The sequence below is a fragment of the Liolophura sinensis genome, chromosome 11 (assembly GCF_032854445.1).
Source record: "Liolophura sinensis isolate JHLJ2023 chromosome 11, CUHK_Ljap_v2, whole genome shotgun sequence".
Classification (NCBI taxonomy): domain Eukaryota; kingdom Metazoa; phylum Mollusca; class Polyplacophora; order Chitonida; family Chitonidae; genus Liolophura; species Liolophura sinensis.
In genome coordinates, this window is record NC_088305.1 from 16166336 (window position 1) to 16389698 (window position 223363).

The window sequence follows — 223363 nt, forward strand, 5'->3', positions numbered from 1 at the left end:
CGGCTGACGTCCACATCGTATATGTACTTATGTACATGTACTTAGCCTATATTGTACACGACTGTATGCCCCTATAAGCATATATAATTCGGAATGCCGAAAATGTTCAGGTAGTTGTCATCGTATATAGGTAGGAATTTAAAATGCCTTCAGGAATAGAATGACAGTTATTGTGAATCGGAGAGAGGGAAATAATAGTAAACAAATACGGCCGTATGTTTGCGTTTGCGTATAACCAGAATCCACATCGAAAATGACATCGTTTTGATGCGAATTCACAGGTTATTTAGGCCAGCTAGATTTGGTTTGGCCATCCATGACTTCACACCACCTACATCGGCTAGGGCAGTAAATCTGTTTTGTTTTGTTTTTTGTTTTTTTGTTTTTGTTTTTTTGTTTTTTTTTTCGGGAAGTCATTGTTACGTTTCTCAGAAGCCCTCCTGGTAATATACTGTTTAAACAGATTATAATCTTTATAATTAGGACTAGTAGCTAAATCTTGACACCAATTCTTTAGTTTAAGTTGTTGGTTTATTATATTCACAGTAGTGGTACGTGTACTTTTAATCCTGCGTGTTTCTTGTTGACTGTTACACTCCTCATGGGTCCTTGAGCAAGGCAGGTGTTGCCCTTGCAATTAGAAGAGCGGAACTGCCTTTGATCTTACATCTATACCGTTATTCAAAGTGACCACCCCGCGGTGACCCACTGAGTTAGTATAGAAAGCCGAGGTTGAGAAGCTAAACAAAACAACAGAGTATAGAAGCTGATGACCACTGATTAATCAATACACAAGCTGACTAAGACATTGTGGTCAGCTTAGGGACTGCATTGTAAAGTTATCAAGTCAAAGTTTCTCTATAAATGTGCTCAAGGAACAACCAAGTCGTTAGAATCAAACAGGCAGCCAAACAGCTCAGATCGTCATTCCACATTTACTTGGGTCTTACAGCGTTTTTCATCGGTCAAGTTCTATCATGGATCGCCCGCAGCCTATTGGACAAAACGATACGTTCTCGCGGTATTCTTTGGGATTTGACATCACGGAGTCCAGCATTCCGGTATCATCAGAAGGTAACATTACAGTCCTTATCATGAGATAGCATTACCGGAATATTAATTAACTAAATATACGTATGAATACGCGATACTGATTTAATTCCCCCGGCGAATATTCCATTCTTCATTTTGTCATTACTGGAAAATGTTGACTGCTTCTCTGTGCAGGAATTCGTGCTATTTTCTTACTTTACACTAGTTCTTTAGCAGTTTGTGTTGTTTTGGCAGTAAGTGTTGCTACTGTTGATCCGATTGGTTGAGGACTGGCATACGTATGTACGAAGATTTTGATGCTTAGATTCACTAAAACGGTTTGAATGAAGTCTTAGGTTTATTTATTAACAGATTTAGTAGGAGGCGTTAAGGCATGGTTATTCATTCATTTTTTTCACTCCTAACAGACAACCACAATAAATGCCTGGTCTAGAGATTTTTAGCAGGATCCTACAGTTTGGCAAACCATGCATCCAGTTAATTAGCATTAACTAGAAGAGGGAATAATTAAATATGGGAATAGGCCTACCGGTACGTCATTTATAGGTTTTTCATGTTAATTATCAGAGCATTTTTTCCCCATAGAATCAGCTCTGGGTTTTATGTCGGTGTCCCTGGCGAGTGGAGTACGAAGTAACACCTCTACTACCGGAAGTTCAATGCTCAGCCATGCGAGTGAGATTTTCACCTTCCAGAACACCAGCGCCCTCTGTGATGACCTCCGCTCTATCATCACCATCCCGCAGATGTGTGACGTCATGTTCCTAGTTGGCAAGGAGAAGGTGGCTGTATACGGGCTTAAGGCTATTCTGGCTACGCGAAGCAGGTACTTATTTTATTCGTATTCTCTTTATATAGCCTTTATATAGAGTTTAATCCTCTCCACGAAATGAAGCTTTGAGTTAAAAAATTAACCGTGAGTTAAAAAATTAGCCGTGTTTACTTCCTGCACCCCTTAAGCAGTGGGGCTGCTGCCATAATCTCGTTCAATAAGCTATCCACGTATGTTTGTAATACAGGTCGAAGATTTACGCTTGCTTACCACTAAAGCTTAGCCTTTGTGTATCTTACAGAACATTCTTCAAGACACTACTCTCACAGCATGATTGTAATAAGAGTGATGATGTTGGGGTGAAGGGCAAGTTCCGGTTGATGTCCAGGTTACGCCGGTTTGTTAAAGGGTCACGCAGCCGCCCCTCCCATGCTCTGTACAGCCCGAGTGATACGGACCATCTCACCCTCACCGTCCCGGAGTTCGATCCCACCATCTTCCGCCAACTCATGGAATTTATACACACTGGGGACATTGAGCTCAGCGTCGATAATGTTATAGGTAAGCTAAAATCCCTATGCCATATTTTGCGAGTAAGAAAATATAGCCTTGGTGATACACCAATAAGCATATACAGTATAATACAATAGCATAAGGTACTCCGAAAAAAACGAAAGTCGCATACTTGACATTTCAATATTTCAACAGATGTTTTTCTGTTTAAATTCGAAGTATCAGGATGTATTTGCATTATGCTAGGAAAATATAGTTCATTGCCATCGCCTGGTCCTACTATACCCCATGGGGTTAAAAACCCATCCAGCATTCAAACAGTTCAGTTTAATTGGTTAACTAATTGACGATTGTAGAATGAGAATGGGATTCAGCGCTCTTCGAGCAGACCTTTTTAAGTAAAATATTATCGAAGATACTACTTGCCATTACTGTAATGATATATGTGAAGATACCTTTCATTATTTTTTTATTTGCTCTCAATTTGCCACCCATAGGAAGCAGATGCTACATAATCTCACGCAAATTATTTCACCCAGTGTAAATTATTCTGTTTTTATTCCACAATGTTCATGATATATATGTAATAAACTTTTGTTCGGCTCTAAAGATTTAACTTACGACGATAATAAACTTGTTTTTCAATGTGTGCATAAATTTATCAATGATACAGAATGATTTTATGACCATGGTAATGGTAATAACGATGTTAACATTATAAATAATAATTAATTTATTTCAACTTATGTCTGAAATATGTATTCTCATATTTATATGTATGTACTTCGTTAGTTATTATGTTGTTAATTGTTGCGTAGAGGATATCTCCGTAGTAGCCATTAGGCTGCGAGAAATCCTCGTTAAATAAATAAAGAATTAAAATAAATTAAATTAACTGAGTAACGTAGCACAAGACACTATAAGCTTATTGTATTGACCAGAAACGCAGGCTATGTCGCTGAAATGAATTAAGAGGAGGAATCAAGAAATTCTCAAACCATGTGAATTTACATTCTTGTTCGCAGGTATGTTGAACGCTGCTGACAGCTACGGTGTGGATGATCTGCGCATGGCCTGCATTCAGTTCCTTCACCGCCTCCTCGAGTTCAACACGGTCTTTCCTCTCCTGGCAACCGCTCAAAGCCACGCCCATTTACCGCTGACTGAAATCATCATCGACCAGGTAGATCTGAGCATGTTCAGAAAATCATATACTGTAAATGAGCAGGCATCTCAGCTCTGGCTATAATAATTAAATTATTCATATTCAGACGCCATTCTACCACTTTCAAACCATACACCTGCAACATATCCGTTTATATTTTGGGTCTGATAATTCTCGAATACTATTCCCAAAGACCCCCAAATGACCGTAAGTAACTGTAAGCAAGCTTTTGGTATTTGGGCATAAAGATCTTATGTATATCACATAGAACACTCTTATTAAACATCGGTTTTCTGTTTTGTAGATCTTGAACTTCATCGATTCAAAGGCACAGACGCTTCTGCGCCTGAGGAACTTCGAAGTCCTCTCCAAAGATGCCGCAGTCTTGGTACTTTCCCGACGAACGCTGCGCGCGACAGAAGCGGCCAAATGGGACGCTGCCCTCCACTGGAGTCGATGTCACAGCTCGGGCCGCGGCGGCGAAGTTCTCAGACTGACGCTCAAGTCCTTCATCTCGGTTATCAACTTCTGCGACATTCCACTGAGGAAGCTGTCACAAGAAATCCTCCCGCTCGGCTTCCTCCAAGACGACATCATCCAGCAGGCCTTCGGCCATCATAACGTTTCCCACAGTTCAGCAGCGGAAGCGGACGTTCCCTGCCGAAGGAGTCTGCGCAAACAACAAGGATCCGCTCGCCTGCGCCAAAAGTTTTCGGTCGGAAGACGTCGATCGGACGACAGCGGTTTTGCCGTTTCCATGGAAGATTAACAGTCATCGTGATGAACCCATGTATAGTGCTACGAACTCTTAACGCACCCATATAGTGCAACAATTTTTTTTTGAATTTTTCCTTCCATTCGATGGAATCGACATACAATGTGCTACCAACAATCATATGCCCTGCGTACGTCTTTTTTCCCCTCCGTTGATGTGTGGTACATGATAATGTTCCACTAAGACCTCAAACAGCACTGGAACGAACCATATTCGCTTGTCTGCTATATATAAGCCATCAACAAACATTGCTAGTTTGGAACAACAAACAAGAGAACTCTGGTGATGGCCATGCAGTGCTTTTCAATTACTCCTCAACTATATTCGTGATATTAGCCAGTTAATAGACTTGTGTTTTATGAATGAATTTCATCCGTGATACATATACAAGCTTACACATATACTTTCCACGTGCAAAATAAAGCCTACTGTCATTTGATGTTCTCTAAAATAATGCAGCATGCCATAAATACTGCTTGTTCGAAACTTGTAAATGTAATCATCGAAATAAAATATATACCTTCTCAGTTAAGCAAATGTTGCATCTTATTGCCTTTACTGGCTTCCTTTACTACCGTACGTGGGAAGGGTTGTCAGCAACCTACGGATGGTCGTGGGTTTCCCCTGGGCTCTGCCCGGTTTCCTCCCATCATAATCCTGGCCGCCGTCGTTTGAAGTGATACTTCAGTCCTGAGAGAATCTGGGCGGAAGTATCAAAATGATATGAAGGATACCCTAGGGAAGAGTCCTCAAAAACAAAATCTTCGACAGTTTCCGTAAAATTTTCCTGAAGAGACGTGACAATATTCCTTATGTGACGATGTGTCAGGTAGATGTGACGTCGAGTAAGGCAGTTATGCTGGAATGACGCTAAACGCATTTGAAAGTACATGCATTTGTTGTATATGTCAGCGACGGGTGACGCGCGTTCTTGCATGACGTCACACTAAGCAAAATTGGAAAGGACATAAAGCTTTTGCTTCCCCACTATTCTCCGAAACTAGCGACAGCGGATTTGATACATTTACAATTCAGGAAAGCAGTTCAGACTATCTCAATCCTTATCATTTAACACTCCTTTCAAGACTTGTACTCTGTATCAATAAAGCCTGCCATCCGAAGTTTAAAAAAGAGTACCTTTTTCACTTTTGTGATTTTGTGTAACCAAGACAGTTAAAAAAAAAGCAAACATGCGCACATCATGTAAATGTACAACCCGTGAACGCACCTTTTTTCATAGTGGCCACATGGGATCCATGTTTTGCCTTTTGATTTCAACCCACTGAAGAGCGATGGGCACGCTTCAGGTGACGCCTTAACGAGTTTCCAGTTTCTCATATTGCGTATCTCATGGCCTCGCAAATTCAAACGGTATACCAAGCAAATCCGAAAAGTGGCTGTGGCCGTTTACGTCTGCATGTTACCCCCCTCCTCTGCAATAACTTAGGTATGTTATACTATGTGTATTATCGGTGTAAATTGTAAAAGAAAATGTTATGGCTCTGGCCATTCAAATGTACTTGATGTATTTTAATTAAAAATCATTAAAAAAAAAGAAGTCGGGAGCTTCAGCACTGTAGCACTTGTATGAGAGTCTTTGTGCCATTGTAGAGATGTAACAAGACGAGTCACGTTCAGCTTGTTATTCAAGATTTTACTGGAGTAGCTTAACAACTCGTACATAGCGTCGTACATTGTCAGTGTGTCCACAATAGCGAGTGAGCAGTTACATCACATGTTACATCTCCCTTCTTTTAGAGTTATTCGTTATGCAATTACGTTAAGAACATTACAGATATAACTGGTTGGGTTCATTTAACCTTTAGCTCAGAACTTTCGAGCTGGAAGCCAGAATAAACAGATGAAATGAGGGTTAATGCATTATCAAATGAATTGCAACACTGTGCATTAAGCATGTAAAAACACATCGAAGAGGTTACCCAAAGTCAGTTGGATCACCACGGTATAGAATGTAAGTTAGAGTGAGATCCATTTCACTTTAGAGTCTCTGTATCATCAATGTTCATTTATGTTGATTAAATCATTGTATATACAGTTCAAAACACAAATCACCAAAGTCATTTGGAAACGCGTATGACTTCTACGGAATGTCAATATCACTATTGTCACTTCACGGTTTAACAGTCCATAATATGGTTCACTTATTTGTCCATCACAAAGTCCTTAAACCATTGCGGTTTGGTCACCACACGACCAGACCTAGTAACTCGTTGGTCTGCATTAATGTCACTTGCAGGTGGAACTTCGCGTTCTCCGGTTGGCGTACTTGAAGACGTTGGCTGATCGGGTGTCTGGGGGTCAGTGTCATAGGGGGGGGGGGGGGGGTGATACACTGAAACTTACACCAGACTTTCGCAGATGACGACGGTTTCTGCGTAATGTTCGATTGTCCCCAGTGACCACATTGTATGATCTACTGTTCCCTGATCCGGTAATTTGGGCTTTTTGCCAAGTCTGTCCACGCACCTGTCCTTGCGGCTGAATCTGTACCACATCCCCTATCATTAGCATGGGAAGGTCTCTTGTACCTCTGTTGTAGTACATCTCTTGTCGCTTTCGCTGGTGTCGGAGCTTTGACGAGAAGTGGGAAACACGTGGTTTAAGCTGTTTTGGAATAGTCGGGAGCAGTGTCCTTGTTCTACGGCTCATAAGTCTTTGTACAGGACTAGCGTCGACACCTTGTGTCGGGGTGTTGCGGAAGTCAAGAATTGCCAGATATGGGTCAGTCCTGGACGCTTTTGCCTTCCGCATCAGGGACTTAGCTGTTTTCACTGCATTTTCAGCCTTACCATTACTCTGTGGGAAACCTGTAGAGGACGTTTTCGTCTGGAAATCCCGTTTTCGGCTGAACTTGTGAAACTCTTCCGATGTGTAGTAGGACGCATTATCGGATATAAAGATTTCTGGGATTCCTTGTCTGGCAAACTGGGCTTTCAGTTTACGGATTATGGTAGAACTCGTTGTATTTTCCCGGTAGTCTAGTTCCCAGAAATTGGAGTAGTAATCCACTGTGACTAAATAGTCATTGCCATCAAATGTAAACACATCACTGCCTACCTTCGCCCATGGTCTGTCAGGGATTACATACGGATGTAAGGTTTCCTTTGGCTGCTTGCTTCCATAGGAACAACAAATGTCACACTTCTCAATGAAGTCCTTAACGGCAGCACTCATCCCTGGACAGTAGACACAATCTCGAGCTCTTCGGCAACATCCTTCAATACCCACATGTGATGAGTGGATACGATGTAGCATATCTGCCCTTAGAGATTGAGGTATGACAAGTTGCTGACCTTTGAGAATAACGCAATCTTCAGTTGTCAGCTCATCTCTTAGGTTGAAGTAGGGTACCGCTGCTGGGGGTAAGTTGTCCTTACGTTCAGGCCATCCTTCCTGAATCACTCGAATTAGAGATTGGAAACCACTGTCAGCAGCAGTATGGTCTCTCATATCTTGTAACCTCGTGGGTGTTATAGGTAGGTTGGAGACTTGGTTAACAGTTTCCATTTCAGTAGCAAATGAACCGGGCTTGTGAGGAAGTGGTGCCCGGCTCAGTGTATCCGCCAAGTACATGAATTTTCCAGGATAGTAGGCGATTGTAGCATCGTAGACTTGTAAACGAAACAACATTCGCTGTAGTCGTTTGGGAGTTTTGTTGAGAGGTTTCTTGGCTATAATTTCTAGGGGTTTGTGATCCGACTGTATGGTCACATGTCTCCCATAAGCGTAGTTATGGAATTTCTCCAATCCAAATACTACAGCCAACAGCTCCTTTTCTATCTGCGCATACCTGCGTTCTGCGTCAGACAGAGTTCTACTCGCAAATGCAACGGGTTGTCCATTCTGTGTTATCGCGGCTCCAAGTCCTGTGTCGGACGCGTCACACTGCAAGGTAAGTTCCTCTTTCACGTCGTAGAAGCGTAGTACGGGATCAGTGCTCACTAAAGTCTTGATTTTCTCTATTGCAGCATCATGAGTAGCATCCCAGCGCCAAGCAGTGTCTTTCAGTGTCAACTGTCTTAGCGGCCCACAGACGTCACTAAGCTGAGGTAAGAATTTGCTCAAGTAGTTTACAAATCCTAACAGTCTCTGTACAGCAGGAACATCTGTTGGTTTGGGCATGTCGCTTACGGCTCGCACTTTTTCTGGGTCCATCTTCAGCCCTTTGTCAGATATCACGTGGTCCATAAAAGTCACTTCCGGTCGGCGAAACTTGATTTTGTCAAAGCTCAAATTGAGGTTCTCACGACAACGTTCCATTAGGTTCTCAAGATTTCTGTCGTGATCACGTGATGCCTCTTCATAGGTGTCACCTTCTCCATACAGCAGTATGTCGTCGTGTAAGGACTTGACGCACTTCGAAGACTTCCGGTGCAGAGGAAATACCGAATGGTAATCTACACCAACGATACCGCCCAAAAGGAGTATTGAAAGTAGTCAGATAGGGGCTCCCCTCATCAAGTTCCACGTGCCAGAACCCGTTTTTAGCATCAAGGGTTGAGAAGATTTTAGCCTTTGTGAGTTCGGGTAAAATGTCCTCAATCGTAGGTATGATGTGGTGGCTACGTCTTATGGCTTGATTCAGATCCTTTGGGTCAATGCATATCCGGAGTTTATTCGATTTCGAAACTAACACCATGCTAGATACCCACGGTGTCGGATCAGTAACAGGGGCAATTATGTTTAAGTCAGTCAATCTCTGAAGTTCACTTTTGAGCTTATCCCTAAGAGCTACAGGGACTTTACGAGAGGGGTGCACAACTGGAGTAACAGCAGGGTCAATGTCAATCTTATACTTGCCCTCTAACACACCAGTGCCTTGGAACACGTCTCTGTACTGTTTCTTTAAGTGTTCCAGTGTTATAGGACTGTGAGTAGATTCAGAGGTGTTCTTACTCACTGACAAGATGTTTTCAAAGTTCACGTACTAAGTTCATGGCCTGGATAGCTTGAGAGCCCAGAATCGGTGAACATGCCTTGTCTTTTACGACTACAAATTCAGTTTTGTACCGTTTTCCATCTTTAGGGTTTTGAAATTTCACTGAACATTTGCCAGCAGGGTTTATTGTAGACTTGTCGTACAAAGTTAACATTTGTGAGGTTTGCTGAATGTTGTATGCAGAGAGGTCACCAAGTTCATGTGACGGGATGACATTGCCTGTTGCACCGCAGTCAAGCTGGAACCTTACTGGCTTACCTTTCACCAGCATGGTAGCGAAGATCTGCTTTGGAAAACTCTGTCCATTTACAGAATTAACACACTGAGTTTCAGATGTAAAGTCAACGGTGTTTATTTCAAAATAATCCTCTTCCTCAGAAGACACAGTTTGTGACACAAAGTTGAGATTACGCAACCTGTGGCACACAGAACTAAAGTGGTTCTTGGAATGGCATGCGTTGCACTCCTTTCCATATGCCGGACACTTGTCGCGTCTTTTCTCATGTCGCAGTCCACAGAAATTACAGGGCCTTTCTAGCAGGTTCTGTTTTCCAGGTTTTCCAGTTTGTTTAGAATTAGAGGATTTAGAATTTCTGGATTTCCGTGCTTTCTGTTTTGGGTCAGATTTGTTGCTTACTGCGTGTACAGCTGACTGGGCATTCAGGGCTAGGCTCTGTTTCTTGGATATTTCAGATGCGCGGCAGATGTGTACGCATTTATCCAGGGTGAGGTCAGCTTCTCGCAGTAATCTCTCTCTGAGATGGAATTCTGAGATACCACACACAATTCTGTCACGGATAAGGGAATCGTGAAGTTCACCAAAATTACATGTGGCAGCTAGTATACGCAGATCAGTCAAGTATTTATCAAAGCTCTCACTTTCCTGATTACGCGTGAAGAAATGATATCTTTCCACCCTCTCGTTCTTTTTAGGATCACAATGTCTGTCAAAAACGGCGAGGACATCATCCAGATTACGATCCTGTTCAGCCTGATCAAATTCCAGAGTGGAGAAGATTTCTCTACCCTGCGGTCCAATTAAGTATTTGAACAGTTTGAGTTTCAAATCCTCAGGTTTTCCAATCATTGCCAATTCCATGTACAGTGTAAGTTCCTCCTTCCATTTCCTCCAATGGTCAGGAAGGTTGGTTGTGTCCATATCAAGCTGACGAGGCGGCTTTAGTATAGACATTGGCAAAGCTTGATGCTGAGCGGGCTGTTATACCCAAATTTCTGCCTCGGCCATAATTATAGCTTATTTGATACGTAGAGTACAGTTCATGGAGGCTATTTCCGTTTTAAAGAGTGTTCGGTAATGTTCGAGGACACTACAACTCATACACACACGGCAAAATAAACTTCCACAGAGTCGTTGTTGTGTTCCATGTCGGGGTTACCCGGTGTCCAGTTGTCGAGAGGTTTATAGAAATGTTTTCATTTGGCGAGGTATGAGAAGTTCAGACTAAATTTTGTCTCTGCAAGATCTGGAGCGTCTTACAGGCTCACCTTCTGACACCATGTAGCACTTGTATGAGAGTCTTTGTGCCATTGCAGAGATGTAACAAGACGAGTCACGTTCAGCTTGTTATTCAAGATTTTACTGGAGTAGCTTAACAACTCGTACATAGCGTCGTACATTGTCAGTGTGTCCACAATAGCGAGTGAGCTGTTACATCACATGTTACAAGCACTACATAGGCCAATTTCCAAAACAACCTTCGCCACAAACCGCCAATAATTTAAGGATGTATATAAGAACTACGAAATTAAGAAGGATTCATGCAAAGAAAATCAGTCAACAGTTTCCCATTAATGATGAAATGATGGAAAGGCACGTGGATTGTTCCAGGCGAGTGAATTAAATCAGTACGACGTGTCCCACTTTAAGTTATCAATAATCAAATCCTATACCTCAATCGCGCGTTAACTGTAACTGTTCACACACCCAACGTGGAGATCTAATTCAACACAATGAAGCGTCGGATTATGCGGATGCCATTATCAAGAAACTAACGTGCCAGAGATCTTCGAAACTCCGTCCATATTTACTCAATAAAAAGCTGTACTTTAAAATTTAAGAAATTTAAAATGAATATGCTTGCGACATTGAGGAAACCAGCTCCAGTATACAGATACCGACGAAACCAATACCAAATGCATCAGGCACATCAGTCTATTAAAAGGGAAGGCAAACCAAACCAGTCGCAGTACACAAACATTTGACTAACCAGTCACACTTTAGACACGAGACCAGGAAGTCGCAGTGTGCCGACATCGGCCAATCTGTCACAGACACTAGTCCAACCAGTGAAAGTATATCGTTACAGTATACAGTCATCAGGCCAACCTGTCACAGTACACGGACATCAGGCCAACCTGTCACAGGACAGAAGTCTGACCAGTCACATGATGTGCACATCAGGCCAATCAATCGCATTAAAAAGATAATGGGCTATTGGCAGCTGCTTGCAGTACAGAGACACGAGATCAGTCAGCCATAGTATGCAGACTGCAGCCCAACCAGACAATGGTAAGAGTACACAGATATATTTATTTATTTATTTGATTGGTGTTTTACGCCGAACTCAAGAATATTTCACTTATACGATGGCGGCCAGCATTATGGTGGGTGGAAACCGGGCAGAGCCCGGGGGAAACCCACGACCATCCGCAGGTTGCTGACAGGCCTTCCCACTTACGGCCGGAGAGGAAGCCAGCATGAGCTGTACACAGATATAGGGCCCACCAGTCACAGTATACAGACACTATACAAAACAGTTACACTATACAGACAACTGGTCAACCACAGTATAGAAACACTGTACAACAACCAGTCACAGTACACAGACACCTGGCCAACTACAGTATACAGACACTGTGCCAATCACAGTACACAGACACCTGGCCAACCACAGTATACAGACACTGTGCCAATCAAAGTACAGAGACACCTGGCCAACTACTGTATACAGATACGATACCAACCAGCAACAGTATACTGACACTGCACCAACCAGTCACAGTACACAAACACATGGTCAACCATAGCATACAAACACTGTGGCCGCATGTCACAGTATACAGACACTGTGCCAACCAGTCACTGTATACTGACAATACACCAACCAGTCATAATATGCAGACAGTGTGCTAACCAGTTACAGTACAGATACTGCGCCAACCACAGTATACAGGTACTGTACCGACCACTGTATACAGACACTGTGTCAACCAGTCATTGTATACAGACACTATGCCAACCAGTCACAGTACACAGACACCTGGCCAACCACAGTATACAGACACTGTATCGACAAGTCACAGTAAACAGACACTGTGCCAACGAGTCTTAATATACAGACACTGTACCAACCAGTCACAATATACAGACACTGTACCGAACAAAAAAAAATAGGGCACATCTTGAAATAAAACGTCTGTATTTCATGTGGAACAGAACACCCTTATGTACATCTGTCACTGTTTAACAGACTTCACAAACCACAATACATGCTTCACGATGAAATACACATGTATTTCCACTTTATTTACTACTTCTTATCTTTTTCAAGTAAACCGATCTTTCAGAATTTGGCATTTGAGTCTGACATTAACATGGTAGCAGGAACATCAGTTCATATATACATGAACATTACATGTGTCTAATGCCACACTCTTTCTCTTTTTACAATGCTCAAAAATAGACAGAAGGTGGTCAATGAGGCAGCAAAAACTGTCAAGAGCCTTTGTCACATCCTCTATCTTATTTGGTGCAAGACAAAAAAAATACGTTTAAGAACACTTTATCATTTCCATCCAGCAATATATATTCATTGCACATAAATATAAAAGTAATATTTATAATGTCACTGGATAAAGGGGTTGAAAAATTGACCTGACTAAAAACCAGAATTCATTATTCATAGCTCAATGATTTAAGACTAACTCGCATATAACCCCATACGATAAATTACATATACAAGGAAATAATATATGACGTAACAAAAAATCCAGACAATCAAAAATTTAATCCTATAAGTATGTAACATGCAGTGTATTTAAAGAATTCAGTAGATAAATTATGACTGATATCATATAAAAAAAAACATTCATCTCTGATACAACATAAGTGTAATTAGGAATGTAGGCACCACATAGGTAACCTTTAGTTGAAAAATAACACAACAAATTCACACTCCAACATCTGGAAAATGTCAATGTGGTCCTGTAGTCAGGCTCTGCAATAAGTGAATGGCTCATGTTAAATAGGCTATCAAAATCTCTGACCATTTGATAAAAAAAACAGGATGTGAAAAAGCTGACTGACCGAACGACCAACACAGTGACTTAACGACCAACACAGTGACTTAACAACCAATACAGTGACTTAACCACCAAGACAGTGACTTAACCACCAAGACAGTGATTTAACGACCAAGACAGTGATTTAACTACCAAGACAGTGACTTAACGACCAACACAGTGACTTAACGACCAACACAGTGATCAATAACCTTTGTAGGTTAAATGTTGGAAATCATCACTGTTTTAAAACAACAGCCTAACAAAGAATAATACACATACACATAATACACAAAGAATAATTACATATAATTACCCTTGGTGATTTATGACACTAGGCTGCTAAATGAGCCTAGTGTGTGTGCCGTAGCCTGTACTTAATGACAGGGTTGTAGGGTGTGTGAATCATCGTGTTAAAGTTGACACTAGGAAAATAGCCGTCCACTAAGTCAAACTCAAACATCCTCAGTAACACAGACCAGATCGTCTTGATCTGCACATAAGCAAATGATTCTCCAATACACCGATGGCGGCCAGCTCCGAATGGCACGTAGGAAAAACTTCTCACTGTTTGACGTTTCTTCATCAAGAAATCTGTGAGAAAAAAAAAACAAACAACAAAAAAAAAAAAAAAACGTTAAAATGAGCATAAATGATGATCAGACAAAGAAAGTGGAATACTAAGAACTTGGAAAATCCTGTTCGCCAAAACTGTTTTCGTTTACCGGTGCATTTCAATATCTTTTTTTGATGCGCCACAAAAATTATTTAGCATATGATAACGTAAGTGCTAACGACAATTATTCACAAAATTTTCACTTATTTGTTAACAGAACATTTTGAAAATATTTGATTTTTTTCTAAATCATCCCCGATAAACCACCACAGGACCACTTTAATAAGTTTTAATGGAAAATTTGGTTTAAGAAACTCACTTTAGAAAATAATTGACTTTGTGCATGTTGTAAGTGTAGGATTAAAAAATGCATGGATTCATACATGTCGATTTAGACCCCAGTACTCGGAGGTAAAATTCAGTTAAAAACTGAAATTGGCGTAAAACTTAAACTCAACTGCGTTTTTTTCGGTACAAATACTCAAATTTTTGGATGAAACTGAATTCGAAAATATTATACGTAGCAATCAGCGGTCGACTTCTATCGCCAACGGCTGCATCCGTGACAAGCCGAACTGGTCATGCAAGTATACTGGATGTAATTAAGTTAAAATTTGACTTAAAAATGGTGATAGGTTTTAGCAGTTATAAAACAAAGTGGGAATCCATTCGTATTTAGTTTGACCAATCTTCGGTATTCGAGGAAAGTGAAAGAAAAGTACATTCAACGCGTGCTGGCCTCCAATGAATGTCGCTTTGATACACGCTATCCCATTGGCTGTTTGTCACCTGTGGACCAATGAGTGTGCTTCTAACAAATATGAACAATATACAACACAATGGCCATTTGACCACTACGCCATGTTGGCGGTTTCTGACCAGCAATAAAGGAAGACAAAAACCGAAAACAATTCCAAACTAATCGTGTTACTTGGTGAATGATTGAAAGTAGGCCTACATGTGCTCGCTTGCCAAAGGTCGGTACGAAAACAAGCGACACCTCTCGGCTCTTTCAACACTGCTCACAGCAGTGCGAATGTCATCCTCTTACAGAGTGATACCCCAGTCCCCTTGTTTTAATCTCTGATCCAGATTACGAGGATTAGCGACACCGCAGGAAACAAAAGAGGAATTATGTGACTTGAGTAATTTCGGCCATATTATAACTCGGAAAATTAAAGTTTCAAGATTTTTTTTCCAGTATGTCCTTGATCCAGCGAAAATAAATTCCAGCGAAGAATAAATACTTTACAGTTTATACCTCTGATCAGAAGATCAGAATAAGCCTTGTGTTTTGTGTTTGTGGACCAATATATGTTTATTTTTTTTATGTAATATTCTGAACTTGTCTACTGTTGATATAAAGTTTGTTAGTTCTTTCCTTTCATATAACTACCAACAACTGAACAAGCATCACAATGGCTTATAACTGATTTATTATACAATGTATATCTCTGCTCAGGATAATATACTCGTAAAAGTATATGTATGTACCAACAATAAAAGCACGATAAAAAATGAACCTCACATGAAATTACATGTAAACTTTCTCTGTCTATTATCTATATAAACACACCCGTATATTAATATATGCTTTCACGTTCACAAAATTACTGGTCGCTACAGCGGAATTAAACTCATACCAGGTTACAGTCGGTGTTAAAAATATAAATGAACTCAATCTAGACCAGAAAAAAAAATTTATTATTCTGGACGCAAATCTCTCCCCCTATAATAATCTTCACCCTCCAAAGTTCTCTGATTTCAATTCAGTGCTGCAATCAAGAAAATTTTGAATTGATCAAATAAAGTAGAAGATACATGAATGTAACTTCAGCTCCATACATAAAGTTTACAGTAACTAATATGCACAAAGGCCATCGATGATAAAAAATCACCATATATATATATATGCTTTACGTATATTTGTAAAATTTCTGCTTAATAGGCAGCACTTTTTGAGATACCACCTCTAGCATTTATGAAACATTGATTCTAATACACAATGCAATAATAACTCTCTTAACACCGCCAATCCGCCAGCCAGCGCTAGATGACAACGGCATCAACCTTTTGCTGGATGTTGCCGAATTTTCTATACCCCATATCCAAATAACACCGATCAATGCTTACCTGTCAGGGTTAACACAGCAGCATCCTTCCAAGCACTCTTCAGGCACTGGTTAACAGGTGGGGACACACAGACTTGGTGACCCTCTGGGATAGTATACCCCTGGACAATCTTTGAACACACAGAGACAAAACATACTTCACCTGGTGCATGTACATTTTCAGTCAATTACATTTAAAATTAATTTATTTATTTGACTGATGTATAAAATCATACTCAAGAATTTTTCCGTATATGGGTTCAGGGACCGCTTTCACAATCATGCAATATTTTGTAACCCAGATGTCTTTCACAAAAAAAAGTTATGAGAAATATAACTTACAAAGTCTTATGAAAAAGGCCTCAGACGGACAGATGTCATTTAGAAATGGATTTCAAGTCATGTACTGCACCCAACGTTTGGTACGTCAAAATGTCAAAATGCACTTCCAAAGGCACATAAAATGGACCTCATGGCAACACCTTTTTTTTCTGATAAGAAATTCATTAATCTTCACAAAAAGCTCTTAAGTGGTCCTATAAGGTGGATGAATCAATTATAATCAAACAAAATGTGTAACTGGCTAAAGGTTTAAACTGGGCTTAAGGCTGAAATACAGTAACAGTGTTATATTATTTGGGATACTACTTGGTGAATGTTGCTGATTCTTGGTACTGAGAATTGGCTGAGCTCACTCCAGTTTCACAGAAACGACCTCAGAGTCAGCTGCTAACAATATTTTAATATTCATTGCTACCACTGCTGTTTCAATCACACAAAAACTCAGTGAGAATAACGCCATCTGAGACATGAAAAATTAGTTAAAGATAAATGGTCTTCACCGAAACTGGATGAAAACGGTGCCACAAATCTGCAAATTTTCGGTCCATGAAGGCCCAAGTCAGCTTTCACATGGGCCTCAGTGGACAGAAAGTTTTATGCCAGAGATTTTTAGCAAATAATCCACGTTCGTTAATTTACTCAAATTTTTGTCATCAAGAATTGGTGAAATGTTTGCCTTTCAGAAATTATCTGATGCATACCTGTCCTACTTGTGGTGTGAAATTGATTATAAATTTTGAAGAAGTTACAATGCTACCCACATTACCTATTTTCCAAACTTTATTACCAATTCTGAATGGTAATGCCTCTCTGTATGATCGCTTTGACACTATAGTTAATGAAGTTTAGTGGAGCTCTTCTCACTAAGGAACCTCACCTGAGGAGTTTTACACATTCGCATCATGGTCATGATTGGAGGTCGAAGACGCAATGTCTCCTTCAAACAGCGATCCAGGAGGTCAAGGTCCTTTAGGTCGTCATAATGAAGGGGAGACAACTTCTCTCCACATACCTTCTTCTGCTCAGCGTAAAGACGCTCCTTCAGAAGTAAATGATAATAATACTTGGAGATGGTCTTTCATCATAAGAACTTTCGGAAGCAATGCATGGGTAAAATCCTGTCCACAGACATACAAACAGACAGGGTGATTCCAGTATGCTGTTATGTGAACAACTGCCGTCAGCTTCTAAATTTAGCTTGCCACTGTTTACATATGCTGAGTTCAGGGCCAGCTGTCTGCCTCTGCCTTAGAATGTTCCAGAATACGCTCAGATCGGGGCGTGTTTGTTTACGACAAGTGTTCAAGAATTTTCTTATTCTAGACAATTCCACCAGTCTATAGAAGACCTAAGAAAGCAGGTGAAAAGGGGAGAACGGAGAATTATTGAGAGTTTTGGATGCTTTCGCTGTGTATTACTTTAGTAGGCCTTTTGTGCTGAATTTTGGTGTCTTTATAGACTCTGGCTTTGTTATATCCTATCTCCACCGAGCACTTGTTCAGTCTGAACTTGTATATTTAATTTGTGCTCGTGTACACAGTGCTTATTAGTACACGGACACTGTCCTGTGGAATTTTGTGTATATTTCGTCATACACTCAGTTATACTGTGGATTTTCCCTCTTATGAATATTGCCTCTGTGCATTCATGCCTGTATGGTTTTCAGCATTGTGGAATATATGCGTCCGTTTGGACTTGACACCGTTTTTACATGTAAGTACTTTAGTATTTGTATAGATACTGCTATCCTTTCTTGTTAAACTTAAGTACTTTAGTATTTGTATAGATACTGCTATCTTTTCATGTTAAACTTCAGTACTTTAGTATTTGTATAGATACTGCTATCCTTTCTTGTTAAACTTAAGTACTTTTATTTTGTATAGATACTGCTATCCTTTCTTGTTAAACTTAAGTACTTTAGTATTTGTATAGATACTGCTATCCTTTCTTGTTAAAACTTAAGTACTTTAGTCTTTGTAAAAGTCTTGTTATCTGTTCTTGTTAAACCTAATAAATTGTTGTAAAATAAAATCTGCTGGTTTTGGTTACTTTTTTGTGTGGCTAAACTGTCGTGTATTTCGAACAAACCATCTCTTTATAATACAGACAGTTCGGGTCGTAACAATACCCATCCCTTTAACTTTGTTAAGGGGGCTATAACTACAAAAAAACAACTTACTTTCCAGGCTTTCAATACCTGGAAAAAATTACTTTCAAATTTCAAACTCTACAAGGCTTTCAAGCCCAGTATGAACCTGTCCATGATTTTGCTGGAGAGTGTTACCTGGAGTGTCTTGTCCCTGGCGATAAAGAAGCCCAGCCAGGCAGAGGTTGTGGAGGAAGTGTGCTGACCCGCCAACAACAGACCAATTAGCATGCCTGCTATCTCGTCGTCCGTCAGGTGAGCTCCAGACCTGCAAACAAACCATCCATTCGTTCACTTTTTTTTTCATTTTACCCCGTACTCAAGAATTTTCAAAACATGATTGTTGTCTGGGAACTGTGCTTCAAGGAAAGTTTAGGATTTTTCAAGTAATTCTTAAGATTCACCCATTACAGCGTTTTTTTGTGAAGTTTGATAATAGTTTAATTAGTCATGTAATCATTCACAAAAACCCAGTGCTGGCATCAAGTGTCATTTTCAGTCATTTATGGGCTTCTCAAACTCCAGTTTTACACGCCAAACTTTTAGGTGAAATACTACACTCAAGACTTACACAGACCTGATTCAATGGAGTTCAAGTCATTCAGGTCCTATCGTATCTGTTTGGATTATTATTATTATCACTAAAATTGTGGAGCGTTTTTTTTTTTTTTTGAAAAAAAAAAAAGGCTAATCAGACATTTACGAAACTTCAACAGCATGTCTCAGGTAAAGATCTGAATTTGTGCACCTTAACTTTTGATTACGATGAACCTCGTGCAAAACGAAACAAAATGTTCTTCTGCAGAATAAGATGGAATTGCAGTTTCACAAATCTGAGGCATGTTCAGTATGTTCATGAGGACTTTCTGGTTGAAAATTGTACAAGCTCTCTACTGGGTGTATCGTGTGATTATAACAAGAAGGTTTTTTTTTTTGCAAAAAAATTTGTACACTGTTGAAAACTTAAGTCTCGAAAATAGACCTATCTGCTGCAGTTTTGGATGCTGATTCCGAAAATGCATTTATTACTGTTCTATTATTTGGGAAGAAAAGAACAGTATATGTGAGAAAATTAAGTTTCAGGTGATACAGCAGAAGTTATGTCAGGTGAAAACAAGAAAATGGAAATTGAAGATTTTAAACATGTTACCTGACACATTTTGACATCCTGATCATGAATCTGGTCTTATTTTTTTCCTGTTTATGTACACTTTTGTCAAAAATTGCTTTCAAATAGTGATCAAACTGCAAAAAAGCAAAAAATATCCCAAATATTTGCAGGTTAAGAGTCAGAAAACTGTTACAGCTCATAAGCTAAAATCACTGAGGGGAAAATGATTAAACTGCGTTCAAAAATACAGAACTTGAAATCCTTCAAAAATCACTTAAAAGCCAATTTACTACAAACGTCATATGCGCATACTATATAGTGCACGTACAACGTATTCATGACTAGGAAGAAAGTAAACTTTTTAATTACTTTGTTCACATCCCAATGAAAATCCCAATGTATAAAGACACCATTCAAACAGAAGTCTTGCCACAGTGATTGCTAGAAATACTGGTTTGAACCTCCACAAGGCTGCTTTAGCAGATATATTTTATTATTTAATTTTCTCCCTATGATAAAAGCACAATTAAGACTAATCTACAATCAACTCTCTAACAGCATAAAACAACAACCTGGTAACTCCCAACGTTACTGGGGTAGGGATTATGTTTATTGCAGCTGTCATACACAGCATTATTTTGTGCCTACAAGTATTAATCTGTAAAGATGCAAGGTGCTAAAAGATAAAACATAGACAATCCTCAAGAAGAAGACAAACCAGTATAATAAAACAGACTGGAGAAGGGAAATAGATTTAAATATACATGCAAATAGTAGGTACCAAGGGTTTTCTTGCATAGGGACTAAAAGTTTACAGACGATGCCGCCTACCAGTGGCCCATTGTGCATGGTCTCTGTTAGACTCCAACAATAAGCAAGCCCCACCCAAGATTGCTACTCTGCTGGCACAACAACCAGTGACATTAAAGGGCCTTCCCCAGCTTACTGCCGCAGCCATAAATAAAAACAAAGCTATTCTTAACGAAGCTCCTGTTCAGTCATGATTCAGGAATAACCTTGTGTTGACCAGTCAACACTGACCAACTGGAGCTTTGAAGAAGACATTGTTTGATTGAAGTTAAGCTATTGATCTAGCCCAATCCTCTCTAGTCCAAAATTATAAGCAGATTAACGGTACAATCATACCCATATGCATATTTTATAGGGGAGTTCGAGTTTCAACTCTTTTGTCCTTGAAGGCAAAAACAGTCCTCATTCATCATGTGGCTTATGAAAAATGTTCTCAGCTGACATTACTTTACCTATTACTTGTCTCTCCGTGTTCCAGAGGCATAAATGACATCTCTTCCCTTTAGAGCTTGTCAACTTCACAAACATTCAATTCAAGCAATTTTCTCCACCATTTGTTTCCTCTAAATAACTTTTTGACAAAGTTTATCTTAGAGACCCATGTTATAGTACATGCGAGTCCACAATAGTTGTTTAACATTTTTGACAGGGCAAATGATACTAAAGGTCTTTTTTTTTTTACCTTTAGTGATTAAAGAGTATAAATTCCAAACTCCCCTATTGTTATTTAACGCCATCCTCAAGAATTTTTTACTCACATGATGGCATTGTCAGCTTTATGGGTGCAAGAGACAAGAGTGTCTGACATAAACCACTACCGCATGACAAGTACATGACGAACTGAACATGTCATGTGACATCCACATACGGGTGGAAGACAAGTGGCCCTCAAGGAACATCAGACTGTAGAAACTGCCTCATGAGATTCATTGAAAGCTAATAGTAATTATGGTCACTCAGGTAGTGTGAGCAAGGGAAAGAGGCCATCTGAAGGGTAACTAAAATTCACAATTTTCAACACAGACAAAAAAAAATCTTGAATTCTAATATATTTTTTTAGTCGAGAAGGTCTACGGGAAGATGGTTTGCAGTTCTAGGGATGGCATTCTTGTTGATCTTGAATTGATAGTGGGGTGCATTTTCAAATGTGCAGCAACATTCACGTGTCTTGGTTATTATGATACAATGGATGAACTTCCATGCCATACAAGTTTCAGTTTGTGACCCCACACTGCTCATTCTTACTTCTTTGTGATTGAAAGTTTAGCCAAGCAGGTGCCTGGACCCTATTCTGACGAAATTTTAACATTTGATAGAAGACATGGAAAATAGTAGAAAAATCTGAAATTATCAATTTGATTTCAAAATCTGCCTAAATCTGTGGCCAAGTGTATGTCTCATGCAACCTGCGAATGGTTGTGTGTTTTTCCTGGGCACCGCCTGGTTTCCTCCCACCGTAATGCTGACCGCCATCAGGTAAGTGAAACACCAACCATTTAAATAAACACTAAATGGTTCAGAGCACTGACCTTTCACCCACACCTGTGTTTATAATATTTTTTAGGACAAACCTGCAAGCGTCAAAAACAAACACAACAGTGCAGAGTTAACTTTGAATACTATAAATATTCATCTGGTGAAAGATATGGTTCTCTCAAAGAAGGTAGAGCTCACTTGTACGTAGACTCCAGAAGCGTCTGTAACATGTCGTCTTCGACGTCGCCAGACTGCCTGCGCCTCTCAATCACACTGTAGAACATTTTCTTCACTTCTATATGAGCTTTGTCTCGTTTTCTGTGTACAATGACAAAAAAACAATTTCTGTACCTGTAGAAAACACCCTTGTCACCTTGCGGCCACAAGCATTTGTATTTCAGAGCACAAACATGTATGAAATAAATCACACATTTTTATCGACAAACTGGGCATTGACAACTATAAATGATCAATACCATGGTCGCACAAATGATGATATCCTAGTCTCACATGTACGACTGGATTTAATTCTTTGATCTCACAAACCAAAAATGTTAACTTTAAGATTTATGCAAACATTTCATTCTTTATTATTTGATTTTTTCAAATTTTTCCCAATTTCATCTCTTTGACATACAAAGCGAGAGCCTGTATCCATCCCTGGTAGTAACCAAGCCAGGTGAGTGAATCACCTCATCCAGATCATGTGGTGATAAATGAGGGCCTGGGTATTATCATATCAGATACCTGAAGGTGGGGAGAGGAAGCCATCCAGGTAGTAACCAAGCAAGGTGAGTGAATCCCTCATCCAGATCATGTGGTGATAAATGAGGGCCTGGGTATTATCATATCAGATACCTGAAGGTGGGGAGAGGAAGCCATCCAGGTAGTAACCAAGCAAGGTGAGTGAATCCCTCATCCAGATCATGTGGTGATAAATGAGGGCCTGGGTATTATCATGTCAGATACCTGAAGGTGGGGAGAGGAAGCCATCCAGGTACTAACCAAGCCAGGTGAGTGAATCCCCCATCTGGGCCATGCAGTGATCAATGGGTGACCAGTGTATTATCATATCAAATACCTGAAGGTGGGGAGAGGAAGCCATCCAAGTAGTAACCAGGCCAGGTGAGTGAATCCCCCATCTGGGCCATGCAGTGATCAATGGGTGACCAGTGTATTATCATATCAAATACCTGAAGGTGGGGAGAGGAAGCCATCCAGCTAGTGACCAGGCAAGGTGAGTGAATCCCCCATCTAGGCCATGCAGTGATAAATGGGGGACCAGTGTATTATCATGTCAGACACCTGAAGCTAGGGAGAGGAAGCCATCCAGGTGGTAACCAAGCCAGGTGAGTGAATCCCCCATCCAGGTCATGCAGTGATAAATGGGGCACCAGTGTATTATCATGTCAGATACCTGAAGGTGGGGAGAGGACGCCATCCAGGTAGTAACCAGGCCAGGTGAGTGAATCCCCCATCCAGGCCATGCAGTGATAAACGGGGCACCAGTGTATTATCATGTCAGACACCTGAAGCTAGGGAGAGGAAGCCATCCAGGTAGTAACCAGGCCAGGTGAGTGATTCCCCCATCCAGGCCATGCAGTGATAAATGGGGCACCAGTGTATTATCATGTCAGACACCTGAAGCTCGGGAGAGGAAGCCATCCAGGTAGTAACCAGACCAGGTGAGTGAATCCCCCATCCAGGCCATGCAGTGATAAATGGGGCACCAGTGTATTATCATGTCAAGACACCTGAAGCTAGGGAGAGGAAGCCATCCAGGTAGTAACCAGGCCAGGTGAGTGATTCCCCCATCCAGGCCATGCAGTGATAAATGGGGGACCAGTGTATTATCATGTCAGACACCTGAAGCTTGGGAGAGGAAACCATCCAGGTAGTAACCAGGCCAGGTGAGTGAATCCCCCATCCAGGCCATGCAGTGATAAATGGGGGACCAGTGTATTATCATGTCAGACACCTGAAGCTTGGGAGAGGAAGCCATCCAGGTAGTAACCAGGCCAAGTGAGTGAATCCCCCATCCAGGCCATGCAGTGATAAATGGGGGACCGGTGTATTATCATGTCAGATACCTGAAGCTTGGGAGAGGAAGCCATCCAGGTAGTAACCAGGCCAAGTGAGTGAATCCCCCATCTAGATCAGCATACAATTGAGCCACTCGCTCATCCAATGCAGAACGAACCTCTTTACCTGCAACAAATGGAAGTTCTTGTGAACTTTATCAATATGACTAAAATAATACTACCCCTTTTCACAAAGTACATGTAGCTCAAGTTTACATGAAAATTGCATACCTTCTTGTGTATTCGTAAATACAACTGCAGTACCATTATTTACATGATATTTCTGAACATGTTTAGAAAGCACCAATACAATACGGTAATATATATATATTACATTAATATATGTCCTCATGATATATGAGAAGTATATATAAGCACGTAACACATACCATGCAGACAACGACTGGCCGTGAGGATTAATCAACTCTGAGAGAGCAACAAATAAATCTGAAAAATATAAATGTGCATTGGTATTTATCTTGTGTACTAATCTTTAACACAGCTTAAATTTAAAGCAGGTTACACATGTAGCTGTGAAGTAGCCCTATACTTGGTCACTCTCAGGACTGTTTGTCTTGACTATCTTTCAAATACGACCAGAGAGGAAGCCAGCTTGAGCTGGACTTGAACTCACAGCGACTGCATTGGTGAGAGACTCCTGGGTCATTATGCTGCGCTAGCGCACTAACCAACTGAGCCACGAAGGCCCCGCTCACCTGAAATGTGTGCGCACTGGAATGGCTCTTCAAACACAAACCCTCATTCATCACAGAACAGCTACTTTCCTGAAGAGCCTGTCAAAAAAGCCCAAGCAAATGTGGGCTGTGCTTACCCTTTTTTCCATTCTGTCCCCATCTTTTAAAATACTGTTCTGTCTCATCCTCTATTAACGGAACATGGACTTTGAAGCGAGCAATGTTCAACCCGGTCTTCAACATCTTCTTCTGTTCTAAGAATTTCTGTCAATTAGGTATGATTTCAGGGCATCATATTATGAGCATAAATTGTTGTGAAAGTCTTAGGCATAAGAACCATGGTTTTAATGTACCACACCCAGCATCAAACTCTTTATAGATCCTCACATTTTTTTGGTGAAAACCTTTAACACAAGCAAGACTGGGCCTGTTTTTCATGTTCTCATACACAAAGTATTGATATTTTAAATGGCTGCATTAAAAAATGCAACAGCTTGGAGGACAACGTCCAAGTAAGAACGCTTCCACATTTGTAATGATTTAGCAATAAGATGCAACAACTTGTCTACATGACCAACCCAAGCCATTCTAGATGAAAACATTTCCTGAAGTTAACATTCACACATAGTTTACATTTACAGAGTATCTTACCAGAAAATAACCCTTGAGAAGAATTAAGAAAACAACACTTTGTTTCAGTCATGCAATTAGTCGGCTACTTGCTTTATTTAAAAGAATTTCTGGGTGCAGGAAATTGGAAACCCTTGTCCTCCCTCTGGTAAGTGCCTTCAAAATCTCCTTCAACATCTTAAGCCATTTTTACACCCAAAAAGCAGATGAGTTTTTTTTTCACATTTATATGTTAGGAGACATCATAAATAAAGAAAGAAATTTCTCATGTTATCCTCAGGGGGTCACATAAGTCATTTTTCCATGTACCTATCACTACTCTCGTGAAGATTTGAGTGTTTCTTTGAATCTAAATTCAGAGGTTTTTTGGTTTTGACTAGCTGTTTGAGGTACTTGTGCCAAAACTGAATATTTCTTTTACTCAACCATCCACCAATTTGTTGACTAAAATCATGAATTCAGACTCGCCTCCTATATCTCGCATACTGATATTGGCGCACATTGACGTCATGTTACATGAACTTCAGGCTGCCAGACATTAGCTGTGTCCACTGAAATGTGATGACCTGCCCATAAAACTAACAACAAAGAGCACCAATGTAGACTGACAGAACTCAATTTATCTCGACATCAACTTCAAAGTCGAGCAAAAAAGGACAAATGAGCCAAATAAAAAAGATTCAGCTGTGATCAATTCAAGGGGAAAAAAAATATCAGCATATATTCAAAGATTTAACTTTAAACATAATGTGATAAAATGTCTTTTCATTTCCATAAATCTTCGGCATCCCTGCAAAATTTTCCACTCACTCCAACATTTATTATACATTTGATACTTTATACCGAACGCTAAAATTAGCAATGATATACGCATTTGTATGTTTTGAACAGCGCAACTCAGTAAAGGGTCTATTGGGAAGATGGATACAGTTTTGGCAGAGGCAATATGCTACTATCTAACCTAATTTTTTATACCTTCATTGAATATTACATGTCTCGGAAGTCAACTGGTTTCACATCTATGGTGGGTCAGCAAATGACACAAACGTGTACCACCTGTGAGAAAAGGCCCTTCAGGTACACTTATCTAAATCATGATGTCTTATATAGTAGTTCTGTGTTACCATGTGTCACTTCATGCAGTGAAAGGGTAAAGGCAATGTTACACCTTGTGTTTCACAACCTGACATGTCTGATAGCAACACGTTTGATTGGATAAAATTATCAACATGTCTGCCTTTATTCACACCAGCCATTTACTCAGTATTGTCGTTTTGCCTTACGTTGTATTCGGCGAAATATCACTGGAAAAATAAAGTATGATATTTATATAAGGCTTGACTTTCCTGCTTTCGATCAAATTACGTTTCAGCCAGTCTTATCCTTTAACATAATGCTGGACAAGGTACGAGTTACTGTGAAGATCAGCTAATGAGAACGCGAAGAGGCCCTCAAATAGTGAATTTCCCGATGAAATATGATCTTTATGTTGATGGGACTTGCCAACTGGGGATTTGAACTCTGGGTTACATGCTTCTACCACTACATTAAAGGGAAATTCCCTCCAGCCCGGAGGCAGATAGCACTTATATATCACCTTGTTACATACACTCCCAGTTTACATTCACCCTGAGTTTACATTCACATCCAGTTTACATTCACACCCAGTTGGGGAACCCATGACCATCGGCAAGTTACTGACGTGCAGTCGGCGAGGAAGCCAGTATGAGCTGGACTTGAACTCACAGCGACCGCATTGGTGAGAGACTCCTGGGTCATTGCGCCGCATACTTGCCCTCGTAAGAATAAGTTTTATCAACACAGCTGGTAATGAAGATTTCCATACAAGGAAGGTAACTCATAATGTGCACAGTTTCTTTTACGGGACTTTGGGGATGTTCACATAAAATTCACCTGAATTGAATAATTCTAATTGGCCCTAATACTAGCTTGTCCAGACGACTTCTATGAACCCCTGAATTTCTTTTACACCTATACAGCTCTCGTACATGTAAATGTCAACATATTTCAAGCATGACTCACTGGATTTGGCACATCATAGGCCACCCCCTTCCCAAAGACAGGTGTGGTTAGCCGGCTGTAGACATCTTCAGCATTCAGGTCTTCATTTTTACTGTTGAAGAAGAGAGCCGCTGCCTCTGAGCCGGTCAGATATGTGAAAGTTTTACCCACCATTGTGAAACTAAACACAGGGCCGTACTGCAACAAAACAGTGGTCAATCAGGACATACATACTTGGTGCTACATACTGTACTTATTCATTTATTTTATTAAACATTGAAGAAATTGGAAGAAATAATTATAATTGAACATTATGAAGAATTTTAAAGTGTCTATGAACTGGAGAAATTAATGGCTGTATGGTACTTACCTCTTCATGCGCTGCTAACAAGTATTCCACTGGGCTCTTGGCAAAAGCTGCAGACTCTCCCAGAAAAGGTATGGATGATGGAATGTGTGGCGGAAGTTTGCCCTGCTCAAATAAAATATCACAAATGTGTAGCTGGCACAAGACAAATTTTAACAAAATTACGTATAAGCAGATTGTGGTAAGAAAAGACAACCAATAATATAATGTCAGTTATTTAGGAAGAGAGGTGAAAACAGACTGAACACTAAAACAGTCACAGCTGGGATTAAGATATATCTTAATCCCAGGACACAGACATGCTATTCTGATGCGCTCGGTAATTCTATAAATCAACTTCTAATAAGGGCTAAACACCTACCAGGCCATGGGATGCGCCATTTTAGACATGTTAGAGTAACCAAAAGCATCAGGTTGCACCACTCCTGCCCAAAGCACACATGGCTATAAAGGGCAAAATATGGTTCAGTTGACACAAGACGAAACAGACACAAGCCATATCTTCGGGTTGTAGAAATAACTAGCATCTGATTGGATAAAACTGGAAATATGACGGCACATTCGATTTTGTCTCAATGTGCAAGATTTTGCTTGCTTAGAAAAAATAAACAAAATAAATCTGACAGTCTAAAAAATATTTTTCATTACATGGCAAGGTAAATGTCAATATGTTAAACAAGGGGCGAGATCATTTAGCTCCCTGGAATATGTGGAAAAAAATCAATTTTTTGAGTATACAACTTCTCTGGATAGTTAAAATAATCATAACATACCATTATGTAGGTTTGGGGTGCCCATACACCTTTCCAGACATGCCAGACGATGACTTCCCCCGGATCACAGGGAAGTCATTGTATAGGGTGTATAGGAAGGAGATAACAAACTGAAGTACAGGAATTACAGATGATCAAACGAGGGATCGATCAATCCCCTAGTCCACCTAGATGCCTTTTTGATGTGCAATACAAAGATTAAACTTGTTCTTGGAAACAGCAATGGAAATACTTCAGGATGTTTTCTCCAGGATTTCAATGCCAAAACTCAGTCGCATCTTAAACATAGATGTAGGTCCCATAACAGTTCAAAACGGATGTCTTAAGACCTTGACTAGTGGAAACCGGATAAATTTTAACTTCAATCGCAGTGTTTGAATGCATTCCTCTCACAGCCCATACAAGGCAGATAACTACTCACAATACTAGCAATTAGTATATTTTGTACATCAAATCTGTTTAATCAATTCTTTCATTGTTTGAGAAATTTTTTTATTCATCAGTGTTGATTATGGGTTCCTTCTATATCACTACTGGTGACACTGATCCTAAACAATTCGCCAGTATGCGTGTCAAAAGGTCTAACTTGCCTGATAGTGGCAGCGATAATTGTACACATGATTCGCTTCACTGTGAGGAGTATACATTTAAACATGGTGGTTGGAGTTAGAATTAATCCAGTTTCCACTAGTTTCATGCTTGTGTGGATTTATTGGTGACGACACATGGGAACACCTACTTGGAATTAATAGCTGAGACGACTATGACTGCGGACTGCCAAATTACTTGGTGCCCAGCAGTAGTATATTGAAGCCAGCAAGGGAAGTACAGAGGAGTTCAAGGTGAGCCTATGGAACAAGACAGGGCTGTGATAGTATAGGTACAGCCTAGCTATGCAAGGCTGTGATGTGTAATCAAAGCCTCAGTCCTCCAAATTTTGCGTGAACGATCGCTTGAATAAAATGATGAAATGGTGATGGTGAACTTAATGGTGAAATAACCATAACCTTAACAACATAATCATGTCAACGGACTACTTCGGCCGCATCGGGGGCTTCGCCCAAATCCCATGGCCAGAAGAGTTCTAAACAAGGGAGTTAATTTAAGAATTCAAGGACAATAATTCACCCTGTTCTTATGTGCAATTTCAACTGTATCAGTGGATGAGCAGACTGTGTGCATGTAAAGACAGCGTGGAACTGCGGGGTTATGAGAATAAGGTTTATACCGATAACATGCAGAAAGTGCTTTGCACATAGCGGCATGTCGTTGAAATGTACCATCTCTGTAAAAACTTTCAAAACATGGTGGTTTAGAGACACTTTCTCAATTGAAGTGAACACCGAGGTCGAAATAACTTTGATAACATGTAAAGTGTGCACCCAACACCTGGCTGAAATAACATGCGAGGCCCGATGGCGTTCGTTGAAATGTGCAATTTTGCCGTCTATTCAGAACTACACTAACGAAATTTCACGAACTAAATATCGTAGACCTATTGCATAACCTATGGCTTAAGCAAAAAATTTGTTTTAAACGAACTATGGGTTACCTAGAGTCTTTTTTACGTAATCTTTTTTCGGGTTAAAGGAGAAGAAAACTTAGACATCAAGGAAATACCACTGAAAAGAGTATGCATTTCCTTGCAGGTGCATGCCATAAAAAAATTCTAGTATGTACCTCAAGTTGATAAATTATACATAAAGCCAGCACCAAAATCCACTGTGGGCGACTCCATTTTGCCTACTAGAACTAGTCCTGAAGTCTTCTGTGTTAGGAGAATTGTCATCGGAAAGCGCCGAAGTGCAGTTCGTACATTTCCAGTAGAACTCTTCTTCCCAGAAGGTAGCAAACAGTACAGTTTGATTTCCGCCTGACGATTGGGAAACCAGAATGTTGGACGTAGGTTCCAAGTTTACACGAAGATGCCAGCAGTTTTAACGACCCTCACTGGCTAAGAGATAACACACCCCCAGCGTAAATTACAGTGTTAAAAATGGAAGACGCGATGGACTCGGCGATTTATGCCAGCTTAGCCGTTTTCAGGCTTTATGTGTGTGGTGATGAAAAATCGCAAAATTATGCAACAGGCACCACCAGATAGAAAAAAATGTGCTCTTTCAACCTATAGTGTCATTTTTTTAAAGTTTTCTTCTCCTTTAAATAAATTTTTGAGGCCTGCAGCCCTACAGAGTCTGGGCGAGCCTGGGCCTCCATACTAAAGTTTCACGTGAAAGTTGAGTACACAGCGTTATCTACATGCTTTTACTTTGTATGTACACATATCAGGCTTCTAGATTTTGACTTGTTACCTGGACTTGCCGACTTGACTGGGATCGTCTGTAAACGAGAGTGGCGACAAGTAGAATCGCCGTGGTGACCAGCGTCATTGTAGCAAAGCTGACCTCATACACAGGGTGCATCACCCCCTCACTGATTGTTTCTGAATCCATCACCGGCTGATGTCAATCAAATGATGTAAACTCACTGCATTTGGTAAAAAGAAAGACAAGTTTACGGTCTGACAACAGCTGACTCTGCAAGCGCGTGCCTCTTGTGTTTTGACGTTTCAATCCACCCGGTCATGTAAGATAAATCACCTTACGCGCAAATCAGACCAACAAATGTCATACTATTTTTGCCGTAAACACAGAAGAGTTCTCCACATCAAAGTATGTCAAAATGACATGTTTTCCACCAAGGACTGGTATTTCTGTTTTTGGGGTCCTTATTTTCAATATTTCATAGAGCAAACATAAACTAGAATGACACTAGACCTAAGCAGACTGCCAGTGGGTTTAAAATAACCCGTAAACTGTAAAAACAGTGGTCCGGCATACATATATTGAGGGCAAATATTTTCACATGGTTTGCCTTTTTATAGAACCACATGGTCGACAACAACAACTACATACACACCAACCATTCTAAAATCCAAATCTGCCTAAATATAACATTGAGAAAAATTATTTTGTCTTATTTTGCTCACTGAACCGTTGGAAGGAAGCCAGTGTGAATTTACTAAAATAGATAGATTTTTCTCTCTCTTTATTCTCTCTCTCTCTCAAAACCCGCAGTTTTGACTAATATTTAAAAGGGCTAATATTCACGGGTTCTTCGTTCAGGTCACAAACTTTGAGCCGCGATCGTATGTTGGGAAACAAGGTCAGGCGACGCTTGGCAGCCAATCAAATAATCTGTACCTGTCGGCTGATAAATATTCACAGTTTTTGGCGCGAAGCATAAGAAACGCAATGGTTTCTAATTTGTCTACTCCGAGATTGTTCTTCTTGTTTTTAAATGGAGCGCGCTCTTACGTTGGTTTGTGTTCAGTCTGGTTTTGTTTGACCAAACAAAAGTTTTGCCAAACCTAACGTCAGAACAATCTCGGACTATTCAAAGCTTTTGGAACAACACACTTTACAGAACGCTGTACTATGACTTGTCGTAAAAGGTTCGAGTGAGTGAGTGAGTGAGTGCTTGGGGTTTAACGTCGTACTCAACAATTTTTCAGTCATATGACGACGAAGGAATCATTAGGGTGCATGCACGTGTAATGTGCCTCCTTGTTGCAGGACGGATTTCCACCGCTCTTTTATTTAGTGCTGCATCACTGAGACGACTTACCGAAGGCAAGTAAGCCGCCCCGCCCGAGCCATTATACTGATACGGGTCAACCAGTCGTTGCACTATCCCCTTCATGCTGAACGCCAAGCGAGGAAGTTACAACTTCCTCTTTTAAAGTCTTAGGTGTGACTCGACCAAGGATTGATCCTGGATCTACCGGTCCCGAAGCGGACGCTCTACCAACTGTGCTATCCGGGCCGGTATGAAAGGTTCGAGTGGCCCGAGGCTATGAAACAGTGAGCTGATAGGGTAGCTTAGGTTAAAGTGACATGATCGCCCAAAAATTAGGTATTTTTGCGTTATTACAGAATGACACGAGTATCAGGTATTTTTTTCACTTTTATATAAAGTGTTTTCACCAACCTTTTTAACCATTTCATTAACAGCTGAATTTTAACCATACAGCATAGTCGATTTTATTTGATTGACTTGATTGGTGTTTCACACCGTACTCAAGAACTTTTTTCACCAATCAAAAGACTAACATTTACGTGCAGCCACACTTTCGCTCTCACCTCCACTGCCATTTTTATACTTTTTTTTAAAATCCACTTTTTTGCTGATATATAATTAGAGTGTTAATTATTGTTTTTTTTTTTTTATTGGACAAGCCTTAGAATTACTATAGCACTGTCAATTTTGCGCGTAAAGTCGCACTCCTGCATTAACCATCTTTCAAATTTCGGTCAAAACTTTTAAACTATTTCACCCTGGAAAAATAACTGTTCACTAGTTTCATTTTACTTTCGAAGAGAGTAAAAAAACACTTTTTATATTAATATCATTTAGCTGTAAGATATGCTCCCATTTACTCAGTATTTGTGCATCAGTCGCCTTCGAAAGCTGCAGTACACAGAATACCCCTCTGGTATATTTTTAACTAATTTATTGTAATCTAGACAGTGCCTTTTATTCCAGAATTATACGTAATATTTATATGGTCCCTAATATATAATGCCAAAAGTCCATTGTAATGGATTTCTGATAATATTTATATACCAATTCTGAATGTAATACGATGGGTTTTTAAAATTTGGGTTGCACCATAAGTACCTCTAATGTTTCTCGGTGTTCTTTTTTTGATTGATTTTGTTGATTTTTCCACAAAAAACATTCCACGTTTCCAGTGTTGCCTTCCAAAAAGGTGTTTTTTTATTGTCTGAAAGATAATTTTGATTCACCTACCTCCAAAGCTCTTCAATTTACTCCAGTGTACAGGTGCAATCAGAATTATTTGCCAGTTATTTTCTTAAAAAAAAAAACAGCCATTTCATCCATGTTAATTTAAAAGATAATGTTTAAAAAAGGCATAATGTTAATCATCCTTAGATCACAGGCACAGGCATACCGGTAATCTTTTCTAATTGTTGCCATCTTAATCCTATCTGGCCCGTCATTCCAAACATATGTTTACACTGAACTGTTACTTTTATGTTTAAAAACATACAACGCAGGGCAAGGGGAAGAGAAGATGAATCATTTTGAAAAGCGCATGCCAAAGATTTGTTAACGGTTATTCTAGCCAGGTGGGCGAGGCTTCTTAATCTCCATTTTTGTAATTCTAGTTTTAATTCCTCTATTCTTACAACAATTCTTCACATGCTGCTGAAATCAGTTGTTGAGAACTGAATACCTAACGTGTTTAGCTCATTCACCCAGTAACGGCCCAGACAGCAAACATTGGTAGAACGCCCGCTTCAAAAGGCGGTAGATCCAGGGTTAATCCTGGGTCGGGTCTCAGCTAAGACTTTAAAAGAGGAAGTTGTAACTTCCTCACTTGACCTTCAGCATTAAGGGGATAGTGCAACGACTTGCTGACCCGTATCAGTATCAGTATAATGGCTCGGGCGGGGCGGCTTACTTGCCTTCAGTAAGTTGTCTGAGCGAAGCAGCTAGATAACAGAGTGGTGGAAATCCGTCCTGCAACAAGGAGGCACATTACAAGCATTCTAAGGACTCCGTCGTCATATGACTAGAAAATAGTTAAAGTACGACGTTAAACCCCATACAAGCACTCAGTCATTCATTCACCCTGTCTATACAAAGAATATTTCACATTTCCGACGGCGGCCAGCATTGTGGTAAGAGGAAACCGAGCAGAGCCCGGCCGAAACACCCAACCATCCGCAGGTTGCTGGCAGATCTTCCTACTTAGTGCAGGAAAGTTGATTTTAACTGATAAGGAAACAATCATTAGAAGAGACTGGAAAAAGTTCAAGGGACAACGAATTCAATGTGTTGTTTTACCGGACTTAAAACCAGGTAATATGAGTGTATGGAAAGCCACCAAACCACCAGCACAAGTTGACCAATAATATAAATATAAACTCAGATGTTTAACTTTTGCCTTGATTTAATTTTGGGTATGTATGGTTTTAAAAAGTAAAATGCATAACATACATCTATGAATTTAAATATGATTTCAGACAAATATCCCAACATACATATATATTTCCTTATAGACATAATTAATTTTCCCTAAACTCTATGTTTTCAATGGTCATCAGTTAAATAAACTTAAGTAGTTGCTGTTTCGTTTTGTTTGTTTTTTTTTTTTTTTGTTTGTTTGTTTTTTGGGGTTTTTTTTCATTTCATAAACCATGCATATATATTTTTAAAAAGGTTGGTACCGGTATATATACTTAAATAAATAAATAAACTAAATTATTATTATATATTTATAGATAATTAAAACTATTATGTATATCTGCCTAACATCAATATACAGTTGTAAAGGATTTTTACATGTACCACGTGGTCAACAAGGTCAGAGGTTGCAAAACCCGCGTTATAAGCTTCATTTTGTTTTACCTGTACTGATTTTTGTTAAATAACATGTTTCTATATGCATGCTCATACATGCATGGATAAGCAACTTCTCACGCACTGATATGAAATAGAAGTACTGGCGGACTACTGACCAGCTTTCCACTGGTTGAATACATGCGTCACACTTAAGTCTTTGCTGTTCATTTCAGAACAGTGGATGTGGAAGAGCTTAGATTTTAGAATGAGACTTATTTATTTATTTATTTGATTGGTGTTTTACGCCGTACTCAAGAATATTTCACTTGTACGACGGCGGCCAGCACTATGGTGGGTGGAAACAGGGCAGAGCCCGGGGGAAACCAACGGCCATCCGCATGTTGCTGTCAGACCTTCCCACGTACAGCCTGAGAGGAAGCCAGCATGAGCTGGACTTGAACTCACAGCGACCGCAAAAAGGGAGAATTAGGCCATATATAAATCAGATAAGAATATCAACCTCCCAAGTTAAAGTAATTTATGAAACGTATACATTATAATGCTTTCGTCTAAACCTACTCTATATATTTAGACCTTAAGTTTATGACATACTCTAAATGATCGTAAATTTCGTCCAGAGCTAACTTTCCCAATTTTCCTGATTCTTGGAGTTCTAATGATTTTAGAAAGGTGTTTTGAGATTTTCCCTGAAACATGGGATAATATCCTACTGGAAAATTGTAAGTTTCAGTAATAAAAATAATATTTTGTGACGTTTATTTGCTTCTAAAAATGCATTTTTGTGGGCGAAATTTAAGGTCATTTAGAGTATGTTTAAGCTCGGACAATGTCAAAATGTTATGAGGAAAATTAATATGAAAAGTGTTGGGAGATTGATTTTGCATCACAAAACTACGATTTCAACTCTTTCAATAGATTAGAGAGCGCACAAATTACAGTATTTAATTCAGCATTTAATTCAAACTGGACCGTGTATCAAAGTGGACTGGTATGCCGTTTTCCCCCAACCGACTGTGGTCTGTTTTGCCCCAAGTGGTTAATTTTCTTTAACCTTTCAAAAGTATATAGCTCACCAATCGTTCGCCTTTTTCTCTTTTTTGGAGCTTACTGATATGGTCGTGAAAATAAATGCAATTTTGCAACTACAGGAACCCACAAAATCTCTGAGCTCTGGGGCTAAAACCATGCTTACCACAGATCAAAAGTGATCGAAATTTTACTCGACCACCAGGATCACTATTTTTTAGATCCATCACCGACAACATGGTTTTGTTGTTCAAATAGCTACACGTATATATATAACACTTGAAATAACAATACAGATGACACCAAAGGTCTCATAAGCATGAGAAATCATTTTCATTTTTTGAAAACCTTTTAAGAAATATTATTCTCAAACATTGCTGCAGTTTAGAACTCTGTAGCCAGTTTTAGTGGGACACGTTAATGGGACGCTTTGGGGACAATTTTCTTCGATTTTTCCTCATTCTATCATATGTGCAATGATGTACCTTACATGTAGCTGATGTAACTTTTTCACTGAATGCAAATATGGCAACATGTTTGTTTTTTTATTTTTTTGTTTTTTTTGCCGGAAGTTTTTATCCAGAAGTTTAGACAGGGTTGTAAAAGAAGTAGAACCGCTGTTGCCATTTTTATTCCTTTAATGTTTATAAACGATATTGAAGACGAGTTGGGTCTCAGGTGAAATAGAAATATAACGATTGATGATTTATTTGATTAGTGTTCAACGCAGTACTCATAGTGCCGTTGGAACCGGGGAGTGGGTGTGTTGGCAGGGGCCCAGGGCACCCCAACTTTTCAAATGGTGGGTACCCAGATACACCCAGTTAGAATTTATACTAGCGTTTAAATTCTAAAATTGCTGTTCTTCAACAATTATTTTGCTAAAAAGAACAACAAAGTCTATAGATAAAAATCATTATTTCTTAATCAAACCAATTAAGTGCCCACATGGCATATTATGAAATTACACAACTTTGGGTACTATACATACAATTAGGGCCAGATTCTCTTTGGTTTTCACCAATAATGTGAAGTAAGAGAGTATTCAAAATTATATTAGGAATTTTGAAATTCATTATTTTCTGTCGATCAAAATGGGCTCTTTTATGAAGGATTTTTAAATTGTGAAAAAATTCGTCAAAGACACTCATGTGTGGATTGTGTCAGTGCGGCGAGAAAAAATGACGGTATGTGCTAAAATACACACGCTGCAATTTGGATGTGTACCAAATATTTAACCACTAAGAAACCCTGTTCTTGTTCTACTATTGTTGCTTATTCCCTTAGTCTTGCTCGGGAAATGCTTACTTGGTTTAAGAAATGTTTGTTTACCAGACCTTTGTTCGGTTTGGGATGTACTGATTTGGCGGACCTTTCTTTGATTTGGAAGGTTCTTATTTGGCGGACCTTTCTTTGATTTCGGAGATGCTTGTGTGGTGTGGGAAATGCTTGTTTGGTTTGAAAGATGCTGGTTTGGTTTTGGAAATGCTCTTTTGGTTTGGCAGAAGTTTGTATGGTTTGGCAGATGATTGTTTGATTTAGAAGATGCTCATTTAATTTGAGAGATGTATTTTTGGTGGTGTTTGCCTTCCATATCCATCCACTATAAATCAAAAAGTACAATGTAATAGGGCTGGCATTTGAAAACAAAATATTCTTTCTTATCACTGGTTTTAATTTCCAACAACGTATCCTTTCTGAATCATTTCGATTCGGTTCGAATCGAGTCTTTCTCTTTTTATTATTATCATGAACACAATATATACACCACCCTACCAGAAATGGTGACACGCTAATAGCATGGGCTCCGGCAACGCGGCATGATTAACTCATAAAATAAGTTTTATAGCTTTCAAATTCATCATTAAACATGGAAGTTATTTTAAACCTTTTGAAAATGTGCATGCCAGTCCATTTTGTATTACCATGCAAGGACTGATTAGAGCAGAGGTACATGTGTTCTACCTCGTTGGTACAACATACCTAAGCCAAGAATCGCACGCCGCACATCACTCTAGTAAGACTGTACAACGTATGGTTGTATGCATGCGTATCTCTAATTCAACTGGAGCAACCACGAAAGTTACAATGCGAAACGAGATCATTTCATTTGTTTGACGGGGAGAAATTAAAATGAAATTTCTTTCTCCGGGGGACATGTCTCGGCTGAAACATGGACGCGGTACGCACCACGTGCGTGCACTGACAGCGTGCGGCAGCTCATGTTTGTACCACACGACAACACACACCATTATTAGGGTGAGCAATGTTGAAGGGTTGGAGAAGCAATGTATCACATTCTGTAAGACGGCCCGGAAGCCAGAGGCCTTAATAACAGACTGCGTTGGGAAAGAAAAATGTCCTCGTGATGTTATAGTATAGGAAAATGCATACTCTTTACAGCGCATGCGTCGCTCTCTACCTTTCGCTTCACACCTCTGCCACCAGTAGACAAGCTTGGTCTTTGGAGCCTGTGAGGCGCGCGCAGGTTTGTTTAGGCTTACCTCATAACTTGCCTCCTCCCGCGGAGGTATTTAATCAGCATTCATCAATAAAATTGTTTCAGGTGTTGGTTATAATCATGTTTCACCTACTCTAGATAAAGACAATGCATCTGTATAAAGTATTATTACAGACAAAGGTTGTGACGGATTGTGTTTTTTGACATTTCCAGCCTCATTACGTGACACCAGTGACCTGGGTGGCGCCTTTCTCCACTGCTGTCACTGATATATATTTATTTACTAACCTGATTGGTGTTTCACGTTGTACTCAAGAATATTTCACTTGTACGATGGCAGCCAGCATCATGGTGGGCGAAAACCAGGCAGAGCCTGGGTGGAAACCCACGACCATCCGCAGGTTGCTTCAAGACCTTACCACGTACGCCCAGAGAGGAAGCCAGCATGAGCTGGATTTGAACTCACAGGGACCACATTCGTGGGAGGCTACTAAGTCATTACACCTTGCTGGTGTGGTACCCCCCTCAGCCACCTGAGAGGGAGAGTTGTACTTAGTATTTAAGTGCTTACGCATTAAAAATCACACCGGCAAGTTGGCAACTGTTTATCTCCCTTTTCTGCTCACCTAACTTAAAGGTAAAAATTTGGTGTAGTCTAGGTAAATGTAGATAATTTGATTTCATTATAGCTAATACGGATACTTGCCAAAATCTCCACTACAGCTTCTCTTATATAAGTCAACAACCTATTACTTCTTTGGTGGTTTGTGCATGTTTTTCAAGAAAGTTTTTGGATATTTTGGAAATTGGTCTTGCAGTCATTGGCCCGGGACATCCCTTTTGGTTGAGGACTGGTACCCCAAGTGTTAATTTCGACGTTAAGATTGCAATCTTGACAGGCACTTTGAGGAAACCATTGTAGGCGTACAGAGCCAGAGATATAGCTGACAGATCTTATGTCATAAAGACGCAGTCAAACAACCAGTGGGTGTTGGCTTCACACAAAACCTCCATGGTAGAGGCAGTACTGTATGTGAGTTACACTCGGACATACGTTTAGGTCACACGGCCAACTGAATATCCTATATACTATTCTTGGAACACTGACAAAAACATAAAAGCATAAATTTCCTTTTTCATATATTAATTCTTACATAATTTTAAGGATTTCTTACATAATTCAAAGCCACAAAGAGTCAAACGATCTCATCAGTGTAACACATTATCTGTCGTCTAGATTGATGGTTTCATAATTGTTAAAGTATCTTATAAGCACATCAAACATCAACATTTTCTGAGTATATATATACACATATGACATATGTGAATTTATCCATGTATGAGTGTTACATTAACGTAAGGTACTTGTATTTTGAGGGCATTAGCAACATATAAGATTTACATTCAAATGAATCGTCCAGAAATAAATTTTGGCACAATACTGACTGATTTTCTGACCGAATTTCATGTAAATACTTGAAAATCTTGAATGCCGATAAAAATCATAATCATCTGTACATATTTCTGACAAACTTATCACAGGACAATCCTCTAAAATCATTATGTACAAATCAACATAAAATGCACCTGATACATTTGCTTGATTCACATAATACCAATGACAATCAGACATCTTCACATTTCAATCTGCTTGCAGCGCTTGGAGAACTTGTATCACTCCACCATTTTGATCTTCAGGTAGTTTAACCTCCTTTTTTTCACCCCGGGTATTCCAGTACTGCTGCCGCACCCATGCCAGTACCAATGCACATTGATACCACCCCATAGGCTCTATAAAACACAAACATTTCTGTTATTTATTTATTTATCTATATTCTATTTCTGTTTGCGGTTTAACATCACCCTCTTATTTATTTATTTATCTATTTTTTTCACTTATACATTGGTCGTCAGTTTTAGGGTGAAGCGGAAGTGTCAGGGATAAACCATTAACCAGTTTCCAACTGATGATGATGATGATGATGTTCAATGAAAGCAACTGAGTGTGTAGAAAGACACACAAGCTTTATCAACTGTCAGGGCGTCCCAAAACGCAGTGGTCGCAGGAGAATCAAAATTCTCGATCATGCTTGTATAACAGGAAATCCAAATTCCCAGTCATGCTTGCTTAAGAGTTCCTTACTCATGCAGAATTCCTGTAACAACTGAAATGGTCACGTTTATGAGTGCTGAGTAAATTTCTCTAATGACATTTTTGCAGAGATATTTACGTTCCTTAAAAAGTGAAATGTCAACGGTATGTTACTCGTCTTCACACTAAATATTAATTTTTAATCAAAACATCCTTACAGTCATATGGGAATTCTCATCTTACACATCACATCAAGGTGTAACTGATCCGGGAATCTATGCATGCTACATCCAAGATACTGAGTCAGCCAGGAAAGATCTCGAATAACATGAAAGTCAGAACAACCTACTTGCCATTTACCATATTGTCAGAGCATATTGACTATTAGGTTAAGATATATTTGATACATCATAAATGAAGTTGAGCGGACATGATTAAGGCAAATCCAAATATTTCTCAACTTACTACAGTCGTGATTATTTCCCATATTCTACCAAATTCTACTATTTCCTATACACTGTAATGGGGCATTTCCTACACTCTGTAATAGGGCATTTCCTACCATGACCAGCCGCTTCTGAAGTAAAAACTTGCACTTATTTCTAGCCCATCCCCTACCTTGTTTTCATAATTTGTGCTTTGAAACAACAATTCTAACTGGTACTAAGGTTCGATCTCCAACCAATGAGAGCTCATCTGACTGGTTAAAAGATGTTAGTCGCTGTTTTTAAAAACTTCTGAATTTATTGCCCATTTCTTAAACCTGCCCACATATCCCATGTTAGCTTTCACCTCACCATCAGCTTATCACTGCTTCAGGTGACTAAAGTGCTCGGAAGTGAGTGGTTTCGAAAAACAGGCAACCATTAGAGGGAGCAGAGAATACCATGTTATTTAAGAGAATAAAATGCACACAAAAAGTGTTCACCAACCTTTTCCCCCTCCTCTTCAGCTCATGCAGGAGTGTAGCGATCTGTCGTGCCCCAGTACACCCCAGTGGGTGCCCCAGGGCAATGGCCCCACCATTGGGGTTAACCTTATCCTGAGGAAGCCCTAGCTTTTCCACACAATACAAACACTGGCTGGCAAACGCCTCGTTAATTTCAAAGATTTCTATATCTTCCTTCTTCAAACCTGACAACAGATACATTTGTTTATATACTCGTTACGTGATTGGCCAATGTCACCAACCTACGGATAAACTTATCAATCCGGTTTTCGTTGTTATAAACCGGTGTATCCAAATAACATTAAATTTAACCAATTATCAAACGCCTCTAATTTTTACCTAACTGTCCGCACAACTATGTGACAGACCCACATGTACATATATGTATGTACGTATCAATAAATCTCCACATTTATAAGAAAACAGTTCTGAATGCTAAAACATTACTACTTAACACTGATAGAATACTTACCTTTTTACCACAACATTCATTTATCTGTCGCCACGATATGGCTGAAATATAGCCGATGTGGCGTTAAGCCATAATCATTCATTTATTTATCGTGATTGGTATTTTACGCCTTTAGAATATTTCACTTATACGACGGCGGCCAGTAATATGGTGGGTGGAAACCGCAGAGACAGGGGTAAACCCACGACCATCCGCAGGTTGCTGAAAGACCTTCCCACGTCTGGCCGGAGAGGAAGCCAAGTATGAGCTAGACTTGAACTCACAGCTATCGCATTGGTGATAGGTTCCTGGGTCATTGCGCCACACTGGCGTGCTAACCCCATCGGCCATGGCCCACCACCCCCACCCAGTCACAACAAAATGTCTATCTGCCTACAATGTGGAAGAATGTACAAACGGGCTATGTGATAACCCAGCACTTCAGCAAACATTGGGTGCTGTTGTATTTTGAACTTTAAAGGATGCATGAAAAGGTACTATTAAACGAAGGGTAATGTTTTAAGGAAAATGAAGAAAAATATTTTGTAATTCTTAATAACCTCTCTGCTTTATGTATATTTTCTTTTTCAACTGTCGGAAGTTACATCATCAATGAACATATTGGGAACTCGGGACCAGCTTAGCACAACCCCCTCCCCTCCCCCCCCCCCCCCCCCCCCCCCACTCTTTCCACACACACACACACAAAGATGTTCAGACAGGTATCAACGTTGACGTAACAATTTTCTGGACTAATGGCTCCAATCTGTTGTTTAAAGCCATTTTTACGTCAGAAGAATTTTTTTTTTGTAGTTTTATGTTAGGCCACGTGATATATATTGAACAAGAATAAGACATTTCACATTTAGAGAAATGAATTATACTAAAAATGGGTAGTACAAGGCAGTTAAAATGGGAGAATACCTGAGACATCCCACCATTGCAATTGTGATTAACACTTGGGAGGCATGCTACATGCTCTTTTGTGAAAACAGAGAACATTCTTCGTGTCTGACATCCTTATGATGGGCCGATTCTGACAAAGGTAAACCGTAATGAACGCCTAAGCTGGGCACAATTTCACTGGCGCTGGAACCACAGACATTGGAATAGGGTTGTGTTTAGAGACCAGTCATGTTTTACACTGCGATATGCCGATGGAAGAGTGCAAGCGTGGCATCGGAGCGGTGAATGTCACCACACCCAGGGCTGCATTTTTCGATTTGGTAGCGGTAGCCTAATGGTTTTGGGAGCTTTCTGCGGGAAGGTACGCTCACATCTTCCAGTAATTCGTGGGAACATCAACGCAGCGGGATATCGAGACCAGATTCTTGTCCTTGAGCTAATGCCATTTATAGCTGCTCATGGTTACGGTCTCCAGTTCCAACACGACAATATAATGTGGCACCACACACAGCCGTTTAGACACGAAATTTCACATGGCAACATGCAGGCACGGACGTCCAGATCACCTGAGAGCAGCAGGATGAAGCCTTCGCACCTTGAGACGTCAGCCCCATAGTGTTCCAGAACTGGGCACCAGGTTGGCACAGGAGGTTGCCTAATGCTGTGTTCAAGGGTGTTAGACTGTCAATGAAGCAACGTTGTCTTGCTGTTGTGAATGCAAGAAGGGTGCCAATGCGATACTGAACATGCTCCAATACAAATGGCTAGTCCCTGTGAAATCAGAAAGTGTCCCCATCATGTCCACCGAGACCCAGCGCACCTTACTGCCTAATCCTGTTTTAGTGTATTATGTCCATAATCCACATTTACCCATTAGCAACATACTTTGTTCTATACGGGCGTGTTTGGAAAATAAAGTAACACGTGAAGTTTCTTTTTTCGTTCAGTATGTATTAAGAAATAAAAACCAAGCATTTCATGCATCCTTTAAAATGCCTGTCTACCAGACATTAGACTGCACCAGACGGTATAGCATTTGGCAAGGCCGCTTCATTTACCAGCTTTCCTTAAAGCTTCAGGAATGGCCACTGCCGGGCCAATACCCATCACATCTGGAGGAACCCCGACCACCGCATAGGAGAGGATCACCCCCAGGATAGGCAGGCCATGGCGCAGAGCTGCAGAGCGCTTAGCAAGTAGCACAGCCGCGGCTCCGTCACTCAGTTGACTAGAGTTGCCTGTGGGGAAGTAATAATATTGACTCAGAATGCGAGCTAGACCCATATCTATAGCCAAGGCACTGTCAATCTGGACTAACGCCCGAAATCGTTAAATTTCTTCAAAACACAAAATTATGTTTAAAGCTGGATGCTCAAACTCACCCGAAATTGTACTACCACAGCACAGAATCACATGTCAAAATTGTATCGATTTATTACGTCTATTAAGTTTAATTCTGGACAAGAATATTAGCCTAAAGCATGAAATCACTTTGCAAAAAGGGTCCCTGGTAAAATAGATGTGAACGTTTGCACTGCTTCTCATTGTATTGTCTAACAAGTTGTCCAGAGAGGAGGACATTTGCACTGGTTTCTGTTTCGTGTGTACTGATTTATTGTCATGATTGTGAAATCTACATTCAAATCAAGACCAGTAGTCTGGAGTTCATAATTTTACACACTGTCACAAACCCAGTGAAGAGTCTGTACATTTTCTTGGGAATTTGAGTTTGACCTTGCAACCAAACCATTTAATTTATTTATTTATTTGATTGATGTTTTACGCCGTACTCAAGAATATTTCACTTATACGTGTGTATTGAGAATGATAATATTTGACATGTTTATATGATGGTCAATCTAGAATCCGAATCTGAACCACAGCTGTTTGCTCGACTTCCATCATTATGTAGGACATTAACTCAACAAGGAAAGTCTGCATAGATATGGACATATTTCTTTCCTTTACATACATCTATTGTGATTTGTTGCAATAAGAATAACTTATTTTTAATCCAAAGACGGCAAGTCGTTGTTGCTCTTTGATGAAGTGTCAAGGTCAATATTAAATGAGTGAGGGTGAAATTGAAAGTTTGTAGACCTAAATTTCTCTGACGCCTGGCAAGTCCTGCAATTGTGTATCTGTCAAAATGCACGCCCCTAAATACAATTTTCTGCTACGTCAGTTCCAAAGCAAGCATACCAGCTGTTTGATTAAGTTCACTTAACGTCAGACAAGGCAAGACATCGTGTTGTCTTTTAAGACTGAGCTGTTGAACGTTTGGCTTGAGCCAGACGTTCTTATGAGACATAAAACTGGTGGATCAGAAGATTAGCCCTTATGTTGGATGCCTAATGCAGAATGTACCTTCATAATATAATTTGTTAACACTTCCTTTTAATTTCAGAAAATTTCAGCGCGCAGTTACATTTTCGACCCACTATATATTTATCTGAATTGCTGGTCAGCAAAATTAATAATGTATGTGAGAAAGCATACATATACGTGCAGGATACTTGACACCTGCTGTAAATGAAATCGTGTTTACAAAACATGTGAATACAGGGTACGACTACTTAGGGGTTTTTGTTAAATCTTTATCAAGTGTAGGCAAGTGTTAGCATCAAAAGATGTCACCAAGAGGAAGCTAAAATGAAGCTGAAATACAGTACATTTAATCATTTCTGCAAATTTCTATGCGCCCCAACCTGCAAAAACAACAAGTCAGGTAACTTCCCATCTACAGCAATAGCTGGATTTCAACTCTCCAACCTCACAGACCAAGAAGATGTCCTAAGCCATGTCTGCAGACTGAGCAGCGTTTACATCATTACGCACCTAAGAAAATGGCCCCTTTAGAGGAACCTGTAGTACCTGCTGTTGTGGATCCACCTTCCTGAAATGCTGGCTTAAGCTTGGACAATCCCTCCAGCGTTGTTGTTGGTCTGATGCCATCATCTTCATAAACCTAATAGGGTGCAATTAAGTGTTGGCATAGAATTGCACACTTTAATTAAGACAACGGCAACTGTTACCAACAAACTACTTTTATCATAATTTCTGGCTCAGTCGGTTAGCGCGCTAGCGCAGCGTAATGACCCAGGAGCCTCTTACCAATGCGGTCGCTATGAGTTCAAGTTCAGCTCATGCTGGCTTCCTCTCTGGTCGTAAGTGGGAAGGTCTGTCAGCAACCTGTGGATGGTCGTGGGTTTCCCCCGGGCTGTGCCCGGTTTCCTCCCACCATTATGCTGGCCATCGTTGTATAAGTGAAATATTCTTGAGTACGGCGTAAAACACCAATCAAATAAATAAATAAATATCACGATTTCGAATCAGATTTTCAGGCTCTGGAGCCTCCCACCAATGTAATCAACGCGGCATCATGTCCAGCTCATGCCGACTTCATCTCTGGTCATACGTGATAAGGTCTGACAGCAACCTGCAGGTGGTCGTGGGTTTCCCCCTGCCTCTGCCCAGTTTCCACCAAAATGCTGGCCAATGTCGTATAAGTGAAATATTACATTAAGACCTATCAAATAAGTAAATCAATCAATCAATCAAAACAGTGCTAATTTAATTTATAAACAGATATCTGTTTAATGGTTATTCCGAACATCAGACACCTTGTTAATCTAATACTAAAATTTCTGTGTGTACCATAATTTCTTTGGCTTCCCCGTCCTTGTCTGTTATCTTCGTTCTCACAGGTACAATCTCCTCCCTGAATAGCCCAGTCTGTCGGGCTTTAGCCGCTCTGACAGAAAAGAAACACAAAAATGAACTTGTGACATTTGCCAGTAATGAGGACAGGGCCCTGACAATGCCAGTAATGAAGACAGTGCCCTGACAATGCCAACAATGAGGATAGTGCCCTGACAATGCCAGCAATGAGGACAGTGCCCTGACAATGCCAGTGATGAGGACAGTGCTCGAATAGTGCCAGTAATAAGGACAGTGCCCTGAGAATGTCAGTGATGAGGACAGTGCTCGAATAGTGCCAGTAATAAGGACAGTGCGTTGACAATGCCATTAATGAGGACATTACTCAGCCATAGCCAGTAATGAGGACAGTGTCTTGACAATGCCAGCAATGAGGACAGTGCCCTGACAGTGCCAGTAATGAGGACAGTCCATTGACAATGCCATTAATGAGGACATTACTCAGCCATAGCCAGTAATGAGGACAGTGTCTTGACAATGCCAGCAATGAGGACAGTGCCCTGACAGTGCCAGTAATGAGGACAGTGCCCTGACAGTGCCAGTAATGAGAACAATGGAAGAATGGTCAAATTGAATCATCCCTTGTAGTGAGTATGGAAATTGCAGCCGCTGAAACTTAGCAAACATGAAACGATTTTTATGGCTTTTTATCATGTTTTTAACTGCACTGCTTGACAAAGGATCCTGATACTAAGAAAATACTGAAGTGAAGTACTGAATTTCACCTAAAGTTTGGTAACTATGTAAAAATGAACTTAAAATCAGTAAAGTGTACAGTACATGTAGCTGTATTTGTTAAATTCATATATTTTTATTTGATTTATTTGATGGTGTTTTATGCCCTACTCAAGAATATTTCACTTATACGACCAGCATTGCAGTTGGTGGAAACCAGGTAGAGCCTGGAGAAAACCCACAACCACCCGCAGGTTGCTGACAAGCCTTTCCATTCACTTCAGTCCATATAAAATTATGTTTTAAAACTAACATTCCATGGGATGTGATACAACTCAAGGGGGTTGTGGTAAGACATTCCATGAGATGTGATACACCTCTAGGTGGTGTGATATGACATTCCATGAGATGTGATACAACTCTAGGCCGTGTGATACAACTCTAGGGGGTTGTATTAAGACATTCCATGGGGTGTGATACAACTCTAGGTGGCAAGAAAAGGTATTCCATGGGATGTGATACAACTCTAGGTGGCATGATATGACATTCCATGAGATGTGATACAACTCTAGAGGGTGTGATACAACTCTATGGGATGTGATATGACATTTCACAGAGTGTGATACAACTCAATGGGGTTCAATACAACTCTAATGGTGTGATATGATATTCCATGAGGTGTGATACAAGTCCAGGTAGTGTGATATGACATTTCATGGGGTGTGACATGACATTTCATGGGGTGATACAATTCTACGGGATGTGAAAACTCTGGGGGATGTGATACATCTCTAATGGTGTGACATGACATTCCATGGGGTACGATACAACTCTTGGGAGTGTGATATGACATCTCATGGGGTGTGTTACAACTCTAGTGGATGTAATACAAGGGATGTGATATGAAATTCAATGAGATATCATACAACTAGGGGATGTGATACAACTCTACCAGATATAATAAAACTCTAAGGGGTATGATAAAAATCTAGGGAGTGTGATACAACCTTCCAAGAGATGTGATAAGACACAAGGGGATGTGATACAACTTGGGGTGGGGGATATTACATTTCATGGGGTGTGATACAACTCAAAAAGGTATGATAGGACATTTCATGAAGTGTGATACAACTCTAGTGGATGTTATACAACTCTAGGGGATGTGACAGAACTCCATGGGATGTGAAAACTCTAAGGGAGGTGAAACAAATCTAGGGCATGTGACAACTCTTGGAGGTGTGACACAATGATATGGGATGTGATACAATGCTACAAGATGTGACACAACTCTATGGAATGTGACATGACTCCATGGGATGTGACACAACTCTATGGGATGTAACACGACTCCATGGGATGTGACGCAATGCTAGGGGATGTAACACGACTTAATGGGATGTGATGCAACTCTATGGGATGTGACACAACTCTGTGGGATGTGACACAACTCTTTGGGATGTGACACAACTCTATAGGATGTGACGCAACTCTACCAGATCTGACAACTCTGGGGAATGTGACATAACTCTATAGGATGTGACACAATGTGATGTGACAACTCTATGGGATGTGACACAACTCTGGTGGGTGTGACATAATGCTATGAAATGTGACACAACTCCATGGGATGTGACACAACTCCATGGGATGTGACATAATTCCATGAGATGTGACACAACTCCAAGGGATGTGATACAACTCTATGGGATGTGACACGACTCCATGGGATGTGGTGCAATGCTATGGGATGTGACACAACTCTATGGGATGTGACACAACTCTGTGGGATGTGACACAACTCTCTGGGATGTGACACAACTCTGGGATGTGACGCAACTCTGTGGGATATGACACAACTCTATGGGATGTGACACAACTCTATGGGATGTGACAACTCTATGGGATGTGACACAACTATACGGGAAGTGACACAATTCTAAGGCATGTTACACAACTCTGTGGGATGTGATACAAGAAGAAGTATTAACCGGACCGTGCTCTTGCTTCAACAACAGTACATGTAAATATAAGATAAACATACACGTATGTTAACGGATCACGTTGTACTTTCCCTAATTCATTGATTGTCATTTTAAGCCAATATTGTGAAGGTTGCAAGATTTCTGTTCATCAGCTGTTGAAGCATGGAAAACGCCTACAAAAACTATATGTACCCCAAATGTGGTTGTCCAAACATAACTTGAAAAAAGGCAACAAAAAGTATAATAATCATTTAATAGCAGAAAGGCAAATGAAAGCTGTATCTGAAAGCACTCTACGATCTTTTTTTCAAATTTTAATGCACTGAATTCTGATGTGGGTTTTAATGTATGTAATGCAAGTCACATGCAGATATAAACACCATTACATCAAATCACCTGATAATACCCACTTAACATTATGATGTGAACTGCCACAGATTCACACTTCTATTACATACCTCATGTGAGACTGATAGGCAAATAAGTCTTGATTTTTCCGACTCACGCCAAACCTTGTTGCCACATTTTCTGATGTGATTCTGAAAGAAGGATGAAAAGTTTGCAATTTACTGTAGAAATCACCAGGAATTCTGACCTCACTTGACCTCCAAAAGTACATGTGCTATCCCACCAGTTTACATACATTAAATGAAAGGACAAGAAATAATATAACCTTGATTTCAGAAGAGATATAGGAATAGACCTAAACAGACCTACACGGCCACAACCATTCTGTTCTGACTTGCTTGGTAACTCTATAAACCAACTGTCAATCTGGGGGTCTTTTTAGACGATGCACCATGCTGGAGACACCAGACTCACAATGTCACATCACTCATTGATATGGCTTAAAGGCAAAACAGGAAAACTGGAGTGGAAACAGCTGCGTTCTCAAGATATAGAAATAACTTGATTGGTTAGAAATAACACATGATTGGTTAAAATTTACAATATCACGAATTTAGATACCATCATGCACACCATGTAAGAACAAGGAGATTCACAAAGTTCCTTCCCCATGGGACTTTAGATAACATCATTGTAAAAGGTAGGTGATGCCCAAATAATGGTAAGGGTAGGAGGTTCACAACTAATGGTAAGGGTAGGAGGTTCACAACTGATGGTATCAGTGGGAGGTTCACACCTAATGGGAGGAGTGGGAGGTTCACAATTAATGGTAAGCATGCAAGATTCATAATTAATGGTAAGGGTGGGACGTTCAAAACTAATGGTAAGGGTGGGATGTTCACAACTAATGGTCAGTGCAGGAGGTTCACAACTAATGGTAAGAGTGGGAGATTCACAACTAATGGTAAGGGTGGGACGTTCACAACTAATGGTAAGGGTGGGAGGTTCACAACTAATGGTAAGGACAGGAGATTCACAACTAATGGTAAGGACAGGAGATTCACAACTAATGATAAGGGTGGGAGATTCACACAGTTTCTTACCCCATAGGAATGAGACACTGGCTTGCTTTCTCATTCTCAAACACCTTGGGATTAATATCCACTTTGCCACGATTCATCGACCTCCTAGACATGGACTCCACTCTGTCAACATAAATGTGACAAACCTTTACTAAGTGAAACATCCACAAAAAGTGATTCTATACTTTTACTTTTGATTCATTTACCTGACTTCTGGGATTGGTGTTGCACATCCTACTCAAGAATATTTCACCTGTACAATGGCGGCCAGCACTTTCGTGTGAGATAACCAGGCAGTGCCCTGGGGAAACCCATGACCATATGTAATAAATACAGTGAAACTGTTCTTCCCCAAGGGCCTCACAGAGAAAACAATATACAGGAAACACACTTCAGAGTCCAATATATAATATATAAAACATGATAAAGCATCGTGTAGTTAGAAAAGTGAAGCTACATGAGTTCATACATACAAAAAGCCACAACACAACCAATAGTGCTGCCCTGGCAGTCAGCAGAAGAAGTAGGGTAGTGGGAAATGGCCCATTACCGACCCCTTCCAGCCATCCTGGTGGCTGGAACCCCTACACATATGTACAAAGAGCAAACCAAGTGGGTGAGTACATTTTAGGTTTTAATATACTGAAAAAGCAAACTTAAGAGAGATGGGATTTTGTCTAGATGGTTGACCTTCCCACGTATGACAGGAGAAGAAGTCAGCATGAGCTGGACTTGAACTCATGCTGGCCACATTGGTGTGAGGCTCCTGCGTGGTTACTGTGCTGCTTCTGGAGGAAGGTTATGCAATAGGGGGAGCCCCTAACAGTACTTAAAAGACTCACCCTGCAGCTAGGCCTATGTCACAGACACCATTCCTGATGCTGCCTGCAAAATAAATAAGTAAACAAATAAAAAAACACAGTTCACAGACAACTGACCACAGTTCGCACATAAATAAACACAGCTTACACATAAATGAACACAGTTCACATGTGCATGAACATATTACCATGTATATGAACATATTCACACATACATGAACATAATTAACACAAAAATAACACACAATTCACATAAAACGCCTTACACATAAATGAACACAGTTCAGCCGTAATTATGTCTGACAATACAGGAAAAGGAGGAACATGCCACTCACCTGCCAAGTTCATGACAGCCTGTAGACCTGATGAGCACTGCCTGTTCACTGCTGACAGTGGCGTCGTCTCTGGAATACCGCTGACAACACAGGAAGAGAATGACAATTCTTAATTAACGTAAGACAGTACAAAACGTCCCTACTAGTCATCTGCTTATTTTCAACAATCTATACATTGAAACAGACATTCTTACATCATTGTAAACCAGCCATTGACCAATATGGATGTTGCAAGTCAGTAATCAAGTGGTCAATTCCCATATACACACTACCAAAGAAATAAGGAAGACTATAATGTATGAAATCAGGACGGAATCATGAAAGAGAAGCAGTTATCGATGATGTTAGAAAAACGCAAGGTATATTCCAGGTGAATGAGTGATATCAGTAATCAAACTGTGTACCATCTCAGTTGCCGTTTGATTGCGACTGTTCATATATCCAACATGGCAATATCGTTTAACACGATGAATACACAGCCGCTGACCATAGGTTAGGCAGAATTAGACACCAGTCATGAAACAGAGTGCCTGAGATTCTGTCCATATTTGCTTGCAAGTGAATTATACTCACTGTAGAACTTAAAAAACTTAAGCATCTATAAAAATATTAATGATCATATTGCAATTAAGTTTTACGGCTCTTTTATCTGATTTTTTGCATCATTTCTTCTCCGTTAAGACAATTACAGAGAAGGCATGTGATGGAATAACCTTGACACACCAGTTTTTGTAGTAATAACTTGTGATGGTAACTGAAAGTCACACAATCCACCAGGTCTAAGAAATGCTATAAAGCCAGATATGAACAGGAACTTTTGACATATTGCTGTCCAAGTGCGGATAATATACAATGTGAAAATTGAAACTATCCATCTTGTTGTAAAATCTTCAACACTGTAAACAGCTTTGGTCTATGTACAAACATACTACACGTAGATGTACATCCAGATACAATGTACCATCTGGACAGTCTGTGGTTTCCTTTAAATCCCGTGAAGGTGGATATATATCTTTTACAGTCTTAGCTATATATATACAGGACTAAATTTTTGGTGAAATACAGTAAATATATAACTACATATAAATATCACCTTGTGATTATCAGAACGATCTTCTCATTTTCTCCTCTTTATTCCTGGTTTGGTCATCCTAAACACTATAAACTAACCTGTAAAACTGGGCCATTCTGGCTGTGTCGGCTCCTGCTCCCTCTTGTAACACACTCCCTGAAACACACAAGATGTGGTTAATCACAGTTACCTGTACTACCTGTGCGATTCTGACGAGCGTGGTGAGGTGTGTTTGGCAGGTAAGGGACTATCATATCATACTGATGAAATGTGAGCTTCAGCCCCAAAAGTACTATTTTATGGCATTTATTTGCCTCTTAAAAATGCTATTTTTCTGGTCAAGTGTTGCACTATACAAAGAAAACAGCAGATTCCCACAATGGCTATTCCCATCTGTTTCACCTGCAGTCTGTGTACTCTTGGGACTTACACAGGGACATATACACGGACTATGGACTTACAAACGTAGGCCTATGGCCAAGTCAGACTTGGAATCTCATAAGAAGTAGAGTGAAGTTTGCATTTTCCTGAAGCATCTGTCCACATCATTCTTCAACTATACCGAGCCCTGGAAGGCTGTCTATCTGTCACACGTGACAAATTTCACCGACCTTTACAACATGAATTCCCGAAGTCATCCAAAGTGTAAAATTGTCAAAGTCAGCATGGTTAAATCATATTTGAACGGTAATCCAGCTGCTTAAACTTTTTGAATCCAACAAGACAAACCAACGTGGGTCAAATATCGATAAGCTACCTGTTTTTTTTTTTGGTTTTTTTTCGGGTCCCTGGAATGAAACAAGCCTCACCCACCTACACAAATATCTCCGAGCAGAACTGGGTCAATCTTGGTTTGGTTCAGCACCCCTGTAAACACTGTTGCTAACAGGTCATCTTCGTAAGTCTCCTGTCAAAAATGACCAACACTGGAATAATGATTATGTGTACATGAGATATGAAGCTATTAGATGTAATTATTTCAGTTTAACAAATTTAATTACATGTAGCTGTCAGGATCTCTGCATTGAAACAGACATTCATACACCAGGTTCCAGATGTAGTGCATTCACGATAACCACATATATAGGATAATGGTACAGTAATTGTGATGTATAAAATATCATACAACAAATATACGATAAAAAAATGTCGCTGTACGCTGCTTTGTGAAAACGAACACTGCTGATATAAACCAAGATGAAGACTATGTTTATATGTACTGTTATCTTGTTTACAACATAATCACCTGATGGAGACACATGAAAGCAAAACCTCAGCTTAATAAGTGAGCTCTACACACACAGCATTTGCAATGGAACATCCCCCTTGTGTCACTGTGCTTTACATTCATGAAAACTTCAGGTCATTACATGCTGTACTTTCTGTGACACCACCCCTAACATTTTGTTTAACTTTGGTTCTAATACACAATACACTAAGTCACAAATTTGGTAATTTACGGTATTTAATATGCACACACCGAATCAATGATAGAATATCTCCCCGTGTTATTGTGCACTAGATGTGTGTAAACCCTGAGCTCAGTAAATGTTTGAGATACTACCACTAACATTTTATAGTTTTGAAGTGATGTCATAGCTCTTCTAAGCCGAACATCTGTACATTCTTTGGTCAAGAGAATAGAGTAGTTGAGGTGAAAACAAAGTGAATTTAACCCAGGTGTGACAAGCACTGAAGACGATTTTAGCATAAAAAATGACAAATATAGCTTTTAGGTAGGAAATTCTTTCTGGAAAAGTACTCAGAATGTTTCTAGCCTTTCGATATGATAGTCTGAATGTCCTGTAGTACTTTAAAACTTTAAGAATCAGCCAGCATTTCACCTATTTACCTTCATGCTATTTATCACCTCCTGCTCATTATGAGGAACACAGGTACTCAAAACTATGAATTTAGTCAGTACACACCGAATCATCAATGGAACATCTCTCTTGTGCTTTTGTGCTTTACATATGTGCAAAACCCTGAGCTCAATACATGCATTACTTTGTGACATACCAATCCTAACACTTTGTTTAACATCGATTTTAATACAGAATACAGTTATATATTAACCTTTGAAATCAGGATTTTCCAAAAAAAATTTAAACCTTGGCCACACCATATTTGTAGCTTTGTCCTTAATTTCTTAATATTTGGATCAAAATTTTCCTTCTGCATTCAACTGTAGTCTTGGGAAAAACTTAATTCCAAGACAAACCGTTTCTTTAACAATGAGTAAGCAATACTTATTGCCTGAAAGCTTGGATTTATTATTAATCCTCATGAGGTAAGTTTTTTGAGGATTAACTTTGAGATGGCTTAATTTTTCAATACCCTTATAACAATCTATTGCTGATTCAACTGAATTATTGAACTATTGGCATCATTATTCCTTCTATATGTGTCATACTCCTTAACATAATATTGATAATCTCCACACATATTATGTATAGGTAAGGTGATAATGGACAGCCTTGTTTTAGTACTCTTGAATTATTGGATCAATTCATAGACTGACCTTTATAAACAACATAACTTGACGTCTCACTGTGAAAAACCCTTATCCATTTGTAAATGTTCTCAGTAAAATTGAATACCTTTAGGGCTCTGCCCAGAACCTGAAATTCTACAGGGTCAAACGCCTTTTCAAAGTCAATAAGAAGGAAAAATCCACTATCTTCACAGCCATCCGATAAATCCAACAGGAATCGCACATTTTCACTTGTGTATGTCCCTTTAACTAAGCCAGTTTGTGTTTCATGTATAATATGTAGAATGACCATTTTGATTCGGTTTGTTAACACTGTAGCAAGTATCTTGTAATCTGTGTTTAGCAAAGTCACAGGGTGCCAATTCTTCAGGTAACTGGGGTCCTTTCCAGTTTTTTCAATTAGCATTATTATACCTCTCTTCTGATTAGACTTAAAATCACCATTCTCAAAACAATAATGTCCTGATTTCAAATAAAACTGCTTGAGGTCAGTCCCAAAGGTGTTTGTTAAATTCATTTGTCAGTCCATCAGAACCAGAGGATTTGTTTGACTGGAGAGATTTTACTGCATCAAGAAATTCATCCTGTGTAAAGGGTAAATCTAGGGCATGATTTTCAGCTTCTCAGGTTTCCTATAAGAGAGTCAAAGTCATCGTCAAAATAAGTCTCTCTCATGATTTGAAGATTATAAATTAGAATAAAACTTGTCTGTTAACAGGGGAAAAAATGAGCATGGCTTAGTGAAACAGCTTACAACTATTGATAAGCAGTTGGATGATTCTCCATCTGTTCAAAATTGTCAAAAATTTGTGGACTGTCAAAAGGTAATTAGAGCAAATACCGGTATATGAGAAAAAAGCTCAAGGTGCAATGCTTAGATCTAGAATAAGATGGGCAGAAAAGGAGAAAAATCCATGAAATACGTTTTTAATTTAGAAAAATCACGTGCCAGCAAGAAAGCAATTCTGAAGCTTACTGATGATGTTGGTGTTGAAAAAACAAATCCCAATGAAATCCTATTAAAATTACTCGTATTTGGCAAGGTCTAGTGAATGGAAGCACGACGTGATTAGAGTTATCCCCCTTTGATTCCATACGCGCTTCACGGGGAGACACCCTTGATTTTCCAGCTCTAACTGCATCTCTTTACACATCCACAGTCTCTCTCCGATATTTGGTAATCGGTTACAAATTTCGGAGCTAAGTTGGAGAGATATAGGACTGCATTACCCTCAGGTTTCCTCGCTTCGCCTTACAGATGGGTGTACGTAAGGCCGCCACAATCACCACATCGTCTTCCCTTTCACTGGCCGCAGTCTCACAGCACCGGACCTCCCCTTGCCCGCTCGAGGTGGACAAATGACCGAGCAAAGTCTGCAGTCTTTCCATTTCTGCCTTGGCCGAAGATGGTAAAGATTTCAGTTCATGCAAGTCACATAGAATTCAAGAGCTCATGCACACTAACAGCTCGCCATGGCCTGTCCAGTGTCCTTGTTCACGACCCTAACAGTATCATTTGGCCTAGATGCAGTGTTGGCCCACATTTCGCGCACTTCAACCTGTTGTAGTCTCGCACAAACAGGCCTGTTTCGGATAAGCTATTGTAGCCTTCCACACCACAATTCACCTCTCTCATTCTAATGTTCAGAGGGGAGTTTCTCTACCGTGTAACTATTTCAAAGTTCGCACAAGCAGTTTGCGGATAAACGTGAGAACATCTACACAGCCTTTTTGTGTTATTATTCTGCCAATGGTACATTTTTTTTCTTCTAACTTTACTGTGTTGTCCGGGGCTAGTTTTTATAATTTTTTGAAAATATCGCTTCATACGTCAACATCGCGCTCTGTTCAGACAAGAGATCGTGTCCCAGGATATTTAATAAAGGGGCCTAATCTGTTACGCTTGTTCGTCTTCGAAATATCAAGCTACCAAGTAGTCGCATATAACATTCTTATAGAAAGGGGGAAGACTGACTAACACAAGGCTCAATACGTAAGTTTAGGTATTTTGTAGAATTGTATATATAAAAAAAACATATAATAAATCTCAATGATGTGACTTTAATATTTGACTAACGCAGGTTTTTAGTTCAGGAGCTCTAAAATATTGATAAAAAATACTCAGAACTGGATTTATTATACGAAAAACGGTTATCTCCTGCAAGAATGGGTTTAGGCCTACCCTACATGTATGTAAGATGCTGACAAGCGTTAGATCATCCTTTATTGTATTAGGGGCCTACACGAAAACCCGCATGCCGTGAGATGATGCTCTATAATGGCGGTATCGGACATACATGGCGTGTGAACATACATTACATTCCCTTTTCTCACGTTTCTTCACTGGTGGCTACTCTTACTGTTTTGTGTACTAATATAACAGAAGCGATCACTTTGTGCCTCAAAGTAAAAGAAAGCTAAAATATGAAGTAAGGTTCATCATATAAAGACAACTGCGTAAAAATACTTTCATTTATTTTTTTCAGATTTTTTTGAGAGTGTTGAAAGGCATTAAAATAGTTGAAAACCATGGTGCACTTTATGAGCCATGCAGCCTGTAGAGAGGAACTCTGACGTCACATCACCTTTTTTCCTCATGTTCACCAGACAGAAGGGATTTTTGGGAACATTATTTCGGTAATCTTTCACTCATGGGTAAAAAGAGTTATGCCAACATTCAGTGTTGTGATTAGAGTGGGATAAACTTTCTGTGACGTCAGAGTTCCGAACCTTTGATAATATGGTCCATAAAGCCCACCTTAGAAGTCAAATGTTTGAGCGCATTTAACTCTCTTCACAAAAATAAAAATAAAAAAACTAAATGAAAGTATATTTATGCATAGTTTTAAGTGTTTTAGTTTTAGAGGTCTTTTCCTTTAAAATCTATGGCACTAAACAACACTTAGATTTAGCAAACTGTAAGCAAGACACATGAATGGAATGAACTTGAAGGAAAAAAAAACACTCACTCCTTGTCAACTGTCCTTGTGGCTTCATGTGTCAGTGGATACGTAGAACTGCACTTAACACACAAGTGAAGTTTACTAAATCTTTTTCATGAACTGTAAATTATATTGTGCCTGTATAGAGTCCTTAACCCAGCACACACAATATTGCTTTAACCTAATAAACAGCCCATGGACACATTTCACACAGTCCGTTGTTAGTTGTCATTGGCACCGCACTGTTTTCCGAATCACATAACCAGAACGAGTAACAGTTTGATTGTTTGATAAACTGTTGTTGCGGAATCCTCAGTGGGATCCTAGTTGTCTTAGGACTGCTGGGAAGACTGTACATTTTGTTGTAGTTTAGCTTCCGGTGGAATTAACTCTGGTTGTAGTTCATTAACAGTTCTAAGATGGTTATGGCTACGACGCAGAGTATTTCCTTCTGGATTCATTTATTTATTTGGCCGCACTCAATATTTCACTTATACGACGGCGGCCGGTATTGCAATGGAAGGAAATCGGACAAAACCCGGATGAAACCCACGACCATCCGCACGTAGGGCCATGTAGGAAGCTAGCATGAACTGGACGCTCCTGTGTCACTGCGTCATTGTACTGAACACTTCGGCCACGGAGCCCCCTTTTCGTGTTGAGTACGCACCGTGGAAACGCGGTGAGATAGAATGGCGCTTGCTGCAGAGTCTGGCTGCAGAGTAGACAAATTCACAGAGACTTTCATGATAGAATTACTGTTTCGCCTGGTTTGTTTCAGCGTTTCTCTCAGCCCTTCATGGAGTTCTTGTTGGAGTAAATCTGTGGAAGTTGAGAGTGTGGTTTCCATACAGCTTCCATAATTAACAACTTCACATAATTTAATAACAATATGGCACTGCTGATATTCCATAATTATGATGCTGTACTTTATGTCATAACGGTATGGCACTTTTGATCTTCCTTAGTTTACATTACAGCTCGAATACTACATTCGAATTGCCGTTGCATTAACAAGCGCCGCACTGTTTACACAAACAAGTTGAACTTCTGGGGAAACATTAGCTGCTTAGCGGTCTTCCCGGTTAGGGCCTACAGACCCTTTACACCTGTAAAGCACACCATCTACTAACCGCAGCTCTTGTCGTTGTCTCAACGGTGCTGTTGATCTAGGTGTACCACCTCTGAATTCTTTTGGCGAGAAAGTCTTATGCCCTTGAAGGTCGAAGAACCTCTTGAAGTTTGTATCCCTTTGTTGAGCCAGTCTGATGTCTTTGCTGATAGTTTCTGCTGTAATTCCCACTGCATTTAGGTCCTCGCCCATCTGTGGACATGCACTTGCTACGCGTAGTATTGAGCACCTCGGCGTCTTGGTTGAGCTCCTCTTTGCAACTTGACGTCATTTGCGACATTTCCACTGGTATCCGAGATAATCCAACCGCGTCGCCATTCGCTCGGCTTGAACGATACTCAATAGTGAAGTTGAAGTCAGCGAGCTCAGCTATCCACCTCACCCTGGTTGCGTCGAGTCTGGCAGTAGGCTACATAGGACGTGCGTCAGTGGATTGTTGTCACTGTACACGCAGAAACTTGAGGTATAATATAGATAATCGCAAAGCGATGTGTTATAGCCCACTCGAGTTCTAAGAATTCCGACTTTCCCGAGTGAAGATAGTAACTCTTTTCAGACGGACTTAAAGTTCTGGAGCCCTGCCCGATTACCCTAAGCTTCCACTGCTATAAGACAACCCCTAACCCTTCGCAAAACGCATTTGCACTGAGTATAAATGGCTTCTCAAAGTTTGTGTCAGAATGTAAACTAATGACTCTTAACGTTTCTCTGTGTTCGGAAGTCCATTTTACTGGTGTGTATGAAGGTGCTTGTCCAACTTTAGGCCGGCGAACACGCTGGTGAGTAGAATTCATTTTCTGGCTTGTGGTTTCGGACGCGCTTGTCTGTGGTACCTTGAGCAAATCATGAATTGCCTTTGCCTTCCGTGAGAAGATGGGAATGTATTTTCGATAGTAGCTGAGAAATCTAATTTGTCCTAATTTGGTAATTTGTCCTTCATAACCAGTTTCATAACCTTAAAGTCTTCTGGCTCCGCACGATACGCTTCGTCTGAGACCACGTGACTCAAGTACTTCACCTCTCTTCGGAAGAAACTGCATTTTGAGGCTTTCGACTTGCTTGAATCGACTGAAAACCATCTTAAAAGTACTTGAAATGCTGCACAAAGGTTCGGCTGTAAACAAATACATCATCAACGTATGGGAGACAAATTCTGTCTCGCAGGCCTCCCAAACACTCGTTCATGTGACGCTGGAAGGCTGCTGGAGCGTTGGTTAGGCCGAATGGGATCTTTTCCCACTCGTAAAGGACCGAAGGAGTTATAAACGCTGTTAGATGTCGGCTGCTCTGTGTAACGGAACCTTGATGGTAGGCTTTGCCCTGGTCCAAGACGGTAAACCACGAGTTGCGGGTTAAAGATTCAAGGGCATCCTGGATCCGTGGTAGGGGATGTCTGTCTCTCATTGTATTCGCAATCAACTGCCTGCAGTCGATGCAGAGACACAGGTTCTACGTCCTTTAGTTTGATGTCCATCTCAAGTCCACGTAGACAACCTCTGTCGTAGTTCGTCTTGGTGAAAATATTTGAGTCTTCGTTGAGTACGTGCAGCACATTTTGCATCTGTTGTTCATTTAGATCAGTCTCTGACAGGTCAACTCCGCTGTTGGAGACGTTTTCTTCTTGTAAGGTTTCTGATCTTCTTGGTCAATGCGATTCTCCGCAACTCTCATCGGTGAAATGTCTGTTACTATATTCAAAATGGCAATCTTCGTACCTCCCAAGATTGATATGTTATGGTTGGTACTGTTCTTGACTTTACGGTGCTTGCGAAGTTCATCGATCGTCTCAGTCACGTCTACTCCATAAAGCATTCTTAAATCGTCTCACATGTGAAGAATCATACCTTCTGTGCATTCACCAGGAGGGACATTGCAGGATACCATCGACATGCTTTTAGCAGGTATGTTAAATCTCTTTCGTGGGCTTCTCACAGTGCAAATATTTGAGTCTTCATTGAGCACATGCAGCACTTTTTGCTTCTGTTCTTCATTTAAGTCAGTCCCTGACAGGTCAACTCAGGTGTTGGAGACGTTTTCTTCTTGTAAGGTTTCTGATCTTCTTGGCCAGTGTGATTCTCCGCAACCCTCATCGGTTTCCTGTCCAGTAGTGGATGTTACATTAATCATCAAGGTATCCTCTTGAGATGTTACAGCATGGATTTTCGTCTTACTTCGACCAGTCTTTAGCTTCTGTCGATGTTCAATTTCACGGGAGGAAACCTGGTTCAGCTCCGACAGAAGATCCTCGTCAGCAATTTCCGTAGTTTCAAGATGAAATACTCATCTCCTGACGCACGACGTCATCACGCAAACCAGTGAGTACAGTCCGCCGGGAAATGCTGTCGACCAGCTGATCTTCATAACGAACGGATCCGAGATAAGTCTTTGACGCCATTAACACTTTCCCTTTCAGGTCCACGCATTATGAACGTTTGAACATCCTCTTTTTTCTCTTGGATTGCTGAACAGTGTTCATGGTACAGTTGTATAGACGACTTTTCTTTACGGTAAGATTTGAGGATCCGTTTGAGTGATCCCAGATCACGCGGTAGTTTTGCCAAGAGATAATCCTTTAACCCTAATCCTGGGGCAATCGCACGGATGACACCTTGGATGATTTCCTTTTCCAGGTATCCCTGACATATCCTCATTTCTATTTAGTAGTTCTAGCTCAGGAAACTAAGTCGACCCTTCTGTGATGATCTGGCTTTTTGAATTCTTTTCTCCAAATGTTAGATAGTTCTCCAAATGTTAGATAGGGATAGAACTGTTGAGTTACCTGTACTGTTTTCAGCTAGCATCTCCTTGGTAAACACTGGCTCATTTTCACTGGGAAGATCTTCTGTGAAAGATTTTGTACCGAGCATTCATGTTGTACCACGATCTTTTTTGGTCTTCTCTTTTGTCAAGAATTCGTCAAGGAGTTCACACAGTTTTGCTTTGCCAAGCTCCACTTTGTCACCAGGAACCCCTCAATGTTTCTGTAAATGAGCACTAGTTGAATGAACACTTACGTCAATGAACATAATGTCTTTCTCACCTGAAAACTCAAGTTCTACATTAGACATAGTTACAGTAATGGAGTTTCACAAAATCAAATATATATGTATTCGTTGCATCACATAACTACAGATAATAATTATGAAACGTGTTTACAGTTTCTATTATCAGTCTGTTGATTAATGTTCAGTCTCTTGTTTGTTTTCACAGAGAATACCATGAATCTCTGTATTCACATATCACCGAGACACAAAGAAGATGTTCAGGATTGTCCCCCTTTGTGCTCGTTATTTCAGCGAGATGAACAGTCACAGTAATTGTCATGAACTGTCATTAAACAGATGGTAAAAAATGTCACGGTGATTCTTCTTATCCACATGCACGAATACAGTCCCTTCTCTAGTGATGACACACGGTTCAAATCTCCCGTACTTCTGGTTCACCATACGGAAGATCACATCAAAGTCCAATAGCTGACCGCTCAGAAAGGTTGAAAGGAAGATAGATTTGCACACATATCATCTCACTGCTCCATTTAGCGAATGTTCTCGGAAACACATCACAGGGACATATTCAGTCTGAATCACGTCAGTCTTGTGGCACCACGTGTACATATGGCATCTATCATCCCGGTTGGGCCCCCAAAATGTAACGTGGGTCATGGATTCAGTGGCCCTCTTCAACTGAAGTAAATGATCAACGCCAACTCCGGTCTACAGGATATGCAGGAGACACCTGCAAGTAGGGATTGATTACGTTAAACAAAACCTTAAGTAAACCATCCCGTGCAGTATGTCGGCCGATCGGTCCATGTTGACCGGGTGCTACACTTACGCTTCCATAATTAACAACTTTACATAATTTAATAACAATATGGCATTGCTGATTTTCCATAATTATGATGCTATGCTTTATGTCATAACGGTATAGCGCTATCGATCTTCCATAGTTTACATTACAGCTCGAATACTACATAATCGCTTAACTGTTTTTTTTAATAGGCGAATTGCCGTTACATTAACAAACGCTGTACTGTTACACAAACAGATTTTCGCCGCAATTGTTACCGCTAGTCTTTCGTGGTTACAAAGTTTTTCCATGAGCACACTTATACTTGACGTCCATTATATCAAATAATAACTGTCCACATGAATTTATCAGCGAACATATTTAAATTCGTGAAACAATAACCTCGAGCTTCAGATACTGTGTTTGTTCCCAACGGGCTACCATACACGCAAACTGCACGACTACGCTTCAATGAACATAACAAACGCAAAAAGCTGGGTTTCCATGTGTTAACTGCAGGAAAACATTTCCATGACCGAATTAACATTTAACTGACAAGTTTTTCTGCAAAAACCACACGATCGCGTCTGATGTGATTATCGTCTGCATAAAGGCCAACTTTAATTATGAATCTAACGTTTCTTTGTATGAAATACATGCAAATACATAGTCTACAAACGTAAACTTTATTCGATAACAAAGAGAATCGGCCTGGACCTTCGTTGAGTACGAAATTAATACTGTTAGTGTCGAAACTAACGACGCTAGGCCAATATAAGAAAGAGTCTTTCGGAGCTGTGTCTGGCGTCGACGAGGTGAAGGTTATCACGATGATTTGTGCAAACTGATCGATGTATGGGACGATGGAAGTGTAGTGGTTTGGGGCGGTATCACTTTTCATCACAGAAACCGCTCCGTGAATGCACTGGTCGTGTTCAAGCAGTTTGCTACAGGGACGCCATTTTAAGACGTCACGTTGTCCCATGTTTCCGTCAAGAGCTGCATACTTTTCCAGCAGGACACCAGGTGCTTCTATGGACTTGCCCAAGAATAATGTACCTGCTATGCCATGGCCTGCCTTATCTCCTGATCTATCGAGCACTTGCGGTACTACCTGGAACATCGCATTGGACATCGACCCCAGGTCGACACCGTAAGAGATTCTGCACTTTTCCTACAATGCTGAGTGGCGTAGGATACCCCAAGCTGTTCCAGACAGATAGCGTCTACAAGAAGACATTGTGTGGCATGCAATGCAAACAGGGCTGGTCATACTCAGTACAGATTTTGTCTTTAAACCTCTTGTGTGTTCCATTACCTCTACATTAAATTTGTGCACTTTCCAATGACACTGGTCATTACTAATGCGCAAGTGACTTATCAGAGCGTGAAAGTAATGCACAGCCGACACCAAATGATATTTGGTTTAGCGTCAATTCCATTTTTTTACCTCGGGTGCGTTTTAATGCGTTTCAGTATATGTGACATAGATGACAGGCTGTGTTCCATGCTGATGAATTCTCCACTTGTTCATACTCTTGGAATAAAAATCCTCAAGTACGCCATATGTTTTGCCTTCCTTTTCAAAGATGTCGACACCAACTTCAGACCAAGGTCTGTCTGGGTGTTCTGTGGAGATGAGTGGTTGTTTGGGGTTGCTTATGACGTCACTTTGTCCTCAATGTGTGGTGACATCCCTCACTTTGTCCTCAATGTGTGGTGTGCGGTGCCTGTTCGCATTGTTCTAGGTGAGATTCATGGATATTGTTAAACATTTTACAGCACAATGTTTTCGGCACTTTAAAACGAGATCCTCCGAAAACTAATCCATCGTTTGCTGTGATGCAGTCAAGGAAGGAGAAATATTCACGGATGCTGTTGGGAACGTCTATGTCACGTGGCCAACCTTTGGCTACCATATCCTAAAGCTGTTGCAGGTTTGGATCATTGGCAGTTTCTGCCGGCAGTTGTTTGTACTTACTTTCCGAGACAATTGATTTGGTTCGGGATAAATAAATAATTGGGTTAACGTCCATATCAGGATCAAGTAGATCTGCTGGAACCTCGTCCAAGTATATGCTCACCTCAAGGTATCACCAACATGCAAGTCATTGCCTGGTTTGCTTGACACTGAGGCTATATGGTACATATGTAGTTTCATGAGCATTGATAGATCGTTTTCTTACGCCATACTCATTAAGTTTTCAGACTATGATGGTTGTCCAGTGTTATGGGCAAAGGATTCCTGAGTGCCCAAACAGCAATCTTTAATTTGGCGAGTTTCTGGCAAATTCTCTCATGTCATTTTTGGGGAAGGCAACAAGTCTCCGGCGATTTTCACGCTAGGCTGCACAAGAGAAAGCATTTGGAAATCATGCAAAGAAAAAGCAGCAAAACAAGAAATATGATCGTAAGGCATTGAGTATTTATTAGTCAAATACACAGATCACACCCATGCATAGCAGCCTGTGAACACTTCATTTCATTTACATGCACAATGCCAAGAACACTTATTAATGATGATGATTCTTGCGCTCCATTAAAGGCTTTCTGCATTTATTTTGTTAAAAAAACTTATATGGACCAATGCCTGACACATGAAAACACATTTACAATCAATTCTTTTTTCTCTTTTTAAAGTAACTTGAAAAATAGAAGTTTTCAAGACAATTCACAGTTCATGAAATGAAACGTATACAAACACTAATTCCAGACTTAAGGCAAATATATACCTGTCCGATCGCATTATTTATGTACATACTTTCATAAAACCGCATCATTTCTCAAATAAGCATCATTTGTAACCTTGAAATTTTAAATTCAACACCAACACGAAAAGTTCAGAGGAATGATTGATCGTGAATAAAGCAAGAGACAATTATGGCTTTTGTAAGCAAAACCAAGATCATGAGCTTCTCGAGCGATCTATTGCAGTCTGTAGTCATGAATGTATATTTGGAAGTCTAAAGGCTTATCTGAATATTCCCCCCCTTCTTAGTCTTAATATCCACATTTCAAATATCAAGTTTACAAAATCTTTACTGTACAACATTGATTTTCAACAAAAAAAGAAAAAAAAAATGAAAAGATTGTTGACTTAAGATTTCATTTATTAATAAAAAGTGTTACATTAACGTGGTGATGCCTAAATTTCATTTTATGACTACTGAACCCACCTAAAACTATGAGTCTTAAGCAGTACATGACTGTTGAAGTGTTTGTGTATTATATATGGCAGACTGTGTTAATAAATATAACAAAATATGTACTATGACCACAGCTCAAAGTTCTAATCATAAAAATTGACGTTATTTTTTACAATTTGAATCAGTGGAAGAAAATCACTGCAGAAACATTTAAAATTCAGAGAAACTTTTTATGCTTTGTGTTTTTCGTTTATTTTTTTTTAATGAACTTTGAAAATTTGACGTCTTGACCAGTTTTAAAGCAAATGTGCATGCTGCTAGATGGAGAAATTGTGGCAACAACTCAGCAAGATCGGGTGATTTTTAAAGGACTTAAAAAAAAGGGATGATGGAGGACATAATTGAGCATCTTTATAGCAAAGGTCCATATTGCAACTTAATTGTGCATATTCAATATATCAATGACAGGTAAGCCATTGTGCATTAAAACTTTGGACTGAAATGTAAACACCTCGAAAGAACTTTGATCCAAATTTTCTACCATGTGATGCAATAGACAAGGTGATACAGACATTGGTTTAACACCACACATTTAAAAAGAATCATGAAAGTACCCATTATGATGTTTGTAATTTAATGTATATGTAGAAATACGCCTTTTCATCTTCATCTTTGGGCATAAAAAATCTTTACAGGGTAAAGCTAGGCCAGTGACGTAGATTGTGAAGGCTGTAAAAACTACTAGGAGATGGAACATGTTCCAGTGCTATTTTACAGTTACCTTTAATAAATCCTTTACCAAGTAAAAGAAAAGTATCACATACTCACTACTATTAACCTCTCAGCATACTTCATCATGTAACACTCATTTCGAACTGAAAATATCTTCACATTTTTAAAATTCACAGCAGTATCCTTTATGGCTACACGTATCTACTTTGGCTTTTACATGTAAGCCATGTATGAGAGTATCTTTTCATGTGAAAAACATTTAAAAAAAAAAAAAAAAAGAGCACGATTTTCAGAATGTAATTCATATCATTTTTTCTTCCAGAAATCATGTAAATCATTTGTGAAACATTTTCTGCATCTTTGATTAGCTCAGTACCACAATGGAGGGTTTCGAGATTGAACTCGTATTAGTAAAGGTAAAAAAAAAAGTCCTACCGTACCATGTGACCTGCCAAAAATGTTAGGCAACTATTCTGGATCACATTTACTATAACAGTACAATATTAAACCCCAATCACCCACTCACTCACTCATTTACTATAACATGGGTGTCTGAAAAAGGCTTCACAAAAAGTGGTTAATCCCCTATTAAATTGTCACAGAAGACAAGACGGTTGTCAAAATTTTCATTTAATGTCTCAATAACAATCTTTGATTCAATATAACCAGCCTTAAGACATCTTTAACTTTACTGTGAAGACTACAAGAAGCAAACACACGCAGTTAATGTAGTAATTCAAACTAATAAGAAAATGACCTTTTGCAGGACACACCCAAAAAAATATCCATGAAATCCTATAGAGAAAAGTAGTTAAAAATGCTCTTACTTGAAATTTGTTTAAAAAAAAAACAAGAAGAAGACAGGAATGAGATGCAGCAGGGGACAGACTTATAGAGCAGCAGTAAGACATCTGGGGAACCCATCACAGCAGTTACCTGGCATCATTCGGAGAGTGGACACACAATCGGACAAATTCAAAACTGATTTTTAACAAATGAACAAGAAATTTAATAACTGCAGGTCTCTAAACACCGTACTGCAAGTCTCCAACCCATACTGCAAGTCTCCAACACCACAATGCAAGTCTTCAACACCACAATGCAAGTCTCCAACACCATACTCTAAGGCTCTCAACACCATACACTAAGTCTCTCAACACCATACTGCAAGTCTCCAACACCATACTCCAATTGCTATTAATATCATACTCCAATTGCCCTTTAACATCATAGTGACCTTCATTCAATATCATCCCCAGTGTTCCAGGGCCTCTAGCTGAACTAGGTGTAATTCAAACATGGCCAAATAGGGAACAAGTCATAAATTTGAAAATAATATTTACAAAAGTTATGGTTTTAAGAGCCCAATGTATGAAATCACCAAACACACTACTGTACTCCTGATAACTACTCAACAAAAGCACACTACTGTACACATGTACACTACTGTACTCCTGATAACTACTCAACAAAAGCACACTACTGTACACATGTACACTACTGTACTCTTGATAACTACTCAACAAAAGCACACTACTGTACACATGTACACTACTGTACTCCTGATAACTACTCAACAAAAGCACACTACTGTACACATGTACACTACTGTACTCCTGATAACTACTCAATAAAAGCACACTACTGTACACATGTACACTACTGTACTCTTGATAAAAACTCAACAAAGGCACACTACTGTACACATGTACACTACTGTACTCCTGATAACTACTCCACAACAGCACACTGCTGTACACATGTACAGCACATAACACATGTACACTCTAAACTGTGATTAAGGTGAATAGGAAGAACAGTGCACATACAAGAGCTACCAGCTTTTATATCATTAGCCACTTCGTGCCTCGTTAAGTCTGTATTCAGATAAGCTTAGCTCTTCCACACTTTTCTACGAACCACGATAAATATAGAAGATATTCAACAAAAAAGAATAGATTTAGAGGCAAATTAATGTCACCAATTATTTTTTTTTCTGATGATGATGAAGCTTCTATTTTTCCAGTATATCATTTACCTTGCGAACAAACCTCAACATACCTTTCTAACATCTACTCTCAAGATGGTATTGCAAAAATGGGTGAAATTTTAGCTGATTTCACCATGCATGTAAGAAGGATTTCTCACTTCTACTGGCCAAACAATGAATTTTGACTATGCACCAATAAAGTACGACATCGCTGCATACAACTGGCTATTCACCAGTGTCTCACAAATAAATACAAAGCTCCCATTCTGTCCTTATATGACATAAACAATCAGGGATAAAGCTAGAAATGTCCTGACCATTGTACCAAAGTTTGGTACTGGTCTCGCCATATTCAGCCCTCATCTCGCTATTACACAAGATCATATGAATGAATGACTCCTGACTTAAATGAGGTTCAACACTGTGACACAGTCACACATTCCCACACAGCACCAACATAAGCCTAATCAGGCAAAATAGTTCAAGAACCAAAAACAAAGATGACCCGATAAGTATGTTATTCTGTTTAAAGCTGCATGTCTAAAATCAACAAAATAGACAGTAGACTAGATATTCCTTATATCAACCTATTAATCAATCAATCCAGAAACTATAAACCACTGCAATGACTGAACAAAAAGACTAGCTATTTCATGTTAACCAATCATCACACCAACTTCTGACTAACTGTATACTGTTGTAATCTACATTAAAACATGATTTTAATTAACCTGGATACTTAGCAACACCTTAAACACTGATACCACTTTGTGTCAAGGCAATGGTTTGGTCCAACCAAAATAATATAACATACAAGTCGCAGCTCATGAGCAAATCCATAACATTTTAATGACGGTAGTGTAGTCAGAATGTCGAGCATAGAGTCTGAGTGGGTATTGTTCAATTGTGTTACCAGGTTTACTTCTTTCCTTCCATGTACATCTATTACCCTGCATTGCAAAAATTTAAAAAAAAAAGACACAAACCTATACAGTGAACCATAAGACATTAATAAAAAACATAATTATGGAATCAATGGAATAGTTACCACATTATTCAGGATTAATATAATAACCGAAAAAAAGAGATCAGCGAAGATTGTGTAAAGAAGATGCTTCCATTAGTATAGGTGTAAGACTCATCGATGAAAGAAAAGAAAAAAAAAATGTCTCCTGTGTTGAAATCAGTTGGGTAGAGCTGTGTTCTGCGGGACTTTACTGCCCACCTGTTGAGCAATTGTTCTGGCTTTTGACGTTGTTTGTAACACCTGACCGAGGCTCCCCAGATCCCTCATCCGCACTCTCACTCATCCCCTCACTGTCACTGCGGGTGTCGTGGGTCAGCTGTGGGAAGACAAAACAACCATGTCAGTTGTCAGTTTATACCTACTGAGCACGGTACATGTATACTATATGGTAAACCAGCATGTTTGCCTGGGTATACAGCCTGGTATTTGGTTGAGAAGATCAATTTTCACAAGTACATGTAGGAAGTGCACCTAAAAATATTCCTCACCATTAAGATGCAACTGCAGCGTACAATCGCTACGCTCTTGCATGGATTGTAAGCTATAATTGTTGTAAATTCACCCTACAATTCCTTTAAACAAGCAGACTAACTTTTATAGTTAACTGTAAAGGTAACTGTAGAGCTTACTACTGATGGTAAGGTCAACTGTAGAGCTTACAACTGATGACAAAGTCAACTGTAGAGCTTACTATTGGCTCTAAAGTCAATTGTAGAGCTTACTGCTGATGGCAAAGTCAACTGTTGGGCTTACTATTGGCTGTAAAGTCAATTATAGGGCTTACAACTGACTGTAAAGTCAACTGTAGGGCTTAATATTGGCTATAAAGTCAATTGTAGAGCTTACTACTGATGGTAAGGTCAACTGCAGGGCATACTATTGGCTGTAAAGTCAACTGTAGAGCTTACTACTGATGGTAAAGTCAACTGTAGGGTTTACTACTGATGGTAAAGTCAACTGTAGGGCTTGCTATTGGCTGTAAAGTCAATTGTAGAGTTTACTACTGATGGTAAATTCAACTGTACGGCTTACTATTGGCTGTAAAGTCAATTGTAGAGTTTACTGCTGATGGTAAATTCAACTGTAGGGCTAAAATTGGCTGTAAAATTTATTGCAGGGTTAACTATTGACTGTAAACCTCTTGTGCAAGCCACCCAATGGCATGTACTTACCTCTCCATGAGTAAAGCGCTGTAGGGCCACCCTCAGTACATAGTATGTCCACATGATGTGCAGCAGTTGTAAGGCCACCATAAACCCCATAAAGACTCTGATGACTGGGGACACCCCGACAATGATGGCAGGTAGCTCAACTAAGCAAGTGTACAGCAACCTGAAATAAGCACATCTATGATGATGAGCTTGGCATAAATGTGATCTTCAGTCTTTGTATTTATTTATTTGATAGTTGGCTAACACTATACCGAAAATTTTGTACACTGATAAAATGACTGCCAATATTATCGGGGGAGGGAAGCAGAATGACCAAAAAGAACACCTGGCCTGAAAAAAAAACACCTGGCCAGAAAAAAAAACACCTGGCCAGAAAAAAAAAATTGACAAATTTTTCCACATGTTATGCACAGATACGGGCCCCATCTTGGTGGGAGACAAGTGGTTTTCCATCGATGGGTACTTCATCAACTCCTGACTGCATGTTCATGATTAATATCTTTGAGAGAAAAGATTTAAGACTTGGTAGCAAGGCTACTAAAGAACTGGCCTGTTGGCGACACAAGAATGCAAAACTTCAGCTCAATACATTTGGTCGTGAACAGACCATCAGCGATGGAAGATCTCCTTGTGTCATCTTGCTTCATATGCATGTAAAACTTCAGGCCAATACATGCAGTACTTTTTCAGATACCATTCCTAACACATTGTTTAACTTTGATTCTCATACACAATACACTACGTAAGGAATTTGGTAATTTGGTAATTTACGGTATTTAATATGCACACATCATATCAATGATGCAATATCCCCCTCAAGTTATTGTGCTCTACAAGTGTGCAACCACTGAATTCAACAAATAAAGTACTTTTTGAGATACCAAAACTAATATTTTCTTCAACACTGATTTTAATACACAATTCAGGAATTCAGTCATTTATGGTATTTAATATGTATACACCGAATCAAAGATGGTGTATCCCTCTCCTCCTCCTCCCTTTCCTGTGCTACTGTGCTCTACATATGTGCAAACTCTGAGCTCAATACATGCAGTACTTTTAAAGATACCACTCCCATCATTTTATTTAACATTGCTTTCCCTGTTATTGGATACCAACCCCCATGCTCAGGGTACGACATACATACATCTACGCTACGACTGTACTTTGTACAGGTGAGCTAAAAATTTAAACAAGGACATTCAATTTAAACAGGGGACTAAAATTCCCTGTCAAAAACAATGGTTCTTAACCTACATTTTTTGCAATTAAAAGGCAAGCATCATAATCAAGGTACATACACCTTAATGATTTTAAACTTTCAGGATTTTTTCAAGGCTATTCCAGACACAAAATTCACATTCTACTTGCAATGAATATTATTATGGAAGTTACAATGCTTCAAGCTAGGTAAAATGATAATATTTTCCACCCACCATAATGCTAGCCGCCATCGTATAAGTGAAATAGTCTTGAGTACGGGGGTAAAACACCAATCAAATAAATAAATAAATAAAATGATATTATTATTTGAACTTTCTCATAAACACAACAGTGCATCATGCAATTTCGAAAACAGTGGAAAACCACTGGAAGACACTGGAAAACCACTGGAAAACCAAGAGAAAGCCATCTACTACACGAACATGTACACACTGTCTCAGCACAGGTTGGTGTCATTCTGCTGTACTGTAATCACTCTCCAACGACAAACTATTAGCAACACTGGAAGGAAAAACTTCTCAGGCATCAGCCAATCAACTCACCAGATGGGATAATAAAAGATTCGTGTGACAAGCCACACAATAATGAAGATTGTAAAGACAATTTCGCACGCATTCTGCATTTGGGCATATTTTAACATCTTCGCAAGCTGAAACAAAAAAAAAGTTTATGAGACAATACACACTTTATGAATTTATTTATACGATTGTTTATTGCCAAATTGTTTATTGCCATACTAAATAATTTCACTACAAAATTTTACTTGCATGATTGTGCTCAGCTGTATGGGTGGAAGAAACTGTTGTGCCCAGATCGGAACACCGACCCTTGACAAGTTACTTACAAATTTTCCCCCATGTGACAAACATGTGTGGACTTCCATGCTATCTTGATGGAAAGCTAATGGTCTTCACCAAACATACCAGACACAGCAAACCATTCCACTGGTGCGATCAGAACTCATAACATGTATTAAACATGGCCCAAGAAACTATGAGAGTGGGTGAACCTATTTATTTATTCATTTGATTAGTGTTTTATGCCATGCTCAAGAATATTTCACTCTAACGAACAGATGACAGCCAGCAGAGCGCAGAGGAAACCAATGATCATCCGCAGATTGCTGGCAGAGCTGGACTTGAACTCACAGCTCCCATCTAGAAATTTGTTGTCTAATGTTGAGATGGAATGCCATAAGTATGGTTCTTGTAAAAGGTGGACAACAATAGCTGACTCATCACTTCAAGTCCCATGTGTAATGTTCCAACTTCACCATCATATCCTACAGTGCATACGTATCCTTTCTCTCAAATTAGGACAACAACAGTCAAACGCAAAATGTAGTATCCTATTTTATAATTAAGTCACAATAACATTGTTGATCTTGATGAAGCCTTACCAATGTTGATAATCAATAACAGATTCAATATCAAACCAGAATTTTATGTTTTCTAAGACTTCCATGTGCAATTTGATGCGTAATTAAGAAGGACCTACCTGCAACCAGGGATCTGAGATATCATGCACAACAAGAACCAGGGTACCAATGTGGACAAAGTTTATGGACCAGGAGAAAGCCATGAGACCCAGTGTGATAAGGTGGTGTAACATCATCTCATAAAAATCCTGGCAAAAACACAAAGATGAAGGTCATGTAATCAAAGGTGCAACATAATAAATGTCAGACAGGTGTACACCATAATGTCAGGCAGATGTACACCATAATGTCAGAAAGGTGTCCATCATATTGTCAGAAAGGTGTACACATAATGTCAGACAGGCGTGCACCATAATGTCAGACAGGTGTTCCCCATAATGTCAGGCAGATGTACAACATAATGTCAGAAAGGTGTACATCATATTGTCAGAAAGGTGTACACCATAATGTCAGACAGGCGTGCACCATAATGTCAGACAGGTGTACACCATAATGTCAGACAGGTGTTCCCCATAATGTCAGACAGGTGTACACCATAATGTCAGGCAGATGTACACCATAATGTCAGACAGGTGTACACCATAATGTCAGACAGGTGTACACCATAATGTCAGACAGGTGTTCAGCATAATACCAGACAGGTGTACACCACAATGCCTGTCAGGTGTACACCATAATGCCTGTCAGGTGTGCACCATAATGCCAGACTGATGTACACTATAATGCCAGACAGGTGTACACCATAATGTCAGACAGGTGTACACCATAATTTCAAGACATGTGCATCATAACGGCAGTCAGGTGTGCACCATAACGGCTGTCAGGTATGCACCATAACGGCTGTCAGGTATGCACCATAACGGCTGTCAGATGTGCACCATAATGGGAGTCAGGTGTACACCATAATGGAAGTCAGCTGTGCACCATAATGTCAAGGTATATGTGCATCATAATGGCTGTGAGGCGTGCACCATAATGGCTGTGAGGCGTGCACCACAATGGCTGTCAGGTGTACACTATAATGGCTGTCAGGTGGGCACCATAATTGCTGTCAGGTGGGCACCATAATGTCAAGACGTGCATCAAAATGGCAGGGAGGTGTGCACTATAATGGCTGTCATGTGGGTGCCGTAATGGTTGTCGTGAAAGGATACATTTTTGCTGAGCCAAACTCAGGGGGTCAAGTTCCAAGTAAGTGTATTTGGGATTACATCCATGACAGTGATGTACTGATCTTATGCACTCAAGTCTTGGATGTCATTTTACCTTCGTCGTTGATGACCAGCAATACCAAAACACCGGACAACATTCTATAGCTAAATATAAAGTGATCATCTGTAAACAATCTACATTTATTTCATTTGAAAACTGTAAAATCACCACGCATGATAAGTGTTTTCCAAAAAGTCGGCGGTTCTGTGTAAACTGGCCGCGCATACAGACTCATGTTGCCGATTGGCGCGATTCGGCGGAAACATGTGCTGAAATTAGCCGTACCATATTAATGCGATGAGCGAGATGCTCTGTTGATTTCATCATCTCATCAAAGACGGTGAAGCCGGTTGTCATAGGACTTGAACCGAGTCTTCATTCAGCGTTTTCAGAAGGCTCGCAATTTGCCCAAAACAATGGAAAAAGGCATCATTTTCTCCTGCAAAAACCCGACTTTTTTTTTACGTGAAGATAACTCGCGAAGAGAAAACACTGTAAAGAAATGCTTCCTAAATGAGAAGTCCAACTAAAGCAATGTACATGTACCACACTCACCTTTCGTTTACTATCCATGAGGAATGTGAATAAGAGAGAAAAGTAGAAGCCCATCTCCAGTATATAGTACCAGTAGGCAGCCTCACTGACAGGCTGAAACAAAACGAGACAGATCACATGACGACCGTGTTTACATCTCACCTGTGTTTATCACAGGGTTTGCACACTGACAGCTAAAACTTTCGGCTACAGCTCAACTTTCAGAGCTTTTTCACTAGTCTCTAAAAGATTTAATTTCCAACAACCAGAAAACAAGATGTTGATTTTTAATAATAATTAGGTACATTGTAAATTCCTTTCCTTGTCCTTTTTCCTTTCATTCCCAACGAATTTGGTTTCAATAAATGGTCAGTCAAAGTATTTTACAATTCAGGTCACTCTTTTCCTTATTATTTTTTACAGTACTTACATGGTTAGGCCAGTCTTCCCAACATTTTTTCGTTTCCCACAACCAAGGATTCTAGTAAAAAACAGGAAGAAAGACATCTTCAAAACTGCAACAGGTACATGTAAAGTAGGCATCATCATCAACATATTTCTTAATAGTACACGTACATGTAAAGTGTTCGAGTCAATACAACTTGGAGCTACATGTAGGTACTAGCTTTTTATTATTTTTTATTTGAGTTTTATGCCATACTCAAAAATATTTCACTTTATCGATGACAGACAGCATTATGGTGGGAGGAAACCGGACAGAGCTCAGGTCAAACCCACAAGCATCTGTGAGTTGCTCGCAGATCTTCTCACGCAAAACTGGAGATATAGCTAGCATGAACTCACAGTGATCGCATTGGTGAGAGGTTCCTCGATTGCTGTACTGTGCTAGCACATTATCCACTAGGCCATGGAAGCCCTCTGGGAGCTGTGTCAACAGTCTCTTTACAACATTTAATGCTAGAGTAACTCATTATTCTGTGCATATAATGTAAGTTTAATACCCCATATGGGCACTCCATATAAATCGAACAATATCACCCTAATTCCTCAGTCCCTTCGATTGTGAAAGAGCAACTTTGTGATTTATGTACATTTTTAATTTGATTTTGAGAACAAAACTACATTGGTTTGACTTGCCATTTCAGGACTTTACAAAAAGTATAATTTTATCGGTCTACAGAGAATAATACCCTCAGAATATGCTTGTAATAAAGTGCAAAAAATGTGAGAAGGCACATGTACATGTCATAGCAGAATTACAGTGTTATACTTCTTATATCAACAAATTGTCTGCAAAGCACTATCTGTAATAGAAGATGATTTTGTGCATGAAATCATATAAATGTATACCCTGAGAAGGTCGTCACTTATCTTATACTTACATCCCACATAAAGATTGCACCACAAATGGAGCTTATTGTGTAAAAAACGAACTGGTAACTGCAACAAAAAAAAGACCCCAAAAGTTCAGATATATATTTTTACCAATAAACAGTACAAATACAATAATGTTTCATTTACATGGTGATACCTTGGTTTCATAATTATTATTGAACCCATGTACAACTATGGGCCTTAAGCAGTACAAATATATATTTCCATGCCTTTTGAATAACACTTTAGAGTAATTTACAATACCTTGCAAACATGAGCTGGGATAGGAGGTAGCCGATGCTCCACCCCACGCCAGCCCACAGCTGAACAACAGTGGCAGAACAACAGTGGCGGACGATACCTTACACATAATACTGACAGCTGTATAAAATAATTAAAGAGTATCTTGCACACTATGACATGGAAGAATCGATACATGAACTGAGCATGGTGCTAACTGTATTTTGACCCTCAAAACTCAGCATCTGCAGCCAGCCTAATGTGATAATATAGCATGAACAACCTGCATTCCCTAAACTTTTTTCATGTTGGTTGGGGCGTTTGTAAGCGCCTCTTTCTCAGCCATCTTTGCACTTTGATTTCTGACCAGTCTACTTGTTTTGCTAAACCCTGAAATAAATGAAGACAATAGATAAGAAGTCATCCATCCATGACCGAAACAGTATTTTGTAGGTAAAAAGCATGTAAGGATGGGTGGGGGGAGGGGAGGGTGGTGGTTGGGATAGGTGCTGGTCCAGTTGAGAAGGGGTCACGAAAATTTGATGTACAATGTACATGGTAATCAGCACTGAACCCCACAAACTTGACAATGTAAATGCTGACAAACACATAGCTACAATAAAAAAGGTCAGAAGGCATTAAACTGCCACATTTGAATGATACACCCATATGATATCGATACTGCTTTTCACCAGAAACAAGCTGAAATTTCAGGCCTGTCCTGAGCCACTACAAAAGACTACAGCACTGACAGTATGATCAGAGTCTTGGGGAGGTCTCCAAAATTCTGAAGATGTTTACACAAGGAGTACTGTAAATTACCTAAAATGTCACCCATGGTTAACTTGCTCATTTTGTCTCATTCTAGAGTTAAGAAAATGTATTTGCAATTTGTTTAGAAGGTAGGTTGATACCCTACCACAAAAATGTAACTTTCACCTTCAAAAGTGACAATTTGCCACATTTATTTGCCTCTCAACATGGTCTTTTGTTAGTAAACCTTTGAGTCATTTACAGTATGTTATGTACATGAGCATGTATGTAGGTCAACTACTGAGGCATTTATTTTGAGAGTGAGCCTATCAATGTCATAAAACCCTCTCTATATGTGCCCCTGTGTCACACACTCACATAAACCCTTAGACGAACACCTACCACATTTATATGTCACATACTGTAGCCTAAACATGGCAGGACACTGCATCAATAGTAATTGGGGGCCTCCGTGGCTCAGTCGGTTAAAGCGCTAGCGCAGCGTAATGACCCAGGAGTCTCTCACCAATGCGGTCGCTGTGAGTTCAAGTCCAGCTAATGCTGGCTTCCTCTCCGGCCGTACGTGAGAAGGTCTGTCAGCAACCTGCGGATGGTCGTGGGTTTCCCCCGGGCTCTGCCCGGTTTCCACCCACCATAATGCTGGCCGCCGTCGTATAAGTGAAATATTCTTGAGTACGGCGTAAAACACCAATCAAATAAATAAATAAATTAAATGGTTTGGTTGCAAGGTCAAACTCAAATTCCCAAGAAAATGTACAGACTCTTCACTGGGTTTGTGACAGTGTGTAAAATTATGAACTCCTGACTACTGGTCTTGATTTGAATGTAGATTTCACAATTATGACGAATCATTATTTCAAGGAGCAGGTCAATCAAAATAAGTTCATCTAATTGATTAATGCTGAATTCTGTATGCTGCCTGTAAGTGTAAGAAATTTACAAACACGTGACTGTGAGCTCTCGGAAAATTTGATTAGGAATGGAAGTAGCCTCGCAATAATACTGTGCTTAAAAATTGTTGCACTATGAAGCTGGTAACGAGTATATTGTAAAGGTATCCACTTTCACACATGTAAACACAATGTTCAATCTGAAAACAGGAAATAAAACTGTCTGGAGATTGGTTACAGCAACATATACCATGACAGGGTGTAGAGTTGCGATGTCAAATATACATTTTAACAGAAAATCATTTTTGTGTATAAACCTATAACCATCATAACAGAAAAACTGAACATACAGAAATTCCTTTTGTGTAGGTCACGGGCTACATGTACTTGTAAATTACGAGGTTTCATAGACTCTATTTTGAAGAAGGATGATCTTTCAGCAGCATATGAAGCATACACAGATTTTGGCAGTTACAGAAGACATTATCAAATGTCAGTGGAGAGCCATGTGATGGAGTTTGAGAAACATTACAACAAAACAGCAAAGAATAGCACAACTCTCTCCTTAACTCACAGCAAAACAGTCACAAATAAAATGCTTAAAAAATACACGTTCATGTATATTCATGTTCCACATCTCTGCGAGATTTTGAAAGTCACTGCCAATAAGCTGGGGCAGGGGTGGGTCAGGAATAGACAAGTTTATGAGGTACTTGTAATACTTACTGTAATTTCCTTATGACTAAGAGGTGTTTTCCCATTTTTCTGAAATGCAGCTTCTAGTGTTGGATTCGGGGGTGCTCTGTATGTTATGTCCTTAACACCGAAGTATGTCCCGATTGGCTGCACTATAAAGCTGAAAGGTCAACGGTAGATGTTTTGATGTATTAACCAGAGATAAAACCAATGACTGGGGAAGTCAGTCAGAGTGACAACAAAAGTAACTGACTAAGCTGACAAATATGAGAGATATTTGTTAACAGTTAAAATGTCCAGATCACATGTTTCCAGGGAAAGTCACATACATGTAGAGAGACAGTTTACGAATTACTGTATTTCATCTAAACTTTAGAATATATAAAGGTACTTTCAGAATCACATAAAGGCCTTAAACTAGACTTTTGATGCAAACACTTAAGTTTTTTCGATAACAAATGAATTTAACTTCATAAAAACCTCTAAAGTGGCCTTACAGGGTGGATGAGTCTGAATCAAAAAAAAATGTTTCATTTGAAATACAGCAGTATCAACAGAGTCATTACCTGTCTTTACAGGATGTATGAAATACATGTATACAGGTTCATATACATGTATGTGTAGTGATGTACATGAAAATGTAGAACAATTTTTTTAAGCCGCTGAACTCTGACCTAGCTTTCACATTTACAGATAGATCTGTCAACATGGGCCTGTCAATAAGCCCTTTATGTACATGTACTTTAGCAGTCACCACAGCTCATGTACATGTGACAGTAAAGTGAATCTTACCACTGCCCCTGATACAGTTACTTTACTATGCAAGAGAATTCCTTTTCATCTGTTTTCAACTGACAATAGCTTTATAATTATAATTATGACTAAATCTGGCCAATAATCCTTCAGTGAGTTATTCTAATTTGTTTTCTTAGTAGTTTGTAAACATTTATTACCAATATGAATAGGCCTTCATAGTTAGCCCAGATCACGTCATGTTACTTCATCAGTATTCATAAATAATACGCACACATGGGATCTGAACTTTTTACGTCAAAATGTCGTCACAAGGTGTGTAGCATCACCACCTACGGTGTATGAATTGATGCAACTAACATGATGCTGCTGATGCTGTGACTCTGAAGAATGCAGTGTCTTGTAAAACAAAATCAGAAATATGAAGAAGGTCTATTACTAGACGGTCTATTACTGTAGAATTTGTACTGTTTTAAAATCAGTGTACTCAAGATGGAGGATTTTATTTTATTTAATTTTCATTAAAAGCAATAGTCAAGAACCTTATTGATGGTGGACAGTTTTACTGGCAGAGGAAACTGGAGAAGGGAAATGTCAGAATCAAAAAAATGGAATACATTTAGCTTGCCGAAACACCTTTGCTGTGGCTTATAACAGTGTATCTTTGTTAGTGTAAGTAGCTAGGTTATGGATTTTCGAAGCTGCACACTGCAAACGAATAACAGAGCTGGGGTTTCTGTGAACAATATAACAGCAGAAAAGTGTCATTAGGTTCAGCTTTAGCAGATCTCCAACTCGATAAGGCAATTGTTGAGAGATAGGCAACGTTAGTGTGGTTGTCAGTAGACTGGAAAAACACACCACGACGTCTTACATTTAACATACAGATTACATGTACGTACAACGAAAGCACAACACATGTAATCGCTGCAAACCGACCATGCAGGTCTATAAATAAACACGATCCGATCATTCAAATGCGAAATGGAGGCCAGTGAGGTCGCTTGGAAGTAATAGTAATTTAAACCGTTACCAATGCTGAACGAAACTGTTGGGCAGCAATCTCGTTACGGATTGTTTTTAAAATCGGCAAGGAAATATGACAGTGAAAATTTCTCTTGCTGTTGTTGTTACGCAAGACACTTTTACCACAACGCACTGGAGTGGACGAAACGGACTTACGTTTCAAATATATATCGCAACACTAAGAAAACGACTCCAATGACCAGTGTTATGTACAGATCTGACGGTTTGGGGTGGATACCGCCTGGGTCACTGCCTTCAACATCTTTCCAGGACACTCCCTTCGGAAGCCAAAGTCGTTCGCTCCAGAATCCGTCTCTCAGTCGTGTCAGCGCCATTTCCCCTCCTGCACTGCACTCGGCCGATAACCATGGGGTGACTCTAACACCTGAATTGCCTTTATTGAGAATCCGGAAAAGCGGATTTGAGTGCTTAGGCCTACCTCCATGGCAACGAAACTGTCGCAATCAGAAGCAAGCTGGAACTCGCTTCACAAGCGGGCTTAATTAGAAAAGAACGGATTATTACGTGTGAGCAATAGAACTGTTAATGGATCGGGGAAAACGAGGAGTCGTATAAGATAATGACAAAGGAAGCATATTATAACGAAACCAAGCTTGTTAAAGCACGTGCATGTATGTGGGTTAATTACACAAGCCGTACAGGCCTACAACCCTTATACGGTGTACAGGTAATATTGGTTTCTTAGAACTTTAAACACAGCTCGTTTGTGTACACAGTACTCAGTTATATGGTGCAGCAAATTAAAAAACATACAATTTAGGGGTATCCAAAGATCAACCGGAGGTTAGTGCAAGACATAGGCCCTATATACCTACACTTATGACTGGAACGGAATGCCGATTAAGTATTATAGGCATTGACATTAGAATCTTATAATGTTTAGCTAATAATACAAAAAAAAAAGCAACTGCGGCGACATCTGCCTCGTAAACAGTAGATCCATGGTTTTTAGTTTTGGGGGGCATATTTGTAATGCTTTTCGAAGGTGACATCATCTGTAAATCTATTTCACTATAGGAAAGTTGTTGGACATATGATCATACAGTCTTGTCTCGTGTATCATGTAAAGTGTATAGGTTTACTTTTTCACTGTATATTAGAGCTGGGGATGTGGTTAGCTGGTAATATAAAAACCTGATGTCCAGTGGGCGGTCAGCGTACTCTCCTCTGAACTCATCTGACCTTGGGCTCATGTCATTTTGTAGGGATAAGAATATGGTAGACGTGATGGTCGACAAACAAGTTATTTTGGGATTTCAAGTTTAATGGCCACTATAAATTCATGTTAGGTTTAAGTTTAGTTTCTAGTTGAATTTAAGTATTTTAAGTAAGTGTGGGAAAATCAGTTCCTTCCACTGGATATATGTAGAACCTACATGAGTGAGTGAGTGCTTGAGGTTTAACGTCGTACTTAACTTAATTTTTCAGTCATATGACGACAAAGGAGTCCTTAGAGTGCATGTAATGTGCTTCCTTGTTGCAGGACGGATTTCCAGCGTTCCTTATCTAGTGCTGCTTCACTGAGACGACTTGCCGAAGGCAAGTAAGCCTTCCAGCCCGAGCAATTATAGTGATACGGGCCAACCTTTCGTTGCACTATTATCTTTTAATGCTGTACGCCAAGCAAGGAAGTTACAGCTTCCTCTTTTACGGCCTTAAGTGTGACCCGACCCAGGGTCTAACGCCTCCCGAAGCGGACGCTCTACCAACTGTGCCATCGGGGCCGGAAGAATCAACGTGATAATCAGATTCAGTAATGATTTTGCCTGGGTGTTGATCGGTGTTTTACGCCGTAGGCCTACTCAAGAATAGTCCACTTATATAACAACAGCCAGCATTATGGTGCGGGAAGCCCAGAGATCATCCGCAGGTGGCTGCCAGACCTTCCCACCTTCGGCCAGAGAGGAAGCCAGCACAAACTGAACTTGAACTCATAGCGATCGCACTGGTGGGAGGCTTAGTTATTACGCATACTGAAAACTGCTCGAGAAAAACAAAGAACACAGATAAGGGGGAATAACTCTGCCATTTTTCTCCACACAATCACAATGCGCTGGGCAGCCCACAGTCCACATATTAAACGGGTATGTACATCACAAATACATGAGGATACAGGAATTATTTACACATTTACACATGCACGGTCATTGAAATCTGGGAAGAGCTTTGGATTTCAATGTTCTTCCCAGTCGAAACAAACACTCAAATGAGTATATAGAATACAAGTATGAAGACTGACTACACCAACTTGGGCCACTTTATTTCCGCATTGAGACATACAAATACAATAAACAATCTGATAAATTCATCATATACGATAAACTATACATGAACACGAAAGAACAACACAGTCTAGCACGAAAGAAAAAATCCACCCGCCCAGCCAAGCCAACCACACATAACCTCTGGTATAACTCTCCAAAGAGAGAGATGGAGGGACGGAGGGAGGGAGAGCAGAAAGTACATGTACCAGCAAAGCCGTAACACCGAAAGTCAAGTGCCCGTGGAAAGAAGTCTAAACAGACATCCATCTCTCCATTGTAAGTATATTTATATACATTTTATGTATTATATGTATATTTACATTGGCCAGAATAGGGTTAATGTGGATTCATATATCCCTGGCCCAAGACGTTGTTTTACTTGCCAAAAATACAGTCACGTCAAGAGCCAATGTAAAAATAAACTGGTTTGTTTCCGATGCGGCAGTGAAGGTCATGCTGGTTTTGACTGCAGCATCACAGTTAAGTGTTGCAAGTGCAGTGATCACATGACTGCTCTAAGGACTGTCCGCTTTTTCTCAAGGCAAAACAAATGATCAATCTAAAAACTAAAAACAATATAACTTATCAGGTGGCGCGCAAATTTGCCTCGTTTTCTAATACTTTACTGCAGACTTCATGTGCCAATGTGGTCAAGCAAGCTACAATATCTGTTGCAACTCAAACTTTCTTGACATGGTCCATTGAAAACGACAAACCTAATTCTATCCCACTGGATCCTTCGGCTCAACCTGCGCGTAATTCTTGCGCAACCCAGTCCATCTCAGTAACAACAAATAAACCACTAAATAATACAGAACCACTCCAAAAACAAAAATGCTAGAAATAGGTTCGGAAATAAATCTTATGATGATGATAATAAACATTATAAACCCAGTGGACGCATAGAGCGTCCCTCTAAGGTCAATGGGGATCCTGTCCAAACTTTCAATAAGTCTGGATCGTTCGAGGAAGTTGGTCCTCGCGGATTTTCATTCGAACATATTCCTCCGTTCATAATTTAAAAGAACAGTTACCTGAACAATTTATAATAATGTGAGATTTTAATTCACATATCCCCGTATGAGGCACTAATAACATAAATAATGAAGGCAAAGTAGTAGAAGGCGTTTTATCTAAGAAATAGCTTCGTTATTTCGATTATGGTTGAAATATCTATTTACACCCGGGTAATAGTGCTTATTCGGCTATCGATCTCACTACCACTGATCCATTACTTCTTCCTGAATGTGCATGATAATCTTTGTGGTAGTGACATTTTCCTGTTATCCTAGAGCATTAATTCTTTAGAACATGTAGCTAGGTGGAAATTCGATAAAGCAGATTGCATCGTTTAAGATGTTCTGCGAGGCTGACATCACTCTAGAGACTCAATGCTGCAGATGATCCTATATTAAAATTTAACGACCTTGTTTTACGAGATGCTGATAGAACTATCCTCAAGGCCTCGACAAATCCAAAATCCGAAAGTAAACTCTGATATGATAATGACTGTCGTAAAGCCACAAAGGACCGAAAAAAGTCTGAACGCAGTTTTAATCATTGTCCTTTTGATAACAATTTAAACCAGGTTCGTATTTTTAGAGCCAAGGCTCCAAGATACGATATTGTTAGAGGAACTTCGTGTCAGGCATTACGTCAAAAACACCAATGCGTAAGATTTGGAATATGGTTCAGAAACATACGGGCAAACATAATAAATCTAAAGTTCAACATTTAAAAGACGGCCATATTATTCTTACTTCTCCTGGAAGTATAGCTAGTAAGCTCGCTGAAACAATATCTCAGAAATCCTCTTCTGAGAATTATTGTACAGAGTTTTGGCAGATTAAAAATCAGAAAGAAAAGATAAAATTGCCCTTTCTTCCAAAAATATGAAAGTATAATAAAACGCTTAGTACTGATGAGTTGAAAACTGCATTTAAAAAAGGTTTATGATACTGCACCTGGGCCTGATAACGTATATTATAAGTTTCTGAACCATTTACCAACTGAGCCACTTGAAACTCTCCTGGATTTACATAATAATATTTGGATAAATGGTAATTCCCATTCTCATGGAGGAAGGCGTGTATTATACCGGTTCCAAAACCAGGCAGGGATCATACTGATCCAAATAATTACCGTCCCACAGCTCTTACCAGCTGTGTCTGTAAGACTATGGCACGGATGATAAAAGACAGACTTGTTTGGTTTCTTGAAACCAACTACTGTTACTTTCGAATGTACAGTGTGGTTTTCGTCTACTTTAGATCACCTCGTACGATTTGAAACTTTTTTTTCGTGATAGTTTTATTAATAATGAACATGTGGTGTCGATATTTTTTGACCTAGAAAAAGCATACGGGATTCAGATATGGGTCTGTATGGCCGCTTACCATTATTTATATATGAATTCTCATCTGATCGTCAGTTTAATGTACGAGTGGGGTCAATTCTTTCTGATTCTTTGAGCACGAAATGGGAGTTCCTCAGGGCAATATATTATCGCCAACATTTTTAAGCATAAATTTATTTATTGATTGATGTTTTACGCCATACTCATTAACATTAACATCTGGCACAGATGGTTATGTATATGTGGATGATTTCCTTATATGCTACAGAGCTAAAAATATGAATAACATCGAACGTTACTTGCAGCTTTGTTTCAATAAGATAGCGAAATGGGCAACTGAAAGCGGTTTTAAATTTTTAACATCTAAAGCCGTTGGTATGCATTTTTGTAATGAACGAAAATTTCATCTTGACCCTGAGCTTACTTTTTGTGGTAAACAGATTAAAATTGTTGGAGAAACAAAATCTTTGGGTATAATATTTGATAATAAAGTATCTTTTATACCTCATATAAAAATGCTTAAAGCTAATTGTACAAACGCTATCGGTATAATTAAGGTCGTGTATAGCACCTATTGGGGTGCTGACCGATATATTTTATTTAATTTATATCGTTCTCTGGTGAGATCTAAATTGGACTTTGGGTCCATGATTTACTGTTCCACCAGGCAATCGTACCTTGAAATGTTGCATCAAGGTCTGAGGCTCAGCCATGGTACTTTTAGTACCTCTCCAGTAGAGAGTTTATACGTAGAGGCAAATGAGCCTTCTTTATATAACCGACATATAAAACTGAGCCTTCAATATGCTACAAAGCTTAAAGCCCACGAGTGTGTTTTCAACCCAATATATGTAGATAAATTTAGTAAGTGTCCTAAGAAGATCTCTTCGTTCGGTCTTCCTACACGGGACCATATTGTGGGAGCCAACATCAAGCTAGAGAATATAGCGCCGGTGTCTTTTCCGGGGTCTCCTCCCTGGCTTTTTCCACAACCCAAATTAATATTCTCCTGGCCTTATCATATCTTTCTTCTGGGCGTGCCCAGAAGGCAATGATATATAATGAGTCGCTCTCCTGTCTTTTGACAATAGAGAATAATGTATTTAAAAACCCGTTAATTCTTGATATTCTACCCTTAGATAGAAAACTAATTAAAAGAGGTAAAGATATTATGTTCGTTTGGATACCAAGTCACAATGGTATCCATGGAAACACAGTCGAAAACAGGAAGGCAAAAGATGCCCTTAGTAAATCTATATCCAATGTTAAAATCCCATACACGGACTATCGTTCTAATATCCTCAACTATATTCGTCGTATTTGGTAGGGTGAATGGGACCTTCAGGTCCATAATAAACTCAATACTGTTCACCCTACCATTGGATATTATTCTTATACACATGGTACCAAGTAGTTTTAGCGAGGTGTCGTATAGAGCATTCTCGCCTAACTCACAAGTTTATTCTCGATGGGAGCATTGCTCCCGAGTGTGTTGGATGTGACGTTGAATGCGGCATCAAACATATCCTGGTTGACTGTGTAGACTTTGACCATGTTCGGCAAAGATTCTACAAAGTCAACTCTATATATGATTTATTTGACAACATCGCTGGCGATCCTTTCACAAAATACTGAAGGGCCATTGGACCATATCATAAAGTGGAAATTTTAATTATTATTAGTAGTACATAAATAGGAAGATATATACATATACAGCTTTATAGGTAAACTGTTCTCAAAACATGGTGGTTATCGATTTTTAACTGTTTTGGTTCTTTTTAATTGGTTTTAAACATGTCCGAACATTTTTCTTTACATTTTGATTTCTCAATACCATACATATACATACATGCATATTATATATATATATATATATATATATATATATATATATATATATATATATATATATATATATATATAAACTCTGAAACACGTAACTGGAGAATAATTGAGAATGCACCGGTAATTAAATAAATAAATAAATAAGTAAATAAAGTTCAAAGACTGCCAGCTGTCACATAGCGCCTGTGGTGCAGTGCCTTGTTTCCGCTCTCGGCTGTCACCCATGTAAATACACACGACGTTCACATATAATGGGAATCACCCTCCAAGCCTGCCCCTGTGCACAGTCATTTGTTTATTTGCGTCCTCACCTGGGAACCTTCTAATCGAAAATATTTAGCGGCATGGTTAATGACCAGTCCGCGAGCGAGATACCGTAACAGATGTGACAGTACAAGAAGACGTGTGGGTGAGCCAGAGGACTGAATGACTCGGTACGCTCAGAGTTGTATTTCTTTTAAAGTGAGAAGGTGTGAGCATGAAACATAGAATCGCTAGAGTAGGCATATACTAAACTAAGGCCGGGTAATCTAGGTAGCAACTGTATATGCCGGTACGGACTGTTGGTTCAAGAACTGGTTAGAACGAAGAGTTGAACTGTGAAGTTTTACATGGAAGTCAACTCTCCTCAACAGGGGTACACCGGATTGTTGGTTTACTTGGCAATTTAGCTCTTCAAACCTACAAGGTATGTCATTTATATCAATAAACCAGGTAGCGATTTCGAGTTGTGCATAATTGCGCATGAGCAGAAAGCGTTATACGGTAGGTAAATAAAAGTACGTGGTCTTTCATGTCCATCTATTAACATTGCAGATTTAGGAATGACCTTATACCCCTAACTGATTACATGTCTCTCGCTCAAGGGAACATGAGCAAACTATAAATTGCCACACTTGAACTCCTTATCGAAATACAGTCTGCCCATCAGTAGAGCGATAAAGTTTGAATATATATATCATGCAGATGTAAAAAATCGTACTGGGTTGTCTTACATTTGATTTTTGAAAAAAAAACCCCTCCAAATGTGGAAGTCATGTTGACATGCACTTCTGTATTTTAATGTTTATCCCGCATCAGACAAAATACTCCGCTTTTCATTGGACAACAATCACGTGGGGTACAGATATATTCTCGAATTGCTGCAGACAACATTAAATGTGTCGCCTGAGTAGGTTATCTTCCTTTGTTGGGTTGTGACTACAATGGTCACTCACTGTAGCGATTCACCTATGCATCGGTGTGCACTGAATGGATGGGTCTTTGCTGGATAAATTCGTTAGCTAGTTACTCAGTGATAGGATGCGCAAATATATGGTGTCAATAATCCTATCAAACTTATAACTTATAATATACACAATGAATAAAATGTCTCTAAGCACATTTCTGTTACAGTTTAGAAATGATCCCTGGTGGTCATTCATAGAACTATGCTTAGCAACTAAGGAAATGTGCTTATTATAGTAAAAATGTGAAATGTTACCATGGTTATGTGGTGGATATTTTCCATAAACAGTACATATGATTTTGTGTTTATATTAAGTGTAAAATACAGATAAAACTGTAGACGTGTTTACTATAGTAAATATTTTATATTTATCGGCTTTTCCCCTCTGTAAATGCTTCAACAACATGTATAGCACGTTTTTCTCTTCACTTTCGCAGAGTGGAGATGGAGCGTATCAAGAGACTTTGGAACCAGATGATGAGGAAGAAACGGTTAACAGGTGACATCATGGAAACCCCACTGATGCGTTGCTTAGGCACGTGTGAGCTGATGTTGTTTGGTCTTGGTCACATGATGGGTGCGGGAATATACGTCGTCACGGGGTCTGTTGTGAGTAACATCGCAGGACCAGCAACGGTCGTGTCATACGCAATCGCGGGCTTTGCTGCTTTCCTCTCCGCCATTTGTTACGCCGAATTCGCGGCTATGGTGCCGAAGGCCGGGTCTGCCTACGCCTACACTTACGTTACAATAGGCGAGTTCTGGGCCTTCGTGATTGGTTGGAATATCATCTTAGAGCACCTGATATCCGTGGCATCTGTAGGGCGTGCATGGAGTGCCACTTTCATGACGTTGATCTCATCTGGAAACACTTCGTTCGTAGAACCGGAAGTGGAGATTGACCAATGGCTAGTCGTCAAACCCGACTTCATCGGAGCTATAGCCATAGCCGTGATAACGGTATTTCTGGTGATCGGTGCCAAAACTTCCGCCGGCGTGAACAATTTCCTCACTCTCACTAATGGTGCCGTGATTCTGGTGGTCGCGATTGGAGGATTTTGTTTTGCCGACTTGTCCGTTTGGGACAAAGAAGGCTTCATGCCCTACGGGGTGAAGGGCACCATAGGGGGCGCTGCTGTTTGCTTCTACGCTTTCATTGGTTTCGAAGGAATCACCATCGCTGGAGAAGAGGCACGCGATCCAGCACGTTCTATGCCGAAAGCCATTATGGGAGCTATGGCGATCGCGACCATTGCGTACGTGACGGCGACGCTGGCTTTGACGCTGATGGTGCCGTACTATGAAGTCGACTCAGCCGCAGCATTTCCAGTGGCATTCGGAGACAAGGACGTCGGCTGGTTGAAATACATCGTCACCGGAGGTTCATTGTTCGGCATTACGGCCTCCATGCTCGGCTCGGCCTTCGCGCTATCTCGATCCATATACGCCTTGTCAAACGACGGCGTTTTCTTTAAGTTTTTTGCCAAAGTCAATTCCAAAACACAGACTCCAGTCGTAGCAATCCTGGTATTCAACTTGTTTGCCGCCGTGTTGGCCTCACTGTTTGAAGTAGAAGTTCTCATAGAATTCATGGCCATCGGCACGCTGCTCGCCTACAGCATTGTGGCGGCTAATATAGTCGTAATTCGGTATAGTCCGGCAGATGAAGGAGACATCTCGACTGGGCCAGAAATTCCCGGACAGGATTTACAGGAATTCGTCAAAGTATGCGAGAGTGAAAACATTATCAACAGTGACAAAGAAAAAGCCGTGGTGAAATTAAAACCTATGTTCGAAAATCTTCCAGGTTTGCGCTCTGTCAAGAGTGGAAGAGCAGTCATATATTCCTTAGTGGCGATGGTTGTCTTGCTGATTGTCACAAGCAGTGTCGTGGCATTCGGAGCAGAGTATATACAAGAAAGAAACTGTTGGGTTATAACTCTAGTAGTGATTCTAGCCATCGGCATTGCTCTGTCTCTGTTTGTAATCTCAGCACATCAACAAAACAACGCAACAACAACATTCCAGGTAAGACCAATGAACAATTTCTCTCAAAGCATTTTGTCCCTATATAGAGATAACAGACTCTCTCCCTTAAATTAAATTATATAGTCACCTTCGATGTGTTCGTGGGTTTCCCTTAAGCTCTGCTAGGTTTCCTCCCACCATAACGCTATCTGTCGTCGTATAAGTGAAAATTTCTTGAGCACGGCGTAAAACGCCAATCAAATAAATAGATGTATGCTTTCGGTGAAATCCCCTTGAACTAACGGAATTTCACAAAAAAAGCATAGTCATCCCTGAACGTTATTATTGTATTTATTTGTCTTAAGTGGTTTTGCCCGTATTAATTTACGTGACCACATGATCACTTTAGGATATTAAAATCTCTCCACATATATTCCGTTCGTAATCATTTTATTGCCTACGTTTACTTTAAGAACACAACATTCCGTTCTCTCTTCACACATCCCGTTTGTAATCACGTGATCGTCTATACACTTTCGTTCACTTTAAGGACATTTTAATATTCCGTTCCTTCATTGCAGGTTCCGTTTGTACCCGTGATTCCGATGGCCAGCATCTTTATCAATGTCACCCTAATGATGCAGCTGTCCACGTTCACATGGCTCAGATTGCTTGTCTGGCAAACCATAGGTAAGTTACATCAGGGGATAGAATTTGCTTTGCCAGCCATTCCTAAAGTGAAAGAAAGCAATAGGGTTAATGTAAGATTCATCAAGTGGACAACTTAAAACTATGTATAAAAATATTTTTATTCTTTTTTTTAGAGTTTTGAAGAGAGTTATTTATACTTTTTTTAAATTCTACCATGGGCTTTGTGAGCCACATGCCACAGTCCTTAAGTCCATCATAAAAAAAATTAAACATATGAATGCATTTACTTACTTTATAGACTTACTTGTTTTGAAAATTTATTTTAAAATGCTAAAATTATGAGTAAAGTAATGGGGTCTCCAAGTGATTTTGTTGTTATTTATTGTCTGTCCTTGACCTGCGTGCGTATATACCTAATCTGTAGGTTACAGCCGACCGCTGAAATTGACATTAGGGGATCCAGAAATGTAGTCTATTAACGGTTTAGGAGTGCGACTCAGAAAATCAGTAGTACGACCAATCGAGCATACCGCGTAGAACTGTATAACCTAGAAAGATAGTATAATAACGTCACCCTCTAAACCAGCAGTGCATTATGGTATTTAAGCGGATAACGGGGCAACCTGCAAACGCACACGCACACACCACGTCACAGGTGATTCTTTTCTTTGGTTGTATCATATAATGTAGACCACGTTTTCCAGGAAAGGATTTTTCTCTGAATTTATGTACTGCCAAAGTGTCAAAAAAAGAAAGAAAAAAAAAAAGACAAACCGTGCACAAAGTTCCCCGCTCAAGCGCTGAATAAATAAGTATCGATCAGTAAGGATTGAATTTTCCACTCAGAAAACTGATTTCACGGACAAAAACAGCCTGCCATTCTACTTACAGCTCTCGAATCTTGTAACTCAGTTCTGACCACTCTACCCGAAATCTCACTACACATAGCGCACACTATCTATGACATTATTATTTAGTCTATCCATATATTTTTTCTAGCGCATTTCGTACGTAATTATTAGGCTGTACATATTTACGGATTTACGTTTAAATACCTAATAAAAGAATAGCTAATAGTTAAATATAACTATTTTCTATTTCCTTGCTATTCCAGGTTTTCTGATATATTTCGGTTATGGTAGAGCAAACAGTAACGAAAATATCCCATTGAGTGCTGAAAGTGAAGTGAAGTACGACGGAAAAGCCATTTGTGATATACGGGCATCAAACAGCAGTTAGTGACGTCGCCGTTAGATTCGGAATTTTGGACAGTTCATTTTTCGTGCCCACTCACCTCAAATGGTCGAAACCGACATGAAAAGAATATAACTTTTTGCGCAAGGCAAAAAGCTGCTTTAATATACCTTTTGTTATGTAACGAGGAGGTCATAAATATCCTCTCACCCTTGAAAGGAAAAGAAAATCACTGTGTCACAACTATAGCTGAATGGCGGAAATTCTTGTGTTGTAACAAGGATGATGTTTACAACCGCTAACAAATGAATATGACAAACGAGATAAACGCCATCAAATTCTTCGAGGAAAGGTTTGGGGGCAACCATTGTATCAGTGAGTTATCGCCAACAAACCTCGGTTATCTCTTGCCCAAGATAAATCAAACAGGCTGGGCGCAAATACTCAAAACAGGAAACAATCAACTGGAGCTGAAACCTGGAAGACTCAAACTTGAGACAAGACTATTGACCAAAAATGAGACATCAACTCAGATATTAAGGGTGTAAATAGGATGCTTTTTTGGTTTATTATTTAATGATGTCATGGTCTGTTTCGTTTAACCAGTCGTCTATATTCAGCTCTCTGTAAAACCAGTCACACTCGGTACCAAAATTACCTTTGGCCAGTGATACGTAACAACACAAGCCCTTCACATAGGTATGTTGGAAGTCAGGACACTTTTTCTAATTCACAATGTTAAACTGCAAAAGCTCGTATTTGATGCAAGAGATAACTCAAAAGAACTCAAGAGAAAGGCCATTTTGGTACCGAGTATGACTGATTTTACAGACAGCTGAGTACAGGTGGCCAGGTAAAAAAGAAATAGACTATAACTTTATTACTCCTCACTTGGAGACCCCGTTTTCGTCACTGGAGACGTCACTTGGAGACCCCATTTTCGTCACTGAAGAGGTCACTAGGAGACCCCATTTTCGTACCTGGAGACGTCACTTGGAGACCCCATTTTCGTCCCTGGAGACGTCACTTGGAGACCCCATTTTCGTCACTGGAGACGTTACTTGGAGACCCCATGTTCATCACTGGAGACGTCACTTGGAGACCCCATTTTCGTCACTGGAGACGTCACTTGGAGACTATCAGCAATGTGCTCTTTTTTAATAATGCACATATGAACGAAATCCTTGAGTTTTCTTTTCAGCGACCAAAATTACAAGTCTTGTTGTTTCGTGTAATATGTCACGCTTTTCTGAGTGTGTAAATGTGTGTTCAAAAACACTTACACAGAACACAAGCACAGAAGCATTACAGCATGAAACCATATGATTTTTCTACAATTTTTACCTCCTCGTGTGGGCCGCTAGGGCCTGCCATTATTCCACCCTAAAAGTGGCTATCTGTGGCGTAGTATTACATGAGTTCACTGTTAATCTGGCGTGTGTCACACGTGAAAAGCTTCGCCAATACAACCTGCAAATGTTCGGTGGCTTATTCCACATATAATAGATGTATAATAGCCGTTAAAGTGAAGAATTTCTGGGTGTTTTGATAAAGTTTTGACTCGGAACTTAACCTGGCTTTTCCGCTGAAACTGAAAAGATTGAACGTATGACTTTCTACTGTAAACAACCTAAATGTTCTTATTACTAACGTGTTACATTTTTTTCTTGATTCTGAGAGCTGTACTGATTTTCGAATAGCGTTTTGAGGTTTGTTTGGAAGGCCGATTTATATCCTCCTGGAAAAAATTCAGCATGCATCAAAAGTAATAGTGTATTTGCTTCTTAAAATGAACTCTTTTAAGCGACACATTTGGTCATTTAAAATAATATAGCTTCTAATACAAAAGAGAGGAGAGTGTACATGGTAAATGGCAGATGATCTCCCGTAACAGGTGAAATCTAGCCTCTTTTCAGAATACATGTATTTCAGTCAGGGACTTTGTTATAACTCTCCATGTGAAAGCTTAAATAGTTATACGTCCTCTGGCACCATAAGGTAATTAGGTAAAAAGAAAAAGGCGTAAATATTAGTGTCAATTTTCACACGTCTCTGGACCGTCTAGATTTACTCAAAAAGCTGTGTTTTCATCACATTCAAGAAGCAATCACATGAAAACAATGCAAAGAGACCAGGCCTTGGGGAAACATAGTCCCTGTTTACGCAGAAGTACAATATAAAAGCACAGAACGGACAGTGTGATAGAAGTTGAAGATTCCGTGGCTGGTGGTTAGCGTGCAAGCGCGGCGCCATCACCCATCCTTACACCAATGTGTATGCTGGCTTCCTCTCTGGTCGTCGGTTGGAAGGCCTCCCACCATTGGTCGGATGGTCGTGGGTTTTACCAGGTTTTCTCCCACCATAATGTGGGCCACTGAAAGTGAAATATTCTTGAGTCCGGCGTAAAACACCGATCAAATAAATAAATAAACAAATTCTGTAGAAATGGGCCTACTGGGGAAAGTTTTCCGCGTATGAAGTAATTTGGAACCATGCGGCACAGTCTCTCCTTCATTCCCGTCTTAACAATAACGCAATATGTGAATTCGAAAACTGGTAACGCATGGTATTACCAGAGAATAACTGTCAATACGTCTTGGACATGAGCCTATATACCCCCCAAAAGCATGCAAATGTGTACCGTTTTGTACACATCTGTTTGTGTAATCCGCGATATAAACAAGGTGTACATCACAGCTACACAATTCGGTACACATTAATAACATAATGATGATGTTTGGAGGGTACACGTAATGTTTTTTTGCAGATTTCCTACAATTAATATGGGCCTGTGGTACACATCATGTGTGTTTTTTGTACACAACTGCTTTTAGAGATTAGCTCTTCGCGGGAAAGGTGCCTAATATATAGTTTGTCTGCAAGGTTTCGGGATTTTATTGATATGGGGGTGTAGTTCATGTAATGCGAAATTCCGCTTCTCAACGTCCACTTAATTCAAAGGGATAGGACTCCGATAACATGTAAGGCTCGTTCTAGGGCGTGATTTCGCCTTACACGACTGAGACGCCTCTAAAGGGCCGTTTTCACCAGAACCGCTGCGTTCCACGCCGAGGCACCCGCAGCGTTTTAGGCATGGTTAGGTGTTGTCACCACATGCGGTTCTGACCGCAAGTCATAGCGTGGGAAAAGCAAATTTTTAACAGCTACTTCAGTAATCGCCATGGAAAAATCATTTGTAAATCTGATTCTACTTGTCAAATAGCACTGGATTTTTTCAAAACTTTCAAAATTATTCTCACTTTTATGTCCATCTTTCACTTTGTCATGTTTCTTTATACACTGAATAAATAGGTGTATTTGTACCCAGGCTCAAAGCAGGATAATTTCTATCAGCCTTTCAAACCGAAAAGCGAAACGGGAAACGCAGTAAATTCAGTCGAGGGAGTGGCTGGATGTGGAAAAAACTGCGGCTTTTTGTAGTGCGATTCCCGCTGCGATTTTAATGGTGACGGTTGTACTCATTTATATTAGAAGTGATCCACGGCGGGTGCCGTAGAGGAAACTATTGCGGGAGTCGCTGCAATCATCGTACTCGGTGGAAACGGCCCTTATTTCTATTTATCAGGTAACCTGCCAATCTCGTTCTTCGGAATGATTTCGCCTTACACGAGTGAGACGCCCCTATTTCTATCTATCAGATAACCGGCCATTCTCGCTGTAAAATGTTATTTCGCTTTACATGAGTAAGGCGCCTCTCTCTCTTACATTTTCATTAAGACCCATGACTTTCTCGCACCGCGCGAGTACGCCCTATACTGACTAATTTATTGGTTTTTTCCTTTTCTCTATTTGATCGGTGTTTAACGCCCAGACAGCGATCAGTTTTATGGACGGAGGAAACATGAGTGCTTGGGAATAGGCCCACTACTGACCTTTGACAAATTACTAACGAACTTGCCCACGTGTGATATATGAGTATTTCATTTATAGGATGGTGGTCAGTTTACAGGTTGGATGAAACCTGTGCGGGGGGAAACCGAGTGTATGGAGAAGCCATCAATTTAAGCAACTGATGTGTACACACCATATATATTGCACGGAAATCTTGAAAATAGCCTATCCGAAAATGGAACCAGCACCTCGCGAGTTTGAGCAGAGGGAAAGCCAAGCATTTTAATTACGCAAAAAAGGAACAATAATGATAAATAGATTTCTTTGTAAATGTTTTATTGAAGTTTTATCTCAACAATTTAGTACAAGAAATATAATATCCAATATTTTAGACCACAAGAGACCACATGACTGATACATACATGCATGTAATAACACACAGGCCGAGGCCGTACTTGTAGACCGTATACATAACTTTATGTACAGCGACACGAAATACAAGTTTTCCTCTGGCCATATGAAAGTTACAAACGGACGAAAACATTTTGACTAACGGATCAAAATACTTAATTCATCTGAGCTGATCATGAATCAGGTGATCAGATAAATACAATATAAATAATTTTCGGGTATTTAGCAAATAATTTAGCACAAACATGGCCTCTTTTATGTGTCAACAATCTAAACAAAATGTCAACAAAATCTCATTTTTGTAGGTGATGTCTAGATTCATCCAAGGCCCTACATACATTCAACGTGGCATTAGGAAACACATTTTATCAACATTAAGCACGCATGCCTAACCATGTTGACTTCAGTCTTAACCTGTAAGTCCTATACAACCGCTAGATGACCAGAAACGACGTGTTCCAATGTTTACCATAGGACTTTAAAAAACCACATCTCCTATACAAAGGTGGGTATTCCTGCATCAACTAGCTTAAGTAACACAATTCTGATTTTAATTCAGCAAACCAACATTTTCTTTTAATGTTTATTTTACATCTCATGGTTCCACAAGAAACATCCAACTCCTTCCACACAAACCACCTACGCTGATTTCTGTTCATATATATACATCCACGCAAACACACACCTTTCCCACTAACAACAAACGCACAAATCGATTCAATATATGTTATTCCACTCGTATCAATACACAACCAATATCTTCCACTTGTGAATGACAGAGAACTCATCACGAGGATAGCATTTATTTACACCACATAATAATAATTACTTGAAGCACCTTCCTGTCGTTTTGAACTCCTTCGGACGATTCCAATTCTCTCAAAAAAATGCTGCAGGGCAAATCTCACCTCAAGCTTAAAAAAATTTGATTGACGTAGGTTTTGTTTTACTACACAGCACTTTGTAAACATCTTACAGCTGTACATGTCGGTTTATACACTATAGCCACAAAACTGTTCATTGTTCTTGTTTCTTTGTTATGGTTTTGTTTTTTCATATGTTGTTTTTGTGAGCAAAATGCCAAATAGTGGGGACGGAAAAGTGACTTAACACATGGACAGCTCATAAACTCTTACAACTAACTTTATACATTGGCTTATTCTTACATATATGTATATATCTATATATATATATATATATATATATATATATATATATATATATATCTATACATGTGCAGCTAAATAGATCCTAGGTATAATTTATACAACTTGGAGTGCCTAGGTAGCCTAAAACTGTTAGTCTCAACCTTTATTCCCTCTATTTCCATTCTCCAAATGATGTGCGCTTATTAAGAAATTTTAGTATGCAGATTCACTTTGTTAAGCTTAAGTCTAATGCAGTCTCCAATTAATTTAAAAAGCCAGCCAGTTGTGGATTGGTTAATTGTGAAGTGGCCACTATGGAATACATGGCGCTCAGCGCTGAGAAGGTTAGAGCAAGGACACAGGATATCAATATGAATGGGAAGGGTGTCAATGCGACTGGGTATGGTGTCTTCGGCATGATACTTCATTGCTGGCCGCGGCATGGCATCGCCCTGCCACAAGAAGACACACATGTGACTCGTCGTCGTCATGTGACTGGAACAGTTTTAAATACAACCTAAAAGCCCAGATATACACTCAAAGCAGTCATGTCCTATCTTCATTATACTTTTGATATCACAACTCAAATGGTGTAAATGCGACGTTTTTGTTTTGTTTTTGTTTTTTTTATGTTTTTGGTAATCTCATTTACGTTGAAACTGGAAATCTCTGATCAGTGCCTCTTAGGCAAACTCTGAGATGAAAAAGTGTGCACTATGTCATATCACTTGAGCGTCTATGCATAAAGGAGTCGGAAAAGAAATGCCATTTGGCCGGCATAGCTCAGATTTGCATGTTTGCACTTCGTACTGATAGCGTATGCATTTGGGATTAACGCCTCAGACAGGAGTTGCCTGGTTAAGGGGAGGTAATCAAGTCTTCGTTTTAATGTTTGAATATGATCTTCAGCACGTATGAATGTGAATGGGGATGTTTCACTAACTATCCAAAAGTAACACACATTTTAGCCAATAACTTAACGCTTTAAGACACACATACATAACCACACTCTAAAAGCAAGTTTTTCTTCGCGAATTTCGATATTTGTAACAACAAAATAAATTTGAAAATTCGCAAGATTTTGCTGCACCTATAAAAACCTAGACAAATAGAGCAATGACACTGTTTTGATACACACACACACACACACGGACATTCACAAAAACCAAACAGCCAATGCTAGGATTTTTCCAACTGCAAAAGCATTTTTTTTTTTAGTAAGGGTTGTTGAAGGGAGGTAACATTGCAGATCAGGAGCTTTCACGAGTTTCACTGATAAGAAAGTTTTGTATCTTCACACAAAATCAGATTTGCATAAAACTTGTTTGTCTTTTTTAAAGAAACTATTAGTCTCAGTCCGTCTGAGGATTCGAAGAAAAATTGGGCAAAGACTTATTCTAAGGAAGCGCTGAATAAAAACTTTGACCTTTACGATGCATAGTACACTTGAACATTTACACTGATTGTCATAGCTAGATAAACTTACAATAAATTATACACACACACACACACAAATAATTAACAGCAATCATAACATTAATGTTGATAAAACATTTACAGGTAGTCACTTGTGGTTTACGTCTGTACGCATGTATGCCTGTAGGCATGGAAGAATTAACAAAAGGAACAATGTTAATCAGGCAGATACTGAAACGTAAAAACTGAAGATATGGACAGCATTCAGAGCTATGATGGAAACGGAATTGCCGTACAATTCCTCTCAAAATGTGAGAAATGTTTGTATAAGGCAATATGAGGAACAAGACCTGCATGTTTTTAAACTCTCGGACTACATGTACTTCTCTCTCATTGGTCAGTTTTGACCAACGAGCAAATTTCCACCTTCTGTGAACTACACAGCTCACAAACAATGATGAAATGTACAAGGAACATGGTCATCTAACAAAACAAAAAAACAACACATACATATGGACAAAAGTGATATTAACAATGAAATATCTACGTCATATAGGGTGGTATTCTAAAATGTAAATCACATACTATAGTTCAATACCGTAATAAATGAGGTCTTATTTTAATACATGACAATTAAAAGAATATTTTTGTAACAATTTAACTATAGGCGGTTTTTGCTATAAAGATTTGTTCTCCAATGCTATTTTTTGCACCTCTACCAACATTGAATTTGCGCATTTTTTACTTGTAAATTTTGAATTTTGGAGGCTTTAGAGATTTTTTTTTAGAATTCGAGATGTTTCTTATGTACTGTAAATCTTCAACTTTTTTGCATGTTTACTAAGTGTTTATTCAGGCATATTTTGATGGCATTATTCTGTGTAGCGTGATAAAATTATGCTTTTTGTGAAGCCCTGAAACTGGCCAATCCAAACAATATAGTTCTAGATATATCAAACTAAAATGTGCATAAATTGCACTGAAAGTTAATCTTTAAACTTTGTCTTCCACTGATTAGTTTAACATAATACACAAGTAGTGTAACTCCAAAAAGGGCAAGACTCAATATTTCAGCACTTTATTTGACTCACATTGAATCAATATTTCAGCACTTTATTTTGACTCACTTTGAATTAATGTTTCTGGAATTTTATTTGTGGCAATGTTTTTTCTTCACCAACACCAAGGACTCCACCCCAAAGAACAATGCAGGTCTCAAAATGAGTCTTTGGTTTTTTGGAGTTACATTTCTTGATTACTCATGTAATCAGTTGATATTTCATGTGCAAAACGATGAGGAATTAGGGTATTTGTGGCATACAAAACAATTTCATTAATGTAAGAGTATCCAAACTCAAAGACTACACTGGAGATTTTTTTGCAAAGCAACCGATCAGCACAAATCAAATCAAATCAAACTTAGAATGCCCAAATAATTACTTTTTATAAAATTTTCATAAAGGTGTTACCATTTAAAATTGGTAATAAATTTGATGCCAAATCTCTCTGCTATGGCCTCCTTAAGCAGCATATCACAAGGTTTTTTTATACAATATATGGGCATTTCTCTTCAAATTATGTTAGGTTTGTGTTTTTTATTATGCCATGAGTTAAAAGGATCATGATCATTGTTGATTTTCTTTTTTCTTCTCTAGGAACCATGTCCAACAATATGTAATCTACCTATTTCAGTTCGTGTCTTCAAACTTTAGTGAGAAATCAAAACAGCCATGTAGTGAAATCCTCTCACTCATATATTGTCATTTATGCTATAATTAGGCCATGACTAGGTAATTATTCTTGAACATTTTACTGTTCAACAAAAAATGAGACAGCAACAAGTTATCATTATGAAATGCTCACAATCAATATCAATTCTGTTTTCTGTACATATTTTACAACACACGAACGCACCACTTTAGGCCTACTTTCACCAATGCTACATGGTGTTCTTCAAGCAGTTCTTCAAGTGTAAGCCTGTGTCTGCTCTCCAAAAAAAACTTTGCCAAAGGTGTATACATGCCGTTTCTCCTTAGCAACGCTGGTGTAAACACTGTACCTGCATAACTGGCTTCTGAAAGCAGGTATTGCCTACCAACTAACGCTTAAACTGTTACGCAGTCACACAGTGTTTTCTTCTGAACATACTTGGCAGTTGTGTCCCCTTTGCTTCGGCGTGCTACCATGATATGTAGATGTCTCCAAGAGCCCTCACAGGGTTCATTATGGCACAACTATAAATTATGCAAACCAAAACAAGAAAAAAAAAAACAGAATTTGTTCAAATGAAAACACATGGTAAACAGAAGCAAATTCTTCCAAGGGCTTTCCAAGAAGTCCTCTTTCCAGTTGTACTTGAATTGTTTCCCACGTGAAGTTTTACCAGATACTGTGACCCGTTTTTAAGTTACCTTGATGTTGCAGATCTACTACAAGATGATGGCGCTCTCAACATGATGACAGCAAACTCAGCACGATGTCAGACGACTCAGCATGATGACAGCAAACTCAGCATGATGTCAGACGACTCCGCATGATGACAGCAAACTCAGCACGATGTCAGGCGACTCAGCATGAAGTCAGGCAAGCTCAGCAATCGACTCCGAAAGATGACAGCTGAGTAAGCACACTGACAGTTGACTCGTCACGATGACAGCACTCAGCATGATGTCAGGTGACTCCGCATTATGACAGCAAGCTCAGCATAATATCAATCGACTCTAAAAGATGACAGCTGACTAAGCACATTGACAGTGAACTCGTCATGATGATGGCAGATTCGTCAGGATCAGAGCAGATTCATCACCCTGTCAGCAAACTGACACGATGTCAGTTTGCAAAATGACAGTGAACTTCGCAAGATGGCAGGCGACTCAGCACGATGGCAGGCGACTCCGCAAAATGGCAACAGGCTCAGCACGATGACAGCAGACATCATGATCGGTCTATTCTGCATGACCTCTATGACCTCAGAATGATGGTGGTGTACAGCATAGCATGTGAACTTGCCTAGAATTACACAGTACAGAATCTGAGCAAACAAGCTCTTGCATTTTGTACTGGCATTAGCTTTATACACGATCATATCGCATCCAATACTGTTTGTAAAACGCGTGTGCAACAGGCAATACAAAATAATCACTCTTCATTGACGTTCCTTGAACACTCGTTTTTTTCCTTCACTTTGTGACTGGAGAATTAGTCTTTGCAGTGTTTCATTTCACACACCTCACACAATTTCAAGCTCTTTCACAGAGATTGTGCCAACACTTACAGGGCAAAGTCCACACCTTCGTCACCGCACACTGACCCCATCACACTGAAGGTAAAACAACATCAACGACAACAATACACTGCTCATCAGTGTGAGTGTCCATGATAATGTAGTCTGTCCGCTATTGGACTCTGTGACCAAGGTAATGTTAGAAGTCCTCAATGTGTTCTTAGGCATCAGTATAGGCGTCAAAGCCAAATGTGTCATTACATTGGGGCTTGACATTTGAAGGAAACGTTGAATTCGTTGAGCCTCATGATTGCAAGCTTCCAGCTGTAAGAAAAAGCACCGCAAACAGTTAAGACACATATTTCCCCCGAGGACATTATATATTTCATGGACATAGCCACACCCTTCTAATATTATTAGTTACAACCTTCTAATATTATTAGTTACAGGGTTGCTCCAGGGCAGAATACAGAAATATACGGTCTCAGTAACCCACGTCCCGCCCTAGCTGAGACCACATGTTTCTGTTCCCTGTCAGTGTAACAAATTTATTCCTCTCTGCTAGCCACATCATTGTACGAAGTGTCTCTGCTAACCCCAGACACCCAACCCTACTCTAACTTCTCTGGTAGCCACACCCACCCAAACCTGTAGCTTCTCAAGTAGCCACACCCACCCTTTTCCACTGACCACACCCACTCATGGCTATAGTTCCTCAGGTAGCCACATCACACCCATACTTGTAGCTCCTATGTAAGCCACACCCACCCATACCTGTAACTTCTCTTCTCCCACCTATGCCTGATGCTTCTTTGCTAACGACACCCATCTATACCCGTAGCTCCTCTGCTAACCACACCTTTCCATACATGTCGCTCCTATGCTAACCACACCCACCCATATGTGTAGCTCTTCGGTTAGCCACATACCATCCATACCTGTGGCTTCTCTGGTAGCCACACCCCTCATAGCTGCAGCTCCACTGCTAACCAAACCTTCTCTGTTCATCACATCCCACCCACACCTGTAGCTTCCCTTCTTGCCACGGCCATCACATACCTGAAGTGCTGTCGGCTCTGCTGTCACAGGCATAAATAATGTAATAATGGTGCCCTCGATGCTGATGTATCCGAAGACGCCACACTCGGAGATGGTGAGGAACTCAGACAGCTTACTGGTGATGTTCTGTATGGTCAGAGGTCTGTGGATGGTACGGGACACCTTTTCCACCATCTCCTCACTGAACAGCAGCTGGAGTTCCGTAGCTACAAAATACACAGTAGTACAGGAGTCAGGGAGTTGTTTACTGGTTGGTTGGTTGGGTGAGTGGGTGTTTTTTTTAGTTAATGGGTATTGGGTGGGTTTTTGAGTGGGTGAGTGACTGATTGATGGAGTGGGTGGTGAGCGAGTGAGTGAATAAATGGGTGAGTGAGTGATTGATTTGGTGGGTGGGTGGGGGGTTAGTGAGCAAATGAGTGGATGAGTGAGTGAGTGCGTGTTTGAGGTTTAACGTCATACTAAACAATTTTTTCAGTCATATGACGAAGGAGTCCTTAGAGTGCATATAATTTGCCCCCTTGTTTCAAGACAAATTTCCTTCTCTCTTTTATTTAATGCTGCTTCACTGAGGCAACTTACTGAAGGCATGTAAGCTGCCCCACCCAAGCTATTATACTGATACGGGTCAACCAGTCATTGCACTATCCCCTTAATGCTGTATGCCAAGCAAGGAAGCTACAACTCCCTCTTTACAGGTCTTAGGTGCGATCAAACCCAGGATTCACCCTTGATCTACCATTCCCATGGACTGAGTAAGTGGTGATGGAGTGAGTGAATGGGTGGGTGGTGGAATGGGTGAGTGGGTGGTTTGTGAGTGAATGAGTGATGGAGTGGGTGAGTGACAGAATAGTGCCTCACAACGTACAACATAATGCTGTAAAAAATATAACATAATCAGAGAAAAGCCCAGAGAAATTCCACAATATTTATTTGTTTATTTTTTTCCCCATGTTTTGATGTATTACATAAGTGTCTGTTGGCTGTCATATTCAACTCAATTTCAGTCACAGATTAATAGGGTATTCTCCACTAGAATAGGTCTATAAAGTCAAAACGAAAAAAATAACTATCGTCTGTGACTTACAAGCTGAATACTCTACTCTCTCATTTCAGATTGTCCACCATCTTACAACACTACCCATAGTAGAAATCACATACAATTTCATAGGATTACTGCATTAAATCTCACAGACAATTTCAGATGGGTTGGTGAAAAATTGCATAAAAACTGATAGGTGATTTACTGTCCTGCTGTATAAAATAGCCATAAAAGTTGGTTAAGTTGGTATAATTTTTAATCGCGATATAATTCTTTGACTTCTACACAGAAAATTGACATCACTCACCACAAACAGGACAGCAGCCACCAGGGGGGATAATTCCATTACACGAGGCCGGCTTCAGGGGGCGACACTGTACCTTATCACACCGATAACTGTCAGAATTGTCAGCTGGTGGAGAGAAAAGTTAAATACAACATTCTGCTTCTCACAAATACATGTACACGCACTGTCCATCACATAACACCTGTACATGCACTGTCCGTCACATAATACATGTAAGCGCACTGTCCATCACATAACACCTGTACATGCACTGTCCGTCACATAATACATGTACGCGCACTGTCCATCACATAACACATGTACACGCACTGTCCGTCACATAATACATGTACGCGCACTGTCCGTTGCATAATACACATACACGCACTGTCTGTCACATAATACAGGTACACTCACTGTCCGTCACATAACACATGTACACGCACTGTCCGTCACATAATACATGTACACGCACTGTCCGTCACATAACACATGTACACGCACTGTCCGTCACATAATACATGTACACGCACTGTTCGTCACATAACACATGTACACGCACTGTCTGTCACATAATACATGTTACACGCACTGTCCGTTGCATGATACACGTACATGCACTGTCTGTCACATAATACAGGTACACTCACTGTCCGTCACATAAAACACGTACGCTCACTGTCCGTCACATAACACACGTACATTCACTGTCCGTCACATAATACATGTACATTCACTGTCTGTCACATAACACATGTACACGCACTGTTTGTCACATATTATATGTACACACACTGTCCGTCACATAATACATGTACACCCACTGTCCGTCACATAATACATGTACTCTAATTATTACTAGTGTAAAGGGAGCAGCTTTCCAGTGAATTAGAGACAACCAGGAGCAAGCAACTGAGAAAACCAGTCATAAGTATTAGACAACCAGGAGCAGGCAATTGAAAAAACCAGTAATAAGTATTAAACAACCAGGACAGGTAGTTGAGAAAACCTGTAATAAGTATTAAACAACCAGGAGCAGGTAGTTGAGAAAACCAGTAATTAGCATTAAACAACCAGGAGCAGGTAGTTGAGAAAACCTGTAATAAGTATTAGGCAACCAGGAGCAGGTATTTTTTAAAATTACAGCCAGTGATAAGTATTACAGCCGGTAACAAGTATTACAGCCAGTAACAAGTATTACAGCCAGTTATAAGTATTACAGAACTTAATGTAGTAATACAGGCGTAATTGGGCCACAGTCCTGCAAGCTTACCAGACACTTTGCCCACTGCCTGGCAGGGACCGTAATAGTCGACTGTTGTCCAGGAGGCCATGGCCGTGCACTCGCTGGAGTAGGTCTCCCCATCATGGCCACACACCTTGACTGTCATATCACAGTTTTGCTGGAGGGAGAGAGAGACCAGTACAGAAGTCAGTTATAGCACAACCACAGATGAATTTTACCATGGAATGACTGCTTGAATGAATGAACACTTGGGGTTTAACATTGTACTTAACAATTTTTCAGTCATATGACAAGGAGTCATTAGGTGTGTGTACATATACTGTGTCTTCTTGTGGCAAGGAGAGTCCAAGTACTACATGTGCTACTGTGCTACTGACATATCATGCAGTAGACACAAGACACAACACCCCCATCCAGTCGCGTTATACTGACACGGGCCAACCATTCCTGTTTCCTTGATCTAACCTCTCAGTGCTGAGTGAGAGATCAACAAGTACCATTTTTGAAGTCTTTGGTATGACCTGACCCAGGTTTGATCCCGTGTCGCCGGACTCTGAGGCGGACACTCTAACCATGGATGACATACATGTACAGATATGATTATACACACAATTTATTTTGACACAAATCCAAGAATCTCATTCTCGTGGTAACAAAAACTAAGGGATTCCCACAGAAAAAGTGACAAAAACATAATTATCACACTGACCAATTCTGTTCTATTCACACAAGTATATTTTCTGCATAGTAAGATGAGTTCTGAACATCCACACCCCAAAATCTTTCTACTTTTACAAACCTGTAAATAATATTTAAGTTGGAACAGGATATAATTTAATAGAAAATCTTTCAGCTATTTGCATGAAATGTTACAATGTTATTTACATGACAGTTTTGTCCTGTGCCAAGTTGGATCCCATTATAGTACATGTAGTACTTGGTACTTATACCACTTAGTACCTGGACTACTTAGTACATGTAGTACTTGGTACTTGTATACTTGGTACTTGGACTACTTGGTACTTGGACCACTTAGTACTTGAACTACTTAGTACATGTAGTACTTGGTACTTGGATACTTGGACCACTTATTACTTGGACTACTTAGTACATGTACTACTTGGTACTTGGATACTTGGTACTTGGACCACTTATTACTTGGACTATTTAGTACATGTACTACTTGGTACTTGGATACTTGATACTTGGTACACTGTCCTGATTATATCCAGGTCTCTTTTATAGGTATTAAAACCTTCACTTCGAACATCTGCTTTGATGTACTAGATTGGGACTAGATTCTCATGGATTCCTGCTAAGGGAATCTACAGGAATCCATTTAGATTCCAGTTGAGGAAAAAATTGCCAAGATAAAGGCCTGTTGTGCAACAACAATAACTGTGCATTATTAGGCGCTTACTTTCACAACAGCCCCACAAATAGTAAGAGCAGAACTTAAATTCATTTCCCTGTTAAACTGACCAGGCAGTGCCCCCAGTGATGCAACTTCCTCTGGTGTAGACGCAACAGGCACATGTTAGTGTACTCCACTCCGTCATTGTCACACACTTCGTCATGGTGATGGTGGTTGCACATCAAAGTCTCCGCAACTGCAACGAGAAACGGTAATTAGTTCACACTGAAATTCATCACACATTTTCACACGTCTGCAAGATGCTTAGTCTATAGCCCATTCCGAGGGAATTTTTTTGTGTAGATTCTGTTAGGCTTTTTGTGAAGCCAAACCAGCCAATGTAAATGTACTGTTGTATACAAAATCAAATTTAAAAAAAAATCATGATAAAAGTTGCTCTTTCACACGCAGAAAGGTCCAGAGATACATCTACAGGTAGAAGTACCCATCATAACAAGCATTCTGAGGAATTCTGAAAATAAAACAACTCTCTTACTGATTTGTGCCATCAGAATTAACACTATGTAGACTATATGTACTGAATGTCAAAGTGAAATGAGAATGGCAAAATGATAACATAACACAAGAGACCAGAGATCAACCCTGATCTTTAGATTGTCTTGATCAAGACATGTACCAACTTTTCAATTGAGAGTAATGAGTAAAAGTGTAGAAAACTGTACCAATGTACATGTGTATTATAGAACAATATTGTACATGCAACTACTGCTATGTATACTGTTGACTTCATACACATGGAAGAACTATTGTTTTGTGAGCTGTTGACTTCATATACTTGGAAGAACTATTGTTTTGTGTGCTAGTGACTTTATAAAATTGGAGAAACTATTGTTTTGTAAGCTGCTGACTCATACACTTGGACGTACTATTGTTTTGTGAGCTGGTGACTTCATACACTTGGAGGAACTATTGTTTTGTGAGCTGGTGACTTTATACACTTGGAGGAACTATTGTTTTGTGAAATGTTGACTTCATACACTTGGAGGAACTATTGTTTTGTAAGCTGCTGACTCATACACTTGGACGTACTATTGTTTTGTGAGCTGATGACTTCATACACTTGGAGGAACTATTGTTTTGTGAGCTGGTGACTTTATACACTTGGAGGAACTATTGTTTTGTGAAATATTGACTTCATACACTTGGAGGAACTATTGTTTTGTAAGCTGCTGACTCATACACTTGGACGTACTATTGTTTTGTGAGCTGGTGACTTTATACACTTGGAGGAACTATTGTTTTGTGAGCTGCTGACTCATACACATGGACGTACTATTGTTTTGTGAGCTGGTGACTTTATACACTTGGAGGAACTATTGTTTTGTGAAATGTTGACTTCATACACTTGGAGGAACTATTGTTTTGTAAGCTGCTGACTCATACACATGGACGTACTATTGTTTTGTGAGCTGGTGACTTTATACACTTGGAGGAACTATTGTTTTGTGAAATATTGACTTCATACACTTGGAGGAACTATTGTTTTGTAAGCTGCTGACTCATACACATGGACGTACTATTGTTTTGTGAGCTGGTGACTTTATACACCTGGAGGAACTATTGTTTTGTGAAATGTTGACTTCATACACTTGGAGGAACTATTGTTTTGTAAGCTGCTGACTCATACACATGGACGTACTATTGTTTTGTGCGCTGGTGACTTCATACACATGGAAGAACTATTGTTTTGTGAGCTGGTGACTTCATACACATGGAAGAACTATTGTTTTGTGAGCTGGTGACTTCATACACATGGAAGAACTATTGTTTTGTGAGCTGTTGACTTCATACACATGGAAGAACTATTGTTTTGTGAGCTGTTGACTTCATACACATGGAAGAACTATTGTTTTGTGAGCTGGTGACTTCATACACATGGAAGAACTATTGTTTTGTGAGCTGGTGACTTCATACACATGGAAGAACTATTGTTTTGTGAGCTGGTGACTTCATACACTTGGAGGAACTATTGTTTTGTGACCTGGTAACTTCATACACTTGGAGGAACTATTGTTTTGTGAGATGTTGACTTCATACACTTGGAGGAACTATTGTTTTGTAAGCTGCTGACTCATACACATGGACGTACTATTGTTTTGTGAGCTGGTGACTTCATACACATGGAAGAACTATTGTTTTGTGAGCTGGTGACTTCATACACATGGAAGAACTATTGTTTTGTGAGCTGGTGACTTCATACACTTGGAAGAACTATTGTTTTGTGAGCTGTTGACTTCATACACATGGAAGAACTATTGTTTTGTGAGCTGTTGACTTCATACACATGGAAGAACTATTGTTTTTTGAGCTGGTGACTTCATACACATGGAAGAACTATTGTTTTGTGAGCTGGTGACTTCATACACTTGGAGGAACTATTGTTTTGTGACCTGGTAACTTCATACACTTGGAGGAACTATTGTTTTGTGAGATGTTGACTTCATACACTTGGAGGAACTATTGTTTTGTAAGCTGCTGACTCATACACATGGACGTACTATTGTTTTGTGAGCTGGTGACTTCATACACATGGAAGAACTATTGCTTTGTGAGCTGGTGACTTCATACACATGGAAGAACTATTGTTTTGTGAGCTGGTAACTTCATACACTTGGAGGAACTATTGTTTTGTGAGCTGGTGACTTTATAAAATTGGAGGAACTATTGTTTTGTAAGCTGCTGACTCATACACATGGACGTACTATTGTTTTGTGAGCTGGTGACTTCATACACATGGAAGAACTATTGTTTTGTGAGCTGGTGACTTCATACACTTGGGAGGAACTATTGTTTAACTATAATAAGTAGATGACTCACCACATTGGTACTGCTTACAGGGCACTGTCCTAAGACTGAGACACACCTGAGGTCTTCTGACACAACTGTAATTCAAGTCAACCAATCAAGATGTGCTCTCTGCCACAAGTACATCAAGAACTGACACACTTCATGAACTTAAATGGTACAATCCTCTTTCAAGAAGATTTCCAAACACTTTAAGATGCTAGTTTAAGCTTTCATCAGTTTTTTAGATCAGAATCTAAAATTCCTTCCAAAAACAACACATGTAATTTTTCATATAACGTGTCCAGGTAAATAGCTCCAATCAATTTTTCTAGAACTTTTTCCACAGGTAAACCGCATTTAAAACACTGGATTCAGGTGATGATTGGAATCTTTAGGCTATGAGAAAACCAACCCAAAATGTAACCCTTGTTGCAGATGAAGTTATGTGTAAAATAATGAATACCATTACAGTTTTTAAATTCACAGGGGAAGTCGAAGAAAACAAAGGGGAAAATTTCATCGAATTTTATTGGTCAAAAGGTCCAACTGTCAAACAAGAGAAAGTTTAAACAAGTTACCTGAATCCTGCACTGCAAGGGTTAACAGCACAGGGATCTGACTCTGCGCACGACCCAGGATGGAATCTGTTCTCTCCAATACCTGCGCACCTGTGGGGATGAGGAGATAGCCAGGTGAAGGGGCAAAGAAACAATAATGTGAGGAGCTAGGAAAGGTAAACATCCGCTATTGTTAAATCCTTTCTTTTTCCATAAACAAACACATTTACACAGTAAAAAAAAAAGATTTTCTCACACAGTTTAATTTATTTATTTATTTGATCGGTGTTTTACACCGTACTCAAGAATATTTCACTTATACGACGGCAACCTGCAATATGGTGGGAGGAAACCAGGCAGAGCCCAGGGGAAACCCACGACCATCCGCAGGTTGCTGACGGATCTTCCCACTTACGGCCAGACAGGATGCCAGCATGAGCTGGACTTCAACTTACACAGTTTAACATTACTTCACTTAATTAGTCACACAATCCCTTAGGCAGAACAGGAACAGACTAATTGTTCAACAGCAAGGAACTAAACAACTCAGCATCAACTCGCTACAGAATTACAAATAATGTACATAGCTCGAAGTACGGTAAATAAAAAATTTCAGAAGCACAGACTGGCCTTAAAATAATAATACCTAACATTTAACTTTTTTTAATTAATTTAATTAATGAAAAAACTCTAAAGTATGCTTTTCAAACTGGCTGACTCAATCAGAATGTGTTCATTAAAAAAAAAGCTAAGCTCAAGGCAAAATACAGCAATCCTATGTTCTTACTTAGCCAAACAGGCACTAGGGTAAGTCTTCCCACTGACAGAGCAAACTGGCTGATACTGTGCCGGGTTACAGTTGCATGGCAAACCTGAAAAGTCAACACATCAAATTATGACAATGATATTAATCCTTGTTCATAAGGAATGGGAAAATACATATTTCTCATGACAACCTTTTACAACATTGAAGTTTGCAGTTTGAACTCTTTTATCAATGAAGATAAATTTATTTATTTATTTATTTATTTATTTATTTGATTGGTGTTTTACACTGTACTCAAGAATATTTCACTTATACGACGGCAGCCATCTGCAGCTTGCTGACAGACCTTCCCACGTACGACCGGAGAGGAAGCCAGCATGAGCTGGACTTGAACAACTCACAGCCACCGCATTGGTGGGAGACTCCTGGGTCATTACGCTGAGCTAGCGCACTAACCAACTGAACCACGGAGGCCCCTGAAGATAAATTAAGTCAAAATCTTGAAACTTGAAAAATTAAGGAGCTGAACTTAAGAAGTTCCTGATGGAACGGGGTGTCCCCCAGGACACACCAAGACCACTGATCAGTAAGATAGTGTCAAAAAAAGTTGTCTAATATTTTGACAAGTCACATGATAAATAACAAATGTTTTTACCTTCAACAACAGAAGAGTTTGAACTTGAAACTCCCCTTTTCGGAGTTAGACCTTACAGCTACAGCTGCACCTGCAGCATTCATAACCAGCAGGCCTACATAGGTTCACATGGAGACCCAATTTTGTGTCCTCTCACACACAGATCAAGGGATACAACTTTTGTAGCCACTATACATTTATTATTCCCCCTTGCACACATTGCAAACAGTCCTGACTTCTCTCGACAAGGTTCCAGTTTTCCAATGTGACAAGTGGAATCAACACAGCCAAACCGTTTGTAAGATGTCTTTATCATGGGCGGAGTCTTTGATCTGGGTCATAGGAGGATGTTAATAAATTTGCTTATTTATTTGATTGCCTCTGTGGCTGAGGTGGTCAGCACGGGATACATGGTGTGAGGTACAGGAGATATTACTTGTGTAAGTCGTGCTTTCCACCTGCTTGGCAGGACAGTGACGTGGTCAGCACGGGATACATGGTGTGAGGTACAGGGGATATTACCTGTGTAAGCCGTGCTTACCACCTGCTTGGCAGGACAGTGACGTGGTAAGCACGGGATACATGGTGTGAGGTACAGGGGATATTACCTGTGTAAGCCGTGCTTTCCACCTGCTTGGCAGGACAGTGATGTGGTTAGCACGGGATACATAGTGTGAGGTACAGGGGATATTACCTGTGTAAGCCGTGCTTTCCACCTGCTTGGCAGGACAGTGACGTGGTTAGCATGGGATACATGGTGTGAGGTACAGGGGATATTACCTGTGTAAGCCGTGCTTTCCACCTGCTTGGCAGGACAGTGACGTGGTTAGCATGGGATACATGGTGTGAGGCACAGGGGATATTACCTGTGCAAGCTGTCTTTTCCACCTGCTTGGCAGGACAGTGACGTGGTCAGCATGGGATACATGGTGTGAGGTACAGGGGATATTACCTGTGTAAGCCGTCCTTTCCACCTGCTTGACAGGACAGTGACGTGGTTAACATGGGAAACATGGTGTGAGGTACAGGGGATATTACCTGTGTAAGCCGTGCTTTCCACCTGCTTGGCAGGACAGTGACGTGGTTAGCATGGGATACATGGTGTGAGGTACAGGGGATATTACCTGTGTAAGCCGTGCTTTCCACCTGCTTGGCAGGACAGTGACGCTTTGTACAGAAAACCTCCCCACCCTGACACACACACTCATTACAGTCAATCGTCATGTGAGAGCTGTGGGCTGCTAAAAAGGCAAACAACAAAAGATCAAAATGGAATAAAACATGCATTTAATCACCAGATATGTGTGTTTCCATACAGAAGAAACAATATCACCTCCTTCATACATGAGTAATTAACATAATTAAAAGTTATCCAAACAAAAATAATAAATAATAACTATAACATAACATAACATAGATATGTTAAATAATGATTTCTTATTACCACCTTTTATATATGACTGCATCCATAGAACAAATAAGAGAGAGGAAAGTGAGACAAAAAGAAAAGAAAAAAATTATATACATTGATTGTTAAGTTTAGTGTTAAAAGAGCGTTCATTTTTAAATTTTTAACTATAGCTATACACACACGCATGTAGTATTGACTCCCTCTCTTCTATTTATTAATCATCATGGTGAAAATAAGAAAAAAAAAACATCACCAACCAATTGAACTGTCAGATATGCCACAGTTTTTGACGACATCGCACGTCATCTTTGTCTTGAACTCCAGCTCTCCGCGATGTGTACAGTAATACACCTCGTGACAGTTCAGTTTCCCATTTGCCCTGGGAATGCGCACATAGGAATTCTGGGGTACCCGGAAATTAGACACTTCCCCCATGTTACAACCTGAAAACGAAAGTCCGAAAAATCTGCCATTTCAGCTAAATATTCAGGGCTTTCGATTATGCCTTTTCCCAGGATAGTAAAGGGTGTGCCCAAAATTTCTCACAAAAAATTGATCAAGTTTCACAATAAATTCTCAAAAGTCTCCATAAGATCAATGAATCGATCACAATGAAGCAAAATGTGTCACTTAAATATGTTAAACTTTAAATGAAATCAACTAAGCCAACCAAAAGTTTATCAACATTTTTTACTTAATTCAATGTGAACACAAAATATTCTTCCTCATTTATCCCCTGAGCTTGGTGCATTGAAAACATCTGAGCTCTATTAAAACCTTTTAAAATCGTCAGAAATGTGCTACAAATTTCAGACTTTTTCGCCCCAATGGAATCTAGAATAGAGGGTAAACATATGCCCGCATCAGGATTAAAGCTAACATATTAGATGACCCAATTTGAATATTCAGACAACTTCAAATTGATCAACAATTTTAACAAACTGAAGTTTGTCACCTAACTCACAAAAAACTCACAGCTTTAGGAAAAATCACCCAAAAACATTATTAGCTTAGCTTTCTCTTAACATACATTTTCTACAAATATCAGCTTAAATGGAGGAAACATAGCAAAAGAGAGTTAATACACATAAATCACCAAATCTTTTATCCCAATAATGATTCTGTGATTACCTCACTTCTTTTCTATACTTATCACTTACCTGGTTTGCAGACGTAGGAGGGGCACCTATCGGCATGGCGACACTTGCGCCGATTAATCTGACACACTTGACCTTCGAGACAGGGGTTGGATCGACACGGATTGGTCACCTCTGACTCACGACTGTCAACTGGACTGGGGGCTATCAACGACACAAACAAACGGCATCAGTCAATAGCTGGAAATAGTCCAACTTCCTCTCAAACATTCATACCAATTGCAAGTATTTATTTATTTTCTAGAGTGGTGCTGTATTTGAAAACAAACAACCTCTTTGGTCAAGGGCACATGATATCAAAGAAATATTTGTGGAAATTTGTTTGCGAATTTGGATAAGTATGTAAAACTGTTAGGGAATTTCAATAGGTACATACACATATCAGAATTTTGATAAGTATGGGAAACTGTTGAGGAATTTGGATTGGTATGTGAAACTGTTGAGGAAATTGGACTGGTATGTCAGACTGTTGAGGAATTTGGATAAGTATGTCAAACTGTTGAGGAAATTGGCTTGGCATGTTAAACTGTTGACGAAATTGGATTGGTATGTCAAACTGTTGAGGAATTTGGATAAGTATGTGAAACTGTTGAGGAAATTGGATTGGTATGTCAAACTGTTGAGAAATTAGAATAGGTACATGAAACTGTTGAGGAATTTGACAGATACAAGACGGCAGGTAAATGTGGGCAGGTAGGTGAAAATATTGGGAATTAAGGAGGCAGGCAAAAATGTGAGAAATTTGGGCATGCAGGAAGGTGAAAATGTTGGGAATTTGGGCACCTAGGTGAAAATGTTGAGAATTTGGGCAGCCAGGTGAAAATGTTGGAAACTTGGTATTTCAGGTAGATGAAAATGTGAGAAAGTTGAGAATGTTGGGAATTTAGGAAGTGTATGTATGCGAAAACATTGGGAATTTGGGCAGGCAAGTATGTAAAAATGTTCGGAATATGGGCCAGTAGGTAAGTGAAAATGTTGGGAATTGGGGTAAGATGAGTGAACATGTTGGAAAGTTGGATAAATAGATGAAAATGTGGGGAATTTGGGCAGGTAGGTGAAAATGATGGGAACTTGAGCAGGTAGGGGAAAATGACAGGAATTTGGGCAGGTAGAGGAAAATGACGGGAATTTGGGCAGGTTGGTGAAAATGTTGGGAATTTGCGTATGTAGGTGAAAATGTCGGGGATTTGGGCAGCTCGGTGAAAATACTGGGAACCTGGGTAGGTCAGTGAAAATATTGGGAATTTGGGCGGGTAGATGAAAATATTGGGAATTTGAGTAGATACATATAGGTGTACATGAAAATGTTGGTCGGCAGGTGAATCTAATGAGTAATTCTGGTACATGAATGTACATGTAGCTGGAAATAAAATTAGTAATGCTGGTGAAACTGTAGAGGAATATGGGCATGCAGACACCCCAATATAACAACCATACCCAGGTACTGCTTGATGGAGACACACTCATCGTGCAGATTACGTGGGGCCAGGTTCATACACAGCGTCTTTACGGTCTGCTGGGAGTGGAGCCGCTTCGGATCTATACACTGTGTTAGGATCTCCATACAGTCATCCCTGTAACATACCATGCAGTTTGCACATATCATCTGTCCATATTTGATGTGACTGATCACTAGTGATGCATGACTGCTATGCCATGCCAAGAACATTACCAGTGTACTAATTATTCTTAAAAGGCAAGTTGAACGACACACTGCAAAAAACAGCCACATGAGAATCCTTGACTCCTCATTGTAAGAAATGCCCCACAAAAAGCGGGGATTTCCAGGAACTCACTTAACAACCAAGGCCAGGATTTAAGAAATTCTTCTGCGTCTTAGCAATGGAAGGTAAGCATCTTAATCCCCTGGCCACTACTCATTCTCAAAACAAACATAGAATCAGTAGCAAGACTACCAAAGAGCTTGACTATGAGACACATGAATGCAAAACCTCAGCTAAATGCATAAAGAACTGAAATCATGAATTTGGTAATTTTCAGTAATTAATACGCTCATAGAGCATCAGTGATGGAACCTCCCCCTAGTGCCATTGTGCTTTATATGCATGTAAAACTTCAGGTCAGTACATAAAATATTTTTTATGATACCAACCCTAACATTTTGTCTAACGGTGATTCTAATACACGATTAAGTCAGGAATTCAGTCATTTACAGGGTTTAATATATGCACACAGTGAATCAATGATGGAATTCTCCCTCTTGCTATGGTGCTCTACATGTGTGCAAACTGTGAGCTCAATACCAGTGTGCAAACCGTGAGCTCAATACCAGTGTGCAAACCGTGAGCTCAATATCAGTGTGCAAACCGTGAACTCAATACATGTGCACAAACCCTGAGCTCAATACAAGTATGCAAAAACCCTAAGCTCAATACAAGTGTGCAAGCCCTGAGCTCAATACCTGTGTGCAAACCCTGAGCTCAATACATGTGTGCAAATCATGAGCTCAATACCGACAGTACTTTTTTACGACATCACCCCTAATATTTTGTTCAACACGCTTTCTCCATTAATGATGCCAAAGATCAAGGTATGCCTGTACTTTATATAGGTGAGCTAAAAATGATGTTCAAAATCAAAAAGAACAATTGTGAGACATCTAACAACCCCTGTGTTGTCTTACCAGCAGAATGCTATACGTCCTGGACGGCCTCTACACGGTTTGAGCTGCAGGGAACACGCAATGGCCTTCCACTTCTCTGGTTCACAATAACGAATGTCTGAAAGAGAAAACAAAGAAAGACACTGTACATGTGAATGAAAACACCAATCCAGTTGGGTACACACAAGATTGACCAATGAGCGACATGGTAGCAAAATGAAGGAAGTGAAAAAAATGTGACAAATTAGAAAAGGAAGATACTGGATTTGAACCCATGACTTCCAGGTATTACATACAATAGGTCTAGTTCTAAGACCAGCACAGAGACAATGTGGCGCATAGCCAAAGGGAAAAGGCAGAAAGAATACATGCTGTCTACAGGTGGAGTCAATCCTCACCGAAAACTACAGTAATTAGTTTTATGCAGTCTTGCACAAAGCCCCTGGGTTAAGAAGATGAAGAGACTTTCATACAGTTTTAAACAACAAAGAGCAGAATGGAAATCAGCAGCCTAAAATACATCTGAATATGTCATGTTTATATCAAAATTGAAAACTTTTTTTTGTGGAATCAAAAAACAAGAACAATGGGGATTCAAAACTAAATGGCTAGAACCCCTATTCTTAAGACCCGTGACTAAAGAGAATCAAAAAATGCACAGGGGGTGATCTTGCTGGCCATGTTTGAAGTTTACATTTTCTGTCTCTAGATAAATGCATATATAAACACACATAAGCAAGCACACATTCCACTTTCAATTTCATATTCATCACGGAGTTGTGTGCCAGAGAAAAATAATGATATCGAAATCTGGCTATGTGCACAGAAAAGTACATGTACTTGAAATGTACAATAATTATGGCTTAAGCAGAAAGTGTAATGCCCACTCTGGAGCCTCTCTGTACACATCAGGTAATCTGGGAAGAGAACCCGAGTGGCTACGCACAATTGACTAGCAAACGGAGCAAATCTAAACAGGTATAATTTGTCTGGTTACTTCAGTGGTGGAGGCAGAGTTGGTTGAGTTGGCTTGGTTGGGCGGATGGGGTTAGAAAGGGTGGAATTGGGAGAAATGGGGCTGGGCAGGGATTTAAAGGGGTAGTGGATGCCATGGTAACCTGTCAGTGGTTGGGAACATTGAATGAAAACAAAAAGTTGGTGAGCTGTGATAGTCGGTACCCTAATTCCTTAACATTTTTGCATATGAAACAGCAATTTTATGCACTTTTTCAATTTGATTTTGGAGACAAAACTACCCTCATTCTTACACATTTTCAACTGCCTCTGCAGCCAATATTCTGAAACATTCTGAAGGCAATAATTTCCACAGCTTTATGAAGCTTGCATCTTTAAGTACACAAACTAATCATTTTTCAGTGTCATTTCATATGCACAAATTCCGCTGAATGGGTTGCACGTTGGGGGGGTGTTAGGGTGGCTCAAGCAAGTGAATTATGCAGTAAATCCACCCACAATCCTACAACTATAAAGTGTATTTCGTGGTAATCACACCCACAATCCTACAACTATAAAGTGTATCTTGTTGTAAATCCACCCACAATCCTACAACTATAAAGTGTATCTTGTGGTAAATCCACCCACAATCCCACAACTATAAAGTGTATCTTGTGGTAAATTCACCCACAATCCCACAAGCATAAAGTGCATCTTGGTGTAAATCCACCCACAATCCCACAACTATAAAGTGTATCTTGTGGTAAATACACCACAATCCTACAACTATGAAGTGTATCTTGTGGTAAATACACCCACAATCCTACAACTATAAAGTGCATCTTGTGGTAAATACACCCACAATCCCACAACTATAAAGTGTATCTTGTGGTAAATACACCCACAATCCTACAACTATAAAGTGTACATTGTGGTAAGTACATCACAATCCCACAACTATAAAGTGTATCTTGTGGTAAATACACCCACAATCCCACAACTATGAAGTGTATCTTGCGGTAAATATACTCACAATCTTACAACCATAGAAAACAAAACATTGTTTTGTCCCAGTTTACAGTGAGCCCCATTTTCCATTTTCATGCAATTTTTTTATTTCTTATATAATGCACAAGGTAACAGGTACTGGTGATCTGTAAACTGTCATCAGCCAATTGTTTCTATTTTCACCATAGCCTCTTGCATTAAGTCACAAGACATTGCATTAAGATGAAAGATGGGGCTCCAATCACTTTGACGCAAACCTCCTCATTCAAGGTTTAAGCTGGATTTTTTTTCTACCAGCCAAAACCATGGTGAAAGCACCAGAGTATCAACTTGCACATAGATGGTTGCACTGGTAGTGAGGTAAATTGAGGAAACAGATGTTGTGGGGTCTGTTTGTGGGTCAGATAATGATTTACAGTAGTAGGTATTTATAACAATAGCCAGGCCTTGACAGGCACATCAGCCCTAAGTGTGAAGGGGGGGGGGGGGGGGGGGGAGAGATTAGACAAACTGAGAGGGAAACGAACACAGACATGATCTGATATGGACTTAGGCATTTTCCTTTATACCAGCTAGTAGCATATGCTCCTGTATATGTAGTTAGGCTGGATCTTCAGTATGTTTCACTTTATAAAATTATACAGCTGTAATTGGTGACTTCTCATAACTTCATTAAAAATGAAAAAAAAAAAAACATACAGATTTTAGGTGATTTAGCAATGCTGTGCTGGTGTCTGTTTTACCTCCGTGCTGTGCTGGTGTCTGTTTTACCTCAGTGCTGTGCTGGTGTCTGTTTTACCTCAATGCTGTGCTGGTGTCTGTTTTACAACAAATGCTGTGCTGGTGTCTGTTTTACCTCAGTGCTGTGTTGGTATCTGTTTTACCTCAGTGCTGTGCTGGTGTCTGTTTTACAACAAATGATGTGCTGGTGTCTGTTTTACCTTAGTGCTGTGTTGGTGTCTGTTTTACCCCATTGCTGTGCTGGTGTCTGTTTTACAACAAATGATGTGCTGGTGTTTAGTAAGTGAGGTTAACGTAAAAGCTACAAATACATAGAGGATATTTCACAGTGAAGGTTGAATACCGTATGTATTTTTTATCTGAGAGGTGGAAATGACACAAAAACATCGTATCTTGGTGCATGATGTACATGTGTGAATGTTAAAGTTGATTGAGCCCGTATTATGACATGATCCTGAAGGATCTGGATTGAAATGTCATCAAACAAAATGTTTCTTTTCTGACTTCATGGCATCTGGGTGTAAAATATCAACGTAATATCAACTGTAGTAACAGAAGTGATATCAAACTGAGTGAAATATCACCTTTATCAGTGGAGGAAATCCCAACATTTCACCTTTACATAAATAATGAAGATAAGTATAAAATGACAACAGAATCAAACAACTGACACAGTTTTTAGAACAACATATAAAATTAAAACCAGTCGAACGCATATGTACTGTTTTTGCCGTATAAACTGGCTCAATTAGTTTATTTTAGTCACACTGAAACTCTCTAAGCAAAGATCTGTTATCAAATTAGGCCTAAACCAACACATCACAAGTCATTTAGTTATAGGTGTAGCTTGAAAACACAAGTTAACTTAGATTTATGGATTGAAGACTAGACTATGAAATAAGGGTGTTGAATTTGCCTACCTGTTTTGAACTAAAAATGCAAATGTACTCTAGTGTGTCATGTCCGCAGCTATTTAATCCTCAACAATCATAAATGACAGCTCCACTGACTAATTTAATACACCACTTGTGAGGGACAAATTTTTAAACAGGTAATATATCATCATCCCTCTGACAGGCTAAGCACTGTGTATTATTATTACTATTATTACTGTATTACATAAGTGTTCTCTGTGAGTGTGGGTCATAAAAGTGCCATGTCAGGTAAAGTCTCAAGTGTGTTTGTGTAACGGAAATCCCTAACCACCTTTTTACACCCTCAATTAATCCTCTGTCTTGTCGGCAGTCATGCATGATGTTTGACAAGTACACATATCAATTTGTAGATTTCATACACGCAGTGCCACAACAATGCTCCAAACTGACAACCTGTAGGATATTAGCCTGTCTCATTACGTCCGTCTGAACAAAAAGACCACCACAGCAGGGGACAAATCTTACTGGCATCAACTTTTTTGCATTTGTTTCATCGAGCAGAAAATCGTTGTTTTTCCTGCACTGTGTGCAGGTGAATTCCATCTTCAATTGTTGATTTTAGCTCAGTTTAGCAGAAATTTGATAAAAATTAATAGGGTAATGTGCAGTTTGAACTTTTTTGTCGATAAAGGTAACAAAAAAAAAAGTCCTACTGTAATGTGTGAAAACTGTTCTGCCACACTGGTTGACTTGAATTTACCAATCACCTATCTCATTATGTTCTGCAGACATAACTAGACAGCTCTCTCCTTCAGTAACTTCCTGAATTCACAAACACTCAGCTCCTTTATTTTCTCAAACATTCATCTACTCTAAATTCCTTTTCGTGACTTTTTTTCTAAGACACCCATGTTATAGTAAACATGCATCACAGTGATCAAGGTTTTCAAACCAAGATAAATGCACAAGACCCATTACTGAGCTATGGCCCATTACTGAATTGCGGCCCTTTACTGAGTTATGGCCCCTTACTGAGTTATGGCCCTTTACATACATATCCCATACTAGGTTACATGTTCATGAGCATGGCTGTTGGATTGCACTGGCGGAAAGCTCATGTTTCTTGGATGAATTGCATGCCTGTTTAATTAGGAAAAATAGCTTTTTCCAGACTATTTGACTGTGCACACTCCATATTGCCCTGGGATTGAAGGTGTACCCCCAAGTCTTGGCAGATGGCCCTGAATTTCATCTAAAACCAGCTACATGACAAACGGTTAAACAAGGCACTGAAAATTAGAGAATTTATATCTGCCATTACTATCTATACATTATGTGTGCAAGTTATCTTCACAGATGGCAGGAATTCAAAGCTTACATGTGTGACATTATTGATACAAGTCTGTGTTTTGGTGGCTGTATTTTCTGACTATCACAAGTTGTTTTCTTCCTGATCCTCTGTACTTCTTGAGCTACACAACAATCTGATGATTGGTTTATAAGAGACAATAAACTTTTCACTTCATGTTTTGTGGGTCAGAAATTAGAAACCTGCAGGATATGCTCTAGTGTTAAGAGCTCTAAGCTAGACTCATGCTAGGTCAGCCCTTACTGGGCTAAGGGCTATGAGCTAGAACTTATGCTAGGTCAGCCTTCTCTAGGCTAAGGGCTCTGAGCTAGAAATGCTAGGTCAGCCCTCTCTGGGCTAAGAGCTGAGCTAAATTTATGCTACAACTGATGGTCAGCCCTCGCTAAGAGCTCTCAGCTGGAGCTTATGCTAGGTTTCTTGTATATGGTATTCATTGATCTCTAATAATGAAGTATACATAAGTGATTAATTTTAAATTCGAATATTCAGCTGGTTAAGTTTATAAACAAACCAGTTGAATAATACTTTTGACAAGTCACATGGTATACATGTAGTTAGGCTTCACCTTTAATGATAAAAAAGTTTGAATTCCACCTACCCTATTTTAACATCGCATTTACAATAGGTTTAACAGGTATTCAACTGCAAAGTCCTGACAAGGCTGACATCCAGCCTGGACACTTCCACACAGCCCTGCCCAGCATAGCCCTGCCCAGCGTAGCCCTGCCCAGAGTAGGCCTGCCCAGTGCAGCCCAGCCCAGCCTAGCTCACTAGCAAGACACTCAAGACTTTGAACAGCAGACAATATAGATCACACAACCACAAAGGCTTAAATATTTATTCATTTATTTGCTTGGTGTTTTATGCCGTACTCAAGAATATTTCACTTATAGGACGGCAGCCAGCATTATGGTGGGTGAAAACCGGACAGAGCCCGGTGGAAACCCACGACCATCCGTAGGTTGCTGCCAGACCTTCTCACGTACGGCCGGAGAGGAAGCCAGCATGAGCTGGATTTGAACTCACAGCGACCGCATTGGTGAGAGACTCTTGGGTCATTACGCTGCACTAGCGCGCTAACCGACTGAGCCACGGAGGCCCTAAAGGCTTGAATAATTGAACATGATACAGCCCTGTTATACAATTCGCTATATACAATTCGCTACATGATGTGCATGAGTTTGCAAAGAGAAATAAAAAAATAGAACATTTAATTGCTATTTTTCACATCATCAATGGGGAATACAACGAACTTTAAAGAAGCTGGTCCATGCAGTGCTCCATTTGTCTACAGCCTCACAAAGCCAACAGGTTGTTCCCAAGCACCACAGCATTACAGCAGAAACTCAGGTGCTTTGTAATACAGCTTAGAACCAAATTGATTAGCACGGAAATGGAACTCAGCTGGTCACTGCGATTATGCATACCCTGACATTGTTTGCCTTCAAGAGATCAAGACCTGTCCAGTGGCCCACTTTTAACTAACAATCTGTGAGTGAGTGAGTGCTTGGGGTTTAACGAACTACCAATATGTCTGCGGAATAGCAAATCAATTATTGAGAATACTGAATTTGCTTTATCTGATTGGTATTGGTGTTACTAATGCTGTGCTGAGAATGTTATTGAAACCATTTGTTCACACACTTGGCATCTCCAGAATTACACTTTCCTAAATTTATTTAAAGGACCAGAAAGACACACAAATTGTTTGCTAAGGATACTAACAACAAGAGTTTTGAAACCTTGCTACAAATCAACAGACAAAAAGCTACGGAAAATAAGTGTCTCCAAACTTAAGACCAAGGAGATGAAACTGACAGCTTCATCGGGTTTTTAAAAGGAGCGTGCTCCAATGTTAGTTTGCGGCCATCTGACAGAAGGCAATTTTTTGACAAAGCTTTAGTGAAGAGCAATCTCAGAATGTTCTTGTCCTCACCTTTGACAGGTATGATCATCTGAGGTAGAATGATGCGTTTGCTCTGCCACGCCTTCACGTATGCCTCGGCTGCTTGATCGGCTTGAGCATTACAACTGCGGAACAACTCCGACGGACGGTTGTTGAAGTTTGAACAAAAATCCAGGCCACTACATCCAAACTGACATGGCTCCTCAACTGTTAACAGAGGGTAAACACTCTTAAAATCATTTATTTAGTTACCTATTCATTCATTCAGACATTTATTTAGTGCCTTTTTTAAGCAAAGATACTACAATTCCATGATTTATTCTTACAATCACACTTTTTGTAGCAGAGTTTAATCATGCCAGGCTTTTAAGGTGTTCAGAGTGGGTGACGGGTGGTTAGGTGGGGGTGGGGGTGTGAGGTGTGGTTGGGGTGTGAGGGGTGGAAAGGGGGGGGGATCATTTCGTGGAAAAAAAGGTTTGACAGATACCACAAAAGTATCTGAAAGGTTTCTTTACTTCAATATGTATGTCAACTTTCTACCACCTTGCCTTCATTTATCCAAACAAAAAAGTACTATTCTAGAAGGAGTTTGGTTGGGGGGGGGGGTAGCCAGGGGGTATGGGGTGTGGTGGGGCGTGGGTACTAGCCGCAAACAATGAAAGGGATAGAAGAACTACCAGAAAGATTTACATACTCTTGTGTTCAGTTTCTAGTAACTCACCTTCATCCAGGCAGATTTTGAGAGGTGATGTAGGCTTGTGATCCAGACATAGGTGGTTGAAATCATTCCAAGTGACTGCCCAGCCACGACTGTATGTCTACAACAAGCACGATAAAATTGCCATGGGCTGAATGTAAACACCAATAAGGTAAGTGGACATGACATGGATGTTTGTCTAGTGCAACATACATTGCGGAAAAGTTGTCTTCCAATAATATATAGTGTGCCACACACACACACATATATATATCTGGTGGGCATAAAAAATGGGCCGTACTTTGTTGCTGCATTGCTCCATTATCCTTTGCTCAAACCCATTCAAGTGTTAGACATTCAAATGGCATGATTTTGTTAATATGCTGACCAATTTTCAAAGTCATAGCTTGAGTAGTCACAGGGTTAAAATGAAAAAATAGCCTCAAAAAACGCACGTTCCGGTGACCCACACTGCATCACCTGTCAGGTGTCATGAGTAGATCGCAGTCTGCACCTGTGTTAGAGAAAACCTTCTGCCAGATAGGCACAAGTTTTGCTGAATCAAGATGGTCTTCTCTGCGGTGGACAAGGAATTGATCACCTTTTCAAGTAAAACAAGGTAGAACATCATTTTGATGTGTCCGGACCATGCGTTTTTGACTCTATTTTGATTCTGGTCCCATGAACAGAAATATTAAAGGATGAAATTGAAATCTGGTCTGTATACTTAGGGACATAATGGCTTTTGAGTGCGTAAATTTTTAGATGCGGACGCAAGAGGGTTTTCAGAGATATTGAGTGTCGGCCCATTTTTTTATGCCCACTCGATTTATATAAATATATATAGTAAATTGCCTTTTTATTCGCGTGGGTACTAACATTCGTGGATTTCGCGGCAAACACATTTCCGAGAAACTAAATGCCATCAAATATAAAACCCATGTAAGTAATTTATTAATGTAGCATGCATTACAGTTATAAATTCGTTAACAAGCACTACAGTTCTCATACTTTTTTAAACATGTTAATTTCACAAAATCCTGCTTAATTGATCCTCAGTTAATCTTGCTTTCTTTTAAGGAGGATTAGTTCCGTCTAAGTATCGCCACAATGCGACACTGCTGTTTTTGTTGATTTACTGCCGCGGGTTAGAGACATACAAATCGATAATTTTTATTGGGCGTGTGTACGTGATATGATATGCATACGATGGGAGAGGCTGTTTTTTTATTGACGGCACTTGCCTTTCAGTCAGATCACATTTCCGACACACCCGATACATCGCTCGGGGGTTTCCGCACTTCAAACTTCCTTTTCATAATACTGATTTCTGAGAAATTTACTCAAAATCTGTCAAAGTTCACTCAAAGTTTTACCTCACACTGCTGATGCATTGAGAATTAACCAGTGGGATTTATTTATATCACATTTAATCCTTCGTCATCTCCAGAGTGAGTGACACAAATATTTCCTAACACAGGAGGTAAGGGCTTCATCTCAATAAGATTAACAGTCTTCAAAAGATTAAAAGCTTAAGAGGATTACTGTCCTTGTTACTTGAATGCCTGAGTTGTTTTATTACTTGTTTCTTTGATTTATTTATTTATTTGATTGGTGTTTTTACACCGTACTCAAGAATATTTCACTTATACGACGGCGGCCAGCATTATGGTGGGAGGAAACCGGGCAGAGCCCGGGGGTAACCCACAACCATCCGCAGGTTGCTGGAAGACCTTCCCAAGTTTAAATGATAACACTTGAATACTTGAGTTGTTTTATTACTTGACGTTTCTGTATTGAAGTTTGATTTTCGTTTATCAGTTGTCCAAAAATTCTGCTCAGATCTGAGAAATCTGATTCCTGCGAACGTGTCTTCTTACCAAATCCGTGAAAGTTTATGCCCTGAATAAAAAGGCATTTACAGTATGTATGTAAGAGCATCCACATGGAAAGTTCCCAAAACTTTTGTCACAAAAGATTGCCATATACTTGTACGAGTGAAAAGTTCTTGAGTATAGTTTTAAACAACAATTATATGTAAATAAATTTTCAACGTCTTCAATTCAAACATTTTGAATGTCAAAGAATGCCAACCTGCACACACAAATTGCGACACTTGCTGTCCGAGGCTTTAGAACAACACTGAAGTTTGACCCCATCTATGACAATCTTTGTTGTATTTACAGGTGGTCCACCTCTTTCTGACCGAGACAAGAAACACTGCCACATGGGATCCTGGCAACAGAAAAAGCAGTTTTAAAATTACACCTCTTTTTTTACTCCTTTATAGTAAAATACTGTATCTTCCCTAGTGATTTGCCTAAGAAAAATACAGTCAATGCCATCAAATATTACTTTTGGTGCCAAAACACACATTTCCCTTTAGGATATCATCCTGCCTTACAAACAAACCTAAAAACATCTTGGGGGTCCGTGACTCAGTTGGTTAGCGCGCTAGCGCAGCGTAATGGCCCGGGAGTCTCTCACCAATGCGGTCGCTGTGAGTTCAAGTCCAGCTCATGCTGGCTTCCTCTCCGGCTGTACGTGGGAAGGTCTGCCAGCAACCTGCGGATGGTCGTAGGTTTCCCCCAGGCTGCGCCCGGTTTTCACCCACCATAATGCTGGCCGCCGTCGTGTAAGTGAAATATCCTTGAGTACGGCGTAAAACACCAATCAAATAAATAAATAAAAAGATCTTTTTAAGATGAATAAAATTCTCATAATCAGTCATCAAAATGAGCCTACATTCCTGGTTGAAATATTAGGCCAAAGACAGTACTTCAGTAGCTCATCAATAAAGTATTGGCTCTGTTAATCCACGTATAAGAATTCACCAGCTGTCTTATAGGTGAAACCATAAACCAGTATGTAAAATGTCATGCAAAAAAAGTAAATAAATTACAATTATTTTACTTAATTATATTTAAAAAACATATTAAAAGAAATTATTACAAACAATAATAACCCCGGATCAGTCAGTTTTTTGAAATCATCTGCAATCGTTGTAATCGCCTAGCTCGACAGGAGTTCTCCCTGGAAGCCCCTCTGGTTCTCCCTGGAAGCCCCTCTGGAGCTCCCTGAAAGCTCCTCTGGTTCTCCCTGGAAGCCCCTCTGGTTCTCCCTGGAAGCCCCTCTGTAGCTCCCTTGAAGCCCCTATTGGTTCTCCCTGGAAGCCCCTACAGTTCTCCTTTGAAGCCCCTCTGGAGCTCCCTGAAAGCTCCTCTGGAACTCTCTGGAAGCTTCCCTGGAGCTCTTTTGAAGACCCCTTGGGGCTCCTATGAAGCCCCCCCCCCATGGAGATCCTATGAAGCCCCCCCCCATGGAGCTCCTTTGAAGCCCCCCCCCCCCCCCGGAGCTCCTTTGAGGGACCCCCCTAGCATGCAAAACTGAGCTTACTATCGGAGATGGGGATCCACAGCTTTGGATTAACTCATCCATGATCTCCTGCTCTGTCGCCAAGGTAACCAGGATGGAACGACACTTTGATTGACACTTCTTAGACTCTGCCCTATCACAGCATGGTAGACCTGAAAGGCAATTAAACAATATTTGCCAATCAATCCTGTTTACTTGTAACTGTCACCAGTTTGCTGTTGGTTAATTTGCTTGTATAATTGAAGGTATACTTAAAATTATTACTCATAATGGGAGAATACAGATACACTGTATTTTAGCCAAAGTCTAGCAGTTTTTAAGTGACACATTTTGCTTGACTCTAATTGATTCATTCATATTATAGAACCACTTAAGGATTTTTTGTGAAGTATGATCAATTTCTCGTCAGAACAACTTAGGTGTTGGCAACAAAAATATCGTTTTCTTCTGAAAGTGCATTTTTACATACAGGTGATTTTTAGGCAAAAAACATTCATTCGTGCAAATCCAACAGACCTGCTTTGAATTACCTCCCTTGTTATACGACAGTGACTATGACATAACGTGAGATTAGTTTCTGAGGCGATAAACTATGAAAAGTGGAACCTCACCAATTAAAGCATGCAGTATTTAGGTTACTTCATGATCATGATCAACAAATATTTTCCAGCCAATCGAATGTGAAAAATCATAACATTAGCCTTTGAGAATCGCAGAAATGTTTGATGATTTTGAAAGAAGTCAAGTGTTTCAGCAGAGGGGTTCAAACGAAGGCATCTGTTGTATTTCATTAGGGTCAAGATTTTGAAAGATACCTGTGAATGGATTTTTAAAAAAATACATAACATTTCTAATTATGCTTACAAAACGAAAAGACAGTTCTTCAACAAGCTTATACCACTCTAACCTCAAAACTTGCAAACAGCCATTTTCTGAAATACCACCTAGTACTTTAAGCTATTCCTATCAAACGGAGAAAATTTGACTTGAGTGGTGAATACTGATTTCTTTTGCAAAAAAGTCTCTGGTATTGCCTGTTTGATACTGGCCACAACTACAAGGTGTCCCTCAGCAGCCACACGAATATAAAGAAGCCTAGTCATGTTTGAACTGTTTGAACTGTCGAGAGTCACATGTGTCAACAGAGCCAATCTACAGCCTAACTTCATCTTATGCCAATCCCTATAACATGTTTCACAACAAACTGACAAATTCTGTGTCAACACACTGGCCAGCCAGTGGGTGGGCAGACAACAAGTGGGGCTGTCAGAACTGGCACTCAGACGTGCGTGCTAGTTTCCTTGTTTCACCTCAGGTGTGAAGCCCTGCACAGGTATAGGAGATCTACATTTCGTGTTTCGGCACAGGTGTAAAACTTTCATAAAATGATGCTAACAGCTCTGAGGCAAAGACAAGGGTGAGAGTTTTTTTTTAAACAACTAAAGTACAAATGTCTTTATACATTCATTAAACATTTTTGGATGCTGATCCTGGAAAATTCCAGAAAATCTTAACATTCTTTTACCATCCGAATCAGAGACTTGTACATACTCATGGGGGGCTTCCGTAAAGACTGAATACTGAGGCCAACCAAATAATAAAATCACAGAAAGAGAAAATTCACACTTTTTGCTATTCCTTGTATCTAGGAGTCCACCCTGGATGTTTCTTTGACAGAATACCTCACATTTAGAACCATAGCTTTGGTTTCGTGATCAGCTCTTTTCTGTTTTAAATTTTAAAGCTACGTCTGGCCGTAAGTAATTTCTGTTCATTTCCCCCGCCAAATGCTGGTGGCCATATTTTTGAGTATGGCATAAAACACCAATGAAATAAATCAATAAAATCCTACATAAATCTCTATGTTTTTAGTTAAATGAGCAGTGTACAACATCACATAATTAACAGACATTTTTCCTTACAGACTGTATTTTGCTGAGGAATCACGAAAGCTAGGATGAGTCCAACATTGTCGGAGTTCATGTATGTTAATCCAGACAATCTACATACATGTATATCTACTGAAACAAGGAGTAATTAGAACAACTCAAACAGTGTGTAAATCACAATTTGTTGGATATATTTCATGATAATAGCTTTCAAAATATTCTGATTTCAAAGCACGTCCTTAATCTGCTAACATGGTTCTTTTTTCGCTCGCACTTAATACCATATCTCCTTAGTAAACTTTTGTTTTATTTCACAAATTTCGAACATTTCCCTTTAAATTTCTGAATGATGCCAAATAGAGTATGCCTCTGGTATGAGATGGATTGACAACACAGCCAATTAAATGACAGCAGAAGACTGTGATCCTGTTGCTTCCTGTGCGACATAGAATTGTTCAATGAGGAACAGCCAGTATACCCGTAAAATTTAAGACTTTGATCAAATCCTGCTGTTTATTCCACCACATGATCCTGGTGTGACAAAAATGCTATTTCCACAACTTTGACTTTAAAATCACAAAATCACCATACATTTGATTTCACGCTGGCAGCCTTGAATAACTGTACCAGCCATTAAACCAAATTAAATGCAGCACAACTTCATCACCTCCACCTGAAGAGCACATGCCTGAAATTTAAGGCGTTGACCAAATGAATTCCATCACAGGTGTTAATGCAGTTTTCTGACCTCTGTCAGGTCAAAGGTGAACAGCTAAAGGTGATTCATTAGACACAGGATCAACGTCATATCCGATTTAAGCATTCAGCAGGGCGAAACATTCCGCAACATAGAATTCATGCTTATGTCAAAAGCAAAATCATGGAGGATCAACAACAACAACAACAAACAGCCTTTGTTGAAAAAGTAGACAAAGCATATTCCTTCTTAACAAACACATCCTTTGCTTCATTCTAGATTCAACTGGGCATGTTTAGTTCTGACATGTATTTTTGTACATTTTTGTGGCAAACATTTGGCCTATTTTGGAGTATTAATACACAAATAACAAATACATACTGGGAAGTATTCACAGCTCAAAAGTAATTCTTAACATATAACCCCTCTGAAGGTCACAGCCTTTGCTACATGGAAGAGATTACTTCATAATGCTGGCTGTGAAATACTTCAGGGCAAAAGCAGAGAGTTGCTTTAAGAAGAAATGTATGCTTTTAGTGTTTTGTTATTTATTTGATTGGTGTTTTACACCATACTCAAGAATATTTCACTTATAAGATGTTGGCCAGCATCATGGCAGAAAGAACCTTGGGAGAGCCCAGGGGAACACACAACCATTCGCAGGTTGCTGTCAGACCTTCCCACGTAAGACCAGAGAGGAAATATCACAAGCTGGACTTGAGCTCATAGCGACCCCATTGTTGAGAGGCTCCTGGCTCCAATGTGCTGCCCTAGCAGTCTAACCATTCAACCACAGATCGAGGCCTCCTTTTCAGAGTTTGGATTCACTACAAACATGTATATGTGAGAAATGCCTAAGTTACACATGCATTTCTTTAAACTGCTGATTGGTTAACCAATAACAACATGATTGTTAACAATAAATAACAGTTGTTTTCAATTTTTAAAAATCTGAATTTGCAGTAAATACACATATGTCTGTGTCAATGCACAATTTGAAATCCATGTCATCTTAAATACAGGTCCTTCGTCAGGTGAACGGCCCAGTCATAAAAGATAAGGACGTCAAAATTATGACTGACAGACCATCAGACCTGACCGACCCACAGATCACAAATGCCAGCAGACACTGTTATCCTGCACCTTCATGTTGCACAGGTGGACTATCTCTTAGCAGCAAGTTTTCAGGCTTCCCGAGGGTCCAATAACTGCAGCCAACACCATATAACTGATACCAGAAGCTGTGAACCATATACATCATTATGAAATATAAGTAACATAAGGAGGCGAGATGGAGGGTGGAGAGGGTTTAGGAACATACGAAGCAAGCCTGCAAGAAGAACTACAAAGCGCCCTCAGCAGGCCTTGGCCAACACCTGTGCCCGACTCCTTCTGTTTCTCAGCCAATGGTTATTGTTTATGTGTTAATCGGGTCATGTGATACCCTTTCCCCAGAGGGGGATCCTGAGAGAGAGTTGTTCCCCTGAAGAGTACTTTACAGCTTTCCCATCACTGCAGGATAGGCCTATGTACATGTATCTCTTGCTGTTGGCCACTGGCAGTAGATAACTAAGGATCAAGGCGAACAGCATCTGTCCTAGGAAGGCCAGGGGGCAAGGGTGGGGTGGGGGTTTGGGATGTGATGCTGGACAGATCAGTGGAAAGGGGAACAAAGAGGCATGGAATAGTTCACTCTTGCTGGACACATACAACTCTAAATTTTGTAGTACCCCAAAGTCTTGTTGATAAATAATGACAATTCCACCAAAAGTTCAGCATGTAATATATACTTTCAGAAGTACATAAAGGCCTTTACAATGATACTTTGATCCCAACTCTTAAGTTTTTCTAATAAAATTAATCAATCAAACTTTGCTATATTAAGAGCTCTCAAGCAGCCAATAAGGTGTAAGAACCAATCAGAATCAAACAAAATGTGGCACTTGAAAAAGGCTAAACATCTGGTGAAATACAGTAATTCAGACTCTTTTCCCAGGAAAATTTCTTTGACAGATAATCAATTTTAGTGGAACAACTTAATAAACATGAACTTAGTTGTTTTAAGAGAAAATCGGTTATAGAAAAACTTTTTATCAGTTATAGAAAAACTAGATCAGCTTTAATGAATGAACTTGTACTTGTGTGTTTTGGAAGTAAGTAGGCGGACGAGGGGGGGGGGGGGGGGGGGTTGGCCTGAAATTACAGATCATAAATTACTGCAGACTTTCAAGGAGACTGACAGAAAAGGTGTCAAATATAAGGAAAAGTTATCACTTTCGGCAAAATCCTTTCATTCAGATATTGTGAGAGAAAACGCGTAAAATAACAGAGATGAAATTCAAGACTGACCCTTGGGTTTAGGAGGAGCCGACAAAAAACGACATGGGTCATCCAGCTAAATAAACAAGCCTGGTGCATGTAGGATGGCCCTTGGGTTGTTTGTTCAGTGGAGAATGGGCACTAAAGTGGCCAGTTCAAATGAACCTTATCTCTACACCAATATCACCCCTAATATTCTTAATTCAAAAACCCTTGTAGCTTCAAGCAAATTTCCAAAATGTCATCTCACAGTGTGTCATTCTTCCAAACCAGTTGAATGGATGAAGGGGTAGTGGGAGGGGTGTGGGGGAAAGTATAACCTTCTAAATTTTCCATCAATCATGGTTAGAGGGACCAATTCTTCGAAGGATGGACCCTGCTTTAGGGATCCTTTGCCCTAGGAAACACCGCTCGCCTCCAATATCCAGGGGTGAAACTATGGCGAAACATTACTCTCAGAAATAGCAAACAACAATCACTCCACATGACAGTACGAACAGGAATAAAGGCATACAGAATGGTACACGTAACACAATCTGATGGCTAACAGAAGGGGGACATATCCTGAAAACACCTGGATTAATTCCTGAACAAATCTGGAGATACAGCGCTTCGCTAAGTATCATGCTATAATCCACATGATACACCTTGTGTGTCACACAGATATATCACACGTAAAATGGTATAAAATGGCTTCCTAAAAGATACACGACTTTTTAAAAACTTTATGTTCCACTGATAAGGTTTAAGTGAGCTACTGTTTCGGGCTAAACACATGTAAAACATATTGCATATGGCACAAACACACATTAAAAAAAAACATGCGCATACTTAATGATATCTGACATGTGCTCTTCAAATAAGATAAATGGATTCGGGCTATTTTCTGACTAACACAAGGGCAATACTTTACTGCAGTATATACGTCCATTTGGATTCATTTCAACACTGCTATTTGAGATTTTTCAGAGCAGAAAATTAATGTTTAATTATGACAGATCTCAAGTTTTATTCGTTTAGCAGTTTGAAGTGGGTCTCTTTTCTCCAGTGTAAACATTTTAAAAATCTCCCTAACTCTTTACTATACTCTTTACAGCGCATGCACCACTCTCTAGCTTTCGTTTTTCATCACTGCCACCAATAGCAAATCTTGTACAGAAATCTTGAACATCGAGGTCACTAGGGTCACGTTGATGAGACAGGATGTGACATTCCAAAACCCAAAGAATCCACCCGAACTTTCATCTCTAATAATACTTTACGCACATGCCTTCTCTTTATTCAGAGTACCTAGAACATGATTTTCACCAACACCTAAAGCAATTTTATTGCTGATTAAATAGTTCCGTGGAAGGACACAAGTGATGAGGCTAAGCCTTAACTAGCCTACGTGCGCCTCACAGGATCCAAAAGTCAAGCCTGTTTGTGGGTGGAAGTGGCGTAAAGAGAAAGGCTGAGAGCGACGCACGTTCTATAGGGAGCATGTACCTTTTACTAACCAAAACTGCAAAATTCTGTTTGAAAATCCTCAAAAAATTTTAGTATATAGAGAATGCATGACTTCTGTCACTGGTCATGATGTACGATCTGCATAGACAGATGATCTTATCACTCATTTGAAACTGCATACATGCCCCTAACAATGCATTTTAGTTATCAAAATATTTTGAATTATGCTTTAAGTTATATTTACAGCCATACTTCCCTGTTCGTATGTGTTGACTTTTTCAAAGAATTGTGTTACTTCCAACTTTTTTCAGATAATATAGGAAGACTGACTGCTACTGATTGGAAAAGACATAAAAATTATTCATAATCAAAATATTCCCCATAATTATCATTACCACGAGCAGATGCAGAATAATTATTACACTCGTATCTGTGTTCCACGAAAATACATGTGCAAATCATGAAACCGTACTAAAAACTGATCATACATGTACATGTACCATGCAACGTTATCCAAACAGCTTTCAAGCAGGACACTGGAAGGTCACTTAATGAAATTTATTTATTTATTTATTTGATTGGTGTTTTACGCCGTACTCAAGAATATATCACTTATACGATGGCGGCAAACATTATGGTGGGTGGAAACCGAGCAGAGCCTGGGGGAAACCCACGACCATCCGCAGGTTGCTGAAAGACCTTCCCACTTATGGCTGGAGAGGAAGCCAGCATGAGCTGGACTTAATGAATGAATGAATGAATGAATGAATGATTATGGCTTAACGCCACATCGGCAATATTTCAGCCACATCGTGGCGAGAACAAGGTGAAAACAACAGATGGTTAAAGCTGGACTTAAACTCACAGCAACCCCATTGGTGAGAGGCTCCTGGGTCATTACGCTGCGCTAGCGTGCTAACCAACTGAGCCACGGAGGCCCCCACTTAATGAATAGGTCAAGTCATAGCTTTAAGGTAAAACTTTTGGAACCCACTTGTAACGTGCAAGTCACTTGTAACAAGTCACTTGTAACATGCAAGTTATATTTAACCATGGCCCTTGAATGTTTAATCTGTAAGTTGATCCAGTCACTGGTTAGAAATATGTACTACCCCAAAGTTATCATTTACATGATATTTATGATTTAAACCTTCCAGACATACACTGAAGTCAACAAAAAAAACATTAAAAAATGGAAGAAAAGCTGGTTTCAGCAGCAATCAATGAACTGGTGGCATTGTTTGTGTAGCACATGTTCTAATCAACCATATTTCACCATCTCCTGCACATGGCTACAACACTTCCTGTTCTGACATATGGCCTGTAAGATTGTCCCTATCTTATGAGTCACCAAAATGTTACAGTGTCCAGCGAGAACATCAGATGTGAGCTTCAGTCACCATGAATACCATTCCACAAATCATGCATATAATAAATTCTGACCACAAAACCAACATACACACAAATGTATATATTGCATGATGGAAAAACTGCAAATCTCTTCAAACTCAAAGTTGAAAAATGCATTTAAAAATGTAAAGGAAAAGTGAATAGTGCAAGTAAAAATCACAAAGAAACAAGTCTTTTATTTTTTTGACTGGGTCAAGAGCTACATTTATAAGAATTAGTCTGGAAAAAAACGTCTACATGGAGTTAAGAATGTTTCACCATTAATCATCTGTTTTATGCAGGAATGCTCCGAATGCTATCATCATATTAAAAATAATAAACCATATGTGTGGAAAAGAAGGGAGCCCATGGGACATCCTTGCTGCAGGCCAACTTGTTCACCTCAGTGGCCTTTACTATTGTTTTATTCAGGGAAAATTGCGGCCAGGCATCTACTGTACGACAGCATGCACAAGAGTCACTCCTTTTTATGGATATCAAATGTGGTATAAAAATACCGAGTGATCTGGGATTCATGCTGGAGTTATAGTAAGCATTCCTTCCAGCTCCCACAGAAGCCATTGTTTACTTGACTCAGAACAACAGGGGCTTCCAGTTATTCCCGACCAGATGTGGTGATCAGCTGCCACGCGTGTGTCATAACAGGATGGCAAAACAAACACAGATTTCTTACGTAAAAGTCCCATTGAAGGATCAGTTAACTAAATGGGGTACCTCGATCATTGTTGATAAAAAAAACCTTCTCCTCAATTTCTATATATCCAAATCCATGCCAGGATTCAAGAAAATAATAGAAATTAACAGTATGTGGGAAGGTCTGTCAGCATTATGGTTTGCTCCCACCATAATGCTGCTGGCCACCATCATGTTTAAAGTGAAATATTCTTGAATATGGCATAAAACACCAAATACATAAATAACTAAAAACAGAAAGAATGAAATTAATAAGTGACTCATTTTGAAGGTTTTAGCTACAGAGATTCGGCACATTCTTAGCTCAACTTCTGCACTTCAAGCAAAGTGGGGATTACTTCTAAAGAACTAGACTATGGAAAAAAAATAATGGCCTAAAACAAGGCACGTTTCTATCAGTATGATTTCTCATTTTGATCTGGATTTCCTCATTCTCACACCATGGGCAAATGTCATATTACAGAAAACTTAATACACATAAACTGTTAACAAAAGAGAGCTGGTGATCAACAGGTGAAATGCTCCCTTATGTTTTCAACGTACCTGCGTTTTTACCTGTAAAACCAGTTCCGCCATAAGCTACTTAACGAACTACACCATCAACGAATTTAATCTTCTTTACAGCATGAGAAGACAGCCAGGTGAAAAGAGCCCAATTATGCGGTCTCCTTATTCCACTGCCAGATATCACCTGCAAGGGCAAAGACTATTTCTGCTCCTTTTTTTTTTCCACCTCAATCAGGCCACAATAACTGTGTGGTAATTTGCCTTGCTTAAAACACTACACACATTCAGATGAATGGCTTACACTGTGTGTGAGACACTGTAAGCGCAATTCAGTATGGAGCGTTTTTCTGCCCAGCCTCCATTATACGCATGGCTGACCTGAGAATTTCCATTAATAAATCTTGGCTTATCAAGATGGAAAAAGAAGCTGCGATACCCCAATCAAGCAGCCATTATGTATAAGTGAGGGATATGGCCGTATAATCTGACAGCTTCCATTCTGGTGTGCCAGGTCGGTGTTTTTTTCACGTTGTCATTGTTAGCACCCGGCTGGACTTCAGAGCTTTACCTGTCTTACAAGGTAAACTGTTGATGCTGATCACTATAAAAGGCTATCATAAAACTGCCTGAGGCTGACATCACGCTTACCTCGAGTTACACATGAAGGGCTTGCCAAAGTTATCTTTCTTTAATCTTCTCTCCTTTTGATAATAATAAAATGATTTGTCATAGACTGACAGACTACACCAAAGAGTTCAGCATCACTTGCATGAGGAGGTCATGGAGTGACAGACTACATCGAAGAGTTCAGCATCACTTGCATGAGGAAGTCATAGACTGACATACTACATCAAAGAGTTCAGCATCACTTGCATGAGGAAGTCATAGACTGACAGAATAAGCCAAAGAGTTCAGCATCACTTGCATGAGGAGGTCATGGAGTGACAAACTACATCAAAGAGTTCAGCATCACTTCCATGAGGAGGTCATGGAGTGACATACTACATCATAGAGTTCAGCATCACTTGCACGAGGAAGTCATAGACTGATAGACTATGCCATAGAGTTCAGCATCACTTGCATGAGGAGGTCATAGACTGACAGAATATGCCAAAGAGTTCAGCATCACTTCCATGAGGAGGTCATGGAGTGACAGACTATGTCAAAGAGTTCAGCATCACTTGCATGAGGAGGTCATGGACTGATAGACTATGCCATAGAGTTCAGCATCACTTGCATGAGGAGGTCAGTTTTAGAGAAATTATAATTAGTATTCAGTTCTACTTAAACACTACAGGTATAATTAAAAGTTATTTATTAAAACTCCATCGCAGTAGAAATTAAAACTCACACTTGGGTCTCAGATATCACTAACAAGCTCTTTCTAATGCAAGCATTCAGAACTTGTGCAATTTTGTCCATGACTAAGTTGTTCATTTTTCTGAGATTTCTGTTGAGCGTAAAAGATAACATACTGGAAAAAGTAAGCTTTGGCACCAAAAGTATTTCATGATAGCCTTTATTCACCTTAAAAATGCACCAATTTGGTGACCTTCAAGGTCAAATATAATGCTTATCCAATTCTAGTACTCAGCACCTGTGTTGATTATGCGTGTGTTTGATCAAATATTTCATGCATGATTATCTCCCTCATTTTTCGTGATTCTGAATTTTGTTTATCGTAAATCGTTCTGAGATTTGTTGAAATATGTATGATATCACTCCGGATAATGAAGGTTTTAGCACCAAAATTAACATCTTTTTTTGCATCATATGCACTATTTTTATGATTTTTGGGGTCTAATAGAGTAGTTGTGTAGGAGATTTTGCCAAGACTGTGTAAATTGACGTAGCAAATTGTTCAATTTGACAAGTCAAATGAAAGTTAAGAAGAAAAACTGCATTTCATACAATTTTAAACTTTCATCTAAAACTGAGCCATGGTTCACACACATATTTCAACTCTTGTGTTGAATTGTGTTGAAGCTGAACCATCTCGATTAATGATATTATTATATAATGACAAAAAAAAAAAAAAAGGAAAGCATGTCTATATATCAGGACACTCTTCAACTCTCACAGATAACGTAAAAGCTAATTCGTGTACTAAAGTGTATTATCGTGTTTGCTATTTCACTTTGTTTTAGGAAATTATTTTTTGCGAAATCGCTTTCTTTCCAAAATGGCTGATGTCTAAATACAACTAGGTAAATCCAAGTCAGTGGAAATCGAGCTCTTTTAGTGTTGGACACCACACCGACATACATGTACATATTAGTATGGTTCATTAAGCCCACCGTACAATCAAAATATCACACTGCACTTGGCATGGTGGAAAAACGATCTTTATGGTCTTTCCCCTGATGCTGACTTAACTTTTACGGTTTTCTTCCCTTCAAGAGGGTTTAGAATTGAGTGAGTGAGTGCTTGGGGTATAATGTCGTGCTCAACAATTTTTCAGTCATATGACAACGAAGGAATCTTTAGGGTACATGTAATGTACCTCCATGTTACAGGACAGATTTCCACCATTCTTTTATCTAGTGCTGCTTCACTGAGATGACTTACCGAAGGCAAGTAAGCCACCCAGCCCAAGCCATTATACTGATACGGGTCAACCAGTCACTGCACCATCCCCTTCATGCTGAACGCCAAGCGAGGAAGTTACAACTTACTCCTCTAAAGTCTTAGGCGTGTCGACCCAGGATTAATACTGGATCTACCTCTCCCGAAGCAGATGCTCTACCAACTGTGCTATCCGAGAGGGTAGGTTTAGAATTAAATAAAAGATGACGAGGTGATAAATAACATGCAGTGAAATGCAGATTCTTCAAGTTTAAAGGATTACAAGACTTTAAAACTATCAAAAGTGAATGCTAGGCACATTCTGATGATTTAATGACTTTGCCATAAAAAAAAGCCCCATCTTTCATTGCATTAACCACAGGTGTTACTTCTGCAGATGTAAAGGAAATGACTTGTAGAGAGATCTGTCAAGTATTCCTGTGGCACGAGCGTCAGACTAATAAGGGAACAATCGCTTGCAGTTCAGGTTAAAAAACCCTGTTCTACACTGACAGTGACTTCATGCAGACTACAACCACCATCTTGACACGAGGCTTAGGCATAAGTGACAACACTGACAGGGTGCAAGATAAATGGATGCCCTTCCTTTCTGTGACACTAGACAAGGATTTTATTTGTCCTACATGCATGGTGGGCATGATGGATAACACCGAACTCCAAACAACCAAGTTTTGAGGCACATATTCCACAAAGAATACATATTCTTGTGAGAATGGTTACTGTAATGCTCAGAACTATCCAGTAATACTGAGAAAGGTAACAGCAATCAGTGATTTCAAAGATGTGTCCCCCGCTCCCCGCTAGAAAATATATAAACACAGAACAATCAGCCAGGGCATAGAATTATCATATAGTTTTAAGAAATTAATTGTACTGGAGTGCAACTACACAACCTATATAAGATGCAAATGAAAGAAAACAAAAAAAAATACTTCACAGTTACAACAACATGGACAAATACACGGCATGAGATATGCATTCATCACCATAGGCTGGTTGGTTGATTGGTTATAGTAACTTGGTTGCTTGCTTGCTTGCTTGTTTGTTTTGGGTACCTAGGAGTATTTCAGCCAGTAAGACAGCAGCCAGTGAATTATAGTGAGAGGAACCCCGATAGCGCCTAGAGGGAACCATGCTCCCCTGGCAAAGTTTCCTTGGCACTTGCTTATCCACTTAAAGTGAGGGAGAAAACAGCATGAGCTAGATTCTAGCCTGGACCTCATTGGTGGGAGCTACTGCTAGGAAAAGGTCTAAGACCACTCGGCCACAGAGGGTCCAGAGTAAGTTTGTTTTATTTATTTATTTATTTGATTGGTGTTTTACGCCTTACCCAAGAATAGTTTCACTTATACGACGGCGGCCAGCATTATAGTGGGTGGAAACCGGGCAGAGCCCATGACCATCCGCAGTTTGCTGCAGAGCTTCCCATTTACGGCCGGAGAAAAAGCCAGCATGAGCAGGTCTTGAACTCACATCAACCGCATTGGTGAGAGGCTCCTGGGTCATTACGCTGCGCTAGTGCGCTGACCGACTGAGCCACGGAGGCCCCCAGAGTAAGTCTGAGAATCCTACATGTATTACATATGATATCCCTATACACATGTTGTGTAGGCAAGTACAGACAACTATTCCAAAAATCAAAATGTAAAAAAATAACCTGAAAGTGCATCATTTCAGATTCATTTCTTGCACAATTTGAAGCATGTGCCATATGATACATGGAGTCAAAATATGTTTAGCACAAATTTGCTAGTGCTAGTCAATAGACCGGAAAAAATGTGCACGATGGCTGGTAATACCTTAAACCAATGAAAATGTGAAAAAATGCAACAACTAACAATGCACAACTGTGGGTCATTTTAAACACCTGATGTGACTTTGAGGATCCTATGCCAAATAATAGCAAAGATAGTGCTCACACAAACTTCATCTGAAATATTAATGGCCCGGAAAATATGCGCAACGGCAGATAACACTAGAATAGATCCAACTGAGAAAAATCAACCTAACAGTGCACACTTTTGTAACATTTTGCACACTTGTGTGAGTTTTAGAATCCCATGCCTATAATAACTGTCAAGACATGCTCTGCACAAATTTAAGTAGGACAGCTGGACAGACGGAAAAAGCGATAGCTATATGTCCCCTCACTAAGACGGGGTGGGGGGTGGATGTCATAAAAACTGAGAAGTACAGAGTGGAAGCTGCTCAGTACAAATTAAAAGTGGAAACTTCACGCAGGTACTGCAGTCAACTGCCACACAGTATCATGCAGTTATGAGCCAACAGGTACTGTGCAGGGGCTTAGCAGTAGTGCAAGGTTGACAGAAGTTTAGTAATGTGGGTGAGACTTTCTGCCTAGCTCATCGTGCGCATAAATTTTTACTGTGTATACATGTTTGCCTCCTCTGAACCTCCTAAACAGGTTGACAGAAATTACACTCACAAAAAATGCTGCAACGAAACATTGGTCTTACTTTTCTGTGGGTCTGTGGCAGGGCTTGATCTGGTTTGGTTCTGTACACATCTGACCACTAGGGGGCTCGCTTCGCCACAGCGATTCCTGACCACTTCCTGTTGGTCGCGACTCGACATGCGGTCATTAAGGTACACATTATGACACGCTGTTTTACAGTTTAGTGTGTTTGCCTGACTACAGCACTGCTCCGCAGCTGGAACAAACAAATTCAGAAAATTTCTATCATATGCTAAATATGCAAAAAATTTTTATAGGGAGCATATCAAAGGGGCCAAAAACTGAATTTGAACATAATATTTTATCAAAATCAAATAACAGCTGGAGAAATAATCAAATGGAACCCAATGACCATAATGAAAATCACGACATTCATTAAACATGCAAAACTATAATGCACAGATTGGACTGCTTTTCAAATGTCTATGGTTACACAAAATAAACCTGAACGCAAAATGTTTTCCAAAATTGGAAATTATTTGGAGCTGCTATTGCATGGCGAGCAATGAGAGCCATGGAATTCACCAAATACGGAAGACTTATGCATGGAGGGAGTGATTTTCAAACTTGATCTGAGCTTCTGTAAAACTACATTTGATCAAAAATGGACAACACTTGGACTGGTTTTGGACGGGAATAGTTTGTAGAAAAAGTGGGATAAAAAGAAAAACGGAGATTATAATCTTAGTAATATACATGTGCGAGAACAGTTGAAGAATTGGAAATTTGTTGATTTTGCACGTATAATGATGGTTAAATTTGAGGGCAAAAGACACCTGACGGAGAAACACCTAGGTCCGAACCCTATAGGTCATAATAAATGTAACAAAATTTTACTGCATGATTCTTACCTTTTTGTCTCTTGTAACAACTATAGAAACCAAGTTCATCGCTACGGCGACACTTGTTATCCAACTGCTCCAGGGATGTGGCCTGAAAGGGCATACACAAGCATGTGTAAATCATAACTGTTACCCTTATAAACATTTACATCATTAGCCAAACGTTCTGGTTTGTTTCAATTATATCCCGATGAAAAAACATACACATTTATGTGCTTGGAATTAGGCTTTCATGTTCAGGTACCAATTTCGTGTAGGAATATGTAGGAAAATTTCCAGTGTAATCTATGCACTTTTATAATTTGATTGTGGGAACAAAACTGCATTGCTTGGGATGGCCAATTCCAGGGCATTACAAAAATTACACATATATCCTGTTGTAAAGGCAAGTACAGACAACTATTCCAAAAATCAAAATGTAAAAAAATAACCTGAAAGTGCATCATTTCAGATTTATTTCTTGCATAATTTGAGTGCAAGATTTTCGTCTGTATTCACTGAAATGTATGTTGTAATTAGCTCTATTTCAGCATGGAAAAAAAATGAAATTCTAAAAGCACCTATATTTTTTGTAGGGGAAATGACTTATTACAACTTGATTACTATGGCTAGAAAGTATTGCGAAATACAATGTGCATGTACCAATAATTCTGTTTCTTCTTCACCGTGAAATGTCTGGTAATATCAGGACTCTTGTTACGAAAACATCTGATCAATAGATTCATAACAATCCTGATACATAAATTACTTCATCATTTGCATAAATTACAACTAAATTATTCAAGATAAAAATAATCTCAATTTAATATTTGATCTCAGTATATTAAGTTTAATCTTGCACATCAAAACCAAAGCTCACGCTAACCTGCTCCAGGCTCTTGGTTCACGCAAGGTAGCGAATCTCACTAGTTACGCAAATCAAAGTATCATTGATAAACAGCCCCTTAAAGCCAGTTAGTGTTTTATTATACTCCCTAAGGACCAACGGATTGTTGTGGGAATTGACAATCACAAGGATAATAATTTTGCATATGATTAAGATACAAAACTTTCCTGGTGTAGCACAGCACAAGAATTATAATGAAAAGAACAATGCTTGAGATTCCAATTAATGCACGTATATCCCTCAAGTCAATGGACTGAACATCAGAAAAATTGTCACGTAGTTTTTTAGGTTACTCAAGCCCAAATTTAAGAACCACCAAAAACTTTTGAGAGCAATCGTATGCATTAATTTATTCGTTTATTTATTTGATTGGTGTTTTACACCGTACTCAAGAATATTTCACTTATACGACAGCTGCCAGCATTATAGTGGATGGAAACCTTCCGCAGGCTGCTGGCATACGGTATGCATTAATTGTCAAGAACTTAACTGTCTAGCAACTAAATTTAAGATTACACGCATTTAATATTTACCTGAAAAATAGTACAGTACAAATACCTTAATGAGAACAAGGACTGTTGATGTTCATGTATCCATCAGTATGTAAGCCTACGTTAAATAACCTACAAGTTATGCTCGTGACTATATTTCACATTTTCTACTGGTATGGTGTTTTATAGTCTACAGTACCTGCTCCATCATAACAATATATCTGCTACGGATGTGGGTCAGAACATATGCGTAGGAAGGGCGTAATATCACGGGAAGATGTTCATGTCATACGCCTGTCATACAGCCAAGATGGACGTACAATCTGCGTAGGATCCGCGTATGATACGCGTAGGATCCGACGATCATCCGCATAGGGTTTTATGACATACACTAACATTCACACATAAACTGATCTAACTTACAACAAATGCCTCATTGTTCAAAACCAAACTTGTTATAGAACATTCGCAAACGGTCAAGTTCCCGGCGTGGTTACTAATTTGCACACGATCATAATAATACACAAATCGAGTTTCGCCTGTTTCCGCAATTATTCACTACTTAGTGCAAAATATAGTGTATAGTTATAACAGAAATTATATATGATAATTTAGGCATCACGAAAGGATAATTTGTAATGTTAGTACAGCTTTTGGCAAGAAATTATGCCATCGTTTTCCCGCAATGCAGTTACATTTCCAATGACACTGATAAAGTTCGTTGAGAAACCGGAAATTGAAACTGGAAAGGCATGCACTGAGCTGGCTCACCTTTTTAGTGCCTTGAATGAGTGAGAGCTAGCCATTCACTCATACTTGTCCCGTCACTATATCTGCCTTACCAGGTAGGTAAACAGAAGATACGTTGTGACATGTTTACAGCTAGCGGCTAGGTGGGTAAAGCTAAAGTGCCATATCAATGAGACCACATGTACTGGATGATCAAGATCCACTTTATGATGCGATCAGGATAGTGCCAACATTCGTACATGGGCCACCCATCATGGCCGTATCATCCATGTAGGATCCCCCGACATCCGATCAAGGTGTGCGTAGGAGGGGTGGTTAATACCAGTAGAGGACATTGTTAGGATCGGGCAGTACTGTACCGTGAACAATGTAAATTTCAGCAGCTAAAGAAGCACTTCACAACAACACACCATGTTGGTGTCTAGACACCCAATGTCGGTGTCTACATAGCCCATGTCGGTGTCTACACGTACAATGTCGGTGTGTACATGCACAATGTTTGTGTCTACATGCACCATTTTAATGTCTATGAGTACAATGTCGGTGTCTATGAGTACAATGTCATTGTCTACACGAACAATGTCGGTGTCTATGAGTACAATGTCATTGTCTACATATACAATGTCGGTGTCTACATGCCCCATGTCGGCGTCTACACATACAATGTCCGTGTCTACATGCCCCATGTTGGCGTCTACACGTACGATGTCAGTGTGTACACGTACAATGTCAGTGTGTACACGTACAATGTCAGTGTCTACACGTACAATGTCAGTGTGTAGATGTGCAATGTCAATTGTCAGTGTCTACACGTACAATGTCAGTGTGTACCCGTACAATGTCAGTGTGTACACGTACAATGTCAGTGTCTACACGTACAATGTCAGTGTGTAGATGTACAATGTCAGTTGTCAGTGTCTACACGTACAATGTCAGTGTGTACCCGTACAATGTCAGTGTGTACACGTACAATGTCAGTGTCTACACGTACAATGTCAGTGTGTAGATGTACAATGTCAGTTGTCAGTGTCTGCACGTACAATGTCAGTGTGTACCCGTACAATGTCAGTGTGTACACGTACAAAAAAGTTAGCCGTAAACCATGTCTCATTTCTGCAGTTGTATGTATACCGATCATTCAGAAGTTCACTCACAGACTTCATTAAGAGATCAAACACTTCAAGTGGCCAAGTATTGTCAGAAAGGATTACCTCCTCTGGTTTTATATTAGAAGAGGGGCTTTAAAGAGGAAGGGGTGGAGGCTGAGGAACAAAGTGACAAACAGCCCCTTAGCTCTACACTCTACAGCACTTGATAATCACAAACCAAGCCTTTTGTCCAGTCATTATGCCTGTGTGGCCATACTTAAATGCCTGCATCTACAGATAATATCTGACCCAGAGTGGTCAAGCTTGGGAACTGACCACAGCTGTTGTGCAGCTCTATATCCCTCACAGGCCATTGGCAATGGCAGTCATTCAAGCTGATGGGCAGTTCATCCGACCAGGCATTACCTGTCTGGACATAATCCAAGAAGACTGGTCAGTTATATTCATAACTGTTCTCAGACAAAATCCCTCCAGAATCCACCAGACAAGAATGCCTAAAATAATTTCCGTAATTCATCTACACTTCAGAAGTCTTGCAAGTTCAGGCTGGTTTGAATGAGACAAGTTGGGGGCTTTTGTAACCAACACAGCTGACGAATAATGATTTTACTGTAGTTCTGAGATTGAATATACATCTTGTACGTCAATCAGTTTAATGGTGTCATTAATGTAAAATTTTTTCCTGTTGCCAAGTATGTTTGTGAGAGTGAACATGACAGGCTCAGTGGTAAGGCACATACCCAACTAATGTGCAGGTCCCATGTGAGTAAGGTCATCAGTAACTTGCCCAAGGTCTCTTGTTTATACTACTGGACTCCACTCATGAAAATTGACCACCATAATACATAACATTTTCTTGAGTTTGGCATTAAGCAACAATTCAAATAAATAACTAAATAATTAATTTAGTCATTTCTATGCTCAGCCCTGATCTATATTGTACCTCTATGCTTTAAACACGTAGTTTGTCTGTACAACTCTGGTAAACATTTCAAATGATTCAAAATTAAGTTAACGGCTTATAATGATTAGTGATATACATGTTGTAATCCAAGGAGAATGGAGAAAGTAATATTGGCCATCGATTTGATGAAGTTTGAAGCAAGAAATCACACAACTGGTATCACTCCTCAGTAGAGTCCCTCCAGTTTCAATCTGTAAAATCTATGCTAGAAATTCTCCTTTGATTAAATGCATCCATTAACAACGTTTTAGTCATCAAATTTTTCTTTGTTTTAATATGAGATTTATTAAAATAGTATCTAAACAGTTGGCTCTTTAATGTAAAAGAAACAGACACGATGAAACTCTCAAATAGAATTAGAAGTCAAGAAAACATTACTTTCATTGATTCAAAATATCATGCAGACAATTGGAAGAATCAAAAAACATTCCATTCATGAGTCTTAACCACTCAGTTTAACCAGTGGACTGTTAGAATCATTGACCAGCTCTACTGACCACTGCTAGACACTGGTATAGATACTAGCACAGTTCAATAAGCTGGCCCTGAGTGGAGGACAACTGGGTCTTGGTGGTGGTGGGGTGTAGAGAAGGGGGTGGGAGATAGGAGGGCATGCAAACCAATCCTGACTCTCAATGGATTAGATCCAATAAAGGACTATAATTATTATTGGCCAACCTTTAATGTCCCCAGTGCTGGTGTTAACAGCTAACACCAGCCTCCCTTGTGAAAACATGCCATTACTAAGATATAAAGCTCATTTAAATGGCCTGTTATTGCTGTTAATGACTGTTCCATTGACTGCCTGTCCCCCATGGGGCATTGATCATCCTGTCTTCACCCACCCTCCACCCTGGCTGCCTTCTTTAAGCCTCTGATTTCATTCACAATCATGTACAGGAGAAACCCAATTTGGTCTTCTTGGCTGATTTTTGTTTGCAAGCCCATTGAGTTCTAGTACTGGAAAAACCTGATTATCCCTTATAGATCTGGGCTAAACTAACAGTCTATTTGTCAGAGGCATTAGGACTATAATTGATACTATAATAATTATTGATATTATAATAATTATAATTGCAAAACAAGAATCCACTGCATTTTCACCCACACTGGCATAAAGAGAAAAGGTTTATATCATATTTCAGCACAATGTCAAAATGCACATTAACGTGAAAACGGGGACATTTTGACATGTGCTTGTGTCATGGATGCACAATATCTTAACTTATACACATTTCCATTTATTCAAGGAAGCTCATCTGTAAAGCAGCAGATTCCTGCTGAAGTCTTCACCAGTAACATGGGCCCTGTTAAGTGTTCAAATCCTCTCAGAGCTGAAGGGAGAATCCAGGAAATTTTATCTGGCTTTGGGTTTGAATTCGTTATTGTATAAAAAATATCTGATTTCACATATTAAGTCATTTATTTAAAAAATACTGAAAAATGTCCAAAAATTCCAAACTATCATGGTCTTGATTTTTCTTATCCAATGAATGAAGTGCTCTAGACAGCTGCCTCTCGCACAAGACTGAGTCTATGTTAAATTTCCCCCACTATTCAGTAAATGTCAGCTAACAACCTTATTAAGGAGAATATTTAGTATTTTTTGGACATTGGCCAGGAGTGTCCAAAGTTCCACGCCTTTAACCTAGTGATGCTTACAGGAAATAAACTTACTAAATACAGAGGTGAACAAATTTTATGTCCGCTGTATAAGTGTACAAACATTGTTTTTCTTATCATCAGAGAATACTACCTACATCTGTGACATTTTGTACATCATTCTACAGTTAAAGTTAATGTAAATCAAGAAACTTTTAAGTATTTACTGGTAGAACATTATAATATTTAATACTGTCTCTCTCTTTTCTTACATAAATATTTGTAACAAGTACAGAAATTCTAAAATCTCTGGTGGAAGTATCAATTTTTTCTGCTACATCATAAAATAAATACAAGTTGATTTTTGGCAGTATTCCTGAAATTTACCCCTAAACAAATACCACTTGATTTCCACTTATCTTGACAGTCCAGCGATAACCTTTGGCTCTAGTGGCCTCCCAGTAAGGAGCAGTTGTTTGGAAATGCCAAAAGCACTGACACATCAGACCAATGAATCTATTTCAAGCAGCATCCGATATTTTTTTATTCCCAACAAATGGTTCTTTTTTCATATTTTCCCCCAGGTTGAAGGCAGTCTAAAATAACTAATTCGCACATTAATCATCATTTTCTCTCAACAACTAATATTTTTTTCCATTTTTTTTTTTGCGTTTTTTTTTTCTGCTTTCCGCTGGGAAAGATATGCGTCAAATTTACCATAGGCTCAACACTAGTTCATAACTATTTACTGTGGGTATAAACATTAGGCCCTGTCTATGGGGTTTTGTTGACATCCTTGACAGACGGCCCAGTCACAGCCAACCATAGCATCTGATACAAACAAGGTGGTCTGTTTATCTGCTGGAAAGCCATCAGCCAATCACATCAGCCCTTATGTTTATTGAACTGCCACCTCATCCAATCAAATCAGCCCTCAGTATATACAGCAGGGATTTCTGGCTTCCAGTTGATATGTGACTTTCACAACAAGTTTTAATCACCATGTCATGGCACATGTGCGATGTTTATCACAGTTCAGACTGCCTGCGAGATAAACCTAGGCATTGATAACAACCAGCAGTCTTCAAATTTATACTTGCCATAAACAGCAGGCCTTGCCAGGGAATTTCTACTGAATGACTGTATTTCACTTAAAGTTTGGCAGATGAACATGCATTTTGAGACAGCATAAAAAGGGTCTTAAAATGACAGTTTAGAGGCCAACAGACAAGAAATTAATTCACAAAAACTTCTATTTGGCCCTACAAGGTGATGAATCAATCAGAATCAAGCAAAATATGTGGCTTGAAAAATGATGCACTTTAGGTGAAAATACATTAAATAGACTGGGGGGAGGCGGGAGAGGATTGACTGTGGGTGGTTTGGTGAAAGTTTAAATGATACCCCATTTACACATGACAGTAAACATTGACACATTACATAACCATGGGAGGGGGACATTAAAATAACTTTCAGTTTCATGTACTGCTGCCCCTTTCAACATAAAACAGGAACTTAACCTTGTTACTCAAGCAATCTGCTTTCCAATGTGAAATTGTACTTGTTGGTTTTGCCAATTTCAATGACAACTAAGTTGCTCATCTGTACTGTATATTTAAACAATATACATCGAGTATGATAGAAAGGTGAGAAAATTTAACAGTTTGAAAAATAGGTCATCTTGAACATTCCTCTCTTGAGTTAAAATTTGACCTCTCTAAACAACCCAAACTTGACAAATAAGTCATGCTAACCCTTCCAGGTTTGAAAAATTACAGAAAAGTTTACATTTCCATGACAGAAGGAAATAGTCTTGCTAAACTTTCCAATCGTGAAAAATCCCACGTAACGACAAATTCAATTTTTCAAACATGAAGATTTACAATTGTAGTCATATGCTTAACATTTCCAGTGTGTAGAGCTGCATGTAACCACAGATGCTTCAACTTTCTATGTTTGAAGAAATGCAAAGTATAAGAACATACGTTAAATGTTCAATATTGGTATCTACACGATGGATCTCACAAAATACTCACATGCTCCATACTGTATGCTCATAATATCGTTTTATCAGAAACATGGAGATGCTTTTTTGAAAATATGAACAAGGGTGGACCCCCATCAAAGAATCCTTAAAAAATTATTTGACATGTGATCATTCTGTTTTTATACCTTGCTAAAATTTGGTTAAAACCAATGCCATTCTGGAATGCCAACTGGTTATGAGTAACAATTATTGAAAGCTAGGACAGACGTACTAAAACGACTGGGTTCAACTCCTTTAACGTATTTGAGCACGAACAGGTTTTTATGTGGCTAAAGGATAAGCGTACGAAACATCGTCATACATACAGATGTGGGATTCAAGCAGCGACAGTGTTCAGCTTCTTATCAAAGTAAACATTCTTTTCAAAAAACATCAACCTCATTAAACTTTCAATCAGAAATCAGTGGGGATTTTAAGAACAGTCCCTCTTTTTTGGAAGACCATTAAGCCAACATTTAATTACACGAAAAGAGAGAGAAAGAAAAAAAAAGGGAAACCATCTATGGGCTGCACTCTCTAAAAACTTATGATAGAAATTTTTGCGAGAAAATTATTTCTTTACGTCAGTCATTAACAGACAGACATGTCAATAACAGTGCATGTTTACTGCAAATGTATACAGTAAATTACTCTTCCGGGGCTACCCCCTACTCCCTCCCATCCCCTGCCACACACTCATTAAGACACCAAGGGCTTAAATAATTGCTTTCTTCAAACAAGTCACACAGCCACAAACCTTACTTTCCCATGTGCCACTGGGACTGGCTCCAGTGGTGAGCTGACTCTTGACCTTTCACATCTGACCTTTCCCCGAAGACCACCATTTATACCCGTGGAAAAAAACAGTGACTGGATTTTTCTTTCAGGCCATATGAATCACAGAAAATATGACTGCATTAAGCCACTGTTACTATGATTTTGGAGAAAGAAATAATTTGGTTGGAAAGCCCAATTTCAGGGCTTCACAGATAGTATAATTTTATCAGTCTACAGAGCATAATGCCTTTAGAATATATGCTTGAATAAACATCTTACAAACATTTTTCAAGTTCCTGGCTTTCCTTTAACTTTTGTAGATTGCTGGTATATGTAGAGCAATTAAATTTTTGCATTCCTGGTGTCTTATCCGTACATATATATATATATATATATATATATATATATATATTGTTCAAAAAAGAAGTGATGTTATTTCTACACTAGAATCAAGCACCATATTCAGACAGTAAAACCTGGTTTTTCAAACTGTGGTAAAAATCCAGGTACTAAGCACATTTAATGTCTACCAGACTGCTCACATTAAACCAGCAAGCTCAATTGAGAAAGGTGATACTACCCCCATCAGCCATATCAACATACTCTATTTCTGGTTTGATTTCTAACTGCCTGACTTTCAAGCTAGAACTCTGCTGGATAAGATAAGTTCACAAAAATTTCTCCAATTACCCAGTCAACATGAACATAAAAGAACCCAACCACTCAAATGCCACCTTGCATAAGGTCACAACAATCTGACCAATCAGACGACATGATGCGTAGTTTTGTCTGAGGCACACATAAATTTACGTCATTAATCCGAAGATCAGTCCCTGCAGGAATGTTTTAACGGATGAGTGACTTCCCTTGATGCAATCACAAGCCCTTGCACAAGATTAGAGGTGAAAAAAAAGCTCCCAGAGCTGAGTATTCTACTATGTACATGTACATACTGTATAAACAAGGACTGGTCACACACACTACTATACTATACTTAGGGATGCCTGGTGTCAGCCTAATACTAACAGAGAACACCCCTACTCATGTCTCTCAAAAGCTTTTGGATATGGCTGACAAAGGATCAAGAGAAAAAACAGTCTGTATCTTACATCCAATTGTTCATCCGTAACAAAGTTTGTTGATTAGTTCTAGATAAGAGCCCGCTTTAAGCCTCAACCGTACTGTACCTACCAGCAATGTGGAAAATGACATCTACAACATGGTGATATAACTAGGCACTCAACAAAAAAAATATATTGACTTGAAAAAATTTTATCATCACTGTGTACATCTTATACCTTTGATACCATCAGGCATGACAATTCTAATAATTTTTGTCATACAGTCACTAATTCAGGTCCTGTGTTTGATTATTATGGCTTTCAAGCTGTTGAAAGTATTGGTGTCCATGTATATTTATTATCAACACTGACATACTAAGCTCAAGGTAAAAATTAATGAACGAGTTTGTCAACTTTGAGATCAGTTCCCAAAATTTGTAACACACTACATTTATGTTAGATGGAGATATAAAGGAAAGCATCTGGAAATACTTATTGCCTTCACCAGGGAAGACTTATTGCCTTCACCTGAAAACACTTATTGCCATCACCAGGAAACACTTATTGCCTTCACCAGAAAACACTTATTGCCATCACCAGGGAACACTTATTGCCTTCACCAGAAAACACTTATTGCTTTCACCAGGGAACTCTTCTTGCCATCGCCAGGAAACACTTATTAAATTCACCAAGAAATGCTCATTGCTATCACCAGAAAACAGTTATTGCCTTCACCAGGGAACATTTACTGCCATCACCAGTTAACACTTGTTGCCATCACCACAGAACACTTATTGCCATCACCACGGAACACTTACTGCCAACACCAGAGAACACTATCGCCTACACAATTATATTCCATATGTCCGGTGCCCACAGCTTCATGCTAGCTGGTAACATGCCATAGAAATAGAAGGAAGAAGGGCAGATTGTTAATTGCAACGGGAATTAAAGAAAGGATAAATCCTTAGTCAAGGGGTTCATAGATGCCATTTTTTCAATGTAGGGTCTACCAAGGCATCCACCACTCTCGGCAGGAAACTTAGTTTTTCTTCCAACTGAAGTAAGAGAGCTTTGAGTTCAAACTCTTTTATGGCTAAAGGTAGAAAAATCTACTGTGTCATGTGACCTGTCAAAAATGTTCGGCAACTATTACTGATCACAATTACTACAACATGAGCATGCAGAAAAAGGAATTTAGAGTTGACAAAAAACGGACAAAAATGTGAAGCTTGTCAACTTACGAAGTTTCTATAGGAAAGAGGCTTAATTTGTGCCTGTGGAACATGATGAGGTAAGTAACTGGTAAATTAATACCAACAAGGATTGCCTAACATTTTCCCCAAGTCATATGATTTAGTAGGGCTGTTCTTAACTTTAACAACAAAAGAATTCAAGTTCAAAACTCCCCTACCAAGGTGTTTTTTTTTTCTTACTGACCTTTTCAATTTCCAAAATTTAATATTTTTGTACTTTACCATCCTTTATTAATTGAAGTAATTATCACTGCACTCAAGTTGGCATCTTATATGACATTGCACACTAATAACTGGAGCACCCAGATGCCTTCTATGAACCCTCTCATTTACCTGCAAGTCTTTGGGGGGTGGGGGCTGGGGGTGGTGAAAGGTTTCTCATCTTATATTATGATTCCATTATCACAAAAAGCACTTATGTAACATGTAGAATGCACTGTCTACTGGACCAGTTGTACAAGTGGTACAGGTGTTAAAGTTAAGCTACAAAAGGGTCATCAATTAAAACCAAACAAGGTATGATCACCCCCTTTACCATTAATTATTTTATATGCATTTAATTACCTTGTGACTTAATCAATTAGTACTATGAAATCCCGGACCTGAGGTCAGACACTGCCAAACTGACCTGGCTGAGGTCAGTATTTAAAGTATTTCTTTAAAGTGTATGTATTCTAGTACTGACAGGCTCACCTGTTGGCAGGCATCCTTACAGTAGGTCGACACGACCCGGTCACAGCATAATCGTCCAGGCCACGCCTCCAGATCAGACAACACTGAGGAGACACAAGAGAAACACAATCAGGATTATTATAATTACCTATATCTATTTATTTATTTATTAAATTTATTTCATTGATGTTTAATGCTTTATTCAAAAATATTTCACTTTAATGATGGCAGCCAGCCTATTGGTGGGAACTAAGGAAACCCATGACGATACACGTATGTTGGGGAAGACAGCATGAGCTGGACTTTGTACTGCGCTAGCCCATGAACCATCCAGCCACATGAACCACTCAGCCACGTGAACCATTCAGCTACTTGAACCACCCAGCTACGTGAACCACTCAGCCAGGTGAATCATTCAGCCCCGTGAACCACCCAGCCACGTGAACCACCCAGCCACGTGAACCACCCAGCTACGTGAACCATCCAGCTACGTGAACCACCCAGCTACGTGAACCATCCAGCCACATAAACCACCCAGCCACAGACTCCCTAATTACAAATACTACTGAAAACATGCTGCCCAGAAAAGCATATTGACTGTATATTACCCAATACACTGTAGGATAAAAATTATATGTACAATAAACTCAATGTAGATATGATTGCATTGAAGAAAAAAACCTTGAAATTTCTACCAAAAAGAGCTGGACAGCGACCGCACTGGTGAGAGGCTCCTGGGTCATTCTTCTGCGCTAGTGCGCTAACCAACTGAGCCAAAAAAGCTCCGAGGACTTCATTCAGGTTGAGTTTCTAAGCTTTTGGATAATGTCAAATTAGGAATATCTTATACTGATAGTAAATAAATTTATCATACAATACAGAAGGTCATAGCGATACAATTTCTACAGAGTCTATTTTGACAAAAAAAACATATAAATCATATGGCCATTGTACACTGTAGCTCTACATACTGTCAGAATCGCAAATTTGCCAAACGTTTTGCACCAGTGCAGTACTATATAATAAGAGTACTATACGTCCCCAATCACATCCTGTGTACTTCACAGATCAAGGCTAGCAAGTGCAATCTCCTTACCAAGAACAAACAATTGCAATGGTCTCAAGTGGTTACCATGGAAACGGTACTTAACCTTTAGCCACTAGGATATGCGAACATCAGAGCATATACAGTTGAAGTGAAAAAAAAAGAAATTTCTTTATCCACAAAGCTTTTCTAGGACTTTCCATTGAGGTATTGAATAAGACTATACAAATCCATTGGTCTAAATGTGTCTTTGTAGATGTGAAATTGTAAAAGGGGACCAAGAAGACATGGTTTGGGGGGGGGGGGGGGAGGAAGAGGGGAAGAACAGAACCAATGCTGTATGTATCATTATAAGTTTTCTATAAAAAAAATATCTTTGCCAGGTAACTTGTACCTGCAGATGTTAAAGGGTGATGGTATACTGTATTTTCCCTAAAGTACAGCATTTTTCAACTGACAAATTTTGCTTGATTCTCATTGAATCAATCCCCCACTAGAGCCACTAAAGAGGGTTTTTTGAGATGTATATTTTTTTTTTAAAAGAAAAAGTTGTGTACTGGCATCAAAAGTATCATTTTCAAGCCTCTATGTTCTTCTGAATCAGCAATTTCATGCCTCTGTGCTTCTGAATCAGCAATTTCAAGGCTCTATGTGCTCGTGAAGCAGCAATTTCAAGCATCTGTGCTTCTGAATCAGCAATTTCAAGGCTCTATGTGCTCGTGAAGCAGCAATTTTACACATCTTGCTATTATGCATGCACATGTATCTTAATGAATCTATGTGTTGAAAACAGACATTCAAATACCAGACGTCAACCATACATAACACAAACCAATAAAGGACTTAGCGAGTATATAAAGTACAAAAACAGGACGGAATGAAACAATGGAGATTGTAACATCCCATGATGGGAACCCTTGTATGTCGTGGAACTGAAGAAGGCTTTGTTGCCTCTGATGTCATAGCGGTGACCTGTTTTATTAAACAGTTTTCAAGGATGTTGGAAAGACGCCAGGTATGTTCTAGGCGACTGAGTTAAATTAGAATTCAAATCATGTACCATGCTAAAATATCCACTGTCGATAACAAAATATGTATCTCAGTTGCGCTTTGATCACATCTGTTCACGTATCCAACATGGCGATCTAATTCAACACGATGAAGATACAGCCCCAGGTTAAGTGGAATTACTCTCAGTCATGGAGCAAAGTGACAGCGATTCCGGACAATCTTTCCATATTTACTTACAAAAGAATTATCCTCACTGTAAACCATAAGAAACTTGGAGTGAAAAAGTTTGATGTAATAACCTTGACACACTAGTTTTTGCAGTAATAACTTGTGATGTTGATTGAAATCTTCACACAACACACAGGATCTAAGAAAAGCTACAAGGTGAGATATGTACAAACCATATGCAGGACCCTTCAGTATATTGCTGTCCAAGTAAGGATAATGTACCATGTCAAAACTGAAACTGTCCCTCTAGTCGTAAAGTCTGCGAGACAGGATACTGATTTGGTTTTCATACAGTTGTAGACTCAGATAACATGTACCATCTGGAGATCTGTGGTTTCCTATAAATTCAGCAAAGGTGGGTCAATATCTTTCACAGCCTTTGTTCTATATGGATTGTTTAAAGCCAGCAGATCATAAATAGACTACTTTGTGAATAAGAAAGATAAGGCCTGGTGAACATTACTCCTTAATAGTTTCTGTATATAGTCATATACATATGAGAACAGGTATAGGTCAGCCAAACGGGTGGCACAATTTGTACGCATCGGAATACCTGTACACTGTCGATATATCGTTTTCCCAAATTTCACATACAGGTGTATATGTTATTAATGAGAATTTTAAGCAACCCAATGGAGATCTTAACATCCCATGATGGGAACTTGTATGTCGTGGAAATGAAGAAGGCTTTGTTGCCTCTGACGTTATAGCGGTGACCTGTTTTATTAAACACGGAAACCATTAGTGATGAAAGTCTATCCGTTAAATCAATGAGAGGAATAGCAGTATAGAAAGTGAAGAAAACTCAAGTAAATATGTCCTTATACGGTAAGTGTATTAGAGCTTCTACTTCTTCGGTGAGACGTTTTTTAAGTTTCCACATACAGTTGACAGTACTGGTTGCAGTATGACTGTACTTCTTATAGTGCCTTCGTTAAGACAGTGGATATAAGTTTGGCGGTACAGCTTTTTGACCCCACAAAAAGGAAACTTTGTATGGGGATTTATGCATTTTTGGAATCCAGTAAAGTTGTGGTACATCGGTATGACGGGAAGGTACGGATACACTCCTCTGTTTGATTTGTTTATTTATTTCATTTATTAGATTGGTGTTTTACGCAGTCCTCAAGAATATATGACTTATATGACGGCGGCCAGCATTATGGTGGGTGGAAACTGGGTGTACGCTGGAGAAAACCCATGACCATCTGCAGGTTGCTGGCAGGCCTTCCCACATACGACCAGAGAGGAAGCCAGCATGAACTGGACTTCAACTCACAGCGACCACATTGGTGAGAGACTCCTGGGTCATTACGCTGCGCTCACGTGCTAACCAACTGAGCCACTGAGGGACCCCCCCCCCCCCTCTGTTTGAGAACGGACTCCTGTCTTTCAAATAGTTCCTCCAAAGTATAGGTCGTTATGAAAAATTTTAAGGTACATGTACATGTAGTTTGAAATACCTGTTTTGGTAATGAATCATGGCAAATAAGGTATAAAAAAAAAGGGGGCTCGTTAACACAAATCATTATTCTGAAACCTGTTAACGAATGTGCCTCAAAAGCTTGCGGCTTTTCGCAAATGAAATAACAGAAGGCTGGTGTTGGCAAAGGAAAGATGAAAAACAATGTACATTTTGTAGCAGAAATAAAATTGGCAAGACATCAATATCATCGAGGTTAGCCCCACAGGAGATCTGTATAAAATGAACCGATTTTGCTCAGTGCCTTTGAAGAAAAGTTTTAGGGGGAAATTATTCATTGTTTGTTAAACAAACAAGTAAATTAGCCAGGCCACAGGTGCAAAATCAGCAGGTAAACATAGTGCCTTAGCGTGTCAGGTACGCGTTATGATCACAAGTGAAAAATCTATCATGTGACGGCATCTAGGAGAAAGATTCTAATTTTCTGCATGCCAAAACGGTGCAAATAAGCACATCTCACTCCAATCTGGTTACGATCATGTCAATTTATCTTTTGTGCTGCTGTGTCACGGCTCGATCATTGCACAATTTTCCCCCTGATGCCAAAATTTTTATTGCCAAGAAACCAGCAGCCTTAATTTTCATCCCCCAGCAAAACAAGCCCTCTGTCGACCAAATCTACCGCACAGCAGCTAGAACTCGAAAAAACAAAAGGGGGATAAAAAGGCACTGCCATTCTCAAGGAACTTGGGCATGTGTACATAGAAAAATTGAAAATCCATTAAACCAACATGTGGACTGAGCGTCAGAGCAGACTATGGAGCCTCAACACAGTACGGATTGTTAACGACAGGTAAATATCCCCGCGATCTAACACACAGTCATGTAGCAGCCGTGTCGCCGTGCCAGGCAGAACAACAAACAAGCAGGACAACAGTAAATGTACTCACACACCATGACAAACACCTTATCTTGCATTTCCCATGAGCAATTAGCGGTATTTTACAAATTAACTAATTAACTAGCTTCAGTCATGATCCTGAATTTTGAAGCAGGTCATCCTAACCACACCACCTCACCATGTTCAGAATTTCCAACATCATTTTACGTATTAACGCACTCAGATCGCTGTATGACATTCATCAAAGTGATTCTAACCGACAGCAAATATATTTCTCTCAACATTCATAAGAAGGATTTACACAGTTCAAGAGCTTTTCTCTGCCGATATCTGGAATCACTTCAGAATCGTAAGTACATGGCTGTACTAAGTACATACATATCACACTCTCGTTGCAGAGAAATTACGAACACTTATTCTTCTGCTACCCTTTCATGTAGGATACCAGCATCTTAATCCCCCGTTAATCCCTTAATACCAGAGTACTGTTTAATTACATCTAACCTTTGACATTTGTTTCTCCAGTTGTTATATTTAAGCTCTTAATGTTTTGATGTCATTAACTACATCGAAATTTCGTGTTAATAATAAACACGAAATATACATAATACATAATATGTATATCCATAAGAAAGAACTTTTTTTGTACTTTTATCTGTTGTATTTTTGACAGAAGTAAGGCCGCATTCTTGCAGGTAGAATTCATGACAAGCCCCAAATTTTCACACCAATCAATCTAACCCTGACGGCAGAAAATTTGTCCAATACTTTAATAATATTAAATGTCTTGATCATATTTGAAAGGCTAAGTGGCCCAATGAACCAGTAGAACGAGATGAAAATACACTTTGGATTTATATTTGAAAGCTGCTACTACAGTTAGACAGCATCAAACACTGCAGGGTAAATTTCACAAAAGCTGCTAGCTAATTAGGGAACTTATAAGCCACAGACTGGATATATAACTCTAGTGAGAAAGGAAAGTATAGATTTAAGACAGAACTAGTCTTCATTTCCCACTGCTGATTTGTCACGTCTTGGAGGGAGGAAATAACAGGGTTGTGAAGACATCCCCTGCAGGACACCAGTCTCCAGACCACAATAATTACAGCCCACTTATAACTCTGCTGTCAGCGGTACGACAGACGCTCAGCCCTGATCTTCATTCACGACCAGGTATTACCTCCTTGAATGCTTATTACCAGCTTTAAGACAGATCTGTTCAGTAATTGTCGACTCCACAGTCATGAAAAGCTGGGGGTGGGGTAAATGAGGGGTGTCACTGTGATATACAACACGACTGACATAAGGCATACCCCAGGTGGGCAAGAGCGGAGTGTGTCAGTGTTGTACTGCAGGTAGTAGGGTGATTGACTTAATTCATCTCTCTGAATACCTGTGGCTTCACTGAGTATCACACGCTCCAGTGACCACAGGATTTGAACTACAGCCTTGTGCATCAGTAATACAGTGTATTACCTGCTGAATTAAGCCAACATTGAGCTTTTAACGGACAAATGGATCCTGAACCACAATCTTACGAAGGCCCTACTTTGGGATGTAGTCTAGTATGTAGATAAACTGTAGAGGTAAAATAAAGGTCATATAATATTACTTTTGGCAGTGAAACGTATTTTTCTCATAAAATATCTTAGTACAGACCTCCCTTTATGTTACCCACCTGGAAAAGTCACTGAATCAGCACATATACCTTGATATATATATATATATTTTTTACATAATTAACTGCCAAATCATTAATCATTTAACATCACACTACTGTCCAGCAGAGAATTATATAAGTGTACACCTGTACACCTTTACAAGCTACCTGACCTTCATTACACCTTGTCATTTACTGCTGCTATATAAAGCCAACACATAACTTGTGCTATACAGGACACGACGATAGTTTATTGTTTATTTAGGAATACCATATCATCATGTCTCTTGCTTGTGATTATGAAACCAAGTATTAAACATTTAGTGGGCTGTTTATGTACACGTTTTTACTGTAACTAACCCAAAAATCTGTCCTTCCAAGATAAGCTATTTATTTTGCCGGATTTTAAAATGACTATTGATGGTTGAGATTGTTTGACATCATACAGGAGAAATGTTAAGTTTCTGCACCAAAACTGGTAATGTGAGGAACCATCATTTCCCTCCAAAATGCACTTTTCTGGCAAATTTTAGGGGGTATGAACATGTAGTATTTAATCCCTGCTTGTCAATAAAATATTAAAATAAATAAATAATAAATGTAGTACTAAAAGTATTCCTTTATTTATTTTATTTATTTAATTGGTGTTTTGCACCTACTGAAGAGTATTTCACTTATACAACGTCGGCCAGCATTATGGTGGGCGGAAACCGGGCAAAGCTTTGGGACATTGCCCTGCACTGGTCTGTCAACAAACCTTGACCAATGAGGCCCCTGGCCAACTACAAGTAAGTACATTTACATGTAATTGTGCGTGCCACATGACATATACTTCTAAGCCTGTACAAACATAAATATATGTTCAGTACATTTTATCACCCAAAATGTGAATCACGTCCTGTGTTAACACTCGTGTACATAGCCTGCATGCAGGTGAAAGACATACCATCAAGCACAAAAATGGCAGCATATGGTAAACAAAGTTAACATTTGTCCATCTTATACTTATTCAAAATAAGTCCAGTCAGTGAACCCTATCCCCTGATTTAGTTTATACCGGCTATATTCACATACGACAATTATGTAACTCATCAGCATAAAATCACTGCTTTTTATAGCTCTTATCTTAACCCGTCTGAGCCTTGCCAGATATCACAACTTATTGCAACAACAACGACAGTAATAATGTGCCTGCCTTTCTACAGAAACATGTAGGTGTGTGGACCGGTCCAAAAAAAGTATGTCCAGGGTCACAGAAGTCAGACAAGCTACACGTAGAAAAACGCACGAGTTGTGTCGAAAGGATTTGTAAAAGGCTCAAAGTCTTCTTCAATAACAAAGCCGTGCAAACAGCGACAGATTGGGTAATTCCTCCGTCTATACATCTTTCTCTTCCTTTACTTCAATCCTCGAAATTCCGGCCACTTGGCGTGGGGAGAGCCTGTGTTTGCCCAGCCAGCCCTTCTCAAAGAGTCGGCCATTTTAACGTGAGTACCAGGCCAGGGCAGGCTACAGCTCAGGAATTTCACCACACATTCATACTCTAATGCCTGACACGCGTAGAAGCAACAACTGTCCCCTCGTCCTCACCCCCTTGCCTCAAACTACTGGTGAATCTGACAGATGAGTGACCCATTATATTTTCGTACGAGGAGTCAAATGTTTGGTCATTCCCTTATTTGTGAAGGTTTAAAAAAAGATGACCTCAAATACGGCCAATAAAGATCATCTTTTAGATGACCCAACACTTACGTTTCATCCATACCAGCTTTTATTCTGAGAGATCTACTGATCTTCATACCTGTAGCTAAGTGAATGTTGGTGTCTTCTTCGTTACATGTAAATCCAGTATTTGGTGCACTATCTATTTAACATTGTGCACGGAGACTGTGTTGCTTGCATTACTGTATGTGGGGTGTGCCACATGAATGGTGTAGTTTACTTGCAGATTAACCCACCTCCATTAAGTCAAGTGTGTAGAATTCCGCCTTATGTTTGCCCCGCGTTCCACCTCGCACCCGCTTGAAGCCACAGAGCTGACCCTCTTTGACACAGGGGCAGTCCCAAACTCCCCCACAGCTGTTGCAGGGTGGGGAGATGTTAATTCTTAGATCAGCTCTCGCCAGCTGATCACGTCATATTTCTCTGGGAGTCAATAGAGCGAGGTTGATGATACTATGATGCAGTTTACAGTATACCAAGTTTTTTGGGGGGTGGGGTGGGTGCTAGGGTTTGTATGGGAGGTTGTTTGCCTTTTGTTTGTAGCATTGGCATGATAACACTGGACATTACTGTTTGAGTTTTCTTACAAACACACAGACATATGAAGATAAATATCACCTGAGAAAAGTAGCATGATATAAAATGTCTACGGACCCGAGATTTGTCACATCTCTCCATGCATAAATGTATTAATGGTCGTTTCAGCTATTGTGAACCACATGCATAGGTTTCGTTGCTTTCAGTTCCAACAGAACTGTTGTGAAAAAGTTTTTCACTGGGTACAATGTACTCACAAGTAAGATACTCATGTTTTCATACGTTTCACCCAGACAATATGCAAGTTTGCATGTTCCCCTCCAGTATATATGCAATTTTTCATGATCCATCTAGTATATATACATTTTTTCATGATCCCATCCAATATATATGCAAGTTTTCATGATCCCATTCCGTACATATGCAAGTTTTCATGATCCCATCCAGTACATAAGGAAGTTTTCATGATCCCATCCAGTATATATGCAAGTTTTCATGATCCCATCCGGTACCTAAGAAAGTTTTCATGATCCCATCCAGGAAGTTTTCATGATCAAATCCAGTATATATGCAATTTTTCATGTTCCCACTCAATAAAAGTGTATGTTTTGCTGTTGCCATCCAGTACATGTGTTTGTTCCACTGTTGCACTGTTACACTGTTCCACTTTTAACTGTTCCACTGTTGCACCCAGTAAACATACATGTCTGGCTATTCCTACTCAAAACATGCAATGTTTTGCAGTTTTCACCTGTAAAAATTTCAGCTCTGCAGCTGCCATCCAGTAGTGAATATGCATGTTTTGGTGTTCCCACCCAGTAGTAAATATGCATGTTTTGGTGTTCCCACTCAATAGAAAATGTGTGTGTTTCCGCAGAACACAAATGATTGCTGGTTATCAGGTTGCCTGTCACTCAGCCAGTGCAAGAAAGCATCTAGCCTCTTCACCTTCATCTCCCATCACAGAAGCTGTACCCAGATGTACAGTGAAATAAAAAAAAAAAAACATCTTTTCAAGCTTTCAACATGTGTAGAAACTAGATATAATTTATGTGTAGACTTGTGAGGTGCTGGAAAGTCTGTCGTTGTAAACTAGGACACAGATCAAACACACAAAAAACACACACAGAGAGGAAAACTAAAAATGTAACCTGGTGAAATGATTTGTTAGATGTGCTTGTCAAAGTGAAACCTGGTGAAAACTTTGGTTACTCAGCTTAATAAAGCCCAAAAATGCCGTAATGAGAAAGACTTTAACCTTCTTGTTCATTAATAACTATGAAAGTGAAAGATTGGGTTGAGTTGGGCAATTCATATTTCATGGCTGGTTATCTGCTATAGGGTAACATGAGACATCGGCCACTCTAACGGTTATTAACCTGGGAACACAAGAACGCGGAGATTTTTAGCTCTGAAAACACTTCTAGATCTGAACTGCACAAATCTGTCAAAAACATTTATCTTTTTTTATGGTTCTGTATCCCAGTTTTTCTGTTCTGAACATTATCTGCCAATTCATTTTGTGTTTATCCCTAACTCCTAATTGCTTACATTGTTTTAATTTTTTTTGGTCATTTTTGTTAACTGCCTTTTATGTCTCATGTTAGCTGTTTTTCTTTATGTACTTTTAGTTTTTGTATTGTATATAGTATTTTTCAGGTCTGTGATTGGGTTTGTCTGTTAGGTTTTGATATTAATAAATAATAAGTAAAAAACTAAATAAATTTCAATGGTGAACAGAAAAGCTCTGCATATCTAAAATTGTTGAAGTTTCCTTAATACATATATTTAATGTAAGTGCTCACGATTACATATATCTAACGCAATATGATGTATGGGAAAACTATGTCCATTGCTTTTCTTTATTTGTTAAAACTTTCAGTAATTTTTCCAGCTGACAGTAAAATTTAAGCATTGCAGCCAAAAAATCATCCAACCGGAGTAATTATTGAAGCATACTAGCTTTATTCTACCTCTCAACCCTGACATTTAAAACCATCACAAAACTGGCATGCCCTGGTATTGAACTCATATCTTAACTACATGCCTACGGCCTCTTTTCCCTTCAAAAGTGGACATGCAGTTTTCGTCTAGCCCATGAGTTTACCTGTGTACCTACACACATACATATCTCACCTGTCCTGTCTAACACAGGTCCATGTTGATTTAAACAATGGCAGGTAAATAAGATGTAGATAAGATATCCTAGCTAGACAGGTATGTTAACAGACTTTATCTTTGTACATTGTGATCAGAGATTCTAGGTACCTGGAAACTTACATGTATCGCCACACAAAGGGAAATAACCACTTGACTGTGGATAATCCCCAATGTCTCATATTTGTTCAATGTCCCTAAATTAGGATTTCTGCCCCTCAAAGAGCCGACAACATATATTTCGTTGCTAAGTGTAGTATTATTAACCATGATTCCAGTCAAGCCAATTTTCAATAAAATTCAACCCGCAGAAAAACTACATGTATGGCTAGTTTCCTTACAGTAAATTCTTCCCCTTGACAAAAAGAAATAATAATAAAAATTGAAATCAGATTGGTTGTTCAGTAACCCTTCAACAATTGCCTATTATTGGAGAGCAAAATATTTCATTAATGTGAGCTGTTTTGACATTCACCAGACCACAGGAAGCACTCTCCAGTCTTCAGTTGTTTCCAGGTCACCAGTAATTAACATCCTGAATCTGGGAGCAGACCACATCTGGGAGGAGTGCAGGCCCCACATGCCCCCATGGTTTATGTGCCTGCACTGACAGTGATGGGGTAACCCGAAACCTGGGGTGATTACCTCTATCCTGGTAACCATGGAGGGCAGATCCCTGTGTACTAGCTCTGTTGTCAACAAGCCTGTTATGTGGCCAGGGACACAAGCCACAAAGCTAAAAGCCAGATACATGCACATCTATGCTTATATCAGCCATGTTACAGGGATAGCTTTTCCTTGTTGCATTGTGACAGCTGTGAAACTCGACATAGTGCCAGAAAGACTAGGGTTCAGTCTGAATCATGTCATAACTAAGATTTTTTTTTTTTTTTTTTTTTTTTTGATTGGTGTTTTACGCTGTACTCAAGAATATTTCACTTATACGAGGGCGGCCAGCATTATGGTAGGTGGAAACCGGGCACAGCCCGGGGGGAAACCCACGACCATCTGCAGGTTGCTGGCAGACCTTCCCACTTACAGCCGGAGAGGAAGCCAGCATGAGCTGGACTTGAACTCACAGCGACCGCATTGGTGAGAGGCTCCTGGGTTCATAACTAAGACTTTAAATTCTTAATTTTAGTTTATATACTGTACTTCCTCCCAAGAGAGTTATCCTAAAGAGATAGATGCATTCATGGTTGAGGCAACTGTCCAGTGAGGCAACACTATACTTATGTCTCTATTGGGACAGACCTGTTTTGCTAGCAGACGCCATCTTCAAATTACCAATATAAAGTTGAATGAGACAATAAACCTGAAGAACATAGTCACTTAATTGGGTCAGTAGGAGTGACCAGTCATTTAACACGTTTTGTAGATCTTCTCCACGTTTAGTTTTTTTTCGTAATCATGGATATAGAGCCAAATATATCAGTACACTTCAAGCGACCTAACAGCAAACATAAGCACTTGGCGCTAAGACTACATCAGCAGTAATGTAGGGAAGATTTGCACCTGGGGACCTGTGTTAAGAGTGAAGGGTGAGGTGTATGTTGGGAGGGGAAGGGAGGGGAGAGACAACACTGACAGTTGTAATAACATTCCATATCTCAGAGCAGACCCCAGAGAATCAGACGGGTACCACCATCTCCAAGGGTAGAGAAACAGAGAGAGAGAGAGAGAGAGAGAATTGCATTGGCATTATGCTCTCATGCAAGATCATTCCATCCCATCTTGTAACAGCTAGCATTGTACTCATGATCTTGATCTTAATAAGGCTGTCGATGAAACTTACTTTTTCTACTGCCTTTTCATTACTATATTTCCAAAAATTGAAAATAAGGACCCCAAAATTCTGGGTATGACACAATGTTGTCGATGAAACTTACTTTTTCTACTGCCTTTTCATTACTTTATTTCCAAAAATTTAAAATAAGGACCCCAAAATTCTGGCTATGACACAATGTTGTCGATGAAACTTACTTTTTCTACTGCCTTTTTATTACTTTATTTCCAAAAATTTAAAATAAGGACCCCAAAATTCTGGGTATGACACAATGTTGTCCATGAAACTTACTTTTTCTACTGCCTTTTCATTACTTTATTTCCAAAAATTTAAAATAAGGACCCCAAAATTCTGGGTATGACACAATGTTGTCCATGAAACTTACTTTTTCTACTGCCTTTTCATTACTATATTTCCAAAAATATAAATAAGGACCCCAAAATCCTGCGTATGACACAATGTTGTCGATGAAACTTGCTTTTCTTCTTCTGCCTTTTGGTTAGTATTTTCCCAATTTAATTTGATCAAGGACACAAAAACTATGGATATGCCATGCTGTGTACTACCAGTCCTGTACTTGTATCTACTCTGTGTATCTACTCTGTTCCCTGGGGCTTCTGAAGAAATCCCTTTGGAGTGGGTCATGCCATACATAGTGGATGACAGATTATCCTTGATCCTAATCCCACTGTGATTTACCTCTATTAAAAGCTATCCCACTGGGTCAATGGCTATATCAGTGTTATCACATACATACTGTTATCCGCAATCTTCTGGTAGACAACATCTGAACTGAACTGAACCGAACTGCATATTTGTACAGAGATACATGTACATACCTACATTGCTATCCAGGAATGGCACACTTTGTCTTCAAGCAGTCTTAAAGCATACAAGAATCGCTTTAGTTTTATTTCTTATCGTGCAGTTTAGAATGCGCAATAAGATATAACAGTACAATAAAAATTTTCAGACTTGGTTTTGGGGTGTAAGAAATGGCCTTGTAAGTGTTGTTGTTGGCTCTGTTGTAAGTTCAATTTTCTTGAAGACCCAGTAGCCAGTCTAGAAAAGAAGTAGCTTGTTCTGGTGATGTCAAATGTCACTGTTGGGGGGAGGGGGGGGGGGGCAGATTGAATACAGTGGGGTTGGGGTGTTGGGGGTGTGGGTTGGGGGGAGGGTTTGGGTGGGGAGATTGAATATAGTGTTGGGGGTGTGGGTTTGGGTGGGGGTTGGGGGGGTAGATTGAATACAGTGTGGGGGTGTGGGTTTGGGTGGGGAGATTGAATACAGTGTTGGGGGTGTGGGTTTTGGTGGGGGTTTGGGTGGGGAGATTGAATACAGTGTTGGGGGTGTGGGTTTGGGTGAGGGGTGTGGGTTTGGGGGGGGGGGAGATTGAATACAGTGTTGGGGGTGTGGGTTTGGGTGAGGGGTGTGGGTTTGGGTGGAGGTTGGGGGTGCTAAGCCAGCCCGACAAAGAGTCTGAGTACCTCACCTAGCATGCACGATATATACATGTACATGTGAATCTAACAGAGAGTCTACATCAAATCATGTGCAGCAGGGGAAGTGAATAGAGATCTCTACACATCAAATCATGTGCAGCAGTGTAAGTGAATAGAGATCTCTACACATCAAATCATGTGCAGCAGGGGAAGTGAATATAGATCTGTACACATCAAATCATGTGCAGCAGGGGAAGTGAATATAGATCTCTACACATCAAATCATGTGCAGCAGTGTAAGTGAATATAGATTTCTATACATTAAGTTATGTGCAGCAGTATATCAAATCATATACTGTAGCTGACCATTTGGTGTACTATACTGCAGCTGACCATTTGGTGTACTACACTGTAGCTGACCACTGGGTGTACTACACTGTAGCTGACCATTTGGTGTAATGAACTGCATAACATTTAAGCTAAACCATTCAGTCACCCCCGTAATTATCTGCATGTACTACTTACAACACAAATAGTTACTTTAAGATAAATTAAGTCGCTTGAACTAAGGCCAAAAAATATATACCTAGAATTGTTTTCATACATACATGTACACAAATACATAATAATTAACAGCTTCAAGCTCTTTGTTCTCGAAAAAAATGTTCACATGTGTAAAAGAGAACCATGCCGATAGGAATTTCAGGCTAAACTGTGGCAAAATATTCAGAGGAACATTCCGGGGCATTTTTCAATGTCAACCTCCTATTTTCACAAACTTTCAGAAGCTAGCTTTTTAGTCTGCTGGCAGATTTGTAAAGTCTAAGTCCTATCTCTGACTTGTTTTCTCTCCACGAAACCTGGCTCATTTATCAGTGTAGGTTTTCCTCTGGCCTGCTTATCTTTAAGTGTGGACTGCTTTGGTAAAACTGTTCTCCCCATCTCTAGTTTCCTTGCTTTCATTTGTCAAGCTGTCAGTGGCGTTGGACAAGGCTCTGTTCTCAGGCCCTAACACATCTGCTTTTCTATGCTAAAAGTCCCTAACTGGTGGTTTTCACAACAAAGAGCACATTTCTCTTTAGGAGGTATAGTCTTTCTGACTGAGCCACATTCAGAAGGGTAACATCAACTCTGGGTCAGGAGGTCATACCCTAATTATGGGGAGGGGGAGGGGGTATAAGCAGCTATTTTAAAATAACTTTGAAGGGACTGAATCATTAATTTGTCCACTCACAATCTGAAATTTCAAAAGGCAACACAAATAATGCTGTGATTTCAGATCATACAGCCACGAATACATTGTTATGGTTTCGTCAAAAGGATTTGTAAATTACCATGCAACAATTTAATCATAAATAGAAGTCACAGTAAGTATGACAAACTGTTCAGAAAGAAAGAGACACATAGCTTGAGAGTAAACACTAGACCTTAAAATATCTTTTCCATAAATCTTTTTTTTCTACCATTTTCTGAATAGGCTATCCTCCGTAATGAACAAACAAAAAACAGCTTGCGTACTTAGACAACACAATGTTAGCATAATAATGTTAGACCAATTAACAATACAGCAATACAGGTTACCTAATGAGCCGCCACATTGTTTTCATGTGACCTCAGTGGACATTGGTCGGTTGCCAAAACAGAGCTGCGTCTTTCCCACCTCATCAAAGGCTGCGCACACTTCGTTTGTTTGTCAGACTGACTGATTGATTTAATATGACAGTAGATGCATTATGGTGGGGGGGAAACTGGGCAGGGCCCGGGAGGGGTGGGGGTGGGGAGCCCAGGGGGAAACCCATGATTGTCCTCATATTGCTGGCAGACGTTCCCACATACGGGCTGCAAGAAAACCAGCATTGGCTGGAGTTGAACTCACAGCCACCGAATACACAAAAATGTTGTCCACTGTGGCCCCTGCCATATTTATATGTACATGTAGATGTATTATCAAGCCCTCAGTCTAAGTATGTATGGTTGTGAAAAACACCACACATGTCTGCGCCACACCCCTGCACCCACTTCCAACCCCCACGTGGTGTTCTACTCACTGTCATACCTTGTCACACACCAGAACTTCATATCAAACCTACCACAAGACTTAACTCTTTTACTGGCTGCCTATAATCTTTTTGTGCATATCTCTCTCGCACGACTCGCTTGGCACAGACAAAGTGAGTCAATTTACCCATAATTCACCAAAAGACAGCAAGTGCCGACACCTTTGTGATCAAGTCAAGCGCACACCACTGCTTAACAGTCTCTCACGAGCCTGAGAGAGATAGCGGTTTTACAAGTGTGAACCTTTACGGAGTGTGTGCATTTTCAGCATTAAGCTCCAGTCTTATACAGGCCTTGCTTTCACCCAATCTCACAGATGCCCTTCAGAATATACATGTTCAGGCATTTTTTTTTTCTAAATTTTCTTTTTCACCACTTGATGAACGAGCCCCCAAGTAGCAGTGTTAACATTCACTTTACAGTTATACTTCAGTTGCATGTTGTAAGATCTTGTATGAATTTTCCCCTAAAGCCCATCTTACATTTACACATAGACACCATGCTAGACACTATGTCAGACACCAGACAGGACACCCCTTCCTGAGTCTCAGAGTTCTGTCACATACAAAACCAACCAAGCTTTTTAGTTGCAGCAAGCAGTTTTGTAAGTGGCTCTGTCAAATGATGACATACTATGCTTTGTAAGTGACTCTGTCAAATGGTGACTTACTATGCTCTGTAAGTGGCTCTGTCAAATGGGGACATCCTATGCTCTGTAAGTGTCTCTGTCAAATGGTGACTTACTATGCTCTGTAAGTGGCTCTGTCAAATGGTGACATACTATGCTCTGTAAGTGGCTCTGTCAAATGGTGACATCCTATGCTCTGTAAGTGGCTCTGTCAAATGGTGACATCCTATGCTCTGTAAGTGTCTCTGTCAAATGGTGACTTACTATGCTCTGTAAGTGGCTCTGTCAAATGGTGACATACTATGCTCTGTAAGTGGCTCTGTCAAATGGTGACATACTATGCTCTGTAAGTGGCTCTGTCAAATGGTGACATACTATGCTCTGTAAGTGGCTCTGTCAAATGGTGACATCCTATGCTCTGTATGTGGCTCTGTCCAATGGTGACATCCTAACTTTTAACTTCGGTTAACAAGAGGCCTGAGTGCAAAAGTCAGACTTTATGTACAATCTTTTTCATGCATCTATTGCAAAGGTAAGCTCATTCTTGAATGGATCCCTCAGAACAGAAAATTCTCTGACATGCATATATATGTACATACCTGTAGTTTAACGTTAATTAAGGTAAGAAACTTTCATGTGTCAGAATTTTGAAACTTTGAATACGTAATCCTTTCTCTTCTCTTAATGTCTCCAGGCTTGTGCTACCCTTTCTTTTAATCAACATTAAACAAAGACAAGAAAACATCTAACTAAACCAAAGTAATGACAGGTAATGTGACACTGACATCGTGTATAAAAGATGATTAACACTATTTCACCATTCCGCCAGGTAAGTCAGTCGTACCTGTACAAATAAGCTAATGATTAATGATTTGTTCTTAATGACATATTATGTCATACTTAACCAGCATTATCCAGACCATTTTTGGATGAGATTTTTATCCTCATGGACACAGATACATGTACCCATCTATCAGAAAGAAAGGCAAGAAATTCATAATGATCAGAATTAACTGTGGTCATATGCTTTGGATTAAATACTTGTTATTTACAGGGTGTTAAGCAATAACATTAATGACATAACATAGGGTAATTTGTGGGGTGGGGTGACGATGCCTGTGATCATTTCCACAGTTTTAACATTTAGTGAAGACCACTTGTCTTCCATTAATATATGGTGTGCATAACAGCATTGTATCACGAGTGGAAAAGTTTAACTGCCAAAGGTCAGTGGTTTTAATCACCCTGTGCACTAGTCTCCAACACCCATAAAAATGACCTTGTATAAGTACAAATTCTGGAGCATGGCAATAACAACAATAAAATATATGTAATGAGCACATAAAGAGCGTGTGGGTCGCTTTGTAAGGATCTGATACAGAAAGATGCAATGAGCTGCCAACTTAATACGAGCTTCGTCATCAACCTTAGTCGCCTAACGCGTAAAACCTGACTTATCGTCACTCAGACAGCCACCCCGAGGGCATAAAACCCTGAAAGCAATTATCTGTGAATAATTTAAACATACCTCAATTTAAGCCTTTGTAGGTATAAAGCAAGAAAATGATCTAGGTGAGAGAATTAAACAAAACTTGTCAGCTCGGCTTAATGTCAGCTCCTGCGCTCATTCAGAAAACATGTACCCTGAGGTTATGCAAACCCAATGTCTTCTTCACCTAATGGACTTTTCAACCCCATATCGTGAAAAAAAAAAAAAAAAAAAATGAAAACCACGTACATTATGTTAAACCTTTTATACATGAACACAGAGTATGTTACTGTGGTGTTGTTGCTGTTGCAAAACTTGAGAGTTTATGCTGTTTTATCTATAATCTACATCAGCATATATTAACATATATTTATTATTCTTTCACAATTACATAATGTACATATAAATACATGCACATACAGGTGAAAGGCATAATGTACATGTGTGTATCTGTGCTACTGAATCTCATGAATTACACTAACAACATTAAGTGTGGGTATGTTATCAGCTATAACAGCTTTGGGTCATTGGTATGCCAAACAATACTCTTTGTACAGATAAACTTAGTTACAATTAAAATGAAATGCTGACAAATTGAGATTTAAAGAGTGAAGATTAACATCAGACAATAGGTAACATTAGTGAGGGTAGGGGTGGGGGGAGGGACAGTGGGCAGGTGTGGGGAGAGGTGGGGACAGTGGGCAGGTGTGGGGAGGGGTGGGGACAGAGTGGGTGTGAGAGGAGGGTGTTGTACATTAAAAGAAAGAGAAAATCCATCTCTTATTAGCAAAATATGTCTGGAGGTTTACATTGTGCCATGTAAGCTACTGAGGTAAAACTGACTTAATATTATCACAGAATATTAGCATAATAAATGTGTAACTTGTATGTTCAGAGATGTGCCCTAATGGCTATAGACTTGACAAGGCTCTCGGTGATCTTGAGTGTGCTTGGTATAATGATCCAGGTTACTCCAAACAAAAACACTAAACAAACATTAAAAAGCAGCCAGCTACTTTGTACATACATGCACAGCTCCCTTCACTTCTAAACACAATATGGTACACATTTAGAGTGCACAATAGCCATTGTGCATAGGCGAAAAGAATTTACTTCTATTTGCTCATGCTTATAGTACCACTTGTCTGGGCAAAACATAAGAGCTAAAAAGCCAGTCAGCCATCCCCTGGGGATACCTTATGGTCAACAAAGCTTGACCACTAGTGACTACTCAAGCAGTTAATCTGTGGACATGAATATTATAGAGCCTGGGGTCATCTATCAAGTGTCAAGCTGAGTAAAGAACCCAGCACTTGGCAGTATGTCACAGTCGAAAGAGCTATCTGCCATTCCAGTCTACCTAGCTACCCAGTCACTGCATCAAATCTGCCATATAATGTCACCTTAAACAAAGCCCACCCTAGAACACCCAGAAATCAGTGTCCACATGACCATACACCGTCCCAAATGTCCCAAATGTTGTGCCCTTTTATGGCAGTAATCAGTTCTATCACACTTTTTTTTATTACCCTGTCTACCTTTTGCCTTATTTAGACCACCAGTCAAGCCAGTAGCTGCCCCACCCACACGCCCACCCCCACCCTGCCACATGCCCAACCCGGAGACACACACATGAAGTTTGAGCAGGCCCCAGCTTGTGTCTAAAACCACATGGAACTATGTTCAAGTGAATTCAGTTTTCAATATTCGAAGTTTCAAATTGTTTCAGCGTAGTTTACATGTATTACGCAGGTTTGTTAAGCTTGTGTTAAATTGAAAAACAATTTGCATAAAACATTATCACATACTGCTGTATATAATAACTGATAGAAACACATGGAACTTAGTTCAAATGCTTCCTATTCAAATACAAAGTTTCAAACTGCTACAATCTGTGTCTTTCAGTACCTGGAGAAAGTTCTCACAATACTACCATTTTTCAGAAGCCCCTATTTACTGACTAAACTGTACTTATTATCAACATATCCCCTATCAGAGTATCATCGTTTCAAACATAGATATACATGTTAGTTTGACTTGATGTCAGCAGGTAGGTTTATAAACGTAACTTATGTATATATCCCCAGAAATAAGTAAATATAATACTTGACCAGTATGACCCAGTAACACCTGGGTGTAGCAATACTTAACCAGTATGATACAGTAACACCTGGGTGCAGTATACTTAACCAATATACCGTAACACCTGGTGCAGTAATACTTAACCAGCATGATATAGTAACACGTGGGTGCAGTAATACTTAACCAATATGATACCGTAACACCTGGGTGCAGTAATACTTAACCAATATGATACAGTAACACCTGGGTGCAGTAATACTTAACCAGCATGTACAGTAACACCTGGGTGCAGTAATACTTAACCAGCATGTACAGTAACACCTGGGTGCAGTAATACTTAAACAATATGACACCGTAACACCTGGGTGCAGTAATACTTAACCAGCATGATACAGTAACACCTGTGTGCAGTATAATTAACCAATATGATACAGTAACACCTGGGTGCAGTATACTTAACCAGCATGATACAGTAACACCTGGGTGCAGTAATACTTAACCAATATGATACTGTAACACCTGGGTGCAGTAATACTTAACCAATATGATACAGTAACACCTGGGTGCAGTAATACTTAACCAATATGATACCGTAACACCTGGGTGCAGTAATACTTAACCAATATGATACAGTAACACCTGGGTGCAGTATACTTAACCAGTATGATACAGTAACACCTGGGTGCAGAATGATAATGTTTATGCAACCATTATACAGGTTTTTAAACGAAAATATCTTCTCACAACATAAGGCTCCAAACTACTGGACCAACCATATTCCTGTCAATATCACACACAAACCATATAAGTATAGGTCCTTCAACGGTTATAATGAATATCTTCACCAAAGGGACAATTTGAATGACTGGGCCAATGAAGTTTCTAGAGATATTTACAATGAGTGTTAACAAATACTGAAATATTCAAATCATACAAAGCTAATGGGCATTAATTCTGCAGACGCCACTATATAAAATGTTTTCCGAAGAAAAAACATTATCATCTAGCTTTAGTAAAACCTTTGACCGTGGAATCTTCCTCTAGCTGTCTCCCAAACTAAAAAGTTACCAAAACCAAACAAACCTGTTTACAAAACGACTTTGACAGATTGTTTGAAGAGTCATGAGATATAAAAAAAACAATAGGGCCTCAATCTGTCATCAAATAAGTAATCAAGCAAACTGGTCCCTGATTCCCTAAACAAGGTCAGAGCTTATAATGTGGCTGCACCTTTCACCACCCAGGTAATTAGGGGATTTTAAACAAATGAGAGATAAGCGCTAATATTTACCTGACAATGAAGTATTGACACAATCCCAGAATGCCTGAAGATCCTGTGGAAGAGAAAAAATAAAATCTGATCAGCTTAACTCTTAAAACCAAACAACGTTTTTAACTGTAAACCATGCTGATTCTTTATCTTTTCTACATTAAGTGATTTTTTAATGTGTTATTTTAATATGATCAACAGTTCATGTTAAGACAACCATGAAAAGGATTCAAAGAATTTTCTTAATGAATATATATATATATATATATATATATATATATATATATATATATATATACGCCAAACAATTCTTGTTTTAAAAAGGAACACTTTGCTGTAGTCCGAGAACAATACGTGCGTTCCAGGAATGACAAGGTTATCTTGTTTACTGTCTATTCATTACTGACTCGAGGAAGCCTGTGAAGGAGTGCTGGGATAATAAAACCACCAGCCTTTGGTAGGCAAGTTATTGAAAAACTTTCCGATGTGTGATGGTGCTCAATGCATTCAATAAGGACAACCACAGACGAATGCTTATACAATTCACCTATTTAAATGAAACATTAATGCACAGGCTGCACACCAACGTATCTGATGCAAACAACATATTTGTATGAACAAAGGGCTGAGGTATCAGATTCAAGACTAAAACATTTACACAGTCTGAAAACTACATGTAAAGTTAAATAAATCAATGTTATCATTTATGGGCCACACTCATCTGTCTGTCAGAATGCAAATGATTGGCTGGCTTGTCGGGGTACACCAGGTGGGGTGAACATTACCAGTACACTTGACAAAACAGGCTGCCTATTTATAAACCCAAGACGTCAACAAAAACACAAGGGGCAAAGAAAAAACAGTCCCAAAATTGTTCCGTAATTCGGTGATGATGAGGCTTCTCTGGTCATGCCAACGTAATCTATCTTTTTCAAGTGTCACAAATTTCCCTGCCTGATTTTTTACCACCACTATCCATCTTCGGTGGAAACCGGAGCTACCAGTTGCTATGGCAGCAGGATTTCCCCTCATTAAAACCCTGCTGCTGTTTTTTGATTGATGATGTCACTTGAGGGTCAAGTGCCTATATTGATACATATGTCAATAATACTCTCCCCGTGAAAGTCCTCCAAATATAACCACGGATATAACGGCGAGATGAAACGCATACAGTTCATCTATACCTTGCGTAAATGTATGTGCATTGAGTACAATATTGTACTGCCTTCATTTGTGGTTATGACAATTACCCGTGATGGGGGAGGGGAAATATGCACAGAACCTGTGTATCATACATGCAGGACTCAACTTTTCGGAGAGTCGAAACTGACAAAAAATTAAGGTCATCCAATGTATTTTAAAGCTGTGAAATCTGTTAAATCCTATGTACTTTATTTAATCCCATATTGTAAAACAATATACACGAAGTGGATAAAACATAACGAAGAATATTTGCAAGATACAAAGTCATCTTTGTGATGACCTGGGCTCATTATGAGGTTGTCATTTTCATTTTAAGCTCTCAAATATAAGCGAATGACCAAACCCAATCCGGGACATGTATGCAGTAATAGCTTAATGTTTTATAACAATTAAACGTACATGTACATAGCACAATTTGAGTTTTGAGTCATTAATTACTAGATCTACCCCAACCACATCAACTTTTAACTCATACCAAATAAAAACCAAAAAAACAAGCAGATCCTTGAGTAAACATCATTTTCAGGAGATGAGGATTTAAAAGCAATGCCTCAGAAACAAATTTTGGCTCCTTTGAAGGTGCTTGGAAATAAAACCAATCTGAAATGCCATTTCCTTAAAAACAGACAGTTTTATTGGATGAAAATGATGAAAAAGGAAGTGAGAAAAAAAAAAACGATAGAAGGAAATTCGTTTCCCACCTCCCAGCAAAGTTGATTCATCACTGGAGGCCTATTAGCTAACAACTGGTCAGTAACAAAGCTTCTGTTTGAACCTGGTACAATCGTGTCACAAGTGTAGCCAACACTACTTTATGGGTGAGCTGGGGAATAATTTTCTGGGCATGCTTGAAGAATGCGCTTCCATCTCATCTCCTGACTACAGGAGGCGATTACATTTTTAACAAATTACAGATAGTACCACAGCTCTTTGACTGTGGAGGTTTATTTGGTGCAGAATGAAGGTCCGTGTTCGAGATCAGCCAACTCTGAGGCTGATCTAACATGAAAGGGTAGTAATCCCAATAGTGGGCATGCCACGATCACTGGGCAACTCCAATATTAGGAGTCAGTCGGGCCAAGATTAGTGGTGACTGGAGCCCGATTAATCGTCCCAATCCACTGAGCGGAGTCCCCCCAACCACCTACCCCCCCCCCCCTCCCAAACACTCCCCCTCTCTAACTGGATCATAGAACACACCCGGCCAGCCAATGATCATTATAACCACTGACTGCACTTGCCATGTCGACGCTCCCGCCCCGGCATCAGATACCACAGAAGAACGGATCAAGCGGCAAACATACGGGCCAGTGCTGGCCCCAACGAATAACCACATCAACAGTATTTTCTCCAGACTAATCTATCCCTGGAGCGTTAAGGCGAAAAGAGCTTATTTCTAAATAACACCCTTGAAACAGAGCTGCGTTTCATCCATAATATCACAAGAGGACAGTCGTTCCTTATAATTGTTTATCGGAAGTGAGCCAGATGACCACTCAGGTGGACACTGGTCCCTAGATTTGATAAAGTCTACCTAACCGTGTTATGTTTCAATTTGTGGAGAATTTGCCTGCCATTGATTTTGATTTATGGATCAGGATGAAGAAGAAAGCTAATTATAGCAGATTTGTTTTCAAGTCCTTAATCATCTATTTTATGTTCATCCCATTTTTGATAGGCAAAACAATTAGATAATTAAATTTTTTTCGAAATTCTATCATGATCTGGTGCATATCAAGGCACAAAACGGGTAACCATGTGTTACTTGTTCAGGTTGATGAATCCCTTTTGACAAAACCCTTTATCCCAAACAGCTGCATTTGAAAAAAAAAAAATGAAAACTTATCACTCAATGAAACATAAAAAAATGTTTAAAAAATAGTATGGTAAGATCCAACTTCCCATTTGAGTCTGCGGCCATGAAAAAAGTTGGTTTTTTGCTTCAATTCTGTCATGGAGATAGTCCATTACAATATGACATGCAAATTGCCTGCCTCTTTCTGATAATTAATCCTATGACTGGCGCCAACACCCATGTTTTTTTCCCCCTTCCATATGTCAATCTCTGTGAAATAGCGGACATTAGTGGAATATCGCACCCGAAACGCCAGAACTAGGACATTCCAAAAAGCTCAAAGCAAAACACCTCAGGCAAGGAAGACAAGACAAATGCATTTGGTGATGAGTGTGCTATTTGACACGGCAGTACCATAGGGTCATCCCTATCAGTTAGAACTTTAACACAACCATCTGCTGTGCCAATTTGAAGTATGTCTAGCTTCAGCATCATGTCAGGCAGTTTGTTGTGGTAGCTTCTGACAAACAGCGAGTGCCAGAAATGTTGACAATGTTGATTGTGTAACGCCACTGTAATTCTTTCTGACATGTGCTTTCTCATGTTTTTTTAAGGGATGTAATACACATATTTCTGGGGTTGAGGCGCAAGGTTTCACTAAAATTGCTTTCAAAATTTACATCAGAGCTGTATCCACAGCGAATATCACTGACTGAAAACATTCAAACACATACTCTTGCCTCCATAGCCAAAAGAAGCCACAGTAAACATCAAGACCCACAGTGAATGCAAAAAGATGCTAACTGCAAGGGAAAAATTTGACTGTAGTGTCAGCTGATTTTGGACCTATTTGTAACTGTGTGTGAGTGCAAGAGCACTCACCTGTCATACATCTATCTGATCTAGACCTTTATACCAACTGAATTTACAAGCAGAAAAAAGAACAGATTGTTAAACAACTTGGTTTCTTGTATACTGGGCCAAAATTAAATATTGTTTGTTTGATGTTACAAGCCCTATGTAACAAAAGAGGGTAGGTAGGTCTTTACAATAAGCTAACGAGTAAACATTTTTATGAGCACTGCGGCAATAGTTTGTGTCAAGAGATTGTGCTAGCATTTTCACATCCAGTACAGAGGAGGCAAGCATGTGAAAATGTATCAAAAATCATGTCCACCTGATACTTTTGACAGAGTGAAGCAGAACCTCAGTAAAATCTATAATGAGAAATCTGATCCCATTTTCCTAAATTTTCTAATTTTAATTAAACTTTGTGATTTTTCAGGAATTCTTCTTTCATGTGAAGGATCAAACATTTATTGTCCTCAATACACCACTGCCAGCAACCTGTGGATGGTTGTGGGTTCCCCCCGGGCTGTGCCCAGTTTCCACCCACCATAATGCTGGCCGCCATCGTATAAGTGAAATATTCTTGAGTATGCGTAAAACACCAATCAAATAAATAAATAAATCAATACACCATTCCATGTACATACTTGTCTAAAAGTATGAAAAGTGTGAGCCATGCAAGTGAGCCTGCTCAGCTCAGATCACCAGCTTTGACCTAATCTAGACTGTACAATACATTTATACATGAGGAAGAGGAGAACCAAAATGATGCTGTGTTGCATGAAGGTTAAATGATGGAGCATATCAGTTTGTCTTTGTATGTGAACTTCCCTGAATCCATTTAGAACTGCACAGGTCTGCGCTTTCCACTGTCACCACCACTGTTTCCCCTTCACAACAATGCATCAGTAAACAGATGCATTTTCTATCCACCAAAGCCTTTGCCATTGGTGATATCAATGACAGTTCAGGAAATTATAGCAATATATTCCCAGTTACTGCCCCCGAGCATAGAGGTTTGATGGACATCCACACACCTGACCAAATTTTTTTAAAATTTTGGGATCTCCCAAATGGTATTTTTAGCTGCCAAGAGAAGGGGCTCATATGGGGGCATCTGATAGGTGTGAAATGAGAGCAACACAATGGCGGATGCCAACGTAAAAGAGGCTTTGTTGGGGATTCTTTGATAACGTAGGTTTAGGCCAAAAATCGGCCATTTTGATCATGTTACACCAGACATCATGGTATAAGGTCTCAATGTCACTGTGATTATACCAGTCCATGACTGAATTAATTTAATTCATAAAAAATAGACTAGGTGATCTACCTAAGTGGGCTACACTTAGAACCTCAGCCAGAGCCACTTCTCCTTGAAGGTATGGGCCTGTGTCCATGTTTTGTTAGCCTTTCCACGCTGGTTATAACCAGAGCCACACAATTCTCAGGAATTCAATTTCGCCAGAATAGCTGTGTTTCTTAAGGTATAGCATGTTGAAAAAAATTGGATCACCCGGAATTCTATATTTTGTCATTGTAAGATGCTGACAGTCGCAATGTGTTTACAACATTTCCTTGAACATTTTACAATGATTATCTCACAAAATGAGTAATTAATCTGAAATCTCATCTCTCTATGGAAACACAAGGACACAAATATATGGCATCACCATTTTACGGGAATCCAAACGGATACGGGTGAAAACTCTTCATAAGTATCTCAATCTACAGGTAAAGCATATGGTAACATACCCGTCAAAGTGCTATAAGGCAGGCTATTTTTCTACAAAAGGAGAGGAAATTTTATATTTCAAAAGAGTCACCTGTAAACAAATCATTCAAATGATCGTTCAGGGCCTTTTTGAAGGGTCAGTCGTGTAACATAAAACATATAATATTTTAATTTTGGCCTTGCATCTCTTTGGTTTTAATATCAGCCCTCTAACTGCTTAACTTCCTACGCAATTAGGCAAAGATGCTCCAGACACCACACTCAGAACAATTACAAAAAATTACTTTTTAAAATTTACAGCCATATTTCTGTCGAGCATTTTACAAAAACTAGTCTCTTCCCTGCTCACATAACTCTTTTAACATCTTCAAATGGTCTTGACTACAGAACAGCCCCCACCTCTCAAAAATATTGCAGTGCATTTCTGAATGCCAACTCAATGGAACTAGTTTCCATGAATTCTTTGCTCCGAAATTTATTTATTTATTTGATGGATCTTTTACACCGTTTTCAAGAATATTTCACTTATACAATGGCAGCCAGCATTATGGTGGGAGGAAACCAGGCAGAAACCAGGCAGAGCCCGGGGGAAACCCACGACCATCCGCAAACCTTCCCATATACCCTTGCTCTGAACTGACTTCTTTTTTGTGTCCAGCTCAGTTAAGCTTATATGAAGACTGAAGTTGTTCTGACAAAGAGCAATAGAAATATCAGTTTTCAGAATGTATGTATTCAGTGCAGAGTTCAATTCTATTTCAGAAATTGCATGTTAGCCACATGACTTTTCAAAATGGCTGTCAACAGTAAATGGTTCAGCTCCACGAAAGTTCTTGCGCTTAATGTGACCATAAGAAAGTGGTTTAATTAATCTTTATGGCAAGAGTAACTGAAGCCGGGTGTTAGAAATCCCCCTCATCCAATCCCCCAACATTCCCCAAAACACAATAAAGAAAATGAAAATGAAAATAATAATCAGAACTTCACTGAGGGAGGTATAATACAATAAAACATGTATTCAAGACTGAACCAGGCAATGATTGGAAAATGAGGGCAAAAATGGAGTTTGACTGCCATGAGAAGGAAGGAAGTGGGAACTGCTCCAGAAGCGATGGGATGGGCTCAATGTTACTATGAATAGGTCACAACTTTAAAATGACACACTGCGTCCATCTGTATGGATAGCGTTTAATACTGCCTTGGCTTAAGAATTGATTGTGAGGAGTTAGAGTGTAGCAGCCATACCCATAGTCTTTTTCTCCACTGACTTCACTAACTACAGGCACTGCACCGCCTGCTCTTATCTCTCAGCAGGCTTCTCATCACCCTAACTCCACCTTGGTGCAGAGAATTGGCTGCCAGCCCAACGCTACATGGAATCTCCACCATAAATTTGTGATCATCTGTCAGCACAATCCTACTTACTGGCACAATAACGCAGAAGCAGTGCCCAGAGTCACTATCGAGTATTCAGCCCCTTTTGCTTATGGCGACCTCTATAGGCAACCGAATATAGACACAGATGGATGAAGATTAAGAGATGTGGAATAGAAGTTAAGAGCAAAAGGTATACTGGCTTAATATGTGTTGAGGTGATTTCTCCACAAAGTAAAAGGACTAGTGAGTTTCACAGAGTTTTCAATCGTGCTTCAATCGTTCAAAAGCACAAGTAAAATGGAAAAACTAGTGCTATATGTATTTGAACTTTCTCTTTTTAGCATTATTACCATGGGTGACACAGGAAAAACATAAATTTGGACAACTTCCTCAAACAAATGACCTCAAGTATGGTTCTTTGCATTTCTGGCATTTTATAAATTTTCCCCTTGGCACTTTAGTAAGATTAAGGCATAGTTATGACTGAAGGAGACAGGGAAGAGGATGATTTAAGGTTTGCTTTGTTAGGGTATGTGGGGAGAGGGGCATGGCACAATTGGGGAGACAGAGGGCATCAGTATAGAGCCCCAAACCCTCTTCATGTTTTATATCTGGTGTGGAAAGCTCCTCTTTTTACGCTGTCCCATATAGTAAAGTGTCTCCCCTTTTAATATTTCAACTTTGCCACCATTCATTGTAAAAGGTTATACCTTGCCAGGAAGACAGTTACCAAAGGTTTACTGTACATAATACCTCATAGGAGCAAAGTACTAAGCCTGGCCATAGGCTGCAATAACAAACCAGAGCAGAATGAAGGAGTGTCAGTTCCCTGGTGAACCTCAGCCTCATCTTGAATCTTTCCTGATAAACTTTAGCAGGGAGTCTGCCAGTTCAAACAAATCTGACGGGTGTGTGGAGTATTGGGGGAGGGGGGAGAGTATTTCATGGGGAGAAGGAGTATTTTAGGGGGGGGGGGGGGGGGGGGGGGTCTATGCCCTCCCCAATAAACACTCTTCCCATGTCAAGGGGTAATTGGTTACCAGAGTCCTAGCAACCTGTTTACCATAGCAACTTGTAACAGCTTTTTTCATTGACCGGTGGTTTTGACCAATAGAATTGTGCGTACCGTTCTTGGTGCTTTTTGAACCAATGCAGCTGGTTCTCTATACAGCATTTTATCTTTGGTTCTGCATCTTTCGGTAGGTGTGAAATCAATGAAAATTTTTAAGGGCACTTTTTAAAGAAATGTCCATGTTGGAATACTTGCAGGACGTACATGTAAGTGACAATTTTCTACAAAATACATTGAAAAAATAAAGACTTACTACTTCTTGTGTACAGTGCTCTCCAGCATTCACCAACTGTTGTAATTGTCCATTTTGACTTCCAGTCACCGATAACTGAAATAAGAAAACAAAACTGGTTATAATCTTGTCATACACAAATAAATGTACTTGTATATGATTACCAAAGTCTAACCAAAGATAATAGTGTTTTAATCAACAGGAAAGGCAAAAATAACTATTCTTCAATGTATAGGTAAGTTTAGTTAATTGGAAAGTTGAAAGATGGTATGGACTGATACCAAACCAAACGGATATGAATCATTTAGACATTTTAAATCCTGCTGTACATAAAAACAGAATGATCGTAATCCAAGCTAATCCAGAACACCAAAAAGGATTAAATCTCATTGGATGCACTTGGATATATAATTCTTCACAATTAAGATATATGATCTGTGAGAAAAGTAACAACTTGAGTAAGTATCATTAAAAATGACCTTGATCAGTTTGGCATTGGAATCAAAATACTGAATGTCTGACAAGAATCCTTCAGTAAATATGCTAATTAAATCTAAAGCAGGCTTAGTCTGAACCAGTGCATCCATTAAGTTCTGTTGGGATCCGTTATTCGACTATAATTAAAAACTATTTGAAAGTCTGTTATCGTTAACTTGTAGACATGTATATGTAGATGTAAGTGTTAATATTTGATTATGTACAAAACTGACAAAATATGCTGCTCAATCAACACATATAGTGGTTCACACCAAATCCCCATTTTACACATGGCTAACACTAACAGTTTGATAAATTTGATAAATAAATTTGATAGATAAATTTCACCTAAACCATGTCCCCCCCCTCCCCCCCCCCCCCCAAAAAAAAACATTAAACATTAAATATTTGAGTGGCAATTTATTACTTTTTTTTTAAACATAGTACAAAATATTCCAAAAACCGGAAGGAAATACAGCAGCTGGTGTTGGTTTAAGCCATGCTTCGACACACAGGAACAACTTCTGCACAAGTCAACTTCAATTTGGCGAAAATGAAAAACTGGAAGTTGGCAGAGGGAATACAGTGGGTAGTCTCTGACTGTCAATTATTTTGGTGGGTTGCAGGTTGAGGTGCTAGCAGGAGTCAATATAATTAATTCCATGCGGAGAAGGAAATATTCCAGAAGTCAGAAGCGTTCCCAAACACTGCACAGCTTATAGGACTGACACTGGAACAATCAAGTCACTTATCACCATCATCTCCATTATACCCACACACTGGCATTTTATCCAGTTTTGTTGAATAGCAGGAAGCTATTTTTGGGGACATGTCCAAACAAACTACACTCAGTGCAGCGCCCTCCCACCGTGAATCCAACCCATCTCAGAAATAAGGGGGAAGAAGGGAAAAAATGGCAGCTAAGAGGCAGAGTCAACAGAAATTGTGGGTGGGCAGTTAGTAAGGACTAACTAGGTCTATCTCATGCCGCGGCAACTGCGGGAATATAAGACTTCTGCCACACTGAAATGCAGACACTGCATGTAGACGTCCGCTAGGTGAAAAAAATACATCGTTCACGTAACAAAACGCACATTTTGGCATGTAAAGCTATATTAATCAATCTGCACCACAATTAAGAAATGAAAAGTGAATTGAACAATTAGGAAGGCCTGTATTTATCAAGCAAATTAAGACTTCAATCCTTGCAAAGCCAAACTCAGAACAGGCAAGAACTCAAATTGTGGCTGGTACATTGTTCTGCAGTGAAGAATAAGAGTACAAGGTTTTCTCTTCGTCAAGAAAAGCAGTTTAATTGTTGCTGTGCTTAAATTTTTTACTTAAATCTTAAGATATTTGGTAAATATGGACTCTGGTCCAAGGATTAAAAGAGCTATTAAATACTATATCTATATATCTTAGAATTTATTGATGCATAAACAGCATTCACTCAACTAATCTTCAAGCCTAAAATTAAGGGTCAGTCTTACAACAAATCACAGGGATCAGTGAATTAAGCATCTTCAGTGATTTTTGTCTGTAGCTTCTATTATGATTGGCTGATGTCTCTTAATGACTTTTGCTTTCTTGCTGCATCCGCCAGGGTGATGATTTCTTACTGTGTCGAGAAAACCTGGGTGTTTACAAGTATTTAACGGTTTATTCCATGGCTGAATGAGTGAAAAGCGATCTCAGTCTAGCACCCATCATGACTGTTAATGGTATGAGATAACAGGGCCTAGTATGGAGTATCGTGACCTATCACTAAGCATCACATCATCTGTAGTTATACTAGCACCTCAGTTTCTGTCCTAATTTAATAACATACTTAAATGTCTAGGGCTGTCACAACAGTTTATAGCTTACACTTTAACATCGCATATTTTTTTTTTACATACATGTAATTTCCCTTCCTACACAAATACCTTGTAGTATAGCCATTCAAATGACTTCACGTTCATGGCAAGGTCTCTCACCAGCACCATGACAAGACAACCATATCGAAAAAAGTTGAATAGAGCTGTTCAATTTAAGCACTTTTCTGAAGCCATTATCAGGAGCCAATTAAAACTGATAAATTATGGAAATGTATGGAATATAAGACAAAATATGCAATCTACTACCAAGGATACTGATTCACCAATTATCAACATGAAATAAATCAACATTAACAGATTTTTGAAATTTCTAACTCGTATAATCCTAATTTGTGATGTTTTTGGCCTTTGACTCCAATTTGGGCACCCACTAAGAGTAACTGAGAATATTTCAGTAGGCATAATCACACAACATTTTCTCACCATCAGAAGACAATATTAATTAGCCGTGTAAAACACACACACCGTAATCTCTACTGTGGCCATGGTGCTGTGCTTTACTGGGCCATTCTCATTGGACCAACAATGCCTCCTAACTCTCACACAACACAAGCCATTTAGAAGTTGGCAAATATCATTTATGGAGGGACAAAGTCTTACATGTTAGCAAATGTCAAAAATTAAGCTAGAGTAAAAATAGGAATTTCCCAATATAATATTTGTTCTCTTGTAAAATGTTAAATGTTGTGTTAATTTCCATCTGTTGCTCTGTAATTAAAGTTAACTGATAACAGTACAAAGAATAATCCTCAAAAATGACGTGAATTCAGAAAAATATAAAAATGAAACACATTTTTTCTTGTTCAAACACATCTGGATTGATCGAAACCTCATGGCAGGCCTTCAAAGACATGAAAGGAAGTGAACAAGGAGAAGTTCTTGGCCCCTTTCTTTTCAACATTTCCTATTGAAAATATTCGTAATAAAACAGTTTATCGTGACTGAGGTCTATGCAGAATGTAAATGGGACCCCAAGTCCAGACATTTACAAGATCAAAACTGTAGAATTCTGAAAAGCTACGACACGAGAAGTACACAGACACCAGCCTCTCTTCAAAGCTTTTTCAAACGACTTCTGTTTGCTTCATTTTGGTGTCGTTTTGTTGAGCTAGGTCAGGGCTGTTTGCCAGTGCCACAGGCAGCACTCACTTCGTCGTTAAAATGGTACAGAGCAAACAAGTGGGAACAGAAGGAGCCAGTACAAAGAGCCATTCAAAAGATCTTTTCCTCTCTTGGCCACTTCTCTTTAATTGGACAGCCCATTTTGTCAGATGCCAGTTTGTTTTGCCAGATTTTCAGATCTTGTCCTTTCAGTTTACCACACTCGGTTGCTCATGCCTTCAACGCACACAAACACGTATATCTATGAGCAAAACAACACTCCCAATGCAGCTTGAATTCACATATTTACTAATACAAAGCAACAATTATATCACACATAACCAGCAGAAAAGGACAGATGAACTTACTGCCCAACAAAGGACGCAAAATATTCAATATCTCTTCAGTTGGATCCAGTGACAAACAATATGATTGTTTTCAGGAACCAGCTGTATGCAAATTTTCAATACAACTGAAACAGCGTGAACTATATCAAAGCTCGACCATAGTCATACAGTTCTAAAACGCAAATCGAGAATATGACTTGCATCAGCAAAAAAATCTGAAATTACACAATTCATCTGAACTTTACAAATATGTCTCAGTGAATGGAGGTACCCAGAAGAAGTTTCTCAGTCAACATATGCAAGACCATCTTTCCCTCATATTGTCCCAAAACAAGCATACTTTCAGACAATGGCAGAAAAGATTATACCAACCTACACATATTTCAACACCACTGTTCAATAATCAGTGATAAATCACAGACAGAACCTTCTTTGACAGAAGAACCATGCGATCAAGTCAATGGTGCAAGTATATGTAGGTGTGCGTTTCAAGGCTTAAAAAGTTTTCAACAAAATTTTTTGCAGTATTATTGCAGGATTTTGATTTTGAATTTGCTGAAGGTGCATGAGACAAGTGGAAAAGTAACAGACATGTCTGTGTACATCTGCACAGCAATTTTACTTGAAGAGCTCCAGCACACTGCCATATTTATAAAATTAATCTTCTTACATTAATCCCCGCTTTTTTAAGGAATAGAGACTTTAACAAGAAAGTACATGCAGGTGGAAATAAGCTAAATTTGGCAAGCTGTGCAAAGGACAAATGAAAATTTACTGAACTAAAAAAAATTCCACGAATACTAATCAGATCATCTCTTCACCTGTCCCTAAGAAAGTTTACCTGTCATATTTGTGGCCATTGGACATTTTAGCTGACAGATTCGCTTGACCCGGACATGCATCCAGCTAAAATTCTGACTGCTGATGGGAGTAAGGTATAACAATGCCCAGAACAACCTTTAACTTTAGTCAGGAATTAACCTTCATACCACCTCGCCCCAATTTCGTGTGCACCCCCACCCCCACCCCCACCCCACTCAAAAGAAGCCAAATGCTGACTCCTTCATGTACTTGTGTAACACGAGAACCTTTATGTGGCCATACTCTCTTTATTTAGCTAAAAGCTTTCATGACACTCGCTCAGATTACTACTTTCTCTTCAGGTTTTGCAGGCAATATTTGCTCTGTTTGTATTCATACTCTACACATTGGCCAGTTTACGAGCAAATTTGTAAAGAGGGTGAGGTGGAAAAAGTACAAAACTTTTCAACCTAAAAACAAACCATTAAATTTTTAAAGGTAAATTTCTCCATGTTCATGAATGAGTGACCAGGTACACATACAGTTGTTTGTGTATTTACATCCCTAAAGCTCAGCGGTCAAGTACTTAACTACAATATCCTGGTCCTACCCAGCCCTACTTAAGACTGTTATCAGATCATAGCTACTGGCAATCTCAGGGCCAAAGTCAGGGGTCAGTTCTAATGGGAGATTCTGGGTGGGTGGGAGAGAAGGAGTAAGGCTGGTGAGGAAGAGTGACAGTGAGGGGTATTTTGGAGGTTTTGGAGGCATAATCTCAGACGAAATCAAACCTTGTCTAGATTACCGGATGAACACGTCAACAGGAAGTGCTGCTTATTTCTTCTCTGTATATTAAGCTTTTACATGGCACATATATGTATCAAACTACAACTAACACAACGCGTTTATCAGATTTCAAACTTCCTATAATGGCCACAGCCATTTTCTTAACAGCACTATCGATCTTTGGTTGAAGGGCATGTAGTGAATATTAACACAGATCACTGAATTAAAATTGTTAAAAACTTGATAAATACACATCAACATGTACGACACGTCTGTATCACAGAATAGACCATTACCTAACGTATATGACCTAACGTGTTCGTCCATGACAATTAAGACACTCATAACTAAGAGCCTGAGAGTGCTCTTGGGCTACTGGAAAGGGGTTTTCAGGTTTTGTTTGGGAGGTAAGATCATATCCTACTTTTTCAGCGCTAAAAGTAATTATTTTATGACCTACACATAGCTTCTAAAAAGTACTTGGCCGAATGATTATTTTTTTTATTGGAACGAAGTGGGACAGCATATGTGTGTATGTCAGTGGTACGCACAGTGGCTTGCCACTAGCTCACCCGCAACAGGCTTTCAGCATACCCCAACCATTCAACTAGCTTTCAATGCTGATGGTATATAGACCAAGCTACTGTAGAGGTGTTCGAATGATTTATTTATTTATTTATTTGATTGGTGTTTTACGCCGTACTCAAGAATATTTCACTTGTACGACGGCGGCCATCATTATGGTGGGTTGAAATCAGGCACAGCCTAGGGGAAACCCACGACCATCCCACGGTTGCTGCAGTCCTCCCCACGTACGGCCAGAGAGGAAGCCAACATGAGCTGGACTTGAACTCACAGCGACCGCATTGGTGAGAGACTCCTGGGTCATTTAGCTGCGCTAGCGCACTAACCAACTGAGCCACAGAGGCCTTGTTTTAGAATGAAATGACAACTCAGTCACTATATCTACAAGTTTATCACCACTCCGTTACCATTCCACAGGCAAATTGCAGATGCAATGCAGGCATACTACGAACACACTGCAGGCACAATCCACTGACACGCTGCAGATGCACTACAGGCACAACGCGGATGCACTATTGGTGCACTACAGGCATATACTACATGCACGCTCCAGGAAAATAGCCAGAAATGTCAGAATGTCTAAACATTTTATTAGGGAAGGTGGCCCAGATCTGATTTTTTGTCTTCCCGTCTTTTCCAGTTCTTTAAACAGGAAGCCCACACAGCACTAATTTTTTACTCGACTACTTGAACTAACCCTGCTGGTACACTACAAAATACTTTGCAGATTATAATTCAAAAAGATTTAAGGTAACTGTATAATTATGACAGGCAATACATATATATGTACCAGTCTTTTAGAAGTGCGAGTACATGCAACATATGCCTCAAAAAGTTTACGAATTGGATCATCTTCCAAATTCCACTACTCAGCAAAAAATAAGTTGTGCAAATTCAAAAATGTATACATACATAACATATATATGCAAATAGACATGTGTACCCCAAGGTGAGCAATTAAAGCCCCCTATCCACTTAATCTTGTATTTAAATCAGAGCTTCATAAATATTCACGAGGGGAATGGCATACTATATGAGAGAAGGTGCATGCACCGTTGGGTTTTCATCGTGAATTACTTGTAGGTAGAGGCATGAGAGAACAGGCTCGATACGGAATAGTGAATGGTTAGATTAACACAACCATAGAACTTCACATCATTGGGGTTAAATTGCAACCATGTACTGCCGGCTATAGTCATGAGAAAATTGACATCAAGCTTTCTGTAGCCCTCCTGAAAACCCCAAGGCTTTGTGATTTTACTAGAAATCCATGTAGTGTCGTCAAACATCATGAATGAAATATTCAGCTGAAAGGGAGATTAAAAGTATATGTAATAGGTAGGTAAAGTATATGTAATAGGTAGGTAACATATATGTAACAGGTAGGTAAAGTATATGTAATAGGTAGGTAAAGTATATGTAATAGGTAAGTAACATATATGTAACAGGTAGGTAAAGTATATGTAATAGGTAGGTAAAGTATATGTAATAGGTAGGTACTGTATGTGTAATAGGTAGTTTGGGCCAACAAGAGCTCGTTTCCTGATCTACACTACATGTCACATTGCCTCTTTCCAATGGACATATACAGTGGTAAGCTGATCAGATATAAATTATTCTGAGCATTTACAAAGCTATCTGTTATAATAAATTAATTCATTTTTTTTAATTTAAATTTCTTCCCATATTTTCATTATACAGATATATGTTCTTACAAAATCCTGAACACACAAATCGAAAGCTGAGTGAATGGTCTGGAGTACATGTAATTATAGCTGTTCAAACACAGGATAATTTCACCTCGGCAGAGTTTTTGACTAAATCAAAGATTGAAGTAAAAATAAAAACACTTGAGTCCAGGACAAGTTTTGAAATCATCACAAGAGTGGCGAGAGGCTACATGTGCAACAGACTGAGTAATACTTATGTCCCTATACAGTAACAGAAAACACATGTGGCATGCACACAAGTCGTGCAATAATGAATTCACTTTTACATCCATCGCCTGTGTTCCCTTTTTATTTATTTATTTATTTATCTATTTTGATTGGTGTTTTATGCCGTACTCCAGAATTTTTCACTTGTACAACAGCAGCTAGCATTATGGCATTACCCACGACCATCTGCAGGTTGCTGCAGAGCTTCCCACATGCTGTTCCCTTTTTGCAATTTTTGTAATATTATTACCTATATTAATCCGCACACCTGGTAACCTGCACAAGATTGAGGCACTAAAATTTTGCAGTATATTATATGTCACTGCGCTGCCATCATAATACAGATGGCCCCCAGTGCTGTAGTGAACTGGTGTTTTATTACTTAAGGGATACTCTGTGCCATGGTCTATGTAAGCTATAGGCTCACCACATGAGGTATTTTATAGCCAGGTAGCGATGTCTTTTTTAACGTCAGTTTTACACAGGTAAATCTAGTCGCAGTGGACTGAACATCCTTCATTTTTCAAGCTCCATTGCTCTCCTCACAAAACCTGGCACAAAAAACCTACCAAGCTGAAAATTGCTCGTTTCAACAGATTTTATACTTGGTAATTCTTCCCTGAAAAGATATCATTACTATATCTGTTCAGTCCAGTGGGTGGGGAGGGGGGTTAGGGGGGTGGGGGGTTAGGGGGGTTTTGAGAAGAAGAATGCATGCCCTGCAAAAAAAGTCACTGAGTCTATACATGGTCAATGGACCGTAGCTAAACAGTATCAGCCTTGTAAGCCCAACTTTATTCTCCCCACTTGACTGCATAACTTATTTACATGTCATAGAATAAAAGTCTCAGTCGGTTAGAGCGCTAGCGCAGCTTAATGACCCAGGAGTAGCTTACCAATGCAGTCGCTGTGAGTTCAAGTCCAGCTCATGCTGGTTTCCTCTCCGGCCGTACGTGGGAGGGTCTGCCAGCAACCTGCGGATGGCTGTGGGTTTCCCCCTGGCTCTGCCCAGTTTCCTCCCACCATAATGCCGGCCGCTGTCACATAAGTGAAATATTCTTGTGTACGGCGTAAAACACTGATCAAATAAATAAATAAATAGAATAAAAGTCTAATACAGGTATTAGTATTACTTGTGTGCTACAGATTTTATGCCCTCTTCAACTGCCCCCCACATCCCCACCCCACACGCCCTGCCATGACGCCCTCCCCAGACCACTAGGTTTATTACATTTCAGTTGAACTTTAGAATGCAAAAGTGCCCTTAAAATGATACTTTTGATATCCAAGTTTTTCTGATAAGGACTAAACAATCTTCAGTGGTTCTGTATTAAATATTGACAACTGAATTTTGATGAAATACACTGTACATACCTAACACTACCATTCACTCTTTGATTTTGACTTTCATCACTTAATATTTTAAAATCCCCTAAGCAATCAAAAGCAAGCAAATTTTATGCCCAAATATAATAGATACCCAAAGTCAGCCATGCAACCTCAAAAGGACATACAATTTGAAGTGTGAATAAATGTGGTAGGATATTTTTTAATATTACTTACTCATATTGATTGATGTTAGCAAGTTGCTCATTTAGCTCAATATTAAATTTGTTTTGACACTCTCTCAATAGCAGCCTACAAAAATTATACTTTAGAGCTCAACAGGACCTGAAACAAGAAGCTTCAATTGTTTGACACTGGCACTAAGTTTATGTCATCCTAATACCAAACACTCTGATATACATGTACGAAGAAATGTTACAAGTAACTCTGGTAGGGTCTTATAGGCAGTGTTACTTAGCTTAAAGAGATCCCAGTAACTTCCATCCAGATTCCTGCTAATAAAGTCCTTCATTATGGCAGCAAACACAAGTTTTTGATTTTCTATCCCACAGAGTTGCACATGACAGGTTTTCTATGTTTTTTGTTGCAAATTTTCAAACCTTGAGCCATGAGAGGTTTAGCGAGCCTCAACTACACACATGCACAATGGGCCAAAAAGGCTTAATGGTTTGGGAGTAACCAAACTCCTCTGACATTCTCCTCCCTTATAATTACTACACTTTTTTTTAGGACAGGTGGCAAATCATCACCCTGGCAACTGTCCAGTTACAGAGGTGACTCTTATAATCTGGTGAGAAATGGATGTCAAATGTTTATGCAGTATGTCCGGACGTTTTCTGTATATAAACGTTAATTATTGACAACATGGATAAGTACCGTCAATGTTTTCTTTTTTATAAACTGTCAAATATCAATACAATGTTTACATGTATTTTTGCTATCATTTATGCAATATGTTTATATTTTATTTATGTATTTATTTGACTGGTGTTTTACGCCGTTCTCAAGAATATTTCACTTATACGACGGCGGCCAGCATTACGGTGGGAGGAAACCGGGCACAACCCGGGGGAAACCCACGACCATCCGCAGGTTACTGGCAGACCTTCCCACTTACAGCCGGAGAGGAAGCCAGCATGAGCTGGACTTGAACTCACAGCGACTGCATTGGTGAGAGGCTTCTAGGTCATTACGCTGCGCTAGCGCGCTAAACGACTGAGCCACGGAGGCCCCCAATATGTTTATACAATACATGTGTGTTTGCTGTGGGTTTAGTGACGTACATAACTATTTTTCAGTAATATGATGACGAGGGGTCATAAAGTGTGTGTACATATATTGTATCATTTTGTGGCAGGGCAAGTCTACTGAAGTGTCAGGCCAAAGACACCATACATGACACCCCATCCAATCACATTACGCAAATTATCGGGCAATCCCTGCTCTAAAAGAAAGAAAAAAATACTGTCAAAATCACCTATACTATGTTTAAATGTACTGCAATTAATTCTTATTTTCATCATTCAGCAGAAGTGAAATTTCTAATATCACTTTTCTCAAAGAAAAGTAACTAGAAAACTTTGTTAAATACTCTATTTATCAATGCCAGAGACTGGTATCTTGCCTAGGGATTTCATAAATAGTTTCCAAATGAACAACCAGGAAAACATCTGGTAGTAAACATTTGTTGCGGCCAGAATGTCTACAGTTGCGAGCACACGATAACATTTTACAATACTAGCTCTAATCCAGACTGTCAACAAACTGGTGAATACTCATGAAGGATTCCTGTGAACATCTTTTCAAAAAACGAACAGTTCCATAGATTTATGGAATGGATTTGCAGCCAAGACTAGGATCCCGATTTCACACTGTCTAAGGGTGTCCAATTGAGCGTACGAATACGTATTCATAGGCACCTATTGAGGCCTTTAACTCTTGTACAATACCCCAGGTTGTAAAGACGCTAGCTGTGAAAGGAAAACCTGGACAAAATGAAGTCGGCACAGATCTGCCTAAGCCTGACAGCTTTATCTCTCCAGTTCAAAGGGTCAATTCTCTATCAGTTTGCAAATAGTTTTCTTACTCTCTAAAGTTTCCTAGATACACTAAATTCCCAGGTGATACTGCCGTAGCCCTGCTGCCACGACGGTCAATCCATCCAAATATCAGTCTATAATATCTCATAGGACATCTGCCTTGTAAACTTCAACTTGTTAAAAATGTTTCATTTAACGCTCCATGTTTCAAGTGTACTTAAAATTCAATCTGAAATATCCTTTGAAATGAATTTCAGCTGCAAAAAAACAGGAACTGCGGAGATCAATTCATGTTGTAAAGGCAACAACAAAAGTTGTCTTTAAAAAGCAAGAATAGCTTTCCAGTTATACTTTACATCTAAAACTAAAATTTAAAAACAGAAGATATAGGATGACTGCGTCCATGAAATTTAAAGGACTTTCAAAAATAACGTGAAACAGGTGGCATATAACGTAATCCACTTCTTCAAAAGATGTGACTTTCAATTCAGCTGAAAACACTACAGTTATGAATGTCTTATCTGATTCTTACTTGTAGATAAACCATGCTACCTATTATATGCATGTATTTTCATTTGTCAACAATTAATAATTCTCTGTATTTGTACTATAGCATTCCCTGTGCAATACTGTTTTTATTTCTGATATGTAATTCTGTGCAATATCTGAGTATCTATATTTGTGCAAGTGGTACTATGACAGCCACCAAACTTTGCGCTCTTACACACTTGCCAATAATAGATACATATCACATCCCTTTAAACCATACAAAATACTTAAGTATTTACTAAAGCTGTTATAATAGCCCCAAAATTGCTCTTTGCAATTTAAAAGCATATGTATACATATGCAATTATATAAGTTTGCACTCAGTAACAACAGTGCATTCAAGTGCGATTACAGGACTTTATTATAAACTAATGTGCAATCGTTTCTCTTGTGCAAAACATTCAAACTGTTCACATCTCCTTGAGCACTTCTGTAACAAACTGCCTTCCAACAGTTGATCTCCTAATTGCATCCCTTTGTTTATAATTGCTCAGATTCGTTACGGAATGAATATATAGATTGCTTACCTGTTCGCAGGCATATCGACAAGGGCTGTGTCGTGTCAAATCCGAGCAACACTGTGGCGCTGTGGGCAGAAAACAGAGGAGGGAAAAATCAATGGAGGGAAAGTTTGAAAATAAAAGCCCTGGCAAAGACAAGGTGTACATAGCACATACCACACTAACCGTGGCCAACGATTCCTTCAGGCCACAGCTCTATCTATTAACTCTTTGTTCTTGTTTCATTTTCCTTTATTGGTATTGCTGTGGGCTCGAGCAAGAAGCATGGATAATGTGCCCCATCCCCACCCCTCTTAGCCTCCCTTTTTTTTTTTTTCTTTTAGATAAATCGCATCAAACATCTTGATTGTGCTTTATGGAATGTGTTGTCAAGGAAAACACTTGCTTGCTACTGATGTGTTTTGGCTATAAAATATTAAATAATATTTAGTGAACAGCTTAATTGTCTTCTTTGTTCATTAATTTTTGGTATTGAAGTACCGATATACAGACAATAAAATATGAACATTTGTTGTGAAAAGCCTAACTGTCTCCCCCATACATGTCTATTCCCTAATGTTCACTCATATTTTTGAGAATTAAAGGCTTACTACATGTATGTAATGTACTTTCCGTGGAGTGATACATCATGACATACACATTGGTTACATTAAGTTTTATTCCCCAGATTCTTTTAATAACCAGGCCTATATGTAACTTTATAAACACAAGGCATGATACACCCTTTAATTTGATATGTTATCTTTCAAGCATTGCTTGGCTACATGTAGACTTTATACATACATTCAAATAACAGCAAGTAAATTCATAAACTCAGGTTTTTAACACCGCATGAAAACTATGAAAAAAAACAATGTATATATATATATATATATATATATATATATATATATATATATATATATATATATATATAAATAATAATATAAAATATATAAAAACCTTTCCAGGGTTTGCAGGCAAATTAAAACTAATTTTAATGGTTCATTTACCACAGCACATTTTAAGTGTTAATGAAAGCAAATTTTACAGCAAAATGTTGTCCTGCCTTTCATGTCGCACTTGTAAAATCAAACGCTTGCATACATCGCATGGTACATTTGCTTCACCTCTCCCGTCATTGCCTCATTACAGTCACATATTAAAAAAAAAGTACTGCAGCTAAACATACATGTCTAATGATAAGAAATATTAGTGGCATAATTTTGACTTCCCAGTTTAAATAACGATCTGACATCATTTGAGTTTATAATCTACCTAGACTCATAACATGTACAAGACACAAGACAAGTACATGTACCACAATGGCAAGAGAGTACCACAAAAACATGTACCACTGACGAGAAAGTACCACATGTACATGTGCCACAGTGACAAGGTGGTTTAAGTCAGTTCCGGTTTGCTTTCACGCTAGGCAGAAAACCAGGGTGTATTAGTCCCCTTGGGTTTGCGTTTATGCTAGGCAGAAAACCAAGGCGTTTAAAGTTAGCACGGGCTCACGTTCATGCTAGGCAGAAAATCAAGATGTTTTAAGACGAAACAGGGTTGCATTAATGCTAATGGCAGAAAACCAAGGTGTTCTAAGTCAGGATGGGTTTGCGTTTATTGCTTAAAGCAGAAAACCAAGGTGTTCTAAATCAGGATGGATTTGCGTTTATTGCTTAAAGCAGAAAACCAAGGTGTTCTAAATCAGGATGGGTTTGCACTTATTGCTTAAAGCAGAAAACCAAGGTGTTCTAAGTCAGGATGGGTTTGCGTTTATTGCTTAAAGCAGAAAACCAACGTGTTCTAAGTCAGGATGGGTTTGCGTTTATTGCTTAAAGCAGAAAACCAAGGTGTTCTAAGTCAGGATGGGTTTGCGTTTATTGCTTAAAGCAGAAAACCAAGGTGTTCTAAGTCAGGATGGGTTTGCGTTTATTGCTTAAAGCAGAAAACCAAGGTGTTCTAAGTCAGGATGGGTTTGCGTTTATTGCTTAAAGCAGAAAACCAAGGTGTTCTAAGTCAGGATGGGTTTGCGTTTATTGCTTAAAGCAGAAAACCAAGGTGTTCTAAATCAGGATGGGTTTGCGTTTATTGCTTAAAGCAGAAAAACAAGGTGTTTTAAGTCAGGATGGGTTTGCGTTTATTGCTTAAAGCAGAAAACCAAGGTGTTCTAAATCAGGATGGGTTTGCGTTTATTGCTTAAAGCAGAAAAACAAGGTGTTTTAAGTCAGGATGGGTTTGCGTTTATTGCTTAAAGCAGAAAACCAAGGTGTTCTAAGTCAGGATGGGTTTGCATTCATGCTTAAAGCAGAAAACCAAAGTGTTTTAATCAGGATGGGTTTGCATTCACGCTTAAAGCAGAAAACCAAGGTGTTTTAAGTCAGGATGGGTTTGCATTCATGCTTAAAGAAGAAAACCAAGGTGTTTTAAGTCAGGATGGGTTTGCATTCAGTGATGTCATGGTTCTGATGGGGCATTCAACTTCATACATACTTAACACATCAGGATTTCCAGCTACGCTAATTAGCGCTAACTTCAAAGTTCAAACATATCTGAGTTCTTATGAAGTCATGGCCACAAGTGCACAAAGGGGCGCAAAAAGTTGGAAGAATGAAAATGAAAATATGTTTGGCTCCCGTCACAAACAATTGGCCATGACAGCGTCAATATTGGGCAGAAAATTATACAGGAAAATAGATGATTAATGCCGTCAATATTGGAGACACCCTGGTAACAGCCAGGAATGAGCGGGAGACCTTCCATCATGGGGCCTCCGTTAAACAAGGCTGTACGCAGGACACGCTGTTTGTCGTATGTGACAGACAGCCCAACTAAACTCTTGCTAGGTTCCGTTTTCGCCACGATCGTTACTGGAACTGTTTATTTGTCAATTCCACACACTCACAGAGCATGTCCCCCCCCCACTTGTCAAAGCCTTGTAACGGCAGTCAGGACACATTTTGACCCCCCTGCAAACTGATCAGGTCTCCTAGCAGTTACTCAAACTCTGGCCAGCACCGATAAAACAGTACACAGCCAAATAACCTCTCTACAGTCTAATGGGAGAGTAAATTTGTGATGACTGGAAAGGGAATGCTATTTCGCCTACACCTCTCTGCTTAAAAAAAATTTAATTAATACCTTGGCACTTAAGAGACAATTCTCCATATCCCAGCAAGACTTTAGTAAGGAGATTTCAGCTATAACCACATGTATACATAACTCTATAGGACAGGTGGGAAAAACTATTTATACCAGTAAGTACAAGCAGACAGAGACCATTAGCTGCATAGCACACTGGATTTCCTTTGATTATTACCATAATTAATATGATTTCCTGAGCATCTATTATTAATTATAATATATGCATAATTCTGAAGATGCTATGGGTGCTGAGGTCCTCAAATGCTAAGCACACAGCTGAGGTACTAATTAATAACTTACAGGTATTAACAATTGTAAGAGGCATGGGAATTAAACACCAACAGTTTTTTTTCTTTTTACAATGCACATACTACAGTTTTGAGAACCAATAAAACTACCATTGTAAAAATCGACCTTAAATTTTGCCCTTGAGATATTCTGAGAGTTCTAATTGTCTTAAAAAGCTGTTCAGCTTTGTTCGGAAGATTGAGTGATATCGAACTCAAAAGTATGTTTCAGTCGCCACTAAGTAATATTTCACGTAAAATCTACCAAATGCTCAGTCAAAGCAGTTCATATAGTTTACAAAATGGATGAAGGGTTTAACATGGAACTTATCAAATTTTCAGACATATTACATATGGATGAGGAGTCACTAGGTGTCTGCTTGTGTCTTCTTGTGGCAGGGCGAGCCCATGTCGTCAAAGTATGCAGCACTGAGTGCCAAGTGAGGCAGCAACAAGTACCATTTTTAAAGTCTTTGGTATGACCCAACCCAGGTTGTAGATTAAAGAAAGCAAGAAATGTACAAGTGCACAAATCCCAGTGAAATTGCAGGTGACATTTTTACAAGGCAAATTTTTTTTAAATAGTTCTCATCACAACTACAAGTGCAGGATGTAAATTGAATTTTAGGAAATGAGAATTACTTTGAAAAAAATAGATAGTTCCACCATAAAAAAAAAACCCTTACACAAGTGCCCTCTATTGATAAAGCTTTACATTTGCATTTGGCGTTGTCAGTTACATGTTATTCTGCACCAAGGCGACTGCAGAGGATCAAGCATAGAATGTGCAGAAAAATAAGTTACAAGAGAAGGCTTTCACTGTATTAAAGGAACAAAATGTCCATCGCAGAAAATACATTTCATTTCCTACTGAAATAAGTAAAAGAGTTTAACAGACTTGTATTAAACACATTCAAAGCAGTAAAACGTGTGAAACGTATACTGTGGGAAATATGTTGTTTTTGTATGTGAAAATTTTAACAACAACTAAAAGCCAAATACTGAATGTAATACTGGAAAAAGGAAAATATTGAAATATTTTGTCGTAGAATAGATAAACACAGCCATATCCAATGCTGCGTATAAAGCAATTTTCAAAAAACGGGCAAATAATACACAATGTCTTCCGCTACGTTCTGTTACGGTGTCGGCAGACCACGGGAAAATCGACAGCTGGCATCGACAAGCCGCCCCGCCTCGATGCGCCTCGAGCCCGGGACGACGGCAGAGAAGAGCCGTGCTGAAGTCCGTTAAAAATAGCCGGGGCAGAAGCGCTATGACAGAGGCACAGCTGTATTTTTCACTGTGTAAGGCACGTAAGAACTGACCGAAGAGAGCTTAACAGGGGGACCTCAACGATTATCTAAGCAAAATTCGGCCTCACTGTCCCCCAGTTTACCTCCAGAATCAACGTCCAGTAAAAGATATGGCCTAAATTCGACAAGTACTGAAGAGATAAGCGAGAGTTAAGCTTAGGAATTGAGTATGAGACAGTCGGTAAATCCACGGCCTATTATGAACCTCAATCCGCCATGATTAGGTTAGGCTACATGGAGCTGTGAGGCCGGGGCAGCCAAATCGACTTGGCGACCCGTGCAAATCCATGGCGATTATGGACAGTTCAGGCGACCTAATGGAACAAAAAGCTGACTTACCCCTAGCTGAGACAATAGACAGGGATAGCAGTAGTAAAGCTACCCCTGCAAACATCATGGTAAGCACTGACATGGCTTTAAGTTGGCGGCGTGCATGTTGTCCCGTGTCTTTAACCGCTGCTGCTGCTCCACTACTGCGGCCGCCTGCCCACGTTGTATGCGGCAGCCCACAACAAAAGGCTGTGCCGCGACCCCCCCTGCTATCCATTAGCTCGCTCCTAGCAAGCATTAACACCGTATAGCGGGTCTTCTACCCTCTCCGGAATCGAAAACCTCGAATTACCCTCCCCAAATTATGTCTGGCTAAATATATTCTCTTGTGCGATGATTTACCGGGAAGTTGACCCATTTTCCGTGGACACGACGTTACGCCATTGCATTAGTTGTACTACACACACCGCTCAAACAGACCGAAGGGGGTGTGCGCGCTAAACGGAACGCTAAATAATTATTTGAATAAGGAATGAGCAATTACTGTGATCGCTCCTCGTCCAATAGACAGTCGTTTCGAGACGATTTGTTACGCTGAGTGGCTTATAATCAGTTCTGATGGAGGGGTGATTTTATAAGCTCTGGCGTTAAACGGATTCAATGAAAGATTTGATAGGCTGAGTATTTTCTTGGAGGGATGGGGGTTTGCAGCTAAGCTGTAAAGCTAGATTGCAAGAAGCCCTATATATCCCCTCGTATATACTCTATTGTGGTCGGGGGATTTGAGCAGATCGCTGTACAAACTGAGAGCAAAGCCAAGTAAGTTTACTACGCTGGTGATAAGTGGCCCCCGACAACGTTTTTAAGCCATGCGACAGAATGCGATTGAAGCCAGCCAGTTAAGGTCGAGAGAATGTATTAAGAGGGGAAATAAAGATTTACCGATACCGTTGGAGAAGTAACGAAAAAAGAGAAAGAGAGAGAAAAAATGAAATCAAAGGCAAAGGCCTCTTTTCTTATTACTCTACCTACAGATATGGGAATATATTTGGGCTTTTTAGCCTCCACTAAAAAAAAGAAAATGATCTGCTAATTTTAAAACAAAGTTTTTCAATGTCTGAATGATGCTAAAATGTATTTTACTGTTATAACACAATATACTGTGTTATATTCAAAATATTATCCTATTAGTCCAATGCAATGTTGAGTCAAAAGGACGAGTGTGCTATACGTAACAGAATAATTCACCACAGTCACAGAATACATTTTGCTTTTTTGTTTTTCGGAGTGTTTTAAGGGGATATTTCTTTATACACCAATCACAAAATCGTATACGTAATCCGGTATGGTAAGCAGTATAGGGCTGAAAACCTATCTACAGGCCTATATATAAGCCCTTAATGCAATTTCGGTCATACATTTTTGAATACCGTATCTTTACCTAATAAAAGATATATGAACTACTGTTTGAACGAACAATCGTGGTCACATAAGATATATGAAGTGTCAGATGGGGGCGGAGGCATTTCACGCAATATCACATAATACGTTATAATCGTGTCGCTGTTATACATGGTGTCCCAGAAGTCGTGCATCATCCAGGTTGAGGTTGAATGCTTGAGCTACAGAGCGGTGTGCTGCCCCAACTCTTCCAAACATTCTTGTACTGTTAGTTTATTAGCCATAATTAACTCTGAAAGGGAGAAAAAATTTAAAATCAGTATTAAATCTGAAACAGAAAAAAAAAAATGAAAATCAGGATGGTGCACGACTTCTGGGACACCCTGTATATGCTGCACGGCACGCATTAAAGGCCCCATAGTTAATGTGTCGGTCTATCGCAGTGTGTCGCTCCACTTCGGCCGGGATAAAGGATTACGCTATACAAATTCCCCTAGGAGCCCTTATTTGATAACAATTAAATGGGCAACGCAATTAATCATTAAGTTCCACTTATAACAGGCCATACCTTTAACTTCTACCCAAATGCCCTGCCCGGTAAATCTAAGCGATTGTTCTATATTATACTTCTATATTGTTCTACATATACTTACATGGTTTACAGTTTTGTGCTTTATGGCGTGGACCTATATATAGGCCTATGTTATGTGTGTGTCCCAGAAATACTGCTCAGTTATGTGATTATCAGTGCAATGTAATTCTTCTAATGTTTATGAGGTATTAGCCGCCGTTCTGGCAGCAAAATGTTACATTTCTGTTTGACATTTTTTCAGAAAAGCAAAGACCATGTGACAGAAGAGAAATGGTGTGTTTCGGTTCTACAGTTACGTGTATTTTGGCTTAAAAGAGCAGACATGATGTCCCAAAGATTTTGTTTCATTTGACATACATTTATTGGCGTATAAACAGACCAGTTTCATAAAATTACTTCATTATTTCAGTTTGTCACTTTGGTTTTCTCCACTCATGAATCCATAAATCTCATGTATAGGTGAAACTTCGTTAAACGCCTATTACACAGTTAAAAAATGTAATATTTCACGATTTGTTTTGTTCTCTATATGGTTCACCAGCTGACGTTAATTAGCCAGAACTGTATGTATATTGTATGTGTGACATATAGTACACATAGACCTCAATATATATTGAGGCCTATGCACGATAAATTGGTCGTCTCATCCATCGCATATGAGTGAGTGAATGCTTGGGGTTTAACGTTGTATTTAACAATTGCTCAGTCACATGACACCGACGGAATCCCCATAGTGCATGCAATCCTTGTTGCAGGACGGATTTCCTGCCGCTCTTTTATGTAGTGCTGCTTCACTGAGGCGCCTTACCGGGTCAACCAGTCGTTGCAATATCCCCTTCATGCTGAACGCCAAGAGAGGGAGTTATAACTTTCTCTTTTAAGGTCTTAGGTGTGACTCGACCCAGGATTGACCCTGGATCTATCGCTCCCGAAGCGGAGGCTCTACCAACTATGCTATCGGGGGCCGGTCCCATTGCATATATTCATTCGAAGTTATGACGTAGTGTTTAGTGAGAGAATGGTGTTTTACGTCGGAGTCGTGAAAAATATTACGATTATACGACAGTTAGCGTAATGGGAGGAGAAAAGATTGTGATTAATAAAGATCTCTGGTGTAAAACGTATTACCTGCATGGTATGTGTTTGCACTATATACGGTGTATAAATCGTGAAGCATGAAATGACTGCATATGCCTTGATTATATGGTTTCAACTGTATATATATATATATATATATATATCCTCGGATATGTCTTCGGATTTATCAGTTCATGCATAGTTTCCAAGTTGTTTTGGCCTTTTGATCCCTGGGCCAGTACGAGTCAGCCGTCTTTCCACGACGTCTAACGAGAAAGTAAGACATCACTACGTGCATATTAACCCTTTGTTTAGGATGTATCTAAAGAAAGTAAGCATCATGTATACAAGTATATTTCCATGACCTCTGGTGACACGAAACTTAATAGCAACATATCTATACCTGCGGGATTTGTTTTGTATGTAGACTTGTGTAATGTTACACATCTCTCACTATATATATATATATATATATATATGTGTGTGTGTGTGTGTGTGTGTGTGTGTGTGTGTGTGTGTGTGTGTGTGTGTGTATGTGTGTGTGTGTGTGTGTTTTGTAATTATATCGACGCATTTCCCTTCCCAGGACCTTAATTGTTGTCGTGCGTGTGTGTATAGGAAATACCAACAGTTTGGCCCACGGTGCCACGCGCGGCAACCGTAACGGGTGGACACCGAGGATTTGCCCAGCAGCTAACCCTGGACACGTGAAGCGGCGTAAATAAGCCTATACCCTTGCCAAATCATGTCTCAAGCTGTGTTCCCCAAGCAGTTTGAAGGACCAGTCAACACCTGAAAAATAAGCAAAAATTAAATTCAAATTTATAGTTGACGCTTTGCAAATTTCGTGGGGCTATATCCAACATGCATGGCAGGTTTTCCCTGCGGGCGTTTGATCTCGGAGTGTTGGGGTAGAGGGATGAGGGGTAGGAGAGTGGAACTTGAGGGGTGGGGTGGGGTAACAGCTGTATGCATGTGTAATATGATTGCCAGTTTTAGGCTTTCCAAAATGTTCTTATTTTTTTCTTCTAGTTTTACTGACTGATTGATTGATTGCTTGATTGATTGGTGTATTACCGGCTTACTCAAAAATATGTCACATGAAAACCAGCGGCTCAGGAGATTACAGCGCTCTGGCTCGCTGCGACTGCAGGATAGGCGCCTGACCAATGAGGTCATGTCTGTGAATCCTGCTCTTTCTGCGGCCTCAAGTCAGGTAGTTTATCAGGTTTATTACCACATATCAACCATTTGTCCATCATACCTTACACCAAACCTCAAGCACCAGTACGTATAAACCATGTGTCCATCATGCTTTACACCAAACCTCAAGCACCAGTACGTATAAACTATGTGTCCACCATGCCTTACGCCAAACCTCAAACACCAGTACGTATAAACTATTTGCCTATCATGGTCAGGAGAAAGCCTAAAACTCAAAACTCTTACACCAAACCTCAAGCACCAATACGTATAAACCATGTGTCCACCATGCCTTACACCAAACTTCAAGCACCGGTAGGTATAAACCATTTGTCCATCATGCCTTACACCAAACCTCAAGCACCAGTACGTATAAACCATTTGCCTATCATAGGCAGGGGAAAGCCTAAAACTCAAAACTCTTTCACCAAACCTCAAGCACCAGTACGCATAAACCATTTGTCCATCATGCCTTACACAAAAGTCCAAGCACCAGTACGTATAAACCCTTCGTTCATCATGTCTTAGACGAGAGCTCAAGCACTAGTACGTATAAACCATGTGTGTCCATCATGCCTTACACGAAATGAAGATGGAGATCAAGTGGTTGCCCTAGCCTGGTTGAAAACAAAATGGACACCCAATGATGATTTCTTTCAAAGAATACACTGTCGCTGACAGATATTCAGTAGTCATTTTCCTATGCATTTTTCTTCACCCAGGACATCTGTTACTACTATCACGTGGTCTCTAGCTTGCGGGCCTTCTTATAGATATTCTGTAGGACGGAAATTTTACGAAGCTTCCTACAGGTTTCAATAGAACCCAACCACGACCATGCGAGCGCGGTCAAATATATAAAGCGAACATAGTCATCCAGGGCTACCGTCACCTTTACCTGTACCCAACTGCCTGTCCATGGACGTGTCAACCTTTTTCCAGCCTCATTAACAGACCGAACATCCATTGACACACCACGTTCGCCAAGTTGACGAAACCGTGTCGCCTAAATTGGCTGTTTGTTTAGCACCCGTCATAAAATTCTCGCATTCTTCTACAAAACACTGCCGGCACAAAACAAAATAGGGCAAAACGACCGAATGACGGCGATGGCGAGACGGGTCTATATACGCCTTCATGGTAAATATACGCTCAAAGCTACACTTTGCAGTGCATATGCAAACACATGTTCCTATATAATCCGATGGTACCGCTACCTTTTGCGGAACCGTGTTCGCAGATGTGACGTTAAAATGTCAGCCGGCATTTCACACGGTCTGTTTGTACTATATTATGGCATACAAAACCCCTTTTAAATAACGCTCTTTTAGGTGTTTAAGGGAAAAAATAATGTCAGGTCTTAAACGGTATAACTTTATTCAATCCAAACAGCTTTCATATACGTGTTTTAATTACAGCCTTCCCAGCTATCTGCAGTGACATTTTAGACGTGTGCAGAAGTTTATTTTAACCGCTGAATGTATATTTGTCTTCATAGTAGAAAGATATCGGTTGGCTAATTGCTGGCGTGTCATTATATCCCAAAAGGCACCTTTTTCATTGACGTTTTTAACCGGGTAAACAAAAGCGAACATAAATATTTTTAATGACACAGCTACAGTAACAAGTTTTCAGCAACATTTACATCAGCATTTTGATTGTTTGTTTGTAAAGTATATTTTCAGTAAAGATTGGATGTTGCCGAAATTATGTTGCTGTGAATTTTAAAGTGACAATTGTTATTGCATGGTTCTAGATCAGCGAGCACTCTTTCATTTTCTCCCGATCGAAGTACGCGAATAGTATGAACATGTATGGTCTTGCAGGTTCTTCTTTATACCGTTACACTTATTTAAAAATACAAATGCTTAAAATGAAAAGCTGGGAGTAATAAAATCAGTATTTGTCAGATTCTATAATACTTTTTTTTCATGCAATTATTGCCACAATGAAGTATTAAAACATGAATTTGAACATAACATGCCTTAACATACTCCACAGCTTAACTTTCAGAAACACTGGTCCCAGTCGTTCAAAATTGGTTCAAGGCTAAGTACCGGTACAAGATTTAACTTTAAGACAAGTCTTCTATTTTGTACTAGGGCTTGCATACCAGTACATTCAGTGTGAACAACAGCTGCTGCTGTTATACTTTGATTTTGGACAACTACACTGGCTGCGAAGGTTGGCTAAATTTTTTAATATAAGATATGACTTAATACCAGTCTTAGCTTATACACTTTTGAAAAACTGCGCCCTGATTTATAGCCTACTTTTCCATTCATTAACGTGGAACTCGGTTTTTTCGACTGTGCTGTCCTCAATATGTCGACACTGTAGGCTACCAAAATATGTCTTCTCTAATTCTGCAGTAATTCTGACTTCATATCTCCTTGGTATTTATGAATAATAAACACCATAACGTCACAATTATCGCAAATGTTGGCTACCTCATGCATCGGCAGCAAGACAAACTTCATCAATCGCCATTTTTAATTCGAATCGGCCGCACTTGGCATCGTCCGGGAAAGAAGATAAACTCGTGGAGCGATTGAATTGGAACCAATGAGATTATAAGGTTAACTGATAAATTATTCTGGAGTCTATCATCACTATAATAAAACTATTGCGAAAAAACATAAGACTGGGATGAGCAGCCGAGTCTACCATAACAACGGAGTCACGTGATTCTAAAATGGCGGTGTGCAAAGTTCTGACGCTTAAGTCTTTATTATTCCTACATGGTAAGGCGATATGAATTCAAAATTGCTTGAAATGCCAACGCTGTACGTGACAAAAAGAAGTGTTCCGTAATCTTAAAGGGCAGCACAGTCGATCGGACCGAGTTCCAGGTTATGTAACGATTCAGAGCGGAAGCTATGTGGAAGCTATAAGCTGGGAACATAGCCAAATGAACTCAGAACTACCTCACGTTAAGCCATATTCCTTCATTCATTTATTTTTCTTTCATTACTCAAGCTCGAACCCTGTCACATTCTATCATCTTTATATTTTATATATTCCACTAAAGGATTGCGCTGGGGCTATTTTTGTCTCAAACGGCTGAAGTGCTGGCGGTCTGACAGCCAAACTCATGTTCGCGAGCTCGATTCCAGGCGTCGGCAGTTTCTATCGCGGCTTTACGTTGTAATGTGTGCTAGATTGTTTTGCTGCGGGTACTCCTGTTTTCTGCTTCTACAGACCAGGCCATAGCCATAAAATTAAGCGAAAAAGTCTTGAACAGCAACCAAATATAAATAAGTAAATGTACAACGTTCACATGTATTGCTAAGTTCATAGTGCGTAACATTTACACACGAATACAAGGTATATGTGTCTTATTTTCAATTGTGTCTTTAATTTGGAGGTAAATCACCTTAATCGTTGCTTGTAAACATTTATCGGGAACTGTAAAACGCACAAACATTACCTATAATTCATCCTAATTTAGACACTGAGAAACATCAGTTTTGTTTAATTGGCACCTGCCAGCCCTAGTGTGCAACTGGATATGTGCGGTGTAATATATGCAGCTTGCATCTTTGGCGATACATCTGTGCACGTTATCATATTTTGTTCTGTTCTTTCAATAGTTCATGGCATGCGTACACAGAATAGAGACATATACAAAAGCCTGTTCACGTGCGTGTAAATGTCTGCCAGTGCGACAAACAACCAGTGACTCGTGTCAATCTTGCCTACAGCGGAGGTTCTGTGCAGTTCCACGCGGCGGTAGTATCGGCTTGCGAATCATCAGGAAATTTCATCTGCAGTTAATTGCCCCCTTGTAAGTTTTCAGCGGGGGATATATTTTGTTTATTCAGGTTAAAAAATAATGAAAGATTTTAGCTGGCCTACATGTCTGGTATATCTGTGTACTGTACAATGTGTATTTTATTTGTGCTGAATACAGTGACCATGGCAGCAAGGAACTGTCTTAATGAGTCCCACTGAATTGTGACGGCATACACTTTACATAGAACAAGTGCCTTGAATTAATAATAATTTTGATTATTATTAAGAACTGAACACCAACTATATACTATATTATTTTATGTTATGTTATGTGGGTAACCAATATTAATAGGAGTATCTAAAGAATTAACTATACCTTAACTTTGAGTTACAGGCAAGAGTAGCTTGCATACTGCATGATTGTTGGGGCTATAAATACGTTATACCGCTAATATACCCGATCACTTGGTTGACACATTTCTTTATACCAGATTTCATAACATAATTTGCGGCTGTGTTCATTCTAATGCATGCTCCATTGTTTTCTTTCTCGACTTTAGTTTTTCATTTGATTCTTGCTTGACTAATGAAGCCGGATGAGGACATCTCGTCCGTCAGCCCGCCACTGACTCCATACTGAAGAACTTTTCAGTTATACAATGGCGGTCCGTTTACAGGTGGAGAACACCAGAGTTCCCGGAGTAAACCGCTGACACGCCGATGGAAGGCAAATTACCGCTGTAGACAGTTAAGCCTCTTTGACAACATCCAAAATCCCAATTTTTGCTGTACAAGCATAAGTTAGGTCGTGTATCATGGATATTGTACGTGGTCCGGAACAGTTCAGTAGCGGACAACACCAACCAACACTGTTGCGTCATGTTTGTGCGTGTATATTCCTTACAACTTTGTTGAACTGTGTTGCACCTGATCAGCCAATCGAAGATCAGCTTGGAATCATGTGATATTATTAAGACGCGTGACCTGGACAAAATGGCGGTCTCAAAAGTTAAAAAGAATGAATGAATGATCATGGCTTGACGACACATGGGCAATATTTCAACAGCCAGGCCCTGAGATCACGAAGCGATATTATTAGGCTTAAGTCCAAATTTCAAATCACTTCAAAATTGTTACTTCTTATGCAAAGGTCAAAATATTGCCTGACAATGTAAATTCTGGATGAATTATTGCGCAACAAATTTCTGCTAAAATAATGGAACAGGACATACTAAATTTGATGATTGAAATTTTTACATACGTCTAAGACCGCTTCGTGATCCGGGGACTAGAGCTATAATTTCTGTCGAAAATGTAAATATGTCTTCTGGATGAACTTCATTTTTCTGACGACTGGAGGGAAATAACCTTGAACTTTCCTCCAATTTATCAACATTGTGTCAAAACACAGTTCAACACCGCCATACGATGTTGGCAGTTGTTGGTATTGGTTATACGCCTTCGTTATAAAGACAGACGTGGTGGACAACATGGCACAACAGGAAGTGCTTATGCTGGCCATCAAAACTTGGCGACGTTGGATGGGGTGGATAGTCGACCGCCTATTGTCAAATTCCCACGAATATTGAGAGTGCAGGAATTTACAATTTCCTACTTTAAGACAGGAAATAAATTATGGGAGAAATTATAATTATATAATCTTCTCTTGTCGTAACAAGTCACAGAAGAAAGTACTCAAATGTTTTTACAATCATTTGCATGCTTTCTTTCTGTATTCCCGTTGTTACCTTTCGGATGAAATGTATACGACTTGTTCCTTTTGCAAATGTGAGGGTGTCCACGTTGCCTCCTCGTTACTTTAGCTGGCTTTTCAGGTGCATGAGTACGGCCTTCTGTACAGGTTGCTTGTTGTAAATGTTGTTCAGAATTTAAGCTCCGTTCAGACTATGCAACATCGTTCAACTTTTGCTGACTCAAAACCAAGTTGAATACTGTTGAGGTAAGTTGAGTATCTCGTTCACACTACAAATCAAATAAGTCAGCATTGTCCACCACTGTTGTCTCACTGTTTTTTTTTTAAACCAAACTTTCGATAAATTGGTGGGAAATTTCTATCTTTCTCTCCGATGCACGAGACACAATGATTTCTTGTGCCCGTTTCAAAGTCCCTGTATTTCAAAGTCCGTGTCTTTGTAATATTTAGAGAGAGTGTTATACAGGCAAGGTATTTTTCAAACTCCTGTATCAACGAAAATGTCTCATCGTGAGACCACTTTCTCTCTTTCGCCTTTGGTGCCGCCATTTTGTTGAACAAAGTTGAAGACCGGGTCCAGACTACTTAACTTGTTGACCCAACTTCAAGTTGACACTTGTTCACGTGCATGTTAGGTAGCGTGCATGTTTAGTAGCGGTTTCCTTGTTCACGTGCATGTTAGGTAGCGACGTTGTTTGTAGAGCTTGTTCGTTGAGTATCAGCCTACTTTGTTGTTTAGCTTGCTCAGGTGTATGTTACGTAACGGCCTAGTTCCAACAGTTTGTCGAACGCTTGCTCGCTGAGTATCAACCTACTTTGTTGTTTAGCTTGCTCAGGTGCATGTTAGGTACCGACTTAGTTCGCACAGTTTGTTGAACGCTTGCTCGTTGAGTATCAGTCTACTTTGTTGTTTAGCTTGATCAGGTGCATGTTACGTAACGGCCTGGTTCGCACAGTTTGTTGAACGCTTGCTCGTTGAGTATCAGCCTACTTTGTTGTTTAGCTTGCTCAGGTGCATGTTATGTACAGGCCTAGTTCGAACAGCTTTTTGAATGCTTGCTCGTTGAATATCAACCTACTTTGTTGTTTAGCTGGATCAGGTGCATGTTACGTAACGGCCTGGTTCGCACAGTTTGTTGAACGCTTGCTCGTTGAGTATCAGTCTACTTTGTTGTTTAGCTGGATCATGTGCATGTTACGTAACGGCCTGGTTCGCACAGTTTGTTGATTGCTTGCTGGTTGAGTATCAGCCTTCTTTGTTGTTTAGCTTGCTCAGGTGCATGTTATCTAGCGGCCTAGTTCGAACAGCTTGTTGAATGCTTGCTCGTTGAGTAGCAGCCTACTTTGTTGTGTAGCTTGCTCAGATGCATGTTAGGTACCGACCTAGTTCGCACAGCTTGTTGAGCGCTTGCTTGTTGAGTAATAGGCCTATATACTTTTTTCTGTTACCAAGGCTTGAAAATCTCCAACAAAAGGTACAAGGCGATGCATGATTCAATATTTCGGTTTTATTTAAAACTTTATGAAGCTTATCAGTGAAAATGGAAATACCTAGTAGAGAGACCATGCAAATTACAATCAATAAATATAGAATGGAAACAAACATATATATATGTGCATACATACACATATACATACACACACATACATACGCACATACATAGAGACAGACAAACAGATTGCCCGGGTACCATCCTGCTTCTTTCTCACCTTACTACAGAAGATACGTTGTGCCATGACTGTGCGGGCTTAAATAACGTTTATTAAACATTAAATGTAAATGTATTGATGCTAAGCGTAAATAACTAATAAATATATGTGTTCGTGTCTAAGTACACACAGAATGTAGCAGCCGTAACACACCTGATTTCTAAATAATCATAAGTGACGATTTAATCGACTCAACGCGCACGATGACGTCACAGCTGGATGCGTTTTCTAAAACCAGAAAGAGCGCTCCACTCGGCGACCGTAAATAGGATACGGGGTGTCGCCTTAGAGGCAATAGATATCTATGGCTAAATCCAGGTCTTCATAAGACACATCCCTGCCTTTTAATTGCTTACATTTGCATTCTTTATGTTGGCCTGTCGTATCGGTTTAAAAGACGGCCGTGTCACCAGCGTGTATTGGTATTTCCCCTGGGGGCAAGCCTAGCTGTGATCGTGCACATATTTGTTTACCCCCCAGGCCATCTGTCTTTATGTCATATTAAATGCTAATCTGCGCTTAAGACTCATGAGAGGAATCCGTGAATGTTATGTACATGTAGACATACAGCTGGCTGAAGTCTGATGTGACACACACCGTAAATAATGTACATCTGCAACGCTAGGCTATACGAAATATTAACGTATATGTATACATGTATGTATATTACTTGATGTTAATGTCAAGGTACACACTTACGTGAAGTGAGAATGTGTCATGGTCAATTGTTATACATGCTTATTAGGCTTTCAAACGCTGTAGCAGGTGCCCTTTCAATCCCAGCCCTGGGCAGAGAATTTCTATAGATTCCGTGGATGTTCTGCACTGTCTAACGTTCGTGAGAACTTCCACTGATTATATAGTTACATGATGTGCATGTCTGTATAGGTCTCTTGTGAGAGAGTTTGCAAGTAACATGCCATTGTCCCTGGGTTTACTGCGAGCTGGCCCATGAAACTGAGCAGGGCATAGTATAAGTATTTTTTTTTATAGTGTAACGTTTAAGAACAACCAAATAATTACATAAAGCCAAAGTAAATAATTAACTGACGTAATGAATAGAAATGATCATGGTGATGACTGCTGGCTGAATTGAGTAAATCACAGGATGTTAATATAACAATGTGGTCTAACCGTACACATGAAGGCATCATTCTAAGGCCAACCCACCATGAATGAAGAGGCGGAGACTGCTGTGGCTTTAAGTCAGGAGGAGGAACCTGCCGACTAAATACTGGCAGTATCAAAGTTGGTGATGATTGTAAAACAGAGCCAAGGGTCAGTTCAGATAATCATTCTAAAAACATTCAAATCTTTTGACTGTGTCATATTCTCGACTTTCAGAGCTTTGTTACAGATTAAGAGACGACAGTTCCTTGGTATATTTAGCTGGCTTTTCATTCAGTTTTTCTTGTACTTTCTGCTATCATTGAAAATGACAGTTTAAATGATTAAAGTTTGGGCATTTTGTACGTCATTATAGGCCTACTTTTTTTGGCATATATCCCACAAAATTTTCTGCATACTAGACCTGAAGGCCTGTGTTCAATCTTTTATTTAGATGTAGTTTTCGTATGAAAGATTCGAACTGTTGACTACGTATCACCTGGGCTTAAATACCGACTGAGGCATCACCCTCTTCAACTCTTCTAGTGACTAACGCCTCTGTTTTTCCGCACAAAATGGCGTGTTTCTTGGAAACGCCTCTGGGACCTGCGCCATTGCTTCAGCTCGGAGCGCCTATCGTGAAACTGCAGGAAATGTGCACATGCTGCAATGGACGGATACACTGAGGATGAACCGAGGCAGATTGTTGTGGGCTTTTAATCCTGCTGCAATCCGCTCCATTTCCCCCCTAGTTTCGACCGGATTCACACACCAGTTAACACACCAGAAGTGGCACTCTGCAGGGTTGCCGATTAATCCATTTATTGTTTCCAGTTTTTCGTGCAATAATGTGGGGTATATGGTGTGGTTTAATACTGCATCTCCTTCCCGGAGCCACTCATGGAACATAGTCCGGGCACAATGATTTCCCTGTTGACTCATACCTGATTGGATTACTTTCTCTGACCGGGTAATATTTCGGCCCACACGCAGTTTGCATGCAAAGCCTTCCTCTTTATCTGTTTTAGTTAATATCTGATATTCATGCAGATTATTCTTCCGCTTTCCACCTCCAATTATCTTGGCTTTGGCAGTTTCTGCATATATTATTACATTAATACATCACTGCAATCCATCATGAAGACATGTATAACTAGGAACTCAAAGCTATAGCAATATATATTAATCAGAAGGTGTCTCTACACGAATAGTAGACTGAAACACAGTTAAAATACAACCATATACATTATTTCAGAAATATCGTGGGGAGACAGGACACGAGGTGTGGGTTCAAATCCGTCTTTGGACAGGGAATTTGGAGATTCTCGCACTCTCACTGTTCCTGAATTGTTGCTAACAATAAACAGTCGACGACAAAATATAATATAACAAAGACTTATGACCATGTTTAAGCGCTAAAGCAGACGCTTAAGTATAGCCATGACTAAGCCCGGCATGAATGAATGAATGCTCGGGGTTTTTACATCGTACTTACGACGACGAGGAGTCATTAGGTGTGTGTACACACACTGTCTTCTTGTGGCAGGGCTTCCGCCACTGTAGTATAATGCCGAAGACACCAGGCATGACACGCCACCCTGTCACATTATACTGACACCGGGTCAACCAGTCCTATTTCCTTGCTCTAACCTCTCAGTGCTGAACGTCAAACGAGGCAACAACAAGCACCATTATAAAATCATTGGTATGACCCGATCCAGGTTTGATCCCGGTTCTCCCGACTTGAGGCGGATGCTCTAACCCTTAGGCAACCGAAGCGGTCTGGACTTAGGCTTTGTTAGGGATATGGTTATAGTTATGTTTAACAGCTAACTGTAACCTGATATATAACTATAACAAGGCTTAGCACTTAACCATTAGCATGAGTATAAGAAATCTTCGCATTTATACATATTCATCGGCATGAACATATCAAAGTAAGCGCTAAAACATAGGGGTGAAACATAACCTTAAGACCTAACAAACCTCAGTGCTTAAATATAGCCAATGGCCGAGGGAGTTAGCACGCCAGCGCGGTATAATGACCAAAGAGCCTCACTCCAATGCGGTCGCAGGAAGTTCATATCTAGCTGATGCTGGCTCCCTTTCCAGTCGTACGTGGGAAGGTCTTGCAGCAGCCTGCGGATGGTCATGTCAACAGAACCACAAGCATAAGTATATGGAAACCCACGGCCATCAGTACGTACGACCGGAAACGAAACCGGCATGAGCTGAACTTGAATTCACTGGAGTTCAAGTCTGTTTCTCAACTCCAGCTTGAACTGGATTTGAACTCATTGGCGAGAGGCTCATTGCGCCGCGCTGGGGTGCTAACCACCACGGCCACGGAGGCCACAGTATTCTACTGAATGCTTAGACGTAATATACAACACCGAGAGGATGATAGAAAACATACTGAGCAAATAACCATTTCTGGGCGTAAAATACCGATGACATGCCAAAAAAAAAGAAAGAAAAGAAAAACAGATAATTAAATATTGTTATATCTACGACTGCATAATACCACTTTGCACTGACGTATCATCAAGACTATGATGAGCAGACAGCGATTGCGTGACAACAAGAAAGCATGCCAAAACAATCGCGTTGAATTATTAATGACACTAAAACTTTTGAATGTAATCATGAACTCTTTGTTGAAATCAGAAACACCAACCCTCAACCAAAAATGACGATTCATGAAGATATGTCCCCTGTATACACTAAGTTCCAAAACACTTACAGGTAAATCTACCATTAAACCAACATACAATTGAAGAATGAATGCACGCAGGCGAGCTAAGAGTGTTACGAGACAATCTCTGTTCGTTCTGCATGAAGCATAGATTTATGGCTTTATATACACAAGTCACGCTGCGTGCGCTAACATATTCAATTCCCCATGCCAGGTGTCACGGTTAATGTTGGTATACCAGTAGGCCTAATATACCAGCAGACAAACTGCACCGGGCTAAAATATGGTATTATTTCCGGCAATGGTCGGAGTGGCAGCACTGATGATATACCTTACTCGTTCTAATGGACATTAATATGGCTAGGGTTCAGCATTGATTTACGGCCTGGACGCCTATTGGGCGGACTGGGGCTGTCTATGACGTGTCATTAGTTCCGGTACAGTCTGACATCCCGTCTGATGGCAGTAAAACACGCAACTCCGACATATATATATATATATATATATATATATATATATATATATATATATATATATATATATACACACACACACATACACACACACACACACACACACACACACACGTATATCTCTCTCTTTCCTTACTGCGGCGAGCGACATAGACTGTCCAAACTCCTCGCAGTGAACAGATATGATGTACTGGTAAAGTAAAATATGTATGGCGGTGTCGTAGAATGTGAGGGGTGATGGTTTCCTTCGACTAGCTGAAGCATGGTGGATAATGCATGAGAAATAGTGTCTCATAAAAAGGGCCAATTCTGAACAATGTGTATACATTTATATTAAATCCATCTCAAAAATACTATCAAATCTTATCTTAGTCTATGTCGTGATGCTTCCTCTCCGGCCGTACGTGGGAAGGTCCTGCAGCAACCTGCGGATGGTCGTGGTTTTCCTCCGCGCTCTGTCAAGTTTCCACCCACCATAATGCTGGCCGCCATCGTAAAATATTCTTGAGTACGGCGTAAAACACCAATCAAATAAATAAATAAGTATGTCCTGATGATTCTTTGGTCTATGTCCTGGTGTTTCTTTAAAGCCTACATATATTACAATAATCCTTTGCACATTTATGTGAAGAACCTTTCATGTAATTGACTTATACATGTAGAAGAGCCTTTTAAGGATCTTCACGAGGTGCCATCTTTGACTTGACGTAATTACATATAGGCTTACAGTTAGAGTTTCACTCCCACCAGATGTTAAACTAAAGGCGTAGACAGTTTAATGGCAACGCACGGAAATCGCTTGTCTTCTCACAAAAGTGCCTTAAAACACGTGTCAGTTTTGACACAATAGCCGCATGGTTTAATTTCATATAAAACTGAGTTATAGTTACCGATTTGAATGGCCATCTCTTTTAGCGCTTATATTAACTGTTACTTTTGAGATATTACGAAGCAAGAAAAGATTCACTGCGGGTACCGGCAAAAAAAAGAGACCAAAAAAAGGCAAATCTTCATTATTTATCTGTTCTGTCTGTCGTGTGTCTCGGTCAATTATTTTATCACACACTCTTCTCCTAGACGGCCCCTATATGACGAGCGTTATTTGACAGTTATATATGTACATGAGACCTGTACAACACAGGTATCTACATACATACATATATATATATATATATATATATATATATATATATATATATATATATATATATATATATATATATATATATATATATATGTGTGCTTTAGAGGGTTTTTGGTGGTAGAGTGATTAGCGTGTTAGCGCAGCACAATGACCCAAGAGCCACTCACCAACGATACCGCTGTGAGTTCAGCTCCTGTCATGCGCGCAATCTGCGGATGGGCGTTGGATTCCGTCGAGCTCTTCCTGCTTGGTTTCTTCTCACCACTATTCTGGCCGAAGTCGTATAAGTAAAGTACCAATGAAAGAAGTAGATAAATAAATATGCCGTATATTACATTGACCTTCGGTAACTATTTAAAGTGAGCATAAACGCTGTGACGAATTGAGTCAGTTCCACTCAAAGCATAGCACAAAACTGTTTTCATTTCATTTCCTTTTGGAACGCCTTCTGTATAACGGATTATCGCTGTTTTGGCAAGAATTTCCGCCAATTTTCTACGGAAAATTTTGAAAATTATCAATTATTTTCTGTGAAATTATCATTCTATGAATTCCGCTAGGATCATTCCAGCAAGTTTCAGACAATCAAAATAATGTGAAAATCCATTTTAAAATATTGTCTCAAAAACCAGCTTAAAAACAATTGCTTTTGTGGAATTTGTTGGTAAGAAAAGAATGTAAGAAAATAATTGAAAGTATTCTGAACACTGTTCTAGCCTTTCGGTTGAGACACACATTATTTTTGACTTCATGTTCGCATTAATCTTTGGATATGTATTGATTTAGAAAATTTACAAAGGTTTGTCTTTGCCAGTAAACGACTTTATATATATGCTTGAAAATATGAACAGGCCCACTGTTGGCCACATCAAGCCTTTATTTCTGCTCAAGAACACCCGAATTTGCTTAACTCAGAAATCGCTAATATTTCGTAGTATTTTAATGAAACCTGAAGGTCCATGGTGTACTCCGGGCACTGCGCTTTCTCCACACACCTCGCCGCTTTCTCCACACCCTAAACCTCCACCGCTTTCTCCACACCCTAAACCCCCGCCGCTTTCTCCACACCCTAAACCTCCACCGCTTTCTCCACACCCTAAACCTCCGCTCCTTCATATAAATGAAAGGCCCTTGAAAACGTCGTTTTTCATCAGCCAAACAGTCATTCTAAGGAAACACAGCTATCACCCAAACGATTCTCAGAATAAAAACTCTCTACTCTCTATGCAAGTTGATTAAGAACGAAAACTTGGTGTTTGGCAAGGTGCCAACTGAACTGTACTGCAGATTTTAACTAGGTTGGAACCTTTCTAAGCCCTTCGCAGCCTGCAAGATATTCCTCCGCAGTGTCGCCTCTGGATGCGCCAGTCGCGACGTCTGCAATTGTGCGTCAGGGAGCTCATGCTATTTTTCGATGGGTTTCTGTATTTTGCATAGATATGCGGTAAACGCCTTTCACACGGCTGTCAGTTAGAACGGCGTGAAGACCAATGGTTTTCGCCTAAGGCATCAAACTAATCAAGGTAATTAATACCTGAGAATCTAATAAACCTTTAGCTGGGGGCTCGTTTATCAAATTAATACCCTTTCAGATGACATGCTATGTCGTAGCACAGTGATTCGTGCCCGCTTTTTTTTTTTTTTTTTTTTTTTTGCAGGAGTATCAAAACTGTAGACAAACACATGATCAAGTAGGCCTCTATATACGGACGTCTATTGATGCCACTGTAAATTTTAAAAAATGTGTCCAGCTTATTCGTTTAGATTACTATTATTATTACAGTTACCATTTTTATTACGGATTACTATTCCGTTTTAACAAATTTCTACATCGTTATAACGAATTAGCAAATCGTTTCAGCGGATTGCTATTCCGTGAAAACGAATCAGTAATCCGTGAAAACGGAATAGTTATCCGTTAAATCATTTGCAAATCGTTATAACGTATAGCCAATCCGTTATAAAACGATTTGGTAATTCTTTATAACGATTTAGTTATTTGTGAAAACGGAATAGTAATCCGTAAGAATAACAATGATAGTAAAAGGGAATAGCAATCCTTAGCTGGACACATTTTTAATTTACACTGGCACCAATAGGCTTCCGTACCTACACCAAGTTTTGTCGTCTGTGCACACAAAAACATTTGTTCTTGGCGACTTCTTTGTTGTTTCAGGCTCTGTATGTTTGGGGTGGTTCCAGTGATAGGTTCCTGGGTGTTTGTCATGTCTGGTGTCTTTTGGTGTCCTAAGACTTTGTAAGATGTCATTTCTGGTGCCTTTGGTCGTTATTAGCCTGGTTGAGCTCTCATATGTGATGGGGTATCTAAAAATGGGTGGATGTAGTGTCAGAAGTCTTTGGTCATTATAAGCTTTGATGAGATGTGGCTGGTGTGTTTGTTATTGAAACCGGATGCGGGCATGCTTCCTCTCCTACACATTTTCCTCAAAACAGGAAAGGCGATATTTGAAAAAGAGTGCGAGATTTAATCAATCGAGATTAGGACGAAAATGCGACATTCTGATGAGGTTCCAACGAAATTCCGTCAAGAATGTTGTCTGACTCTGTGGTGTTTTTGTCTCGGTGGGATGTCGTGTCAGGTGTGTTTGTCCATCCTGCGTCTGGGTGGGATGTCATGTCTGATGTGTTCGTCCATCCTGCGTCTGGGTGGGATGTCATGTCTGGTGTGTTTGTCCATCCTACATCTGGGTAGGGTGTCATATCTGATGTGTTTGTCCATCCTGCGTCTGGGTGGGATGTCATGTCTGATGTGTTTGTCCATCCTGGGTCTGGGTGGGATGTCATATCTGCCGCGTTTGTCCATCCTGCGTCTGGGTAGGATGTCATGTCTGGTGTGTTTGTCCATCCTGCGTCTGGGTGGGATGTCATGTCTGATGTGTTTGTCCATCCTACATCTGGGTAGGGTGTCATATCTGATGTGTTTGTCCATCCTGCGTCTGGGTGGGATGTCATGTCTGATGTGTTTGTCCATCCTGCGTCTGGGTGGGATGTCATGTCTGATGTGTTTGTCCATCCTGCGTCTGGGTAGGATGTCATGTCTGGTGTGTTTGTCCATCCTACATCTGGGTAGGGTGTCATATCTGCTGCGTTTGTCCATCCTGCGTCTGGGTGGGATGTCATGTCTGGTGTGTTTATCCTGTCTGTACCTGCGTGGGATGTCATATCTGATGTCATCCTGCGTCTGGGTGGGATGTCATATCTGATGTGTTTGTCCATCCTGCGTCTGGGTGGGATGCCATGTCTGGCGCGTTTGTCCATCCTGCGCCAGGATGGGATGTCATGTCTGGTTTGTTTGTCCTGCTCACCCATTTATATCATACTGACACCAGGGCAAACAGTTCTCTTTCCTTGCTATAACCTCTTGGTGCTGAGGACTAAGCAAGGCCACAATATGTACCATTTTTGAAGCATTTCATATAACCTGATCCGGGTTTGATCCCTGGTCTTCAGACTTTGAGGCCGACGATCATTTTTGTACTAACAGGGTGACTTAGCACACTGGGTGTGCTCAATAATTTGGTGCCATAATGCAGATAAATGATTTGATGAAAATAATAAAATAGAGCTAAAGAAAAGAAAGACGCTGTTACTTTCAGAGTGCCTCTAGTCGGGATCGAACTCTTGCCCTCATCAAATACAGCATCTCCATTCTCGAAACTCGCATATTGTTGCTCGGCTCAGCGTCAGTCGTTGATGAAGACAAAGTGGGTTCAGCAGGTGCTGAGTGGGGCACTGACATCCTCCCTGTGCGTTTATCGGCACGGTGAGTGTGTTATAAACCATTAACGCCATGCCCAATAAACGTCACCCTCACACGCACAGATGTACGTACAGTACGTGGTATGTGTTGCCTATCGGTTTGCTCGTCAGAGTAGCCTCC

At 39.6% G+C, this 223363-nt stretch overlaps 6 protein-coding genes across 6 annotated transcripts; 2 read left to right on the top strand and 4 right to left on the bottom strand.

Annotated features, from left to right (window-relative positions):
• The first annotated feature begins 977 nt into the window (after positions 1-977).
• LOC135478117 (serine-enriched protein-like) lies at positions 978-4272 on the top strand. Its single transcript, XM_064758388.1, has 5 exons — positions 978-1074; positions 1639-1879; positions 2127-2386; positions 3364-3521; positions 3808-4272. The coding sequence occupies exons 1-5, from the start codon at positions 978-980 to the stop codon at positions 4270-4272; spliced, it is 1221 nt and encodes a 406-aa protein (XP_064614458.1).
• An 8437-nt stretch (positions 4273-12709) lies between these two features.
• Positions 12710-31288, bottom strand: LOC135477492 (lanosterol 14-alpha demethylase-like). Its single transcript, XM_064757612.1, is given in 14 exon segments — positions 12710-14099; positions 14101-14134; positions 16186-16205; positions 16306-16398; positions 17487-17648; positions 18894-19023; positions 22351-22470; positions 24243-24360; positions 24623-24650; positions 24652-24680; positions 25066-25192; positions 27602-27778; positions 27951-28052; positions 31033-31288. Coding segments are annotated over 14 exon segments (1488 nt in total). The 5' UTR covers positions 31174-31288; the 3' UTR covers positions 12710-13892.
• An 8435-nt stretch (positions 31289-39723) lies between these two features.
• Positions 39724-57057, bottom strand: LOC135477606 (3-ketoacyl-CoA thiolase A, peroxisomal-like). Its single transcript, XM_064757772.1, has 12 exons — positions 56758-57057; positions 53847-53940; positions 53132-53189; positions 51962-52041; positions 51648-51690; positions 50827-50928; positions 49834-49914; positions 46656-46752; positions 45873-45966; positions 44057-44236; positions 41625-41826; positions 39724-40391 (listed from the first exon to the last, which is right to left on the bottom strand). Exons 1-12 carry the CDS (start codon positions 56914-56916, stop codon positions 40319-40321), a joined length of 1263 nt encoding a protein of 420 aa, XP_064613842.1. The 5' UTR covers positions 56917-57057; the 3' UTR covers positions 39724-40318.
• Positions 57058-65802: 8745 nt separating this feature from the next.
• On the bottom strand, positions 65803-81914 carry LOC135478118 (ceramide synthase 2-like). Its single transcript, XM_064758389.1, has 10 exons — positions 81736-81914; positions 79831-79960; positions 77760-77830; positions 77209-77266; positions 76296-76346; positions 75887-75979; positions 74179-74307; positions 73224-73330; positions 71458-71617; positions 65803-70601 (listed from the first exon to the last, which is right to left on the bottom strand). The coding sequence occupies exons 1-10, from the start codon at positions 81912-81914 to the stop codon at positions 70473-70475; spliced, it is 1107 nt and encodes a 368-aa protein (XP_064614459.1). The 3' UTR covers positions 65803-70472.
• A 7823-nt stretch (positions 81915-89737) lies between these two features.
• On the top strand, positions 89738-102470 carry LOC135478119 (high affinity cationic amino acid transporter 1-like). Its single transcript, XM_064758391.1, has 4 exons — positions 89738-91321; positions 91843-91951; positions 93027-93146; positions 102358-102470. Exons 1-4 carry the CDS (start codon positions 89738-89740, stop codon positions 102468-102470), a joined length of 1926 nt encoding a protein of 641 aa, XP_064614461.1.
• Positions 102471-102784: 314 nt separating this feature from the next.
• Positions 102785-203041, bottom strand: LOC135478120 (reversion-inducing cysteine-rich protein with Kazal motifs-like). The gene is made up of 24 exons (XM_064758392.1): positions 202681-203041; positions 197619-197677; positions 185267-185341; positions 177007-177049; positions 155565-155647; positions 143959-144040; positions 143109-143303; positions 129103-129233; positions 127801-127941; positions 125731-125827; positions 125040-125216; positions 118178-118274; positions 116971-117107; positions 115537-115677; positions 114634-114819; positions 114090-114206; positions 112353-112437; positions 111587-111676; positions 111039-111103; positions 108269-108396; positions 106814-106943; positions 105562-105666; positions 104216-104421; positions 102785-103480 (listed from the first exon to the last, which is right to left on the bottom strand). The coding sequence occupies exons 1-24, from the start codon at positions 202907-202909 to the stop codon at positions 103229-103231; spliced, it is 3051 nt and encodes a 1016-aa protein (XP_064614462.1). The 5' UTR covers positions 202910-203041; the 3' UTR covers positions 102785-103228.
• Between the last annotated feature and the right edge of the window lie 20322 nt (positions 203042-223363).

Bases quoted from the DNA above. Each gene is read 5' to 3' on its own strand.
- LOC135478117 (XM_064758388.1), top strand. From the start codon at position 978: ATGGATCGCCCGCAGCCTATTGGACAAAACGATACGTTCTCGCGGTAT. The intron at 1,880-2,126 runs GTACTTATTTTA...TGTATCTTACAG, and splicing joins ATTCTGGCTACGCGAAGCAG to AACATTCTTCAAGACACTAC. The intron at 2,387-3,363 runs GTAAGCTAAAAT...TCTTGTTCGCAG, and splicing joins CAGCGTCGATAATGTTATAG to GTATGTTGAACGCTGCTGAC.
- LOC135477606 (XM_064757772.1), bottom strand. From the start codon at position 56,916: ATGGAAAGACTGCAGACTTTGCTCGGTCATTTGTCCACCTCGAGCGGG. The intron at 53,190-53,846 runs GTGGGTGAGGCT...TGTGTGTTTCAG, and splicing joins GCTCGGAGATATTTGTGTAG to GGAGTGTGTTACAAGAGGGA. The intron at 46,753-49,833 runs GTATGTAATAGA...CTTTTCTGTCAG, and splicing joins GCCTATCAGTCTCACATGAG to AGCGGCTAAAGCCCGACAGA.
- LOC135478118 (XM_064758389.1), bottom strand. From the start codon at position 81,914: ATGGCGCTGACACGACTGAGAGACGGATTCTGGAGCGAACGACTTTGG. The intron at 71,618-73,223 runs GTGAGTTGATTG...TGCTTATTTCAG, and splicing joins ATCTTTTATTATCCCATCTG to GTTGCTGTACACTTGCTTAG. The intron at 70,602-71,457 runs GTAAGTACATGC...GTCTTCCCACAG, and splicing joins AGCGCTTTACTCATGGAGAG to CTGACCCACGACACCCGCAG.
- LOC135478119 (XM_064758391.1), top strand. From the start codon at position 89,738: ATGGAGCGTATCAAGAGACTTTGGAACCAGATGATGAGGAAGAAACGG. The intron at 91,322-91,842 runs GTAAGACCAATG...CCTTCATTGCAG, and splicing joins ACGCAACAACAACATTCCAG to GTTCCGTTTGTACCCGTGAT. The intron at 91,952-93,026 runs GTAAGTTACATC...TTGCTATTCCAG, and splicing joins GCTTGTCTGGCAAACCATAG to GTTTTCTGATATATTTCGGT.
- LOC135478120 (XM_064758392.1), bottom strand. From the start codon at position 202,909: ATGCTTGCTAGGAGCGAGCTAATGGATAGCAGGGGGGGTCGCGGCACA. The intron at 185,342-197,618 runs GTAAGCAATCTA...TTCTTATTTCAG, and splicing joins GTCGATATGCCTGCGAACAG to TTATCGGTGACTGGAAGTCA. The intron at 111,104-111,586 runs GTAACTTGTTTA...CTTGAATTACAG, and splicing joins CCTTGCAGTGCAGGATTCAG to TTGTGTCAGAAGACCTCAGG.